The following is a 288,358-nucleotide window of genomic DNA, read 5'->3' on the forward strand; positions in this document are numbered from 1 at the left end:
CCTACTCTGTCCTCACAGAAGTCAATGACCTTTCTGCAACACTTCCTTCAGCCTGTTCTCCCTGACAGCCTCTGACAGGTTAGAGGTGACAATCCCAGTCACCCAAACCAGAGCTTGCTTCTCCAGGGCTGGTGATGTGGAACTCCAGCCAGGTCTCCTGACTGTCTGAGCTGAATGCTGAATGAATGTGTCCCCCTCTGCAGCCATTCTGCAGTGACTGCCCACCCTGGTGGTGCTTGCTCTGGTGCCACAACCCTCTGGGTGTGCAAGCCAACAGGAGCAGCTCCTGGTGAGCTCCCACACAGCACACGGCTGCAGAGGGTGCTGATGCACCTACTCTGCAGGAGGTGATGGGTGATCTTGGGCCCAAACACAGAGGGGTGGAGAGTGAGAGAGTCAAGATAAGGCAGGAGGCTTTAAGAGGCCTGTTGAATTGTTTAATAGAGCTGAAAGAAAAACATGTCCAAATGAACCATTTATTTGTGCCTGTTTGCAGAGGGAGTGCTATGATTTACTGCCAGTGTCACACTCAGCACATGGGTGCTGGCCTGACCCAGAGCTGTGGCTGATCGTAGGACAGACCAATATTTCTTACTGCAGAAGATTTATTTCATTTCCTGGGCTGGTGTCATTATTGAGAAACAGGAGATCTGTAAGGAGTTTTGCTCCCCAGAGATGCTTCACTCCATGCAAACAAATTAATTTCTGGAGAACCCCAAACCAGCTGAAGCTGGCAGGGATCTCCAAGCTTGCCCAGTGCAAGGCCCACTCATAGCAGGGCCAGCTGGAGCAGGGTACTTGGGGCCGGGGCCAGGGCCAGCTGCTATCACAGACACCCAGGCTGGGGCTGGGGAATAAGCCCTGCCAGGAAGGGGCTCCAGGGAAGCTGTGCCTGCTCACAGCAGCTGCTGCAGATGGAGGCAGCCACTGCCTGAGCCACTTCCTCCCTGTGCTGAGAGCAAGGCAGGGGCCTGGGGCTGGAGGAGGGGAGCTGTAGGTATATGGGGAGGAAGGCTGGGTGCTGCTGCTGCCCTGCCCTGCTCCACCTCCTTAGAGCACAGCTCCTGCCTCTCTTGCCTCTCCTCCCCCACATTTCTGTGCAGCAATGAAGTGTTACAGTGTGAAGCAGTGTCCTGTCTTGGCTTTCCCACTTCCCCTGTCCCCTCTCCCTGCCTCCTGCTGAGAGCTGTCCATCAATCTCAGAAAGTCAGCAAGGCCGTCGTCTGATAGGTCAAGTTCAAAAGATGCCTCTCAGCCCTGGGGACAATTGGGCCATCCAGGTGTCATTTGTCTCCTGAGCCCCCCCGCGCTACCTGGTTGGTAGCTCACCTACCCCTTCCCCTCCCCCTTTCCCTGAGCTTAAAAAGACACAGGACCATGCGGTCGGGATCCGGTCGGGGTTGTCGCTACATTCAGAGGCCTGCGTGCCCAGGAATAAACTCTGGACTATGACCCCCTAGCCGGATCCATCTCCTTTTTTCCTCTTCGCCTCGCCTAAAGCTTCTTCCTCAGAGGTCCAGCCTGAGTTCTGTTGCCTGGACTTGTTCCAAGAGCCTAGCTGCCGCATACAACTAACCAAAGGTATCTCTGGGGTGTAACACCACGGCTGCCGCCTTTGGTCAGGCAGCGAGGGCCAGACAAGCCCAGGCACGTTCAACCCGGTAATATTGGGATTATATTCCAATAATGAAGAGCAGCAGTGTTTCACCCCAACACCAGCTCATCCCTGAGTGCACAGCCACAGAGCTCCTCCAGCAGCCCTGCAGCCTTGGGCTGCACTAACTATGGGCACTCATCACTCCCCCACCAGGGACTGTCCCAATACCCCCAGTGTATCCCTGTGAATCCCACCAGCCACAAGGAAGCATGACATATAGAGAGAATACAAAAGGTATCTCATCTGCTACCAGGCTGGCAGGGCAGCTAGCCTTCACCCAGCTTACAAAAACTTTGCTTGCTCTTGACTTTTTCCCATCATTTTTAGCAGCCCATGAGAGGAGAGCAGTGGGGACAGCAGCTCCAGCGTAGTTCCAAAGCTGCATGGGGCATATACCTCTCCCTCAGCCCCCTCAGCCAACCTGCAGGTTATGGGCACCTCAAACACCAGGGAGAGCACAGGAGAAGCGATACAGCAGGAGACTGACTGACTGCAGTCACATCTTCTGACAAACCAGTGGCAGGGCACACTGACCAGACATCCCGGACAATGAAGGAGCTCACTGGGAGCAGCCAGACAGTTTTGATGCCATCTCCCCATTAATATATTAGAACAAGTACCAATTTCATGGCAATGCTTATTACAAGGCACCACTTCCCAGTGGGGACCTGGCCACCTGCTGCAAGCCACAACTGCCACTTTAGGGATGAAGTCATCTGGCACTTGCAGGACAGCTCCTTGTGTGACTGCCAACAGCCTCCCCTTTGCAGCTACAGCGATGCTGAGTGATCCTGAGTGAAGGCTTCAGGTGGAAATGTGTATGTGCGATTTGGTGACAGCTGGATGGGGACACGGGGTCTCAGCAGCCTCAGCTGTGGAAATGGTTTTGAGAAGGAAAAGCTGCGGGGCTGGGAAGGCTGAAAATGCCACATGTTAAGGAGAAGGGCAGCATGTGCCAGCAGAGCAGGGCTTGGCTTATCCTGCTCCTGACCCTGCTCCTGTGCCTTGTCACCATGCACAAACTGGTGGATGCAGCTGAGAACAGAGAGCTGGCCAAGGAATTGTGGACTAATTCTTTCTATATATGCAGTTTTGATAGATTAGGCAATTAAAAAGTGCACTGCAGCACTCAAGAAGTGTAAAAAAAAAATTAAAAGTTGAAGACTAAGCCTATGAATCTGAGTCCTGGGAAAGAAAACCTCTGTTTTTTAGAGAGAGATTTAGATCTTGGATCAGCTGCATCCTCAGCCCAGTGGTGTCTTCTGAGTTTGCCCCCCTCTACCCAGGACAGCTTGACACTGTCCCCTGACATCATGCATGGTGTGGCACAGACACTATGTGCCCACACTCACACTTCTCTAACCATCCTCCACACCTTATGCCCTTCCTTCCCTCAGCCTCTGCTCAGGATTTGCTTTGTGTTTTTCCCTGCTCATGTTGCCTTGGCAACCTGATCCAGTCTCAATTCCACATATCACCTTGATTATGAAGTTTAGCTAATCCAGCCCCCTCTGCCCTCAAACTGCTCATGTATCTCACACCACCTCCCTGATGGGCCCCCGAACTCTCACTGTTCCTTCAGGCATGGATCTTCCCCACCTCTCCACCCCCTTTCTCCACCTTTAATGATTTGTAAGTAACTCTCTTTCCAGTGGGGATGGACACTGCAGTGATTCACTGCTTTTATGAAAGAGGGGGGGCTTTGTTTTCCCTTCTCACACCTGAGTCCCCTCAAGGGATGTGTTCCCTTGGCATCAGTGCTGCTGTGGCAGCTTCCACGCTCCTTAACTGAGCATAACTCCTGCATCTTTGTAAGGATCTGTGTGTTTTGATCTTCTGAAGAATGATCCATAGAATGGCTGCTTTGGAAGCCTTTCATTTCCCTGCCATTTTCTACCTGCAATAAAAGGCACCTAAGTCCCCCCTGTGCTGGGGGAGTGTGCTGGTGCTGGTGTTAATGTGTTACAAGATTGTGGGCAGGTCATTTTGGATGTGTGCTTCTCTTCCTTCCTTCACACAATACATCTCATTGCTCTGTGTATGACTCTCTGCTTTTCTGTTTGGCATTAAGGATTCTATCTGAGCTTTCATGGGATATCACAGCCCCCAAAATCAGAGTGTGCTAGCTAAGGCAAAGGTTTCACATCAGAAAAACAGATGGATCCTTGTATCCTCCTGAAACCCAGATCCCAACATCTCCTATAAAAGTATCCAACCAAATTAAACTCACACAGCCCTCCAGATTTTTCTGTCAAAATCAAGATGCAGAAAATATTCCTGGTAGTTCTGCAGTTAACTCTCAAAAGGCAAAAGCTTTCTAAACTTCAGGACTATGTAGACCTTCTCAATCACACCCACACACATGCAGGTATGGGGAAATAACACATGATAAACAAGGGAGTGAAAACCTGCCCTGGAGACCAGCTAACAAACAGCCCCAGGATGAGACTGTGGAACTGCTGATGCAAGTGTGTGTGACTGGTTCCCACAGAGCTCAGCTGGTTGCTTGATGGGCTGAATGCATTAGAGTGTCCATCAGGAGAAGAGCTGAGATGCCATTCATTTTGGGTCAAGTGGAAGTGAAACTGCAACAGCTGAAGTGCCCAAGTATGTTTGTGCAGGGAGCTCTGTGGGGGTGAGGGGCGAACTGGAGGGACACCGGCTCAGGGGACAACTGGCAGCAGGTCCCTTCAACCAGCCCAGAGCAACTCAGCAGGAGACCACTGAGATTAGAGAAAAAGGACTTTTTTTTTGAAGCTTACCTTTTTGAAGTTCCCCACTTACCTCCCACAAATGTTAGGAGCCTTGAAAGAAGGCTCTTTCTTGGTGAAGCACTTGGTGCCTTGCACAAAGCAAAAGCCACACAGCACTCTATGGGTGACTTCAGTTCAGATGGGGCATCACCCAGTCCTGATCCTGAAAATCTCACTAAGATTTTGAGCAACTGCTGTAACTGCCTGCAGTTCAGTTCTACACAGGGGAGAATGCATTTGGCAAAAATCAATCCATCAGTAGTTGTTTTGTAATAGTAGCTGGAGCATAGACAAATGGCAGAAGGCAAAAAAAATTGAGTGTTTAACAGCAGAGCCATCAGATTTTCATTATCCCACAAAGCTGCCATGTAGTTTTGGTGACAAGTAATATGAGCTGCAGTCACTCATCACCTTTATAAGCACCATCAGCCAGAAACCTAGAAAGAGATGCTGTCAGTGCACAGTGCCGAGCTGCCTGGCTCCCCTCTTGGAGATATGCATTGCCACAGATACAGGATTGCCAAGCAGTCTCCCACTGCAGCTTCTCCCCACTGGCTGTGATCTCTCTGCATGCTGGACCAAAAGGCTACAGCTCTGTGAGAGCCAGCTCTGGATCTCACCAGGATTCAGTTGGGGTACCTGTGCTGGGTGGATGTAACAGAACCATCTTCCATTTGTTCTCGTGGGTGCAATTCCTCTGTCACACTGGGGAGTGCAGCCAGGGCAGCCCCAGCACAGCACAGTCACAGTCATGCTGCTTTTTTTAGCTATCAAACCGATTCCAGCAATTTTCTTAATAAAACACACAGAATTAGGACAGTTCTCCATAAGAAAACAGTAACTCCTGCTCTTTCCTCAGTCCATAATCAAGTCTGATGGTGTAAATTGCTCTAAGGAAACCAGTCTGCTTGGGCAAAGGACATTGCAAACCCATGGTGAGACATTGGGACAGTTGGCAGCTCTGCATAGATGCATTCGGCTCTTCACACAAATCCTCCAGAAAGGAAGGGATACTTACCTGTCTGAGCTCATTTTGCTGAGCAATGTTAAGCTGCCACTCTAAAAGGTGACCCGAATACTCAAACAAATGAAACCTTGAGAACAATTGTGTAATTAAGTATCTCACCTTTTATTTTGCTCATTTACACTTCTGGCACTGACAATTCTTTGAAGATATTTATTTTTATGTAAAGACCAAACTTCATTAAAGCAATCATAAGTCAATTAAATAATTTTACATCACTTAAGTTTCAGAAAATGTACAACACTTTCATACATTATAGGCTTGACCGGTTGGAAATGGAAATGGCACATTTTCGACATGGTTAAGAAATGACTTGGACAACCCAGCAAACTGTTTTGCCAAAACCTGTTTTGTACTGAATACCATAACCCGTGCCCAGGGATTACAGTGTGCCTGATGGCACCATGTGCACATTATTCAACATGGAATTATTACTATCAGCTTGGTCCCCAGTAATGTCTCAGATATTCTAGATGGCATTTGTCCCACCAAGATCCAGTTAACCATTTTGTAGAGGAGTGAGATTCACAATGGAAAGCAGAGACATGACTCGTGCCACTTCCCAGGGATGTCCCGGACCAGCAGGACACTGAGCACATGGAGAATATCAAGCACATGCATAATCCCATCAGTTTCCCAGGGACTGTTGGAACACTGGAAATCAAACAGATGGCAGGCGTGCACGAGGCAGGGCCTGCAGTGTAACGAGCATCCCAGCACCATGAAACCACCTCGTTTCACACCTGCTGAGCATCCATGAAGTTTCTCCTGCAGAAGTCACAATGATGGTCATACATTCAGTCCTCTCCAAAGTCTGTGTAATGTTTAAGGCAGCAAGAGAAATTTGCCTTTATTTTAACACATCAGAAACAGATGGTTCCTTTATAAATAGGTGGACAATATTCATAATTCATCAGTATGCTCCTTGTTTATATAAATGTCATGAAAGGCCAAAGCAAATTCTGACAGCATTTTTCTCAACAAAATCAAGGAGATTAACTGAATTGGAGTTGAAGCTTTAAAATTACATGTGCCAGATCATTCACATGTAACATACTGTCTAGGGACAATGTGAAAAAGCAGGGATTTAGATGAAGTCTGTATTGTTGAGGCCTGACTCTTGTCAAACTTCCCCTGGCATGAGTGAGCTCTACTGAAGCCAACGAGTGAGCACCTCTGATGAGAGGTGTAAGATTAAAAACATGCCATGGTTCACACTAACAGGTCATTGTGGCTAAAGTATATTCTCATATACAGAACTCTGCAACACTATTAACACCCATTTACAAAACACTACAGTGATGGTTATTGGCACATAAAAAACTCCTTCTCTATATGAAAACATACACAAAATAGATAAGAACTGCCTTTTTTTTTCAGACTTTTAAAATTTATATATAGTTGCCTTTGAGGAATTTTAACCCCCAGTATCACAAACAACAATATTTCTTTAACAATGTTCACCTAAAATTTTACTGTGCTGACATTTGAAACACTGCCACAATCTAGACCACTGTGGATTATGCTTAACTGTACTGTACACAAGGTGATGAAGATTGATAGAAAACCACTAAGATTTTTGCACAAAAGTATGACTTGTTAAAATCCAGAGAACAATTGAGTCACTTTATAGGCAGCAGCTACATGTAAGCTGTAAATGTTACCCGCAATAAAAACACATTTTGCCATAAAGCACATATTGTGGCATTATCTGCTTCTGGCCTGGTACACAAAGCTTGATTCTCTTCCCAGTGCAGAGGAATGGGTTTGGTTAGCTTGATTCTCTCAGAAAAAAGTGCACAGATATCTTACTCTTTAAAGTGCTTTGCAGAACCATCTCTTCTGCCTTGATTTCTACCTCAAGATCATTCTCTGCTGTAAAGATTCTGCCTCTTCCGCAGTAGTGATGTTCAGCCAACAAAGCCAACAATGCAAGTAAAATTTCAAAATGACCATGTTAGAAGAGCATCACCAAGAAGTAGAAAGCTGGGTAAAAAGTGGAGAAGTACAGGGTCTGTCTTTTTCTGGCCCGCTGAATGCCTGTGGGACTGCATGGCCTAAGGCAAGACCCTTGCTTAGGGCCTGTAGCAGCCCCTGAAGGTCAAAACTTCTCCCCAGTGCTCAGCCCAAGTGAATGGCAAAAGAGATTTCACCAAGGAAAAAAGCACAACTGTGCCAACTCCCCTGCCACATCCTCACCTCCCACCAGGCATGGGAGAGCAACACTAGAGTGGTCCTTCCCCTGACAGCCCCTCCATTCCTATCCACAGGGCCAAGCACAGTCCCTCACCCCATCATCCCCACCCTACAAGGGAGACAAGCAGAGACTGCTCCTGCTGGCTACAACACCCATCTCTACTGAAACTTGACTTTGTGGTGCCTTTGGTGCATCATTTCCTTCTTCTCCCCTCCCAACCCTAACTCCTACACGAGTGAAATGTGGCTTTATCAACCCATCCCAAAATGAGTTAGTGTTGGAGCAATGATCTTTTGTGATTTACCCTTTCTTGCCCCACCACTTCTGCCAGCGTTGTCACTGCACCTCCCAAGGGAACGTCCACAAGAGTGACCCATCCAAGGTGCCCACACAGCAATGAAACTCCAGCCCCCAAATGGCTCCTGGGCCTTGCTTTGACTCTCTCTATTTTCAAAACAGGTTTGGTTCTCTTGTTAAAAGATTATTTTGATCAACAAAGTGACAAGGGGAAGAAAAAAGTGCCAAATTATCTCAAATTACTCAGCATGGTGAACAAACTACTCTATGCAAATTAACATGAATTAAATTTTTAAATATTAAAAATGCATCAGGACTTGCTTCTTTTATAGTTAGTGTTAGCTCACAACATGCAGAGTTGGTGGATAATTCAGAATTAAAATATCTCAAATTGCTGTGTATAATCAATATGCCCAACTCTACCAGCAGTATTACTCTAACACTCCTGATGCACAGATTACCTGAATTAAGTGTGCAGCCTTGTGAAGAAACAATTTCACATCTTCTGCAAAAAGCTTTCAATAAAAGAATATTGTGCTTAGACATATTATTTATGCTACTTCATAAATGAAATTCTTGTAATAAGAAATTACTCAGTTACACTGTATTTTTATTCTTTTATCTGGAATGTTACTAAGTCTACCTTTAGCAAAAATCTCTTAAAACTTAAAATACTCATAAATATAAAAAATATTTGCAAAATAGAAACATATTTCTAATTTTCTTCATAAACTCTAAATGTTCACAGATTCTAAAAATAAAACCCCACAGCATAAGATTAATTTGAAGGATCTAATCTCATTTTTAATACACATGATGCTTGGTTCAGTGTTTGTAAGGTATGGAATGCTTTCTTGGCGTGAAGAAACCCTAAAAGGAAGACTTAAATCCCGCTCTCCGTAGGCACAGAACAGGGAGGGACAATAAAGAAGCCAATGTATCTTGTACCCTCATGGCCAGCAGCAGTGAGGAACAAAATACATGTTTCAATTGCTGTGTCTTGGGAGAAAGAACAGGGGATACAAACCTTCAGAAAAGTGTTTTCAGTAAGACTGAACCTGTGTGAGAAATTGAGCCCAGTGCTGTATGGGACTGAGCACCCTTTGGGAAGGTCCATGGAACAAGGCTGGCAGAGAGTAGGATGGATCTTCTGCTGCTAAAAAGCCCCAGTACTGCCTGCAAAACAGAAGAGGCTGCTGACCCTGTGACAGTGACCTTTCCAGTGATTTCACTGCAGTTCTGCCCAGTCCTTGCACCTTCCCTCTCCCTGTGGACACAAGTGAGGTCAGCACTGACACGGGGCCAGTGCTGGGACCTGGCTCCCACTCCAGACACCCCAAGCAAGGGAATGTTCACAGGTGTGAAGGTGCATGTGGGCTTGTGCTTTTTGGGGCTGTCAGAACCCCAAGTCCCCATCCCCAGAAGCCAGAAAACACCCACTTAAACCACTTAAACTGTGTAAGCACAGATTGGCTGTTTCAAACCTATTCACACACTGCTCTAGGTAACGAAACTGCTTCCAATTCGGGCCTTCAAACACCATTTTTTGGTTTCAGAAATAAGTTAATTTCTCTTTGAACCGATTTTGTTCTTCTCTCTGTGCCAAGTAGCTAATTTTCTCATTTCAGGTACTGCACCTTCAGTGAAGGCTTCAAAGAGGCGACAGCCAAAGGGAGACATCCCACAGCAGGGGCATTTGTAGGGAGGTCTGAGGACCTCAGCATTTGCAATAGGTAGATCTGGAGATCTCAGCATTTTCTACAGCTGGTGCTTTCAAGCATTAAAATATTGTGCGCTTAAAAGGGAGGCAAGATGGAAGGCATGAGAATCCAGCCCTCTCACCACACAGGGGACGTTCAAGGTCGAGCTGCTCTTTGCAAAGATTCATTTGAAATTCCCTCTGTCTACTATGTTTTTCCCTTTTAGCCCCAGTCAAGTCACAGGAGGATTCCTTAAAATGTTTTCTTTCCAAAAATATTTCTCTGATTAAGAAAAAAGAAAAAAGAAAAAAAGAAAAAAACCAAAATACACCCAATCCCTGAAGGTCAATAATCGGAGAATAAGAACTCCCCCCACAGAAGATTAGATAACATAATGTCAGACTTTTTACAACAACAAAACCCCATGTTATTAGATAAAAATAATTTAGTAACAAATGTCCAGGCTTGGTTTTGATAGCAACCCAACATTAAAAACATTTTTCAACCCAAGAAAAACCCACAAACCAAATCTATAAAAGCTAATGAACCTGATGACTTCTTTAATCTTTACACAATGAAAAAATAAATGTATTTTCTACCAAACAAATGGGTATCAGCCCACAGGCAGAGGAATTTTCCCACATTCTTTCATGAAGCAAATGTTTCAAAGATAAGAATTTGAATTGTTGATGCTTTCAAACTCATATCTTTGAAGACTTAAAGCAGTGAGGACAGGACAAAGAAAAAAGAAATAATATTTTTATGTAGCTGCATAAAATTCAATTTGCCAAGGCAAGCAATCACAGCAGGTGAATAAAATACCATTCATATTTTCATTACCATGCTAAAGGCAGCCAAGTTAGTTTTGTGCCTGACATTTTCTTGACAAGTTTGCAATGCTTCGGTAAGGCAATTAATATGAGATGCAGGCTTCTGCCCATGGCTAACATTTCTCTTTAGATCCAGCAAGACACCAATTGACTATGGAAATTTGAAGAAAAATGTGCTGGGAGTCATTTACTCGGCACATATGGAGATACACTGAAGGCAATAATTATTCACAAGCAAAAGGCGAAGGAGGGATGACCAATGTGCATTTAGCAGCACAAACCCTCTCCCCTCCTTCTCTTTCTTTTAGCTAATGGTATTTTTGTGTTCAAAACTAGGCACAAACAAATATGTTCAAATGCTAAAAAGGAAAACAAACATTTTTTTTTTAACTGAAGCCTCTATGTTGTACCTAGCAATATATAGCAGTACATTTGTACATGTGGCCATGTACTGAGCTCTGTTGTCCTGCTGTCAGTAATCAATTTTGGCAGTTTTTCTCACAAACATCAACTCCCAACTGCAGCATGTACTCAGGAGCAGCAGTGGGTGGATAACCCAGTGTAGCACAGGCACACACCACCCTAGTGAACCCCCATCCAGGTAAGTATGGCTCTCTACTTGCTAGCTCAAATAAATAATGGAAATTCTCTCTCTTTGGGTAAATTTGGGAAATGTCCCTCTGATGGTTACAGCAGGTATTTGTATTTTCCCAATCAGTTAAACCTTTTAAATGGTCACTGTTACAGCAGCTTATGCATTTCATCCTTTGTCATACTGCACAGCAGAGCTTCTTCCTCGGCTCCTATGGGATGGGGATCCAACAGCTGCTTTCTCATCAGCCACTCGATTATTTCAGGTTTTGTCAGCATTGGAGATAAGAACAGCCCCTGACCATCTAGCATAGCCTCCTGTATTCATCTGGTACAGTGCACCCTACTAAACCTCTGGGGATGGAGCAGTGTCACACACACTTGGTAAAGTCACATAACTGTGGAATTCAATCTCTTTTGGAAGCCATTGCTTTCAGTTATCAAGAAAACGCTAGCATATTGAATTTCCTCCCAAATGGAGCATTTTTGAACATGAAGGCATTTTTAAATACACAGTAGAAAGGAGAACCAGACCAGAAGCAGGGCAGTGAGGTCATCAGAGAGCTGCTTTTCCCCCAGAAGGCTTTTAAATGATTAAATACATCAGCAGCTGAAAATTATTCCACATCAGAAGCATCATTGTCAGAAAGATGGTAATTACTTCCCTTCACCCGAATATACTCGATGTACCTCCCTTCATCAGAATCTGACATACCACATGTACATAGCCTGTTTTCAAACAGAGATTCAATTTCCTCCAGTTTTTTCCCTTTAGTCTCAGGAAGGCAGCCATAGATGAAAACCAGTCCCAAGGCAGCAAAGCCTGCGTAGAGGAAGAAGGCTCCTGCAAAGTAAAACCATTGTCACAGTCAGTTACAGAGGTCCCCATCCCTCCCCCGTGCCAGGGCAGGGGAGTGGCAGAAGCAGCAGGCACAGCACACTTTGCTTTCACACAGCAGCAGAGTGTGAAAGCAAAGGCTGGAGTGGCAGAGTTACAACAATGAGCTGTGGCTGTAGGAGAAGGACTCTTTACTGACTCATTCCTCACCAAAGTAAATTGACAAAGGCAATTCCAATTCATGTGAAAGATAATACACATCCTTTCTGGGCAAGTCACTCTGCTCTTAAAATAAACAGCAATTAGACAATCACATGCCCAAATTAAAAAAAAAACAGATGTGAAAGGAAAAAGCTTTCTTGGTTTGTCTTGACAGTGAAGGACACATTAGAGAAGTCTTCAAAATGAAAAGCTCTAGCAAAAGAAATGAGTCAGGATTAAAATAATGTTTGTGACTTTTACACTTAATTATTATTTAAAAGTGCTTTGTGGTGACAATTAATACTGAGTTTGTTCCTGCCCACAATCCACCCAATCTAGAGGGGCAGAGCAGGTAGCAAAGGACCAACAAACATTTACCTAGAGCTGGTACACTGATGGCTCAAAGGAATAACAAGCAGAGCTGAAAGGCTCTGCACAAGTAAGGATGTGAAGGTCACATCATCTCCCTGGCAGATTAATGTGATTTAAATGACTTGTACCAGAGTGGCTGAGCAGTAACCTGACAAACACACCACAGGGTCCCACAGACAGCACTTTATCAACAGCTGCATTTCTGCAAGTACCATCTGATACTGGCTTTGGATGTCACCATAAAGTGGAAAACTGCAGATGCTGTCACCTTAAGTGGGAATCAGCATTATTTCACTAAATCAAAAGTGGTTTTTTCCAGCTTCTCTGTTTTAATCAACTGTCTGGGTTCTCAGTTAAGGACAAAAATAAATGCTTCTTATGAAATCCAGACCAAACACTAAGATCCAAGCAGATCTCTACAAAACCACAGTGGGTTGAGAACATTGCTTTGACACTTCATAACAAAACCAGTGGAGGGACCCAGAATCCATAGAAAACCTCTGTGCCAATGGCAGTACTGCACATATGGACAGTACTGTGACTTACCATAGTATGTCAGGTATTCAGCTGTATGCAGAAATGTCAGTGACACGAGCACATTGAAAACCCAGTTGACTCCAGAAGAACACGCGTTTCCTGTGCTTCTGGCCCAAAGTGGATAAATTTCAGAATTGACAGTCCAGGGCATAGGACCCATCCCTAAGAATCAGGAATAAAAAGATCAATCTGACTTTAGTGGCTGGACTCAACAATAAATTTAACATGCAGCTTCACTATTTGACATTTTAAACTTATAAGCAAAACCAAGTATTTTCTTACCAGGTGCAAAGAAAACCAAATACAAAATAAGGCCCAGAAGTGCTGTCCAAGAGTACGGAGTGGGGCAGAAATTGTATGCCCAAAATAAATCTTCCTTTTTGAATATGGATTCATTTGAACACCTGAAAATCAACAAAACTCCTTTTTATTAAAGAATTTTCAGGGCACTACTTGACATTGCAATATAAACATGGCAAGTAATGTACAAGGTTTTGAGCAAAGTTCAAGAAATGTGTTTTTTTCTCAAGCCTGGTCTTAGGAAGAGAAATCAGCAGAACATCCCCGAGTTTAAACACTTACTTATTTACAGACCTCCCTCAAACAACCAGTCATTACTACAAAAATGGTGATACCAAAGCCATCAAGGCCAATTCACAGGAATATCACACAGTGCAAAACCAGCTGCAGCAGCAGGGCTTTGAGATAAAGATGCTGCACATAAGGATTTAAAGTCAGATGGAAGTTAGTCCTTACATCACTGCTGAACCAAATACATGTGGCACACTTCAGGAGTAATCAGCAAAGTCTGTGGAGTGTGCCATGGTCAAGTGAAGTTATAAAGAAAAGAGGTGTGTATTTTCCTTCCTACACAGTGAAACAGTTTAGGAGAAGGCAGAGCTTTAATTAGGTACTGAAAGAAAATATGTCTCTATTGCAGGGACCATGTGGGAATTCTATATTTCAAGGAATGGGTATAAGATCAGGTATTTCCCTCTTTCCCTCTGACTGCCAACAATATAACATTTCTTAAAGGCATACTCACAACTTTATTTTTTGTTCAATTTTTTTTTTAAATTAACATTTGTTTAAAGGAACAAGTCATAAATGTAACTAGTGAAACTTTTCAGCTGCCACCACTTCAATTGCTAGAGATTAAAAATCCTACACTTTTGGGAGAGAGGACTTAAGCAGACAGTACTCTTTCCTATGCAAAGAAGAAATCACAGAGAGCGGAACATCTGCCTGGGTTATGATTTCTAGATTAGCTGAGCACTTATGTGAAGGACATGACCCTCTTGACAGTAGGGAAACCAGAATGGAGATGCCTGCAACAGGCAATAGGTGGGCAACAGGTTGTGGATGGTGGAGTAACAGGCACCCTGCAATGCTTCAGAGTTGAGCAGCAATGTGCCAAGCACTGATGGCCAACCCCCCCAGCATTCCTGGGGCAGAAATCTTCCCTTTGTCACCATTGATGAAAGGACAACATTTAAAGCAGGATATCATGGTGAAGTCGCAGACCCAGTTTCAGTACAGCTGGAAATCCAAAGCTCCAAAATATTTAAAAGAGAGAGGTTAACCCTACAAATACTGGAAAATGCACATCTGAAACCTTGGTAAAACCCTAATGTTTCCTTAATGGCAGTAACCTGTAAGGTTTACAGTTCCACTTTGCACTGGAGCAGCACCTGATCAAGTGGAGAAATGCTGAGCCCTTAATTTGGGGTCAGCAATGCAGCCAGGGCTGCCAGTGCACCCTTCCACCCTTCCTCAGCTCTGCCTTGCTGAGTTCTCCTGGAAAGGCCATCTTATCCAGGGCATTGATTCATTTTCACTCTTGAGGGGGAAAACACAGAAAACAGATCAGCTGAACATCCCTCTCAAAGACACATCCTTTGTGCCTGGGTATAGATTGGCCCACTGCAGACACAGGAGTGCTTAGTTCACACTGCTTCAACATCATCACTTCTGCTTCTTTTGCTGCTGCACAAATTTCATTTGCAGGTGTTTGTAATGAATACAAGTTGATGAGCACTTTTAAGCATCTTGATGCTGAGATGAATTTCTCCATTCTGCCCAGCCAGATTGGCAGCTCTGCAGAGAGGTTTCTCTCAAACAAAACTGTAAACAAAGACATACTTGGTTTATTATCCTGCATCCATCTCCATGAGATGCACAAACCAACATGCTGATTCACACAGACACAACTGCAGGCAGGTCAGTGTGTTTCCTTCCCCCGCCATCTTTCCCCAATTGTGTCCTGCTTCTGACAGATTGGGATACAAATGATACAAGGGAAAACCAGATGTCTCCTGTGACTGAGCTACTCATCTATTCTCCACTGTCTGCCCCTAACAGAGAAGGAAATTGTGTTGCAAAAAAAGCAGATTCAGTGCAATGAAATGGGAAAAACAGCACTTGAGACTAGATTAAATAGAAACATGGCAGTAATAAACTGTGCTTTGCTTATCCTTCAGTTGTAAACCAGCATGGTACACATAGTAAAAGCAAAGACATCTGCATTTGCTGGCATCTTGCAGTGCTTGGAATGTTAAAAAAATAACACTTCAAGGCTGGAGATTTGTTCAAGCTCTATTGCTGTGATAATTCTACTATTGTACCACTGTTTATACAGGACCTATTATTTTGCTGAAGAACATACTTATAATTAGCATACAGTTTATTACCAGAGAAAATTTTGAATTTTGTCCTCCATGAACGGAGCATATATGATGGAAACAGAGGACCAGCTACCCATCACTTCATAAGCTGAAATACAGAAGAAAATCAAAGAATCATAGAAAGGTGTGATCTGAAAGGGACCTTAAAGATCATCAAGTTACAACCTGCACCTTCCATGGGCAGGGACACCTTTCACTAGACCAGGTTACTCAGAGCCCTATCTAAACTGTCCCTGAACACTTCCAGGGATGAGGCGTGCACAATTTCTCTGGGCAGCCTCTTCCACAGCCTGTTAACATCCCTGTTGATGGTGGCCAAGAAGGCCAGTGGCATCTTGAATACTGGTGTCAGGAATATTGCGGCCAGCAGGAGCAGGGCAGTTAACACCCCACTGTACCCAGCACTGTACTGCACCTCAAATCCTGTGTTCAGCTCTGGGGTCATCACTTTGAAGAGGACATTGAGGTACTGGAGCATGTCCAGCCAAGGGCAACAAGAGTCATTAATGATTTAGGAATCAGATCTTATGAGTTCTGAGGGAGCTGGGTTTGTTCAGTCTCAAGAAGTGTCAAGGGGCATCTCATCGCTGCCTTCAACTACCCAAAAAGAGATTGTGGTTAGATGAGGGCTGGACTCCTCTACAGTGACTGAAGTACGAGGACCAGAGGAAAAGGCCTTAAGCTGAGACAGGGGAGATTCAGGTTAGATTTTAGAAGTATTTTTTTCCCTGTTAGGGTGGTCAGGCATTGGAGTAGGTTGCCCAGAGAGTGCTGGAGTCACCATCCCTGGAGGTGTTTGAGAGGCTGATGTGCTCTAGTGGTTACAGGGGTAGTTACAATGGCTGGGCTTATGTCAGACTTGATCTTAAAGGGCTCTTCCAACCTTGATGATTCAATGGTTCTAGAAGGTTCCCATGGGCCCAGCTGTCAGGCCTGTGCAGGCCCCTCTGGATGGCATCCCTTCCCTCAGGCAGGCTGACAGCAGCACAGAGCTTGGTGCCAGCTTGGTGAGGGAGCACACAATCCCAGTGTCCCTGTCATCAACAAAAATCCTAAACAGCACCAGCTCCAGTGCTGACCCCTGAAGAGGGCCACTTGTCACTGGTGCCACTTGGTCATTAAACTGCTGACTGCAACACTTTGAGTGACCACCCAGGCAATTCCCTGTAAATGTACAAGTGAAATGATGCAGTCAGGTCCTGGTGCAGAGTTTGCATGTACCAATATGCTGGGCAACAGTCACATTGGTACAACCAGTGAGGACACACCACATCATAGCCTCTGAAACTACTGCCAGACCAAAAACATGATTTTTTTTTTTTTGGCTAAGTGTTTTCTACAGGCTACTTAAGATGTACATCAGTTCTAATTAATGAAAGCCTGACCTACCAACAGTAGATGCAAAAAATTCAACTGACTGAAAATAAATGAGATCAGTAGGTTTTCAAATTACAAGCATTATATGGTCAGTTTCGAAATCACAGAATCCACCCTCTATCAGATACGGTCTGAAGCTCAAAAGAACTAAAGCTTTGCTCCCCATCTCCTTAAATTACGTTCATATGGCACATAAAAGAAGGTAAGAAAAGAGCCAGTGTGGAGAGCCTAAAATATTATTGCAAATTACAGGAGGGTGAAACAGGATAAAACCACTTCCCTTGATGATCAATGTAAATTTTTGTAATACTTGAGCCATTTTGGCTGTACAATAATTCTGAAGCACAACACTGAAAACCCCAGTGGGAGAAATGGCTGGGCAAGACATAGCACAAGACAGAGACCAATTTGATTTTCTTCTCAAATATCCATTAATTTTTCCTTTGCTGTGCAATGAGGACTGTCTAGCCCTAAAGATACAGCTTTTTCTTGAATTAATTGTTTCAATGTGAACAGTTAATGTATTTTTAATATGAAAGCTGCTGACTTCTCATTGTCTTTTAAGCCCTTCAGAAGCATCTTAAATGGATTTAGATCAAAAATCTTAAAAGGTCAAAATTCAAATCAAGTCAGGCAAAGGAAATTATTTTTGAAGAAAAACACTAGTATGATAGTCCATCTCTGTAAAATGCTTGTTAGAACAAGCATATTTCAAAATTACACATTTCACTCTGAGATAGACTTTGACATCAGGTGCTGATGGCAGACAAAGATTTTATAGTAAATTCACAGTTTCACTAATCCCTCATTTCTTTGTTCTAACACTAGTAAAACTACGTAAGGACTGCTCTTATGCCAGCCTTTTGTGCCTGGGTTATCAGGATGATGATAATCTACAATTTACCAATTTAAGTCTCAAGTGTAAAACAAATATATTTGATTTACTAAATCTCCTTCAAGGAGATTTTTACAGTCTCCTGTGTAGAGTGCTGACTTTCACATCATGGCAATCCACTGAACAATATAAATTTATGCCAAGTTCATGGTCTCATGTTTTCATCTGAAGTCTGTCATGGAAATGACAGAGGACAAAAGAGACATAATTTAGAGTAGCTGCTGTTTGGATGGAGGAAGGTTTTTGTGGATGATGCTTGGGAACAACTAAGATTATTTATCCACAATCAATTACTCATCCTGTAGAAGAATCTGAATCTCAACATTTGGATTAGTCCTCATAAGTTCAAGCCCCTCCTCTTCTGCTAATTGTCTGAACAAACTCCCAATGACCTTAGAGGGCAGAATTTAGCAAGGTACCAGATGAACTGTGTAATAACTCAGTGGTAGTCAGACACCTAACTAAGGAGAGCTCCGGAAACCACCCCTACCCTGTCCATCAAGTGGCCTCCCAAATCCACCCATATACATCCCAAATAGTTACATCCGCACAACCCACAGAAACCAGTTAAACCATGAGCAATAATTTCACTATAAATCAGCATATTCTGTTTTAAGGAAAAATCCTTGCTCCTTTTTTATACATGTGGTAAAGATGCTGTCTAAAGCATCAAATGAACTGCAACTCAACCTGAAGGCAAACAGATTACTTTAAACCTGACTAATGTCTGAATCAGTAATTTCTAAGCTTTCCCACAGCTCCCTAGCTACTGTGGTCCATGTCTCAGAAGTTCCACACCTCTCTGGAGAAGTCTGCATTTATCACTTTCACATTATAGTTTACACAGAGAAATAATTCATCCATTAAACCAGATGTTACCTAAAAATTTACAGATGAAGCTTCTTACACCAGATGACACCAAATGAAAAACAAAAAAACCCCACCCTAATAATCCCTCAACCAAAACCAAAAAAACCCCAGAATTCCAGATAACCAGAAAAGAACAAACAGATATAGCCTTGAAAAACTATTGCCATAAAATAGCTGAATCATGGGATTCAGCTATACATTGCTTAACCTTCATTGCATAAAATACAGAGTTTTGGGACACTTGTGGAAGCCTTTTGCTATAACTGGCAAAGAGTTTTAAAAATACTAGTATATGTTTCAAAAACCTGGAAAAATAATTTAGTTCACAGCAAAGAAAGCAAAATTGCACCTCAGTAGATGACTGGTGCATCTGTACGTGATGGAAAAAGTCTTTATCACACTGATCCCCCCCTGCTACAGGATCTATCCATTACAGCTACAAACTTGATGATCTTAAGAGCCTTTTCCAATCAAAATGATTCCATGATTCTCAGTCATGTCAGAACACACACCTGCAAGAGACTTAGCACACTGTTCTGATCTACCTCTGTCCTGGCTACCTGATCACAGATGAACATAATTTTAAAATATTATTATTTATTTATGTAAGAATCTTTAAGTTTGAATTCAAACACTTTCACAAGCTGAGAAATTCCAGCTTTTCAACTGCATCTGAATTTGCCTGATAAAGAGATTGCTGGAGCTGTAGTTCAGTCTGAATAGTCTGAGTAACAACAGCCTGGAAACGGAGCAATTTTTCCCCATGACAAATAGTTGCTCAAAATTAATCACATCAAAGGGGTTCTGAACTGTTTGCTGATCTGGACATTTCAGTACTTTTGTAACCACCTATCAGTGGATTCTGAAGTGCGGACAACACAGTTGTTGTGTGTGCTGCCAAAGGAAGAAACTCAGCTGTGTGACAGTGCCAGCTGGACACTCCTGAGTGTGGTGTTGTGAGGTCCCCAGGACAAGGTGAGAGATGAAAACTTGACTCCAAGTTCTCAGAAGGCTGATTTATTATTTTATGATATGATATGAAAATGACATACTAAAACTATACTAAACTGTTGGGACCCAGGACACACCTCTGGCAGTCCAGGACACCAGGACCCCTGCTAGGGGTCTCAGAGACCCTGTCACAGAGCCCAAGACACCTGTGGTTTTGATTATGACCCATGGAGCAAATTACCAACCTTATATGAAGATCAGCAAGCCACAACAGTTTAGGTAGAATAATAGTGAAATTATCACGGGCTGGAAAAGAAGATTTTGGGTTTTTTGGTATGGGGGTTCAGGAGGCAAGATGGAGGGAACTGGGTGTGTCCAGCCTTTCTCCTTCTTCTTCTTGGCCTTCATCTTCTGCTGTGATGTTAGCACTTGGGGATTAGTTTAGAACATAGGTGCACTGTCTAACATGGGTGATAGGTATTGGAAGGTAAAGGTAAATATGATATACGTAATTTGTGGTATAAGAGACGGAGCAGCCTTGGGGCGGGCGGAGAGCGTCGTGGCTGCCTTGCTGGTCAGACCTCTGTCTGCCAGGGAGAAAATTTTGTAGATAAGACTTAATAAACAACCTGAAGACCGAACAACAGAGAGTCCAGTCTCATTCTTCAGAGCCTGGGGTCGCTCCCTGGACCACCCAACTCACCTCGGGGGCAGAGAACAAGCAGCCGACCCTGAGACTAAACCATAGAGAAAGGATACGGACAGAAGGCCAGCAAAGAAATGACAATGAAACTCGTGACTGACTCCTCAGAGTCGGACACAGCTGGCTGTGATTGGCCATTAATTAAAAACAATTCACATGCTGGGTAAACAATTCTCCAAATCACATTCCAAAGCAGCAAAACATGGAGAAGCTGAGGCTTCTCATCTTGTCAGGAGAAGAAATCCTGGCGAAGGGATTTTTCATAAAATATCACAGTGACCGCTGAGCTGTGGGGCTGAGCAAGCCCCTGTGGTGGGATTAGACAACTCCAATCTCCCAGTGAAAGACGCTCAGTTTGGGATTTCCCTCAGACTTCTTTCATCCTATCCAGGCACCTTGCAAGTCCCTGTGGCTACCTCCAAGCTGTCAGCTACAATCCCCCACTCTGCTGTCATACCCCAAGGGTTTCAAGCTTCATTCTTCATCATATCTGCCAGGAGGGGAGAGACAAATCTCTGCTACTGCCAGAACTCTGTCCAACAGGCTTCCCCATCATCTTTTGTGTGCTCCTTACCTTGGGAAATGGACTCAAACCAGGAAAATGCAGAATAATGTTTACCCAGTGTTAAAGCCCAACCATTTCAGACCTCACAGCAGCTGGCAGTGCACTCAAAAACTGGGAGCAGAAATAACTACATACCAGATTTTTGTTACAGGAGACAAAATTAACTTCACTGCACTATACAGATATTGACTTATTTTTCTTTCCAAGCTTTCTCCTACTCTTCCAAAGTATCAGATGGTCACAAAAAGTGTCAGGAAACATCTGATGTCTCTGTGCTCTACAGTGTCCTTTCCTAGTTCTAATTCTGATCCTGACTGGACACACTTGGTTAACCCCAGTAAAAATTAGAATTAATTAGTAATAAAATAATTAATTAGAATTAATTAGTAATAATTAAATTGTATGATTTCATAACCATAAATAATTCAAAAGTTATATTAATAGCACAGGAACTTGTGAGAGGTCATGCAACTATGAAACATAATCAACTGTTCACTTAACAAATACCTAGTCATAAGTACAGAATTTTAATGGGCAGAATTCAAATTAAAAGCTGATCAAAATGCAAAAACTTAATTAGTTTTGAGCATAAGCATCTTAGCTGAATGCCACTGTCCTTCATACATTTCTGCCTGTGATTGTTTCAACTACTTCAATCACTAGATAACAGGTCACAGTGTCTTCATGAGAAGACACAAGAATATATTTTTTGCCACTTGAAACATAATTCTGTGTCTTTACAAGCTAAAAAAGTCTATGAAAAAGCAACAATAAAAGAGTGACCTATTTCAGGTAAGGCTCAGAAGGCAACAGCAGGTAATGTAAGATTTCTGCCTTTTTCCCCCTGTCAAGGACACACTCCAGTGGCTTACTTACATCTATGTACTTTAAAGATTGAAATCTTCAGTAACTTTTCCTGTTTTTTCATATGTAGAATACACTGATTCAAAAAATTAAAAATAATCAGAGTGTTTCACAACCACTAAACTGTCCAACAGTTCTTACTGAAATATTCTTAGTATGCAAATAAATCTTATGTTTGTCCCTTCAGCATTTCCTGTTGCTAAGGTCTGTGGCTCTTCAAGCAATTGTGCCCAGTGGTCCACTGAGATCTCACCTCTCATCACAAAACTATTTGTTCATGTCCTTGAACAACTTCACTAACCCTAAATCTTTTACTCTCTTTCAAGACAAGTGCTACTATTCCTTGTAGCTTCCAAACTAATGATGTGCATGAGAACCCCAACTTTATAAATGCTTTATAAAAGGTGGGCTCCAGCAGAGTGCCCTCAGCAAGTCATGAAGCCTCCCAGATTCCAGTGCTGTTTTTAAAAAGCCTCAGCCAATCCTCAAAATAAGAAAGATCCAGTAAGAGATAAAGAAACAGTTTAGTTCAGTCCTAATTCTCATATTGAAAGACTTCATTTAAATGCTGCAGTTCCCACTATTTCTTTCTTTCAGGTATTATCAACTCTTGAAGAACTTCCCAGAGGTGCAGATCAGCAAAGCATGTTTAGAAATTTGAGTAGACATGATGGAAGTGATATCACCCAACATTTTGAAGCCTTTGCCATGATCAATAGGTATTTTAGTATGACAGTAATATAAAAAAAAGATAAGAAACCCACTGCATTCTACCAGATGGAGTGGAAAAAACTCCATGACCTGGTAAAGACCCACAATTAGGGTGCTACAACACTTTTATAATCATGTATTCATGTGCAGGTCTGGATGGAGACATGATGTGTGTGATGGGGCCGTGGCTCGGGGATGTCACTTGCACACAGAGTGGCCAGTGGGACATGAGAATTCCTGCTCCCACCACCTTGGTGGCTGCCACAAAAGCTCAATTTAATTGTGTTCACTGCAATCAAGTACAAACTGAAAAGAAAACATCTCATGCCACAGTAAGGGCACAGGCACATGGCAAACTCTTGTAAGAAATGACATCTGGGAATATTTAACTGCTTGTGAAGTAGATGCCATTTCACAGATTTAAAATATAAGCACAAAGCTGTCTCTGCATGACAAGCAGCAAAAAGGTATCACAGAGTCATTCTGGAAACAGAATGAGCTATTATTTCCCTCTTGGCAGCCATCATGGTTGAGAAACACTTGTGGACTCCCTGTGACCCCAGAATGGGCTTTAAAGATTGTTTAGTGGCTTTTCTGTGGTTATACAGAAATAGTTCACTTTTGGAACAATCCATTTCAGCAGTGAGCACACACACCCAGTCATTGCCAGCTTCCCCTGCTTCCCTGAAAGGAGGGAGTGCTCATTAATGATTTGGCCATTTCTTCTGAAAGGCAAACCTTTGGGGAATTTCAGGGATGAGCACTAACTGGGAAGTGTCCATCAGTCACCTTGGGGGCTGCCAGAGCTAACTTGTGCTGCCTGAGGCTTTCTAGCAAAATCCAGACAGATTTAGTCATTCTATTCCTGCCTACAGGCAGGCAGGCTTCATTCTGTTGGAGCTCTTTCAGGACAAAATTGCTTATAAATGTAGGAGATTCAAGTACTTTTTGTTAAAAACAGACTGGCAATGAAGACCCATGACAGACTGGCTCAGTAAGAATTCCACTTGTGTGCAGACCCCTTGCTGCACCTCAGTGCTCCTGGTCTTCTCCTGAACTGCAGCTGCTCTGCTGCTCCTGAGTTTTTGGTGGAAGTTCTGGGTCATCCCTGCTCTGACATGTTGGAGAGATCATGGATGGAGCACCAGACTGCAACCAAACTACTGACAGAAAATTAGAAGAACTTCTAGTTTTTCTTTCCACATTTAAAAGCATTTAGTCTCTCTGATTGCAGCATTGACACTCAATAATAAAATTACTGAAACAAACTGGTCTGAGGATTATGATGTCAAATGCAGCACTTTGGAATTTCATGCAGGCTTACCATAAAACAAATATCCACCTGATGTTTAATCTCATTTGGTTTTTCACCTGAATTTACATTTCATTTTCTTAATAATAATTATAATTTCCAAAGTTATTTTGGCTATAACAGAAATACCAACCAGCTACCTAATCACTGCAGAAATATCAGTTCTCCCAGGTGTTGCCTCTTTTGAATGCTAAATAAAGACAGAGAGGTCCAATGAATACTGGTGGGAAGGGCTAAGTGTAGGGCTCAATAATAATAAGTATCAACATTTTAATATTAACTGAAGAAATATTAACAGAACAGCATGCAAGAGCTGCTGGCATGGCATAAGAAAGTCTATTCTCTAAAACACAGGCAAAGACCAGCTGCAAAGGAAAAAAAGGAACATTTTCTATTCCATTAATCGAGGAACTATAAGACAGCTCAAGGTCACAATTTCAGACATCTGAAGTTGATTTAAACAAATTCCATCCAGACTTCCTACTCTTACTTAAATTTACAAGTAACCTTTATTGATGCTTGTGCTGTCCACCATGTGCCAGTGGTAGTGTCAAAGGAATGTCTTCATGTCAAAATCATCCCTTGAGTGACAATTGTCAGAAGCATTTCCAACACTGTGGTAATCAAAGACCAAAGAAATCAAGGTGGTTATTGTAACTTAGTATCAAGGTAACTCAGAAAAATTCACCCTCCAAATGAAATAGGTTCTACATTACCATTTTTTTTTCTTTTCTGAATGCTTCCAAACACTTTAGAAAACAACAAAGAGAAAAAAAATTGATTGTTTTAACTACCCCAAAGTTTTAGGCATACAGAGGTATCATAAAAACTGCACCTTCATGCTGAAACCTGGTATGTGAAGCTAGCAAGGAATGGCAAGATTTTATAGTTCAATTGAGAAAAACAAAGCAAATCCCACCCAAACCCCAACCTCAAACCACAGATGGGACACAGTGACACAATTCCAGCACAACCTGGGTCTGCTCTGTGTCTGCAGGCACACTGCTGAGGCTTACAGATAATTTATTGCTTATTCCAGGCAGCAGACCCTGTACCTCCCAGCTGAAGCAGCATTGTGCAGAAAGAATTTTTCATAGTGCTGTTAATACCTTAGAACCTCAGTTAACCTCATATTTCAATGGGAGCTGAAGAGAGAATAAAGTATCAATCCTTTGGCAATTTTTACTGAAACAAAAGGAAAGGGGAGGGAGACTTTCTAAATTTGCTTTTCTTCTTGAATCTGAGACAAAATACCACATAAGGACAAGGAGTTTAAAATAGAGATCAATATTACATGCATTAGCATGCCTTTTGAGGACTTCCCTGCTCTGTTCAATTTCTAGTTATTGACATACATATAAAGTTTACATTTCAACAGTTCTAACAATAACATTTTGACCACCATAATCTTCCATCTAAGTACTGAACTGTGACACTTGTTTTCTGTAACAGCAATTTAGACACAAATATTACATTTTAACTACTGTCAGCAACTGTTTGCCATCACAACTGAAATCTAACCAGACAATACTTGAGATCTTGCATTCATTGTTTTAAATAGATGATGGAACAGTATTTTTTAAGCAGAGCTTTTCCCTGATTCCAGTAGGTGGCAATAGCTCTGCCCTAAAAAGCTCAGAGAAACCTGTTTCAGAAGGGGAATGAAGCACTGCATCCCCACCCATCCCTGCTGTACCAGGGAGGCTCTGAATTAAATCACCCAACAGAGCTCTCCAAAGAAGATTCCTCTGCTGTCGGCCCTAAAATTCACTGCAAATCATTAATGTTGTAACTGAAAATGGAGCCCTAAGGCTCTAAGAACACTTAAAACAAGATAATTATTTCATGCCTGATTTGTGAGAGCTAGCACTTAACACAGAGTGCTGCTCTGCCTTGATTTGTGCACGCAGGTGCAATACCCATGCCTAATCTAACGAATTTCATAAAATATATATATGGTAAATGGTTTCATTATCTCTGGTTTAAGAAATTTATGAACTTTGGGTACCAAAGTCTCCATTGTTATATTCAACTCAACAGTCTGGGATGTGACTGCTGAAGAACTTGGCAGAAATCAAAGTAATCATCTATCCTTCATGGCCTCTGACATCTAAAAAGAGTTTTACATAAATAAGTGCTTTTTAACAATAGCTATTTTTCCAAGAAAATATGCTAAATGGGAATACACCCCACCTGAATCACAGGTCTGAAGAACTCAATAATCATGCAGAACCTCAAACTCATCCCTTACTATTATCTCTGCAAAGCTAATTGACAGCTGTGGAAAGCTGCAGGACAAAAGGAATTCTGTGCATCCTGCAAGGAGGAAGAAATGCCCAAAGTGCTGCTGTTGAGAAGCATGACCTGCCACCTCACAGCCTGCCACCTCCTAGCCTGTACCAACCAAAGAGCTGAGTTAAAGTAAGGCCACAACTTTAAATCAAAGGAATCAATAATTGCAGTTCATCTTGTGCCAGGAGGGATTGATGTTACTGCCTCCATTCAAAGGAAATGAACCACACGCGCAAACAGCACATGCAGTCATTTCTACGACTTAAGCTAATCAAACATATTGAGTTATTCAACAGCTCTACTGCAGAAATGTGTTGATTTATTTTCCCTCAAAAGCAAAAAAAAAAAAAAAAAAAAAACCCAAAAAACAAACAACCAACAAAAAAAACCTCTAAAAACTTAATTCTTTTAAGAAGGGAAGATATGAAAATTTTACTGTATCCCATGTTGTGATTATTGAAGAATTACTTAGTATGGAACAAAGGTATGTAAGATGTGGATTAGGGATGCTCTTAAAAGCACAAGTTGCTGCATGGAGGTTTGGGTTTGGCCCTGTTGAATGGTCTTTATCAGTAAAAATCCACAGCGGTCTTTCCAAAATATTTTGCACCCTCCAAACAGAGAAAACTTAATTTTAGTAAATCCATCTCACAGTGTAAAATCCTAAAGGAATCTGCTGAGACAGTCTTCACAAATTATTTTTATATAAATTCAAACTTTATAGTCAATAACCAAATAAATGTGAAAAACAGCTATTGGAAATTCTCCTCTCAGATAAAAAATCCACATGCTCCCAAACAGGAGTCAGTTCCCTTTCCTGGGTCCAAGGCAGGAGGGGAAATCCCCATCTGTGCCAGCAGCAGCTCCCTGAGCCCCTCTGGGATGCCCTGGGATGAGCAGAGCAGGGCTGAGCTCTGCCCTGCTCAGCACGGCCCCAGCAGGGACACACGGACGGCTCTCTGTCTGTCCCTAGGAAGATGAGCAGCTGGAGAAGCTAATTAGCAGCAGCTCCTGTGGGCAGTAAAAGACTCTCTAATGTACATTTCATAAGAGAGAGAGAAAAGCTGCAGGAATTATCCTCATACTCCAAGCACACTGATGGGAGACTGACAATTCTCTTGTACACGCTGGCATTTTTTTCTCCTTTCCTTTCCCATCTCCTTTGTCAGCTAGGAGCAAACATGCTTTTTGAACAGGGAACAAGAGTATTTCCCTTTTAGTTCCCCTTCAGCTGGCCAGAGAATGAATGAAAAAAACTGAAGGCTTGCTTCTTCAGCAGATACATATTTAAATTTTGAACACCATACCATCTTCTTCTTTGGACCACTTTTAAAACGAAGAACACTGACTCAAATATTTTTCCATTTAAATAACACAATTTTTTCCAGCCAGCAGCATTTGATAGATAACGCTTTAGCCCGAGGGCTACTTTTGTTTATATATTCCAATTACCTCAATGCTTGCATCTGAAGTAGTTGTACCAAGTAACCCAAAGAGCAGTTGGCATTCCCTACCAGAATGCCTTTTAACCAGTAACTGGAGTACGATCCAGAAGCATGTTTTTATTGCAGCACAGTGCAATAAAAAGGAATGGGTAAAGAACAAATGTACAGACAGTGTTTCAAACTAACCAGCCCTGCTTTAAAATCCTGTTTTGTGCTGGGTGTCTCCAACAAATAAATTCTGCCTTCAGTATAAAAACTAAACATTTCCCAGTCAGAACACATTCACTTCATAACAAGGCTTTTCAAGCATCCAGAATTTGCCACTGGTTGAGTAGAAATATCATGCTAGAGCTATTAATAGTAATTCCTAAGCAATTATCTGAAAGAAATGTAAACAGTTTCAGTTTAGATTATTGTGTTGCTCTGGTCACTATTTTAGACCTAAAATTCAGCTACAATAAACAAAGTACTTTATTTGTACAGGCATTAAGATATAATTATGTTGTAACAATAGCTAAAAAAAAGTCTTCCCTCTTTAGCAAGTTAAACAGTAAAAAAAAGGACAAGATTATCTTCTATTAAAGTTACAATAAAATTCCGCCCTCAATTATTTAATTACACCCTTGCAATATTTCAGCACATATATAGATTCCACCATCTTTATATATGCTTAAAAGGGGCTTATTATGGTTTTCAGCTCCAGCATGAAATAATTTCCTTTTAAAATAATTTTAAAGTGTGATGTCTTAAAGATTTGAGCAGGAAGAGTGGCTGAAAGGATCTGAACATTAAAATTCCACTTATTTTACTACCTACTCCTGCCTACTCACCAATAAGACAGGCTCATCAAGGATTAAGGATACAGTATTCTATATTACTTTATCCTTCTATTCTTCCTCTTTGCTCTTACCAGTTAGCAGAAATGGCTTTAAAATATGCATATGAGATTTCTTAAGTTCCTCTTCCACATCCCTTTTACAAATCACACTGGTATATGCAACTATTAGTCTGTGATTACATGTCTGATAACCTCCTCCCAGGAAAGACCTCGTGCCTTGGAGTTTGGCTGACAAAGACTGTAATCAGTTTCAGATCTTCTTTTAATTTCTGTTTTCACACAACTCACTAATATATATTAGATATTATTGTGCTGAAGTACATACTCCAAATCCAACAGGACAAACAGGATTGCACCCTGTCACACAGCTGCTGCAGGTTTTCATACTTACTAGCACTGGGGAAGATATTCAGAACACAATTCTGCATCTATCTTGATTTTATTTTCTGAACAATATTGAGGCAGAGAGGGGCATTTTATATTCTGGTTCCTCCTGAAGTTATGAATATTTCAATTTAGCCAACATTTACCATATCAAGAGATTTCTCTAAGACTACTGGTTATAATCACAATTCTTCTGAGTGCTGCCAACATACATGCAAGATGTGAATATTCTCTTGATCCTACTACTTTCCTGAATCCTTTACTCCCTCTACTATAGTTTTTTACATGGTAAATATGAGAACCATAAACCTATGTATAATCTTCATCTATTGATCTGACTACTTGGTAAGAGAAATACTAGTTTATCTTCTAATTACTGCTGAGTTAAGCATGAATTTTCAATGCAGACCCTTGTAGAAAGGCTTCAAATAATCATTTCAGCAACAAAATCTTCTAGCAATACTTTCTGCATGACAAAACAAGCCATGAGTACTTAATTCCTGAAAGATTGCTCTGGGGCTAATCTTTCTGTGGTACCAGTAAAAGTCTGCAATGGTGTTTCCCATGACATACTGAGAGCAGATTCTCAGTCTTCAAATGTGTAAATTTACACATACATTCTTTTTACATTAGTAAAGCAGTCACAGGAACTTTTACAAATGTATCTGATGATGCAAAACAAATGTAATGAACTTACACGTCTGTCTTTATCTACAAGGGAGAAAAGTAACATGGTACTTTCAGAAAAATCTAATGTTCTTACCAAGAAAAAGTATTCTAACAATTTTAAGAGTCTCATCTGCTATGCATTAGACAACAGGGAATGCTGCATGAATGTAAAGCTCCCCAGAATACTCTCGAGGCTGTGACAGACACTGGCATGTCCCTTGTTGGACATAACCCAATCTGTTGTCTGAGAATCCAGCTAATGAACTCCCATGAATTTATATTTTCTAACCAGTGGAATCTAGTTAGCATCCAGGCTCAAATGCCAAGGTCATTAGGCACACTCCTGAAGCTGGGAAAGAGGGTTTGACTGCCTGCCCGACCTGCTTGCTCTCACTGCACAGGCAATTCAAACCCACTTTTCCCCCAAAGAGGTTTCCAAGACACATTTAAATCCCTCAGCAAACTGGCAGATATGAGCAACAGGCACACAGTGAAACATAACAGCATTACTGAGCATCTGTAAACATGCCATTAATTTTACATGGAAGGAAGATGCTCAGGAGAGGACTGGCTAAAGGAAAACAGAGCTTCCCAAAAACAGAGAGAGCTCTTCTGCTCTCTTGCCTTTGCAGTGGCTGCCCTTAGAGAGGGGAGTGCTTCTTTATGTTGAGAAAAGCAGGATTCTCCATGAAGCATTAAACTCCCCTGGCACAGAGATGTTCCTCTAACAAAGTTAATAAAAATGTCTGAAAACAGCAAATCACTCAGCTCCTGTCTCTTTATAGATTTCTGTTCCCAATCATTCTCCTCTGGGGGCTGTGGAGACCTGCCAGCTAATTGTGAGGACAGGATGGCTCTAGGCTTGTCTCTGATCTGAGGATGATGTTATTATTTCTTCATAATTGTTTACTGTATAAAATCAACATCGTCCTCTCCAGAGGAAGATTGCTCAGAGTTGCTCATGAGAGCGTTTCAGCTCAGTTGTGGGCCTGCTGTCGTCTTGACAACATACTCATGCCAAGGTTAATGTCACATCAAGGCACTGTAAGTACCTCCTTCCCTTGCAGTTATTCTTTCAACTGTAAGGGTAGTAATGCAATTTAAAGTTTCTTCATTCTTGGCTGACCTTTAGGAGTATTGATTGCAATTACACAAAGAGAAGTTTCTCTGAGTACTGTGGGAGTAATTTAGGTTGTGGGGAAAACCCCTGGATTTTGGGTTGTGTTCAGAAAGCACAGCCCTGAAAGCAATCACCTCTGCATTTTGTCCTGGCTGAGAGAGGGACTCTGCCCACGACCCCTCTTGCGCCACCTGAGCTTCATATGGGAACCTTCCCATTGCAAACCCATCAGTACAACTGAGCTAATGCTTTTTATTAAGTTCATGGGGATTTCACAATTCAATGTTCATGAAGAACAGAAGTGCAAGGCTTTCTGAGCTACTGCTACGTGTGAAACTTCCCTAAGTCTTGGAAAACATAGTCCCAATGCAGAACCATGAGACCACACTGAAAGAAAAGATACAGCTCTTCTTCTTTTACTACAAAGTAAATAATTTTAGAATATTCTTGCTCATTGTCTTGGAACCATTCTTGATGTGTCCCTGGGCAGAGCCTGAGGCAGCAAGATTTGCAGGTCAACAGCTATTTTGTTAACTGGTTCAGAAACACCAAGGGCAGCAAAGCACCTGCCTGTGCTGGTGTCCTGGGCAAGACACTCCTCCCTGCGTTATTCTAATAGCAGTCATGCTTATGTAACTGATTAAATAATGAAAAATACATCTCTGCTGCTTGTGGTACATGCAGGATCTTACAGGCACAGCCTCCATGCTGCTTAAGCTGTGACTTGGGCTCGGTCAGATTTATTCCTGCACAGTCTCTGTCTCCCCCAGGGCCACTGCCAGCCACTGAGTTCCCAACATCCACCAGAACCCAAACGCTATATTCTTCTTGAAAAATATGTGGATGCTTTAATTGTCTCCCTGGGTTTCTATGACAACCACAGCAACATAAACAGCCTTGCTGGCAGCCACAAGAGACTGAAATCTCTGCTCTCTTCCCTCCCCTCCCCAGAACTTCTCAATGTAGAACATACCGTAACCAAACAAATGCAATTAACAATGGAGGTGGTATCCAGTACACCTGGCTGGCACTGGGGAAATGTCTTGGAAATAAAATGCATTACAGTATTTTATAGTAACAGTCAAAGCATTGCCCACTACATCAGTGCTATCAAAGTACCTTGGGACCAACAGCGAAAAACAGTGCAAAGCTATAAATACATAAACAGAAGTTTTCTGTGTCAGTCTGCATGGCTGCAGAGAGCTTTAAAAAATACATGACAAGGCCTTCTCTGTTAGTGCTTCTGAGCACCTCCCACCTTGGTGGTAGGTTACACATCAGGAATAGATAAGCCCCTGAGTAAATGTCAGGAGAGTTGGGGTTCAGATGGCTGCAGCTCCCAGCTTTCCAGCAGGAAAATCATAAACAAGATGTGATCAGAGCAGCAGCAAAATGCTCTGCATGGCACTGTCAGCCCGAGTCCAGGAGAAGCTGCTTCTCTAACTCCTTCATCAACATCATGAGAGCTGCTGCTTCTGCTAATGCTCAGACATCTGAGGTCCAACAAGTCCCAAACAAATAGCTCAGAAACAAATTTCTTCTCTCCTGAGCAAAATTAATGGCAAAATAGATTTTCCATGAGCCAAGGGTAACCCTGGAGGTTTTAAGCCATTTAAACTCATTCATCTAACACCGGATGCATGAAGCCATCAGGACACACAGGAGTTGCAAAAGAGGCTGCTGATAATTACAGCTATCAGCTGTCCACAGCCCACAAAATCATCTCTCCAATTATTATACTACTTTCTGATCACCATAATGCCATGTATATTTTTTAAGTAATTGCCCCTGTATGTCTAGCTTATGACAAAGTAACTTTGTGAAAGAAAGGGCTGCAATTTCCTTCCCCAGTGCTGTAGTTTGTCTCAGGCATTGTTCTCCCTATGCTGCCAGGGAGATACAGATGCCTCTGGCTGCTCTGAGACTCAACTGGGGATGGAACTGTGCTGTTTTCCCTGCAGCAATCTTCCCTTGGCAGGGAAATCCTAAGGCTTTGTGGGACTGATTTTGCTGTAAACCAGACTCAGGATTTGAACAAATGGAGCTGGGGAGTGGTATGAGAATCTGAGCCCATGGAAACAAAATCTACGGGGATTCCCCATGGCCAGTAAGTAGAAATACACCTATCTGTGGAGAGAAGGAGCAGAAGGAAAAGAAGGCAAAATGCTTCCCTCTCCCACAGGGCTTGGAAGGCACAGAAGGCACCACCTGACATTGCACAGCTTGAAGGATCAGCTTTTTGAAAACTGAGGCAAGAAAGAAATTAATGAAATAAACACTAGAAATGGTGAGGAATATTCAGAAAAAGAAATGTGGATATTTTATTGGTTTTCCATCTTTAGGCAGGACTTTCACAGTGGTGACTACCAGTACAACATATATAAAATTTTTTCATTTCCTTTTGAAGGATTTTAAGCAGGGTCCTCATGGTATGGAATTCTTGCACATGGAAAGACTGCATTTTGCAATATGAAAAGGAAATATTTATTCTCCCCTGTCTAATTTGCTCCAACAGGTTGTACAGCAAAGAGTCTATGTGAGACGGAATCATGAATATGAAATAATTGCCTATGCCCACATTTACTATGCTAAAAAATAGCACTGGCTAATGAAATAGTTTAATTTTATCTATTAACTATTCATAACATTTTTTGTTTGCATTTATGTCTTTCTGCATTCTAGAGTGATTCTGCTAATTGCAGACAAGCTACTTAAAACTACAGCATATAGGAAATGAATGTTGACTTGGAATATAAAGAGACATCTGTTACCTTACAAATATGAGAGTCCACACGCTGCAGGTCACATCAGGGTATCAGGCAATATGCAAGGTATATTTCATAATGTGACGTTGAAGTTAGTGACAAGCAGGTCAGATGAAATTTTGTAGTTTTCACAGTTATTTATTAACTGTAATAACCCCCAAATGATCACAGTGCTTTTAAATTAGGATTACAAAAAATATAAGCTTCTCTTTTCTGCACTTGGAATTAATTACTAGGCCTAATGGTACTGAAATCAAAATGAGGGCAATTTTAGAGTAATTTAAAATTAATGATTCTACAATTGGTAGATATTTTCATACTTTTTAACTTCTGTCCAGTATGACTCAGTGCCTTTGAGACAGTTTGGTTTAAATTCTAAGAAATGTGTATGAAAGTTAATAAAATAAAAAAAAGAAGAGGCCCAAATCACCACACAAACCTTTGCCTATTCCCTGAGTATGTTCATGGTGTGTGGGTGGCTGAGATGAATTCTGTCGAGGTGGTTTTCTCAGAAGTAATTACATAATTCCCTTGTGCCTCTGAACCATTCTAAACCCCAATGCAAGCCCTGCTCATTACTAAAGTATTCATAAAGCCTCTACAAGACAATGTTCCACCTCACAAAGCTTTCCTTAGGCATAGTCAGCACTTCAGAAAACCCGAAGGTTGCTGTGACTTCACAGGAAGTTTTGTGCTGCATAAAAAAGAGGTGTGATGTATTTTGCACACGTTTTTACATTCAAGTGCAACATATGGCATGACACCCCTTTCAGGCACAGAATCACAGAAATCTGTGGCCAAACCCCATGCTTTCGACAATTTGATCTTTTCAGATTTTGATAATTTTAATTAATTCAGCTGAGCTGTTTCTTTAGTAGGCCAATATTAAAAGTGTGGTTTAATTAATGTATTTTAAAAGAAAATTAATTCAGAGGGCTTTAAGTATATAACAAGGGAATGTGCCACTTCAAATGAATGAAAAACATTAAGGAAAGGTAATTTTCCTCACTTCTAGTGTACTTTTGCCATGCTTCCTAAGTGACAGACTACACCAAAAGGGCTGCACACATCAAGGTCAAGCCTTTAATTTAAGAAGTAATCACCCATTTTTGACAATGCCAAGTTACTTTCTTCTTCCTGAACATCTTAAGAATTTAACACTTTCTGTAAAAGCAAAATTATTCTCAATAGCATAAAATACACTCTCTGTAGAGCACAAGGCTAAAAAATCTTGACAAGTGACATACCTGCCCCAAGCTGCTTTCATTGTAGAGTGTTTATCAACAGGAATGCATGAGGACTCAACAACACTTGACTTATTCAATTTGTAGCAGAGACCACAGTCTGGATCTAACATACATCCATTGCAGTAACTGAAAGAGAAAAAAAAATACTAAAGCAACACTTCATTCATTACTGGATGTCAAAACCAACAGCATCTCCCAGTAAGTCTTGGAATGCACATAGCTAAGTTGTCAGGGTTGGAGACAAGACCAATCAGTTCTCCAGAAAGTATCACATATTGCTTTCAACCTCTTCTGTAACACATTTTGGTAGTCCATCTGCATCTACCCTGTGATACCTGATCAAGTTGTAGGAGAATTCATTCATAGAATAAATTTAAATTGAAAAAAGACAGACTGGAGTTGAAGAAAAAGAATCATCATAGAATCATGGAATGGTTTGAGATGGAAGGGACCTTAAAGATCATCAAGTTCCAATGCCCACTGCCATGGGCCAGGACACCCTTTACTAGATGAGGTTTCTCAGAGCCTGATCCAACCTGGCCTTAAACAGTTCTTTGGATAAGTCATCCAAAAGTTCTCTGGGCAACTGCTTCAGCAACTTACCACCCTCACAATAAAAGGGCTTCTTCCTAATGTCTAATCTTAACTCTCTATTTCAGTTTGAAGTCATTCCTCCTTGTCCTGTCAGACATCATACCTAATCACCCATCTAGAATTTGGGCACCCATGGATGTGAGTCAGTCAGAGACCACAATACCACATGGCTGTCTCTGTGAGCAAACTCAGCACCTGAATTTCCACTACATTTGATGGAAGGAGTCATTATGTCAGTGCGGGCAATTCACATACAGGCACCAAGTGCCCAAAAAATATTCCATCTGCCCCTTACCTGTCACTGCAGAGTGTGCAGGGCTTTTGCAGATTATTCCCATGCACTTGCCAGCTCTGTAGAGATGTCTCTGATTTCCTTGGGAGTCTCAATAGGCAGGAGATGCTAACATTCAGGCAAAGTTTCCTCAGTGCCATTCTGTTGGTTGCTCAAAGGACTAGATAGCAAAACTGTTCTCTAGATACCTCTGGCTGCACTGACCACATCCCCACTGACTCTTCTGGCAGCCTAGACACCAAGGGCCCTACAGATACTTCACTGAGGAGTCAGTCCAAAATCTCTCTCTAAAATGTGACTGATGGGGATGTAGGCATGTGAGCTACAATAGCATCCAAAGCTCCCCATGCAGTGCAAGTTACCTAAAGCTGTTGGCACAAAGCCCTGCAAACACTCACTCACTGCTCCTGTGTTTGAACTATACAGGTATTTATCTCCCCTGGAAGCCATTTTAGATTCAGACACACATTTTCACCAGTATTTCACCCTGAATATCTCAGGGATAATTTTAGCCAGTAAAAACTAAAAAAAATTAGGTACTGTAAAGCATAGAGTGAGCCTGGAAATTTGAAAATAAAATTCAACTTTGAAATGCAACATCTGGAAATGTATAATTAAGCTACCAAAGTAGCTTTAACATACACTCCTGTAACAACAAAATCAAGAAAATAATATTTTCTGAGAGTGTATCTTTAACACAAGAAGGAATCGGTGAATTAAGGGATATCTTGCTTAAACTACTTAATCATTATGAGAAAAAGTAGAAGTAACTATAACAAAGTCTCAAGAAATTAAAACAGCAAAGCAGATTATATGGATATAAAAAGTCTGAAAGTATATGCTTAAAATCTAGTTATTCAAACTCTTTGTATTATGATGTTTCTAAAAGAATTATAAGGTCAATTCACATGGTAGATGGCAAGAAAAGGGCTGTGTTAAGAAAATTTCCCTATTTCTCCCGATTTTCAGAAAAGTGTGCTCTTTGCTATTGTGTTCTTTGTAAATTATTAAATTACTGCTGAATTTCTACGTTGTCTACATTTAGAATATAAATTCTTTTAAACACACCTTCCTCTGCCTAACTGATTGGTCAAATTCCAGACTAAACAGTTTGGGGTTTTTTTAATTAGGAAAGCTGCATTAAATCTGCTCTTGAGATATAGACTGCAGAAAATATTTTTCATTTTTCATTTTTTTCAGAAAAAAATTTCATTGGAGATGAAACAAAACTTTCAGATAAAGGTCAATCATTTTATCTAACTGTAGAAAACATTTCTTCTCTTGCAAAGATAAATGAGAAAATTGTAATTCTGCAATTAGCAATCTTCAAAGGAAAGGCCAATACCACTATTACAGTAGTGAGACTTAGTTGCATTTTGTTACATTGATATTAGTACATCAATGGGCAGTAACCAAGAGTTTACAGGAACAGAAGACTGCATGTGAATGAAAACATTTTTATAAATCACAAATGTATTCAAGTATGCAATTATAATACAAAAAATGTATAAAATTAACATATTTTCTTATATTGAAAAGAATCTCATGATATCAAACGGGATTGCAACATATGATTTTCAAACTATAGAACCTTTTCAACTGAAATGATGTAATCAAAGTGCCTGTAAGCACCATGAATTTCTAAAAAGATACAGCAATTAGTGTCATCTTTATGGTGTTACCAGCAGAGGACAGGGACTGGACACCTCCTGGTTCCCTCAGTGTCTGCACAAGAATCAATACAGAGATGAACAGCAGAGCTGAATTTGCACTGTCTGCTCCATCCTGCTGGGTAACTCCACACAACCTCATGTAGTGCTGGTATCGGTTAGCTAGTCAAGTGGGAAACACAAAATATCTTATTTATTCCTACTCCCATCCAGAAAAAAATGAGATATTTGAGTATTGATTCCTGTGTCTGTTTACATGGCTGCTGGTTCAGCTGATCCTCTGGCTTTATTGGATATTGTAGAATAATTCAGGTTGAAAAGGACCTTTAACACCATCAAATCCAACTGGTCTTCCTGCTGGCATTCAACATAGTAAGGGCTGCTGGATTTCATGTTTTGCCAAATGTCAGAGGTTATACAGAGCAACTGCTAACAATTTAACTAACTTAAAATTATTCTTTTCCATGGTTTTTCTGAAGTTTGTCTTCCAGATTGAACAGTTAAATAACAGCTCTTTCTAAACCCTTGATGTTTGGGCTAGGATTTCCTGTCATCCTATATAGTGAATCCATCCAATCAGACACTGACTTCTGATTTTAGAGACAAGATTTATTTATGCCAAAGGAAATACAGAAATCTAACACACAAGACCTAAAGCACTTCAAATCTAATGCCCAGCAGACTAAGAGCAGGCAGTTGCTATTCAGAACATTTGGCATTTTTCTGTGCCCTGTCTTATCACTGATATAAAATTTTATGTTATCTTTGATGAGGGACATGGTCATTGCTTTTTCCAAGATGAAGACCAGTGTTTTTTTCCTCCAAAACCCCAGCATATATACATTACAATTGTTTCATAACACAATAAAGAAACCTCTATCAGTTACTAAGTCTAATAATAATAGAAAATGCAGCATGAAATAAGTGAGGAAGGTTTGTTTCACTGAAGCAGTTAAAAAACAATCAAACGCACCATGTACTGAGGCTGCTCACTTTAAAAATAAAATATATAGTTGTTTCAGGGTCCTTCCCTCTAGCCTCATTATTATCTGCTAAACTATGTAAACAATTTGAAATTGAGCACATATTCTGACATACATGCTCATAGTGATATAAATAATAAAGGATATAGAATATATCAGGAAAAGAACTGCACAATTTAATACTTACTGACATGAAACAATTTCTAAAGAGCTCGTTCTTGTTCTCAGAAGTACCTTATCAGTCCTATCAATATATATATATATATTGAAATGTATGTCTGAGGATGAATCCTTAAAAATATTGGTAATTCTTCAAATCCCACTAGAGATCAGTTATGGCCTTGAAAGCTCTATCTGAGAGTACTCTTGAATGTCTAGGTAGGAAAGGAAATTTGCATCCAATCATAAACAGGAGATATGCTTCCTCTAGTTATCCTGAGAAATTTCTATTTGTGCGAAGTTTACGAGCTAGTGTCTTGAAAACAAGTTAATCTGTGAAAAGCCAGTTCAAAATTCCCAGGCAGGCTGGTGGTCTGTAAGACTGACAATTCAAGACTGAAATACCTGGGAGAGATTATTTGATTTTGATGAAACCAGGCAGCACTACAGCAGAAAGGTTTTACAAGGAGCCTGTTTCCCTCCCTGCTTGCCAGCTGGGCTCCTAGGCAACCCAGGGAAGGCAAGTGTCTGGAGGGCAGAGGCTGCAGCCTATGAGGCACAATAACAACAACCAGGCTCCAGAAGTCCAAAAATGCCCAGCTTCTCTGCAGATCAGTGCCATGAACTCAATAGAACAAAGTAACCTGGCCTCTCAGTTCATGGGGAGCTGCCACGGAATGGGATTTCTGCTCAAACATCACAGCATGTTTGCTGAGGAGCTGATGGACAGTCAGCAGATTAGATATCCCCATGTTACTGTGATATTTTCTGAAAAATCCCTTCACCAGGATTTCTTCTCCTGAGAAGATGAGAAGCCTCAGCTTCTCCATGTTTTGCGATCTGGAGATTGTTTATCCAAACATGTGAATTGTTTTTACTTAATGACCGATCACCGTCAGCTGTGCCAGACTCTGAGGAGTCAGTCCCAAGCTTTCTTCATCATTCTTGTTAAGCCTTCTGATGTATCCTTTTCTTTCTTTAGTATAGTTTCAGTATAGCATTTTTAATATAATATCATAAAATAATAAATCAAACTTCTGAAAACATAAATTCTCAAATTCTCATCTCTCACCTTGTCCTGGGGACCTCACAAACACCACATCCCCAACCCTGTGATTCCTCACTGATTCTGCCAACACACTGAACACACGTCCCCTTCATCCAACAACTGATGTCTAGAAAGACTGACAGCACCAATTCTGAGGTTCTTTGATAGCAACTTCTTGCCAGCCTGAGCAGCAGCAACTTTCAGAACGCTCTGCTTTGGATCAGCCTGCCCAATTAACTGCTCCTGAGGTCAGAGGTTGATCACAAGGGCCACAATGCCATCCTCTCTCACAGAGATCTTACACTATGTGGATGAATTACTAATTGACTAGCTGTGTACAGTTTTCTTGATAGCAAAATTACTGTTTTCTTTCTTCCTAACAGTGTGGTTTAGCAGGCTCTAATGCAGTCTCTAAAAATACTGTATAAAATCTCTGACCTGCCAAAGTGACTCTCCAGATGCTGATGAAAGGTTCCTAACTACTTTTACCCCCCTGCTTAGAATACTCCATACTTATGTTTGTTTCACCATTACATTTTGCACTTTAAATTTGCAAAATGACCTTGTAAGTAATGACTCTCCTACAATTCTCAGAATCTTGTAATTTGAGCTGCAAGTTTTACCTTGCCACTTATTGAGTGATTTAGCACTAAAAGACCTTTGCCCAGCGCCTTTGCTCTGCAAGTACAATTTCTCTTTCTCTCACATAATTTTTACTTTTTCAAGCTGAACCTCAATTAAAAAAAAATCATCAATTTTCTTTTTTTGCCACATTTTAAAGAACTTTCAACTTTGCTCTCTATTTTCTGCTATCCAATTACAAAATGTATCAGTATGTTCCCGTATGGTCCTATTGTCCAGCTACAGAAATGCAAACTGAGCCTGATAATGGATCCTGGACTGTGTAGCTGTACAGAATGTGGCACCTGATTTCATAATATTCTACTGCATGAGTAGCAGAACAGCCTCTCAGAGTATCAAAACATCCCCAAATACTGACTTTTTTTGTGGACAGACTCTTTCCACTTCCTTCAGATCTATCATTGACACTGACTATATGCTGCAGAATCAGCCTGAGTATGTGAAGATGGCTTTTTATGGGAAAATCTGATTGATCTGTTACATGCAAGTTGGACCTGATGATCCTTATGGGTCCCTTCCAACCTGAGATATTATATGCAGGACATTTTGCTCATGTCCTGTCTTATCCACAGAGTAAATTCCACTGTTGTGCACTTTTTAACCCACTGCTCTTGCTCTGTATGATGCAAATATTCATATTCCTGAAGATGGTTTTTCTCACAGAACTGCAGTAACAATAAAAACTGAGGCAGGAAAGGCTCAATGTAGGGACAGGAGGGTCTTGCAGCACCTGCTGAGGATTAGCAGATCCCACCTAGAGAGAATACAAACTGCAAATCATTGCAGGCTGGAAGGATGTCATTTTGACTGTGCTGCTTTCTTGTATTTCCAGCTTGCTGTTTGGCACCCTGGAAGCATGATCCTGGGCCAGGTGGATCTTTCATCCTGCTCTCAGTTTACTCTTTGCTTCCAAGGCTGGCTATGCACACAGTCTCTGCCTGCCTTAGCATGCAGTGCAGCTCCTTTCCATCTCCTTACACAACAACAACAAGCTGGGATCAAGCTTTCCTTGCTTCTGTTCTTGTATTCTATCTACAAGACACAAGACAATGTCTCTTCCTCCAGCCTGGAGCAAAAGGAAATGGCCAAGGCAGCTGAGCTGAGCATCACTGCTCAGGCCAGGCCTGCCCAGCTGCACTCACCAAGGGACATGGGCAACTGATGAAGCCAAACAGCCAAAGCCTTGAGCTCAACAACAAAAAAATCCAACCAAGGACTTTTGGACAAATACTGCAGTAGACTTATTAGCTCTGTTGACATGTTAGGACTTTGATACTTTCAGCCAGATGTACAACTAAGGATCTTAAGGATTTTTTGACAAATGGCTTACTTCATTTTTATACACAAACTCATCTCAGTTAGGTATCAGGATCATGTTTAAAACTGCCTGATGCTTGCACCTGTGGGCTTGTGCTCTTTGCACAGGCTTCACTGCACCTCAGGCATGAAATCAAGCCTTTCTTTATACTTCTGATGGTTCCTGTGCTGCTTCCAGAAGTGAAGCACTAAATTCAGGTTATATATAACTGGACAAGAATATAGGGGATGCTTTAAGCAGTTAAATTGTGTGCTAATTGCAGATACCATTTCCAGCTGTTGTATCTGGGACATAGGAAACAAATTAATTAAGAAAGAATGAGAAAAATTCAGTTGGACTTCAACAGCACTTTCCTGCTATTATAAGAGACCAAGCAACAGAAGTGTATTTGCTAAGTTCTACCAACACTCTGTATCTGTTTAGTGGTGTCCATAAGGAAAAGCTATAATTTATAATCACAGCACTTGGATGCTAATTGCAGTTCTGTAGCTTACCACACAGATACTCCAAGAGATGTAAATCACAGTTATGTTCAAGTATGATCAACCCTTTCCCATCTTCAAATCAGGCTCCTGCTCCATCTATTCCACTGAGGTGATTCTTTGGTGTCCTCCCTAAAGTTCCAGACCAGCCCTGAATCTTTACCCTTCCTGATATGCCAGCCACCTATAAATACATTAGCTTTCTTCAAACATTCCTTAAACCTTCTTCACAAAGGCTCCCATGCCTCAACTACGCAACATAATTTATAGAAACTCACAGAAATTGTTCTCAGCCTCTTGGTGTTTGCTATTTGTGCTTTAGGTGTGGTGAGGATGTGAAGGTTCATCTATTCTCCTCACCTACCACAATCCCATGAGGATGATAACTCTACAATCCTGTCTAGTCCTTAGGGCTATCCCCCTACTGCTACAAGCACCTTGGCAGCAGACTGTACTGAACTGCTCACATCACATGAGAAGTGCCCTGATCTATTTGCTAATAGGTATTAATTGCATCTTGTCTTTGATGATCTTTTTTTCTGAATTTATAGAGCCTCCAACTACAGAGCTTCTTGATTTATTCTTGGAACTTGGCAACACAGACAATAAAGAACAGAAACAACTGACTTAAACATGCCTTTATTTTGGACAGAGTGGCTGTCTCTGTAGAATAATTTGTTTTCTAAACTATTTTTCCAAAGAGACCCTACAGGTAGATAGTATATTTTGAGCTTCCAGGTAGATCAGATAGAAGCCCTGTTCAAACTTGATTAAAATCATTCTTGTGTGACTAAAACCTGCAGACCTTGTAAAGTGTAACACCATCACTTTGGAAGATTTTAAAAAAATCATTCCCTAAGCATTGTTTTGGGTTTTGTTTAACAGCAAAGTCTTAGAAGTACTAGCAGAGATGTGAAGTGTTAAAAGGCTACTATATGAATAACACCTTGTTTCCTCACAAAATGCAGAGTTTGAGTCAAAGCATGTGGAAAACTTACCAATGCTTACAGGAGCTGCACTGCACTCAGACATTATAGTTCAGGTAAGTTTCTTTTCAGATCTTTGTGTTTAAATTGATGAGAGAACGTTTTTTTTTCCCACTCACTTTAAAGATGCCTACTACATGAACTGACATATTCCTTCCTATCCTTTATAATTTAAAATTAAATTACAAGTTTTGATTGATAGGACCAACATGCCAGCACAGGGAAAATTATTACCAAGCAATATATCACTGTATTATTTACTTAATAAATTTCAAGACTATGTTGAGGCCATTCCACAGTTCTGCAACATAAATTAATAGAATTTTAACTATGCTTCATAAGAGCTGGCAAAAGCATTCTCAGACATGTTTATCTCTCTTTATATTCATAATTTTCTGACCTCAATGGCCAAAACACATTACTATATTTATTATTGTAATTCTCAGTTATCAGAAAACCAGTAGCTCAGGCACTTTGACATTAGAAAGAGAAAATGAGAATCATATTTTAACAAATACTTGTTCCATGATACAGTGACATTATGAAAAATAGCAATGCCTAGTTCGTTGATAAATCAGATTGTCAATGTGTTCTCAATAAAATAAAGTTCAATACCTAATACACCTACTATATGCATCCTAAGGCTATCAAATACAATAAAACCAGCTTCAATTACTAGGTTAGCTGAGTTTTTCAGGACTGATCACAATTACATACTTCTGCTATATTCATAAAGAAAATATACATTTCTGTGCATTAGCTATCTTATTAAATGGCAATGTTGGAGTACTAAATATTGTTGCCTTCATCTCAGTGGTGTGTATTTGTACAAAGGATCATGAACCACATGAGGGTGACTAATTCAAAACCGAACAACAGAGTCCTTGTGTGCCCAGCACAGCTGGCACTGCCTGTGTTATTTTAATCAGTCTGAAGACAATCTGTTCAGGAAGGATTCTGAGAAACTTTGTGTGCTCAGGTATCATTTCTCTAAGATATGAGGGCTCACCTAAGCTTAACACAATATTTACCATTTTCATACAGTAACTGACAGGAAAAATATTGCTTAGGCAGAACAGGTTTGCATTTTGTCTTCTAGAGCAGACCAAGTTTCAAGAAGTGCAGAGAAAGACATGAATAGAGATAAACCAAGCAAGAATACAGGGCAGCAGGACCACAGTCATTTTACAGAAATGGCCCAATGTCCCAAACAGTCACATCATTGATTCTTTAAAGATTGGGAAAAGGTGGGAGGGTAGCTGATACACATGCCCTAACCTAATCCTCCTTCCAGAATCAGGCACGTTCCAAGTAAAAATGGGAATGTTTATAGAGTTTTGGTAGTCAAAATAATCATAGGAATGGATAGTTCATCTTTTCACTTCTAAGATGACAAATTCTGGAATGGTGTTGATTTGTATTCTTAAATTTACCTTTCAGATTTCTGTGGCCTTGATGATAAGTACAATCACAGCTGCTGAGGAGATTAAGCTCAAATAAAACAGGTGGTCACACTGCAAATATCTACACAACCTTATACAGCTGAGTGTGAAAATGAAATTTGATTAATGGACGGTGCAGAGAGGAGCATTCACCCTGTCTCTCCTCAGTGAGATACACATCCACTTCCAGCTGTAAGGAGGCAAAATAAATCACAGTGTTTGGAGTGCCTGGTGAATTTGAGGTATTTCTATGATTGAAATTTTTTTTTCACAGATTAATGAATTATTTTTTGGCTGTTCAACAATAATATTGTACATCTCCAGACCAAATGAAAATACTTTATTTTATTTATATTATGCACAGCACATCTTACTGGTTTGTTTTCTGCAACCATGTACAGGTGCCTTGTAACTCCATTTGCATGGCACAGCTCTTTGAGAACACAGTACTCAGCCCTGTGTGCTTTTTTGAGTTAGGACAATGACTGTCCTTATCTGCTAGTCTTTCTATCTTCATTGTTATTATAGCAGCAGGAATTAGTCTGTGCAGAGGAATATGGATCTGAAGGAACAACAAGCAAACAGACTGTTTGTAGTACCTGTAAGGGTTCCTTAATGGACACCCACACTTTAACCCAAAGGATTTACTAACATAAAAAGCATTTTTACTCTGCACAGTATCAGTGAAGCTTCTCCAGCAAAAGAAATTCTACTGATGTTTTCATAACTTATAAATACATTTTGACACAGACAAACACAAATTATTTTTAGGAAACAGCCCCACACTCTGAAATGCCCAAGCTGCAATCAGGTTTAAACTCTAAGTTTACCTCAGCTTAGAGAAGCACTGTGTCCCCATAAGAGGAACAGAACTACAAACTGCAGGCACATATTTAAAGCAGTTACAGGGAGATGGCATTTTGTGTTCATCTTCTGAAGTCCGGCTGCCTTTTGCTTCTCCCAAACTTCCTGAGACCTCTTGAAGACTTGCAAGATACAATGCTAAGCAATCTGAGATACCAGCAGTTTTACTAGAATGAGCTAAAATATGGGTTAAGGAGCAAGGGACCACTGCCATTCATTAACTTCCCTTTACTTTGATTGGATATTCTGTTTGTACCTGTCTCTACAGCAACACTTGCTGCCCTACACTGTGGATATCTGTACAGTAAAGTCATTATTCTTAGAGCAGCAAAGAAAATAAGCAAGATTGATGTTATACAGAGTAGACTTTTACTTCCAAAGCCTCAGGTTTGGGAATCTTTTTGATTCAACTTTATAAGTGCCATGGTGAATAACTCCAAGGCCAAAAAGGAGAGAGAGGTGAGTCACAAAGCTCAGCCTTCAGCTTTTCTCTGGTTTGCAGTCCCCATCTCCTCTTCCTTCCAAGACCATGAATGTTATGCTGAAGTTCTTCTAACCAAAGCAGAATGCCAAAACCACCATCTACTTTCCCATGACAAAACCAATATTTTGTATTTCATTGAGCTTATTGACAATATGCATAGAAAGCCACAGTTGGATCTTAAACAGCCACTTTTCCAAGTCAAATATATGCTTGTATGTCATACACTTCAGAAATAATTAATACTAATATTCATGATGCTGAAGGAATTCTTCCTTTGGCTCCATCTGGATCACAGTTTGGTGATGTTTTGAGGCATAAAAATTTATACAGTTTTAGGTACACAAGTGTGAAAGTTATTATTAGGCACATCAATCCCTACTTTTTTGTACAAACCTTTTAAATACTGGGTGCTGTAGCCCAATTCTGTGCTTTGTGGGCAAATGCATCCATTTATTATTTTCAGCTCTGGCTTTTGTGCCTCTACTAAAGTATAGCATAAGATTAAAATAGAAGCACCTAAAGCTTTCCCATATGTTGCTCGTTATTTCCACCTCCATTCACTTTGATCTTTAAACAAAAAGAGCTCCCTCTATTTCAAAATACTCTCAAATGAAAATGTTTAAATTATTTTATTGCTCTTTTTCCAGAACCTTAGAATTTTTATCTTATCTGCTTTTCCCCACTTCACATCAGAAACAGAAATCACAACAGATTACAAGTGTTCCAATAATTCATGAAGTAACATGCCTTTACGAGAACTATCTGCTTTAATTTTTCATGCTTTTGCCCAGAAGGACACACCATGAAAGCCATGAAAATTTCCTTCCTGACTGGCTGTGGTTAACTCAAACATGAAAATTCTGTTGAATATCTTTCTTTTTTTTTTTAAGTAGGACTAGCAATAGTTCCTGTATGTAAATTTTATATGGTTTCAGTTTACATTAACCATCTAGCCTTATTAAATAACAAATTATGAGTTCTGCAAAGGGTGCATCTCCTCTCTCCAGACATCCTTCCCAAACAGTTAACTGAAGTACTAGGCAAATCCTTATCACATTTTTCTTTTAATGTAATCTGATTGCAAAAGGAGAGGATTTTCCCCCTTCACCTCTTTTAACCAGACTACTTGCCATTTTGTACACAGGCCCATCTCAAAAATTGCAAATTATAGCTGACTCTGCAGTAGAAAACAATTTTTAATACAGGAATCATTATATCTGATATTATCCTGTGTTGTGGTTATTTGTAACTATTTACACTCAATGAGGACCTTCCATCCCCTCCCAAGCTTTCTGTAAATCTTCAGATCTTCAGAGTCTTTCACCTAAGACATTGCTCTGGCATGAGAAAAGCCAAGAACTGTATTTCTAGCCAATAGTGCTACAAAACCAGAAGTGTACCTCTCATTTCTTGATATTTATTTCTACTACAAAAAGACAGATTTTGGACATAATTAAGAATTTCTTCAGGCATTGAACTAGTCTTTTCTGAATAGGGAATTTCTAGTCTGTCAGCTAAATGAACATAAGAGCACTCACGTGTGACTAAAACACACAAAATATAGAAAATGACACATTCTTACACCCCCAGAAGTAATGTTATTTGAAGCTATGACTGCATATGGAAAATAGGTCAAAGCCTGCACATTTATTATAATTGTTTATTGGTATGCAATTATCTGAACATTACTTCTTCCTGCTCAGGAAAACAACAGCCAAGGAACCCATCTTCTTGAAGAGTTTACAGCTGCTATACATGACAAGCAGATGAATAACAGCAAGCATTTTTATAAATTCCTTATAAAATATTCCTGAAGTTGTGTACACTGTAACTTGTAGCAGGTGTGATATATTAGAAGAGGCATATGTGGAATTTGCCACTTAACCACCTTACTTAGTCCAAGAAATTCCAAAGGAATACTCAGAGAATTTAATCAAAAAGTCTCATTTTCTCTACAGAGGGAAGTTAGGATTTTGAATTTAGATGTCTAATTTAGTTCCTTGTACCAGGCATTGTGAATAATTGTCTATTACTCACACTAGGTTGTAAAAATTAATTGGAAACAATCTTCAAGAAGATTGGATGAATGACCACGAAATCTCACCTGTATTTTGTGCAAGTAGAGTTTTGATGTGAAGGATCTGTTGGATTAAGTGTGATTCTTGGCGAGACCTGAGCTGATAGCAAAAATCCCGAAGCTAGGATAATGAGTGCTACAGCAGTACCTAAAAATACAGATAAAGAACAATGTGACACTTTTCTCCAGAGCACATGAAATAGTTCTTTATTGACCTGAACTCTGCTTGGGAAAGCAAGGCACCCCATCACTATGCATACAGCATTCCCTAAGGAGTTGCAAAGAGAACCTAAGAAAAATACCCTTTGCTACATCCACATCCTAAATTAGGTTAGATATTAAAGTCAAGTGCACCAGCTTTCATGTCCAGATACTAAATTAGTAAGTTGAGACTCTTTTAATCTGTGGAATTGATGACTGCTTGAATGAACAAGTATTATTATTTTTGATGTTGAAAATAATGTTGCAAAGGTAAAATTTATTAGTGGCTTTGAAATCACCATACATTTCTCCACTCCCACACCCAGACTTGCAGGCTTTTCTGTAAAACAGAAAGTAGCACCAGCTTTTCCATTGACTCTACTTCCCTTTGTGAAACTGGAGAAATTTGACTTTTCTTAAGAACACCATCAAAAAGTGCAACATATCTTGTTTCAAACAGCACATATAACATCTGCTGGGAAAAAGTCCCCTTCCATTTTTTGCTTCCATTTCCCCCAACAAATACCTTGTGCAACAGGCCATTACTGGAACATAACTCATATTATTTGCCACACACACAATATACAGTATTATTTTAATGAAAATTGATAAACCTCATGATATTACTGCAGCTGCCTCAAGCTCAGAGACTTTTAAAAGTTCAACTCTTGCTACTCGATGACACATCGAGATCTGTGTTGCATAAAGGTTTCCTAGCTGGCAAACACACCAGAAGTATGTGAAAAAAGTATGTGAAAAACACACCAAAGTATGTGAAAACCTTTCTCAGACATAAAAATAACATCTGAACATCTATAACATTTACATAATAATGTTATCTGTGAATATGCCTGTGCACAGCCAACAGGCACGAATGGCTGGACCACACATTGACCTGAACTGAGGCCACTAAGAGCTTAAACTCACAAACTATATGTGCAGAAAGCACCTTCCCACCATGAGATATTCCACACGCGGCTCTCTTCTAGCTATGGCTGGTAGGTACACTAATAATCCCAGTTTTCAGGGCAGGCTGGATATTGCACTAGATGTCTTGTACTTTCAAAATGCCATAAACCAGACAGCAAATATATTTAGAGAGGGTCTATAATCTGACTTATATCTGTTCTAAATATGCTCTGTGTTGTAAGTCAACCAAATACACTAACACTCACTTCCAGTATCTTTGTAAGTATCTTGTTTCTTTGGAAAAGTACTGAATATGTAAACTTGGCAAAGGAAGTTTAACATGTTTTCATTCTGTGGATGTTTTTCTATGATGAACAAAATCAAACAATCCCAGTACATCATTAGCTCAGGTGGGAAAAAGGAAATATCCTGAAGATATTTTAGACCCCCTCTGTTACAAAAAGAGATAGAAATTGTACAATGCTCAAGTACCTTTCAAATTGACAATTGCTGAAGGGAAAGAAGAAAACACAAATAAAATTAATAATATACTTGTCAGAGTTCCTGCATGTTTTCCAACTAACAGCTTTGAAGAAAGACATTAACTAAAGAAAAATGAAGAAGAAAAATAAAGAAATTATACAGATAAGACAAAGAGAGATATAAAATGGACAGGAAACTGAGACAAATCAGTAATTGTAGTAAAGAGAACTAAAACAGTGGGGTTTTTTTTCAGAAATTTAGTATAATTTTTCATAATGTTATCTGGAAGGTTCCATTTTTCAAAAGTTTCTAATATTTTGAGAATGATAAAGACATAATGAAATCTAAAACATCTCTGACAAACGTTTTCCGAAAACAGGAAAAGTTGCACAAGATTACAAAATTAAATTACAGTATATTGGCTTTTAATCAAAATATTAATGTTACTCTCTGATTATACTTGTAGGTTTTTATCTAATAAACATCGAATCAATTAGGTTTTCTTAAAAAAAAAGCCCCACATCCTTGCAGCAGCAGGCAAAAGCAGTAGTTTTGTCTTCATTTTATGCAGTGGGAGACTGGGGCATACCTGGCTTCCCCAAAGACCAGAGAAGTTGCCAGTAATAACTCAGTGTAAATTGTAAAGTCCTTAGAAATGCAAACCAAAGTAGAGCTGTAAGATATGTTTACCCCATGAGAAAACTCAACATGGAAAACAAATCCATCAGTAGATTTAGTAATTATCATTCTATTACACAGCCCTCTTGCTAAGGAAAACATACAATATCCACCAGTATCTAAATCAAATGTTGCATGACAAAATTCTAACTAGTACAGAGGGATGATGTATGATTTCATGGCTGTCATTATTTGTATTATCCTTAAGGAGGGACTGTAGGATAAAACCACAGCAAGCATTAGAGCTTGGCTCAAATGATGCTGCAGACAGGCAGCCAGCAACCAGACACAAAAAAAGACCATTTTTACCCAACAATTACTTTGTGTCCAAACATCATTAACAAATAACTCTTTAAATGCATTATGCTCCATTGTTAATTCTGTGTCTTATTGCTATATCCTCCTCTGATCCATGACTAACATGCTTTGTAAGAGACATTTATATCTACATTTCAGATGTACAACCTTTGAATATGTTAAGCAGAGTCATAAAGCAAAGAGCTCTGATAATAAGAAAAGTCCATGTTGGTTATCACAGCTGTACAGCTGGGTCCAGAAAACCAATAAATTTTTGGAGGGGGGGCCTGGCCAGACTTATAAAATTATTGGGGCCAAATAAAAAAATCAATCAATAAATCCTCTGTTTCAATAGGCATTAAAGAAGAGGCAGCACCCAAGAATCAGAAGGGTCAGTGCAAGCCCTGGAGAGATCCACACCATAGAAAGACAGGACAACAGACGGTCTGGAGGCACAGAAGGACATACAGGGGAGATGTATTGTAACTGATGTGGAACAGACTAAAAGTAGCAATTTGAGATTTTTTTTCATATCTTTAAAATGTGAGAAACATGCTTTGAATAACTGTGTACCAAACAACTCGTGTCACTGTGTTGCTGCTGCTCTGCCTATATAAACACATTCAAATACTCAAGTGTAGATTAAGTCAGCTGAGAGCTGGGAATTGCACATCCAGTGACATGGCAGCTGGTGTCCCTCTCTGCTGTGTTGCACTAACTAGAAATTTGGATCCTTGACAGCAACAGCAGAACAAAATATGAAGACATGAAACCTTTACAGCCAAACACTTGTGAACACTATTTCAAGAGGAGTCGGAACAGTTTCTCTTTACAAAACCCTGTGGAAACATCTGACCCTTCCAGACATTCAGCCAGAGGCAAGTTTGGTCACAGATCACTTCAGCAAAAACAAGCACAGAAGGCAGAAACAAGCAGGGAATTACCATCCTAACATGACACACTGAACACAGGAAGGCTGCTTGCTCTGCCTTTCTCTGCTTTCAAGAAAAGACTATGTGATGAGTTATGGTGTTTGAGTATTTGGACAAAATGTACAAAACCAGAATTCTGTCTTTGTGTATCTCATACTGGAGGTGAATTAGAATCACAATAATGTATGTAAGGTATTTACTGTACTGTCTCTGAGTAAACTATGCAGAGAACTGCATTACTCTTCACCAAGTGCTGCAACGGCTGTGCAATATGCTTTCTCCGGTACACCTTCATCAGATGGTTCTGAATTCCAGTTAATAAGCCCAAAATTAAATATGAGACTTAAAAACTAACCACCTGTGATGTTCCAGGCATTTGATTCCTTAAACTGGAAAAAAAGGCTAAATGAAAACATTGTAAAACACGGCTTCAAGGAGAAAGTCACCTGAAAAAATAACTGGCTGTCACTTTTAGATTAGCCTCTAGCTGTGGTATTTTACTCATAGGCTTGAAAACATGTAAGATTTCAGAGAGAGGATGGGATCAACACTGTAATTTTAAAGAGGACTACTTTGAAAACTGCACTTGAAATTTTATTTTCCTTTAATTAATAATTATGAGGAAAATATAATACACTAATGAAACACTCACCTGTTAAGCTACCAAGTGTAAGCTTCCGGCGACCCATTCTTTCAACAAGCCAGACTCCCACAAGAGTAAAAACAAAGTTTATAAATGCTGTCAGTGCAGCCAGCCAGATTGCAAGCCTGTCATCTTCCACTCCTGACATCTGCAAAATGGTAGCACTGTAGTACCTGTGAAGGGAGGGAGAAACAAATAAGAACACTGTTTATTTCAATTTGGCTCATGTTATAGTTTCTGATTCAATTTGAAAAATATGATAACAAATATCAAATGTGACCTCTTGCATAATGCAGTTAAAGACTGACATACAATCACCCTGGGAAATCAGGCATAACCAAGGCATAACTTGCACCTGACTAAAGTTTTGACTTGAGGACATCAAGAGATGAACTGCCATTCTCTTGGCTGTTTATATTTTCAATGGTCACCCACATTCTGCTAGAAATGGGGTTTGCATTTTTAATTTAAATTAATCTGCCTTTCATATTAATCCATTGCTTTATGCTCTTTTTGGGATTTTAGCAGTCTGTACATTGTCTAGGGAAAGACAGCTCAAAATCAAATAGATTTTCAGTCCTCTTAAAGGTCATATAGAACTAATCTATGGCATCCAACATGTTGCCAGTGACACTCTCATCCTCTTGGTTTTAGGTTTTGCAGTCTTATTTCAGTGCCACTGAGATGCACAAAACCCTCTCCATGGCATTACTTTTGTCTTAACCAAAAAATGATTGTTTTGAAATGCCTTAGCACCACACTGCAGGGATGTGAATCTGCACCCAACAGGAGCATTTGACAGAATGTTCTACTTCTTTCTGATTCTTTGTGTGGAATCAATTGTTCCACACAAACAATAACTCATAAAAATTGAATTGAGCAAAATGAAAAGGAAGGAGAGTGGAAGCCTTCTACCATTTTTCACAGCAATCAAATGAACACAGACTTTGTGCCCATGTTCTCAGGGAGAGCTAAATAAATGCCCAAGGAGACACAAGTACTTTTGTTGATGCTGTAGAAGCACTTTTCAGCTTCTATTAATTTATGCTGACTGAAATACTGAATACTCAAGCCCTCAAACACCTTGCATCCAACAGGCTATCACACAGGAATAACCATCAAAAATGTCAAAGCTTTTTTTTTTTTTTTTCCTCTGGTCAATATGTAGTTTGCTTTATGTCCCCTTGTTGTCTTAACACCCAGATGTGCTAGCCTCAGGAGTACTAGCAGTTCCCATCCCTCTATTCCAAGCACATTCTGCTTTTTACTTCAAATCAACAGCCCGTGATGGGGCAATATGCTGAGATGCCATTTAAGACACTGCTGCCCATGACTATGGGGAGTGTTACCCCCTCACCCACAAGGCATTGAGATTCTCCCAGCCCTTTCCTCAGCTCCTCCTCTCCAGTGCAGCCATGGAGGCAATGGCCACACAACCAGCTGGTGGTGCAGCACGACAGGGCCTCCAGAGTGAACCTGCTGGCACTGGGGACCCAGCACCTACAGGTGGTTTTGAGCCAGGCTGGGTCTCTGCCCACCCCTTGGAGACTGCAGTGACTCGCCCAGGCTCAGCCCCTGTCACAGAGCTGCACACTTGAGGTCCCAGCCAGGCTCTGGTTCCCAGGGAGGGAAGATTCATGAAGGAGAGATATCAAAACATTAATGTGTCCTCATGTCCTAAGGCCCCCTAAATTAAATTGCTAACTGCCTGTCAAACCTTGCATAGTACTGCACTGTTTCAGCTGCCAAAATGACTCAGTCTCTGATTTCCCAATACACATTTCTTTTTCTGCATAAGCGTAGGGAAATAACAAATGTCAAGGGTTGGCCTGCTGACACCTACTACGAAACTCCTATTTACTTCCACCAGACAAGGTTTCAGGAAGCCAAATTTAAATCCACATATCTAAATCTTAAAATCCAATTCTACCGGGAAGTCAGAAATTGCCAGTTGTCAGCAGCAATGTATAATGTAGTGTCTATACAGTCAAAAAAAGCAAAGACTAAGAAATCACATAAAAGCATGCAGATGTCTACTGCATAATCCCTACAAGCATGCACCTTTTGCCCCTATCATTCCTTCTCATTGGTTATTGCACTCACAGGTTATATATTTTCAAATAGAAGCCTGCTGTTTATCCATAAATAAACACCATATTTCATTTCTGTGGAAAACAAACCAGGGAACTTTAGAATCTGCAAATCCAAATGCCAAGCTACCAAAGCCTGGGTGTTGAACATGTCCATAGTTATTACAGCATAGCAACTTATTTTCCAAAATTTAAAAGGGCACTTACATAGATTATAACAACTACTAAATATATTTGATATGTTCACCTGTTTTATTGTGCTCATTTTTTATATAAGTCTGTGCAGCCCTGCCTGTATATTAATGTAACAAAATGTCAGTCTTTTCAAGTTCTTCCTGAGAAGGGAAAAAACCTACATGGTAGGAAAAGCTTAAACTGTGGTATTATACAAACACAGCTAATACTGCAACTCCTGCAGGGAATACAGCTTCAGTGACAAAGTTGTGCAATCCTAGCTTATTTTCTAAAATGTAAAGAAAATTTAAAACACATGTGAATCCTTGGAATTTTTAGGCAAATACTGTATCTTAGAAAGCAAATAAATACATGCAAATACAAAGCCACACAAAATAACTGAGTTGGATATATACAGAAAGATTTTTAATAGAGTTGATTTCTGAGGATGTCAAAATTATTAAGAAATTCAGCATTATGAATTGTAATATCAAAAGCTGCAGTACATGGAAGAAAAATAAACCTGAAAACATATTCAGGTTTCCATATTCAACCCTCCTTAGATTAATCCTTTGATTCTATATTGAAAATGAACAGTTTTGAAGGAAATTAAGCGTCCAAAACCACTTTCCCTCCCTTTTTTCTTTTAATGAGTCAGGGTGTTTTAAAAGTGACAATGTCAAATGTTTAAAGAAAAGGATCATTTCCTCCCTTCAAGCAGATCTTACAGGATGCATCAGGGTTTCCAGCTTAGCATCTTCAGCAGCAGAGAAGCTGCTCACCCTGCCAGGCTTTGCAGCTCCCAGGGAAAATCAATGCTTGCCCATAAGGTGCCATCACTGCTCTGAGCGTCCCCATTTTCTACAAGACGCTGCTCCAGCCCACCTGTCAGACTAAATCCACTCCAACAAAGTTTCTGCCTCAGGATTTTAGCCTTTTTGGACAGAATTTATAACTCTCATAAAAGTAATGAATAAATCTAAGGCTCTCTTTACAGAAACCTGAGGAGCTCTTCAAGGGAAAGGCTGCCACATCATCTCTATGTCTGTAATGGATTTTTCCTGGGAGGCAACCAGGGGAGCTGCCACTATACACTTAAACTAAATTAAACCTTCAAATCCCCTGTTTGGCAGCAACAATGTACTGTGTTATAAATGCCTTCAGCACAGACTGAAATGACACAGTGAAGGCCACTTATTACAATCAGTATATTATGGTAATATAAACACTCAGAATTTAGTACTGTTTGACAGATAACTACATACATCCAAAGGTTCTCTGATTCAGCATGTGCTATTCATGTACAAGGTACATGAAAATGATTTAAAAATTACCATATAATTATGGTAATTAAGAAAACATAGGATTTTTTTTAGCGTCCAAACAGACTAAACTCTGTAGCTATTAAGCAAAATAAGTGTACCAGTGTTTGACAGGCATTAAAAACCTTTAGAGGATTAAGATCACCAAGATACACAAAAAAATTCACTTCCTTAAGTTACCACAGTACTGTCACATACTTATTGAGTCATGTGAAAATACTGTTGCAGTATCTGCTGTGAGACTGAAAAAAGATATTTTCTTTTTTTTTTTTTTAACTTATCTACTCTGCACCAGATACCTCTTTGCCAACAGTCAGTGTGCTTTTCACATTTACTTATTTCACCTACTCATGTGGGTCCTTCACAGGTTGCACCTGAAACTTTAGGGGACAGAAATTGTTTTGCTCTTCATAACAGAAAAATAGTAAAATACAACAAGCTGGATCTATTTATGAAAATAAAATATATTAGGCATGAAAATAATACCAAAGTATGTATCAGTCTGCAAAATAGTGCTCTGTAAATTTTCAGACAGAACCCTGCAGTTAAAATCCATTAAAGAGATAGGTTGAATTTACTGAAGAGGTAAACTGGAAAGTAATAGGCAGAGCTGAAGATTAAATGAAAGCACTGGAAGGAAAAAAGTCTTTATCCTCCTCCTTCTCTTCCTAAAACAAAGATCAGTTTCCAGCCAGAAAAAATAGGTTGGGGTCCATAACACTTGTATGTTTTGCACTGCAACAAAAAGCAAAGTAATATCAACTTTTTCACCTTGTCTTTAGTGCCTTTACTCAGTGTATGAGTGCCCAACTCTTCATCAGAACCTTTATGAAAGAAAATCATAATGCCATCCCTGTTTTATAAATGGAGACCACTGGGGCTTTTGGGAGAGAGGAGGAAGAAGAATGACTATTTGCAGTTATCCACCAGTACTACCTGCAGCAGAATAATGACACTCCAGAGCCTCAATGTAGATAAGGGCTGTCTGCAAATTACTGAGTATAAAAGCAGGGAAAGAAAATCCCCCAGGTGTTTCACAAAACATACCTTGTTCAATTATTCATTTATTCTGACAACTTCAGTTAAATTTAAATTAGGTTTAATATATTCCAGGGTATTCTAATGCCTGCTGTAAGTTCTCTGGGATCCCAAAAAATGAAATCAGTCCTCATTAAAATCAATAGACCTGCAGAATGTACATAGCACTAAAAAAGAAAGAAAAATCAATTTAAAGCCAAGGCCAGCAGCAAACAATGGGAGTGTAGACACAAGAGTCTCAAAAGAGCCAGGAGCCAGCATGCTTAGAGCAATGGATCTTGGAAGGTAGGTTTAGATTAGATATCAGGATCAAATTCCTTCCTGTGAGGGTGATGTGGCAGTGGAACAGCTGCCAGAGAAGCTGTGGATACCCCACCCCTGAAAGTGCTCAAGGCCAGGTTGGGTGGGGCTTTGAGCAGCCTGGTCTAGTGAAGGTATCCCTGCCCATGGCAGAGGATTGGAACTGGGTGGTCTTTATGATCCCCTGCAACCCAAACCATTCTATGATTCTGTGTTTTTCCATTTTAATTAGAAGACATTGCATTAAAGATGTTTTTCTTGCACAGTGTAATAGGCCAGAGAATGGGCTGCACTTCTGGAAAGGCAAGAGCATGCAAAACAGATAAAAGTAATTTAACCACAAGTTAAGCTCCTGAGATGACAAACTGTCCTCCTGAAAAGAAAATAAATAGAAAAAAATAGAACCAATCTCAGACCCTATTGCTAGGGACACTGGTTGGACAAAGGGCAGGAGAGTTGAGAAAGCCAACAGTGAGAAAAACTCTTCTGCAAGGTGAGGCTGGGCAAGGCCCTGGCACATGGGCAGGGTGGAAGTGCCCAAACAGAGCAAGGCAGGCACAGCAGCCTCTGGCACTGCTGCACTGCTGGGGAGGAGCACCCAAAGCCCCTGTGATGACCCCAACACATACACCCCATGCTGGAATAAATGGTGGAAGCCTTCTTTAACAAACTTACATTAAATATACACTTTCATTTCATTCTTAATTAGCCTGTTACAGCACCAGAAACACACACACACACAAAAACCCCTTACAAACCTATTGGCACCAATCCCACATTCATTCAGGGAAAACTGCACGATGAGCAATGAGGAATAGCAGCATGCATATGTGCACATGAGCACACTGTAGCTGCAGTCACTACTGGGCACAATGCCCTTACTAGTAACAGTTTTAAGCATATGTCCTGTGTAAAAAAAAAAAATAAATTCTTTGAAATAACTGGCACAAAAGTCTTCCCTGGACTTCAATGCACAGATGTACCCATATTACCAAAAGTCATTTCAGGACAGTTTACAAAACAAACCCAAAAGGGTAATTCTGGAGTGACTCCATCTGAGCTCATATTTGTGGTGGCAGATGAGATCCTTTTCAAGAGTACAGGTTTTGGCAAAAAATATCCTATTTTGACAACCTCAACTGACCATCCTAAATCTGCATTCAGGAATTCATATTTTTAGATTTTTCTGGAACCAAATTCTAAGAAATGGCAGGTGTTCAGTGTCTTTCAAATCCATGCCACTCACTTGTGGTGCTTTAATTGAAATTTCTAAACCCAGTCTCAGGTTTTTATATTCATAACATCAAATATTACCCTTGTGATAGATTTCAGACATATACTGCACATCATCAAGATCTCAACAGACTTGTATATTCTCCTTGCTTAGAAAACAAAAGTAATTGGACAGCAAACTTAAACATGTGTAGCATGTGAATATTAATTCAGCAGTGTCTGCTTGTATTACACAATTTTTTGTTGTTGTTGTCCTTTGTCCCATCTGTTCTAGCAGAGAAAGGAAAAAATCACAGCAGATCCAAAAAATTTCTTATGGTGGAATCACCAGTGTAGACAGTTTTTTTCATTTCATGTTCAGGATGGGTAAAACCATAGGATTTACATTACCACAGCATATAAATGACAATCAAAAAACCCAAAGGATTCAAATTCTGATGTCTGAATGATTAATCTAGCCAAATGCAGCATTTGGATGCTGCTTTTGTAATTTCCTCTTCAGTTTCAACAGTAAAACTTGTCAGAATAGCCTCATTCTTTCCCTCTCACTTACTAAAAATGAATCTGCAGGCATCCCAACTATGCATTTCTGCTTTTCTGCCAATAAACAAAGCATCAGTCTCAATTTTTGATGCTCTAGCCTCAGAATTCCATCAGACCTCTTCCTACCCATGCTGTTTCACTCCGTGCCCTGACTATGCTTTGTAGAGATGCTCTGCTTACAGCAGAAGTAAGAACTGGAGTATAATTCCCAGTCCAAAACCTTTAATAGAAAAATATATCAGCTGTAAAGACCCAGAACAAGCTTTTAGCACCACTAGAGAACCACTTGCAGAAGCTGAGCTTCTTTCAGCAATTCTACCTGAGGAAACTGAATTTACTCACTCCTCCAAGGATTTAGCTTTTAGCTGGCACTTTCCTATTTGTTATGTGAGTGCAAAAACATTTCCCCAGTGCTGTGAAGTTGGTGACATCTGCACCAGTTGCTGTTCATAAATGGTAAGGACAATTAAAGCAGCTACAAAACAAACCTCTAGCAGAGGGCTACAATACATTTCTAATGTGCTGTGAGGTATATTCAGCATAGGCTGCACAATGGCAGCAAAGTGAGGTGCTGTGAATGTGCTGCCTGCTGAAAGGGACAAACACATTGCTCTTCAATACAAAAGGGAGTGCTTAAGCACCACATCAAAACTGCTACAGCTATAGAAAGCACAGCAAAGACTCATGTAATACAGAGCTAAAGGCTAATGTAATAGAGCTAGATTCTCTACAGAGCAGAATAGCAACCTTTTAATCTGTGAACCATATGCTGCACATCAGATTTGTTTGATAATCTCTGGAGTGTATTACACTCTGCATACTTCTATTCAACAGGGAAATTCCATTCTAAATTTATGCGGAGAATCTTACAGTTTTCTTTAAAAGTTATGTATGACTTGACCACATAGGAGAGAACTAGCTGCCACCATTTACTGCTATGTCTCATGTATAGCACTTGTATTTAAAATTCAATGAAGCTGCTAGAAAACACATAAAAAACCAAATTTTATATGAAGTTGAATGAAAATTTCAACATAAAATCAATAAACAGCTGAAAAGATTCTAGGCTATATTTTTTGAGTCCCTTTTGAAAATATATTTTACCTCCTCTCTGAAATAAATCACTGTTACTTGGAAACACCTAATAAAGGATAGATACAGAACAGTCTTTGTGTTTAACTGCTTTGAGCAAATACTTTCCACATCCACAGTCCTGCTTTGTTACCTCCAGGTAAAGATCGCTTTCATGTTTATCATTTCCTTGTTGCAACTAATTAAGCTGCCAAATTTTAAATCCCTGGCAGCTTATCCAATTCAGACCAATTATTCTATGTGCAAGGACAGCTTGACTACATTAAATTTATGTTCTCTGTCCTTCAGAATTCATCATGGGAGCTCAACGCCAAGATAAAAAAATCTAAATATTAATCTCAGTTCTGTGGAGATGTAATTTAATTTCTTCATATTTGTTTATTCTCAACAAAGTTTTAAATACTTTTCTATGCTTCTCATGAGAAGATTCATAGGGGGATAATACTTGAAAACAGCCTAAAGAAAAGGGAGACAAAGTAGGTGTTGATCAGTTCTCCTTCTGCTCACCCCAAGTACACTCTAGAGGTCTGTGATACAGTTTAGAAATAAATTGGACAAGGGGAAATGTCCAAAAGGGGGAGATGAAGAGTCAGGTTATTTTTCAGGGCAATGAATGAAAATGAAATCCAGATCTTTCTTTTGAAGTGTTAAGAAGCTAAAATTGTCTTTTGCTACCTTTCAGCCTCTGATTAAGAAGGTGCTGTCAAGGTCATTTTCCTCTCCATATGAGGAGCCTCTTCTGGAAAGAATGATGGGACAGACCAGCTCTGCTTTGAACATAACGTGCAGCAATTCCCAACACAACCTCAGCATTTATGTGCTCAAGTGACAGGTACTTGGAAAATGCTTCAAAAGGCTGCAGTAATAGCATCAGCCCTAAGCTCTGCACTTGGCAAACATTAATCACAAGAGCAAAGTGAAGAAAAATGAAGGTATTCTTTCTTAATTAAAAAATGGAGACAAAGAATAAGGAAGAATAATTACATTTCTTTAGTTGTGTATTAATGCTACAACATAGTGAAAAATTAATCTAATCATAACCATACTACACAATCTGTTTTGTACCCATTGATGCATATATTTCCTTACTGGAAATAAATTTAATGTACCAAGAAGTAACACCCAGGGTGCTACAATTCTCAGTTAGGAACAAAACAAAGGGCCTCATTGAGAGTTAAGCAGAATATGCTGCTGAAATAAAGATTTATTACACACACCTTAGTATAACGAGAAGGCCCTGGGATTTCCCATGCTAATACTACTTCAATATATTAATGTATATGTTCAATATATACATTTACAATAAAACCAAATGCTGAACAGTGCTGAAAATAAAAGCTTTAATATGCAGGTAGTCTGCTGCATATTATGTTGGAAGTTTCCCTCTTTGAGCTCTAACTTCATTTTAAAACATGAAAGATCTGATATCTGATAGTATCAAACTCGGTGACAGTATGAACAGGACCACAGTGAAAGGAATAAAGTTAATTAGCCTTTCCAGTAGCTTTTTCTCACAACCTTATTGAACAACATTTTTGCTTATACCTTTACTCATAGTTCTTGAGCAATGCCACTATCCCCAAACTAAAACTGAACTAAAAAATCAAAACTTTCCAGATAAAAGAAATTTTCAACATTTTCTTGTTCTATCAAAACCACTTACTTGTTCAAAGAATAGGTATCTGGTTGTTCTACAGTTTGACTTTGCTTTATAAAATCAATGCACTGTATCCTATTTATCCCATTTTATCTAATTACTCTTCACACTTTAATTTTTCTTTTTGCTTGCACTCCTGTATTCAATAATTTCTAACTGTAATCTCTTGAACCAAGAGCTGTTCTGTTTTACATTTCTACATCATTTAGTGCAGCACTATCCTGCTTCTCAAATAAGCCTTTAAAATGCAATAATTACACAAATACATTTATTAGCCTTGAGGCCAGCTACCACAAAATTGTTCATTTAATGAAACAGCTTTATGTTTTCCTGTATTCATATGCCAATAGTAATTATTGCTGTCAATGGATTTAATGGTCTCCCTTTCTGAAACTTCCTATGATTCAGCTATTCCTGGATCCGGGAAGGAAAAAAAAGTACACTTTCAAGACCTCTCTAACACACTAGTTACTGTATTTTTATTTTTCTTTAACAATACCAAATATATAAGATACAACATAATGTATACAGAAAGCCAGAGAAGTCAAACATTCAAATTAATGGAATCAGAAAAGAGGGAAAAAGTCCTATTGCCACACTGACTGTGCCATTACCTTATCTGTGAGATGAATTGTGTTCTACACAGTAATTGTTTTTAAACACATTTTTCAACACTCAACCACTCTCAGCAGATAAGAACAAATGGCAACCTAGGCAAGGTTTGTTTAGAACAATCTTATGGGTCTTATGTTAATAATGTAGTAAGTAGCAAACAGCATAATGTTGCCTGAGGCAAAGGTAATTCAGCCCTAGTGCATTCAAAAGAGTAATTACTGTACCTGGTTTTGATTATAATATTAAAAAAAACCCAGCAAAAATGTATTACCAAAAATGCAAAAAATAACATTGATTTTTCCTTCTGGACTTTGTTTCTTTCTTTGATGATGATGATGGTGATGATGTGTTCAGTGCTCGTAGGTTGCAATATTTAACTCCATTCAGATTATATTCACAGTTCATCCAGTAGGCTCTACTGAAATACTTATCTGGCAAATACCTTTCACTTCTGATTAGACAGGTTACTTGGAAACCAGAATGAAATTTTTATTGAGATAGGAGTATAGAACTGTATAGAAACTCAAGTGAGAATATGGATGCATTGGTTAAGGTCTCCAGAGGAAGCCAGTACTTCTTGACAGCTTTAACTCAAATCCCACAACTGGGATTTTGCTCCAAAATGTCACATTAAACAAAAATTTACTTTACAGTTGACAGCTTCCATGTCAGCTATCTAGAGAACTTAGGGGCATACAAGAATTGTAACTGAAATATTTTAATTAGGTAGCAATTACAGGGCAAGAGGCATCTGCTTTCAGACAGTCAATTCTTCCCAGAGGTCCTTTTAGAAATAGCAACCTTAGCTAAAAACAGCATCTTGACCTGACAGCTCAGTGACAGAGGACAACTGCCATCAGGCATGCAAGACAGATGATAAACTGCTTCACAAAGTGTTCTGCACCAGGCAGTGGAGCACTCTGACTGTGGATCCTCACTGCACTGGCTTTGTTGGCCTCCTAAGGAGGACTCCAGAAATAACACTGCAGTGAAAGTCCTTTTCTTCTCAAAGGGGCCAAGACAAATTAATCCCAGAAGGCTAGGAACAGTAAAGCCAAGAGGAGAAAACCCATCACAAAAATGAAATTTCTATGAGTTTCATTGGCACAAAAGAAAGATCTTCTTGCCCGAGGAGATAGCAATTAGCAGTCCTGAGCAAAATTTCATTTTCAAGAGGAGAACCAAAGTGCAAATGGAAGATAGAGATCTACAAAAATATCAAACAGCAGCAGTTCACTGAGCAGACACGCTTGGCTTATGAGGCAAGGGAAAAGTGAAAAACCTCCTCAAGCAAAGCTGTCCATGAATAGGCTTTTCCCCTTTTAATGGGAAGGTAATGACTAAAGGTAATTCACCTAAATGCTGGGAGACTGTTTTGATATTTTGCACTATTTTTTCTGGCCCTATTAAAACTTCCTCAGATATGACCTAAAATGTTTGGAGCAAATTACTTATGAAACTATTTATTACATATATATATATAAGCATGTATTTATTATTTTATTTATTTATTTAAGAGTTAGCAGACCTATTTCATAGACTAGGACCTAGTAATTTGGCTTCTCATTTATTTTTTTCCTTCCTCTTTTTTTGAAGGTCAGAGCTAAATTTGTCAGCAGGTGACTGTGAATGACTAGTAGGGTGACATTGCCTATGTTCTGCTCATTCCCACTCAGTGTAAAACATCTCTGCATATAGGAAATCTGGGTCTTTTTGTTATCTCTGTATTCCCAGCCACTAAATCTGAATGCTGTTGTTTTGCCATAACCTACCTTTTGTTATTTGGAAGGGTTCACAAGATTTAAAAAAGTACAATCATATGGATGGCATTGGATTAGTCACACACAAGGTCAGCCAAACAGTGACTGGCTCACAATAAAAAAGCCAGAGTTTAAAACTGTGGAATACAAAATAATCCCACAAAAATTCAATGGTGTATTACTATCTGATACAAAGAAACATTTAATAAAATACAATTTTATTTTTCAAATATTTCCTAGGTCAAAATAAGAGAAGTTAACAGACACACCAGCACACTAAAACCCCACTATTCATCCAACTTCTTGCTTGTGTTTCTATCTGGTTTTCCCTCCTGTTGCCTTTGTCTTCACTCTTCTTGGCTTCTAATTTGAGCTTAATTCCTTCCCAGGATCTACTTACTGCATCAAGAACAACACCCAGAATCCACCCAAGTAAGCTGTGTCTAAGAGGGAAATGCTGACTTTCTCAAACTGAAGTTTGTTTGGGGATCCTTGTCAAGAGAAGAACAGTGTGTGCATCTGCAGTAGCAAGACTCTCCACACATACAGATTCACTGTTCCTCCTAACTTGTTTCTAATAACATTCCATACCTGCAACAACATCTTTTCTTTCCATATTTTAATGTGCTGAGAAGTTAACAGTTCTTGAAGCAAAATTTCTGCAAAAGTAATCTCTTAAAGCTAAGTTGCTGTTTTATTTCCTAGTTCTCCAACACACATACTAAATGTGCATTCTTTTCCTTAAGATTTTACCTTTTCCTCTCAGTCTGACCTCAAGTGTCAGCCTTGGACTCTCCACACCTCTCTAGAGAAAGTAAAGTTCTAATAAGTATTGTACCCTCAAACACCAACACTGACATTGCAAATGACAGATCTTACTTGCACTGGCAAAAAATGGGTGACATCCAGCTATTTCTCACAAAGAATTTAAAATCTGAGCTTCATTTATTAAAAGTGCTGTCACATATCATCAGCAAAGCTCCTTTCTCTCATTGCAATAAATACAAAAGATTATCTATGTGGTATTTTTTTCTCCCTTAAATGGAAAGACTACCTTTGTTAGAGAAATGAGACTCATGGCCAGTGCAGAAGCTGCTGTCTGTGACATTTGGCAGCACAAGACTACGACCTTCCTTCTGGAAGGAAAGCCTGCATGAGGACAGAGCAAGCTTTTCATTGGTGGGCATTATGGGGAAAGAGGAGGGGAGCAATCAGATCATTATATTCTACATTTAAGAAGAGAACTGTCTGCAGAATGACACTGTTGGAAGCAGAACATCACATAGTTTCATTGCTAAAGGTTGACTGCATTACCGAAACATCTCCAGCACCAGGAAGGACTCAGTGTGCTAAGTGCTGTTCAGAAACAGAACAATTAAATCACCTCTCCCAAAAAGCTTGCAATATAAACACAAGGCAAAAAAACCCAAATGGATGCTGACAGATGGGGAGAGATGAGATAATGAGGAAGCACCGCTAATTCCTGACTTGAGACCACGTCAGCACACTGACACCACGACTGCTCACAAAGATTTGCTTTGAGAACGGTGCCTTTTTTTAAAGAACCACATTCAGGAAGAGAACTTGCATTACAAGGAAAAAGGAAATTACAGGTTGAGAGCTTACAGTAGATAACATAAGTGAGAGGCCTGGATTAGGGAAACACCAATTGGTATTGGGAAGATTGCTACTACAGAGAAAGGAAACATCAGTTTCCCTGAGTGGTCAATTATACAACTGCACAGCATATCTACCTGTCAGCTCTGTCTTTTACAGAGAACAAGCAAAGTACAAAAAAACCCTAAAGCTTTTAAGCTCTTTACACCTAGGCCCAGTGGCTACAGTAAGCTGTGCTGTCCACGGGGACTCCTCTGGCTGGCAGAAACCTGCATGTGGAATAAGCCCAAACTCAACACATTGATCTTAATCAAAATACACTGGAGCAGACTAGTTCAGGGTACTGAAAGCTTGGATCATCATGGCATCTTCATGTTGGAAAGCAGCAAGCACCATCTCTCACCTTCTCACAACAATTTTTATTAGGAATACTGGGAGAAGCCAAAAGGTTATGTGCTTTGTCCTTGAATGCTGGAGATTTGGACACCCCTTGAAGGTTAAGGCTGCTCTTGCCTTAGATGCTCCTGCTGCCTTAGCAGACACAGTAACATTTTCTTCAGACACAAACCTTATGCCAGCTGTCTTTTCATTCAAGTCCTTATCTCAGACTGGCATTAAGAACTCTTTGTGATGTAACAGTCTGCATTTGATGGAAATAACTGTTGGGCTGGGAGCTGTCAGCATTTATTACAGGCATAAAGAGGGCCAGAGAACTGAGACCAGAGAAAAACAGAACTTACACAGTTTTGAGAAGAGGCAAAAGTGTATGATACAAAGGTAGTTTCTGAAGAAGGAATACTGACAGAATGTTAACTTTTGCTAGTCATGCTCTCACATGGGGAAGCATGGAAAAAAACCAGAGACGACGTAATATGAAAAATGCATTGAAAAAAAATCTTAAATAATACTTATCTAGCAGACCTATGTGAGCTACAAAATTCAAAAATTTCACATTGAAAATGTATCAAGTAATAGTATGCACACAGCAAATAACTGTGCCTTGTAGCCTCTCTTCATTGTTCTTCTCAGATACTTGCAGCTATGTCATGGAAGAAATCTCCCTCAACAGCTGGTCACAAGAACACCAAATCAATTACTGCATAATTCACAAAAAAATTAGCTTTGTTGAGCAAGCAGCCTTTATGACTACTATTATTTGACACATTGCCCTTTGGTGACTGATACCTTGCCAGAAGATGAAAAACCAGAAGAAGCCTTTCATAACACTGCTGGGGAAATCTGATCCCACAGGTAAGATGGCATCTCCTGAAGCAATGGTGATGCTCTCCCTGCCAAGTCAGACCTCAAGCATGATGGACAGAAAACATGGGTTTAGAAAACTGCAGGGTCAAAACCTCATGGCTAGATAAATATTTGCTCTATGCCTTCTCACCACCAGGTCACACACTGTTCAGTCTTCTCCAAAAGTTTGTAAACCTATGTCCCTCATATGGGTCATCACTCTGATCACTCTGATTTACTCAATGAAGACAGTGCCATACTACCATCAATGGGTTCCATGTGACTCAGATACACGGTGGTCTCCAAGTGTATAATCCTCATGATGTCCAGCCTGAACCTACTCAGAGCCTTCCTGCCCTCCAGCAGATAATATCCCCATCCAACCTGATGTTGTCTGTGAATTTACTGAGGGTACATTCAACCCCCTCATCCAAAACAGTTACCAGTTATTAGATTAATAATACATATAAACAATAATTACTTATGCACACAATATAATTAGGTATTTTTTTCCTGAAAAGAATTACAAAGCACCTTTTCTTAAAAAGCTGGAAAACCAGTATAAGTACCTAAGCAGAGGTGGATAACCTGCTCTGAGGGGAAACCACAGGGCCACAATGAAGCAGCAGCAGATTCAGTGCTATGTGTTGTTCTGATTTACTGAGGAAAGCAACTCAATTTTAGCATTACATTCTGCTCCCATTCTCCTGCTTTTGCTCCTCTCTCCTCATAATACCTCTAATTTCACATAGGTAAAGACCTCCCTTACAGAGAGGTTTCTGCCTGAACATTTCCTTCTATGAATACAGGTTCTGCTGGTTTGGATACCTCTGTGCAGCTCAAGCAAGATTATACCAGACAGCAGTGCACTTCTGGCTTTAGTGAGAAAGCTGCTTATTTAAAATCTTGCACAAAACCAAACATTCAGAAAATAACTAATACTGTGAACTTTTGAGAAAGCTGACTGACATGACAAAACAGCCAAGCCATGTCATATTGCTACACTTAATCATTAATTAGTCTAATGAACACTGAAATCCCACCAGATAGGATGAAGCTGTGACTCAAAGCAGCAGATGTGATTCTGGTCTGAAACCTCTGGGGAGTATCTGTGACAGTGACTGCAGCAGTCAGCTTGAAGAGCAGTGCCACAGAGGAAGAAATTTCTGCCATGGAGGAAGAGATTAGTCCTTGAATGGCAGTTAATTTGTTCCAGACAGAGAATTTTGCTGTCAGGAAAAGAAAATGTCTTTTATGAAACCAGAATAAATCCCCAAATGGGTTCTCTACAGAGAACATCTAGTTTAGGGAGGTGTCATAAATACTGGTTGCTTATAAGTTCTTCATGACTTTATTTAGAGAGAAGAAGAAGCAATAAGCCAATGCACAGAACCTAAGATACACAAAAATAAAAATTGTAGAAAGTGTATGGCAAATATAGTTCAATGCTCCTGTACATGATGGTTTACAGTGCAGCAAGCATGAAATCACTGCAAGATTATGTTGTTAGAAAAACCCAAAAGTTGATTTATTGAAAAGATCAGCTTTATACTGGAAGAGAAGATGAAAGACAGAATGTGGAGCTGCCAGGTCAGTGACAGTCATACAGCTCTAGCCACCCTGCACATAGCACTCAGAACACTAAGAGACTCCCCTGAGTCATCATCAAGAGCTGCACAGAAGCTGAACTACAATTTTTTCCCAAGGTAATAGTCCAGATGAGTCTTTTGTCTGAGTTAGAAAAACTCAGAAGTATGAAATTGTGTCTCTGTGTGAACACTATTGTAATATACACACTACAGGAAGTTAAAATGTGTCACTTAAGGGCAGTAAGTTGCAAGTCTGAATTAGAAAATGTGCTTAAAGTTTCTTGCAAGCATACAGTACAGGGTTTTAAAGTCATTGTAAGAAGGACTGGAGGCAACATAACATGTTCTTTGCAGGAATCTACTGGTTCCCTTTGTCTCTTGGCTGAGTAAGTCTCAGGAGTAGCATTCCCTCAGAAAAATAACACAATTTTTTAAAATAGAAAACAGAACAAGCACAGCTTTTAGAGCAACCTGCAAAAGAAAAAAAAAGTTATACAATATCATCTTTTTTCTTTACAAAACCATTTGCTTCAGCATATCCTAACAAAACATAGCAGAAATAAGGGCTCAAGTGTTGTCACAGCTGACCAAGAGCTGCTTGCTCAGTTTTCAAAAGGCAAAACCTAGACAGGGCTCTTAGATTCTGCTGAGAGGATGGGCAATAGAGCCAAGCTTCTAACCATGGGATTAATTTCTTTTTCCAACAGTGGCTTTACATGACATTTCAAAGCACTGTCCATCCCAGCTGATGTGTTTTTCTTCTTCTTCTTTCTGTACTTCCTTTTTTTAATTTCCCAATCTAGCACTGGCTAGTCTTCCTCCAACACCAGCTGTCTGCAGTAGCATATTACACTATTAAGGGATTAAGATTTACAAAACTGGACAAAAATCCACAGTCTCAAACTGCTTACCCATATTTACTGCCTGGTTAATGTGCATTTCTGCACTGAAGAGTTTGCAGAGATGGTGGCATCTCTTACATTGATGCAAGGAAAAGCCACTGGAGCTGCTTAAGCATAACTGAAAACATGGCAGGGCAGCAAAACCCTCTTCAGAGATGCGTAAAGAGGAGGCGACCGTCCCAGAGTTTGCAGGAGGAGAGACGGGATCTGACAATATGGGCATGTGTTTAAATGATTTTCTAGCTGGTTAAAGCTAACAAATATGATAGATCAATATATAGTGAGATACAAAAACCTGTAGAGACTTGACCAGTATCTTGCAGAGCCCATGCTCCAGGTCAATTGTGATATCCATACACATATATACATACATACATACATGTATATATATATATATATATATATATATATATGGGGGGAAGGGGGTTTGTTTGAGGGGTTTTTTTGATACGTCCTGATTCTGCCTCTGTTCAGAATTATGGCAATGCCTGCGTTAGTTTACCACAATGTGCCAAGAATCATAAAAAACTGGGGTTTGCAGTAAGATAAAAGCATTTAAGATAGAACTACATGCCCTGAAAAACACAATGAGCTAACTCTCACTAATTTTACTTATTCAGAACTCTAATAAGGCATATAAGATAGAGAGGACTACTGTAATAGATGTAATATGTTTGTAATACATTTGATAATATTCAAACTACAAATGTGTTAACACATATAATTTCTCTACTATTATATGAAATAGAAAAGAAAGAAAGATTACTTGGAATTAGTACATTTTTCCCTTGAGAGCTGTTCCATTTCACTAATAAGTCATTCTCCATTTCTACATGAACCAGAAAAAAATACGAACTGCATCCTGTCTTTTATTTCCACTGTAAATTAGCAACATTACAGGCATGTGTCACAATCTAAAACAAAATTTGGTTCTTAAATATTAAGATGGTTGAAAAATCTAAAATTCCTGGAATGTGCCATCACTAACAAGCATAATTTACATTTCTCATTCTGATAAGCTCCTCTTTCTTCCCTCATTCCTGTGCAAATGGGACAGAGCTGCTGGCTTAGTGTTGTGCTAGGATTTCTTTTAGTTTGTATCTCATCTGTAACAAATTCATCTGCCATCCGTATTAAACTGTGGTTACACAGTTTCAGTTCTCACATTTCGTTATGGGCTCATATGTAGGACACAGGAGGTTTTAAAAGGTAACGTTCAAAACTTTGTTTAAAAATAGCCTAATTGGTCCAGGTTTAAGTGAGATCTTACCTGATTCCTTAGATGCCAGCATGTTCCTTACTGCACCAAGTCCTTAAGTACTTTTTTCAGTACTTTCATCTGCTTCCCTCTCTCACCAACATGCAGGGGCAATAGGTATTCCTTTAGTAACAGGAGACTTTAGCTTTTGTCAACTCCTGTTTTCAAAAACTAATTTCAGTACTTTCATTTAAATATATTATTTAAAGACCTGAAGTTGAAAACATAAAATTTTAGCTGCTCACTTTATCCTCTCCTTCCCCAGTCTATAAACATGCAATAGAAATTATATAACCGAGGAAGTAAGAAAAGGGAGTAGAGTAAGAAAGCCCAAATTGTCTTAAACTGTTTTTGTTGTGCCTTTGTTTCCTCCCCTGGCTTCTAACAGGGCTCTCCCTCTTTCTTCTAAAAAAAAAAGCCTCATCCACTCATAAATGACCAAAAGATTCAAGTGAGGAAGGGGCCTCCAGCAAGCAGAAGTTTTAATCAGCAGTCCAGTATATCCCTGTTCCAATTTCCCCTTGGGAAACAGATGAATAGCTGCTGATAATAATCTGCTCTCACACTCTTTTCCTATTTTCAAGATGTCTGTAAAACATGCTTTGGGCGAGTGCAGTATACAAGTGACTATTAAAAAGAATTAAAATACCACAAAAGAATTTTATTCTTTCATGAAAATGTTTTAAAATCATTGTCTGAATCATTCTCCCAGACTTGTTAGAACTCTGTAGAAAAAATCCCCAAAGACTTTAAGCAGCCACAGGTGAGACGCCTCTCACCTGCAGAGGCTCAGACTCAACTTGAGCCCCATTGCTGGAAACTCTCCAGGAAAGAACCAGCCCCCCCAAAAGATGAGAACCCAAGCATTGTTTAGTTCCCTCTCCCTCCCTGGACTCTCCTCCTCACTGGCCTTACAGACATTATTCTTTCTCACCACACTGAGGAATTAACAGTCTCATCAGTGATTTCTTATTTTCCTTTGATCTGGTGTCTGTGCTCCATCTCACACCTTCTGTATGGCCCATTTTCAACACAGCCATCACTTTGCTTTGCAGACTGCTCCCAATAACAAGGTCTGGATTAACTTTTAGATACCACCATGTTTTATTCACGGTTCATTTCTTGACTATTTTCATTTATAGCAAGTCTTTGCAATGCACATAACCTTTCAACCTTTTTTTTCGGGGGGGTCTCCAATCTGTGGCACAAGGCATATTGACTAGCCTGTGGCAGCTTAACTCTTATTGACAGACTCCAAAGAATCCAATTTACAGAACTGGTTCCTCTGCCCTTAAAGTAAAGGTGAATAAACAGATCTAAAGGGCATCATATCTCTTACTCTATGTTTGAATGGCACCAGTAATACATTTCACTGAGGTTGTTCATGTCGCTGTATCAGGTAGCACCTAACCAGGCGACCTTTTACACTTTAATTTTGTGTCTTTTCAAGATTGATTACATTGTGAACTTGAAATTGTTTCACATTTCTGTATTCCCTGTCTTTCACCTAAGAGGAAGACACTTCCATATTGCTACAAATACACTCCAGTATTTGAATAATATGTGCCCTCTAGGTTTTGCCAAGGGAGCCAATCTACAGCACAAACCAAGCCCTCCCCTTACTATTCTATGTGATTTCCTGATAGGTCTCAAAATAAATCCTAGAGACAACAAAAATGTACAGTTCAACAGAATGATGCATATTAAACATTAAAAAGGATTTTTTTTTGTTGCATTAAAAAGAAATTTTTACAAGATGATTAGAAATGTTCAACAGAGAAAAAGTGTTGAGACCTGTTGTGCTCCAGGAGCTGTTTGGGCAAATAATACCTTAAAACAAACAAACCAGTAGTGCTATTTAGGGAACCTCCCCCAGCAATCATTCATAAATTATTTTAAAACAGCATCACTTCTCTGACTTCATTTCATTACTTGGCTTTACACATGAACAAACTGAATGAGATGCATTTATCCGACTTAACAGCTACACTGTGTATGTACCACATATAAGGCAAAGACATTTTCACACAATTTATCCTGCATGGCCCTGCAGTAAAATTAACACTGGATTTGTGACCTGAAAGTTATTACTAAGGCAACAGATAAAAATCAAACAGTGCTATGAACTCATTACAGGAAAAAGGGAGAACAGAAATCAAAAGCAGAAAAATGTTGAAAAAATTCTATTAAATGCACAAATCCTTCAATAACACCAAAAGAAATGTTAGAAAATATGGGTTCAAATAAATTTCTTCTTTAAATAAACACTTTACTTTTAAGTTACCTCCAAAGTGACAGTCTTTCTTTAAATATGCTTTCACAGCCTGAAGAACTATAGGAACAGATACTATCACCTACCATTGAGTAAACCACAGTAAGGTAAAACAAAGAATACAATCAGCAGGACTCTGAGTTGGTTTTCAATGTTTTAATATAAATGTCCAACCTTCTGACTGGTTTTTCCCAGATTTCATTCATAAAAAACTGGGGGTAAAATTATGCATTTGTGCACTTAGTCTCTGCTGACCAGGCAAGATGAAAGATAAAATACATGCCAAGTGAGCAGCTAGATAGCAGGATTTCTTTTACAGGCATTTGGTATGCTAACTCCTATACAGTTCTTTGAATATGTATTTTTGAACATGTCATAAAAATAAACATTGATTTCCAAATGAAGCTATTACAAGCCTTTGTATCAGTAACAGTCAACACAAAATTTACAAGGAATTTACTTCTGTGAAAGCATTACACTGAAAAATACCAATTTATTAAAGGCATTTAACTTAGGGTTTTGTTGAAGATTTTTTTTTTAATTTAAGTATCAGTTCATACTCAGATCCTTTTTAATACACCTGCAACACTATAAAAATGATTAACCAAACCATCAGTAGATGGATCCAGACTGTGGCAAATCATTTGCAGCTGTCACACCATGAGGCTTACTTTTATTTACTTTACTTTCATGCTATTCCATTCTTTAGTATATATTCTTCTAACCAGTAATCCAGGACAGAACTTAAACAGAACAGTAAATAAGGAAAATATTTCATATGGTCATTCTTCAACTCATGGATTTAAAGGTCCAGATTTGGGGAAAACCCAAACAACACAAAACTCCTACAACTAAGCAGATGTTTAGCACCAGACAAATAGGGAAAACCAGTAATACTTACAAGATTTATGAAATGAAAAAAAATCCAGTGCTTCAAAACAGAATGAGAGCCTATGATTAAGAGTCCCTTATAATACCTCACATCAGCACCCTGAACCTGCCTCCTGTGCCATTTCAGAAGGTTTTTCATTGTTTATTTTTTAGACTGACAAAAATTATAATGCAAATAAATCCACCTCAATATCATTCAATGTTTTTGGTGGTCTAGGATTTTTTAAGTTTATGTTTTAGGTGGGGGCTGTGTTTGGTTTTCTACCTTTTTAACAACAAATGAATAGATGATGAGAATTATCAGAAGATGTGGGGTATAAAAGTTTAATGTAAAGGAAATTAATCTTTACTTATAAACTTACATTAATCTGCTATCATATGTCTACTAATCTCAACACCAAAGTATGTTATTTCCAATACTTTCTCTATTGTTGTAACAGTTGAAGCAATTAGAAACTACAATTGTTTCTTACTTCCCTCAAGACACTCAATATATAGTACTTCTAAGCACTGAACTGTATTTCAATAATCATTCCACATTTTACTTCATTTCATCCCATCAGTCCCATTATATAGCATCTTGAAATACTTCCTTGATTTTCTAATAAACCTTCAAAACTTTTATATCTGAATTACCTATCCTTTGATCTTCAACAGTTAGAATAAGGACGTACCTGTAAAAACCATCTTCCAAAAACTCTGGTTAGCTTGATCAACAAGGCAAGCAGCTTAAGCAGGATATGTATTTTATAGCTTTAATCTAGTTAACTACTCCAATCATGATTCACTGCTTTGTTTTGCATCTTTCTTTTTTTCTTTTAAGTGGCATAAAGCCGTGATTTTTCCTTTTCTATTTTAAAAGGAATAAGAACACAAAATGCACAGAGAAATGGCATTAGCAGTGAGAAGCTTCAGCCTCAGAGGGAATCTTGAAGATTGATGTATGGCATTGGCCAAATAACCCAAATTTCAAGTTTTAGCTTCCTTGCTTTATGGCAAATTACAAATCTATACTTTTAAACTACAGGAGAAAATGGCTTTGGTTTAATTTTTTATTTTTAGTGGAAATTTGGCATAGCATGGATTTATTGCTAGCAACCCTGACACACAGGCGACTTGTTTTTAATACAAATGCAGTTTCTTACCTGTATCCTAACTACCCTCTCACAGTTATTTCAACTGATAAAGTACAGCCTTTGGAGCTAAATCATTAAACCCACAAGTTTTTCAGGGTTTGCAAGCCACCCTATAAGCACACACAAGAATATTTAAGAAAAACACTTCAACTTTTAAACAAAAATTCTAAAACATAGGAGTTATCTTTAAAACACAGTAAATGATACAGAAACTTGAGCAATATAAGTGGATAAAAAATGTTCAAGTTTACTGAACTGCCTTCTGCTGCCTACATCCATCCAGGTCACTCAGTCGTGCAGCTTGTGGGTAAGTACAAAACCAGAACGAAGGCTAAGACCTAGATACTGCTCAGAGCTCTTGCACAGCTGTAGAGCCATATTGGACAGCAGCATGACCCAGCTGTTTTCTCTTCCCATCCCTCTCTGTGACTCTCAATACCAAGTCACCACTACCTGCACTGCATCCTGCCTGTGGAACAAAAGAGTTATTTCTTTTCTCTCAGGTCTGCTGCAGTGTTCCTTAACAGCTGATCTTGTGTTGGCTGGTTTGGTTTTCATTAATGGATGAAGCCATTGGCATCCTGTCATCAACAGATTTCTGTTTCAGCCACTTCCTAGCAGATTTCCTAAGGCACACTCCCCTTACTAGGGGGTATTCCCTTCCCACATCAGCATTTAGTAATACCTGAGAAGAAGGGAGAACATCACAGCAAGGTTCAGAGAAACTGTCTTTGGGCTCCTCCCTGGCCTGCACTGATGGAGAGGTGAAGGCAAACAGAGGGGATGGAAAGGATTGGCTCTGCCAAGTCACAGCTGCTGTAAATACTGCCCAGGCTTCTTGCTGAGAGCATGTGATGAAAGGGAATTTCACATTTCTTGTTATTCACATAACAAGAACTGCTTCTGCCCAGCCTAAGGCTCTGTACATCCAGCCACCTTCACCACCTGAGTTTGTCCTTGGCCACAGTTCCAAAGTTGCTGCTTCTCTCTATAGGTTGTGTGATAATTTTTCAACTTTAATGAACAGATTTTTAACAAACAAATTGTTTGGTTCAGATCTACCATTTTACTTGGGGAAAAATAATTAAAATTTAAGAATAATGATAATAATAACCATCATCTCCATCACCTGTTATGTTACAGGGCTTGGAAAAAATACTGTATAAGCCTGTTTGTACACAATAAACTTGTGTCCAGTGTGTACAACTTGGGGGCCACCAGATGTTTGAAGCTGGGTTCTTTTAAATATATTTTATTTTCAATGCACTCTTTAAAAGAAACAAGCTCAGCTGTGATACCAGTACACAGCCTATGGAAAAGTGGTTGCTGAAAATGCAGAACTTCCAAAAAGCCCGAGTCAGAGTTTCATTTTCCTTTTCAAGTACTGTGAAACTGATATAGGCAGTTTCCATAAACTCTCATTTAGAACGTTTCACAGTGAGTAATATGAAATTATTTTGCTTTTTAACTACAATTTGTTCCTCTCAAGAGTTGTTATAAGTTAATCCCATTATTTCTGTATAGCACATACAACAGAGACAGCTGGTGTAATGGGACACTCAGCTCACCTAGCGTGTTTGACTAGACTTCTGTTTAGTTCTTCTCCCAAAAATACCTGCAGTCTATATAAAAACATCTATATGCCACTGAAGTATTTTACATTATGAGTTTGCACACAGCACTACCTAAAATATCCTGCAATATGAAGGAAGGCTAAAATGCTGAAATGAAGGTGAACATTTCCAAAAAATGTTATTCAAAGAATTTATGAAAACCTACAAAAAAAATCTCTAATGAATTATTATCTGAAAAGCAAGTGGATGTTCAACACAGAATTTCTTTCTGTTTTATTAAACATCTCCTAAAGCTTTAGAGGAAAAGGCAAAATCTAAAAGAAAGATATAAATTGGACAGTTTACCAGCAATTAAATACTGAAGGATGAAAACCTAACCAGACAGCAGCCTTAATGTCATGGAGTCATCAGAGAAAATTAGACTTGTCAATTACCAAATCTTCTCAATTATCCTGACAATTCTACAAAGTTTGTATCTGGAAAGAACATTAATGCAATAGTGCCTCCTTTAGTCAGACTTAAAGCCCAGTTGGGTCTGAGAATACTCAAGAAAAACTGAGGTGACAAGTTACTGATCACCCAAAAATAAATGCCACATGGCAATCTGCTTGGCACTTACTGTGCCAAATTTGAATTTAAGACAAGAGTACAATAAAAGGTACTCTCCTTCAGTAATTCAGTGCAACTTGGATGACATTTAGCATTGTGCCAGACTGGGGTTTTGTTTTGTCCATTGTTTCTTTTTTTTTTAAAGACAGTATGCTGCTTTCTGGATTTGGTTTTAAAAGGCACAGCCAGAGAACACAATAGAAACCTACACAGCATTAAAAGTCAATGCCTAAAAGTCAAAGAAAAATGTGAATCACCATTACTTTTCGCCAGTAGAACTTCTGTTTACAGATCTCAGTAACTATTTTCCAATATTCAACACAACAACCAGTGCTCTAGGAAAACCTCATTTCAATGACCAGCTTATTCATTATAAATCTGCCATAACTTGTAAATACATTCAATCATTAATTATAAATTTCTATATTGCTGCTGATGCTGAAAGAGTGGAGAAGGTTACTACTACTTGTGCAGCAATACACAAAATAATGTATTTATTCAATGATCTTTAAAAAATGAAAAGTTTATCTGCAGTCAGATATGCCAGATATTGTCCAACGTTCCCTCTTCAGTATTTCATTTTGAAGAAGTTAAAAAACTGGAATTTAAAGATGAGTTTGAGTCTTGACTTGTCCCACCCTCTGGGGATTCAGCTGCACACTCATGTTAAGCAGAAGTACCAGGTTGGCTCTGAGGCTGCAGCTCACAGGTGTCAGCTCTGAAGCTGCTGCACAACAGACCTGGCAATTAAACCTGCCAGGAAATAGACTTTTCATAAACTCCTCTCTGGTCTCTATTCAACTCCAGAAGTATCCTGACTTCTTTCCCAGTCCCACTCCTATTTTCTTGCAGTCTCTCATTCACATTCAGTACAATATTTTTTCACTTTCTGTATTAATTCTTCTAATATTCTTATCTTCAAACCCTAAATTTCCACTTGTTACATAACCTCCTCTTATCTTCTTTTGTATTTTTCTTCTATTATCCAGCTTCTTTTTCCTCTCATTATTCTGAGCTTTTTTCCTTCTCCATATAGTATTTTATTCCCCTCCCTATTTCTTTCCAGCTGAAATAAAGATTATTCTTTTTATCATCCTTATTTCTGGTTCTTTCATTTGCTTGCATAAATTAAAAAAGCAACACTGTTAGAGCCCAAAAGCATCTGAGGACCAAATCCAAGCAGCAATACATTTTATATGTGGGTTCACTTAACTTCTAGGAGATGCAAAGATATCTCAGAAATAAAAAACCATTTTATTAAATAGGAATAACAGATCATACACACCTGCAAAATAGCTTCGCAGAAATGCTGAAGGCCATATGCTCTCCCTGTTGACACATTATACCACTTTCCTGTTGCAGAAAGCTTTGCTAACACAATGTGAAAAGATAATGGCAAATTACAAAATTAGCACCACATCAAACTTAGTGCTTCAACTGCAGAACAAAGTATTTTGTCTGGCTTTCATCACATCCACTCCAAGTATTGTGAGAGTAAGAATAACCAAGATGAAGCAGCTGTCTGTTCAATCTTATCTCAGATTTATAGTCTTGAGGGCACAGGCAGTCTTTGGGAACATACAAAAAGCCTCTCAAAGAGCAGCACGGTCTCCAGTGTAGGTCATACCACCTGCAAGCAATTCTGTCAAGACAATACTGAACTCCCTCCAATTATGGCTAAATTACTGCCTACTATTCAAGAGAACTTGGGATTTTTTTTCCAAAACCTTTCTTCCCCATGGTTTGGAAGTATTTTAACTGCCACAAGGCTGCACATTACCAGAAATGTTTTCAGAAGTCCTGGTTCTGCAGGAACATGAGCACAGAGATAAAACATCCATTGATGGTTTTCACTACACAATGTGGAACAGTTCAAATCCTTTAAGTCCCCTCTTCCCCCCACCCTCCAAAACTGGAACTTCTTCAATTTTTTTTTTTTTAACCTCAAAATGGTCCTCTTCCCCCAGCTTTTAACTATGGGCAACTTTGGGCTTCAAAATATCTTAAGTTCACAGATTTAACCAAATTCTAGGATATATTAAAAAACTGATTTGTAATAACTACTCCCCTGGAACAACTTCCTTCACAAGGCCTTTCTTAGTCTGCTGCCAACCAGACTTGGGCTCCAGGCTTGAAATAATGAGCTTCTGTTTTCAAGATGAGAAAACACTAGAATGATAAGAAACTGAGAAGTTAAACCATTTCAGACCTGCTCACACCAGTGTGAGAGAGATGCTTGTCTAAAACTTGAATGACTTTAACAGGTCAGTTAAGCTGGTGAAAGCCACGACAAAAAGGAAACATTTGTTCTGCGTCAGGCACTGCATCAGACAGCAGTGATACCTTGTTCTTAGGGGAAAAAAAAAAGGAATCAAAGCAATAGGTCACTGAGCTTTATTCTTTTGCTGACTAAATTTATCACGCTAGATTTTTTTCCTGTGACAGTCACAACCTCCTTAGCCTATTTTTACATTTTGCTTCTCTTTTAGATCTACCTCCTCAATGCAGAGGTTGCTCCACATACTGTTCTCACCAATTCAGTAACATCCTGTTCCTGATGAGTTTCTGGTTCCTCTTGGCTGGATTTTATACACATTCATGTGTATAACAAATGTGATTCAAATATGATATGAAACTATTTCTGTGCAAAAACCAAATCAGTTTACTGCACAATGAAAAGGGCTGAGCACAGCCTTCAACAATTCTAACAGCAACTCTTCTGGTTTTCCTCTCCCCATCCTCAAGAGAACTCCAACTACACATGGACTTCATTGCTCTCTCTGGCTCCACTACTGATATCCAGTTTTTAACCAGAGAATTTATACCAGATTACTGAATTATTAAGCATGGAAGCTCAAGATTTTTATTGTTATATCCCTGTGTTTCTTGCAGGTAATTTTTGCTTTTTAGCATCTCTTCTTCAATGGGTACACTCAGTGACTACTTTTAGACCACTGCAAACTTCCTCTAACACCTGCAATTTTTGATTCAAGCTTTTCTTTTCTAAAATTGATGAATTATTCAGTAAAGCATATATTGGGCAAGCATTAAATCACTCTACAATTGTGTTATTTTTGATATTTTCATGTCCCTTTGTGATTTGATTATAGGGGTTTAAATGAGCTTTTCAGATACACACAAATTCACTTTGATAGCCTCACTTTTCTTACAGTAAAATACAAGATTAAACAAATTATTTTATAGCAGAAAGAGCAGAAACTCTCAAGCCAGAAGATTAGAACAAGTCAGGGCCTTTCATGGATGCTGCCCTGTTGAGTTAACTGGTCAGAGAGCAACCAGAGGCCAAATTCTCTGCCACACAAAGCCAGGCAATGTGGTATTCACATATCTTCTGAACAGAGAGAGACATAGCTGTCCCAGGAAAATCCTGGGAAGCTGTGAGGAGCTGTAGGAAACTTAGAGAGAAGAATTCAATTATTATCTCTCTTTCTCCAGAATGTGCTATTCACAGTTCACCAATAGTGTGAGAGAAGAGTCCTAAAGGCCAATCAGGTCTTAAGTTTACCCTTGTTTCTATAAGAACTGTAGATTTCTAATAATAAAGTCTTTTTCCATGCCTTCTGATGATAGAGTCTCTATATCACTTTGTCTGTCCCTGATACCCCTTCAGTGATAAGGCAACTGCAAGTTGGGGTCATCAGCCTCTTCTATGGCCTAAAAGGGGCCAACAAACCAACAAACAAGGATTTACAGTAGCACCAAAGGCACAGTGAACATCTCCTATCAAAATACCTGTCGTGTCTGTTTTTGAGAAACCACTGAAGCAAAGTCCACACAATACTAGACCCTCCAACCATAACCAATGCCTGCTTTCATGCTGCAAGAGAACAGCAATCCCAGAATGACACAACTAAACACTATGAAGAGAAAACTAGTGCTTAGAGAGTTAATACAATCTGAGAGTTCCTTAAGGTACCATCTAATTACAGCATTAAAAGGCATTTACCAATTTTTATGTAACCAAGCCATCAATAGACAGCTGCTTACTTGTATTTGAAAAATGTCCTTTCACAGGAGAATGTTTGTCTTGCATACCTGATAACTAAAAATTTAGTTATAATGGAATATTAAAAGAGACTGGATATTGCAAATGGTTGACAATCCAGTCCTTTAACAACAGTGCCTTCATGTGTTTATTACAAGTATTTTATTATTTTAAAGCTAAGATTCAACCACATTTTATAGTTGTAATTCTGTCCTCCTACACATCCACAAGTAAATTAGGTCAATTCCAAACTATTTGTAAAACCTCCTACACAGAAAGCAGTTTGAAATTTTAAAACATAGTAAGTTTAAAATAAACAAAGTCAACCTACCAGTGTCATAAGCCTAGTGAACAGTCAATTTTTTGTTCTAGCCTAATAGGGCATCCCAAAGTATTATGAACCAAACTGTGAGAATGACTGTCCTTGGCCAGAGATTGCATGCACACCACATTTCATAACATTTTAATAATGTTTATTATGTAAGTTTCCCTAATTAACTTCTAAATGTATTTCTACATTTGGCATCTGTAACATCCTGTGGCAATGAGTTTCAATATGCAATTATGTGTTGCATGAAAAAATGCTTATTTTAAACCTACTGCTGGGTAAGAGCTAGGAGTCACCAAAAATGTGTTAGAAGAAATGATGAATAATCATGCTCTCCCCATCCTCTCCATAACATTAGTAGCTTTATATACCTCTTGTATTTCTTCTGACCTCATTTCTTTTCCAAGCTGCAGAGTTCTAATCACCCTGTTCAAACACAGGTATCTCTTTCCCCACACACAACCTGGTTTACTCTTATTAAAAGACAGGACATCTGCAACTGTTTGTACTATTCCAGATGGGCCATGGATGCCATCATGATGTTTGTATAGAACAATAATGCAATTGAAAGCCCTCTTTTTTGAGTAGTAACAATTTAGACTGCCATGTATGTTAGTTACCCAGTTCCCTCCTGCAGGCATTACTGAATAACATTGTATAGTTAATGCACTTGCCATTCCGCTAATTTGTTATCTTGCATTATCTTCCCACAACTGTTCATGTTCACAGATTCGGGGGATCTTTATATTGTGAATGCTGTATGAATATATAAGCTGCTACTTTGTTGTTTAGCTGCTTTCACAGATTTATTAAAGCAGCAAAGATCTTCATATAGATCATTGTAGGAGTCTATTCTTGGTTTGTGATAACTGATCTTCTATGCTCATCCTTTTTTCTCCTATCTTAAATAGTTATTTACGTGACAGGACTTCTCACTCTTATGACTATATGATTTCTTCAAGAAACTTTGGCTGCTGCTGTCATGGTTGCTTAAGATGGTTAATTCATGTGGGATTTACAGTTCTAACACAACCACGGACTCACATCCAAGCAAGCTAAAATCTGTCTACAACAATCACGTTGGCTCTTCTTTGTTGTTTTATGTTGTACGTGCACATGTTCATTTTTCATATTTATTAACAGACATCTTATTTGATTCTATGAAGTTTTAATTAATTTTTATAGAGACCAAAATAAAACTTTTTGGGCTGTAGCTTCTTGTAAATTATGCTACATTTCCAAATTCAGTGATTATGGATAGAAATTACTCAAGACCTGTTGAGTATACCCTGATTAATTTGTTATTTTTTAATCAGCTTGCTCTAGATGTTTTCCCCTAAATACCTGAGTGTCAAGCAGACCACCTGAGACATCTTAAGTAGGCACTAGTGCAAAAAGCTTCATATACCCTCTGTAATTAACATGAATGCAAAAAGTGTCTTTGTGAGATTTGGTGCTAAACACTCCTCTTCTGCTAGTGTACTCCCAATGTCTTGATCCCTTCTAGGCCTGGAGATTGTTAGGTTTCTTGCTTCTGATGTGGCTGAAAAATTTACCAAAGCTCTTTCTGTGCCTTTTTTCTGGCTTTCACATATAACTTACCAGTTTTGTGTCCACATGTTTCCCACACTGGCTTAAAATTCCAACTTTATGAAGTCTTTCTTTACCTGTTACAGATTTCCCTCTTGTGCAGTTTAATAATACTGAGTCTGGGGCATTTTTTCTTCCAGTATGACAGATGGCAGTGTTTACTCTAACATTTAATATGGTAACTCTTGATACCACTAAAAGCTTTATCCTTTAAGCTGTTTCTTTTAACAATTTCCTAACATGCATGCTCCCTTAGGCATAGTTCTCTCTTTAAAATCTTATGGCAACATATTTTATACTTGCTCTTAAAACAACATGGCAACCATATTCATTCTGATTAGTCATGTAGGGCAGCCCAACAATAATTTCATCTTAAACAAGGTCTTGCACATTACACATTTGTTAAGAGCTACTCCTGTTATGAGTTGACAGCTTGTCAGAAAACCCAATACATCATTCTTCACTTCCACATTTACGCGTACGAGTTTTCACACACATAACAAAACCATGTAAAAGCAGGAAATGTTTCTTCCCTCAGCATCCTTTAGCACTTCACAGTAATGTTCCACCTCATTAACATGGTTAATCTAACCCTCACCTTGCTGTGATCTATTTGCACACACATTCAAACCATAAATGTGCTTTCTTATGCAGACATACATAGCCTTGACCATAAACCCTAACACAAAAATGCATCCATCAGAATACAGTTTGTATTCTCATATCAATAAAAATGGCAGGCTTACCCCTATACCAACATCCTCTTGTACCAATTTACTGTGTTGCCATATATGCCAACATCTGAATTTCAAACCAGCATTCCAGTTCACACTCAATTTTTCACCTTTCAGACTTTTTCCAGAAGACCATCTATAACTGCTAATGGTCTAATTGATTTTTTTCTAATTCTTTATAAAAAGAAGCAATTGGGAAATACATACATGACGGTGTTAATCCCTGACAGTTGTTGAAACATCTGCAGACCACAACCCACAATTAAGGCTCTTCGAGTTGGAGGGTATGTTAGCATTCTGCAGATCACAGGTCCAGCTTAAAAAAAAAACAAGACAACAACAAAAGAATACATAATAGTTCTTAAGTGATTGCTATCAAGACAATGTTGCCAGGCATAGCAGACTTTGCACCTTAGTTTCAAGCAAACTTGTATTATTTCCATTATTTTTGAACAATATGATAATTTCAGTTCTGTTTTTCTGCACTGTACTACAAAGAGGATTATCAGGAAGCCCAAGCAAAAAATGAAACCACTTTTGTACAGTGTCTACTACTGGTGTGAAATGTACAGCTCTCCTTCTATCACACTGACAGGTAACACATTGGCTGCACCTGAATGTACTCAAAAGTTACCACAAAATATCACTCTTGTTTCCTTTCTAAAAGCTTCTATTTTTATTGAGAGGTTATTTCAGAAATGCCATTACTCAGGTCTGGATATTGGAGATAAAGTGCTCTCCTTTGTCCCCAAAAGACCCAATTTCCACAGACCAGTTGCAGGTGGGGGTACTTGGAAGGTACTAGACATTTATTCTGCATAGCTGGAAGGCCAGCAGAGGGAGCAGAAATTAATTACATTTATTCTATACCTTTGGTAGCAATGGTATGAGGCTGAATTTAAGCGTCAATGAAGAAAAAAACCCCACAAAAATTTCTGGCTAACAGAAAAAGCTCTAAGACTTTAAAAGTATTCTATTAAAAAAATACAGAAAGCTATGGGATAATAGGCAAAAATCTTAGATTTCTGACCACAGTAACCACAGTATTTACTTGAACTTCTCTCTGCCCAGCGTAGTGCTTTTAGTGTTTTTTCACTGGTAAAGTCTGGTGAAAAATTCTGTGTTTTATACATTGTCACAGACATCCTTTTTGTGAAAAATCTTTTCTTTAGGATTTTCCTTTCTGGGAAGCTGAGGCCTCAGAAACAGAATGTAAACAATGGTTATCTGCTGCTGTGGAATGCAACAGGCTCATCCAGGATTGGTGTCCTGTGGATGTTTGGATGTGGTGACCAGTCACAGCAGAGCTGGCTCTCGCGCTCTGTCTGAGCCAGCTCCTTTGTTATTCATTCTTTTCTTTTCTATTCTTAGCTTAGCTAGCCTTCTGAGGAAACCTTTCTTTCTTTTCTTTTTAGTATAGTTATAATGTAATATATATATATCATAAAATAATAAATCAAGCCTTCTGAACATGGAGTCAACATTCTGGTCTCTTCCCTCATCTGAAAACCCCAGCAACCACTGTCACATCTTGTCACATCTAGTATACTGACTGAGAACATCTAATTGCGATATGAATAAGTCAAAACAGTTGCCATCAAAGAAAAAATTTAAAAAGAGAGAGGTGAAGGGGATCTACATATTTATATTTTCACTGTTTTCTGAGCATACAGAAAATATCAGAAGTATTGATTTAGTAAAAAACTCTATATGAGTCTGTTAGTGAGGAACAATTTACATGCAGAATTTCAGCTTCACAAAGCTGGCAAGCTATGAAGAGTTTCAAGAGTTGGACTCAAGAAGAGGGTTTAAATAACATTTCCTTCATTGAAAGATAATCAGACCTACCTAAGAAAAACGTATTTTCCTTTAAAATTATGGTATTTGTAATTCATATCTCAATTGTATCATCATTTAACTTTGCTCCTTTAATAGCAGGATACAGCCTGACAAACTTTCTAGCTGGTTTCCAAGTAACACTAACATTCAGACAGCACACAGTCCCACATGTCCTGCCATTTAGCCACATCATCACCTCAAAATTCTCCAAGTAAAACCAAGTGACAGATATAGTCAATCCATAGACCTCATAAGACATTCTCAGGCAAGCCATATGACATCACTGGGCTGACAAGGATTCCATACTCAAAATGGCATTTCCTCAGTGGAAAAGCACCAAAGCCAGCTGCTAGCTATTTTGTAGTCCAGAGCTTAAATTTCAGAAAGAAAAAAGATTTACTAATACATGTACCCATAAAGTTTAACTCACAAACAACAGGCCTAAGGCTTTCAGACCCTGTGTCACATGTGAGTATGGAGTCTTGGGAGCTAAAAATCTTATCTGGCAACTGATTCTGCAGCATCTCTTGGAAACCCAGGCTGCTGAATGCTTTCATTCTTATAAACTCTGTATAAGGTCCTTAATGGAGTTCAAAATCTATCTTTATTTTCAAGGGACATTTTGATCAACCTACATCTTCAAAGCCATCATCAATGATCCTGCTCAATGAGGAAGTCGGAACTCTACAGCAGGGACTGTTAGGAAAGGAGGCAGAAGTGTCCTAAGGAACTGATGCAAGGTTTTTAATAATTCCTGAATCACTCAGCTATTTGATAGACGTTTATAAAACTTTATTCACAATACAGCATTGTGCAAAACAATTGGGAAGAAGGCACTAAAATGAATAGTGAGAAATTAAAGCAGCTGCTCTCAAACAATGGTTTGCAACTCAGAGGGAGTCTTGAACTCTCAACAAAGCTCCATCACACAAATCAGTTTGTGCATCTGAAGCACAGCCCTGCAGAAATGCTGAGACCTTTGTGAAATTTATATTGTGAAATTTAGACCTTTATGTCAGAACTTTACATTTAAGACCTTTAGAACATCCAGTCAAGCTAAATTCAGTAAGTACTTGAAATTTTTCAGACTTCTGAATAATTTTATCAGAAAAATTATGCTAAAAATTATCATACTCCACTCATTGTTTAAAAAGTTTTGCTCCAAACATGTACCATGGCAACCACCACATACCAATAGGCATACACAAAATTAAAGGATTTTCTTTCATAAAATTCACAGCCTTCAGGTTTACAAACCAATAAATGGAACGAAAGAAATAAAGAAATGCTAATCTCTGTATTAAAGGAGCTTTACAAACTCAACTAAAAAGCCCAAAGGACTTTGACTGTGAGGTAACTGATCTTATAACAGCAAATGAGTGTGAAACTTTTTATTAAAACTATCTAGCTCTGCAACTAGCTATACTATATTTGCATTTTCTTATCAGCATGCCATCCATCCATATTGTTGAGTTCATATGTTACCATGTTCTTAAAAATAAACAACTCCAGGCATAACATGGATTTTAAGAACAGAAAACGGGTTTAAAGAATGAAAACCAAAAAAATGTTCAGAATTAAACACATTTTCCTTCTCAAAATAAGTTTTCAGAAAACTTAAATGGCACTTCAGTAGTTTCTGATAACCCTTAAATATGCTGTCAGTTATGACAACAGATTAAAATAGCACTAAACAATAAAACCATTACACCTTTAAAAAAATGGAGCAACGTAACCCCCCATAGAACTCAAGGAAACAGATGATTTAAACATATACCACAGAAAAAAATATTTGGCGATTTTTACAAAGGGCAAAATAGGTATTTGTCTCCAAAAAGTCAATGTTTTTGTTAGTGATATTTCTGCCTTAATTGTTGTTGTTTTCATCTAAGATATTTAGACATATTCCTGCATCAGAATCACTTCATGTGAACTCGAGAAAACACCAAGATGCTTGTTTTCCTTCTTCTAATCTGTGAATAAAAATGAAATCAGAATGATGAGACCTCCTAATGCCTTGATGAATTTAATGAGAATAGATTTGGCTGGACTTTATGTGCTGTTGTTTCCGATAATTACTTTAACTGAAGTAAAATTCTTTAACACATAATATTTACAAGGTGCAAAACATGCTACAGTAAAGGGCAGCTGGAGCTTCCTCTATGCAAAACAACAACATGAGATAAAGAGCAATGGAAAAACAAGGATACTGCTGAAGGTGACATTACTTGAAGTGGTGACACACGAAGTGGATCGCTGGGATCCAAGTAGATATTTCATAGCATAATCTGTCTACCAAAATAGAATTCATCCTTATAAGCAAAAAGCAAAAATAGAATTGGGAACTTTAGCTTCACATCCAAAAAAAACCCCCTTATTAGCTTACACAGAGCCAAACAGGGAAGGAGAAGCTGTTCTTGTCAAAACATTACTTCTGAAAGTGAGTGATACTCCAAACATTATATTTTACGACTGGTTATCTGAAACTTTTAACAGTAGCTTGCTATATTTTAGCAGTTATCTTTGTTACTAGGCATAACCCACAAGTTAGGCTTGGAAATTATGAATCACCTGGTAAGACATTTTGATTTTCATCAAAAATGAGCAAAATGGATTGTATGGCAATCATAGGAGCTTGGGTATGATCCACAGCCAACTAAGAGATGATTTTCAAAGGCAACACAACAAAAACCCTAGTTCTAAAATGAGCTTATGTAATGAAAGCTAAAAAGTAGAAAAATTAGTATTAATGAAGTCTTGATATCTGCTTCTGAAAAAGAACTGCATTCACTTCCAGGAAAAAAAGAAATTATAGTATAGACATAAAGCCTAAAAATCCCACAGCAAAGGCAGGCAGACATCTGGTGCCTGAAAACCCTGTGATTCCCCATCCCTCATATTATTAGTAAAATAACTGGACAGATTTCACAGCCAGGAATCTATGGTTAGAGACTGGGCCCTGACAAAGTCATCTGCAGGTTCAAACATTCTTCTGCCAGCTCATCTAGGTAACAGCTTGCAGCAGCAGCTTAAAACCTTATAGGGCTCCTGCCAGCATTTTGTACTCTTTGCATTTCCAAAAAAGGCAGGTTTAGCCAAGCAACAACACAGCCACTCATCAGTTTAGCATCAATTAAGCTAAAGATTCAGATTAGTTTTCTGGCTCTTTCTTGTTCAAATGCCCTCTCTTCCACTCAGATAAATCTTCAAGGAACTGGTCTACAGCAGGGACCAAAAAAAGAAAGTTTGGGCCTGTGATCTCAAAAACAGAGGACAAACATGGGAATTATTTCTGGATTTCTCTTCCTTACAAAATAACAGCTCCCAGTCCAGCCTTCTGGGCATCATCTGCAGAACCCTCCTGCAGAATCTCCCTTCACCTGTGACTCCTACTCTAAAGCACTTACAGCTAGGTATTATTCCCTGTGTATGAATAATATACTAAAACAAGCACCCTTCTCCTCTCCTTGCCTATTACATGATTATTTGCTAGAAGTAACAACTTCATTAATTTTTCCTTTCTGTAAAATTTAACAAATCAAAAGAAAACAGAATTAGCTTTAAGATCAAAACTGGATTAATTATCCTGTGAAGATACAAACCAATTTTACTTAAGTACCATGCCCTTCCTCAGTATCTTATAATGTTTCCAGTAACATTGGAAGAACCACTCCCAGCACTACAAGAAAATTCCTACCTCATATAGCTTAAGAGATGGGATTGTTGAGCCTAGAGAAGAACAGCTCTGGGAAGATGTTATTGCAACCTTTTAGTACCTAAAAGTTTATAAAAAAGAGGAAAAGGGATTGTTTGCATGAGCAGATAATGATAGGACTAAGAGGAAAGGTTTTAAACTAAAAGAAGAGAGATTTAGATGAGATATTAAGAAGAATTATTTTACTGTGAGGGTGGTGAGACACTGGAATGGGGTTGCCCAGAGAAGGTGTGGACGCCCCATTCCTGGAAATGTGCAAGGCCAGGTTGGATGGGGCTTTGAGCAAACTGGTCTTATAGAAGATTCCCTGCTCACGCCAGAGGGGTTGGAACTAAATGATATTTAAAGCCCCTTCCAATTCAAACCATTCTGTAACTCTATTCTACCCAGACAACCTGGTCAAAAAGCAAGCAAAAGCTAGTGAGACATAACCACCTGGATTCTAGAGAATTAGGCTGGGCAAGGAGGTTTCTGTTGTCATCTTATTGCAAAGCTCCCATACCTTCTCAATGATTTCTCATGGGCATCTCCTCACAGCACTGACTCCTTCACAGCACAGCCAACAAACTCCAGCTCTCTCCTCCCCCAGCTAACCCACTCTTGTGTAGCACTCTTCTTCTTATTGGACACAGCTGTGGCCTATTAAGAGCAGGCCTGTTCCTAATCTTTGGTGATCAGTACAGCTGTAACTCCTCAGGAGTGAGACTACCTTCTGCACTATTCTCTTACATTCTATCCCTCCACAGTTTTCCATGCCTAGATGAACTGGAAGGCCTTTTTTTGTTTGCTCAGGAAACCTGGATTTCAAATAAATGGTCTCTCAAAATGATCTTTTTAATCCACGCATTGTGAAAAGAAACCCTAATATAGATTTTTTTGTTTTGACAGCAAGTTCAGTTGGTCTTTGGGAGTTCTGAAAATAAAGACATTTTCTTTTATCTGTAAAAGGAAAAATCTTTTCTTTGATACCACATTCTTTGATATAAAGCTTTGGTGATGGAAAATCTATATGACTGAGTACTTGCACAAAGGCAGCAGAAATTAATAACACCTCTGCATAGAACAAGAAGCAGTGGCAAGTAGGGAAGCAAAAAAAAGGACTGCATTTTGGCTCTGTATGACTTGTTCTCTGTAGAAAACAGAATCTGCTGTAATGAAGTCCTTTAAAACTAGAGAAACAGACCACAACAAAACAGACAACAAAGAGTGGTATTTACGTGATGCCAGAGAGAGTTGATAGAAATGGCCACAATGACCAACAAGAATCTGCACTGGGGAAAAGGGATCCCACTGTGATACTGTCAGACCTGTAGAGTGGGAGAATGAGCAAGAGGGAGGTTTTCTTGTTTCATTGACATGAAAACTGGCTGGGAGCAGAGAAAAGCAGGGATCACATTGTGATTTATTTCTGGCTGTGGAAAATACCTTAGAAATAAAGCCACAGATACTAAGGCAGAATTGTGAATACCTACAGCCTGCAAAACAGCATTTCTTTTTTAGGGTCTGCTCCAGAACTCCTGCCTTACATAGGGAACAGTTCTGTGACCCTCACTTAGAGCTTCAGAAAGCAGAGGAGGGAAGACAACATGATGTAGGAGCATTACGCAGGCACAACCAAAATAAGCCAAGTGTTGTAACAGCCTGCAGAGCTTCCCACCCCCCTCTCCCATCAAGTAGTGAAGTGCAGGGCAGAGCACTTAGCAATCTGGAATCAGAAGGCTTTTTTTCTTTCATTTTAAGTTGAGGAAAGAGACTTAACAAAGAACTGCAGGCAGGGGTGTGTGTTGCTGTTCTTTTTCAATTAAAAGAGCACTAAAAAAGCTGATGACTCAAGAGTTCCCTCCAAGTCAGTAGTCTATTCTCAAGCTGATTTTCCCAGCTGTTACTGTATTAACACCTATATAGATATTGTATTTTATTGTCTGGACAACACATTTCAAACCTTACATTTTTTGCAATTTGTTTCTGCCAAAAATCTTGGCTTAGTGATATTATTTTGCCCCCTCTATCCCTTGTTTCTAAATGAAATATCTTTATTTCTGCCCGAAGCCAGTAGTTTAACAGTGAAAGCATATTTATACTTCTTGCCCTTCAAAAGAATGAGACTCAGGAACCCATTCCCAGGACGGAATGGGGAAAAAAGCAAAGTTTAACAGAACTGAAAAAGGAGCCTGGAGGGCAATGAAAGTCTCCATGGGAATTTATGAATAGAATCAGTTATCCACTCTAATATTTTGCTTTATTAATAGCATATTTAGTGTAGACCATCTCCTTAAAAATGTTTAAGAACCCAATTTATATAGGGGCCTAAAAAATTCCTCTCACTTTTTAATAACCAGATGCTGTTACCATAAGAACGTCATTAAAAATAAAAGGAAAAAAGCTCAAATTGTGATGACATCCACATTTAAACAGATTATAAAAACCTGCTTTGAAATCAGTACAATTTTAGCACAGCTCAGCTAAATTCCAAAACCTAGCGAGAAGAAAAAAAGTCAAAAGATCACTGTAGGTTAAAGCTAAAGTGCTATAACTTTGGCTTCCTAAGAACAGGACATCATCAGTGGATATGCAGTTGACAGACAGCACAGCAAAACAGTGTGTAGCTGAAAATAGTATGTCTTAAGAAACTGCTTCAACTTTTTTATTTTAAGAAAAGCATTAGAACTTGAGCACAAAGCTGAGTTTCACTGAAGACAGAATGACAGATAAACACCTAAATTTTTCACCAAACTGCAGCCTAAGATCACACCTTACCTCAAGGTACCAGTTAATTTATTACATTTTAGTATTAACCATCTTCTATCAGAAACACCAAGGACTCTGAGGCAACCATTACCACTCAAGACCACCACATTTTTCATCACAGATAGCCAATCACATCCTGGCAGGAGGAGCAGGAGCACTGTCAGCATGTCAAGGAAACCTTTTTTCCTCTCTACCCTGCAGCTGCAAGCCCTGCAGCAGGAGCAGCACATCTGTCCTAGGTTATAATATAAAGATGTATTCTATTCCCATCCTCAAGAGCTGCTGAAACCAGGAGGGGCATTATTTTTTCCTTATCTCCTGTTAATGGGCCTATCAATGCCTTTTCCACATGACTCGGAGATAACTCCCTTCAGGAGCCATTTTCGTTTAATGGGCATCAAGGACCCACTGCATGACTCATAGAATGATATCAGCCCATTGTGAGATGCTCCACCCAGGGGGGAGGAGCTAAGAATCCCCACCTGGATATAATCTGGGATTTGGGACACAAGCAGCAGTCTTTCCACTGGATTCCCAGAGGAATGGCTGCCCTTACCCACTGGTTTCCAGAGGACAAGAGCTACCAGATGGTTTCTACAGGACCACCACTTAAACAAGACCATTTCATCTGGACTGCTGCCACCACCCTAACCAGCAGAGTGTCAGGCTGCATTCTGACTCTGCCAGTGGTTTTTCTTTTGTATTATTGCATGTATTTGGTTTTCTTCCCTTTTCCTAATAAACTGTATTTCTGACTTGGAGTCTCTCACTGGTTTTGCTTTCAAACCAGAACAACATCCCAGGGCTGCCTGAGCCTGGAGCAGAACCACCAAGGTGGGTGGGCTGGAGCACAGGACATACAAGATGCTGGATCAGTTGGGGTTGTTCCATTTTGAAAGAGAAAGTAAAGGGAAAAGGTTCTGCTGTCTCCAGATACCTAGCAGAGGGGCAAGGAGAAAACAGGCCCAGGCTCCTCAGAGGTGTGCAAGGGTAAGACAAAAGGCAGCAGGTAAGTTGGGATGCAGAAAATTTGAACCAGGTGTGAAGTCTGTTTATTTTCTAACATGGAAATGAAAAAACACAGAAAGCGAGATGCAAACAGGTCACGGTCAAAAAATTAACTGATAAGTTCATGCACAACCTGCTCTAATTTATTCTGTTTTGATTAGGGATTGGATTAGAGAACCTCCAGAGGTCATCCACAAGATTTTTGCATGAAACATACAGCATTCCTAAGATCTGTGATGGTACTAGTTATCATAACCAGTACTAATGAAAAAGTACATTTGGCACTTTTCATGGTTATCTTAAACAACAGTGATTGAAAAGCATCTGCCAACAGCAGATGTTTTGCAATTTCAGTACTAGGCTTCATTAATCAAGAGCCTGTCAGTCACACTTGACTGACAGCTTTTTTTCTGATTTTATAACCTCTGCAGAAGATACAGATCAATATTGAAAACAGCAGGTGTAGAATACTAAACCAACAGCTTCCATAACTGGTCTGAAATACAACAAAGAAATAAAGGAGAGCTTATTTCATCTTTTCAATATATAAAAGGGGCTTATGAGATAGATGGGGAGAGACACTGTATCAGGATCTGCAGTGAAAGGACAAGAGGTGATGGTTTTAAACAACAAGAGGGTGAATTCTATTGGATATAAGAAATAAATTGTTTACTCTTAGGGTGGAGGCAGTGGAACAGGTTGCCCAGAAAAGCTGTGGATAACCCATCCCTGGAAGTGTTCATGGACAGGTTGGATGTGGGGTTGAACAACATGGTCTAGTGGAAGGTGTCCTTGCCTATAACAGGGGTATGGAACTCGACCATCTCTAAAGGCCCCTTCTAACCCAAACCATTCTGTGATTGTTAAGTGCTGCATTGAGGGAGTTCTGGTCCCCTCTGCTTTCTCACCCTCATCTCAAAATGAGGAACATGGTAGAAATAGAGAAAGATCATTAATAAATACTCATAATGGACAGTTCAAAGTCTCTCACATACTGGAATATGTGGAATAAATCTGCAAGCAATTTTCATGTGAAGCAAATAGTCTTACGTGAAGCAGAAAGCTTTCTTACCATTTTCAGCATGATGAAGACAGAATGGCATTGTGTAAATGCCATCTTTATTAGCAGTTTCCTTACAAGTTTAAAATATTTTAAAAGGCAATTCTTTAGAAAGCTGCTGGAAGTCCAGCAGAGTATAAGATAATCCTCAATCTATTTCCCCACTTGAGTACACACTAGAAGGTAGACACATGCAGGGCAAAGGCCTTTTCAAGGCTTCTCTGCAGCCTCATACATCTAGCAGATAGAAAGTAGGATCAGAAAGGTTGTATTAAATTATTTAGAGACCTGAAACCCATTTTTCAAGAAGATACAGGAATTCTGAGATATCTCCTTGTCATTTCAGTGAAGTAGATTTTTATGCTGCTTTTAAACCCTTTCCAAGTTAACCATTCTCTAAAAGAAATGACACTACCTGAAGCCTAACATGGTGCAGACAAACTTCAAACACTCTTGAACATCCGAGTGGAAGTATGTGGTCAGCAACTAGTGGTTACCAAATAGCATTTCAGTGTCCCAAGAAGCACATGGCTTGTCTAAATTTGAAGGAAAAAATACCTCTAGTATAGCTGAAATGTCAGATAACCTTTTTTGTTTCAAGACAAATTGTAGATGTCCCACCCATGATCAGCCATAAAGATTACCTGTGGCACAGGGAAGTGACAGAATTTTACCCAGATATGCATATCCTCTACAATGTACAGGAGCTACTTTTCCAGGATGTTTAACTACTTTCCACAGGCAAAAGAACTTGTTATGAAAAACAGATATTTGAAGGATAAGCAGTAAAATAAACAGGAAAAAAATCAAGTCCTAGGTCCTGCTTAACTAAAAAAAAAGGCGGGGACAATCACTTAATTTAGATTTTGTCAAGCTGCAGAGACTGATGAATGTAAAAGGCAAAACTGCTTCATATCACCAGTGAGTTACAACAGTCTGGTTGGTGTTGGATTGGGTCAGGAAACAACGAAAGTCAATTTTCAGCATCGGATATAAGAAGCATCTGCATCTTTCTATGGATGCAGAAAATATTTTCATGTTTCTCAGTAAAAGCATCATTGCCTAACTGTGCCTTCTGCCAGCTGCCACTAACCTTTTGAGCAGGCTGAAAGGAAAAATTCTTGTAACTTGTAAACAAAAACAAAGGGAGAGCAAAGCTGGAAAAAAGCTGTGGAATTCAGGCCACTGATGTTTTAGAGTGGATTTCCAAACACCCCCATTCACTGACCTTGTATTTGCTGGCTTTCTCTGAGCTGTCACTTAGTCACTGAGAGAAATCACCACAGCTGATCATACAGATTCTGCTGCTAATCTGAGAAGCTAATTCAGTAACTGTCATTCTCCACCTATATACACTTTATGCACTTTGTTCCTACACAGCCAGGTTAAAGACACCAGCAGACAAGCATTGAAGAAGGAAAAAGCAAACTATGTCTGCAGTCATAAATGCATTTCTGCAAGTCTTTTGCCAGAGATAACTACCAGCCAACAAATGCATGCAGTAATCATTGTTCAAGCACCTTAACAGTCATCTAAAGGGAATAGTGGATATTTAAAATCAAATATAGTAAAACCTGCAGAGTAATACTAAGACACAATTTGATCTCTGCATCTGACACACTAAACTACAAGCAAGCTACAAGAAAAGTTTGGCCATTGCGTGGTAACTTGGAGATGAATTCCACCACAAAGGAAAGTAATTCCCTTAGGGACAGAAAATATTATGAAATCCTCCCATCTTTGGAGAAGTGGGTTAAGAGGAGGATACACATAAGCCCTGCACTCAATTATCTTGCAGGTAACAACATGCCTGCACACTAAACAACACAATATATTTTAACAGAGAAGATCACCTATTTCTAAAGAGAATTAATTCCTCTGGGATTGCACAGTTTGGAAGCAGTATGACCATGCACATGTCAGCAAGTAAGGCAGTGCACTAGCAGGGATCACCAGGTCAAAGCTGTTTGAAGCTGAGGTCCAGAGACATCTATGGCATGTCATTTTTAGGTTTTATGTCAAACTAGATTTAGGCCAGTCCCCTAAGCAGAACATTGCCATGCATGGACTGTTAGAAGCTGCCCTGAGACTCGCTCACTGATTTAAACTTCACATCTCCAGAAGAATCTGAGCACATGGAATGAATCCTTGGAGCAGACCTGTGGTTTAACCTCCCCCAGAGGAAGTTAATCCATGGGAACTGACATCACTTTTTGATTTGATCAAAAAGTTTGTGGGGATGGCAATGGGAGATGAGAAGAGACTCACTGCAGAGCTACACTGCTGCTCAGAGCCAAAATGCTAATGCAGAGGCAGTCAATGCATCTTCTACTGATAGCAGCTGGAATGATTCTGTACAAACCACACTAGGAAAAAAGCAATTATGAGCTGCTCATATGAAGTATTACATTTTAATTAAAATTAATTTAGAATAAATATAGGACAAAATTAATTCAGTATTTTGTAACATTAGCACAATGTATTCAATTGTGCAGCAGCTCCCTGGAGGTCTGAGTTTTGGGAGTTTTTTCCTGTCTTTTTTTAGTTTCCTCCTCATTACTAGTTCAAGATAAAACCTGAGAGCCACATCATGTCCTTCATCATTACTCTTGATATCTTTGACAAGAAACAGAAGAATACTTTTTTTCTGCAGAACACTTTTTTTTATTTTGCAGAAGAATTGTAAGGTCCTATTCCCCTTACTAGGGCTGTACATCTTTTTAAACAAGCCTAGTAAATAGTGATAGAAAACACTGGAGTTGGGGGAGCAACAGCAGAAAAATAAAGACAAGTTCTGCGAGCTGGTTATGTTCTATGCACTCTTCCTTCGTCCTTGATTTTCAGGGACAACCAAAATCCAATTAGGAGGAAAAAATGTATCATGTTAGTATAGGTTCCTCAGAAGAGGTCTGGCAAGGTTCAATAAATCGGCTTTTACTTTTTAAAATCGGTTTAAAGAAGTGTTTACCATGTTGCTACTGAAAGCTTTTGGAAACCAAAAGTATGCTTTTGATAGAACGAAAAAAATCTTTTCCAATGGAAACACATTTAGGTACACGTTATTGTTACAAAGCCAACAGCAGTGTGAACACTGAGGAGATTAGCACATCAATGTTACTGCAGTGTGTCTTGATAGTCCCAGCTCCAGGGAAGACGGCTATTTTAGTACATTTCCAATGTGACAGTTTCAGATACAAGCCTTCACATCAAATACAAATTATTCTACTTTCTCCTTCTCAGTGGCAACACCAGATTTTCTTCTGTCAGACCTGCATACACCTTCTGCCTATTTAAATGCAAGTCTCAAGGCAGGCATCCCACCCTCACTGTCTCCTGCAGCATCCCAGCTCCACTGCAGCTCCCCTGCCCCTTCCCAGCTGCATCCTGCAGAGCACTGGCCATTTCACAGCAGCTCTGGAGGCCTCAGCTCCTGGGCATCCAATGCTTCCTCACCAGTCAGTGCTTGGAAACACCACAGGAAAGGGGACATCATTGGCTTTAGATAATGATGACTTCAATTAACAATTGACTGAAGATGACACTCTTTTCAGTTTTTCCATATTGCAAACCATCCTTTGGAGTATTAAGAAAATACATAAAAACTTCCAAAGAAGCTGAGCAAGAGCCAGCACTAAACTGGGACAAAACAAAGCAGAAACTTGTGCTTTCAAGTGATAGTTTTGAAGAAAAATATTTGCTGCTCTCACATGCAAGGGATTACGAGAAAGTGTTTACTTGTGCCACAAAAATACAACTGATTCTCCCACACTGACTCAAAGTATATCAGGGCATTTAGAGCTGCTGCTTCCAGGTGCATTGCAGACCTTTGAAGGTGACAGGCTGGCTCTCTCACTTCTAGACCAGATGTGGCAGCATCCAGCAGCAGCCAGGGTCACTCTGTACTGGGAAAGCAGCTGCCAGACAAGGTGATGCAGGTGACACTGAAATCCCTGTGACTGAAGGGAGCATTTTGCAGAAACACAACACACTACATTCTACATGTTTAAAATAACATATGAAAAAGGAAGTGGTCCAATATCACTTATTATTTTAAAAATGCACACAAGTTTCCCATGAGAAGTACTGAGGCTAGGCCGTAAGTCACCACTCACAATAGATACTGGAAAGATGTGGGATCCAGCAACATTTCTATCAGCAAAAAACACCTAAAATTCATAAAAAAAACAAATCCTCTTCACAAAACCCAGATCCTCTACAAAAGGGTATGGGGAAGCAACAGCTTGTGGGAGAGGAATGATCCAGAGGCACAATCCCACACACGCACCAACAAAGGACATCAACACATGCTGCCCTTCCTGGAAAAGGACACAGGAGGGGAGATCTGGCTCCGGCACCCGGAAGCTTCGCAGCTGAGTCAGGCAACTGCTCTTTCCTCTGTGCTTTCTACAGATGCCATCCTATGCCACTGCCAAGTGTTTACCCCAAAACCACCCATCAACCCTCTGCCACATGCCTCACTCATGTGTGCTCAAACCTTCCACCAGGATCCATCACATATAACACAGTATTTTATGGATGAAGTGCAGGCCTCCAAAGATGTGATACATGACACTATTTATTAGAAGAAAATAGTCTGAGTATTTTTTACACTGATTCTTCCAGATAATTCACTCTGTAAACTAACCAGTGAGCACAGCTAGAAGAAATTGAAGTAATGTCATCCCCCAGTGTAAAAGAATTCAGATTTTAAACATGTGACCTTCCTCAGTTAAGGACAGGAACTCAATTCTATGATTGAAAGAGCAGCATTTCACTTCACCATTCATGTCTGATAGATGGTATGGCAATGACATTGATTTAAAATGAGAGGCTCTTCTATTCTCAGTGGACAATCATCACAAATGTCACCTACGTGACACGCTTCTTCCCAGGCCTCAGGTAGAGAGCAGCTCTCAAAAGCAGCCAATATGACATAACAATAGCAAAAACATACAGTTGTGTCTAGAAAAGAGATATCAACACTTGAGTGACCATGTCAGACTGTCACTGTGCCTTTGCATTTATGCAAGGTGACACTGAACCATCCTGGCTCTTCAGCCAAGGAAGCTCTCCTGACACACACTGCTGTAGGAGAACAACCCTGACTCAGCATTTGTTACCCAATTTCAACATGTAAACCAGGTCTCTTAACCCTTCCTAACACTACACTCTGTTAACACTAAACTCCTCCAGAAGTCTGCGTATTTGCTTTATAATCTCAAAGTTCATCAATGACACTAACTCCCTGTGACATGGCCCTACAAGGACCAACTGCAAAGATTGTATAGATTACAAATTTTCTACAAATGCACTGTAGAACTTTAAACAAGAAAAGTCTTTACACTAAAAACAAAATAAATTATTCCAGTCTCAAGCACTGTGATACAGATCTAACATCTGAATCTGCAACATCTTCACTTATTTTACAAGGATGGAAAGAAATATCTAAGAAGGTAATAAACACATTTATCTGTCACTGAAGAAGTGAATTTTGTCACATTTGGCACATGCTGGAAGGCAAGTCTCAAAGACATGCAGATACTAAAGAGCTGAAAACCAAAACAAATTCCATAATGATAATAACTTTACATTTAATAAGAGGAGCAGAAATATTTGGGGTTTTTTTTTTTTTTTTGCCTGCTCTTGCTTTCTCAAAGAACAACACTATGATACCAGTGGTTTGGCATCAAAGAAAAAAGTAAACCGAATAAATGCAAGACTTTTCAAATAATTCAGTTACTTCTTGAAGTGCACTTCATATTTTATATATAAAAGAAGAAAAAATCCATATACTGCATTTTAAAAGCATTTTCCTTGCATCCAGTGCACATATTAAATTTCAAGAATTGAAAAAAAAGTAAATTTTACCTTAAATGTATACAAATATGTACTCAGAATGAACATTTCACCTATCCCTCCTAGGTATACCAAAGGAGAGCGTCTGATGGTCTGCTTGCCCCAGAAGTTAAAAATCTTTCTGGATGTGGATAGCCCAAAAAAGGTTTGAAGAGAAAGATTAAGTAAATTACTTAACTTTGGGAGGGAAAAAGAAGTACATGCCATTAAAACCACACTTTTAACATGTGAAAAAGCACTTCCCTTCTGCTCTTTTTCAGAGTCTGGTTGTTTGTACTCAGTGACTACTGATACTCGCAGAGTTATTGGGGAAACTTCAGCTGTGGCTTCTACAAGTCCAATTTTTTTCTTCCATTATGGCAATAGTGTCATAGCATGTGCAAAGTGCCCAGACTGATCCTCTGCACATTAACTTGGGGTAAGATATTCTTGAGATGCACCACCACATCACTCATGCACAAATGGTGCACTCCACTAAATGGGAACTATTTCGCCAAAAATGTTCCCTGATGGCACAATACTATCACAGAAAGCATCAAACAACCAGCCTAAACACAGAACTGATCACTACCTCCTGCTAACATGGGGGCAAAGTTTAGGACATTGCTCTCAATGACTAATGCACAAGACTCTGTGCCCTTTAGATTTGACCTCTAGCAAACAAGCTATAAAAGAAAAGAAAATCCACTTAAGGTAGGCTGACACGACAGATACAGACCAAAAGTAAGCGTGGGCAAAATTCAGAGTTCTGATTTCCCTAAGGTACAGCCAAACTTGCAAACCTGCAGTTGTGAGTAGCAAGTGTCAGCTCAATTTTTCCTAACCATGCCTTGCAGATACCAATTCATTAGTCATTGTTTCTGAAGCAGTAGAAGAAACAAGCAATACCTATCCTGACAAAATAGCACAAGAATTAAAGAAATGAAAAGCCAATGGCAAATCTCAAGAAGTTACAAAAACAGGTTAAAGAAATGAAGAAAATATGAACCAACTAAAAGTGGCAGGGCAATGAGAATTCCCTAGAACTCATCATTCAGGAGGTCTGTATTTCAAACATGCATCAGGGATTAATTTGTGACTCCTGTTTTGACTAAGAAAGCCTTTTATACAAATTACATTTCACCTCTGAACCAGTCAAGATGTAATGCAACTGACTGTCTGCATCTGTCTGTGGGGATTCATTGACCTAGTTAGCCATATAACGCAATTTTTGGCAATTGCTTTTAAGTTTTTTGCTTTGTGTTGTTTAGTATTAATTTTTAAAGAGACTGTAAGAGTGTCACTGCATCTTTGCATGCCAGCTCAGCTGACACACAGAGAGCACAGGAACAGGCTCCACTGATGGTGCTGGGTTTCTAAAACACTGGGGAACAGCATTACAGCACCCAAAGCTTGTGAAAGAACACATGTCACAGCACCAGCTTCAAATGAAACAGTCAAGCCAGCTGAGGCAGATGTCTGAGACAGCCCCTGTCCCACCCCATCTGGTTGTTTCAGACTTGTGTGAGACCTATAGACCACTGAGAAATCCTCCCCAGCATCTAGGATCTGACCACAACACGGAGACAATTTGTTGTAGTTTCACCTGCACAGAGATTACCCAAACTTGCCTCCAAACAAGGATGTACAAGAGAACGTCACCCTGAATGAAGTGGGACTCTATTCAAGAACCATGGAATAACATCCTGAACACTGCTCAGTTTAGCAGCACCCACGTGGGCATATTTGACAGAAGTGTTGGTACGAAGCCAGCTTTGTCAACATCCATGCTTGGAGCTTCTGAAGAGCCTCCACCCACGGCTGGCACACACCCACTGCCCTCCCCTCAGCGCACATAGCATGCTCCTGTGCTTCAGCTTCAAAGTTTGAGCATGGTCTCATATTGCCAGGGGTACTTGTGCGAATCCCATCACAAAATTCAGGCAACCCTTAGAAAGATCCTTTGGTGCCAGGCCCTCGTCTGCTCATTCTCTGTGAAGTGGGATTAGTACAACTTCACTGCATGAAGGATTTTGAGAATACAGTTGTTCAGAAATCAAGAGATGCATAATTTTTATATAGAAGCATTTCCTAATCATATTGCAAAATAACAAATACTTTTTCTGAAACAGACTGAAGAACTCTGTTTACAGGAGACAAATACACAAAAAAAATCTGTTCAAAAAACCCGAACTAGTTGCTGTAAACTTTTGGAAACCTTAGTTATTACTCTAAGAAAAGCCAACCAGACTAAATGCCTAAGAACACCTGAAAAGATGAAAAAGCCTCAGATTAAAAAAGCTATAAAATTAAACACTAACTTTCCATACTGGAGTTAATCAATAGCTAGCTTTTAAATAGGTGTAAAGTACTAAAAGTTTACACGTGACCAGAGAGTTTCATGGATAATGAATCCAAAATCACCAGAAACTCTTTTGTATATAAATATATGTGATATTTACTTAGATAAAATACCATATATGCTCAACTTCTATTCTTTCCTAGACACTTGCTGTTGACTCCTGCTGAAGACATAGCTAATGGGACTACAGAAGCAAACACATGAGCAGAATTACAGACAATTGAATGCTTTTATTTCCATAAAAATGTGAATACTTCACTTCTGCATGTCCTTCCAACATTACTGCTGAATGCTCTTTTGATGCTACCAACACATGTGTACTTTGATAATTAAGAAAACCCAAAAGTGCAACTATCTGCCTGCAGTCACTTGAGTCCCTTCATCATGTGCAGTAAATGAGACAAGAAGAATCATCTAGCAGCACATTTATTGCCTCTAGAAGATGCCATGTAACAATAATAGTAAATGGTGTAGGCACAATCCATAGGTGACACCTACAGTGTGTGAACTATATTGTGTCTCAGAAATGTGCTGAAGTCAGAAGATTTGATACATTGAGTCTATTCTCAATTCTACCAGAAATTAAATCACACTGCCTCAACTATTTATCCTGTAAAACAGCAAGCTGATCTTCATCTCTCATGAATGAAACTAAGAACCACTACCTATAGGCTGTCCAGTACCCAGGGGAACAGCTAAAAAAGGAACTGAAGCCTTTATTTCCAGCCCATCTTATACACCCTCTGTCCAAAACACTCAAAATGGAAGAAAATAGGAGAAAATTGTTTGCTTGAGATATTAAGGAGTTTGGTTCCATGCTGTGCTTCCCAACACTGGAGTTCAACAAGAAATGCTTTTTCTGAGAAGAGAAGAAAGGGCAAAATCCTCTGGTTTTAAGGTTCACCAGTAGGTCACAATTACAGGCTACTTTACCGAACACAAAAACTTTGCTGAGGTATTATCACAGTAGTGGTGCAGTTACTGTAGTAACAAATGTTCTTACACATTGTTACTAAGAAATAGAATATAGGAAAATATACAGAGCCCTTACAGGCTACACCAAACATTCTCTGCTCTCACTACACAGTAAAATGAATCACTGAAAAAAACCCACACAGACACTCCCCTAAAGAAAAACATGAGTCCGTACTCCATGTAATTAAATCCTTTAAGTAAGCCACTAGCAATTTTTTCTCCCAATTGAACAAATAAATTTAAAACCTTCCTGAATGAATTTAAATGTCAAATCCAAGTTTATTCTACAGCTAAAGTTTAGCTGTAATGCACTAGTACAATTCAGGCCCTAAAGGCACCTTCTATTATAAAAGAATATCTCATTCAAGGCCTATATTCTCAATGGGACTCAAGTTGCAGATAACACTTTTCCCCTTTGCAGCTACTTCAACTATTATAAGCTGCTACAAAAAAAAAAAATTTGAAAAAACTACCATTCTTATCATCATGGCCACAAAATATTACTTTTTCATATGATACCATACATACAGATTGACACAAAAGCGATGAGTAGTTATCCATTGTTATGTCTTACAATTAGAACTCACAAATTTTGTCTAATATCTCAATATCATTAATCATTAATGTCTCAATATCATTATTACAAAATATTAGCAAAAATTGGTTCTATTACTGATTTCAGCATAAAACAATATTCAAATTTGCAAAAATACTTAAAAGTTAGAGGGAAACCTTTATCACCAAATAAAATTAATACATTTAGGAAGAACCAGAGGAGGAAAAGAAGACTTTGAAATTATCCAAGTCATGATAAAAGAAATCTGCTTTGAAACTGCTGCTAAAATGGAATACTTCTCTTCAGATTCATTCAGTTCCAAAATACATGTAGGGAAAAGGTATATACAGGTTTTGCAGGTTAATTTTTCTTACTGAAGTTAGGGAAGAAAAGAACATAAGTTTATCATCAGGACAGAAGAGTGCAAGCTTATTAAATCTACATTTTTTTAAAAAATCCTCTCAGTTGAATTTGAAAACCAGCTTCAGCTGATAAGAAAAAAATTATAAAATCAAAGCATATTAGAAGACCTTATTTTAAAATATTTTTGTGATGCTACGTCTCTTAACATATCCGTTATAAATTGCAGTCTAGTAAAATGCATCCAAATCCATGAAAGACCCATGAAGGTTTTTCAGAATTCATGTTTTCAATGTACCTGCCTGCATCTGAACAGAGAATATCTTGGCCTCCCATCAGCCACATTTGGGAGGAGCTGTCAAAGACAGAGCTATACAGCCCAGATGGTATTTAGTGTTTTGAGCCAGGCTCTCACAGCACAGCAGACCTGGCTGCAGACAGCAGAGAATGTTTCCTGGATCAGAATCCTAAGCTGTGTGATAACATCTCAAATTTGTAAAATACAAACAATTTGCCTTATAGTAATTAAATAACAAAAAATATAAATTCTATCTGCTCTGTAATGCTGCTGGGTAACACTACAGTTGCATTCAAATATAGAATAAATGAAGCTACATTTTAAAATGTGTCTTTCTGTTTATTTCTGAGATTTACATCAAATACTACATGTCAACATATTATCATGATGCAGCCTTGGAGTACATGCACTATTTCTAGGCTTACAGAATCATTCATCAACCATAATTTAGTGCATTTATTCACAGATTTATATAATATAAAACTGGCTGGTTTTCTGTGATAAAGCATTCAAAACCAACAGCTTCTCTGGCTCCCAGCAGCTCAGATATCCAGATATCCTGTGCTTAGGTCTTGATTGTTCCTGCTAGATAGGAACTGGAGCACAAATCCACTATCCCAGCACCACAGGCAGCAATCAGGTGGCACAAACCCTATGTGTTTTCAAGATATTTCATCTATTGTATTTGAGTAGTTAACACCAATTATTTGAATTATCAAGGACAGCCACGTGAGCACCCACTGGGAAGAGGCAAATCACTGTGTACCTTGTAGATAATACCAGAATCTCTGCAGATTTAGGTTGATATTTTCACACAAAATATTCCCAGGCTATAACTTTAAGAAAAGACTGTTGTTGCAAAAGAAGACTTTATGAAATCTGACATTATATCAACTGAAAGATCCAGTTTCAACCTTGGACTAGTACCACATGTTCCCATCCTGCTAAACGAATTTAAATTCCTGTAAAGCTCTGTCAGGGTATCGCACAAAAAATCAAAATGTATGAGTGACCAAAAAGATACCACTTGCTTTTTATGTATGCACACTGTGCTTTAATAGCAATAAATTCTGGCTGCAAAATAGAATCTTTAATATATGAATTAGGCTGCCCATACTCCCTTCTTAAAAACACAAAATTCCACAGATACTGAACCTTGTGCTCTCTGAAGTCTAGCCTATGGATCTGGGAAAGATTTGGAGCACAAAAAAAAGCAAACAGCTTGAGTGATACACATATGACAGATAGGACAGGATGATTAATTTGAGGCGATTCACTCATGAATAGGTGGTATTTGGGTATTCTATAATGGATTGTTCTAATAATGTGCTTCAGTGGATGTGAAGCCCTGAACAATCTAGTCTGGAATGAAATGGTGTCTCCATTCTTATCCTGAACGCCAATCAGAGTAGGATTATCACTTCTCATTATAATCTATTTATTTGCAACCTGCTATCCCACCCCACCAATCTCATGTTCTTTGGTAAATACTGCTTTAATTTATCTTCTGATAAAAGAATCTCATGCCTCTTGTCTCTTGAGTACTACTAAAAATACTTCACAAGCACTAAAAATTTAAAGTCTTGGCAAATTATGAAAGATGCAAAGGTAATAAGTATCACCATTTAAAAATACTTAATAAAATCTACTTAATAAAAGATTTGCATATATTCAGATTTTATATATATCTTTGCTATTACGCACAGTGGAAAAAAGGAAAAATTAAAGGAGGGAAAAGCATATATATATCAGAAGGAGCTTACAATCTAAAAATTTTTGAAATTAAGTACGGGGCAATATAGATGAATTTCTCTTTAATAAAAATCTTGGAATTTTTTTGGCTATGAAATGTACTAATCTGCAACTGCCACCTTTATTTTAGACCAGCAACAGTCAGAACCACCTACATTTTAAATTTGCTTTTATTGCCATAGAAACGTAAATTTGCTTTAACTAAAAATGAAGTCTTCTGGCTCAATCGTCTACTTTCTATAGCATACACTACAGGAGACAAAATTTATTCATTTGCACATCCATACTCGCATACTTTTAACATAAGCGACATCCACCTCAGCTACTATGAAAAATCACATGTGGTTTGTGTTAGATAGGATAGTTATAGAACATTTATATTAAAATGAACTACTTCAATCTATTCTATATAAACTCAAAAGGACAGAATACTTTAAAATTATTAATGTTCTTAAATCAATCCAATTTCAAGTATACTTTTGCTGACTTTTACTTCAATAGTAATGTTCAAAGCAATCATGCATCATTTTATTAAATAATTATAATTAAACCTTTCCATGTTCAATAAGAGATGGGAAACAAGTCAGAACACATAGAAGAGAATGGTATTTTTGTTCTCTTTAAAGCCACTGACACCAAGGAGAATGCACACCATAAAATTAAAGAATTAAAGACATCCAATGCTAATAAAACCCCAAATATATTCATGCAGTTTTAGTACCAAAAGAGAGCTCTAAACTATTTCTGTAAAATACTAAAGTGCTGTTCTACAAGTCAAAGAAGTTCCTGAAGTCCTCCCAGGCCCAGCTCACACAGGCTGGGGCTCACAGACACCCCAGGACCAGCACTGGGTTCCCACCAGCCCCTGCCCAGCTCTGCAAAGCCACCAACAGAACAAGGCGGATGTGTGTTACAGCAAAGATGGTTTGTGATGCTCTACAACAAAATGTGAAATGGGAGAACCAGTCATTTCACCAGGAAAGGCAGAGTAAGCATGCAGCATTTTCAACTGGACATATTTAAACTGTAACATGCAATACAGCAACTTGAGCTCTCAGCAATTCTACTATCTCCTTGCAACAAAAGTGGGGAAAAACAACAGCATGTAAGGTTTACCAATGCTAAATTTTGGCCTGAAGTCCACTGTCTAAGGGAGGAATTGAATACTCACTATTGTGTGGCTGCGAAAATAAAAAAAAAAATTCAAGTTCTCCCAACATTAAATTACAGAACAATTCTAAATAAAATTTACAATATTGGAGAAAAAATAATCACCATGGCTGCACTGCAGGATAACTTACTTTGACTAGATAACATTTTCCATATGACTTTTGGAAACTATTTGAATATCCATAGATATTAAATTATACTGGCTTAGAAAACATTATTTCTTCTTAAACAGAAATACTGAACAACAAAAATTTTCAAAACCACCATTATCCATAAGTGCAATATTTACCTCTGACTACTCTAACTGTTCAAAGGAAAAAACAATACAGTAACTGATCACTACAGGAACAGTGGAGTGATCCTTTCCTCATAGGAAAAAGACATTTAACAGAATAGTGGTTTCCTGAGGGGAAAAAAAAGTTCTAAAAAAACAACCAGTGGTTTTTGGTGAAGGAATTGTTGATGGAAGGGGTGGGATTTTTGTTGTGGAGAAGTTGGTTTGGTTTTTTTCAGGAAAAGGAAAATCTGAAAATAGGGGTGGAAAGGGACAAGTCATAGTGATTTTTTTTTTATTTTCTGTAATTGTTTTCTGAATTGTTAGCTGAGCTAATCAGAGCTTTGTTTGTGCAGTTATTTCTTGAACATGACTGAAATACAGTTAAATATTTGTGAAAGCCACAATTTCCAAACAATTCAGAGTAAAAACAGCAAGAAGAAAGTCTAAATTAATTAGAAAAATTATTCATTGTGAATTATTTAAGCAGCATTAGTTATCTCATGCACACACACACATACTTCAACCATATAAACCCTCTCAAATCTAGATGAACATTTTCCAGGAAACTTGTAGTATTTTAGAATAGAAAATAGTGCAAAAAATTCCTAGAAAATACTTCACTTACAGAAACATCCCCAAAAAAGAGTCAGCCCCCAGACACATTCATTCAGATGATGAAAGGAAGAGGTTGTGCTCACCCTTCCTGTTCTGGAGTGAAATAACACAAAGCGAAAGCTCTTTCCTAGGAATTTGGCTCAAGAGCGAGGCTACCATACTACAGCTGTTGAGTCTCACAATGGCTGTGGGGATACTTCTTAAAAAAACTCAAACAAACAGCACATGACTGAAAAGGAAAGCAGAATTCTAACATTTTATTGTCCAAAAGTTATGAATAAAACAAAATTGTGAACTGGGTCACCATTTCTAAACACTGCAGTCAAACAGAATGAATGCAAAGACAGAATCAGTTTCTTATTTCCTAGATGAAAGCACTAGGCCTAAATACATATTCTAGTCAAATAGCCAACATGGAAGTACCATACAATTTTTCAATTTTTTTCCAAAGGAATAATCCCAACAACTTGCTTTCTTAACCTAGGGAAAGCTTGAAAATATTTGTGTAAAGCAGCACAGGTAGTTTGGAAAGCACAGCAGCAACATACACAGCAACAAACAACAATAAAGCTTTTGTTTGTTTTTTTTTCCAAATCCATCTTCTGTCAAACAAAACACAATCCACATCTGGCAGCATGTCAGTTATGGTAGATGTCCCACTGGTTGACAAGATTTACCAAAGTGTTCAGTGCATGAATACTTTAAATTAACTATCGGGCAGTGTGCAAGCACAGCTGCTTATTCTGAACCAAACTCTTCAGGTTCACTAGAAGAACAAAGTGTCTGGAAAGCAGGAGAGAGAGAAAAAAAATCCCACCCAATGCTATTATTTTAAAAGAAAAGGGAAAAGATGAGGATGGACAAAAATCAGACAGACAATACCTTGGTGAAGGTCTCCAGGAAGAACAAAACTTTATTGTATTGTAGGAGCAGAACATGGCCTTATGTAAAAGAAGTAAGCACAAACACTTTGTAACCACTTTTAATCTCTAATGGTTTCTTCCTATTAAAAAAATACTTCAATTTAAACAGGCTGTATAAACACTGTGTTCACCTGACTACTGAATCAAAGAAAAACTACTGCTGTTGCAGAATCATTTACATCTGCTGGATGGGCCAAGCCCCATCCTTGTGCAAAGACTGTCGCATAAAAAAGCTGCCGAGGAAGAGTCATACAACACTGCAAAACATTATTAAAAAAAAACCAACAAAAAACCAAAAAAACAAAACACCAAAAAAACTTTAATGATTATACTGAAAAGGTTAAAGCGTGACCAACAGATAAAGACTGCCCAACTACCTGTCTGGAGAATTTACATATAAATATTGCTATTAAAATCCTTAAATCTATTTTTGAGTTTCTTTACAAGGTCTGAGGGCAAAGAAGCACCAAGATTATCTCCAACTTTTACTATGGAACCTGCTCTAAGAGCTAGCTCAACGAACCATAGTTCTAAGCTTAGCAAAGTGTTAAAAATATTCCTCAGCAGTCTATAAAAAAATTTCCTCCTATACCCATTAACATTTTCACACAACACTATATTTTGTCTGAATCCCTGTTGCATGTAAACAGGAGGCTCAGGCAGGAGCATTTGACTTAGAATTGTGTATTCAGTGCAGATGCTAGATTCAGCAGAGAAATGATGAAGAACCAGGCCTTTTTTTTCCCCTTTTCTAATTAGCTGCTTTTGAATACCATTAGCAGCTCTAGAGGCACCATAATTTTATTACTCCTTAAGAAAGATATACATAAGTGGGAAAAGTAGATCCACAATTTCAGATGAGGAACAAGTACATCAGTGTACCCATGCCAGAAATAACACAAGTCCCAAAACACAAATGCACTGTGAAGGCAGTGTGTGCCCACCTCTCCCACAAGAGTACGCAGGAAATTCAAACCCCAAATGGTTTCTCATTTCTAGCACAACCAAGTGCTACCACACTGCTGGCACCCAGTTCACACCCAAGCTGCCCTCCAGCACACTGGCAGACTCTTTAATTTTTTTCTGTTTCTTTTACTATTACTCATGTTATACACATCCACTTCTCTTTTTGTTGATCAAGAATATTCCACCCCCCAAGCCCTTCAAGTTAAATTTTGCAGGAATCTTTTGTCCAGCTTCCCCAAAATTTCATCACACACTATTTTGTGGGTCTTGCCCTGACTGAGAAGGAACTACTGTAAGTGTAAGAAATATTGTTTCAAGTTTATGCTATTTTATGGAAGACTTTTGATAACAGCCCAAGTTATACAACTAAGCACTACTTCTAGAAAATCCAAGAAATGTGTCTAGCTTATCACCTTCTAGCACTGAACTGAGCTCTGAGAAGACATGGAAATAGGGAGGGGCCAGAAGCCATTAGCTTCTAGCAACTGATCTAGGTCAAGTCAGTTGGACAAATAGTTTAAGTCCAAAAACAAGTAGCTTTTGTATTACAAGAAATAGATACTTTCCTATAAATATAAATTTCTGTAGCTATCCCAAACAAGAGATAATTTTAACACTTGAGAGCCAACCAAAAATGTCTAATTTTGGCTGCTCATATTAGGAAAGAAAAATAAACTATACCATTTTAAATTGTCCAAGGGGCAGGGGGAAGAAGCATAGGGATTTGTTTGTTTTTGTAGCACAAGTTACAAATTCCTATTCACTTGGACTTGACTGAAACACACTATCCTTATTCACTGCCTCTTCTTTAGACAGTTTTTGATTTAGAAGAACCACCTTCTCTGATAAAAGAATGTTAATTAGTAGTCTTATTCTTCCAATATTTTTTCACTCTGAAACCTATTTTTCACAAAACAGATACCTGTTCCTAAATAAAGCATGAGGTGCAGCAGAATGTTCAGGGATGCATTCCAATACTGCTTCCAGACACGCAGTCCCACAATCAAGCTTAGAAGAGCAGCAGTTCTGAACTATACAAATATCAGCAAATTCAGGTTCAACGAATAAAATTCAGGTTCTGTGAATAATGTTATTTGGCTTAAAGCAAATTCATTATGCTCAAATCTATTGTTGAACTGATAAGAGATGAAGTATTTTAAATTTTATTTTCCAGACTTGTCGCTTGAATTCTCTGTAAGCTTCAGAAGCTGTGACCTAATAAAAAGCTTATTAACACTGACAATAAAAAGCTAAGTGTATTTCCAGAAATTTCACAGTGGATCTAACAAAACTAAACTAAACAAAACTAAACCTGGAAGTGTCCTGCCTTTCAGTACTTCCCTATACCTAGAGGAAGTCTTACTTTTCCTGCCCTTTAGGACTACCATACATGAAATCTGTCAGGAATTCAGGCAAAGCTTGTTCCAAAACACACAACTGATCTGTGATTTTCAGATCTGTGATTTTCAGACTGGCCATTAAGCACCATTTCCAGCTAAATGTTCACTTTATGCCAGTACATCAAAAACTAAGGTGAGAGATTAAGGGATTAGTTTTGGTTATAAACCACTGAAGCAAGGCCAACTTGAAACACTCTGCCAGGTAAACAAACTCACAGCAGGATTCTTAAAGTATAAGCAGAGCTCTAAGATACCAGAATCAACCTACTATTTTTCAAATATATCAGTCATATTTTTGTACAAGGCAAAAAACAATTATGTTTTTTATAAATTACATGTCTCAAAGGTCATATTTGGAAGAATAAGTTGTTTAAAAGAGTTTAACGATGAAAGGGAACCAAAAGTCTTATCTCTCTCTATTAATTGTTACATACAATAATTCATACTTTCAATATTCTTTGCCAAGTTGTGTAGAAAGGTTTTTTTTTTATCTGATTGTACACTAAATATAGTTAGTATACTTTCTCAGGATCAAATGTCTCCATGTTTTATTTGCCTGCATTGTATGAATTTTAATTATCCAGAGTGCTTTTTTAATGGGTTCAACTCCAAACAAACTCCAATGGAGACATACACAGAAAGAATTTTTGTTCTTGAGGGAACAAAATAATACTTCTATATGTAAAATTGTTAAAGTACAAGAATGAAACCCAGACATTCCACTGTTGCATCAGCCAGGTCTCCCACAATCCAAAAAGCAAAACCCACTTGGAACTGATGCTGGTGTCTGGTTTGCCTGAAGCAAGAATTTCAGGCTGACATGACTACCACCCATTTTGTATCTGGGGACTTCAACAAATCCTTAACCCAAATCCTTTGTTTCCTCTTGCCCCAGAGTCTTCCACCTAATTTCATGGTTACAGGTAACAAAAGCCACTGATTATCAGAAAAGAAGAATTAACTTCAAATAAGGATTTTAGTGCCTGGAAGTGGAATTATTCAGCGATCTGCACAGTCCTACCAGAGCACCACAGAATTACCACATTTCATTAAATAGGATTCCAGCTGATGTCCAATAATAATAAGCATGACTATCTCTTTTCGAGCATCAAGCATGTCGGGCAATGGCCTTGGGATAAAAAGGACTCCCAGAAGCAAGAGGAGAATTATGAATAAGAATGAAAACACTGCAAGCTTTTAAGTATCTCCCCAGAAAGATGCATATCAAATGGTTCCAGCCAAAGCCACAGCCAGGAATTCTAACAAGTTAAAATATTACTTAAGAAGAAAAGGTGCAAGAAATAGAAATACTGGAACCAGGAAAGACTGAGGGTCCAGATCTCCTGCCTCATAATGTCATATTTTAACTTTCAGTTAAAAGGATAAAATTACTAGCTGAAACCTAAAAGCAATGAGGTGGTTTTACCTTTCTGTCATAACACATATATCTCCAACAGGGCAATACAAAATGTTAAAAAAAAGACTGACTCACTGCTGAAATAGGATATACAGCAAAAAAAGTTAAGTGAGTCAAGCCTACAACACTGAAAGAGTGGCATCTTTCTTTGTGCCACAAAAAAAGCTCAGCTACTACAAAAGTGCATTAAAATAATGAAAACACAGGAAAATGTCTAATCTAGAAGCAGTGCCTATTACATAACATTCTGGTACAGGCACAGAATGGAAGGTTAAACAATATTACATTGTAATGATCAATTTTATAAACGTCTCACTGAATTTCACAGAAGCAGCATGGCTCCATGCACCACTGAGCCCCAGTAGTTTTACATGGCAAAATCAGCAAGCAGAACATGTGCAAAGAAGACATCTTCATGATCAGAAGCTGACATACATACATGCAAAACAACAGATAACAAAAGGCAAAGGTCCACTCGCAGAGCAGATAAGGTCAAGAATCTCAACCCTAATTCACAGATTAGAGAAATGTGGGAAAAATGAGGCTGGGGGAGAATTACACTGCTCTCCTAATTACAATTCACAGTTACACATCCTTCACCTACACAAAAATAAATGTCTAGTCTTAATGCAAATGACGTTCATTTCATCAAGATGCTAAGTTAGTACCAAACACATCACTTCTGATTTTGTGTGAAATACCATCCAGGCATCCTGGCACATCACAGCTGAGGACAGCTACATGCAGGGGTGGGAGGAAAACCTATGCAGTTTGCAGACACTTTTCACCCAGAAAGACAGTACAAATGGATACTTTTCTCCAATTTGCATTTAATGTTGTAGTACTGTCCTGCATATGGAAAATTAACAATCATTTAAAACATCTCAACTGGATGCTATAATGATTTCTTTCCAGTCAGAAGTGACTACTAGACTGGCAGCTAGTAAAACTTTTACAAAAGGTCTGCTAGACAGCTTTATTTTCATGCACAAACCACCACATTAAGTTCACTCCCAACTGCTTGCTCTAGAACTAACATTACAAATCTCACACTTTAATTTGTTTATGAGCACAAGCCACTTCATCTATACCCACAGCCTGACAAATCTGGTGGCCTTCTACAATGGGGTTACAGCAGTGGTGGATAATGGAAGGGCAAAAAATATCATCCACGCAGATTTGTGTAAAGCATTTGATGTGGTCCTGCATCACACCCTTGCCCAAACTTGGAGAGATATGGATTTGATGGATGGACCACCCAGTGGATAAAAATTGGCTGGATGATCACACTCAAAGACTTGCAGTCAACAGCTCAATGTCCAAGTGGAGAGAAGTGACGAGTGACAATCTTCAGGGGTCAGTATGGTGACAGCTTTGACAGCTACATGGACGGTGGGATCAAGTGCACCCTCAGCCAGTTTGCTGACAACAGCAAGCTACCAAGCTGTGTGGTACAGCTGACACTCTGGAGGAAGGGGAGATCAGCCAGAGGGATCCTGACAGGCCTTACAGGTGGGTGTGTGAGAACCTCTTGAAGTTCAACAAGGCCAAGTGCAAGGTGCTGCAGCAGGGTCACAGCAATCTCAAGCACAAAGACAGGGTGAAGAATGAATTGAAAGCAGCCCTGGGGAGAAGGGCTTGAGAGTGCTGGTGGACAAAAAGCTGGACATGAATCAATAGCATGTGCCAGCAGCCCAGAAAGCCAACCACATCTTGGGCTGCATCAGAGATGTAACCAGCAGGTCAAGGGAGGTGATTCTTCCCCTCTACTCTGGTCTCATGAGACCCTACCTGGAGTGCTGCAGCCAGCTCTGGGGCTCCCAGCACAAGACAGACGTGGATCTGGAATGAATCCAGAGAATCAGCTGATTGCACAGAGGTACAATCCTCCTACAAACACAGACTGAGAGAACTGGGGCTGTTCAGCCTGAAGAAGAGAAGGCTCTGGAGACCTCTTAGAGCAGCCTTCCAGTATGTAGGGGGGGCTTACAAGAAGGCTGGAGAAGGACTTTTTAAAGGGGCATGTAGGGATAGGATGGGGGGAATGGCCTTAAAATGAAGGAGTGCACAGTTAGATTAGATATTAAGAGGAAATTCTTTACTGTGGGGGTGTTCAGGCACTGGATCAGGCTGCCCAGAGAGGTTTTGTATTTCCCATCCCTGAAGTTGTCCAAGACCAGGCTGGATAAGGCTGCAAGTAGACAGTTTCCTGCCCTTGGCAAGGGGATTGAAATTAGGTGATCTTTAAGGTCTTTTCCAGCCCTAACCATTCCATGATCTTTGATTCTGCAATTAAGCCCGTGTGCCAGTGCTTACCCGCACTGCTATGATTTGATTGCCTATTTTTAACTAAGGTGCACTACAGAACCTCTGCTTAACTGTACTAAAAACTACAACTCAAAGCAGTGTGAGTCAGACCTGTTTTGCTAGGAAGAGTTGTGCCAGAATGCTCTCCCAGCAATGTCTTTGATCTTTCTCTCAACTGCAAACCTCTTCTGACCATTCTCTCCCTTTTCTCTCCATGAGGCTTCAGAACCTAAGCCAATCACTGGGGAATCTGTGAGTCCATAGCATATTTGAGGGGGAAGGTCACTCTGCATCTCAACTCTTGGGGAACACTCTTTTTCTAGAATCTTCCTCATTCCATTCCTCATTCCTCATTTTCCTATCAACAGCCTGTTTTTGCAGTACAGCATCTGAGAGCTGATGTTAACAGATGATGATTAGATGATGACCAAGACTTGACCTGTCTTGCAATGTTACTGCAGAATGCAATGCCCTTCCCTCCACTTCTCAAAATACAGCACCAGAAGTCACACTGCAAGTACATAACAGAGCACACAAAAGCAGTATCCACAGCTGCCGGGAAAAATGTCATTTGCATAACCAGTCATGAGGAAAGTATTTGTCAAAAAGATACATTATTTTCCTGATGCCAATCTCAAAATGCTAAAATGTAAGCTGCTTATCAGTATCAGCAGCACTGATTTGATTGAATGTATTGGAAAGGATACAGAAATGTGAGTCATTCACTGAACAGGTATCCCATAACTGTATTGAAGACTTCTGAAGCAGAAGTTTGTTGCTGAAGGCATTTTTGTCATTTTCAAGACAGAAGCTGCTTGATAGCCATGTGAAAAATGCAAAGAAGCTCTCTAGTTTTATGACACACATTTAAAGCAAACTTTAAAGTAGCTTCAACAATACAGATGAAGTTTCCATATGATTCACTCCTCCATGATGAGAGCAGTTGATGAAACAGTTCCAAAAGGCATTGGAGTTCTTTAGTGTGGGACTGGAGAATGTGTTATGGCTACATTGTGTTACTCCCTTGCAGAGAAGGACTCAAACACAGCCTTAGTTTCACTTAGAAAGTGATGCCCAAAGGAACTGGCAAAGATGCTTCTGTATCAGTCAATGAAAAAGAACATCTGTCCTTTCTCAAGAAAGAAAAAGACAGCAAACAAAAAGGCACTTTTACCTAAAAGTAAGCCAGATGATTTTCAGTATGCAAAGTCATCTTTCCTTGAATGTCATGAACAGACACTGTCAGTTCAGGCTTATTAAAGTTTTTTGTGAAACTGGAATGAGGTTCAAGATGTCTGACAGGAATTACAGTCATCTGTCATTGCTATTAACCAACATTTTAAAACATTGTCTGCCACAAATAGGAGAAAGTAATAAAAAAATTTCACATTAATAGATAAAAAACCCCAAACAAAAAAGAAAAGAAAAACAACAAAAACCAAAAAACTCCACACCCAAACTAATATACCCATAGCAAAATAAAATGCAAAGTCTTTGCAGATGCACATGTTTAAGTTGCCAATACCTGAAAACCTACCAATGAAACCATGAACAGAAAGTTGCTTTTGCACTACTCAAGCAAAATTCACTACTGGGGATCCAGACAATTCCTCACAGAAATGAAAGCAATTACAATTTAACACCACGTGTAAATACCACCTATAAGTCACAGAAAGGTAACAAAAGCAATATATGTTCTGATGCTGACATACAAAGTACCTCTTTATAACAATGAAGTTCTTTAGTTAAATGAGATGAAGTACAACTATAATTAGAATCAAAAGTGACCATAGCTGTCCAATGCCTGTCTGCCGAGCATTTACAACAAATGGGACAGCACATACTTGTAACTCATTTTTATAATGCCCTTGGGTAACAACTCTGAAGCTGTAGATGACCTGAGAGCAAAACACTGATTATCTGTAGCCAAGCTTTCTCCTAGGAAATGTGATTGATTTAACTAAATTCCAGAAACACATTAAGTTTTTGAGGAAGTGCGTGGGGGGAACCAAGAGACCTGCACATCCCTGACATCAATCTCATTGACTGATGACACAATTAAGTGTCCCAGTCCAAGCTACAAATATATAACGATTTAACAATGGAGTCAATCCTACTGCATCTACCATACCACATTTGATTCACAATTGTCAAAAAGCATCATGATTAAAGACTTAAGAGCAACAAGCAAGGTCATACCCTATAGCCCAGTGATGGAAAACAAGGGACTGAGTAGACCAAATGCCTGCTCCTTTTATTTCTACAAAGTGTTAAACGTTAGCACTAGACATTAAGTGGCTTTCCACAGAAGTGAATAGCCCAATCCCTAATTAGAATGAAGAACCTAAACACAAGCTTAAGTCCAAGCTGTTCTGTGAATACCCACTTCATCTTTTAACAAATTAGCTTCAATGAACTTCATTTCCCAGCCCTAAAGAACTGGGGAAAAAAGGTATCCAAAGCCTCAAAAATATAGTGTGAGGGAAAAAAACCCAGCCCTGCTTCACACTAGTGATGAATATTTTAAAAATCCTTCAACTATATGTCAAATATCTTTTTCTAGAGTCATAATTATTTATTGTAAGATTCAAAGACAAACTCAATAAGGCAGTGAGAATAGGTATTATGAGATGCTGAATCTCAGTTTACACAGATATAAAGTAACATCCATTTTTCTTTCCACCAGCTCTGAGAAACTCCAGTATTTTCCTATCAAGGATAACTCTTAAGAGCCTTAGTTGACATTCTCAGGTCAACACTTCCTTTGCAGAAAGCAAATAAAAAATATGCAGAGTACAGAAAGTCAATCAAATAGTAATCTTGTTTTATAAATACACACATGAACACAAAGTTTCAAGCAAATATGACACAAAGATTCAAAAGATTGAAAATAGTGATTTGGTTTAGGTGCCTTATTCTCTTGAGGACAGATCAAAAGGACTTTCAGAAGCTGCTTTTATAGAAAAAGAATCTCTGTATTACAGGCCTTGTTTTGTACATCTTTTCAAAGGCTTCTTGTCTAGAAAGCAGTTTACTGGATAATTGAGCCATGTACAATACCTTCTTCTCTCTCTCGTGTCTGTTTGGCCTTTTCCACTGATGAAAGAAACCATCAGTGGAAACTGATTTCCACTCTTGGAGATGTGCATTCTTAAACTGATCCATTTTCTGAAACCAATTCTCACGTAAGCGTAGGTGGTATAAACTTAGAATCCTACACAACTTTACTCTTCCCTCACTTAAGAAATCAGAACCTAATTTGAAAGTGCAGGATCCTAGAAATATCTTCATTTTTGAAGCTACCAGTACATTAAATACTTCAAAGAGCAAAACTAATACAGATAAATAAAAGCATCAAGCTCCCACAGGCTACAACTTCAACATTCCTTCTGATTTTTATCTCCTCATCGATAGACAGAGTGGCCAACAAATATTCAGCATACCTGCTCCAACCTCTTTTTCTTCTTCTTCAATGTTGTTTTTGATGCTGTCATACTCTTCATCAATTGCCTGGTTGCCACGCATTTGAGACAGAATCCTCCGCGCCCTCTGGGTCTGGCCTTTCTGAATGAGCCAGCGGGGACTTTCGGGAAGAAAGAGGAAGCCAAGAAACTGTATAACTGCTGGTACAGCTGACAGGCCCAGCATGTACCTGCAAAAAAAATCAGAAAATAGAAAAATATCTACTATTTGCCTACAAAAACACACTATGAGAAAATTCAGTTACAGCTAGTCAAACTGTATTTACAGACCAAATCTCCCACTCCTCATATTCTTTCTCACTGTAATTTAAGGGGGGAAGAATCATATTCTGCAGGTATTTTAGAAAACATTATCTTTCCTTCATTTCCAGGAAATCTCAGGGACATGGTGACTATTCTGCCACCACTGACTCTAGTGCCACTGGCTCCTGGCACTAAGTTAGACTGAACAAAAAAACTGAAATATTACACTAGTTTGGAAACGGATAAACCCTTCAGTGACAATAATCAACAGAAAGAGAAAGCAAATGCATGGAGAAAACCAAGTACTGTTGATGACAAAGATGAGATTGAAATCCTGCTAATTGTTTCACCAACATATTAAAAATAAACAAGCAAGCAAACAAAAAACCAGCCAGAGAACAATGTATCATTTGGTCAGTACTACATACACACAGATACATTTGCCAGTTTTAATTTTGAAAATTTCTGACTATAAGCAGAAACACTGAAAAAAGTTCATTTCACCAGCACAGCAATTTACACAAGATCCTTCAGAGAGTCTGCTCTTAAATCTTCAGTCAGATGCAGTGTGAGGTTTTAAATCAGAACTCCATTTTAGATGTCCACGGGTTATTATTTACTGCATCAAGGCTATTTCTCTACTCAACAGAGAATTACCACTGGTAAAAGCACAGTTATGCTTCCAAGGATCAGCACTGACACCTGTGGCAACACCCAAGCAGGGTTATTTGCTCCATCCAAAGTGGGGGAAAAGCTGTGGAAGACAAGCACACCACCAATTTTCATGGGTAGCTCTGGTCTATACACACCACATTTTTATATTTCTTCAGCAAAACAATAAAAGGATAAAAAGAATTGCAGAATAATGTATAATTTTATTCTGCTTTTAGAATCTGACCTTTTCCCATTTACACTTCACGCAGATTCTTTTCACTTTCATTAAAGACTTTAAACAGTGCTGGTGTCACCTGTACATTATTGTAGTTATCACAGGTTTCACATCAGTGGATATAATAATTAAAACACCTCCAGAAACCAGTCCTTCTGAATACTGAGGTACTCATAAACAAATTCACACCTTGACATCAGTCAGGAGATTAAGGAGATTTGTTAATCCCTTCTGTAGCTCCTCTCTCCATACCTCAGGATGCACGCTTTCACAGGTGACTCTGCAGCCTCTTACCTGGATCTTTTTATAAAGCAAGCCTGAGATTGCTAATTGAGTAGGAAGGAGAGAATAACTATTATTGAAAACCTTCTGTTAGGGGCAATGAAGCCCAAATGCATTTTGAGTAAAAGTGGAAAAATACTTTCTTAGAGGCATTTGTTGGTTTAATGAAGAAAAACATTGGCAGTACAACAGGCAGAAAACTGGAGAATGATAAAAAGAATACCCAAAAGGCAATACAAAGAGGATGGCCATCCCAGGACAATGTGCATTCACACCAGTCTCCCCACTCCCAGCTGAGCCCTCAAGTTCTTCTTAAGACCAGTCAAAATTTCCAAAGGTAATACAAGCAAAACCTGGTCTAGAAAGAGCACAGTGAGCAGCTCTCTTTTTCTGGTAACACTTTAAAAATTGTATATCTCACTATTAGTTTAAAAAGAAAAGCATAAAAAAGAAAATAAATTCAAACCATAAAGTCAGTGAAAGGCTTATTAGCTGAATAGTCTTCAGTCAATGTATCCAAATGTGTCACTAATCCACTGATGTTCTCATTCCTCATTCATTAATGGTCTCATTCATTAATGGCCTTATTTATTCCTACACTTTTCCTTCTCCACAAACATTTTGGTAGCAGTGTACAAAATACATAGACCATTGAAGCTCACCAAATTGTAGATTCAATATCTTTACTGGAGTGATATTTAGAAAGCCTTTTCTATTTCAAATGAAGAGTAAAACAAACTCATACAGATTAAAACCAACTGCTGTCAAAGTGCATGCTGAAGTATGTTTTCATGCATCTAAGTATGCAGATTTAGTCCATCAGATACCTATTGCTTAAATTTCTGCTCCTCCAAAGCCCTTCAGTCACTTAAATGCAGCAGAGCCTCCAGAACTAAGCAGTTGGGTGCCTGCAATCATCTTAGGAGGTAAAATCAATCAAGGCTCCTGAAAGCTTGATTCATACCAGTTGGATTCTATTGGATTGTTTATCACAGGCAAGACAAGAAAGAAATGTACAGACAGTGCTCCCTCACTGAAGTTAGTTTCCAATCTGCAAAATTCTGATCAAAGTTGAATAAAAGGAGCAGGCCAAAAGGAAAATGTTTAGTTGAGAGGGAACATCCATTGCAAGTTCTAGAGCTGGTGTAATTTTCAGAGCAAGCCATTTTGATATAATCAATTTAGAGTAAAAGCAGGCAATTTTAGACATTTCACACAGTGAGCCAGCTTTCAGAAATCTAATATAGTTCTTTCCTATACAGATTACAAGACTTTTGTGTTTGAAGCCAGATGTCTAGCAGACCTGAAAAAATCCAGCATGAAATTTAATAAGTCTGCTGTAACATTTCTCCTTCTCTGACATACTGCTGCAATACTATTAAGATGGCATTAGCAGGGTTTATAAAGCTAACCTAAGGGTCATGTTAAATATTTGTTTTCTTTGGTTTGTTTTAATTTAATATCCAGCATTTCCAAGAATAAGCAGAGCCAAGAAAAATTTAAGTTCCTTATTGTTTGTTGGAGCACTCCAGTGCTTGGCCATTCAGTCAGTAAGACATACAATAATTGCTGTGATGTTCCCTATTCTATGTAATGACTCAGGGGTGGACATTTGTGATTTCTCTCCATGCATCTGCTGGCCACTCCTTTCAGGTGACAGACCATCTGTACTCTTTCCTGCTCAGCCTCAGGTTGCAATAAACTAGCTGAGGACATTACACCATCCTCAATTAACAGCTCCAGCATTGCAGCTGGAATACTTGGATACCTCATCACTGAGGTGGTAGCTTATTTCTTCACTCCACTCAATCCAGCAGAACAGTACTTGGCACATACAGAAAACACTTTACTGCAAAAGTCATCCAGCATGTGCCAGCAGCCTGCAGGAACTATTGCTCTTCACTACTCCACATATTGCGCTGCACTAGGACTACAAATAAAAGAGAAAGCCACAAACCAGGAATAACAATGTATCACTAAGACAAGTGGCACAACTGGAGCATGTGACATAGAAAAGGCTGAGAGAACCGGGTTTGTGCAGCCCAGAAAATAGATTTTTATTATTTTATAACATAAGCTTCTAACTATAAATTTATGCTACAATATCCTTCAATTCGGATAGATTACCACTGCTCAGATTAAGAATATTCAAACTTCACCTTATCTTGCACATACAGCATATTACTTATTGGAAATTTGCCTTTTGAAAAATCAGCATGTAATTATTGTAAATGCAAAAGGTAAGCTACCTTCATAAACATCAAGACAATCATTCATGCTTGTGATGTATATTTATTACTCTCACACTTTAAAGTTTAGCAAAGTCAAAAAACCCGTGCATGGCATGAATATTAAGCTTAGGCAAAAGCAGTAGGGATCTACTGTAATGCTGAGAGGGCCCCGACGAGGAGAGAGAATGATGTATCTGACTTCATTGATCTTAGAAGGCTAATTAATTACTTTATTATACTATATTATTCTATACATCTAAAACTGAATCTGCTAAGCACTTAACCTTGCACACCTTGCACTGAAATCTCGTAACTGTCACCCAACAGTTCTGACACACACACACTCTTGGCTCTGATAGGCCAAGGAAACAAAACACCACGACTTTGAGTAAACAATTTCCATATTGCATTTTACTTTTGCACAAACACAGGCATAGCAAATGATAAGAATTGTGTTTTCTTTCTCTGATGTCCAGAGAATGTGAAACCCAGAAATATTCTTGGGAAGAATTGTGCCTTGTTTTTCTCTGTGAAAAGAAATATGGGGCTACATGGATCTATTTTGGCAAGATTTAATTATTGAAGTTCCATTTTAGTACACAGTTTTACCACTTTCTATATAAATTCTGTTTTACCAACAAGAATTATAATCAGCAAATCAGGACTATGACCACTTTCTTTTAGCAAGGAAAGCTCACAAACCTCCATCCATCCTTGGCGAGGTAGCTGAAGATTCCATCAACAACGCTGGCGAAAAACTGCCCTCCAGTGATGAAGAGAGTGTTAATGGTGACTAATCTGCCTCGTAAGTGTGGTGGAGCCACTTCTGCGATGTACACTGGCACAGTCATAGATGCCACACCTACAAGGATAAATTCAGTTACAGTTATAACATTGAAAGAGATACTACATTGCTTTTTCATCATAAAATACTATTTTGGGTTTGGCTGAGACAGAGTTCGTTTTCTTCATAGTAGCTAGTATAGGGCTATGTTTATTTGTACTGGAAACAGTGTTAACTATTCAGGGATGTTTTCTTTATTCCTTACACAGAGTCAAGGCCTGTTCTGCTTCTCACCCCACTCCACCAGCAAGGCTGGGGGCACACAAGTAGTTGTGAAGGGACACAGCCAGGACAGCTGATCCCAACCAATCCCAGGGATATTCCAGACTACATGGCATCATGCAGAGCCAGGGGAAAAGGAGGAAAGGGGAGACATTTGGAGTTATGGAGTCCATCTTCCCCAACAGCTGTTACACATGATGAAGCCCTACTCTCCTGCAAATGGCTCAACACCTTCTTGCCCATGGGAAGTGGTGAATGAGTTCCTTGTTTTGCTCGTGTGTGTGGCTTTTGCTATACCTACTCAACTGTCTTTATTCCAACCCATGAGTTTTCTCACTTTTGCTCTTCCAGTTCTCTCCCTCACCTTGCCAGCAGGGAGTGAGCAAGCAGCCAAACAGGGCTGAGGTGCTGACCAAGCCTGGCATGACAAGCAGTGACCCAAACTGAGCTGGCTGTGGTGCCCAGTAACACCACAGAAAACACCCCCTCTCCTGCCCCGAGTGACCACCCCAACAGATGGAGCCCAAAGTCATGGACTAAAGGAACCCAATGGACATTTATGGGCCCTTTACAGACATTCCACAGGGGTAGTCCATGGGCTATGGGAATGATATCTGTGTATTATATCAAGAATGGGCAGGGGGTTCATGGGTAATAAGAATGCACTGCACCTGTGGGGGGATAGAATGTAGGAAAATAAAGATAGTGCAGAAGGTAATCTCACCCCTGAGGAGTTGCAGCTGTACTAATTACCAGAGATTAGGAACAGGCCTGCCCTTAACAGGCCACAGCTGTGTCCAATAAGGATGAGTGCTATAGAAGAGTGGGTTAGCTGGGGGAGGAGAGAGTTGGGGTTTGTTGGCTGTGCTGAGGAGTCAGTGCTGTGAGGAGCTGCCCATGAGCAATCACCAAGAAGGTATGCTAACTTTTGCAATAAGACAACAACAGCATCTAGATGGAATAAGGGGTGGAGAATGTGCTGGTTTCAGCTGGGGTAGAGTTACTATTCTTCATAGTAGCCAGGGCTATATTTTGGATTTAAACTTAGGACTTTGTGCTTACAAAATTAACTCTATTCAAGGTGAAATCACCACACGCTTAAATGGAATGAGCTGGATGAATTTGATTTCTGACTTTCAAAGGATGAAAACAATGAAAATGCAAGTAATGAACTCTAGAAGCATTCAAAAAGTAAATGGTTGCTAGCAGCTGTATTGGAATTTCAAGGTTTGATGTAATGATACAAAGAATAAATTTCTTTAATTCATATTACATGTACGCTGAAATGAAATAAAAGGATAGATATAACTATAGTTTTGAAAGAAGGAGATGCTATGATCCAAGTAAGCACACCTAAGTCCGAGTGACTAACTGAAGACATCAGGTGTTCACAAAACTCTGTTTAAAAAGAACTTTAGCATGGTTTCCACAGCCAGAAACAAAAACATGGCCAAGCATTATTGTTATTATTATTACTGTGTAATTTCATTACTGTTATAGAACAAATTGTTTCTTGACTTAGTTTAAAAATATTCCATGTGCTATTTCAAGTACAGGTTAGCTGGGCCCTGAGCAACCTGATCTAGAGAGTGGCCTCCCTGCCTATGCAGAGAGATTGGACCTAGATGGCTTCCAATCCAAGCCATTCTATGATTCAATGCAGAAAACTCTATCACCATAAGGAAACAAGGACTAACACTAAACCACAGCTGCTTTTTATTCTGTCTTAACACTGGCAGTATTTCCTACTAACTAGGCAATGAGTCACTTGTGCAAAAGACAGAAATGTCCACATAAAACACACACAAACTGTAAAAACAGAGTTCAACAGTGTATGAAGAGCACACCTGGGTGCAGCACATGCTTTGGTAGTTGAAATGCCTATTTCCTTACAAGAACCAACACTGACAAGCAGCAGTGATTTCTTTTGTAGTTAAAACTAGAAGTACATTGGCAGCAGCCACCCAAAACCATATTTTGACTGAAGTCAGCTGAGATACAACTTGAGCACAGCCAAGCACCATTGGGGTAGCTCCAATGGAGCCTGGGGCAGCTCCACCAGCTCCCTATAGACAGCCCCACAGCAGCACCAGCCAGTGCCACAGCCCAGCAGGAAATGGGGTCACCTAAAAGCAAACACATGGCTCTTGAAGCACAGCTATGGTTCCTGGCTTGTGCAACAAGAGAAGGGATTCATCATAGGATGGCAGAGGCTTTGGCTAGCCTGGCTGACTCGCCAAACTAAGAGCACAAAATCATCTTTAGCAACAAGCTTAGCCTGGCAGGACTGCTGGGAGCCTCCAAAAGCTTGAGCGAGGAATACAGATTGTTCAATAATAAAATAGCATGAGAAGATCCTTTGTTGTGATAGGTAAACACTCACAGCAGCCTCTCAGTATGATAACCCAGTTCCCAGCAGGGCCTCCCAGGACATGCCAATGCTTCCTTCTCTTAGCAACTGAGCAACCAGCACAGAATAAAAAAAAAAAAAAACAAATAAAAATGTCAGGGGAAAAAAAAAGCATTAAAAATTTATTCAACCAATTTACCAACTTGCAAAGCCAACCAGAATACATCATGGAAAGAAGCATTCAAATAGTCCTTTGTGTATTTGATAGAGAAGTGAATTTTCAGCCCAGCCCACCATTAGGGGTGTTTCTCTTCCATATTTCATGTCAGTATTTGAAATAATGATGATTAAAGTGATGGAGACTGCACACATATAACAGCAAATCCTTTTTGAGAAAGCACAGGTGTGTGTCCACTTGCTGCAAATAAAAGCCACCGAGGACCCATGTGAGGCAGCAGCTGCCACTGGAGCAGAGGGGCAGAGCCCTACAGCTGTGGCAGCCCTGGGCCTTGCTGCTCCCCCAGCCACCCCTCTGCCTTGGCCATCTCACCCCAATGCCCAGGCTTGTTCCCCCACTGTGGGGGGGGCCATCTTCCCATAGGATCCTTGGGACTGTATGCTTGTTGTCATGTTATTGCAAAGGTCAATACCTTCTTGGTGATTTCTCATGGGCAGCTCCTCACAGCACTGACTCCTTCACAAAGCAACCAACAAACTCCAACTCTCTTCTCAACCAGCTAACCCACTCTTTTGTAGCACTCAGCTTCTTATTGGACACAGCTGTGGCCTGTTAAGGGCAGGCCTGTTCCTAATCTTTGGTGATTAGTACAGCTGCAACTCCTCAGGGGTGAGACTACCTTCTGCACTATGTTTATCTTCTTACATTCTATCCCCCCACATATGTTAACATGTATCTTTGACACATATAATCATGTAGTGAAGCTAACTTGAGAAGTAAAGATGGCAACATCTACATGTGGTTTTTACTAGAAAGCAGTTAGAAAGATGTGCACAAACAAAGCCAATACATGCTTTGTAAAAAAGCTACCTTTTATCCCCTTTCAACTCTTGATGAAGACTGATTCTACCACAACCTGCAGAGCAATCTTGTTCAAAGCATGCCAGCCAAAAATGCCTCTCAGGCATCCACAAAGCAGAGCCACACCATTGTCCACACCAGCAGCTCTCAGTGATGTTCAGAGCACACCACCAGCCCTGAGGCACTGCTAGAACCATTGGTAGCCACAGCTACACCACTTGTCTCTTACAGGCGAAACTAAAATACGTTACATAACACAGGGGTGGTATGAAAGTTAACATGTATTTGTAAAAAGTCTTGAACAAGAGGCATCATGACAACAGATTTATTGTTTCTGTTGCATTCTTCTCACAAGCTGATGACTACAGGAATAAACAGAGAAAAGGAAGCTTGCACACCCCAACAGCCCTGTCACAAGCTAGCCAGTGATATCAGCTATTCAGCTGGCATTAATACAATAGCTGAAATTATTTATTATCAAACCTGCAATAAAGAGCACAAGATTTCTCAGGGAAACCTAAGGATTTACGGTATTAGCTCAAAATCACACAAAATTGCTTAGATTGCTAGAAACATTTGAAGATCAAATAGTCTAACTGCTGTTCAAGCAGGGGCAGCTAGAGCAGGCTGCCCAGAACCATGCCCAGTTAGGCCTTGACCATCTCAACATGTGGATCTCCAACCAAAACAACTCTGTAATTCTGCAGCTTCCATGCCAGCTTTCTTGCCCTGAGAAATGTGTTCACAATGTTGCTGTCTAAAACAGCCCTTCTGGATTTCTATTTAGACCTTACTTCCTCTACCATGTGTCCCAAAACCTACAGGTTCAAAACATTCAAGCAAATATCTCAATTCAGAAGACACATTTGTTACATATTTTCAATTATCATTTCAATATCAAAACATATGCTTTGCTGCTCTGAGTCTGAAAGAGTACAGCAGGTGGTTTCAGGGAACAGGAGGAGGCAATTAGGAAAGCCTTCCCAGTTTATCTGACTGTCATGCAGCAAGCACTCATACACAAAAGCAAAGTTCTTCTTGAAAAAACACCAAGAGTGAAAAAATGGCTATTCTAAAACTGATCAAAATAAGAGAAAAAAAATCATATTACTTTAGAGAAACAATATTTTAGATTCTCGAGTGTTATTTGCAATACTCATTTCATTTTAGTTGCCTTAGAATGCATCTATGTTCTCCAGACTTCCCTCCTCTGATTTTCATTTAAGACACACTAGAACACAGGAGGGTAAGTTCTTCTGAAAAGGCATAGTCAGAAGCAGTGCATTAAGTATTAGTCAAGTATAAAGATCTCTAAAATACATATCCAGTATTTGTTACGTAATTATTTTAATAGCCAGATATTAAAGAAATTTGAAAACAAAGAACAGCTTTCCTAGCAAAACAAATATAGCTGCAATGGAATCTTTCCTTAATCCTTCATATGAGAATGCTTTCATTTACACTTAGATGACATTTTCTAATGTGCTTTCACTGTTAAATTGCTAACACCAAATAAAAGATTCTTGCTGCAGGCAAGTATATTACTATCTAACTAGCAGAGCTGATAAGTGACAAGACATGAGAAATAGAAAACGAAAATAATTAACTGGAAATCTGTCAGAGAAGCCTGAAGCTCTACATTGTGCACCACAGCTATGAAATATGAAAAAAGAGAGCTGAGAAGTCCAGTTCTTTATCCACTTGAGTAACCAAGGCATGAACTTTCTGACCTCATTAAAGGATAAAGCTTAGAAAAAACAGAACAGAAGGTTCCTTAAATTTCGACCAGAAGATGCATCTAATTATTATACGGGAAACATCAGATGACACAATGGGCTGAAATCATCATATTAAATGTTTTTCCACTCCTAAAATCACTTAGGAGATTAATTACTAGGGCTCCTACTATAATCTGCAGACTTACCAGTAGAAAGCAGAGACAAGTCTGTACACAGCTCAATTTTAAGACAATCAATAGACCAGAGGTGTGAAAAGACTCTTAGAGTCACCTTATCATCCAGAAAGGTATTTCCAGTATGAACATGTAAGCATCATAAATAATTCATTCAAAAGTTCATAAATTAAGTCAACAAATCTACTGACAAGAGAAATAAAAAGGTCAATGAAGGAGAGTTCCTATGATAATTAGAATTATATTTTAAGAAATGAGATTACAGTAAAAAACACAAGGACTAAAAATGGAATCCAAGTTGTTGTTTGTAAAATGCATTTGAACATTAATGCTAAGGAAATTGAATCATTTTAAAGACTTCCTTGTGCAAGATCAGACAGATATAAATGTACCCTGTCCAGATCAGGACTTCCACCATGCTCTTGTCATGTCTCCTGCCAACAGGAGGGAAGGTGCATCATAAGAACAGCAGATGAGCAACAAAAGCTGGAGATAGGATATTGAATGAGATGCACCTTTACTGCTAGCACAATAAAAGAGCTCTAAGGTAGCAGAAATGTGTCAGTCTTTTCACTGGCATCAGCCAAAAAAAAGTGTCAGGAGCAGCAAAAACACAGAGAAGGGTTCCTGACAAACTTTTGTTGTTACTGCAACTCAATTAGTCTTTCATGCTTAGTAATAAAGAGGACTGATGTTAACTAGAAGGGCTAAGGAGGCACATCCAGGAGCTGATGTCTCTTTGTAGCATGGTTCTCTCCCACCTGTCCAGCTTGTGCTGGACATGAAAACCAAGCAATTCAGGGAATACAACCAGCTAGAAGGAATCCACCTGCCTCTTAAGGAGTTTGTACCATTTATCTCCTTTAAACAGTTCACAATGACACCAGATGACTGTACCAGCCCCCAGGCAGGACTAGTTATGACAATGGAGTAACCTGAACCACCATGGGACTCCAGACTGTCTAGGTGCAAACTAAAACTAAAATGTGAATTAATCATTAAAAAAATGCAAAGAAATCTCTGATCCTATTTCAGAGTACAGCAACTCAGCAATTAATCTCTATTAAAAACAAAGCACATACACAGCTTATTACAAAACTTTGTGTTGTTAGGAGCTCCAAATGAAGAGGCATAAACTGTTTCCTTTCAGAACATCCTTCACTAACATATAAAGCTGCACTGAGGTACTTAACCAAGGTAAAATATTTCACATACCTTGCAAGAGCAAATTTTCATTAAAATGTTCAACTTTAATGCTGCCAACTTTAAAATTCACTTAATTAAGAACCATCCCATAATGGTTTGTGTTAATGGTAATGATTCCAAGCAGCAAGGGATTCCACAGACAGGGGATTTATGGGGGCAACCTGATAAAGAAGCAAGTTTATGGCAAAGATAATTAGGAATTAAATATTAGCAGAGGTTGCTGTGCTACAAGAAAATTTTAATACAAGGTCAAGGTGAGCTTTTAGTGGGGGTGCAACAGGAGTATAAATAACAGCAAACTCCTAAGGTGACAAGGGGAAACTTGCCAGCCTACAGCTGAGTTAATGTTTTCTCACAGCAACTTTGCAGGAAATCTGGTAAACGTCCTACATCTTGGATACTGGACATGCAACCTGAATTTACTGCCTTGGAACTATGATTGACCCCAGAAGTATGTCACATTATGTAGGCAAAAAGACTTTCATCAAGTATTTTCTTTCAGTTGTGTTCCCATAAAATTATACTTTAAGGTTTTTGCTTTACTCTGACAAAACCAGAGTTCTTGCCAATTGATAATTTTAGAACATTGCTCACATCTGAGTAGCAGAACTCAGGAGGACAGGGACAACACACTGGTTAACTTCCTGAAACAATTGAAAAATTCTACAATAACTGTATAATCTTTACCATCAAAGAAGAATCTATTTAAATAGTTTGTGGAGAAAATAAATCCATTGCTGATGTAAGGGATACATTTTAACTGCAAAGTACACTTATTTTCAAAGACAGTTTTCACAAACACACATGCAGGAGCTGTCAACAATCAGCCACCTCCTATTCTACAGACAGCTCCACAACATATTACAATTATATTGCTCAACCTAATCAGAAATTAAACCTTTTTATAGTCTCAGAGTCCTTTTGTGCTGTTACAGTTAACACTTCAGCTTTCAGTAATGACTGTCAACCTAAGGGGATAACAGAGTGCCTTATTAAACATGCTAATAGGAAATACTTGAGAGAGCAGGGCATTTGAACGCTGTTCTAGCACACTAACCACCTCCCTAGCAGATAAGTTAAAATATTCATTGCATAGCGTGTACTTGAGTGTGAATATCAGTGAAAGCTCAAGTCCTCTCCAATATCTTGGCTTCCCACCCACTGCACATATCCAGTAAAGGCATTATCAGCAGTTTATAACTGCTTACTGAAAGTTATTTCAAGGATGACTGGAAGCACACTTCCCCATTTAGTATCTCCCCTATGTCAGATTAGTAGAAGTCAATTTTTCAGCTGTGGCACAATTGTACTCAGCTACAGGAGAGCACTGAAATGCACAAGGGCAGTTGGACAAACCAGCAGCACCAAAACCACATGAGAACATAGATCACAGTAACGGACAGACTGAGGTGCATCTCTTCTAGAATGGGGGTTCAACATCAGCAACCTTCATTCAAGTCTGGTATTTTAGCACTAATTTACTGAATTGTAGAGAGCTGGTTCATCATAACTATAAAACCTGTATTGTTGAACAGCTAATAGACTAAGTAATTCCAGACCTTTACATCCCTAACTGGCCACCAGCCCAAATCTATGTGAGCAACATCGTAATTATAACCAAAACCCTATGATAATATGTGGCATCCAACTGTGAAGGAGTCAAGGACCAGAGCAAGCTGAAGAAATGCAAATAAAGCTCCTCACTAGTTGATATTGTCTCAGATTTATAGAACAATCATATCTTAATGAGCCTGAATAAATAATTCTTTCTGATGACCACAAGAAGGTTTTTTTACTGTTTTGTGCTATCAGCATGGATCAAACCAACAAAATCCTTCTTAACTTCAGAAAACCTCAAATTGTGTCCAGTAGAAACAACCACAACTGTCATAGAGTATATGCAATGTCCCAAGATGACAGTATTAGCTTTCCACAAGAGTAATTTCAAGTTTCAAGCTCTCCCTTGTTCAAAAGATACAGAAGTAAGCCCAGCTCATAACAAAATTAACATGCCAACACAGAATACAATTCCTCCATAATTAAAGTAGTAAGGCCTTTTCTGCCATCTCCAGGACAGCACCTCAGAAGAACAGCCTAGGGTAATCACATATAGTAAAGAGACATGAATGTTCAACAAAGCATAATCAAGGAGGGACTATTTATCACAGTACTGATTTTTCTACATTGAAATTCTTTAAGTCAAGGAATATTTTAAATATTTTAATAATTTTCTGGTTATGAAATGGAAACAAGTGAGCCATGACACTTGAGGGAAGACAGACAAGAACCACCTACAGGCTACAGTATGAAAGTTTAGTAAAATAAAGCTTAGTTTACTCAGTTTATTAAAAGAAAACAGTTTAGGAGTTACAAAAAAAATGTAGTAATCTTTAATAACAAACAGGCAGTAATTTAAAAAATACTGAGGATATTCTATGATTCTAAGTGTTAGAACCACTTCATCTGTGGGGTCCTATTCAACTCAACAGTAGCACTATCTGTGGAACAGCTCATTTTGGGAAGAAACTATTCCTAAACAAATAACTTTGTCTATTCAAAATTATGTGGAGATTATTCAAAGTTATAATAATTAAATAAAAAAATGTTAAGAGGGAATTTATCTTGAGTGACAAAATCAGAGAGTGGGATTTAATTAACCAGAGGCAAAATAATCAAGATAATTATCCAGAAAATGTGAAGCAAAGTTCTTTGCAGCTGTCCAAGCCTATGACCACACCCAGCACTACAGATGTCAGTTTACACTTCTCAGCCACCTGGAATTAGTTACCTGTGTTCAGTCATTCTTTATGGCTACCATCTCTTCCTATTAATCCAGGCTGGGAAAATCCCAGCCAGACCCCACCCAGCTGGCTGAGTTCCTGAGTATCCCACTGAGAATGCCATACTGGGAATCTGTGCCTGTAGCTCATATCTGTGAGATCCCATTTCAGAATCTTGCAAGAAATCATGAAGAAATGCATTTTTGAATCATTATAGCAATAGCAGAATAACAATCAACCCTAAAGTGAGTAAAAGCTATCAAAAACAACTAGGAAAAAGTTCTAATTTGTTTTGTTTCTGAATTAATTTTGATCAAGAACTATTTGCAAAAAACTGTAACTGCATTGTAAGATGCAGACTTTCATTGTGAAAGAGCAAAGCAGCCTAGATGTTTATACCACTCAACGCTTATTTTTACCACACGGCAAAAACTTCTCACTTGCGAAAATAAGAGGTTTTTTTTTTTCACTTGAAAATTATGAATACAACATAGTAGTTTTCTTTATGACAGTTTGTATAAACACCTAAGTCAAGCACTACTTGATCTACTTCAAGAGTGGTTTCATTTTAAATAAATACTAATTGAGATAAGCAGAGCTTTTCTGTAGACATTCTCTAGCCCCAGCAGACTGCACTGTAGGTGCTGCTCACACCTAGCAAGAATCAGCAGTTGAAGGTGCCCAGGTCCTGAGGCAGCCCCAGGCACAGACAAGAAATTGTTTCCCCATCCCATCCAGCAAGGCAGGGGATCTGGATGAGTATCTCCATCCCAGCTCCCCACTGGCCACTGGAGCCTTTGGATCTGGTGGCTGGCACGGAATTGTGCTGAGGCACAATCACCATACGCACTAACTGAGAGGCTGGGGGTGCCAATCTGGCTCTTTCTGCTGACTCAGCCACACAAACTGCAATTTCCAGCGGGGAAATATGGTTTTATAGTGACCCAGAAAGATTCACCATGGCTTATCTGCATAGCCCATATATGGCAGAAAGTCAGCATTATAAACACGATCTTTACATGGTTGAAAAAAAACAATCCCACATCAAAAACCCCAGAAAAATGGTTGAATGTGGTTCAAGGATCAGCACGTATTTTCTGTGCAGAGAAATTTTATTTTCAGAGGAAAAGGATAATGGTTTGAAAGCTATACAGAAAACAAATGTTTCTTTCTAACTTTACACTTTTGCTTATAAACCATTTTTTCCCTAATTCTACTACAGTGATGCTTTACCCAACTTACAAGAATCATAAGGGAAGTGACATCTATATAAACATGAACAAGCTTTGGAAGCTGAACTCAGCCAAAAGCATGCCTTCAGGTTATACCTGAAAGCTACAGTTATACTCTTCAACTAAGACCTAAATTGTTTTTAACAGTGCCTCTTTCTACAAGTGAAACTGGTTAACTTCTCTGTAAACTGCTTTAGGTTTCACTGGGTTTAAAGTCTAGCAACTGTCCCCAAACATGAAGCTTCAGATGAAGATGAGCAGAAGAACCAATTTTCTAACCTATAACTTGCAATTAATTAAAAGAAAAATAAAAATTAGAAAGACTAATCTCACTGCAAACTTAGTGTTTTAGAGAAACAAAAGAACATTTTAGAGAAAAATAACACTGAATGATTTAATTCCCTATTCAGGAAAGCCATTCAAAAAATACTGTCTGTCTAATGTATATTCCCAGTAATTTTCTGCTTGCCATGGGTAATACATTGCAAACATTCAACACACAGAACTATATTTTCACAGGAATTGCTACATTTATCCACTTGTGCAGAAAACAGCATGACTGGTAGGAAGACAGGTATCAGTTATACGGTTTTGTAACTATTACTCTAAAAAATAAACAAAAACCTTGTAAGCCTTTTACAGCCTAAGGCTTGATTTTATAATCTAAGTTTCAATGATGTCTTTATAATGCAAGTAGCACTCATGACAGTAATGTAAGTAAAACTACAGTTATAATGAAAATATAGGAATCACAGCAATTGCTCACTTTCTTTCTACACTAGCAGATTCATGTACAACCAACCTTGTGTCTACAAACACAAGTGATCCATGTAAAGATAATAAAACCTCTTTTTGACCATAGGGGAAATATTTGCAGTATTGGAGGGTGGGGGTGGTAGAAATCAGTGCAGTACTTCTTCCTCAATGTACTCTCTGTAGCACCCACATTTTGCATGCCAGGGAGAGCAGGGTCTTTCCCAGTGCCCATGGGTTAAGTCAACCAGTGCTGCACACTGTGCTATAAGAGAAGCAGCTCAGCTTAAATACCTAGCTGCCCCTAGATATTAAGTGTGATATCTAGTGTCCTTCTCCTCATGATCTGGAGTTTCCCTGCTACCCATTCCATACCAGCTGCTCAGTGCCAGTGCAATGCAACTGTAATAGAAGAGCATCCTATGGAGGAATCCCAGGTAAAGATCTCTCAAGAAAAGTGGTAGTCTCAGAGAGGATTTTAACTATAAGCACAAGGATCTTGCATTAGAGTGCTCTTAGCAGAGGGTTAAGCCAATTAATGTCACACAGGTTTGCACATGGAAATGACTTGTGACTGCTCTCCTAGACTATCACAACTGCAGCACTCATGGTGTAATATTCAAGTTGTCAAGGGATACAAGGTTACTTTCAACACTTCTGATGTGTATTTACTTCCATCAGTGGCTTATATTGACCAAAAAAAAAAAAAGCTACAAGTGAAGAATAAGGCTGCTGCACTTAAGGGGGAAAAAAGCAAGACAGTAGTGTCAAGTGCTAAAAGGAAAAAAGGAACAGATCAACTACTCCATTACCAACATCTAAGGGACAAAAAGCTGAGGAAGCCTCAGCCAACCAGGAGTGAATGGATGCTGCAGGTGGAAAGAAATTACTGCTGAATTTTGTCAGGGAAATGGACTGCCAAAGAGCTTTCTGGGAAATGTTGCTCTCATGACTTTCAATTTCTGACAACTAGCAAGCAATTCTCTAGATGCATTGTGATGGACAGTCATTTTCCAAACAGCAGATGTAATTCTGGTAACAGTTGCTTTACTTCAGTGTTACTTCGCACTTTGTTAGGTCCTCACTCGGCACCAAGCACAACTCCTGAGTCCCCTGCAGAGCAGCTCTTTCCTGCCCCATTTTCACTCTCCAGGCACATTAGCAGGGGAGGATTCAGGCAGAGCTCCAGGTCAGCCAACAGAGAAAGCTGGGCAAACACTGCATTGCTCTTGGTAAATCTCATTAAGCGATACAAGACTTTGATAACTTTATTTCCTCTTAATCTTGGGGTTATCTAAAGATGGGTATCTGAAGTGCCACTCTGCAACTCAGGGCACTGCACTGATTCTGCTATCTGTCAGTCTGCTGTGTTGCCCCTATACAGTGAGAGAATAGCGAAAATGAGAAATTTTAAGAAAAATTAGGTGCTGCAATTTTAAAAAGTATATCTGACAGTCCCATTCCAATTAACACAGATACAGCAAGTATCTCTAAGATAGAATCTGCTTTTCCTGGGACTTGCACTAGACAAGCTGCAATAAATCAGTGTAAGCTGTCAGATAACAAGCTGGGCAATGAAATACTCCACTGCTTCAGTTTGCTGTCTGCCAGCCTCCAAGTGACCCAGGTTTTTTGCACTTGAGGCACAGCTACTGGAGGGTAGTAAATTTTAACTCCTTCATACCTGTGCCCACTTAGAAGTGGATTCCATCCTTAAAACTGAAAAGTTTATAGTTAAAAATGAAGCCACATTCTTCTTCGAAGTGACAAGACATTCTCATTTAAGGTTCAAGCTTTAAGGGAAAAGATTCATGCACAAGCTACCACTGACAAAAATAACTAAATCCAGGATCTCTCTGAAAAACAGACTTTGCAAGCCCTGTGATTACAGCATTACTCCACCTTCACTGAGAAAAATTTATTAAGAAATTTCCATACTTGAGGATAACTGAAAAGTCTTAGACCAGAGCAGGGAAGGATGCCTGAATCCTCACAGAACTCATTCCAAAGAAACTCTATTGAGTAATTACTATCTCCCATCTTGATTTTCCCTATATCACATTTCACCTGATTTTTTAATTAAAGTATTTAATTAAATCTTCATATACGATTTAATTGAAACATCAATTATGGTAAAACCTAGCTACATATAATTGAATTTCCACTCAAAAGTAAAAATCACTTTTTTACATTTTATAACATTTTTGGCCTACTTGCTCTTTCTTATTTCCCAAAACAAAAGGTAGGGACTGCTGACAATACTGCAAGAGAGCAACACCAGAAAGCAGAATTAATTACCCACTGGGGGAGAATCATTAAACTGAGCACTAATAAAGTAACTGTGAGTAGGAATGGAACCAGTTCTGATAGCTTCTAATAAAGGCTAGGAACCTTCAATGAAGCACAAAACAGGCTCATAGGTGACTGGATCTCTGAATTAGTCACTGTCCTCTCCTGCCTGCCAAGTTAGTATTATTTATACTTGCATACAGTAAGAAAGTAATAAAACCACAGTATTTTCCCCATAAAATTTTACTAGCCATTGCAAAGCACACATGTTGATGACAGGCTGTTGTCAATGAGGTTGGGAATAAACTGCTCCAGCAGAATGCTACTCTTCCTGTCACCAAAGATAACCTCCTTAATAACAGAATCCTCCCCCCTAATACTTGTAACCCACTGCAGTAATATAACAGCTAGAAAAGCTCCTCATGGACTATGTTTCCAATGCAGCGTGTGCTTTCAGCACTTTAAATATCTACTGCTTGTCATCTTGAGATCTACCTTTCATGTATCCCTAAAGCAATAATAGGTTGAGAAGTGTTTGCTTTACTCTGTCTCCTTTTCACAGTTGTTCTGAGTGTTCTTTGGTTTGTATTTCTAGTTGTCAGCAGTATCAGCCACTAAAAGCAGAAAGAATGGCCCCATACCCCAAAGCCATTCTTCATATCTTCTCCTGTCCCCCAGAGCACAGCTGCAGAATCTGTTTCAAACACATTAATCCTGAAAATCTGTACACTTGCTTTACACTATCCTCTTGCATAACCATCTTCAATCTCCTTTTTTCTCACCACAAAAATACAATCAACTCCTAATTAAAATACTCAGCAATAGAATTTTATTTAATTACTCAATTCTTCCTGTGCATACCCGCACATGTGGAACTCTCCAGATGTCTGCATTCCTTCCTACTTCCCACTGTGGCTGTCTAGAAGGCCAGGATCAGACATTGTTTCTCACCAACATGGGCCAGGAAAGACAAGCATGGCAGATGAATTACTGAAGTTCAAAGAGTGCTGCTTTAGCACTCACACTTCCAGTTCCTTCTGGAACCTTCTATGCACCAGTGCAAGGACTGAATTCCCTACATCCCAGCCCAAATGAAACTCCCTGAAGAAACTTGGGGGTAAGAAGCCATTGCAGCTAGCAAAACTGAAAAACTGACTAGTTTGCAGCAAAGTAGTTCACAAGAAGTCCCCATCACACTTAACACACGAGCACAGTTCCATTCCATGTATCCCAAGAAGAGTCTCCAGGAAGAAAAGCAGAGTGAATACCAACGCCTGAGACAGCAGGCTAACAGGCAGCCCAGGCTCAGCCTCATCCAACCAGCACACTGCCAAGGAGACTAATGCCCCAACAACCCATCTGAAACAGTCACACACACAAATCCATGCTCAGGGATCAAACACACAAGGGAGCATATAACCATAAGCAGAGGCTCTATTAAGTCAGCCAGAAACATGCTAATATTCTAGACAGGGAACACCAGAAAACATGCACACAGTCCCTTAGAAGTTTCACCACTGCAAGGTGAATTACTGAGAATTAGCTTCTGAATAGATTAAGCACAACTGTTCCAAACAGGTGGCTCAGATCCTGCTAAAGATCCAGCTGGTATTACAGGAGGAGACAGGACTGCTGGCCTTGAGCTATGAGGAGAAGCCTTCTCTGCACTCTGCACAACAAGCTTGGAGTACTGCTTCCTCCTGTGCAAGGAAACACTCCACATCTAAGAGGATAATGATTAATAGCCCAGATATTACATGGGTGTCAGGAAAGCAATTAACTTTGAATCAGGGAGAGGCCTGCAGACTGATCCAACAAACAGCTTTTGAATGAAGGGAAGGAGTAGGTGGGGACAGAGTAGGCAGAATCAAAGCCAAAGCACAAACAGCATCTCTTCTTATTCTAAAGTCACCATCAGAGATACAACAGAAGGTGAAACAACAAAGCATGACCTAAAAAACATGCCATGAAACTCCACCTTTTTCAGAAGCACACAGGCTGTTGAACATGATAATATTTTGTGTACCCCAGCTACAAAACCTGCTCCAGGGGTCAGGAGTGGAGTGAAGCCCTAAACCTGCAGGATGGCAAGATGCACAGAGGAAATCACACAGACCACACAGGTGCAGCAAATATTGTGCCCTACATAATGCTAGATTTTATGATAAATAGTATCTTCTCATCCAAATTGTCAAAGAACTTAGTAAAGTACATTACCACTCACTAAAAGAGAAGTTAACATTATTTGTGTAATGCTGTACTCAATGTGTGCCCACGTTTCTGCTAAATGCACCAATGATTTTTTCCAAGAACACACCAGTCAATCATTACAAGAGGAAGGATCTGTGCTTTATTTCTCCTCCTAACCAAGAACAACACACAGGACAAAACGAGACACGAGTACAAGCTCAAAATATTCTCACAGTGATTGAATTTTAGGGGTAAAACATCATGAATGCCTATGTGCAACATTTTAGCCATTTCCATCTCTATTTTCAGGATCTTGAAATTGCCCAGGTGGCTTTGGATTTCATTTGTACTGAGCTATTCCAATGTGAATTGGACTGGTGAGGTCAGCAGCACCTATGATTAATGCAGGAACGGGGAGTCTACCAGGCAAAAGACTTAGCTGAACTCCATAGTGAATAAAACCAGTCTTACCTTTTCCCCTCAGGCAGATTCCCCATTCCTGTGCTGACATAGCTACTACTGACCTCAACAGTCCAATAATCAAGGACCTGTGAACAAACAAAAAAGGTCACTTGTATGCAAACATCTGCTGAAGTGCATGCTTAAAGTACACACAGCTTTGGACTTATCCACTACGTCCTCCATGCTCCAGTTCATCCATTACCACATTGCCTTCCTCAGATGTTAGATTCTCCACACTCTCCATCAGAGCTCCAACCAACAATCCTAAAAAAATTAACTAACCAAATCAGAGAGCAAGTACTTAGTGGTGGGTCCCTATGATTTTTATCTCCTTAACCTCATAAACAAAACTTCCCAGGTAGGCAGCTAAGAGCAGAAAAGTTCAAAATAACAGCCACAGTAGGTCTTCATACGACTAGGAACAGCAAATAAAGCACACTGACCTGAACCTTTAACACACAAAAAATGCCATAAGAATGGGTTGTTCTTTACTACTATCACCTATTGAAAAAAGGAGCACTAAATCTGACTTGAGTCCTCTGACTCTGGGATTCTGGTATACCATCCCCCACCAGCTATACAAGAATTTAGACTCCCAGCTCTCCCTGTTCCCAATTGCACTCCAGTGAGATGTTCAAAGAGGCAGTAAAAATATTCCCTGGCTCCAACACCTCATGTAGGCTCTGTGCTTGTTATATTTCTAGATTGCTGAAGTTGCTCCAGCCTTCTTGTCATGGCTTTCATCATAATTTATTTAGTTAACTACCACTCTTCCTATAAAAATCTCATAAGTACTTTATTAAGTATATTTATTAGCTTCAATAAAGAGGTTTTGCTTCTGAATTTCTTTAGGCACTTTTAAGATAGTAGCTTTTTTTCATAACGCCTGATTATTTTTACAATTGGAATATTGACAATTTTTACAGCTGGAATGTGAAACTTATGCTACAAAAGCATGAGAAAAAAATTGCAACATGCTCAGAAGTTAGATGTCTTCAGCATCAGGATCATCTCACTCTTCCCTAAAGAAATTACTGAATCCTGGCTGCCTATTCATTTTTGTAAGCTAATGATAGAGTAAACCAACAACTCTATTTTTTCCAGGTTAAGTACTGCAAGCTCCTCCAAGACTAGCACTGTAAAACCTAAAGGGTCATAGTGTTTGAATTTTCATAATATTAGTTAAAAACTCCAAAGAATCACAGACTCCAAGTATTGTAGTACCATTACAGGCTTTTAAAAAGAATCAATGGTAATTTAAGGGAGGAAATCAGAGGGATACAAACAGGAGCTGCCCATTTCCACCAGCTGGTCTGGTCTTGTTTCTGAGGCTAAACTGCACCACAAGGCATAAGAACAGGATGGCAGCAGTGCTCCTCCTCCCTGCCTGCTCCTCTGGGCACAGCTCTGGTACTGCATTCCAGATCTCCTCATCTCTTGCCCTTGGAAATGAGAGAGATGCAAAAGCAAGAGCTGGTGAACTGCAGAAGATAGATCAGGGAAAGACACAAATCAAGACAACTGCTATAGTGTTCAATATTTAATACCAATGACAAATACTTAAACCAGTAATTTCTCTATTAGAATAAAGTAATTGATGGCTTATGAACAATGGCACTGCTCCGACAGCAACATATCACTCCTAACAACATGAAGTTATTTAATGACACTAAGGTCACCCTCATGCTTTTATGACTCTCAACTTGAAGGAAAGAAGACAGTCAGAAAAGAACCAACAACCCAATGCAAACTTAGATATCCACCTATTTATTAGAAGTGTGGTCAGTTCAAGATGGATTTAAAGTTCAAATTATTGGCACCTCCAAGCAGGCCTAAGTTCAAAGTTCTTATCTGGTGAACCAAGAGCAGGAGTGCTAAAACTATGACAACATACCTAGAGAACTATCCAGTGTTACTAAGAAAGGAAGATTGGTCAGTCTTTGTAGGGTTCTTGCACAGAAAAAGTATTTAGGAGAAGGAACAGGAGACAATTTCTTATGAGCAAACAGAAATTAAAAAGATTCTTCCACTGGCACATGCCAGAAATCAATTCAGTAGATGTTTCTCAGAGCAGCACTCAGCAGAACACATTCCCTATTTACAAGGCCACAGCATGGGCAATTCAACCTGTGTAATCCCAGGCAGGTTTTTCTGCTCTTTCCAACTTAGAATGCATCCCCTGTATTTCCAGAGAAAGGCAGAAAAGTAGAAGAGCTGTGGCTAAACACAAACACATACCTAATACTTCCAGCTGCTGGAAAACAATCTTTTCCCAAAGTGATTATATGCATAGACACATTAAAACCACAATCACTGGTTTTGCTTCCCTTTCAAGAGAAGCAACAGTACAGAAAAACATGTACATGAGGCTCCCAAACAAATGAAAAGGGAAACAAAAGGGCTGTTACTTCTTGTTTCTGCAGGTTAGCCTGCAGAAACTCCCACTTCTGGGAAAAGGCTTGAAAACTCTTGCCATAGGGCTCCCACTTATGGCACCAACTTTCTAGAACTATTTAATTTTGTCTAGACTATGAAAATATGGTGATGTCAAGGTGACTTTAATTTTAGCTACACATTTTTATTTACATAGCAGGTTCTCCACCATTTCTGGCATCTCCTGATTTTGTGTCTATCATCTGGAGATTGACAGCCACTTCACTCCTGCCTCAGAGACAACTGAGCATGCAGCTGTATGTGCTTGGCTGGCTGTTCATTAGATTAGAGAGCGCCTCAAAGCCTCCACTTGAGATGAGACTTGTGGAAATCAGACCTTCCCAAATACAGTGTTGAAAAGACACCAGAAAGTTCTAGAACTGACACCTGAAGCAATTGCCAGGCCTTCAGGGAGAAGAAAGGGAATCCTTACTTCTCCCTGAAGACTGCTCAGCCTTGCAGTGTCTGACAGCCCGTGTGCTAAAAGCATCAGGTATTACTGCCTGGAAAATTTTTTTGGCTGGAAGTTGTCTTGTCCCTCAGGAGTAGGAGTAGAATATGCTTGTTGCTGTAGAACACTCACAAAGGATGAGCCCCCAGGTCAGTGCCAGGTGGTCCTGGAAAACATCAGCTCTAATGAGAACTAAGAAGCCACTCACATTAGTCACAGAGGACAAACCTACTCCAGAGAGCTGCTCCCTTGCTGAATTACACTGGAAAAATCAAGGAGGAGGGTGGAAGAAAAGTTCAGGCAGAGAAGCTGGGTTGACAACTCCTGAATACACACAACTAAAAAACCCATCTACAGAGGAGGGGGAAAAAAACACTGAGCGACAACTAAAGGACAAGCCCAAGGTAAAGGCAAAAAGTTGCAGTTTTCAATAAACATACACCTCTTTTTATTAAATTTACACAACTGCTTCAATGTCTGAGCTCACCAGCACACAGTCACATGAAATGATGGCAGAAGTCCAAAGAAAGTCAACTCAAGTGCAATCCCTAGGGCACTCATGGGGACTCCAAACAAGAATCTGTGGTTTGAAAGGGAGGAACACAAAAGCAAGTCTGTCTCCAACTCCAGGTGAGGCAGACACCCTTACTGTTCAGCTGAGCAAGAGACCAAACCTCGGGAAAAGTGGGAACACATTGGCCCACCCCATGGCTGAAAGCATGTTGTGGCCCATCCACAGCCAGCTAGAGGGGGAGCGGGGCTCTGGGGTCACTGTGTGGCATTTCATCTGTGCCAGTAGCATGTCTGGAAGGGATTGTGAAGGAAGGAGAGACAGACTGTCTGAGCTAAGAAACCTACGTTCAGTGACTGGGTATATAAAAAGCCAAAATAAGAAACCACCTAGGAAAAAATCCCCTTCAGAACATGCATTTACTTTGAATAAATCCTTTACAAAAACAGTCTAAATCTGACAACAAATCAGAGGAAGATCAGAAACAGAAAGAACAGGAACGTGTGCTTTTAAACCTTCATTTCTACAACTATCACGTGCAAAATACATTTTAGAAGAGTTTGCACCCAAGTTGACCAAAAGACTTACGGAGAGTTTAGCTAAAGTAATCAGATGGCTCCAGACTCATCCAGAGCCATGTTACACAAGATCTCCACAACAGAATTAACAACTGCTTCTCTTGATACCTGTTCAGAGGCATAATCATTGCAAAGAAAAGCCCAAAGGTGGAACTGTGCTCTCCTGATGTTCCTCAGTCACTGGTTTCAGGCTTCCAGCAGCTCAATGCAGACCCATGCTCTTCACAAGCTTCACACCAGAACACTGATTGTACAGGTCAGATGTGAAAGCCCACTGATGAAGACCCATAAAGCACTTTTGCAAACAAAGCTATCCATCAGACCCATTATACCTCTGTGGTGCCAGCACACACACAGCCACAGTTTCTCACTTTGAGTCCAACCATCCTAACTAGGAATCACCAATTTTCAAGACTTCTGTAGGACTGGCAACCCAAAGGCTTACCATATTTGAATGTAATAATCCCTAAGATTCTTAAAATACTATTTTTGAAATAAAATAATGTATTTTAAAATAAGATATATTCTATAAAACTCCCCTTAAGAGCATACATCTGCTGTAATTAATCTTGAAGTCTACTCATAATGAGATAAGGAAAAACATAATTTAAAAGACCTCTTCTTTTCAGCACCACCTTTCAGCAATTCTTTTTCTTTTTTCATTGCTTCTCAGAATACAAATGGCAAAGTACAGATTACTATGCTCAGAAAAAAAAAATTAGGTGCAAGTTCTGACAGTGCAGAGCACAAGACAGCAGCCAGCACCTCCAATCTGCTGCTTGGACTGTCCCCAGTTATCCTGACTTGTGCCTCTGCTGACAGGACTGGGCAAACTTCAGCCAAACAAGTCACTCAGACCCAGTAGTTCCAGCTGAACAATTTGCTCTCTCTTACATCACAGTAAGTGGATGCTACTGTTTCCTGTAGCAAACAAAGCATTCTGAAAATAATCCCACCTACAGTGCCCACATGAATTTTTCAAGGTAAGGAAACACTTGTGTTTAACACTACAAGCTTCCTTCAAGTTGCCTTTTAATCAGGAGTAAGAAGACCATAATTTCAATTTTATGTCACCTATGAAATGGATGCTTTCTATATTTTTCCAAAATAAACAAAGATACTTTTAATGCAACAGGGATTATGTTTTAACAGAACAGTTTGACCAAGTACAGGGAAAATTATTTTAGAAAAATTCCCATATTTTAAAGACAGAAAATAAATTCAAGGTTTATGAACTATGGGAATTTATTTATTTCTTAAGTTAAATAAAAACAATAGCAAAAAGGCCAAAACACCTCCTTTATGACTTTAAAGAGTGTCCAGAAAAATAAAAAAACCCAAAAATTCTCTTAGATGTAACTCTGTGTACTTAACATTGTATTCTGAAATGGTCACTTAATATAAGATAGCAACATTCCTGTGTAAATTGCTGATTTTCGTATTACACCATCAGACAAAACATTAATGGAGTCAGTGCTTATTGACATGACAGTGAACTGAGCATAGTACTGTGTATCCTGTCCAAGGCACACAAAATTAGAGGACTTCAAAATATACAGTTTTTAATCTTAAATTAATCCTGGTACCCTGAAAGATTTCAGCTCCAATCAGAAGCTAATGTATCCTTCCAGATGCTTTTGCACAAGAATAGATTAATCTCCTAAAATACAGAGATTCAATCCTGAGCACACACAGTAATGTCAGTACCTTTAGATCCTGGAAGCTTGGGTGACCATCTGCAGGCAGTGACAGCACAAGAATCAATTGCAACAACCCAGAAATTTGTCTCTCCATCCCCCTCCATCCCTACTGCCAGCTTATACTAACAAACCACTGTCTCCAGAGGTAAAAATAGCTATGAACCTCTGGACTGAAAATTACAAACATCTGTCAGAAGCAACACAGCATATTTGTGGGTTGAGGGTGACTCCAAAATGCACCAAGGTATTAACTCCTTTAAAAAAACCTGGTGGACACTCAGTTATAAAAACAGACTGAAGCTTCAGAGCTTCCCATATCAGGTTGCTGAGGGAGGATGAGAAGATTAAGTCTGGTTTTCCAAGATAAAAATACACTGAAAAATACCTGAAAAAGCTCAGTCATATTTAAAAAAAGAAAAAAAGTAGTAATAAAAACCAGCACACATATGCTCATCTTTCATAGGCAACATGTCATACCAGGTATTTTCTAGTATTTCCACAGCATATCTAGTAGTCCAGATTATATGGCAGACCTTTATTTAACCACTTCAAATATCATACAGAGTTTGTACTACACGATGCAAGTCCTTTGGATAAATTTGGTTATTTTTGTCATTTGGCATTGAACCTTATTGTCAATAGAAGCCAACCCCACCAGGGGAGCCACAACCATATGCCAGAACTTTTCACTCCTGCCTCATTCTGTGTACAGTCTTGCTTCCTCTGCTCAGAAAATGACCTACATATGTAGTCAAAAGATGCTACCAGATGCACTACATATGTCAGATTCAAATATAGCCTTTCAAAAAAATACTAGAGACATTTTGAGCACACTGAGCAGTAGGCTTACACTGTGAAGAAACCTCATATATGAAAGACAGGAGTCAAGGAGAAGACAATGCACCTAACCAGGCAGGTCCCCATTGCACTGCAGACTCAGTAACACACATACTGTAATCCTAAGTAACTCTGCTTTCATGAGAGCTTGGGTAATGTGTGCATTAAGTAATGCCTAAGCCACACATTCAGCAAGAAAACAAAACCTGAAAAGCTGATCATTAATTGAGCACCATTTATTCTGCATGCCAAACAAGACAGGAGTATCTAATTATCCAGCTAATGATTGTACATCAAGACAGAGATCAGCTATGGAGGAGCAAGCTCAATGCTGTCACTTCCGGAACTCTGCTCAAACTGCTTTCCTTCCACAGGTGGTATGCAACTGTTCTTGAAAAAGTAACCTGAACAGCTCACTCCCTGAAGCACCATGCCAACACCCACCTACACCAGCTGTAAAACCTTCAGCATCCCCAGTAGGCAGAAGGATAAACAACTCCCATTGCAGACAGATGAGCTGTTGGCAAACCATGGCCAAAGGGTTCAGGCAAATTAGGACATTGGACTGATCACAGCCCAAGAAAGAAGTGATTTTGCAAATATGGCTGTTTATTATTATCCTTTCTAGTCTCTGCTGCTTTAGCCCCAGTGATTACTCTTCTCACTCTTCGCCTTCCTTCTCAAGACAGCAAGTGTTCAGTAGATATAACTCCTATCTCCAGTCATACCTGGTTCTTGCTTTCATTGTTTCAGTTCTGGCCCGTCCTCAGGCTTTGGGACAGACCAAATATGACCCAAGTGAAGAACCCAGCTTTCCTGTCAAGCACAGTAGCCAAACGACAGCAGCCAACACAACAGGAGGAGGCCTTCACCATTATCCGATGCCAAAGGTCCAAACACACTTTGTACCAATGACTTCTTTACCTAGCTAAGCTCATACTAAGTGTTACCAAGCTCATGCAATCCAATTTCTTAAATGTTTGGATTTTGCCCCCATTTGCTGTAATGAATATCTGTCCAAGTACTGCATTCCTGACATCTGGCTCAGATAAATTCCTAAAGAGTCCAGAACACCAGAACTGCTTGGAAATGGGGAGGGACTAACAGCCACAACCTTGTTCTTAAGCTATTTAGCCTGCAGCTGTCATGAACTATGTATTTAGAAATTCAGATCTGAAAAGATCTAAGAATATTCTAAGCTCATGCTGAACATGTTTTCCCTTTTTATGCATTCTCTATATTTTGTATTAATACTGAGGGAAAGAGGGACAGAAAGGGAACATAAAGGTTTCCACCATAAAAATCTATTCAACATTCACAATAAAAGAGGATTTAGGCTTGTCCTTGAGAGAAAGTCTTTATTTCCAGAAACATCTCGTTCTGTAATGGCTGCAGAAAAAGGACAGTTTTTCCATTTCAAAACAGCTCTAAGGAAAACGGTAAAAAATGGACAAGACAGACAAATGAGAGATGTTCCTCATTTCAGCAAATATCCTCTGGTTTTCATCCTTGAAAGTTTATTCCTTTATAAATCACAGTCACAAGAAAAATAGCCATTTTCTCACACAGACAAAATTAACACTGATCTACCCTGCAACCAGGAAGGGCAGAAGGAACATCACCACATCTGCTTTTACAGCACCACAGTACTGATCATAACACAGTAATTCACTTAGTAAATGCAAAAAAACCCACGTGTATCTGGAGGAGATCTTCTGATGGGCAATTTGCAGAGAGCTACAGGAAAGAAACCTAAGAAAGGTATAAAATTATACACAGTTAAGAAGTTTTTACTGGTTTTCAGATAGGAAAGCATTCGTAACACTACAACACTGCACCCCCACATTTTAGCAGTTTGCATTATTGCTGAAGTGTCACATTACTGAACAGACTTCTCACACCAACACTAGGAAGTTCTGGCTCACTTTGGGCAGTAAAATGATAGTCAGAAGTCTCCAAGAGATGAAAGGGAAGAAAAAACTTCCACCAATTTCTAATGCCTTCATTAAATTATCTAGGCTCCCTCTGGTGGGGGATTTAATGTAGAGACTGTTCCAGTTTGCTATATGAGAACAGCTTTGAACCACAACAGGTTTTTTCTTTTGTAAAACAAACCATGTTACAACTGGACTCTGCAATTCCTGGAGTCCCTTGTCACGCTTAATCACAGCAACCTGAGGTAAAGCTTTGTTTCTGGCTCTGAGCTACATCACATAAAGAAGAGCAGTCAGTGGCAAAAAGAAAAAAAGTTAAAACATCGCATTTTTAAAACACAAATTATTGTCTTTGTGCTCCAAAATCCCCAGAATATTTCTCCTTTCTTACTTCAGCTCTCCAGAGTCCCAGCAGAACCACCACTTCTGCCCTTCATGTGGGGACAGAGGCCAAAGAAAGATTGCTCTCCCCAGGGCACACAAGAGATCTACAGCTCCTAGGTTTCATTTCTGTTTATATATTGATTATATTAAGTCCCAGGTCTCATATCTCTCCAACAATTTGAATATCATTTATTTGCACTACTGTCAGACAATTCCAACATGCCTATGTGTCTCTCTACAAAACACACACACACAGGAGTCAAGCAAACCATCCATCCATTTCATTTCTCTACAGCCCCTGAAGTTGTCACTGTAAACAGTTACAGTAAAGGAATATGACAAGCTTTACAAACATAGAAAGACATCACATTTGGTATTTTCAGAATCTACCACTAAATATATGTACTACATATTGCCATCAAAACTCCTGTTATCCATGCAATCTCATGGTCAAATTTAGCTTTGCCTCCTGAACTTCATGACCAGTATTATCAACATTCTGCAGTCTAAAGTCTAGAAATAAACAGCAAACATACAGAGAGGTAGCATTCAAAAGAAAAAAATTAAAAAAGAACCATCCAATTTGAGGTAGGAAAACTGCAACCCAATGTTGCTGTACGGGAAAACCAGCATGAGCCTTTTCATGGATGGAGACAATTTTGTTTCTGACAGCCCTTATTATGACTCACTAACTTTTCTTCCTTAATAAGGCCACAATTTGCATCAGAGAAAGTGTGTCTATAACAAGCCTGAGGACTCAGAAAATTATCCAATGGCTAAGAAACATAACTTTGCTACACAGACGAAAATTTAGTTCTCAATTTGTCCTTGTGCTTTCAGATAGAAAGGGATGCAAGACTATGCCTACAATAGTCCAAGAATTCTGATTAACCTCATACAGCCTATCTTAGATGATGAGTATAATCCAATTACTGCCAGATAGGATAGCAGCTGAAGCTGAAGAGCAACTCAAACTTGAGGGCTATTTAGGATATAGTCGGCAGAGAAACCAGTCTCATAGGTCAGAGAAAACAGTCCTCATCACTGCAAGTTCCTTGGAACAACTACAAAGTTTTACGAGAACCCACTGCTTGCAACCCATATAGGAAGGCAAATAAAGAGCAGCTGATCCACGTTCAGTATATCATTAATGAAATCCAAAGCCTTCCAAAGCAAGCGTTAACTTATTCAAACCAGGGAGATTACGACCTCATTTTGCCCCAGAGGCATTCCTTTAGTGCCCAAGTAAAGCTATGCTGGGAACCAGTAGAGGTATTTACAGTTCAGAAAGACAGGCGTGATCTCCTCGCCCCTGACTTCCAGAACCCCCTCAAATGCAAAGCCTGCGGCGTGCGGTGCGGACACTGACAGACCACCCTAAACATGAAACCGTAGGAAGGATGCGAGACCATCCTCATCGTACAGAAAATAGACAACTGTCCCAGCAACGGGGCAGGACTACACCACCTGTAGTAAAAGAGGGCAAGCGCACACCCCGTCCCCTTGCACACCCCGCTGCAATGGCCATGGGACCCCGCCCGGACCTCGCTCAGCCACGCGTTCCCCTCGCCAGCTCCCCAGCCTTGGGCACTCCGGGACTACTCCGCCTTCTGCTTCACCGCAAGGGGTTTGCGGGCGTGCAGGGACGGGCGATTCCCGGCTCGGTTAAACCTGCCCCGGGGGAGCGCTGCCCCCGCCGGGCAAGAGCCGGGTCTCCACGGGGGAGGGAGCCGGGCGGGGCGGTGCGGCACTCACCGATGCCCAGCCCCACCACCACGCGTCCCGCCAGCAGCGTCTCCTTGTCGCGGGCGGCGGCCAGCACGCCGGACCCCGCCGTGAAGAGGCCGCTGGCCAGCAGGATGCAGGGCCGCCGGCCGCACAGCCCGTTCAAGACGCCACCGGCCAGGGCGGACAGGGCGGCGGCGCCCACCGTGCTGGAGACGAGCAGCTCCTGCCAGAGCGCGTCCAGGTTGAGCTCCCTCTTGAGGAGGAGCAGCGCGCCCGACACCACGCCGGTGTCGTAGCCGAAGAGGAAGCCCCCCAGGGCGGAGAAGACCGACACCACGTAGACGAAGCCGGGGGTCTCGTCCTGCTGGAACTGGCGCCGCGCCGCCCGCTCCAGCTCTCCGCCCGACGCCGCGCTGTTGAGGCTGGAGCAGGACTCGGCGGCGATGAGGCTCCGCTCGCCCGCCGCCGCGCCCGAGCCGGCGGACCCGTCCGCCTGCCGCCGCCTCTTCTCGCCCATCAGGTTGCTCAGGCTCCGCAGCGTATACTCCACATTATCGCTGGCCTTGCGGGACATGGGACGGCCGCGGCGGCTCCCGCCCCGACCGGGGGAGGGCAGGGGGCTGAGGCGGGCGGCTGCCGGGCTACTCAGACTAGGGCGGCGGGGCTGCCGCTGCTGCCGACGCTGCCCGTTCTCAGCGCGCCCGCCCCTCTCGGGCCGCGCTCAGCTGGGTCGCATCATCCCCCCCGCCACCGGGCGGACTTGAGGGGAAGTTGCCGCCGCTCCCAGCGCCCGGGCGGAGCTGGAGGCGGAGGCAGGCGGGGACAGCGCCGAGCGCGGCCCGGCGGGCGCAGGGGCGGGCTCGGCCGTCCCCCCACCCGCCGCACGCGGCACGGGGCAGGCGCGGCCCGGAGCGCCTGCGCACCGAGCGTCCCCGCCGCGCTCACTCGCGGGTGGCGGGGCTGGCAGTGGCGCTGGGGCCAGGAAGGAAGTCGGGAGGGAAGCCGGGAAGGAAGCCCTGGGCGGTTGGGCGCCACGCAAGCCCGGGGGCCGGTCCTGGAGCCCGCGGAGCTGTTCCCGCTGGCAGCCCCTGTCTGCATGAGGAGCAGGGGCCGCCGGCCGGGGCTGCCCCCCGCGCGGTTTCCGCACTGCCTGGGGAGCGCTGTCCGGGTGCCGGGCGCGTAAGGATCGCAGTTTGCTTAAGAGGTGGATCGTTTGAACGGAGACAGCGTTCCGCGTCCGCGTTTGTCATTTTCTGAAGCACTGGGTGACACTGGCTGTGCTGCTGAGCACGGAGGTAGCGGGTTTTCACTGCTGGGGTCTCCCGGCTCTCTTCGTCCAAGCTCACTTGCGGGGACCATTTCAGATCCTTAGTGTCGATTGACTGTCCCACCTCCCCTGCTCTCCCTCTTTTCTGGGTGTTGAACAGGAAGGGCTCTGGGGCTGCACAGCTCCGAGAAGCCCTCCGGCGCTGATGCCCTTGCTGTCTCTGCTGGGGCTCCGAGCGAGCCTGCCTGCCCCGTCCCTGCCCGCTGCACGAGAGCCGGCGCTGCCGCCTCAGAGCGCGGCGAGAGCGCTGGAACGAGCTGCCCAGGGACGACTGGCTGCTCCCTGGAGACACTGACACCTGGGCGTGTTCCTGTGTAACCTGCTGTAGCTACCCCTGTCTTAGCGGGGGCATTGAATGATCTCCTTCCAGCCCTAACAATTCTGGGATTCTGTTCCAAAAACAAGGGGAAATTGCCAGCAGTTATTCAGAGGGGGACAGGTTTCTTACCATGTAGGACCAGAGTTTGGAGCTTGTTCTCGTGTTTGTGCTTGAAGTAGAGCATCGTCTTTTGCTAATACCACCTTTAAATAGTCTTTTTGGGAATTTTTCACCGGGATACAGAGTCTGGCGGATCCTGTCAGCAGGGAGAGGTGCCCAGCTCCATGAGGACCCAGCCAAGCTTTGCTGCCAGTGTGCATGGAAGGGCCTTCCAGATGCAATGCATTTTTGGGGAAAAGTATATGTCATAATATCACAATATTATAATTTGTACTTCTTGTATGTTGGCATGTAAATGGATAAAACAAAATTTTCCTTCTGACTTAACAGCCTTCTGTAGAGATTCTCATAATAAGGCCAGCCAGTACCCAGAGAATTTTGGTAATTAAATGGATCAGTTACCAGCCCACACCTTGTGAGCAGTACTAGTCATAGCCATGTGAATTTAAAAATTAGAAGAGAGAGCAAAGTCCAATGTGGCCAGCTGCACACAGTCTCTTTGGTGGTTTGCCTCTGCCTCAAAGCAAGCTGTGACATACTGATACTGGTCCAGATAATACCAACTAAATAAAATAGTGAGCTGTAGTTACTAAAATTAATTATAACAGTGTAATAATGTCTATATAGGTAATGCAGTTAGAGAGAAATGTGGCAGTAGATTTCTAAATACAATAGGTCAGCTTGCATGTTTGGGCATGGGAGAAGCCTGAACTAGATAATAATAAAATGCATGTTAACATTCAGTTATTTTTAGTCAATATTTGGGTAACAGGTATGATTGGCACAGGGCATTCCTTATTTTAGTAAAGACCAATAGGGGCCAACCCAGTACTAGAGCAAGAAACAGTTCCAGGTTCTAGCATGAGGAATGAAGTTATCACAGAATGTGCTGAGTTGGGAGGGACCCACTAGGATCATGAAGCCCAACTCCCAGCCCTGCACAGCACCATTCCCAAGAGCCACCCCATGTGCCTGAGAGCATTGTCCAAACACTTCTTGAATTCTGTCAGGCTGGTGCTGTGACCGCTGCCCTGGGGAGCCTGTTCAGAGCCCAACCACCCTCTGGGGGAAGAACCTTTTCCAATATCCAACATCAACCTCCCCCAACACAACTTCAGGTCACTCCCTTGGGTCCTGTCACTGGTCACCACAGAGAAGAGATCAGTGTCTGTCCCTCCTCTTCCCCGCATGAGGAAGTTGTAACTGCAGTGAGGTCTCCCCTCAGTCTCCTCCGGGCTGAACAGATCAAGTGACCTCAGCCACTCCTCATATGGCTTCTCCTCAAGGTCCTTCACCACCTTTGGGCATTCTCTAATAGTTTAATGTCTTTTCTATATTGTGGGGCCCAAAACGGCCCCCAGCACTCAAGATGAGGCTGCCCCAGTGCAGAGCAGAGCAGGACAATCCCCTCCCTTGCCCAGCTGGTGCTTCTGTGCTTGATGTCCCCAGGACACAGGTGGCCCTCCTGGCTGCCAGGGCACTGCTGACCCATAATTCAACTTTCCACTGACCAGGACCCCCAGGTCCTTTTCTGTGGCACTGCTCTCCAGCCTCTCATTCTCCAGTGTGTCCATATATCCAGGGTTGCCCCATCTGAGGTGCAGAATCTGGCACTTTCCCTGGTTGAACTGCTGAATGCTGGACATTCTGTCCAGAAGGATATTATGAGAGACAGTATCAAAAGCTTTACTGAAATCCAAAAAGATTACATCAACCATCTCCCCTTGATCAAATAGGTGGGCTGCCAGGAATTGTCCCCTCAGGTCCAGCAGCTCTCCATGAGCAGACTGGCTTACATTTCTACAGCACAAGCAGGAGAGAAGCTGTAATCTTCCAGAAGTCTCCAGACTTGCCTAACAAGCATAATACTGACTAGTTTTTTTTTTTATGTAAGCCCCAAATAAAAATGTGGGACACAGAGCATGAAACAGAAAACATTCACACCAAATCCCTAGCCAGCTAGAAGGAATGCTTCTACAGAATACTGTCACAACAGCTGGCTGTCACAAAAACAACCTGTCTTTTTAATAGGCATGGCAGATGCTGGAGGCACTCTGTATGTTGCAGTTAATAGAGACTCAAGAGAGCTAACAAAAAGCTTTTATTTTTTTCAATTGATGTCCCAACACAAGCACAAACAGACATAATTTCTCATCAGATCATGCTGTCAAGCTTCTCTCTTAAAAGGATTCCCTGAAGAAAGACAACAAAAAGTTCAGCTGTAAGAGTTCATGCATTACACTGAAGACTGACTTCATGAGAAAGATGGAGCATTTGTTTTGTTTGTAGATTTTCACTATTGTGATCATCTCTCTATAGTATTGCATTTCATGATAAAACTGACTTATAGATGATTTCACATTAATTCAAAATGCAGTAGGTATGATCAGTAATCTAAGACAGGGCATCAGATTCAAAGAAGGATTTTAGTGGATTTTAGGTATGATGTTATGCTTTCAAGAGATTGAATATTTAATTGAAACACTGTTTAGATTCACAGCACTTTCTCATTCTCTCCTTTAAGGTGTGTTTGCACAATTGTTTGCCAGGATGTTGTGAAGTAGATCAAAGAACTTGTCCAGCTTTCAAAAACTCAAAGTTTTGTGTTTCAATAGAGAGCAGGAATAATCACAGGATTTTACTGTTTTTATGTTGTTGCTACATTGCGTACATCAGAAAATGTCTTCCAGAAAATTACTGAGGACTTTGTAATGTGCCCAGAACTCTGCCAGACCAGAGCAGGGGAGTAAGCTCCTGTCTTTGCAGGCCCTCAGAAGTGGGTGGATGAGTGCTGAAGTCTCCATCCAGGATTCACAGAGAGATGTTCTAGGTCTGTTTTGTGATAGTCTGGTGGTCAGTAGCCTCACCCAGCAAGTGGGAGGCCAGATTCATGGATTTGCTTCAGCCCAGGACTCAGGACCCAGGAAATCTCTTTCTCACCTCTCAAGAAGATTATAGGTTCAATAGGGAAAAGATGGATTTTAAAGGAAATTGGGTTGATGTGCAGACAAGAATGTAAGAGCCACGGGGCTAGACAGACAGGCAGAAAAGGATGTGATTCTGTGGCAAAAGAAGGTCAGCTTTATCAATGATGGTTATATTATTTACATAAAACTAGTTTCACCAAAAAAAAAAGGAGTAATACAAGGAGCAAATCCTGAAACCAAGAATTCTTCCCATCTTGGTTGGTGCTGTGGGGGTGGGCATGAGGTCTTTAGCCTCATGTGGTTTCAGCAATACAGTGTCCAACCCCTTTAGTTTTTAGGCTTGTAAACTAATTTCTTGTTTGTTACTGTTATGATGCCTTAAACTCTGATACTGCTTTGATAGTCAATTATTTTGCCACAATATCTTGCCAAACAGAGTTGCTATATGAGTTAAATACTACTGTGCTGGGCTGAGGGAAATCACCTAACTGAATATACAAAAAAAGATCAGCAAATGCAGTTTATAACAACAGCTTATATAATGTCTGAAGCCTTGGAAAAGCAATGACAGAACCTTTTCTTACAAGTTAAGTTTTCTTACAATCTCAAGGTTCAGAAACCTTTTCTGAACCTTGGTGGGGTACAACTTTTTACGAAAAGCATTTCTTCCTACTGAGGAAACACAAACCCTGACCCATGATCACACCAGTCTGTTGAGTTTGCAGGTATGTATGGGTAATATAACATTGAGACTGTAAGGAATTCTCTAAAAGAGAAAAAAGAAAAACAGGATATGAAAATAGGAGTTTAGAAACTATTAGAAATAAGCAGTGTATTGCTATAAGACTTCCTTTTGTTCCAAACTTCATCCTACTACAATGTTGTTTGGTCTCTTTGGAAAGAAGACACTTCCAGATATATTCTATAGTTTGCTGGTCCCCATATGGCATTTCTTCTTCAGCCATTTTCTCTATCTTGACAGAGTCATTCATTTATCTGAATGTGCCTATCTCTGAGCTCTCAATACAGTTTAGTTGTCTGTAATCCTTCCAGTGTTTGATTTGGAAATAAATCAATTTTTATGTACAGATCTGATTAGATCCTTCTCCAATATCTCAGCAGAAGTCACCTCTCATATACACAACCTCTCCTTGACTGGATGCTGCTATGAAGTACTCTTATTCCTGAGTGTCCTGCTCTGCAGTGGGACTTTTAGCCTGTTAGTTACCTTCTACTGCAGTTATCTGAAACTGTAAACTGGGACATCACTATTGACCTCCTCTGTAAAATCCTTTCAAACTGAAAGTAGCATCAGAATTTATTAATAAGGAATGTACTGGTGCCATGCATTTAATCCTACTGGTCAAGTGTTAAGAGATAAGTTGCTTAAAAAGTAGGAAGAGTTACAGCCTTAGCACAGGAGGAGGGTATGGATGATGGTTGATGGCAGAAAGAAGCTGACAAACTGGGAGATTAAGCATTCTTTGCCTGACAGATTGGCAGCAGTACAGCTAAAGTTGCTAAGACATCACATCACAGGCTGTTTCAATCACAGGTAACTTTTAGTAAAGTAACCATCTGAGGTCACATTTTGTATAATTTCACTCTCTTTCTATAAATGTGAATTCCAGCAAACCCACTTCAGTCCTATTGAAAATGTAATTGTAAGAAGCACATTTCTCAAAGTTAAATCTTTCTCTCTATTTTTAAAATCTACAACTTTTTTATGCTTTAGAGCAGGGACTCAGTTTTTGGCAGGAGAACAGTTCCTTTCTGCCTTTCCTTTGGCTGTCAGAAGGAAGATCTAAAAAGATTTGACTGAAGCAGAGTCTCTGGTACAGGCAGTAGCAGGACATGTGAGAACGTGCTGCTAAATCCAGTGTGCCCCAAAGGTTGCATCTGCAGCCATGAGATAGAGAGCTGTACACTGACATCTGTGCAGGTGTCCAGGAGTGAGGGTCAGGCTGTGCATTTAAATGCATTGCTCTAAAATTCAGTGCCCAGCACATGCTAAAAGCCAGTGCAAAATGGAGAGGGGGTGTGGAGGGGGATGCAGGCTTTTATCACTGCACAATTTGGATTTTTTACATTTGTGTACTTGCAAAGATGCTTTGCCAGTTTACAATCATTATGAAGTCATTATTACCCTGTAAAAGTCGTAATTACTTAGTTACAACACCTGGCAGCATGAAAATCAAGGACTTGGCACAACACTACCCATGAGATTCCAGGGATACCAGGAATGCTCTTCATACACTGTATCTTCAAACAGACGTACGCCAACACAGAGCTGTTTGTCTGCCAAACAGAAACCTCCTCGAGTGCTGCAGGGAAGCCCAGAATTACAACAGGCCATCTCGCACTTAGTTCATATTTCTGGAATCAGAGTAATGCTCTATTTCAGCACACACCTAGCATCTGGTGTACATGGAAGACATACAGGAGGAAGAGAACTACAGACCCATTAATTTTGGTCCAAACCTCCTTCACTCTATTGTTCACTAAACAAATTTTATTTATGGGAGCCCATTTCCATAAAAGGTGGACAGTACTTCTAAACCAAATCCTTCTGTGGATTATATAAGACCAGAACATCCGTTGTCTATCATTTAATGAAAAATTAATCAGAAAGTCTTTCAGGCTTATTTATGACTAAATGCTGTTCTCCATCCCTGGAAAAGCAGCATCTGACCTGGTATGAATTCGCTACTTTATAAACTGTCACTTCATCAATGCAAAGTATTTCCATCAAATTAAAGTTCCAAGAAGTGGAAGCCATATTCTGTAAGCTGCAGGTTAGAAGCTGGCTTTGCTGTCAGCCCTGACACTGCATTGCCTCAGAGCAGAGCACTGTACAGAAGTGCTTTGTCTGAGTTTGCAAATGAAACTGGAATCAGACCAGGAACAATCCAGTCACTGACTCATTAAGTTGGTTGACCCTTTGGATCTGACAGACTATGAATCCATCAAAATTTGTTTAGTGGGATTTTTTCTGAGAGGACTGTGCCATGAGGGATAGGCAACTTTGAGAAGGAAATTGTACCATGTGAATTCCCTGTATGTAGGGGGATAGAATATAGGTAAATAAAGGTAGTATAGAAAGTAATCTTACCCCCTAAAGAGTTGCAGCTGGGCTAATTATTAAAGATTAGGAGCAGGCCTGACTTTAACAGGCCACAGCTGTAGCCAATAAGAAGAGTTTGGTTGAGGGAAACTGGAGTCAGTTGGCTACTGCGAGAAGAAAGTCAGTGATTGGAGGAGCTGCCTATGAGAAACATCAAGGAGGTACAAAACTCTAGCAATATGGAACCCTTGCAATGTAATGGCAACACCTGTACAAAAGGCAAAATACATTCAGAGTGCCTAAAGTTGACTGACACATGCCAGGTATCATACTGGGACATGGAAGGTGAAAACCAGCACTTTCCATTGCTGGGAAAGAGGATGTAGCTGCAGCACACTGTCATTTGTAATTGCTTCCTTGCTTATTTCTTTCTCTATCTGTACTTCAAAAGTCCTATTTCCACCCATGTAGCTGGATGGGGTTTCTTTAATCTATTTTGTTCTGCTGTAAGTATTAAAATCTGCTGCACTTTAGAATAGATCCTCTGTGAAATGTTTTCTGTAACTTCCTCTAGAAATTTTAACAATTCCCTGACAAGCAGCATAGCGGCCAAGGTGATAATATTAAATATAGCGTTAAAGACTCTTGAAAATTGCATTAATAGTGATTTTTGACCCCTTCAAAGCATTTCATATGTGGAAGTGCTAATCCCCTAGGAAGGTTGGATTTTTAGTAGGAAGTGTTGAACAGTCACTAATTCCCATCACAAAGCAATGCCACTGACTTTTAAAAAGCATCTGTGAGTTCAGTGAGGACTCTGCTCTCAATATGGCACTAACAACACATGGCCCTGGATAGATGTAGGAGGCACTTCTGATGGTGCTCTGTGTGAAAGAATGGGAGCTAAACACACAGCACCTCTTTCTAGCAGCTTTCCAAGGTACCAGGCTGTTTTCACTAATGATGCAAAATTTATGCACCTGCTTCTCTCTGGAGCTACAAATTTTATGCCTAAATGAGGCAGATTTGAGCCCATCCCATTTTGCTTGCATGTAAAGGCAGGCACTCAGAGGCTGCCCTCAGTGGTGCCTGGCAGTCAGGAGGAGCAGCTGCACTGCCACTGTTTCAGGGGCTGCTGTCAGGAACACAGAGACTTTGTGGTGTGCTGCACACAGCTGGAATGTGGCCATGAATGGATACACAGGATTTAGGAAGGACAGGTGGAGAAGAGCCTGGGGTATTATGCTTTCCATTAAAGAGCTCCTTGACAAATGCAGTGCCCTGGTATCAAACTGGAGACAGACTTGCTGAGAATTTCTGGGTCAGGATCACAGCAAGGAGCAACCTGGGCATGAGGACTACAGACTGCAGACTAGGAGGAGGCAGGGGCTGAAGCCTCCAACCTGAAGCCCTTGTCCTCACTGGGAATTTCAGGCACCTGGTTGTCTGCTGGAGGGGCAACACGGGGCAGGCAACCCAGGATGTTCTTAGAGTGCAGTTGTAGCATTTTCCTGGCACAAGAGCAGGGCAGTCATGACTGACTTGTTCATGCTGGCTTGGCTTTCTGCTGAGGAGCAGGGAAGAAGTGGGGGTGAGAGGGGTCACAGAGCACTGCTCAGGCTGTGGGTGATTTGTCACAACCTTTAGCAGTCGGGAGGTGACAGATGTAGCAGAGCCAGGGAGGTGAGCCACAAGACTGAGTGAGCAGATTGAGTTATTCAGGAAATAGCCTGTGGGAAGCAGCTGTGAAGGGGAAGAGTCCCCAGAAGAGCTAATTGGTTTTTAGAGAGAACTTAATGAGAGTTCATGCATCAGCTATACCATTGTGCAGGAGCACAGGAAGCTTCAGCTGACAGCCCATGGGCTAGGCAAGGACCATCCAGGTGAACTACAATACAGACAGGGAATATGCAGGAAGCAAAACCAAAAAGCACTGCTTAGGCACTGAGGAATAAAATCAGGGAAGCTAAAGCCCAGCTGGAACTAAAATTAATGAGGGACATAAAGAGTAGTAAGGTAAAAAGAGATAACATGGGTATAAGATGGGTCCACAGGTGGATGGGAGAGACAACACAGTGAAGGTTGAAGTAATCAGCAGCTTTTTTGCACTAGTTGGCACATATGAATCATGCAGTCTGGCCATTACACATATCAGCATGGGGTGGGGAACAGAAGGGCAGTGAGAAAGCAGCAGTTAGGGAGCACTGAGATGTCTCATGGGCATTCAAACCCATGGAATCAGGTGGTGGTCACTCAAGAGCATTGACATTGCTGGCCTGCAAGGTCACTGTCTATCATCTACAGAAAATCATGGCAAGCAGGAGAGGCCCTGCTGACTGAAAGATGGTTAATGTTACATTTATTTTTAAAGGCAAGGCAAGATATAGGGAACTGTAAGTCAGCCTGGAGAAGTCGTTCTTTGTAACTCCTGAGACATTTCCCTGAGGGAGCACAGGGGTGTGCTGGATAGGAAGACAGCTTTGCCCTCTGTACAAACAAAAGGTGTTTGTACATCACCAAGAGCACATGTGACACGAGTAGTGCTGGGACTACACTGGATGACTGTGCAAGACAAAGCCACAACTGGTGTAGCCATACTGCCTGCTGGGAATGGTCCCAGGAGCAATGTGTCCCCATCCACTCCCAGGGTTTGTTTCAGGTCCTGTTGGTCGATCCAAGAGAGAGACAGAAGCGACCTACAATTTTGCACTTACACCTTTTATGGATCAGCACTCAACTTCTCTCACTAGTGCTACCTTGTTTAGCAGAGCAGAGGAGCCCCTCTGCTCACCATGTAGGCAGCTGTAGCTCCTGCCTCAACATTTCAGCTTACATGCTTAAAGAAGGTGGTGTGAATACCCACCTTGACATAGGCAACTGGGCGTGCTGCCCGTATCAAAGCATTCACTACAGAAAATTATGTCCCTGAGGGGCACAGTCCCACATGTAATGCCAACATAAATGTGAGGTCTTGAATTACAGAATGCAGCATCTGGTACTGTCAATAGAGACTAAGGCACTTTTTGTAAAATGTGTTAATATGAAATAGATGAGGTAAAAAAGGATGGTGTAGCATTCGGTCTCCTCTAAGACATTAAGAGTGCAGTTTAGGATATGTGGAGCTTCTAGCTCTGACAGTAACACACATAGGTGACATTAAGTGAGCAGCTAACACAGAAATGGCAGGTACCCACTGTTAATTGGTAGTAGAGGTATCCTCAAAATGTGCTAGGGGAGCACAGCCAAACAGCCCACAGGGAGGCATGTAAGTGTACAGGTTTGGGGAGGTAACAGAATACGTTAAGGACTGCATCTTGAGTTGAGCCATGACACTGGTATTCTTCACAAGACTGTGAGAATGTAAACACATTAAGAAAGTGTGAAAGGTTTGGCTACACTGAAATGTGTATGCTTACTCTCAACACTGAAGACTATTAAAGTTACATTTTTGTTGCAAGTCTGCATCTGTATACTAATTTTTGTGATAATTTTATTTCAGAGAGAAATTCCTAATATATGGGAAATTAAGTGGTCTATATTTTTCTACTGGTAAACAGGTGGACCTTCTCCAAATGAACAAGAACTATTCAAAGAACACAATTTGGTGAATATATTTACCACTTATCAAAGATACAGCTCTGTGAATAATGAGGTGGTTATTTCTTAGGAACAACAGCAAATGAGAAAGAATCATCATTGTATCATCATTTGTCTTACATTCATCTCTCCAAAACTGGCAATTAGAGAAGTTTGCATTGACAGCACTATTGTAGATAACATAATGTAAGAGTGAGAGGGAAAAAAATAAAAAGAAATAGAAGAGGTTAAAAATGGCAGAGGAAGAAACAAAAATCTTGAAGTACAGTAGGAAGAAGTCAAAATAAAAAAAACAAAACAAACAAACAAACAAAAAAAAACAAAAAAAATAAAACACACACCAAAAAAAACCCCAAACAACAAATAGGCCTGTCGGCTTCTGGAAGCTTTAAAGTAGTGAAAATGGAAAAAAAAGACATGGTGAGTAAACAGGTGGAAATCTAAGTTTTAGATACTGATTCCAACTGAGTTGGGTTAGGTCAAGAGAGTCAATCAACAAGCAGATGCTCTTGAGGCAAAAAATGCTGAACATCAATGATTTTGAAGAAAAAGAAGTGGAGTAAGTAAGCAATTGTTTGTGACACAATCCCTCCCTCTACTCCCTCTTGCTGTTGGGATTGACATTGCTTTAAAAGCCCAACACCATATGTTTGTCATCTGATGGTGAAGCTGTGTATGAAAGAGCTTCCAGGCTGGTATTGCTTAAGAAAATCTTCTGCTGAAGCACAGGACAGACCTTTTCTAGGTTTCTTTGCAGGGACACACAGTCCAGATGGGTGGTCTTTATATCTGCCTCCAAGTGTCCAACCCACATCCAGGCCTGCAGGGGATTTTCCAGCAGGATCTCTCCCAAGCCTTTATGTGAGTTGGGCCCTTTGCAAAGCACAATACAGCTGGTTTTTGCTCTCTAGAGTTGTGCTCCAGGCCCATCTTTCTATGAGGCAGGGACAAGGGAATGGAACCTTCTTTCTCTGAACATCACCAGCCTTCACCAACTCAGATAATGGCTTGCATCAGGAGCAGCATTTTTAGTACCCTCCCAGCTTGAGAGTTCAACCCATGCCTGAAGGATGAAATTGCTGGAGGATACCAGCTGGCCCAGCACCCATGTCTTTTTGGAGCCAATGCAGAGCACATGGGAGCAGATCAGCCGTCCTAGAGGCCATTTGTAGGTAAAGACTTAGATGCTCTTGCACCACCCCTTAACGTGGGTGCAAAGTTCAGAGCCCATTGGAAAGGGGCAGCAAATCCCTCCATCCTGGGCCTCCTACCTGCCCTTTCCAGCCCTTCCTTGCTGCTGGAAGAGGGTAAGGGACCACCAAACCAGGCTTGGGTTTCTGCAACCATTGTCATGGGACACAGAGATGAAGACAGCTGTGCTCTGACTCCTCTACAGGGATCAGCTTCCTCATGAGAAATGGCTTTCCTCAGCTGCAGCTTCCTTCCAGGCAGATGCACCTTTGTCCCTGCAGACTACTCTGTCTGCAGCTCTCGATGCAGAAATTACCTCTCTGACAATGCCATTCCTCCTGTTCCTCCAAGCAGCACATTTTGCACAAACTGGTGTGCTGACAAATTCTGTTTGAACAGGAAATATTACTTCAGCATCACAATCATCTTTCCATTTTCCTTAATAAGCTTTCTGTGTGTATTACATTGTGTTTTGGGGCCAGCAGAGCCTCAAAATACTGTTAGGTTTTTGAGCAAATAGCAATATTGGAAAACAGATCCTGGTCTGAAAGTATATAATTTAAGCAAAAACAGAGATAGGGAGAATTGAGCTTGCAGTTATGTTAGCTAAAGTGTCCTCCTTGTTCCCCACCAGGGAAATAGAAGGAAAAGTTGCTAGGCTGTGAGATGGATTATTTTTTACAGGCATGCTGATTCCTCAAATTCATTCATGAAAAATGATCAGGGAAGAGAGGCGCAGCATTGAAGCACTGCAAATTACACTGGAACTTTCTGTAGTGCTAATGCATCAGTGCCTGTCATTTGAAATTTCTGCATCAGTTATTTGGGAGTTACACGAAAGGACAAAAAAAGTCATGTTTAGTCATCAAATACTCATAACTAATTTGGGTAATAGGGTTCATCAACAGACATGAAAGAAAGTATCTGAGACCTAGGATTAGAGAGGAGATGAGAGGATCCCCATGGGTGTGGGAAATCTTCAAGGAAAAGCATTACTAATGAAAGAAAATACACTTTTTAAAGTAGACCACTGATTTGTTGTGTGGGGGAGGACTTCAAATGAGCAATGTTCTTTCCTCACAGGTATTAAATTGTCTGTGGCCATTAAATCCACTACTGTCAGCCTCTTCCTGACAAAGATGCTTGGAACACAACTCATTAGACTCAGAGGAAAGATGTTCAGGACTGGTACCCTGGGATGGGACCTGACTCTATGCCTTATTACACTGGGTGGGCAACTGGAGCTCTTTTGGGGGGTGATTCTAGGTGCTGAGATGCCTGTGTGGGTACACTGCTGTCTAGGAACCTCTGTTCCCCCTCCCTTTCCCATGCAACATTAAGAATCAATGCCCTGTTCTAGCTTTATTTTCTAATTGGTCACCTTGGTGTGTTGGACCATTGATTTAAGGTCTCTTCATTGATGAAAGGAATGAACTCTCTATTCTAGAGGGATTTTGACCCACCCCTTGAGAAAATGAATGAATTTATGAAAAGCACCAAAGCAGACCTGTTGCCCAGGAGCAATACAAATGCCTGCTTGAGGCCACACTTTCTGGACTAGGGCATACTCACACCAGGTTAATCTCCTGAGCAGCTGAGAATCTCTCACCAGTCTCTGTTAAAATCTTTTTTCTCAACCATTTTTCCCTCCTGAAAATTTTTGTCTCTTTAAAAATCTCAAAACAGACAGCTGATTGGCCTGAAGTTGTGTCAGGGAAGGTTTAGGTTGGATATGAGGAGAAGGTTTTTCACCCAGTGGGTGGTTGGGCACTGGAACAGGCTCCCCAGGGCAGTGGTCACAGCACCAGCCTGACAGAGTGCAAGAAGTGTTTGGATAATGCTCTCAGGCACATGGGATGACTCTTGGGTTGTCCTGTGCAGGGCCAGGAGCTGGACTTGATGATCCTTGATGGTCTATTCCAGCTCAGGACATTCTGTGATTTTCTGTCCAGCAATATCATCTCTCCTGAGTTCAAAGCAAAGACCTAGCTGGTCTTCTCCATCGTAAGATTTTAGGGATGGGGTATGTGCTTACTGACATGGTCAAATCAACATATTTTTCTATAATTTTCTCTTTGGAAAAATTTACTGTTACATTTTCAGGGAAAATCGAGACTGAGACAAATGACAAACTGAATTCTAACAGTTTATAGCCATGTTCTATTTCCGATGGGCAGCACTGAACATCTTTAACCATGGCTGGCACCTGAAGAAGTGAGAGCACATCTGCAGCTTTTAGTACATCTCTCTGAACGAGAGCAGGGCACACCCTGCCACCTGAGCACAGAGCCCTATTCAGGCTAATTTGGCCTTCAGACAGAGGCTTTGTCAATGCAGTGCTCAACCCCACATCAGTGAAGGCAGGTTGAATGGGGAGCCCAGGTACCACTGAATCTCCAGATATTTAGTAGCATGTCTGCACTGGTTCTTGTCCTGTGTCCTTCCATTTATGGCACTTCATGTAAGCCACTCAACACACCCCAGCTTCAGATAAGCAACATGAGGTATCTTCTATTAATAATAATATTATTATTAATATTAATTAATAATATTAATATCTAATATTAATATTCTATTAATTTTTGCCTGAAAATAGTAACACTGGGTCCTCAAACTTCCCTGTGCCAGGAGAGTAATTTATTAATTCATTTTTATTCAGTCATGAGGATTGTTGTGGCTCCAAACTGTCTATATTTGATGAACCAGAGTAAAACAATTGCACAGGGGATTACATCTGTTGTAAGCAGTGATGTTACAACAGTGAACTGCCACACCAGATGTGTTCTGCAACAGGAATTCATCCTGGGGACTGATCATTTAAAAAACTCAACCAAGAAGTCACAACTGCTTCAAGAGATTCTACTTATATGTACGAATATTTAAAGCTTCAGATTTGCTCATACCTGCTATCCTGCAGGAAAAAAGCCCTGAGATTTTCAACAAGGATTGTAAATGTTCAGAAATACACTTGGATACAATAATGAGCCAAAGAAGATCGTGCATTAAAGGAAAGTATTAAGTTGTTTCATAAGATAAGCATGCACCAAAGAGAACTAAAAATAAAGGCATTACAGTTATTCTGTGAGAAAAGTTCTAGCACCAGATCCATGGGAAGGGGAGACCAGACTGGAGGGTGAGAGCAAGGCAAGCACAGTCAGGAACATCATAGCCAAGGCTGCTGTCCCCCAGGACTTGAGCAAGATGAGTAAAGTAGCTTGAGTGACAGTAACCACAGTCAGCCAAGGTTCCAGAGCATCAGTCCACCAGTTTAAGCAGGACAATCAAGTCAGCAATCCAGGGTCAGGATCAGTTCCAGCGAGCCAGTAACCAAGACAGCCAAGAGTCACTGATAGCTAGACAGGTTTGTGATAACAATGCTGATCCAAGGTCATGCCCAGAGGTCAAGTGCAGTGACAGGGGACACAGACATGGCTGTGACATAGCTCAGGCACAAACAAGGGCAGGGGACTGAGCTGAAATGCAGGTCCAGACTGCAGCAGCTGCTTCTCACAGCTTTCTCACACAACTCACCTAAACACAATTAACCCGAACCAAGGTTACCCATAAGCACCAAACCTCGGCACAGGCAGACAACCCACCAGTGGTGAGGGTGCTTGAGGCCTGACTACAAAAAGAACAAGATGAAAAAGTAACAAAGTAACTGGTGTGTTTTATGCCCCACTTGTCATATATTCTCAAATATAACTGAAAAAAGAGCTGCTCAAACATCCTTCAGATGGGACTCAAAGCACCAGGACTGAGAGAGAAGCAAGCAACAAGCAAAGATAGTTTCTTGTAATTCAAGTGCACGTTCCTGTAGCATGTGGTAGGACCCTTTGGCTTTCCCTAACAGAAGTCAGCTGATAAAGGGATCAGATAGATTCTCCAGGGTGACCTAAATGGATTCTTGCTGTTATGGTCTGGTGTCTGAACCTACCTGTTGCACTAAAATCTATTGCTGAAGTTCATGTGACAAGTGGTATTAAATTTACCACTAGTTTTGATAAAAAAGAAAGCTATGACTCAATGAAAGTCAATCTCTTTTGGGCCTGGCTTTACCTGAACAAAATTATACAGGCCAAATATAAATTTTACTATCCTTCAGCATCCTAGGCTAGTAAAACAAACACAAAAGTGTGCCAGCAGTTTTATTAGCTAAGTTCTAGAAACTGTTTCATAAGAGGTTTTGAATATGTAAACTGCTATAGACCTTGTGTGCTACCATCCATTACTATCAAGGCTTGAAAAACATCAAAACCAATTTGAAGAAAAGTGGTTAGGAAGTTTTGACTGTAAGAGGTAACATTCTTTCTGACTAATAATGTTGACACTTAAGCATTACTAATCTTTAACAGCATTTTTCCTCTTGATTCAATATAAGAATATGGTATTACAGCTGCTACTTCAATATCAACCTCTGCCATATGGAGATTCTGACTTTTAAAAGAAAACCAACCTAGTCTATGCCAGATACTGGGATGAATGAAAAAGCATTAAAAACTGATTTAAAATTGCAATATATGAAGAGAAAGTGTCAGGTGATGTAATTAGATAAAAAATGCCATGAAATTCTGATATTTTATTTCCACATAATGAATTTGTAATGCAAAGCCCCATGACTTTCAAGTCAAGTTCAACTTCTGGAAGCCATGTGCAGGTGTGATGCATTTTTAGTTACAGAACACACAGACAAATGCCAGAGGGGGCAATTCTGCTCTTTTAGACTTCCTTGCACTGAGCAGTCAAAAGAATTTTAAAATTGATAGAGCACAATAATTTTTTAGAAAGCTGTCTAATCTCATTGTAAGTCCCTAGACAGTGCACGCATGTCAGAAAATTTACCTCACATGTGGAAATCTTCATTTCCTAGATTACAGCTTCCAGCTGGAAACTTCACCTGCAAGCTTTTTTCTAAAACACTGAGAAGTTTATAATTTCTCATTCCCACACGTAAGAATTTATATGACCTTATCAATCACCTTCAAAGCTGAAGAAATCACTTTTCTTACATTTCATATTGAAAGATTTATTTTCAAATTCTTCTTTTTTCTGGCTTTAATTATTTCTGGCAATGACACAATTTTCAGTCTATACACATGGATGTATTTCTTAAGTATAAATATTTTTCCCCTACTTACATTTCTGTCTGAAGATGACACTGAAAACATGTTGGGAGGCAGCATAGCCAAGAAATTGTGTATAGGTGTGTGCCTTTAGCAGCATTTTAGAATAATATTTAGCTGTGAAGTAAAGTAGTGAAAATATTAGGATCAAGCAGCCCTAAATAGATATTCTTGAGCATCTATCCAGCAGTTTGAATGTCCTTTTGAAAAAACAGAGCATGCTCATGACACTGAATATCTCACTGTCATGCCCGGTAAGAGGGACCTGACACCTTTCTCCCTGTGTGCTTCACTTCACCATTTAAAAGAGTTGTTTTGAATGAAAGGCTAAAAAAGAAACAACTGACTTCAGGGGAACATTTTTGTTATCAGGAATCAGCACTAAGATTTGAAGCCTTGAACCTCTACCTTCACAACTGCCAGCCTTCAAAACCAGCTGTGCTGGCTGGTTGTTAACACAGGGACTGTGTATGGAGCCCTGGCTACTCCCAGGGGCTGGACTGAGACTCAAGATAGTGCCCAAGGGCAGTCAGACAACAGGCTCAGGGCCTACTTCTAAGTTTGGCTTAGCTTTGGGACCAGGAAAGAGGTGCTACACCTATGATCTATCCTTTTTCCTTAAAGAAGATCCCTACCACACCGTATAATTTTCCTTCACCTCATTCAGTACAGCTGTTGTGGCTGGCAGGCTCAGAACCAGGGATGCTGAGCTCTTGTGAAATTGTGAAATGCAGCATTCCTATGCAGTTGCTAAAATTATCATAAGGAATAAAAGGAAGAGAGTGGAAATAGCAATTAACAGCTTACAGTTCCCAAAATGTGATCAGAATTCTGTGCAATGCAGAAGAGACATTCCTGTGCATTTCCCCTGCTGAACATCAAAACCCTGTGACAAACTGAAGAATTATGAGGGTTTCTGAAAGAAAAGGAGCAACAGCCCTTAGAACTTAAATCTATTGCTGGTACTGATCTTTCCATCTTCACTCTTCTTCCTCCACCTTCCTTAATAAATGCTTTAAGCATTCAGTGTTGAACATACAAAGGATTGCATTTACACTGGTGTCGCTAGGATTATCTTCTTTACAGCCAGAACTGCAGCGAAGGCTCCCTGGAAGCAAGCTTTGAGACACCAGAGAACATTATCCACAGGATCAAAAGCACCTTCATGGCACATAAATCCTCCTCCCAACCTCCGAAAAGAGACTTCACAGTGTGTTCATAGAGCAGAGATCTGGCTCTTGTAGACAAGCTGAGGGATCTATTTCAAATCATAGGACTTTTTCAAGCCAACCTGCTGTTTCAATCTCTTATAGCAGGTAATTTCTAACTCACTACTTTGAAGAATGGCTTATCAAACAACTCAAACAAGGTGATATCACACCCTCTGTCTGGTTTGCATTCTCTCCAGCTATTCAGAGCTAGCCCTTTGCTGAGTTTACAATTTACATGCTTTGTAACCTTGCTCAGCTTCTTTCAGGCAGCTATTAGTGACAATTAGTCCTTGTCAGCCTCAGGCATAAACCCAACACCTGCCATGCATCCAGATGCTTCCTTGTGCTTTCGTAGGCGTTTCTACCTCCTGTATGGCTCTGACAAACACGAATACTGTTCACATCACATAGCTACAAAAATATCACAGGAAATAAAATAGACCCTCAAGTAACATGTTTGCAGTTTGTGAATAGTAAACTACACAAAGAGAAAAACCAAGTGTAAAAGAAAATCCATGTTTCTTCTCCCATTTTCAAGTTAGTATTTTTCTTCAAGGGAGAACAGCATTGAAAGAAAAGCTCCATGAACATTCTTGCTCTTAAGTATGCCCACCAAGATATGCATTGTCTATTTCACCCCAAAATCATACATTGCCCTCTAAGTGCCTCATGTGAACATTGGGAGCACAGAGAAATAGAAGCAATAAGGTGCAAGTGCCTTATGGAAATCCAGGAAAGCTGCTGGTGAGAGGAGGGGATGGCCTGAAGGTCTTACGGGAGCAGTAGCTGATCCCCTGCGGGCAAGTGTCCTGTGGAGGCCTTGCTGTGACACATGGAGTACATCAGCCAGGTGTCCTCATCCCAGGGCTTCAGGGCCTGGGTCTCCCACCTGGATGCTCCTACATGCTTTTCCTTTGTATTACACCTTCCAAGACCCAATACTGCCTGGTCTTTGGCCATTTGCTGTATTAATTGGACTGTTTCTGTACAAGGGACCCTGTGAAAGCAAAGACTGGTTTGATGTGAGGTTAGAAATGTCTGTGCAAAGAAGTGTATATTCTAGCTTGCAGTAATATAGCTCTAGGAATAAGATGTTTTTCAGAATTAAATATCCATAATTATTTGTGGAAAAATGTTAATGAAAATCTTGCAGCAGTAACCGAGTACCTTTAGGTTTCAGTTTCTAGTCATGTAAACTATTTCAGCCTCACTGATTGCTTCTCAAAATATGGAAGTTCCAAAAGCAATTGATATTAAAGTGAATTTCTCATTTAGAAAACAGACTATGATGCAAAGGAATCAGACATTTCATGAAAGAAAAATATGGAAATCAAAATAAATGGTAGATTTGATGTACAGTCAAATACTCATTGCCAGAAATAAGAAATTCCCTCCCTACCCAGCAGTGTGAACAACCACCAGGCAAGAGCCACCACAAGCAGGACTCTGGGGAGTCTTTCCTTGCACCCCTGTGACTGTGCCAACGTAATCCATGGGCAATCGTTATGATCACCAAGCCCTTCTTGAGAAAGGGTGGTTACCTCTGGTTGGCAGGAGTAAATCCTATTTGCAACTTTCCAAAAGGAGCATTCATTCCTTTGCTGGAATCAGGGAATTCCAGGCGTCTTTGCTTATTTCACTTCAGGGGAGCGCCATAAAGACATGGCCCCAAGATCAGGAAGATGCCAAAGGAAAATGGCTGGGACAGGGGTTTGCACATTGCAGCACTAACAGCTGATGATGCAGTTTGTCTTCTGAACCCAGAAGGGCAGTAGAGCAAAACAGAGGGCACCGTTCTGCCTCCATGCAAAACCTTGCTGAGATCTCATCTCAAGCACAATTTGCAGCCCCACTCTCCACACATCAGGAAGGAAATGGCAGAGAGAGGAAAGAAGCACAAAAGGGCAACTTGAATGATGACAGAGAGATCAGCTGCTTTGCAAGAAGGAGTCAAAATGCTGAGAGGGCATACAAGTAAAGATTACAAAACCACAAAGCAGAGGAAAAACTACATGCACAAGCTTTCCACCAAATCCTTCAAGTATCAGAACTACAGATCACTCACTGAAGATAGAAGGAGATCAATTTAAAATGTAGAAACTGCTTTTTTTCCCCATGGGTTGTAGCAAACTTGTGGAATCTGTTGCCATAGAAAGCTGTAGAGGCAAAAGGTTCAAGTAGGTGTTGTACCCGATGCTGAAGGAACAGACCAGAACTTTCCCTTCCAGCATCCCTCACACAATGAACATGGATAGTAGAGGAGTACAAGTGGAATGGATGGCAGAAAGCAGCTAGATTTGTGCTTTCTCCCTAAACAGCATTTTAAATTTTCACCATCAGAGATTGGTCTCACACTATAGGACATTTCTTGAACTCTGGGAAACCCAAAGAAATTTGCAACAAGCTTCAACTGATTCTTACGCAGCACTCAAAACCAGCATTTGTTCTACAAAACATTACTTTTTGGTTTTTTAGTAGCTGATAAAATACTCTATTAGGGCAGAGAGCAAGTCCTCAAATAGCTGTTTGTGGCTTTCTTAAACTCAACAGTATTTGGAGTTATTATACCAAGAAAGTTCATCTGTAAAACAAGAAAAACAGACTCAGATGACATTCAGTGCTGCCTACTCTGCTCAAGACAAATCAACTGTGAAAGGTATGTTAATCCCATTGTGAAATACATAGTAGCAACATCACCCCAGGTATACTATCTGGCACTGCCCTCTCCTCAGTTTGCTGCATCAGTTTCTCTTTCACCTCTTTTGTTTAAAAAGTAGCTGACATGATCTTTCAACCAAGTCTACTCCTCCAGAGCTGTAAGTAAAGATTTAGACACAATGTGAACCTTATGTTCTCAGTCTTATGCCCTGCAATTGCTCTTCTGTGAGTTCTTTCATCATTGGGTAGCATTTAGTTTAGATTTATTTTTTGTTATTTTAAAATTCTTTCTCTTACTCTGCTTTTAAGTAGTTGTTTCTCCTTTTCCAAGCTTGGTAGACACAGGCTTGTCAATCCAAAATAACTGGACTGTCTGTACCACTACAGAAACTCCTTCACTTTTTCCTTTCCATCTGGTTCTGCCCTGATGCTTTTTCCTAGCCCTCTCCCAGCTACGTGTCTCCCTGGATGAACCACAGGCTGCAGCCAGAAGCTTCTATTAGTATTCCAGGTCTGGTGCTCCCTCAGCAGTGATTAGCTTAGCCTAATTCAACCATATTTGCAAGTTTATAAGGACAGCTCACACTCTGATGCCTCTTCTTTGTGCCCAGAGACCTGCCTGGCTTTTTGACTGAATGTAGAGTCAGTGAAATATGTTTATAAACAATGTAGCATATTATAAATGTATTTTATATTTAACTGAATTTATATTTTACTTTCTGTGATGTTTATCTAACACTATCTTTTATAAATATCCTAAAATACACATGACATAAAAGGTAATAGAAAGAGAGACAAAGGAAAATTAATGTCTCAAATAAATTTTAAAGACACAGAATGCAGATCTTTAATTCTATCTTATTATTTATTTCAAACTGCCCACAAGGTCCACCCAGCTTGCCTATATTATTAGTCATCACTGAAAAAGTTGTTTTCTGGTGGTACTATGGTGGCCCCATCTGCAAACCCAGCTTTGGAGTGAGCATTAATAATCTTTATGAAAGCAAGTGATCTTAGCCATTCTCAGAGTTACTTGGAACTGTGGAGATTAAACATGGTATTTACTAAAGAAGTATGTCTTTTTTTCCTTTAAGCTGGATGTCAGAAGGAAAGTTTAATCCTCCACTTGACTAGCCTAATTAGAACATTATTAAAATTTCATAGTACATGAACCAAGAGATGGACCCAGCTCCTGACAGAGCAATGCTTGGTGTTACAAGTAGTCTGGTTCTCAATATTTGGACCCCCATGTGCTTTCCATACTATGAAACCAACCCAGTAAGTGATACAACTTCTGCAAGGTTTTTTTGGTAATAACATTCTCTTAATTCAATAATTTTATATTTACACAGTTCAATAATATTTGTCAGATATTAGGAACTGGCCATGAGAAAGCCTTTATTTTAGGTTTTGTTTTAATCACATGACATTTAAGAATAACAGACATGAACAAGTAACTCGAAGCAGGAGAAATTGCCATGCAGGAGAGCAAACACTTTTTAAAAAGCTAGTTGCCTGATGAGATGGTGATCAGCTTTCAGAAGTTTAAGTTAAAATGACAAACTTAAGAAACCCAAAAACCAGAATCTCTCATTACCTACTTTAATGCACAGTCATAGCCTGAGCTAGTTTAAGTGCTCAGGAATTCTGCCTCCATCTCATCCCAGATCAATAAATGGAGGAAAAAAAAATTCTAATCAAGACTGCAAGATGATTCAAAATCAGGTTTCTGGTATACCAACTGATGTGGGTAACATTTAGCATAAGATAGCTCTTAGATTTTCACTTGCTACTGTTTAATGGTTTTCTTCTGCCACTGACAGGCATTTTAGATTACTTTAATTTTAAGCCTTTGAAGTATGCTATTAAGAAATGTCTGACAGCAGCAGTAGCAAAGAAAAGATATGACAAAGTTATGCTACATGTTAATGGAAATAGGTCTAAGGTCACACCTTATCTTTGTGCTCTTGTGCTTCTTAATCCAATACTTTAGGAACACTGAAAGTAGAAAAACTGAAAGGAAAGAAAAGAATAGGGAATATAAAATGCACACCATGGCAGGATAATTCATCTGGGGTTTTTTCTCACCTTCATAACTACTCCAGCCATTTTTCTGCCAGCTCTCCATCTATTACAGAACAGATGCAATTCACCAAGAGAAAAAGGGCTGTATGCTGCCTGGTAGGATGGAAGAAAAGCATTCAGAAGCCATGCTTGCATGGCTGTGAATCACAGGGCTTTGACAGGAACTGTACAAGTCCTATCAAAACCTAGGCTAGAAACCATCTGCATAGGAAAGGATACCGGAGGAAGAAGTGAAGGGAAAAACTAGAACCTAAATTTCACGGGCCTCAATTGTATTTTTGTTCAAATATTTTCTCTTATGTTCAGTCAAACATATTTTTTAATACAAGAACAGAATTCTAAAAATGGGTAGTTTTCTGTCTAGAATAAGTGTGTGACACTATGAATATTGAATATCCAATTGGATTGTTCCAGGTAACCTGTACATCAGCAAAAGTAATTTTGTGTGATTAATCTGAGGAATAACAGCAGCTGCACTCCATGATCTAGCAATACAATTTATTTAGCAGATTTACAATCTATTGATAACACCTGAACCTAACAGCAACAACCAAAAATCAATGTGACTATTAATGATTTGAATTTGACCTGGCTAGGATAGTATTTACATAGCATGCAGGGGACTATTAGTTAAATCATGCAATCAAAATATTACCTGACAGAAATGGTGCATTTTAGAATATATTGTGCTAACACATGGTAAACATCTTGCTGTGTCCAACAAGTCCTGTGCAAGAGTACAGGCTTCAATATCTGAGGTCCTTTATCATATGCAACTAAAGCTCCATTAGTTTTTGTACTTTGAATACCCCTGAACTGGGCCTTAAATTGAGCAAGACACCTCAAATGAAAAAGTGTAGCTTTCCTTTTAGTACTTAATCCATCATTCTCTGCATGGCAAACATAACATGTTCACAAGTACCAGAGTCTTTCACAGCAAAAGGTTGATCCTTTACTTTATTTCCATTCACTTAGTCAAAAGTCACACATGAGAACAGATTCACCAGAAACATTTCAAGTGGTAACAGGAGCCAGAAAAAGTCCTGAAGAAATGCAAATAGAGATAAGCGTAGTGAAGCAGATACCCAAATTTAGGAAATCTGTCATTACTTGGAAGTGGTGCTTTTATAATGTCAGCAGTTAACCACAACTCAAACAGAAAGACTAAAAAGATATTTAGAGTGGTGACAGCTTCAGATTCAACAGATACAGGAATTCAATGTCTGCTTGAGATAATATGGTTCCATTTTCAGCTGTGATTGTTGATGCAGATAAGACTATTGCAGGCCAAATGACATCTTTAAAAAATTATGTCCAAGCAGGTTCAGATATATCTCAGTTCACTCACCCAAACTGAACAATATCCTCTATGCAAACAGTGCAATTAATAATGATGATGCTTTCATCAGCTTATTGCTAAGTATACTTCTGCGCTCTACATCAATCTGCCTTTTAACCTGACATTACAAAGAATCTTAAGTTTTTTTCACTGTCCTGGTGAAGTCATATTAACAAACAAAACCACTTGCCTTTTAGACAGTCAACTCTTCTATCCAGGATAAATATGTTGTTTCATTACAGATTATTTTGGCAAGTGAAGGAATCCTCCTTTGACATACATGGCCCTAAACATTAATGTGCCACCCTGAAAAGTAGATGCTTCCTCTTCTCACAATCACCCAGGATTGGGTAATTCTGCTTAATTTTGGGCTCCTTTCAAAGACTAGGAGGGACTCAGTGCCTCAAAAGGTAGAAAAAGACATATCATTCAAAGGCTAAGGCTTAAATTCCCATTCTTTATCTCCCTACATAAGCAATGTTTTATCATAGCAACCTAGCAATGCTGCCTTCTAGGTAGGCACAATTTCACAGCCTCTGAAAACAGGTTGCCTGCTTTAGTGCCACAAGCACAGTCCTTGCACTGCACAAACTGTCCAAGTGGTCTGTGAGACCAGTTCAATTCTGAGCTGAAATATGATCAATCTTCATCCTGTGCATACTTGCAGCACCACATGCTGCATCGCTTCAGAGCTGGTACCCCATTCATTAGTGTGATCTGCTATTGTCCTAATGAGTCCACTGGCTTGTCAAGAGCCCTGGATCCTCTGTTATCTCAAACATAAAATAATTGTGTGCTTTTTAAAACTGCTCTCTCAAGAGTACAGGAAAATAGAAAAGCGTGGTTCAAGATGATTAATTCACAGTGAAAATGTCTGAGCAGTACATTTAATTACCTAGACATTCTCAATTTATACCTAGAAAGAGATAAAGCCGTAGTCAACACTTCCAGGAAGCAAAAAAAATTTCAAGATCTTTGGGGTTTTTTAGTCTCCTTTTAGTGGATTTCAATTGCCAAAATATCCCAGTTTCCCAAAGCTGGACATTTCTGTTACCCTGTCCACCAAAGTTCCCAATGCAATGCCAGTTTTATTGATCAAGCTCAAGAATAGTTCAGCTGATATATATCAGTACTTTCACCAGCTTTAAGCCCACAGTGTTGCTTCACTAAAACAGGATTCTCCATCAGCCTTAAAGCAATTGCTGCTGCCTTTTGGCAACAATGTGATTTTAACATGAGCAAAGTCAGTAACTACCTGTTCCCTAGCTTGACACAGAACATGTGGAACTTCCCAAACTAAATTTGCCATTATGCTTCAGCTATGTAATAGAAATTGTAGTATATTTCATAGAATCAAAGAATGGCTTGGATTGGAAATTACCTAAAAGATCATCTAGTTCCAGCCCCTCTGCTCTGGACAGGGACACTTTTCCATTAGACCAGGTTGCTCAGAGCTCCATTGAGCCTTGGATAGTTCCAGGGACAAGATATCCACAACTTCTCTGGGCAACATGCTCCAGTGCCTCACCACCCTCACCATAAAAAAAAAATTGTCCTAACATCTAATCTAAACCTACTAAAAGTTTGAACAATTCCCCCTTGTCCTGTCACTACAAGCCCTTGTAAAATGTCCCTCTCCATCTTTCTTGTAGGCTCCCTTCAGGTACTGGAAGGCCACAATAAAGTCATCCCTAAACCTTCTCTTCCTTTTTCTAGGCTGAACAAACCCTTATATTTATAAAGATTATGGTAAATATTAATGCTATTCTATTACAAAAGTACTATTTAGCATTTATATGTCTTTGCTATAGTAAAATTTTTCTTTACAAAGGAATTCAGAGTTCAGGAAGAATAATATAAAATAAAATAGGCAAGAAAAATTCCCTGCCAGTTTGATTTATTGGTATACAAAACTTAGGCTCTACCCACAATTAGCTAGCTAATATCCTTTAGAGTGTACATTTATTTTGAAAATATAAGATAAACAGAAAATAATTACGCATGCTGATGGGTAATTTCAAACAGTCTCATCATGAAAATGCACAGGTTTATCCAGTTCTCCTAGTTGTCTTTTCTGGGTCTAATAAACCAAAGATGTAACTATTTTCCCCAGCAGCAGTACCACAAAAAACTACTCTAAAATCTGTTTATATAAGACAGAGAGATAAAAAGAAAAAGGGAATAGTTCTTAAGGGAAAGCTTTCCAATAATTTTGCAAGTAAAATCCTAGCCTCGAAAGAGTTCAGAACTTAGGTAATGAGAACACTAATGCAAGCTGTTAATTACTTTTTATTTCTGTGAAAATTGCAAGATATTTTGAGTGTAATTGGTACAGCTTCTCTACAATATTACTCCAAAGGCACTAGGAGGAGCTCTAATTGCTCCCCAAAAGACACTAATTTCCACCTAATAGCTATTAAAGCAGGCCCAGTTTATTGGGTTTGTTAATGCAGATTTTGTATAACAAGTTCAAAATACATCCATAGCACAAAAATGCAACTTTATTACTAGAGCTAAAAAATACCTCCTTCAGAACAAATGTTCCTTGTTACTGTGGTTTTTCTCTGTACATATTTATCTCTATGTCTGTTAACACAGTCCATCCTGTACACATACTTTATGTCTTCCCTTCAGAAGCTGAATGGTGATGGCTACAGGTGACTTGGCCTGTCAGGCTAGTAACCCTGCCTGAGTAGATACATAATAATGTACATATATTATATAAAAACTTTTGCTGGTTTGGAAGAACACTATGATGACCAGAGGTAAAAGGCAACTCTCTGTAGAAACCTGGCTTTAAATAGACATTTAAATAATGTCTTTAGCTCATTAGACACGCATATTTAAGCTAGATGTGATTGGGTACCAAGAACTGCACTACAGTTACCCTAGATTACATCTACATGACCACAAACCTCTCCCCAGGAAGCAATTTCCTCTTTGCAGCCCTAAGAGCACCATATAGACCAAATCTGCTCTGTTGTGTCCATTCTGCACTTGTAGTGCTCAGTGTCTATTCTATGCTCTTAGGTGTCTTCTGACCTGCACACTTCTTCAACACAGCATGTGCACTGTGTGCATTTGCCTGCCCAGGGCACAGAAACTGACACCTAAAGGATGGCTCCTACCTTTGTGCAGCAGTCTGTACAGTGACATCTACTCTCACTGATCTTACTTCTACATCAGCTGCATTTGCTCCTTCCACTTCTTCCAGAGCGTCTCTGATGTCTTCTCTTTCTAATTTGTGGATCCGGCTTTTTCCAGCATATGGGAACAAGAGAATTGCTCCACACATCATAGGTTTTACTCCAGGCCAAGGGCCTGAGCTGCCCTTTCAGATATATGGTACTGCTGTGGTAGACCAATTCACCTGAGTCACCATTATTCTGTTTCTGATAGGAATGACTAATGTATACACATTGGATAAACAACAGTGGGACCACAATTTTCTGGATGTCAAGAAACCTAACATTTGCTATTGAGTACTAACACCCCATTTCCCAGGACACTATACTGCCCTCCAGAGCTATGCCATCATAATGAAAGAAAGAGAAACCCATGTATGTCCACAATGAACAAGTTTGGTGGGGAAGACCAAATCATTTGAATGTTGGTTTCCCAAATATATATAACTTAAGGTTGGTCAGACCCTACTACCCAGGGGCCCTTCAGCTGCATTGGAGCCATCAACAAATACCAAATCCTATTTGTTATCTTCTACAAGGTTCCTACCAAGAAATAAATGTCAAAGGCTCCACCCCCCTTGAAAGACTGCTGGGAAAGGTGAATACAGCTGCTGCACTTGAGACACCAAGGCCAGAAAGGTAAAGCCAAGACCCTTTTCCTAGGCACAGACACACCAGCCTACCCAAGGTTCAAATACCACCCTAAGGCTTGGCAGACACTGTGTGTCTCCTCCTAATAAAAACACACAAGCACTCACTGATGCACTCCCACTAGTCTTGACCACCTCAGTACCTTGACCAGTGCATTTGTCAACTGACTACATGATGGCAAAGCTTAAGGGGCTGGATGAATACCAACAGGCCCAATCCCAGGAGTGGGATCTGCTTCTCTAAACATGCAAAACCTCTGCAGCAGTCTCTGGGATAGTTTCCCAAAGGAAATTACTATGATTTCAGATTGAAAGGTCAGTGCCATGGAGAGAAGAGCCATTTGCACACAGCTGTAATGCTGAAAGAGGCAGTTGTCACAAGGAGAGAAAAATAGTTTCAGATGCTCAGCTCCAGATATAATTTGTACTTTTAAGATTAAAAACTGCAGCTGGCATTAGTAACAGTCTGGCAGCCATGGAAGCTGTAGAGAATCCTGGCAGTCCTGAGGAGATGATATTTCTGCCTACATTCAGAGGCAGAAGATATTGCTATATAGACCTGTGGTTAAGAAAACTGAATTTTAAAAAACTGCCTAGGCAGGCTGAGAGATCAGTGAGGCCAGCATCTGCCCATGTAGTTTGAACAGGTCATCCTAAACAACAGCTCTAATTCTGAAAAAGTATCTCCTCTCCAGTTGTTGTAGCATCCATTATTGGAATTTGCAGCACAGATTCCAATCACCTCTACCTCGAAATATGGGTTCTAAGCACAAATCCAGTCACCTCTGCCTCAAAAGATGAACTCTAAGACATTCCACCCTGCATTGAAGAGAAGCTTACAGGTGCAATGAAATGCCAGCATCAGTGCCCACGATGGCACTGTTATTCTCAGTGTATTCATTCAAAAGCCCAAGACATAAAAATTTTCTTTCTTGGGTCCAGCTGCTGATCACTAAATGCTACTCACATAAAAGTGGAGCTTTTCTGCTTTCTATCTTCATCTTGCTATCAGGTAACTCATCTCTGCATCTACCTTCAGTATCCAGAAGGAATCTTCTCATGCATGAGTGACTTGGATATTTTGTCCAATTCTATGTTATCTCGGTGTTTTTCTAATCTGCTTCTACTGCAGCTAGATAAGGCTGCAGGGAGACCATGGCTTCTGCTTCCACTAGCTTGAGCATCTTAGTCAAGCTCAACATTCAAAAAAAAAAAGCTGCTAACATGCCGCTTTATCATGCATCAAGGCAGCATTCCCCTCCTACTTTGCTACAAGTCCTTGAAGTAGTTAATCCAGTAAATATCTACAAACTCAAGCTTAACTATATTCAGTAGACACTCTCCCAAGCTACACTCTTCCAATAATCCTGAAAATATATGCACAGGAGAAGTTAGTCCTTTAAGGCAAGTAAGCCTTTACTTACATACCTTGGAGGAAGTCAGTGGACACACTCCAGTTCTTGCAGCCTGCTGCTTTCACGCTTGTAGATCTGTTTCTGCAGCATCTGGAAGAACACGGCCATTACCAGAAGTCAGGAGTTAGCAGAGTGAGTGGGGGATGCAAATTTTTGTCAGCTGAACTGTCATCTGTGGTAGCACAAGGTAAAGCTGAGAAAGCAGAGAAGCAGTACCTCTCTTAAGAAATATTGCAGATGTATTGGATTCTTGTGACACTGAGCAAGAGCTGGAGGAAGGGAATTAGAATAACTTTGTGGTGTCAGAGCTGTCACACAAAACTGAATTTCAGGTAGGGGAACTTAGGAATGGGAAAGATAAAGTGAGCTGTTTGTGGGCAGGTCAAACTGAATAACACTCAGAATATCAACAGTATGAAACTGTATAAAATGACAGCCTTTGCCTCCATCTGTCCAAACAGATTACTCTGTTGAGTTTGGTTTTGTCAGGGAATAAAGATTAAAGAGCTTAGACAGGGACTCTAGTATAAAAACCTTTCCTCTTAAGACTGGAACCACACTTGAAGTTTGTTGATGAGCAGAAGAGGGTAGCTGTTCCCTCCAGAGCGTCATTGTGCTGTTCTTCAAAGCCAAATCTTGCTGCAGCTGGCAGTAACACAATTCATGCATACAAATCAAGTTAAATAGGCCAGTTTAATGAGTTTTCTATATTGACTACCCATATCTTCAGTAATATCCAGGGACTCTACCTGCTGAACTACTGATAGTTTGATGCCATTTATTAACTTCAGAAGTGGTTCTAGCATAAGCATCACACTTACCAATTCCAGCTTGAACTCATTTGTTATGTGTCAGTAGTTTTCAACCACTAGCAATAGTCTCCCACTTAGACTTGCTTCAGTGTTGCTTGTTTCCTGCTTCAACTTACAAGACAGAGCTGCTTCTAGACTTCCCTTTTAGATATTGGATGGCCCGAACATCATGGAGGTCTTCCTGGGGATGAATGATGAACCTGAGGAAACTGGCTGATGCCATTGTAATGCTACTGTATAATCCTTGATTCACCAAAAAAATTGGGAGGAATGTCTGAAGACTAGAAGAAAGCAAATGTCATCCTATCTTCAAGAAGGGGGACCCAGGGGACTACAGGCCAGTCAGACTCAGCCTGATCCCTTGGAAGGTGATAGAGTAGCTAATCCTGGAAACCATTTCTAAGCACATGAAAGACAAGAATCATAAGGAAGAGTCAGCATGGATTCACCAAATGCAGGTCATGCTTGACAAACTTGACAACCTTCTATGATGAAATTACTATCCTGGTAGAAAAGGGTGGAGTGGTGAATATTTAGTAAGGCTTTAGTAAGGCTTTCCAACACTCATCCACAAGATTCTCATAGGGAAGTTGCTGAAGTATAGGCTGGATGAGCAGACAGGGAGGTGGACCAAAAACTGACTGATTGGCCAGGCCTAGAGGGTGGTGATCAGTGGCATGAAGTTGAGCTGGAAGCCAGTAACTGGCAATGTACCCCAGGGGTCAATACTAGGTTTGATCCTCTTTACCACCTTCATTAGGTGGTGGTGCAAAGTGTACACTCAGCCAGTTTGCAAATGACACAAAATTGAGAGCAGGGGCCAAAGAACCATGCTGCCATCCCCAGAGAACTTAACAGGCTGGAGAAGCAGGCCAACAGGAGCTCCAGGAAGTTGAATAAGAAGTGCAAAGTGCTGCAGCTGGAGAAGAACAACCCCATGCACCAGGACATCAGAGGAGACACAACTAAGAAAGCAGCTTTCAGAAAATGACCCGAAAGGAGTGTGAAAAGGGGACAGTCAAACTCTTTGAAGATGTGCCCATTGACCTAACCAGAGGCAAGGGTCACAAACTGAAACACAAGTGACATTGCTTGAATATCAGAAAACACTTTTGCACTATGAAGATGACTGAGCACTGGTACAAGTTGCCTGGAGAGGTGCTAGAATCTCCCTCCTTGGATATAGGGTTATAGTGTTGGGTAACCAGCTCTAAGTGGCCCTGCTTGAATAGGGTGGATGGATGGATCAGAAGACATCGAGATGTTCCTCCCAATCTCAACCATTTTGTGGTATTTATTGTTTCCCCCTCAACTTCACTGAGCCATTGGGACTTTTTCTCACTGTGAGGATACCTTTCATTTCTTCAGCTACACTGACATTTTGGGAAAAATTTCTCCCCAGTATTTGAACAGTAGAGCCCTGGGTGTCAGATTACAGAACCACACAAATGAGTAAGAACAGACCTGCCAGATGGTAAGGTTTGATCTGAGCAGTGCAAGCTTCAGCACTGCTTCCAGGAATCATCATCTCAGGGACTTCTGAGTCAAAAGTGAATTTTTGTACTTAATAGTAATTGAGACATTTTTCTTCTATTAATTAATCCAATCAGTTTTGGAACACATCTTTAGCTTCCACAATATCCTGTGATGACCAGTTCCACAGCTGAATAGCATGTTATGATGAATTATATTTTGCACCCTACCATGGGCTAGGTGGCTTTGACACCCACTAACTCTTGCACAGAATGAGAGTGGAAGAAGTTCCCTATGTAGTTTGTGCCATTCACATGCATAGCCTTACACATGCATAACCCAGTTCTTGCTTTGAGACCAAAGAGCCTGGATAAGGATTCAGCAAACTGCCCCCCATACAGGAATCATTTGATTCCTTGATCACAAAATCAGACACATATTCAATAGAATGTTTCGAGTTTTACTATATTCCTCTTGAGATAACAAGACAAATTATAAAGTGTTCAGGATGTCACCACCATAGATTTATACAGCAATATATCCATTTAGTGATGAACAGTTCAAGACAGAAAAAAACATGAGCAGAGGATGTTGCTGAGAGAGGATGATGTTAATTGCATCTAAGCTTTCCAATGGAGCATGATGGCTTTAGAGCTGTGAATAAGCCTGAGAAATGCAGCATTTCTACACAAGGCAGTGAAAAGGACTCTAAGGACAGAAACAGCAGCTGCAAAGAGGGGAACAAGTAGCATCTACAGAATTTAACTATTCATGAGATAAGTCATAGCCACAGTATTGATGTTCAATACCATAGAAACAAAAGTTGCAGCTGAAATATGCAATGACTTTTTGAGTGTGTGTATAATAAAATAAGAACATACAAAGACCAAGTGAATTTTTGGTCCTCTGTGTAGAAAAAAAACCCTATTACAGTTCTTTTTCATCAGCAAATATATCAAACAAGAGACCAATCACTTACTTTTATAAACAAGAAGGTAGAAAAGCTTCATATTTTTGTGAAGACATTAATAAAACCTCCCTGACTCTACCACAGCACACAGGCATGTCCCTTTCACAAAAATACTGGCTACTTTGGTCTGTAGCAGTATTAGGTTTGTTTAAAATTTGGCAACCACTCAAATTTTGCTTATTCTGTCTCCAGAAGAACAGCTCTTCTCAGAAAATTTGCACATTTATTTTCAGACTGCTAGCTTCATCAGTTTTATGCTTCCACTGTTTGCCAGGGCAATTGAAGCTTGTAAAATATCATGTTAGCATGGAATGGCAGCAGTCACTAGATTTTCATGATAACTATCTCCAAAACATGTTCATGCATTTCAAAGATGTGTTCATCAGCAGGAAATGCAGACCTGTCAGCAAATACATGGTGCTTGGAAGCTCTCGCAAATAAACAATGATTTTAATTTGCTAAAGATAGTTCAACATATTTCTGTAGCAATCTCACAAAGCAATACTCTGATTATTTTCAACAACTCCTGCAAGCAGTGTGCACAGTGAGCATTTTTGCCCTAATAAACACTTCCAGGTCTAAGATAAGAAGTAGAATAGAAAATTAAGATCTCAAAACAGAACCATGCTTAAAATAAAACTTCAGGTTTATCTCTGATGTTTAGAGAGGAAGTGAAAAAACAACGCAAGCTTGAACAATAAATACACGGCTAAATACAGGGATTATTGCAGCAAGTGTAGGGAGGCTGATGAATGAGGATGAATTGCATGAACTTTTTGTTAACCCTCTCTGCACGAAGAGGATAATATGGATATGATAATATGGCACATTTAAATCTTATCTGTGAATTTTTCAACAGCAAATATAAAGGAAGGAACAGTAATAATTTTGGCATCAAAAGCAGACTTTATATATTTTTTTAAATTCCTGAAGAAAAGTAATCTGACAGAGACAATGCTAATGTCAAATCACTGTCATCACAGATATTCTATTCAACACTTCTTGCAGCTCTAACACTGAAAAACCTTATACTTGAATATTGACTGTATTATTATTACTTTTTTTTGTTTGTGATAATGACTAGATTTAGTATAACAATCATATGATTGTTATAGAGATTTGGACAATCTAGACTGTTAGTCCATTGCCCACCAGTCATACATTGCTAAGTTTCATTTGCAGCAAATAGATCTGTTGTATATTGATTTAATCATAGCAAGTTAGAGCTTATTTGTTTTCTATGATTTCTGACTTCATAAAGGGCAAATAGTGCCTGACTAACCTAGTGGCCTTCTATAATCAAATTACTGGATCACTGGACAAGTGAAAAGCAACTTATGTATCTACCTTCACTTCTGGAAGGCCTTTGACACAGGAAATTGATCAATATTTACATGTGCCACAATCCAGATTTGGATATTTCTGTAATCTATATTCCACTACAAATATTTTGTCCTATATACTTAATTTTCAAAAAATTCTATTTACGGTGGAATGATGAAAAAGATAGTTAATTACAATTTCTTAAATTAAACTAGCTCTGTAACAGATATTTTGGAGGAGTTGACTGTGATACAAAGTGCTTCACAGTCTCTCTTTATGACTCTGTCCCAAATCAAAATCTGATTAATTGTGCAGTAAAAACCTCGAACAATCTCCAGACAGGCAGAAAATAGGATATGCCAAAAATAGTTAAATCCAAAATCTTCCATTGCACATACTTCAAAAGAGCTCAAAGCCCAATTTTTTACCAATAAAAAGACTAAGTCAAAGCACAGTTGATCAAATAGGAATAAGACATTTACAGCCATTTTGTATCCAATGTGATCAAAGGCAGAAAAGTAAAGCTCTAGTAGCAGTACAAGGAATTTTAACATTATTTCAGTGCAGCAAGCAATACAGTCACATGAAATATATTTGTAATAAGAGTGAAATAATTTCAGCTCCTAAGTATTAAAACGAACTCTCAGCCTCAAAGACTTCTTAATGATTGTAGATCCATTTACATAGTACATTCCCTCCGCTGTTTTGTGAGAAAAGGTTAGCAAAATAAAACTGCAAGGAGATGCACAAAACAAAGATTGAAATAAATACATGACAAAAAATGAGGAAAACAGTCTTCCAACTAAAAATGAGTAACTTAAAGACAGTGCAATATATTTGGAAACCTCTGACAGACTGAAAAGCAATGCCAATCAACAAGACTGGACCAGGATTTTGGATATTGTTGCCTAACTGCTGACCCTGCAATTTGGGCAACTGGCACAAAACTACACAGAATTAAGAAGCAATACTTAATCTTTGAATATAATATACATGGGGATTAAGACTTACTGAAATTTTTCAGCCACTAATACACACAAAGTAAGCATAAAAGAGGAATTTTTTCAGTCCGGTGATTTTCATAAATATTTTAATAGCTTATAAAACTTCAATTGTTTTTACTTCACTGATACTTTAAAAATAGTCCTAACAATAATAATTCACACTAATCATCTGCGCTCAAAATTTTGCTCATGTCCATTTTGTTCCGGTTTTTAATGAAACAAGACTGTTTTGCACATGGACTGGACATGAGCCCTACTCATGTGCATGAATCCTGAGAGATCAGAAATGAACTCCAAGCAGATGCAGCAGCACTTGATTGTGCATGGCCACTGGTCTAAGGCCTTCTGCTGCTACTGAATCTCAGGACTGAAAAGGTCATGTGGCCTCTATGTCAGGCCCTCAACTTGACCATGCTCTGAAAGGAATGACATTCTCCCAGTCAGGCCTGCCTCCTTCTCCTCAATGCAAAGCCTCTGAGTTTCCATGGTGCCAAACTCCTTTGGTCCTCACACCTCTTTGTCAGCCACCCACACACATCATGTGGGCCAGGACTTGAGCAGTGCCTTGGGAACAGTTGTTCATGAGGCATCACTGCTTAGGTGGACAGGACAATGACCAACACACATGAAGGCCTCATTTTCCTTTCTATTTAAGAAGTCATCTGGGACAAAGCTTATTTCAATTAATATTTTTCCATAGTGAACATCTGGCGAACTTTTTTCTCCTTTAACAACATGACTGAAAAGGGGCCACTCATTTATTCCAAATACATGTTTTGCTCCCTCTGATAGTGCAGAGCCTATTGCACAATTCCCTTTCTAGCAAGTCCTACTGGAAGCTGGTGGACAGACCCACTACTGCTGTAGGTAACCAGTCCCTGATATGACATAGAGGACTGTTCAGTGGCTGAAGTGAATGCCAAGTCAATTCTGAGAGACTTAATTACACTGCAATACTGACTAAAATAATAAGAACTTTGTACTCAGTACTCTTGTTAACAGACTGCAAGGGAAAGAAATGAAATTGTACCCTTTCATTTCCAGAGTTGGAACATCACCCATGGACATGGTAGGAAGCCTGCCAGGAAGCCAACCACAGCCAATATTGATAACACCAAGATAAATGCCCATTACAGCAAGCAGCTGTGCCACTGGGTGTTGCACCCTCGGTGCCACAGGCTGAGTTGCCTTTCTCATGAGCACTTTGATGCACATACCTTCTTTGGAAAGAGGCAAAAGCATGGAGGACTTGGCACACCTGCAATGAGCATTAACTGAGATACTGGACTGACTTTGTTGTGGCTCATGGTTTTTATCTCACTGCTGAGATAAGAACAGCCAGTGTAAGCAGACTTTGTAGTCTATCACTACAAGTACAGGAACTACCTAAGTGTGCTCTGTTTACATGCTCAGTGTCAGCATACTGAGTATCACAATATACTGTTCACACAGCAATGCATTTACTGAAGTGATTAAAGTAGTTTTCTACCAACTGCAATGCAATTTCAATACTGCAATCATTTACACACAGTAGATGGAATTGTACCATTAGGAAATTTATACACCTTAATGCTTTTCAAATCAGTTTAATAGTGCTATATCACAGTATTTGACAGTGCCACAATATTTTTTTTTATCAGCATTGTGTAAGATCCAAGATAATCACTATCAGGAGCAGCAACAGGGATGGCAAGCACTGTGCCAAGCAGGAAAAGGGAGGGGACTGATGCTGCAGCCAGATGTGGCAGTAGGGTTTGACCTTCTTGCCACATGGATGCCTGGCATGAGTCCTGGAAATGGGGCGGGCACCACTTGTGCCTGCAGCAGTCTGGTGAAGGACCAGAGGAAACAAACATGCCAAAGTCAAGAAATGTCTTAGGGAATAAGAAAAGTCCTCTGAGGGACAAGAATAGGAGTAGAGAACAAAGATGGGAGAATCTGCCAGAAGCTGGACTGAGAATATGCAGAGTATTCCTTTGAAGAAAAGAGGCAGGCTAACATATCCTTGGAAAAATATGAACTAGGGTTAAACGAGAGGACAATTCCCTTCCAGGCCTGTTATTTGCTTCACCCTTGATTTGCTACTGGTGATAGACATTAAGAATTACTGTGAAATGAGAAAAATGATATTGCTTAATCTAAGCAGCGTGCTGGTACAAAAAACCTTGGAAAAATAATTATTGTATTTGATACAGTAGGTAATTTGTCAAAAGATTCATGCAGTTAAACTTATTTGTACTAAAGCTGTTCCAATTATGGAGAGAGAAAATATTGATTAGAAGCCTCTTGCAGTGACAAGCAACAAGCTTGAAGCACTTAAATTCTCAGTTTCTCAAGAAAATTAATAAAGTCAACACTAGTCCTGCTATTTTAACTGAGGAAATAATGAGGACAGGCCTTGCCACTGTCATTGTTTACAAAGGCTAAACCAATTTTAATATTTTAAGAAAAATGCATGGCTAATTAAGAGCATTATCAGCTAGTACTCCTTTATGTTACTTTGAGAATGTTAGTAGATTGGGTTTTTTTTTTTCTAGTTTGAAAAAGGCAATAAATAGATAAACAACTAATTCGGAAAAATGTCTGAATTTGTCTGCTTGGTAAAGGGAATGGGAAGTTTTATGCTCTTTCAGAGGTAAGCTAGGACCTGCTATGGGATAGCTGAGCTATCATGTATCAGTTACTTGATACAGCATCAGAACACTTGGATACACATAGGCACAGTGATTGTCTGATTGTCTAATTGTCAATATTTTAGCTACTTGTAAATCCAGCGAGTGCTACTTAGAATAAATTTTACCTTCAAATTAGTGAAATCACAGAATCAGAGAATGTCTTGGGTTGGAAAGGGACCTTAAAGACCATCTAATTTCAACCTCCCTGCTGTGGGACACCTTTCACTAGATCAGATTGCTCAGAGCCCTATCCAACCCAGCCTTGAACATTTCCAGGGATGGGGCAGGCAAAGCTTCTCTGGGTAACCTGTTTCTGTGCCTCATCACACTCACAGCAAAAAATTTCCTTCTAATACCTAATTTAAATGTATGCACTCTTTCAGTTTTCAGCCATTCCCCCTTGCCCTGTCACCACAAACCCTTTTAAAAACCTCTCTCCCACTTTTTTTGTAGGCTCCCCTCAGGTATTGGAAGGCTACAATTAGGTCACCCTAAAGCCTTCTCTTCATTCTTATAAAGAAAATTATTTTGATTTATAACCAGTGCAAAAACATGTACTGGACAACAATGCATTCTCTGGAAGAACTAAAAACATTTAACAAACCTAAAAAGCTTTGTAGGAATTAGAAAGTTTATATTTTATCACTGGCAAACCCAATAAGAATTTGTTTCTATAAATTGCCATAGTAAATAATTAACCATATGAATAACTGTCCATATAAGAGCCAAGAACCTTCTTCCTTACCAAAACCAGTGTGATAAATCCACTAATAACTGAACAGACAGAGAGGGAAAAAAATATATTGCTGGATTATGATTTACCTCAGTGCCACATTCTTTAATTCTGCTTCAGGGATTTACACTCATTTGGATCCCCATCTTTATTTGTACTCTTTATAAAAGCTGATGACAGATAGACATTATGGTACAACGAAAGAGACCCATAAAAATTAAATTAGAAAAGATATACAAAACCCTAGACATAAGCAAAATGCCTCATACATGGCCCTGTAAACCCACTGGTGCTGTATAGTAATAGCTACAGTTATTAAGAAAATATTTTAAAATTAAATAAGAAGTGAAATAATCCCAAGATGAGCAGTGCTGCCCAGGTCAGACACAGTGCTGGCCTCTATCTGCTAAGCAAATTCACTTCCATAGGCATTGTAGTGTCTATGCTATAAGGAAGTAGCATGAGTAGAGGCAGTACTTTCTAGTAGACCTAGCATTATGAAGTTCACCATATTGCATAAACCAGTGGCCTTATATATCCTATTGTATCCAAGGTCCATATATTTCAGCCACTCTGAAAGGGATGATTGTTTTGTACTCTTTTTTTCAAGAAATAAGTGATGTTTTATGCTCAGCTGTGGGAGCCTCCTTTTTAAACCTACATCACTTTGCTAGTTGTCATGGCCAAGTGCTACATACTCTGGACCAGGTGGCTCCTAACCCTCCTCCTCACAGCTCTCTAACATAACCTTAAAGACAGTGATCCAGAAATTTAGGCTTTCTATTACACCTCCTTAGAGACCAGCCTAAGTTCACTTTATAATTTTTCAGTTGAGTTTTATCCCCCTTAAAGTCCTGATCAGGAAAGTAAACATCAGCTCTTCAAGGAACTCATCAATCCAATCCCCTGGGAATCTCTCTTCAGGGTCAAGGGAACAGAACAGAGCTGGAAAATTTTTAAGGACATCATCATGGAGCACACAAATTAGTGATCCCCAGGCACAAGAAATTTGGCAAGGAAGGCAGGTGATGGGAATCACTGAGTCTGCACCTGCTGGTGAAGCTAAAGGGCAAAAAGTATGTGCACAGGCAAAGGAGGCAAGAGCAGGTCACCTGAGAAGAGTATAGGGATACAGCCCAGTTGTACAGGGATGGGGGAAGCCAAGGTGAAATTAGAGCTGGACTTGGCAAGGGATGCAAAGAATAACTGGAAGGGGTTCTACAGGTGTGTAGGGGCTTTTTACAAGAGCATGTAGTGACAGAACAAGGGGGAATGGCTTCAAACTGAAAGAGAGAAAGTTTAGATTAGACATTAGGAAGAAATTCTTTCCTATGAGGGCACTGGAGCAGGGTGCCCAGAGAAGCTGTGGATGCCACATCCCTGGAAGTGTGCAAGTTGGATAGGGCCCTGAGCAACCTGGTCTAGCGGAAGGTGTCCCTGCCCATGGCTGGGGGGTCAGAACTTGATGGTGTTTAAGGTTCCTTCCAACCCAAACTGTTCCATGATTCTATGAAGTGAAAGCTTTATCCCTTTAACAGAAGCTGTTTAATCAGCTGGATACTGACAGAAAATATCCTGAACATCTCCTTCAGTTTCTAATTTAGAATCACAAAGTGCATCATCAGCTATTCAGCAGGAAACAGCAGGAAAGCTTACTTGGGCTTTGAAGTACTCATCTGCTCTGTTAACATGCAGACCATCTCGAGTATATAGCAATGCAGTGTACCCCAAAGCATGATGAGAGGGGAAAAGAAGGCAGAGGGACAATGATTTTCAGAAAGATAAAGGGTAGGAACTCCAGGGACAGACATTCTTTTGAGGAAATCCAGGTTTTCTCTGGCCTCTTCTAAGAACAGCATAGTTTCAAGTTGCCTTTGTTTAACTTAAAATACCCACAGAATCAAAGGAACCATAGGCCATGTACTACTGTGTTAGAAGTATTCCCACCACTAGGTGTCAGCCCAATTTAACATATGCACAAATTTCTTTAAATAAAAATTTACTTTTGTTATACTTAAATACTTAATAATGAAAATATTTTTGAAAGGCAAGTAGAGCACCTGCTTTCAGAAAGGTACATTTCATAGAATCATTTAGAGTGGAAAAGTCTTTTAAAACTATCGAGTTCAATCATTAACCCAGCCCTGCCAAGTCCACCATTAACCATGACCCTAAGGGCCACATCAACATGTCTTCTAAATATCCCCAGGGATGGTGAATTAACCACTTCCCTGGACTGCCCATTCCAGACCTTGGACAACCCTTTCCGGGAAGAAATTTTTCTCAGTTTCCCATCTAAACCCCCCCTCACACAACTTGAGGACATTTCCTCTTGTTCTATCACTTGCTACTTGGGAGAAGACATTGACCCACACCTGCCCAGAGCCTCCTTTCAGACAGTTGTAGAGATCAACAAGGTCTCCCCTGAGCTCCCTTTTCTCCAGGCTGAACACCCCCAGCTCCCTCAGCTGTTCCTCATAAGACGTGCTCCAGATCCTCCACCAGCTTCATTGCCCTTCTCTGGACTTGCTCCAGCACCTCAGTGTCTTTCTTGCAGTGAGAGGCCCAAAACTGAACACAGGATTTGAGGTACAGCCTCACCAGGGCTGAGTACAGAGCAATCACTGCCCTGGTCCTGCTGGTCACAATATTTCTGATTCAGGCTAGGATGCCATTGGCTTTCTTGGCACACACAGGCTCATGTTCAGCTGCTGTTGACCAGCACCCCCAGGTCCTTTTCCACTGGGTAGATCTCCAAACACTCTGCCCCAGCCTTCAGCATTCCATTGTTGAGGGGTTGTTGAGTCCAAGGTGCAGGACTCGGCACTTGACCTTGTGGAACCTCACACAATTGTTCTTGGCCCATCAATCCTGTCCAGCCTGTCCAGTGTCCTCTGCAGAGCCCTCCCGCCCTCCAGCAGATCAACACTTCCACTTTGGTGCCAACTTGTCACAAACTGACAGGAAGCACTTGATCCCCTTGTCCAGATCATTCATAAAGGGCTGGTCCAAATACTGACCCCTGAGGAGCATCCCTTGTGCCCAGACACCACCTGGATGTATCACCATGCACCACCACTCCCTGGGCCCAGCCATCAGCTCCCTAGCCAGCAAAGAGAGTGCCTGCCTGAGCCCATCCATTTGGAAGCTGTGAAGATGGTGCACCTTCACATACAGTGCAGTGGATAAGTACAGGCCCATGCACAGTACTTAATCTTTTTAAAATTTAAATCCCTGATAGCTAAAATGAGAGCTGAAAAGGTTGAAGTAGAATACCTGCTCTGCCACTGTTTTCTGAAGCAATGAATTCCTTAGCACCACAGAGCCCCTGCTGGTTACGACATAAAAGCAGAGGGACCATTTATCAGCATTTTGTCCAGGGGTGAATCAAATAACTGTCATATCACTTCTGAACAGGCTCTGTCTGAGCACTTTCTGTCATTCAAATTAACACCACCCCTTCTCCAGCTGCAGGGTTAAAACACACAGAGTGAGGATGCAACAATGGAAAGAATATTTATTCAGAGTATTATACCTTCAGTGATAAATATGCATGGGCTCTTCAAAGCAGATTTCAAAACCAAAAAAAGGTGGTTATAAAGTCTCATGTAATTAAATTTTCATTCTCCTCTCTGGGGGAAGCATGATGAGACAAAACTGAATGTGAAAAAATGGACCTGACTGACATTGCACTCTGTCAGAAAGAGCTTGCAAAGGAGAGTCCCCAGGCAATACCTAATTCAGCTTCTGCAGGCTCACCAGGTGGTGTGAAGCACTGCAAATAAAATAATGGGAGAGTAGGAAGAAGGAGAAAAAAAAACAACAAAAGACAAACAACAACAAAAAACCTCAGAAAACAAAACCAAACAAAAAAACATTCAGAACCTCCCCACAGAAGCCCAAACTCACTCTCACATATGTTCCCTCCCACAAAACCAAACAGAAAGAAAATCCAAAGAGAGTTCAGCCCCAAAAAAGCCCAACTGAACTAACAAGGATCCAGGGAAAAGAACTGTTCCAGAAAAACACCTTCCTTTCCAGCAATGCAGAAACAACAGCCTACAGTCTTTCCTTGCACACAGCCTCCCTCTCCTGTCAAAAAGATGAAGTTTCAGTTCTGAAAAATACTTGCATCACACTGCAACATACAGTCCTTTCTCAGCTGACCCAGAATCCCTCTCTGCATCCTGATATCTGACCCTATAAGCACCATAGAACATTTAATCAGTGTCAACACCAAAGCTGGGAAGGGTGAAGAAATAAGGTGTCACAGACATCCTTTTCATAAAAATCCTTTCTTTAGGATTTTTTCCTTCTGGGAAGCTGAGGCCCCAGAAACAAAAGGTAAACAATAGGTTATCTGCTTCTGTGGAATGCAACAGGTCAGTTCTGGATTGGCCCAGATTGAGTGTTTGGAAATAATGGCCAATCCAGAACTGAGCTCTCTCGGACACAGTCCGAGAGAGCAAGGTTTGTTGATCATTCTTTACTTTCTATTCTTAGGTAGTTAGCAGCTTCTGGAAACTCTCTTTTTCTTTTTCTTTAGTATAGTTATAATGTAATATATATATATATATCATAACATAATAAATCAAGCCTTCTGATCATGGAGCCCATCTCGTCTCTTCCTTCACCCCGAAAACCTTGTGACCAACCGACGACAAATAAGGGACCTGCTGCACAGCTGATAGCAAAAGCCAGTCAGAGATGGCTAATATCAAGGACAGAGTGAATTAAAACATGTAGCAGAAAATTTTATTCCAAACATGAAAATGTGTGTAGCCAAGAGAGTGAAATGGGGCCAAGACCAGAAAATTATTTTCAGAAGAGACATTAGAGATGACAGAACAGAAAGCAAAAATGGCCCCTTAACAACCCAAATCAGCCTGGAGCTCCAATCTGGATTTCATTTCTAAAACAAATCCTAGGAAAGAGATGAGACTTAGGCCCAGATATGGGCCATAACCCAGACAAAAAAAAGTTCTTGAGTGTCTTCTAGTGAGTTCTCTAGCAGCTTGCCCCTTCCTTTGGAGTCCCCTTTGCAGCCTTATTTCAACAGAAGCTCCTATCCCAACCAACTTCTACGTGAAGCTAAAACAAAATACAGTTTCGTTACAGCCAAATACAGCCAAATCTAACATTGTTGTCACTTAGAAAGTTTCTGTAATGGTCAAGGCATCCTCTCATCATACATTACACTGATTTCAAGAAAATATAACAATATGCTTTATACATTGGATGATGAGGCCATGGAAATTGCTAAATCAAACCAAAAGACTGTATGATGTAGAATTTCAGCCTGTGGCCAAAAAGAAATGGAGTCCCTGTCCTTGGAGGTGTTTAAAATAAAAAGATGTGATGTTTAGTGCCATGGTCTAGTTGAAAAGGTAGTGTTAGCCATAGGTTGGACTCAATGATCTCAAAGGTCTTCTCCAACCCAATTAATTCTGTGACTCTGTGCAGTCTTTTCAAACTATGTGCATAAAACAACACAATATGCTACAGCTGATAGAGAACAGAAGATGTGGAATGAACACACTGAGACCCAACAAAAAAAGAAGAAATTGTTTAAATTAGTTAAAGATCTGGTCACCGTGTAAGCCATCCACACTCACTGATGGAACATTAGAAAGAGGTCAGAAATATATGAAACTTCCAGAGCAGAAAAACATTTAATATGTGCTCCAGAGGTAAAGTCCTTTGCCCTTTCCTCCTGCTAAGAATGACATTCAGACAACTACACTTTACTATCAGACCTCAATTTTCCTGCCAGACATCAACAAAAGACAGTTTAGTCACAATCTCTAATCACTTCTACAGATCATACAATGGTTTGGGTTGGAAGGGGACTTTGAAGACCATCTCATTCCAACCTTCCTTCTGTGGGCTAGGATACTCTCCACTAGACCAGGTTGCCCAGAGCTCCATCCAACCTGGCTTTGAGCATCCCCAGGGATGAGACATCCATAACTTCCCCAGGCAGCCTGTTAGAGTGCCTCACCACCTCCACAGTAAAGACTCTTTTCCTAGTATTCAACCTAAACTTTCTGGTTTTGAATTTGAACCCATTCTCCTCATTCATTCTGGTGAAGACAGATTAATATTTTCATTGGATTTTCCTAGAAAAATCCAGGAAAACTACAATATAGATGCTTACCAAGACTACCTCGTTCTTTCCATTCTCCTCTTATCTAAGTAATTGATACACTTAAGAAGACTTTTACCAAACTCCACCAGACTTCCAGAGTCTTAGCAGAACCTGGCATCGTCTCCAACCAGCACTCCAGGGAACTGCCTGCAGAGGAATGAACCTTGAGAGACATGTTAGAAGATCAGTGTTTGAGACACCTGATCTCTAGAAGTTCGGTCCTGTGTTTCTTCAGGAACCTCAGAAACACTAGCACTGTTTTTTATTCTTTGCCAACATGAGTGGAAAGAAGAGGAAAGATTAACTCAGGCTCAAGCTGTCTAGCTCAGGAATCTACAATTGCAGCAAGTTATTTACTGAAGGAGCTACAAGTGATCCAGGACTTTGAGCCAGCTGTGAGCCAGAACAAGCAGAGAGACTTCAACTACCCAATATTTACTATCAAGGTGCACAGAAGATACACATTGAAAATTTCAGACATCTGGTTTCAGGCAAGAGTAATGTGGTGGGGGCCAAAAAGGACTGTGGGGGGATGACCCCACTGGGCACCAGCTTCTCAGCAAAGCCACTCTCTAACTCACATTCTTATCTAGAGGAGGGAGAGAAAACATTGTAAAAGGCTCATGGGTCAAGATAAGGACAGGAAGAGATCACTCACCAATCGCCATTACAGGCAAAACAGACTCAACTGGAGGAAATTAGTTTATTGCCAAACAAATTAGAGTAGGGCAATTAGAGATGGAAATGAAGTCTTAAAACACCTTCACCTCACCCCTCCCTTCTACCCAGGCTCAGCTCCACACCCTTCCACAGAGTAAAGCCTTTCAGGAACAGACTGCCCCACTGTAGGCATGCCACAGATGCTCGCCTCCCCAGAGCCCACCCAACCCAGAAACCAAAGCCACCCATTCCACAACGGCCCTTGGCCGGTGTTTGCAGCGAGGCCCTGCTGGGCGGACCCGGTCCGGCTCGGCAGCTCCATTGGGCAGCTCTTTCGTCAATCACTGTGAGGGGGAGCTGCCCGCGGGTCCGTTTTGATTGCCGGGCGCTTGCGCGAGGCCCTCGGGCGTTTCCCAGGGGTTACGGAGGGTCGCCCGCCCGCGGGGGCCGGTCCTGGGCCGTGTCCATGGAGCGGCGCCGTGGGCGGGGCCGGAGGCCGCGGCAGGGGCGGCTCGGCAGGGCCGGGTGACGGCGGCCGGGCGGCGGCACTGCGGGGCTGCAGCAGCGGGACGGGCCCACACCGCCCAGCCCAGCCCAGCCCAGCCCAGCCCAGCCCAGCCCAGCCCTGCGCTCGTCCCGCCGACCGGCGGATGGGCACAGCGAGGGTAGCGGCTCGGCCATGGCCAGCGGCGGCCCCGAGGAGGGGGAGGCGGTGGCGGGGGAGGAACAAGCCCTGAGGAAGCTGGTCGTCCGGCTCCAGAACGTTCAGGAGAGGAAGCGGCTGGAGACGCTGGTGCAGACCCTGAGCGATCTGCTGGAGCTGGCGGCCCGGCAGAGCGGTGAGCGCCCTGCCCTGCCCTGCCCTGTCCTGTCCCGCCCGCCGCCGGTCACTAACGCGGTCTCTCTCTCTGTCTCTGTTCCCCCACAGCTCCCCGGCTCTTCAGTGGCAAAAACGTCCACGTGCCCCTGCTGCTGGTGGTGGATCTGTACCCGGGAGCGGCGGGCGTGCAGCAGGTCAGGGGCCGGGCGGGAGCGGGGCCGGGGCCGCTGCCCCGCTCCGGCTGCGCTCCGTGGGATGAGCGAGCGCCGGGCCCTTCCCGGGATAAAAGTTCTTGTTCCGCTTGTTGATTTCTCCCTAACTTGCAATGTGTCTCTTGGGCCGCTTCTTGAAGTGCTCTGAGCTGTAGAAGGGCGCTGTCACCGCTGGCATTTAAAGAGACCAAGCGTTCCAACTTACTGCAGACGCCACTGGCTGCGTCTCTGTTTTTACCGGCAGAAGGAAGCGAAATAGGAAATAAGAATTAAGCCGTGTGAATACTGTGTAATGTAGGGTTCTAAATTACCAGTGTTACCTAATACAATTTTGAGGTGTCCATATTGAATTTTGCCATGGTTAGACAAACTTCTGACGGCGTCATTTTATACTATGAATTCATATATATGTAGCCATATCCTTGAGACTTGTGCTAGCATACGTTTTTAAAGGTGGGGGGAATATTTTAGCTAAGAGTATGTTCTGCAATTTAAGGTTCTGCCTACCTGCTCCTGTAATTTAACATTGGCCCATTTGGACTAGGTGTGGCACTTGGACAATTCGATGTTATACTTATGGTACAGCTGCCAGACTTGTCATACAAAGCAGCTCCTTCCTGGCAGGCATATATTAAATATCTGACTATACTATGCATAGAGGATGTTTATAAGCTCCATATTTCTGTGCAACTCGCTTGATGCTTTTTTTTTTAAATTATTAAGCAGTATGAATATGAAGCAGCAGTTTATTTCAAGATAAAGCTCATTAGTTTATAAAACCTCTGCCCAGAAGTCTAAACTTGGAAGTAAAACATCAATCATAACAAGAAGTAGGTGTGAAATGATAGCACAAGACTCTCAGAATTGCATAAAGAAGATAGTGATTAACTTTCATTTTAACTCTCTTAAAATACTTTATTCTAATGCAGAATTTTAAAATTAATTTTAATCTTCTACCTGCCTACATTTGCAGTCATATAGTGTTTCAGTTCAGAAGTTCTGGACCTCCTTTGCATTACTATGTTGTGTTGCAGTGGGAAATTCATAGCCAGTGCAAAGCTCAAATCCCATTCCTCATAAAATATCTTGGGCAGCTCTTCTTTCACATTCAGTTCTGATGATTACAAACATTCACACTATGTAAGTAGATCTCTGTCTTCTTGCTTCATTCACTGCTATTTGTTTGTAATCTTTGTGAATAAATTCTCACTTTACAGCGGTGGTGAAGTAATGAGGTCCTGATTTCAGTGCAGTCTCTTTGCACTTCTAATGATTTTTTATTGAATGAATAATTAATCATCCTCCTTTTACTTTTGACATTGTAAAAAAATTAACTCACTTAAGAGAGTAAACACAGTCAGAGACATACCTGAAGTGAGAATTCACCTCCCCTCCTTAACTGGTTACAAAGCATTGTGGGTTGATGTTGGAACCCTAGATGCTGTTCCTCTAACTTGTACAGGGTTAATTTAGTAGATCAATATTGCAAGTCTGGCCTAAATCAGACTGCAGGCATAAACCCTGCAAGCTCCTTCAACAACAGGAAGGTACTGGTGTGGAAAGCCAGTAGTTCCTGTAAGTAAATAGGGTAGTTTTCTGCAGCTTTTCTGGCAATGATTGGAGCATCTTAGAAACTCTAGAGCAAAATATGAGTGCACTTGACTAAAGAGCAGTCAGCAGAGCTGTATTGTCTTATGTAGATGGTGGGTCCTAATGTAATATAAATTAATTGCATGCTAGCAACAAAAAGGGTCAGATTTAAAAATAAAGAGTTTCATTGCTGCTACCAACTGTTTCTGTATATAGGGACCTGTTTAAGTCTTTATAAGGACATCTTCTTTTGCTTTATTTCCCTTCCTTATAACGTTTAGGATTTCTGTTTTTTAAAAGACCCTTGCTTTCTTGTTTAATCTTCAAACAGCTAAAACGCTCTGTTACCTCAGGTTATAGTTTTAATGTTGTAAAATAGACCACACATCAGCAGGTCAGATATTTCCACTGGTCTTCTCTGGATCCACAGTTCTGATAAATGTTTGTCAGTACTTGGAGTCCTAACAATCCAAATAAAAATGTTCAATGGGAATATAAAATTCATCAGAAGCAGTTAATACAGAAAGGAATTTTCTAAAGTAATTAAGCAAGTTTGCATCAGATTTTAAATTTTATAAGGACAATTAGGATGCTCTTATAAAGTGGGACTTCTAAAATAAAATGTTTTCTAAGGAATAAGCAGTTTATCAATTGATAGTCACCTGTATAATATTTTTGAAATTTGTACCTGATTGACTGTCACCAGTAAACTCTATTTTCCTTGGAATATGCAAAATTAGGGAATTATATATCTTCATCTTGGACTGATGGTTACTTAGGCTATTCATTGTACCTACATGTAGTTAGGACTCAGTTCCACAGACCACCCTGAATGTCCACAGTAAGTGATTTATAGTGTCATGCAGGGCAAGGCAGCTTGCTATCCAAGGAAAAGAAGTGTATGGAAATTGGCTCATAGTCAAGCTCAATCTGCAGACATTGAGGTTGTAATTGGCTTAAAATGTTTGTCTCTGCAAATCTAAACTGAAACAGAAACAAAAGTACTGCAGATATGGGCTGTGCTCACACTGCAACCAAGTATGTGAAAGACAGAAGTGGAATTCTGGTCCCCAGGGAGCTACATCACCTTCTGCACACTCCACAAAGCTGTCAGGAAAGCTCTCTAAATTCAAGCTTATGCTGTTCCTGTGGGTGACTCTATACTACCAGGCTTGTAATTCCATGTCTCTAGTCTAACTGATTGCAGGGTTAGGAATCATGCACTTTATATGAACTTTGCAGTTAAACTCTTTGGAGGTAGCCATTTACATTCCTGTTGTTAGCTGTCCCATCTTGACCTCTTCGCTTTACATAACTCTTCTGTGAAAAAGTGATCCAGTTATGTATGGAGTCTTTGTGACATATTATCTTCTGCCTTGACTCTGTTCTTAAAGCACAAAGGCCTGTTTCCACCTTTTTATTTACTTATAGGCTCAAGGAAACTCACATGTCTTATTCAAATTCCTTGCTGTAAAATCTGCTTCATCTTGACTTTTGACATTTCACAGTTCACTACTTTTCTTTCAGTACAGAGGCATTTTCTTTCATCAGTTGTTTCTTTGTACAGATTTTGCTTACTGCTTCCTCACTGCAGCCTATTCAGTCATATCAGCCTGTAAAAATTCATAGGAGAGCAGATTTCTGTAAATACAGAAGATCAAAGAGGAGCATTTTTAGCTTTTGGCATTATTTACAGATGTTTGAAAGTCAAAGAATTTGCATTGGATTAAATAAGTAGTTATTAAGAACAAATACATTTGGTTTAGTTGTCTTCCACTCCTTATGATCTCAAAACATCTACTGCCTCATTACATTTTGAAAGCACACACTACTGAGGGCTGATGGCAAGAATATGAAATGTATGGTAATTGTTTATGTATCTCATCCCCATTTAAAACATAGAAGGCCTTTAAAAACCTATACTTTATCCTTACAATTTGCAATTAAATAGCAAGTTCTTACGAAAACACACATTTTTCATTAAAATACACCTGCAGTAGTGCAGGGGTTTTCCCTGGCCAGTGATAACATACTGTGGATTACATCATATCTTTCTCTCTCTCAGCCACTCATTTAACTGTGTGCCCTTTATCCTCAAGCATTGCTGGAACAGATTGAGAGTGATGTGTTCCTGCAAGCAATGCAATCAGAATCATTAGCGTATGTTTTACTTCCCTCTTTTAACTTTCCATGCCATTTGTCTTGTGTTAATTAATTTTCCCTTATTAATTTAGCTAGGTAACAGAACAGCTGTCTTGCAAAAGCCAAGGATATTAGAAGACAATGTAGAAGTTCCAAGCAGAATATCTATTCTAAAATAACTGCATTTTTGTTTTACAGATGGGCTGGTCACTTCTTTGTAAATTAATAGAAATTTGTCCAAGTACTCTACAAAACATAGCTCCTAAGGATGTTGGGAAGGACTGGGAAGTACTGGGTGTTCACCAGTAAGTATTTTGTATACAAAAAGTCTGCCAGAATACTTGGTCATTTTGGCAGCATATATATGCAATGAAATATGTAAAGTTATTACATCATCTTTTTTGTGCATTTCTTCAGCCTTCAGAATGGGGCACAAAGAGAGATCTTATGCATGTATTTCAATACCTGGTGCAGAAAGTAAAGGAGATTGAGCCAGACTTTTTTTAATGACACTCAGTGACAGAATGAGAAGCAAAGGGCCCAAATTGAAATATAGAAAATTCCACTTACACATTAAAAAAAAAGCGTAGAAACACATTTGGCCGATGCAGTATCACCTGGATGTTTGTGTGTGTTTTTCTAAATGTGAGGAATTATATCCACACGCCTAAAGTAGTGTAAATCAGGAAGAGGGGGTTTTGTCACACCTGTTATTATTGTCTAAAGGTAAATATTTGCACTGATCACCTCAACTACCTGTGAATTCAATGGATATAGTTACCTTTAGAAGGAATGGTTTGTTCTGTCTTTTTAGTAAATTGGGCAAATCGTGGTTTAGACTTGCTCAGCTTTCAAAGGAGGCCTAAGCAAGTGTTTTCTGGATGTCTGTGGTTAGATGGGATGAACACCCACACAGGTTGGCTCAATCGTTGCCCTGTAGCACAAGTGCTAATTTAGATGTAGGCACAATGCACATGGGGGTTGCTTTGGGGGCTTGGTTAGGTGTTCTCACTCCTGGGCAGATTGCTGCCTTCAGGGCTGATAATGACAGCAACAAGCACTTACAGCCTTATAACCCTGTGAATATGCCTCCACAGTCTTTACCACACTCTTCCTTTGGAAGGTTGCTGTTGAAAAATAGCATTAAGATGCATTTTGATTTTGTGGGGATTTGTTTTATAGTATAGAATACATGGTCAGTAGGAGAATGAACTCCCCTGAAAGACGTGTTGGCAGTTTTTGTTGGAAAACAAAACTGATTTGGGTTGCTTTTCATGAGCAAGAAATAACTGAGCTGAAGCTGCACATGCAATTTCTTTGGCTGCTGAAAACCTTGTTAATTGACTGAAAGTTATCCTGAGAGCTGGAGATACTGCTGCTCATTCTCAGATCCCATAAAAATTACTTTCTGGGACTGATCTTTCCTGCAGCCTCCTCAGCACCCATGCAGTGTGTGCAGTTAACAAAGCATCCTTTTCAAACTCAAACTTCACTTAAGATCTGATGATAGCACTGCTGTACATGATTCTTTCTCAGTACCATCATTTTAGCCAACTGTGTATCCCTGTCTGACATGTTGACAGTTTTCCTTGCTGTGGAGAGGCTTAGTGGGGGAGTGGACCCAGGCATTCTGTCAGTGCCAAAGGCAGAGCAAGCCAGCTAAATTATGTCTCATGTTCCTTGAGCATGGATTGTACTATGTGAATCAACACCATAATGAATACATGCTGTTTACAGCAAGGCAGGAAACAGTTACAATAGAGAAGAAAAGGTCATTTTTTTTCAGGAGATTTTCCCTTTTGTGTATGTAACTATTTTGGGAGAATAGGAATATTAAACTAGAAAAAGCATTTCTTTCTTTTGTCTTTCAGCTGTGATCCAACTTGACTTCACTGCAGTTATGTTTACAAATGGTAGTTTGCTATTGATTTAGGTGTTTTTGACAGACAGTGTAATGCATAATTAAATAGTTGCTGTCACTGTTTCTCACAAGAGAAAGAGAATTTCCTTCAGTGTATTTGCATTCTTTCCACAAGCTTAAGTAGCCTTCATGAGATGTTTTGTAATCTCCTATGTTAAACCTTCCTACAGCAGAAGAAGTTTAGAAAGGTTTACATCCTTCTTGGTTATACTTGAAATGGGAGGATACATGGGAGGGAATTCTCTGAAAGTAAATTTGGGAAGTGGATGTTATGCCTATAACTGATGTTACACCTCTCATCAGATTTTGCCTCTCATGTCTACTTTGGTCATCATAGCTACAAACACTAGTGCTACAACAGAGGAGAGAGAAACTGGCAGCATCATAGTATGAAGGGAAGACAGTGATTCATTCCAGCTTATAAATTTAGACTTCAGCAAGGCAAACAACCACTGCCAGAGCTGGAGTATGAAATTTGGATGAAACTTCAACTGCTGCTTTTGTTTTTCAAGACAGGTCAAGAATATCAACTGAAGTATTACAAATGACTGTACAGTATATTTTTATTAGATATTATATAGGCAAAGTTTCACATTTGAATATTATTAAAATTGCAGAATCAAGCTCTCTAAAATAAGGAAAAGTAAAAAAATAAAGTTTCTTTAGTTTTTTGGGTGTAAGTCTATGCATTTTAATTTAGTTTTTAATTACAGTTCCCCCCCTTTTGATATAGGCCTCATGCAGTGTGATATCAATGCTTTTAAATTTTTTTTTGAAGAGGAGTTAGAGATTTTTAGTCACTGTTTTACAGATAGTAATTTGAGTAAAGTATGTTGAAAATATCTACTGATTTTTCTGTGCCCAGTTTGATACATGACCTGAATTTTGCAGTACTTGGCATTGTTTGGCTCTCTGTTTAACAAGTCAGAACAAACTTACAGAAATTACACAGAGTGCAACTGGCAGTCTAAGATTTTTAGTGGTTTGTCCAGCATCATGTAAGTGCTGTAGGGCTGAAACATAAGATAGAGTTCATCAAGGCGCTGTTCAAGTTCTTCAGCTGGGAAACTGCTGCTTCTCTTCCACCAGACCCTTGGTTGTTCAGTGTAACTGAGCTCTTGCTGCAGGCAGAGCAGTGCTGTGCTGTCCTCACTCTGTGGTGCTCCACAGACCAGTGCTCTGCAGGGTAACCACCTCCTAAATGACCCTGCAGAATTAATTAATATAGCTGACTAAGAATTAAAGTAAATTGGACAAGTTATACATCAGTATTTTAATGAACTATGATCATAGTTGAAATTCTAATATTACTTCATTGGTAACTTGAAAAAATATAAACTGAAATAAAAGGGTTTTTTTTAATAATTTGAGAGCTTTTTAATGTTTTGCTAATTTTTATAACTACTTCTGTTTTCAAAGTAAATGTTTGATAAAAATTTGTGTTTATCAATATTTCTTTAGCTATAACTCTTTTTTCCATTTTTTTTCTTTGTCTTTAATTTTTAGGCAGATTCTTAAAATGCTTACAGTCCACAAAGGAAATGTAAATCTTTCAGTAATAGGACTAAAAGCATTAAATCTACTCCTCATGTCAGGTATTGTGTGCTTTACTTTCCTATTTCATCTAAGCCTTTAAAACACTGATACCAAGTGTATGACTGTACATGGCAGACTGGATTTTTCTCTCTGTTTTACTCCATGAAGTCACTTGTCATTTGTACTTGTATACAAAATAATAAGAGTGCTATTTTGAACCTTTTTTTTACTAGGTAGGTATGAACTGTCTTTTGGTGGAAAAGTTTTAGAACATCAGTACTATTGCAAAATGCTACCTTAAGAGACAACTTTGTCATGGGTTATACAAAGCTGGATTTGAACTCTCAGTGTAAACTTTGAGGATGGTATTAAATAATTTTGTATTTTATGGTGTTTCAATGAAAATATTGAGAAATCATCAGTGCAACATGTAATTTCTTCTGCTGTTCAGACATAATCGCTTTCCTGCTCTTGGAAGAAGAGGTGGATGTGTTTTCCTTGGTATTTAATGCCATGCACACCTTCCCTAAAAATGAAGAGATCCAGCAGCATGGATGTAAAGTGTTACACAAACTTTTTGAGAAAGGTATTTTATCTTGTAGTTTATGACATTAGAAAATGTATAGATTGGGAGGGATGACAGATATACATTTAAAGGCAATAAATGAATTTTTGCATTCCAGATTGGTTTGTGAATTATGTCTGTTCTTAAATGAGCTAGCACAAAGCAGACTTTCCAAGAAATATCACAAATTCTATAAACTAGAGCAATGAATATGACATCTTTTAAAAAATAAAAATGTCCCTTCATTTCTAACTCCAAAGTTAACTGAAAAGATGGGATTTAATGTTGGTCAGTAACTGGAATAAAGAATAGTGACATTTGATTCTAATTCTCAAAAACAGGATTGTGTATTTAAGACTGGTAAATTTTATGTAACGTGAATGGTTCTAAAATCAAACAAATGTTTGTACTTTAGAAAAATACTTCATTCTGCTTTTTACTCTGACAATGCTAAAAGGTGATCATGTGTCCATACAATATTCCCATTTATTCTGAAAAATGAAGTCACCAATTTTTGTAGTGAATTTTTGCAGAAACCTCAGGAATTGTGCATGTTACAGCCAGAAGTCCCTTTGTTGTAGTCCCCTTGCTTTGAATTGAGTTTCTTGATTCAAAATAAATATTGAGAAATGCTATCACTCTGCTCTACTTCTTTGCTTCAAAGATAGTCTTCAGTTCTTCAGATTGGTTCTTTTTGGCACCATTCTCTATTGCTTTTTTAAGTCTTTCTCTCACATGTGTGCTTGGAATTATCTTCTCTGTTCCTTTTCCTCTTCCTGTCCCTAAAAACTTTTGCCCTGCTGTATTTTCTCTTCAGTCTCCACAACAGTCTGAACTTCTTATGTTTTCTGTGCATGTTTTTTGTAACTGCCAGATTTTTACAGATCTGGATGCAGGTACAGACCTGCATACCTTCTTCTTGATGGCAGCACCCATGTGACAAGTTCCTAGGATGCTCCTGCCTTGTTTTCTCTACCTCTGAGCCACCTTGTCAGTTTTTGTTATGTGGATGTTTGCATAACTTTATCTTTAACCAGATTCAGAAAACAATTCTGCTTGTGAAATTTAAGAGGTGCTCTTTCTCATCCTGGATCAGTTCCCTTATCTGTGTCATTGCACAGCCACACAGTTATGTCAGTATGAATAACAGGGGCCAGGAAGGGAAAAACCTTAAGCCATTAAGGTAAGATATTATTAAAGTGTGGCTTTATGGAAAAAAGTCCATTATTTTAAAAAAAATTATATAAAATGAGAGTATGCAAAATGGCATTACCTAATTTTTTTTACCACTGTATCCTTAGCTTTTCCCTCACTTATATACTGTCTTGGTTTGGACTATCTGTGGAAACTTGGTTTGAACTAGCATCTGTGAAAAAGGCTAAAAGACTTCTAAAATACAGATTTGCAAGGTAGCATTTAAAAGTCAGAACTCCATTACATAAAGTGCAAGCTAGAAAAAAGATGTTTATAAAGTAGCTCAGTTTTTAGTTAAAAAAGCCATAATTATGGAAGATTATGTGTATGGAGAGTACTTTACTTTCTGTGGAACATAGAAAATAAATATAAGGAGACTTGATAGAAACAGTTGTCTTTTCTCATGATGCACCAGGATAAGAATTATTTCCTCAAAACATACTGTATCTCTTGCCTTTCAATTTAGTTCCAGAAGAGCAACTGACTGAATTTGTTGAAAGCAAAGATCATATGATCATACTGAAAGTATTTAAAGAGTTTCCAGAGAAAGAAGAGGTGATTCTTCCTGCACTTTATTCATTACATTCCTTAGCTGGTCCACGTAAGTATTAGAAGTTATTTTCAATTCCTTTTCTCCCACACTGTGCATCAGCTCTTGCTTTCTGTAGTTGTAAAAAGTAATCTTTGTGTGATTGCAGAAAATCATTGAGAACTGGTTGGGAGTTGCCAGACAAATCACCTTCCTGTTTTCTTTGGGAAATACCCTTTTTTTTAAATGGGCTGTTTATTATATTTAACCATTAAAGCATAAATCTTTGCTAAATAACAGAAAGATACTTTCTTTCACTTGGAGTAAGTGGTAGCAAAGATGCTTGTAGAGACCAAAGTGTCAAGACCCTGTCCTGTCATCTTTTATTACTTGAAAAATAAGATATATTTACTGACTAAATAAAATCTTCAGTGAGTTTGGGTCACAGATAAAGAATATCCTTGACAAAGTCTGTCCCACAGAGGAAAATTGCCCATACAAATTCAGTGGCCAGGCCTGGGAAAAAATATCTGAGTTCAGACACCTGCTGTGGTCATTCAGTGGTGGCTGCAGGGGTGAACATTGGTAGCACTGTGCATGTGGTAGTCTTACAGTGTCCTCAGGTGTTGTGCAGTAAGACTGGAAGACAATGTCTTTGTTGTCTCTTGTCTTCCAGTAGCAGCAGGTCTGTGTTCTATGAAAATCAGATCCTGAGAAATGTGTTTGATGATTTGGGTCAATTTGTTGACAGCAATCTGATCTTGTTTACCCAGAGGCAGGTTTTGTCAGCTTCCTGCTGACAAGTTTAGGGAAGCACAGAGCAGGGTTCTGCTCTCCGTGTCTTTCATGAGGTGCATAAAGTTGTACCTCCTGCAAGTGTGTTTACTTACAAAACCTTGCTTGTACATCCTGTCTGGCTCTATAGGAGCTGTGCTGGCCCCATCAGTGCCCACTGAACAAGAACTAGACTGAAGTGTCCTGCATTTCATCAGACTCCAAGCTGTCTAGTTCCTGTTTCTTAAAATTCTTGCTGTTCCAGTTAGTATTTAAAAAATTTAGTATCCCTTGAGTCAGAAATAATTTTACCCTAGCCCAAAAGTTACTGCTGTTTTCTAGGGAGGAGGTTGCCACATTTTAAGTACTTTTCAAAACAGTAAATAGTTACACAAAGTGTAACGAGACAAGGCATGAAAAAGACCTGCTCTAAAGTAAGTATTTAGTACTCTAATTTCTAATATAAAAGATTGAAAACAGCCAGAGGAACAGAGACTACTTGCACATGAGTGTGCAAAGCTGGTATTCCTACTCTTGGTTGGTGACATCCCTCAAGAACTCAACAAAATATAGTCCTTTAAGGCCACCACGGAGAATATAATTCAGTGTTAGGTACACAATGTAACTTAGCCAGTAGCAAATGTCTCCCCATACCCTGAAGTTCAGGTCTCTATTCTGAGTGAGTACCTCACTATGCTTTCTTTCATTAATACATACTTAGACTTGGTTCTGGCTCATGTTATAAGAAATTGTAGGATAAGGGTGTACAAGAACTCTTTAATCTCAGTATTTGTGGCATGAGAAAAATGCTTTGCTGCTGACTGTCCTCCGAAGTGGAGTGGTGGATCACAGAATGTTACCCATCTAAATGGCGGGCACAGGGAGACAGCCAGGCTTGGGCTCTGTTTAGTAGGGAGGAACAGTCACCTCCAGATTACCTAACCCTAAACCAGCTGGGATGAGTCTCCATACAGAGTGCTCAGATCTCATCATCAATTGTTGAGAGAACCTGGATGACCAAGTTTTGGTGGTTAAGATTAAATGAGATCTGTTTCACCTCTTTTTCTCTACCTTGTTCTGGGACATGGAGACTTGCTGCAGATGTGCCATTGCTTGGATCTTGCAGATTTTAACATGCAGTTCATTATGCCATCTCTGTAGTGATCAATTTTGGAATCATCTGACTATTTTACTATATTCATAAGTATCACCTTTGAAGTCATAACTTACTGTGGAGTGATGCAATACTGTTTTGTGGAATGTGTGTTTTCAGTTGAGAATGACGTGATAAATGGCTGTCTTATTAAAGCATTGTGAAAGGTACCTTCCTTCACTATCAAATAGAGTGCTTCAGAAATGCTTCCCACTCAGAGCTTGCTTTTTCATCCAGTAGGTTGTCATGATTTAGTATTTAGAGATGTATTATTTTTAAGATTTGCTGCTCTTTTAAAAAGGGTGATTATCTTTAATGCTACAGTTGTGAATATTTCTCTTATGTTGTAATCAGGGAAGCCAAGCTGTTGAAAGAGCAATTAAGAAAATTTATAGACCTCAGCAGAGTAATGCTAACTCCCTTGGAGCTGGTGACAGGACTCCCTTTCATTCAGTTGGGCCAGGATTTTGGCCAAGATTTCTTGGGTTCATATTCTGTCTCATACCCTGGATAGAGATGCTACAAGGATGCTTTCATACTCTGTGTTTTAACTACCATGATGCTGTTTTGCCTGAAATCAGTGTATGTAAGATCACTCTGTCCTCAGTTGGAATGAATACATTCTGTCTTTGTATGGGCTCACATGATTGTCCTGTTGGTTTCTGTATCTGGCCTGAGTAATAAAAAGTAACAGGGTGAGAGTGACCAAGCTCTGGCACAGTTTTCTTGGAGTGGCTGTGAAGTTTCTATCCTTGGAAATACTCAGAAGCCATCTGGACAACCTGCTGTAGGCAGCCCTGCTTGAACACATGGGTTGGACACAGTGACCTGTTAGCTGTTCCTTCCAATGTCAATCCTCTGTGATTCTGTAAAATACAGGGTGTGCAATAGCTTTCAAAATATTGCAGGAACATTAGATGAAAATTTCAGTACCCTCAGGTACTGAACAACAGGTGTACTGTAGAACTAATTTGTATGAGAATAATAACTTCCTAACTTGCCCCCTAAAAAAAGAAGGAAAACTCAGAAATGCATGATTAAATCAAATAAATTACTAGAGAATGAAGTTTATGGGAAAAAATGTCTAATTTTTTTTCTTAATTTTATGCCCCTGGGAATAGTACTGAAATATTGTAAAATGTGTGCTTGTTTACAATCATGTTAGAAACACCATTTATAAGATTGATATAGTATTTATAAAACAGCTTGTTCACATTTAAGAAAAAAGCTACCTAAGATTAGTTTGGCAGGAGGTTTCTGTTACATGGCCTGATACAGAATGGGAAAAAACCAGAAATGTTAATCTGAATTTTGACTGCACATTGAAAACCATTGGCTAGATAGGAAGAAAAATCCTAGCGGTCAATTACCATTCTCTAGGTGAGAAAGCATTGTTTTAATGAATAGTTTCCAAATGTTCATCATCATTTTATAACCATATCAAGAAATAAAGCCACTTTTCCTTCAAGGTGCAAGGTAAAAATTGCAATATAATCACAGTTCTCTAAATAAATCTATTTAGCTAAAGTCTGATTTAGAATCCAGTCAACTTTTTTTTTCCTCTGTCTTATGAAGCAGTTTTTGTTTCTGTTTCTTTCTTCAGCCAGCAATGTTGAAGTGCTTATGTCGGGAAATGTTCGCTGCTACAATGTTATAGTGGAAATGATGAAAAGTTTCCCCAGCAGTGAAACAGTTCAGGAAGTGAGTTGCTGTTTGTTGCACAAGCTTACATTGGGTAAGTTCACAAAGTTGTTTATGTAAAGTCAGCTTATTCTGACTGTGTAAGAGTTGGATTTAACTGGGAGTGTTAACAGACAGCAACTGCTATTCCAATAATCCTCAGGGTGGTGCATAGATCCTTGTGCCTAATGATGACCATGACCACAGTCAATATGGTGTCCTTATGTGATAAATATAACAATGAGCAGCTGCCATAAAGGACTTAAGTTAGAGGGAAGTATGAGGCAAAAAAGGGTGAGAATCACAACAGGAGAATGGAAAATCAGTAGGTCTGATTCTGAATAAAGTTACTATAGAAAAGAAGAAAATTACTTAGAGATTTCATTTTTTGAAGTGCCAGTGGTGAATGTGTGAGAAACAACTGGTGCTGCAGAATTAGCTGAAAAGTATTCTGTAAAACTCTAGCTTTCCTCCTTGCAGTGCATTTATCTTCAGAGACCTGTGTTCCTGACAGTGATGATGCTGTCTTGGGGCCTCCCTGTGCTGCAGCAGTGAATGAATCACTGGGTTCTGGACTTGCCTTGACTTGGACAAAAGTACTTCAGTTGTCTGGGCTAAAATGGGCTGGTGTCACATTAAGAGAAATTATGTCAGTGGCAAAAAGTTGTACCTCTTAGCAGCTCTGTTCTCACACTTGTGACTAATAAATCCATTTGAGCACTTGCCAAGAACCACCTAATAGGAAGTTCAAATGACAATAAATATGTTTTTCTCCCTGCTGCATGCAAGCCCACTGTGAGCAGCTGCCTGAGCAGCCCTCACTCCATGGCTGGTTCTTCTTCATCAAGAGTTAGACTTCACAATTTTTGCAGGTGGTGGTCTGAAGCTACTGCAGATGCTGGTACCAGTGCATGATTCCCCATAATAAAGTTGGTCCCATCCTTTCACCATCTGTTTCCGCTTCTTCATGCAGATATGGTAGAAAATACAGATCAGACCTGTCTGCAACCTGGAGCAATTTCCCATTCCCCTTCAGAAAGCCAGATGAGATTTTTAGGGAAATGTGGTGGCTGCTGAGGTGGTAATTGCAGGGTTTCTTTGGAAAGCAGTGATGCTGACCTTGAACATTTTGCTGTGCAAGGCTAACTGAAGATACACAGGGAAACCAAGCACTTGTGGGGACACAGCAACTTGGTTGAGAGACCTTGATCTTGCTGTGAGTGCAACCAGCCTGGTTTCAATCAGATGTTTGCCATGTGTTTATACTGACCAACAATGAAGACGGGCAGAAAAGCAGCCACAAGATCCATTTCTTCTTTGAGCCCTTCATCTTAATAAAGAGCTGCTTTAATAGAGTTATGAAAGAGGTGTTCACAGCACCATGCAATTATGGGAGCAGATATAAAAATGTTAGGTGCTTCTGGAAATAGTCTGGAAGATTTTCATATGTATAGCCATGTTGTTTCCCAGATTATTCTGATGGACACTCTCTTCCTAAACCCATGTTAACTGGCAGTGAAATGGTAAAGTTAGCATGTACTAGCTTCCAAAATCATCATGCATGCTTGCTAATATGGTAATGGCTATCCTAGATTTGACTGTCTTTGGAATTTTAACTGGCTGATACCTGTCTGGCCAGCCCAAATCCAACAGAACTACTCATCACATAGCCTAGGTTTATTAATTTCTTTAGGTAAGTAATGCACTTACACAAACAAACCTTTTCCATTAAAATATGTTAAGAAACAGGGATGCTGATATAATATGACCACAGAACTGATCTTTCCCATTACTACTCTGATTCTCATTTTTGCTTATCAAGATTTAAATGAAATTGAATATCGAAATAGAAGCCATAGCTATCAAACCATATTTGACAGAGTGTTGGTCTATTATTTTCTGCATAATACTTCTAAACAAGGAAGTTATTTGAATTTGCTTGCTTTTTGGAGAGTACCTTATATTCAGCCTGTAATACAAAAAATACTGTACAACTTAGAATAATTGTTACACTTTAAATAAATTTATTATTATCCAAAGGCTTTCTTCTGTTTATTCTTATCCAAAGGCTATTTATTATCCAGAGGCTTTCTTCTGTTCCAGAAGGACTCTATTCTATATTTATAATGCTGGCCTTGATTTATTTAATGAGGAGGGCAAAGCCAGAGAGTAAACTAGGGTTAAATTATTTGTGTCAGAGGATAAATCAAATCATTGCAGGAATTCAGGACCAGGACTGCATTTGCTTCCTGGCAGGAAGTCTGCAAGTGATACACCAATTGTATTTTTCTTATTTTGATGACAGCGTGTGTTTCATTTTGCATTAAACTTCTGCCTCTTGTAAAAAAAAAATTCAAAAAGTCACACAAAGAATGTAGATCCCAATTTTTTTTCATCCTTAACCTCTTCTTTCTACAAATAAAATTTTGATGTCAAGCCCTGTAGTAAGAAAAACAGCATTTGTTACAAAATTTGTGCATTGTATGCTGAGAAATTTATGTTAAATGCTTGTAAAGCTCCAAATATGTGTTTGTATTAATTTGATATCTTATCTGGTTTCAGGAAATTTTTTCAATATCCTTGTATTACATAAGGTTCCAGAAGTCATTGTGAAGGCTGTTACAACATATCCTGAAAATGCAAAGTTACAAGCTGCAGCTCTCAGTTGTTTAGCTCTTCTAAGTAAGTAAATGTTACTTTTCACTCTAGTAATTTCCTGTAATAATTATAAACTCCATTTCTTTAACACAAAAGCCTCAGGCAGGACAGCTTCAACAAAGCTGGATTTCCTACATGGTTACAGTTTGCTGTTTCACTATGATAAGTCTGAGTTCATATCATATGTCCAACATCTGCACCATGTTCAGAGCTGGTAAGTTATGTTGACAGATCTGAACAGAGCAAACTGTTTATTCATAGACAAATTTTGGATAATCCCTTCTTAACATAAAGTCTCCAGTGATAACAACACTGGTTTGATGTTGTGTTTGCCAGGTATGACAGTACTCGTGCTGTGGCAGTTGATAGCAGCAAATCAATGCTTGTGCTTGAGTTCTGAAATCAATTAAAAGATGTAAACTTTTCCTTGAGTACAGTTCAGACAGAAATTAGTTAGCTAATGGGAGAAAGTTAAGAATCTGATCCTCTTTGTCCTTTAGTAATTGTTCCATATTAAAGTCAGTAGAAATGCTGTTTAAGAGGCCCCAAAATAGCAAAGATAGATATCAGTAGACATTCCATTATGCCTCAGATATTATGCTCAGTGTTGGTATCTCTTTCTTTCCCTTAATTGCTGAAAATCACAGGTAGAAAATTACATATTTCAAATTCTGTTGCACTTTCCATGTTATCTCTCTCTTAGCAACTGCAATTTGCATTTGTTTTAAGCAGCATTCCTTCAGAGTGTAGATGGCTCTGTAATAAGTGGTTCCATGCAAATGATTCACAGTTATATTTTATGTCTGTGGTATTCTGTACGTAAATACACAACAAAGAGGTACATGCAGGTCTTTTCAGAGCCAGAGCCTAGACTGATCTGTAACTCTGTGATATTTACTACACTACACTTAAGTTTTTCACTCCCTTTATAACCTTGAAGACATTTTTCAAGTCTGCAAGTCTGTCTCAGAGTTTATAGCAAAAGATTTCTCCTTCCCAGAAAAGGCTTATCTTCCCACTGATTTTCGCACATTGCCAGTGTGAGTGCGTGCATGACTACAGAAAGGTTAAGACATAGATATTTTGTTTTCACAGTAAGAATTTATTGTAAATATTTTATATTTCCAGCTGAAACAATATTCTTAAACCGGGACTTAGAGGAAAGAAAAGAAGAAGAGGAGGAAGAAAAGTTATGCTGGTTGGAAGCGTGTTACAGAGCATTAGAGCTGCACCGAAAAAATACAGATGTGCTGGTGAGAAATTATGGGTGATGGGAATATGGAAAGACTGTATTATGTATGAAATAAAATGTTTAGAAACATGCTTTTCTCATCAATATCCTCAGGCAAAAATAAAGACCTTAATGTCTGGGTTAGATTTAGAATAAATCTTACCTTCCTTGCCTTTCTTTGTTCATTTTAAGAGGTTTTACTTCTTCAGATCAAATGTAGGTATAGGTAGTTAAGATGAGGCTTATACCTGAAACTTTGGCCATGCAAAGATTGTTGTTTACATACCTCCTTTGTATCCAACAGCCAAACACAGGCCCATCAAGAGAAGAATTAATCTTGTCCTAAAATAGATGTCAAAATGGAAATCGAATAATGAGACTGTCACACATGTTTGTAACTTGGGCCTATCTGAGCTATAAAGAATGTTACAGTGTACATTTTGTTCTATTTCTACATAAAGTGCCTTGTACCTCTTTTGTGAACTGAAAAGCAGTCAAACTATTTAGTTTTTTTTTCATATATTTTTAATCTTCTAGAGGTGTATTTTCTTAATCTTTTTGTCTTGGCTTATATTTAGGAGGCTGCGTGCTGGGCTTTGAAAAATCTGTTTCTGTATCAACGCAACCTTCATGAGAGGATTGGAGATGGAGATAATCAGTCAGTGTTGTCTTAAACTGGATTTTTGGAAATGAAAAAAAATGCATGCCTGTTGTTAAGCCATTTGATATTTCACTTTTCAATTATGTTTAATTTTATAGTAGATTAAATGCATGATGATCAGCCACACCTGGAAAAGGTTCTTCCGAAATGTGCTAACCTTGACTCAGGAAAATATGTCAGTGTTTTCATAAAGGGTCAGAACACAGCCTATTAGAGCTAATTTTTAGTTTGTGAAGAATTTTGTCCTCAGTTGCAACAGGGATAAAGAATGTAAGAATTGGGAAAACAGACAAGATTAAGATACCTAGCATGTAAAAATTGTAGAAAAGCAGTGCTCATTTTCCCACAAAACACATGAAAAAGCATTATAGAGGGAATGCTGCCTCATTAGGGAGAATCTACTGGGCATGAACAGGACACAAATTTCCATTTTACTTGCTGTTGCTCTGGCAACATATTAGAGAGCAAGAGCAATCACCTGAAATTGTCATTATGTTACATAATACTTCTTTAAGAAACTGAACAGTTATGAAGTAACTACTGTAATACAGTCAATGTGCAGTGATTTGTTTCTCTCTGAAAGGTTCCCAATAGACAGAGCAGTGATGCTCTCCATGCTGATGCACTCCTCTTCAAAAGAAGTGTTTCAAGCAACTGCCAGCACCTTGGCAATTTTGTCACAACAAAATGGTAAGGGACTTTAATTATATTTTCTTTCTTATTCAGCAGAAAGTTTTTGCAAAAAAAAATTAAAGAGAATTTAGTGTACTGTTGAATGAATACAGTACTCCCTGTGATTAGAATATTATGTTGTTGTGATAAGTAGGAAGTTTATTCCTTGCTTTGAAAAAGTTACTGTTGGCTAGTATCAAAAAAATATGAGGAAATTAAGAGCTCTCTGCCACATAATGGTGTTGCAATTGCTACTTTTTGGAGTAGGAGACATGAAAAAAACTGTGCTCTCTTTGTATGCTTGTTTAAATATTTATCACATGTTTGAATTTCGTCAAGAGCAACATTTGTTGAAAAATCACATGAATAAGGATCACAGCCCAACAAGTACCACCTTCTTGCTTAACACAGTCCTGTTGACTTCAGTGGATCAAATTGTGTAGAAACTTAAGCATGTGCATGACAGTTTTCAAGATTGCTTTACTCCTGATTGTGTCCCTAACATGGTTTCCTAACTTTTTTCAATTTGCAGACCCCCTCAAAATTTTTCAGTGGAGATGTGGACCCCTGAGTAGAGTATTTAAGCCTACTGACAGTTGGCCTGCTTTTATTAGATAACTTTCACAGAATCCTTTGAAATGGTTATGGACCTCAAGTGGTTTGCAGACTGCACATTGAAAACCACTGGCTAGATAGGAAGAAAAATCCTAGCAGTTAATTACATTCTCTAGGTGAGAAAGCATTGTTTTATCACCAGTTTATTGAGCCATCCAAGTACATAAAACCTAACACAGAAAAGGTTTTATAATTATTTATGAGATCAATATGTATCTATACTGAGAAATGGATCTCATAAATGTATGCATACTATTGTCATATCCCAGGTACTTTCATAACATGTTACTGACAAGTGGGCCTCTGGTTCCTTCTGGAAGTCTATAGCGAGTTTTTATTCTTTTTTCTTTTTAATTATTATTATTTATGTTTTCCCCCTGAATGGATGTGTTTACAGCAGTAATGATAGACATAAAGAAGCTTAGTAAAACCTGCTGGCATAATGCAGTATTGCTTGAACTAACCATCTGAAATGGATGTACTGAACTGGGAATAACAAGATTTGGTGGTAGTTACTATGATAATTTTAATAATGTTCTAATTTTTATTAGTTACCGTTTTTGCTACGTGTGCTTGGATATTTGAATTTGCAAAAACTGAATTAACAAAGTAAAGAGAATTAATAAATATAAGTTAATTTTTTTAAGTTTCATTTTGGAAGTTAAAAGTTTTTTTTTAAGTTTTAAGCTCTAGCTTTCCTATATTATCACAGAATGCAATTACAAGGAAAAAGTTTAAGAATAAACTTTTCTGAAAATATAAGTGAGGCTATACATTCTTCTTCCCATATGTTAACTTTTAAGTAAAAAGAGTAGATGTATAGAAATTTATTAGACAATTAGAAATTATAAGGTGTTTGATTAAGCCATGCAAACATACATCAGCTTCAGCTCAAATTGCTTCCCATTTTAATTTATACTGTAATATCTCTTTGATGAGGTGAAAACATTGGAAAAAAAAGGAGGAAAAAAAGTTGTGTTTGAGAACTGCACAGAAAGAAAGATTTACTTATAGGATGCTTGCTCTTTTGTGTTTTAGTAAATATTAGGAAGACACTACTGGCAAAAGGCATACATATGAATGTTTTGGATATAATGAGGAAACATCCACATTCTCCTGAAATGGTTGAAAGTGCCTGCAGGATTCTGAATCATGTTTTCGAAGGAAGGTAATAAAATTACAAATGCATGTCCACTTTCATGGTGAAGGGTTTTGAGATTCGGTGCCAAGAGTGATTACATTTAAGTTGTTGACTGGGAGTGAAATTGACCACAGACTGACAGCCCTGTTTAAGACATGGAATTTGGTGAGCCCTGTCGTCAAATGCCCAAGGAGGTGTGTGTAGGGAGCTGCATATTCTTCCCTTCATGGTTCTTGAGCAGTGAGATTCAAATAGACAATCTCTGGGTGGTCTCCCTTTCTGTTAGCCACACTGAATTGCATTGAGAGATAAGAAATTTCCCACAAAATTACCTCTGATTATTAAAATAGCATTTTGTTAATATTAATTTCTTGTTGGCTAGGATGCAATTATTTACATAGACTGAATTAATGGAATGGCATGAAAATAGTTTGCTATGATGAATAAAAGTACCACAGTTTAATTTATGTTTCAGATTTATAGTGTTCCAAAGGGTTATCACACAGTGATAATTAAGGACAAATTTATGTAAAATTTGGAAATGCATTATTTTATTTATTTTATGAACAATATTTTCAGTTTCCCTCATCTGGATGTAATGACAGTAGCAGTATCAGAAGTTGTAAAAGCCATGAGGAAACATGAAAAATCACTCTCTGTACAACTGGAAGCACTTCGAGTCATTTTACACTTCATGATGCCCAGTAAGTCATCCAAAGGCATACACCAAATCAGAGAAAAGAATCAGATAGCTGGGTTTTAGTCTTATCTAATGAGACAACTTTTAATGTGACTTCAAAAATTATTGCAGTTCTGTACATAGCAGAGAATAGCTGTAAGTCTTTAGGAACATACTAGATGGGAGAAAATATTTGAGGTATTGAAGGTTACAGATCAAAACGATTACTGCTGATTTCCCCTTGATTTCATCATTGTAGAGTTAGCTCCATTCCTTCTAAGGAATTCAGGGAGTGAGTGTGGAGCTATCAGTGTCATTGTGGTTTGCATCATCAATGCCCTTTAAGCGAGAGCAAATCCTTATAGTGACATGAACATTGTTGTACACAAAATGCAATTGTTTTGATAGTGTCTCTTGGAAGGAACATAAAAACTGGACAATGATCTATATATTTAAAGATGTAAAATATACAGTTATATACTATTTTCTATCAAAAAGGAGAAACCAAACTGACTACTTTAGTTAGAAGTTCCGTTCCAAAAAAAACCCTCTTTATCAGCAATCCAGAGGGTGGAAAAATGTTCTTTATTAATTATATGGCTTTAGTAGAATTTTGGAAAAGTTTTACTATTTTTGTCCATGTACTGCTATAAATCTTGCTTTTTTCCTGTGATATTGAGTGTAGGAGCACAGACATGGGTACTGATGTTTTTTTCAGAGCAACTTTTTGCAAGTATCTCTCAGCAGTTTGAGCTGAACATTTACAAAACGAATAACTCTGAAAATAGTGACCTGATCAATATGCAGACTGATTGCAGGTTTTCCGTTTCCTTCTATTATTTGAGTTCTAATCCTAATACTTTCCTCATTTTTCAATGAAGAGCAAGGTTTAGATTTGATATATGTGTTCTAACATGGAGGCAAGGCACTTTGCTTGCCAGTATCCTGGAAGAGAGGCCTTTCTAAAGTGTAATCAAACACAGAGAGCACTACCTGGATGTTGGAACTTGCAGGTTAATTAGGAAATAAAAAAGTAATTCATGGGAAAAATAATAATCACAGTAAATATGTATGCTAAAATGACTTTGAAAGGATCTCTGGGTACTTTCTGTAGTGTCACTTGACTGCAAGTGCCAAATACTACAAGAAAGGTAAATCTGAAAGACCTTTCTCTGATTTTTTTGTATATGCTCACATTCCACTTAATGTCATCTGTGTGTAAAATTTGTGCTATGATGTGCTGCCAAGTGAGCAAGAACAAATAGTTTTTAGCTTCTCTATAGTGTCTCCTTACCAGAAGGAAGAGGCATTCTGAAGTTGGTATCAGGGAACTCCATAGCTCAAAAAAGTAATAGATTGCAATGTACCTTAGAACAGATTCTTTGGCATGGTTTTGATTTTCATAGTAAGCACTGAGCAAATATGTGGTGAAATTTTCCTTTCAAGCACAATGCACTCATATTACAATGTAAATCTGGAGGGATTCCAGTGTCTGCAATACAGTGTTCTGAAAGTACCATGAGATCTGAAATATGCTCTCTGAGTCACCTCAGTGTTCATTTGATTGTTAGATTGTATTATTGGGTTAATGGTGGGGAGAATATGAAATCTGCTGTTCTGAGGAAGGCTGTTTTCCATTGTTGCAGGTACAAAGAATGAACACCAGAATGATTCTTCCAGAGATGTGGGAGATGCTGCTCTTGCACTTACAGGAAAAGTCATTAAAAGCCAGTGTCTCTTGGAGGGAACTCACTCATTGGTGCTTAATGCTTTAAACCGGGTATAGTTAAAGCTTTATTCTAATGGATTTTTTCATTATTTTACACTTGAAGCAGTAAATAATTTGTAATTTTTAGTTCTGCATTGATTTTCCTACTGATTTTATAGAATTAATCTTAACTCCCAAGTTTCATGAATATTTTAGAGTTTCTTCTTAATTTCTTTTCTGGAGTGTATTAGATGATTTTTTTATACAGTAATTCCAAAGAATATTTATTTAAAAAAAAAGGTAGGGTTTTTTTCAAGGATTCAGTTTATTGGTATTTCTATTTTCTTAAAGCAGACTGGTGTATATATGTCCTCATGCCTACACCTCAGCTACACATAGAACTGAGTGGACAACTCAGTTATCTGTATTCTTTTCACTGTTCAACTTTTTCCAGCCCCTGTAAAATAGAGTGATCACAGTACCCTGAAGGAGAAGCTGAAAAATGAAAGGCTGAAGCAGACTCAGTCTATGCAAAGGAAACACTGGGAACTTTGGGAACTGGGAACTTTGCTCAGCAAATTAACCTCAAATCCCAGTGATTGGAAATGTTTAACTTCATGGCCTTCAGAAGAATCCAGTCTCTACAAGATTTTCAAGGTTCACATGATCACAATCAAAATGTAGCAATTCCTATATTTTTAGAAGTCCCTCTCAGGAATTTTAAGCTTGCCAAACAGATTCAGTCAAGGAAATTTATGTCTCTTACTATAGAAGTCAGAGCAAGTAATGTATCAGTGAAATAGTTCTGGAGTGTCTAAAGGACATCTTGACCTGAAGATATCAGATAGAGAAGTTAACAAAGGAGATAAAATAATTTTTGCTCCAGAAGGTCTTCAATATTTTGTGATCATCCCGATTGCATTTTCCAATGCAGCTGGTTTGTGGTTAGGGGTATTACAATATCAGCCAGAAGGGCTAGGAACTGATACATTTAATTAAAAACTAGAGACAGAATAAGGAGGAAGAGATGGACGTGACTGCACTGAAGTAATTTTGCAGATTTGTGATGGCTGTGACACAGATCTAGGACTCATCTAGGGTTCCTCCATCAAAGGTGGGGGATGGTAATAGGTATGTTGCTTCATATCTTTTTCTTTTAATATTTTTCAGTTGTCAGCATGGTTATTACTTTTTCCAGTTATCAAAAAAAAAAAACCCAAAACCAACCAACCAAACAAACCCCGTATTATTTCCTTTTAAACCACAAATGAAGTACATTTTCTCCCTCTGCTTGCCCTAGAAAAATGGTGTAAACTTATCAATGAGAATTTGAGGGGAAAAATCCAATTTTTCATCAGAAAAGTGGCTAGGGAATATTTTCAGAATCAAAGATTAAAATCTGGGGAAGTTATGAGCAGCTGAAACTGATGGTTGATAGGAAAATCTTTTTGGAATTGTGATTGTTGTTATTTATTGTCACATCAGCTGTAACTTCATTTAAGAACAACATTCATTTGTTATTACAGAGTGACTTTAAGAACAAGCAACTCCTCTGTTGCCATTGTAAGCAGAACAATCTTGATCTGATTTTATCTTCCTTTCTCCATTAGTTTATTGGAAATCCTAGCATTCAGAAGTGTGGATTGAAACTGCTTGGTTCTGTAGCTGAGTGCACTGGTGCACTGGAAATTTTAACTCAGCAAGGAGCTACTGACACTGTGCTTCACACCCTGCAGATGTATCCAGATGAAAAAGGTAGGGAAGGTGTTTCGTCAGCAGAATGAGAATGGCATGGTGGGAGGTTTGTACCAGATCTGTTTTTCTCTATGGTGCTGCATGTGATTTAGGTTGTTATGGCAAGAGAAGTGTTGCACAGTCCTCAGATTCACTCACACTGCAGTTATGCCTGGCCTTATAATAGCTTGTGCAAGTACTTTCTGGAATGTTACTGAAAGACTACTTCAATCATGGGTTTATTCCATCAGAATGACTGAATTATCAGTGTCTGAATAATATTTCTTTTTCTTCTAGACATACAGTGCTTGGGTTTGAGTCTTCTGTGCTCTTTGATTACACGGAGGAGTTTGTGTATTGCAACCATGCACGTCCTGTCAGCAGTTCTGGTTTCTACCCTGCGACGATTTAAAGAAGTCACTGAAATCCAGATGCATGTATGTGTCATTTCTGTCTGTGAAGATGAAAACAAAACTCAAAACCATCAAAAATTATTTTAATATGTTATATTTAAGTGTAATTTTACTTACTTGATTTTGATTTTATTGAAATTACTAGATTAGTATAAACCTTTGTAATTAAACGGAGACATTTGTTGTAGAGATGGTTTTCTTGGAGGCATATATTCAATCCAGAATGTGTAAGCATAGGTTAAGTGTTTGTCTAAAACTTATGAGATCTACAAGCTAGAACAAATTTCTCAGTCATGATCCATCATTCTGTCAATCTGTAACCATTTCATGAAGTAACCATCATTAGAGTAGTGATTGCCCTTCTTTGAGAAGTCAGAGAAGATAATTTAGTTCACAGCCTTGTCACCAGGAATAAACTTAGTGTAGGAATGCTGTATTTAAGAAAATATATTACTGGAATACTATCAGACTTTGGAGCCACATCTATATATGGAAGGAGAGTTGTCTGTAAACACACATTTAATCCTTGTGTAAAGTTCTGTTTCCTCTGCTTCAGAAGTTTTCCCTGTTTGTTACCAGTTTCATTTTTCTAGTGGGATAGAATGTGCATGTGACATCAGCTTTCTGTGAGAGTTTCTATATTTCTCTTTCATATGAATATGAAAATATTGCAAATACAGCCTCCCTTCTTTGCTGCTGTTTTTTGCCCAGCCTTTTCACTTTTAGCTTAGCAACCAAAATAGAGAGAAATAAAAACAGTATGCTGGAATAAGGAAGTTACTTTAAGTGATTTAGTTCCAATTGGGTTTGCACAGAGTCCATAATTTACCCAGTTCATCCTTCTGGGTGAACTTTACTTGCAGAATCATGGGATAATTTTGTATTTCTTCTTAGTTATTATATGCACCTGTTAATTTTTTCCTTTAGTCTAATAGTTCTTTTAAAATTCAGGGATTACAGAGCGGCACACTGGAACAGGGGATGTATCTTCATTCCATATTGTTAGAAGGAGATTGTTTCCTCTTTACATTTTCAGGAAATCACAAGTACAGTTGTCACTGCCAGGCAGGATGTTGTCAGATATAGTGTTGCATATTTGACTTTCCGAAGTGATAGTTAATATCTGTTTAAGTGGATCAGCTAAATAAGCATGAAACTACAGCTATATAAACAGAGATACCTGCTATTTCTGCCTTCTCTCCCAAACTTTTCCTATTTGTTAACTATTACATATTTAAAAGTAAGACAAAAAAAATTAAAGCACAAATTTTTTGGTTGAAATTTGATTTTGTTGCATGACCTGGTTTAAAGCGACACTTTTTAACACTGTACTTCTTTCAATGTTCTCATTGTGTTCTTAGGGATTTCATGCAATCTTGGCAATTCTTGGTTTGTCACCTTGTTTTGCAAAGCTGCTGGTAAATGAATCATTTGACACAGTCATTTTCTATCAGATGTCTATGTGTTTCACTGACCAGCGAGATCAACAGGTATCTTTTTTCTCTGACAGTTCCACAGCTGAAAAATGTTGGTGCTTTTTTGTCCTAACTTTTATTTTTTTGTCTTTCGATTCAGTTTCAAAGCCTGTGCTGTAGATGTTTTGCTAAAATAGCTGAAAATGATGAGTTAAAAAATACAATGCTGGAAAAAGCATGTATGGAGTACAATAGTATTATGGCTGAATGTTTACTTTTACTGGGAGCTGATGTTAATAAGAAGACAAAGACAAATTCTTTGATCTATCAGGTAATAGATGGAAATATATATACAATTTTCTTGCTTACAAGTTCTGCTTTTGGGTTCCTTTCTGTTGTCGTGTAAATATTTATTTGGCTGAACACAGAGAACAGAGATGCTGCTCCCATATGCTCACCAGTGCTTCTTGCTAACTGTCACCACCTTTAAAGTTAATTTTTTAAAGTGATTTGCATAAGTGCTTCTTTATTTTGGTTCAGCGTCAAAGTTTTAAATAGTCTGAGAGAACCCCACCAATACTGCCTGAAGGGAATTAGGAAGTGTTCAGTTCTGCTGGTAGAACTTTCTGGGTGATGAAGCACAGCTGCGTTTGGAGCTGACCATCCATTCATAGGCAAATCAGTGTAGGAAACCACAGTGCTCTTATTGAAGTAACTGAAAGTATTTCTAGAAAATGTTTTTAATATTCACAATCAACACTGGTCTGTGTAGCAATGCAGACTTGGAAACTGGGAGGAGCTGACTGAACCATAGAAACATAAAGGCTGGAAAAGACCTCCATGATAGTGAAGTACAAGTTTTGGCTGAAACCACCTTGTCCACTAAGCCAGAGCACTAAATGCCCCATCCAGTTGTTTCTTGGACACTTCCAGGGATGGGGACTCCACCACTTAGGGTGTCAATGCTTAACCACCCTGTCAGTGAAGCTGTTCTTCCTGATGTCCAGTTCAATCAGCTCTGGAACAGCTTGAGGCCATGTCCTCTTGTCCTGTCACTGGCTGCCTGGGGGAAGTGGCTGATCTCTACCTGGCTGCACCCTCCTTTCAGGTAGTTAAAGCCAGCAGAGCTGAGCTCAGAATCAGACAAGGCTTGATGAAACTGACTATTGTTGCCTGTTCATTAAATATCCAGATGATAACCCCTAAGTGTCTATTTTCCACTAAACAGCTAAATAAGTGAAGTTGCAATAGGCCACATGCAATAACCAAACTAGATAAATTACCATTCATTTCTGCCTGAAAATTGTGTGCACTCATGACAAGAATTACAATTGCAGATCTAAAGCATTTGATACATTTGGGCAAAGCCTTCATGAAAGTTAGAATTGGTACTCAGACACCTTAGGAAGGCATATGCTCAAAGGAGTAAGGAATTGCATAATTGAGAAAGAGACACAATCCTTAAAGTCACTCTGAATTTGAGACAAGCATCTTAATGCAGTCTGAGCTGTTACTGGAATGCTTAATATTCTTGGTTTGTTTTAATAATTGCTTTTCTCTATTAGGTTTGTGAGAAAGGAAGTAATCCTAAATTGGTGGAATTGTTATTAGCCAGTGGTGCTCGAGAGCAGGATGTTCGGAGTGCTTTGACCATCAGTATAAAGAGAGGAGATAGCCAAATCATCAGCTTGCTCTTAAAGAAGCTTAGCCTTGATGTCACCAACAGCAGTATTTGTCTTGGAGGATTTGGTTTTGGCAGATTAGAGCCTTCCTGGCTCATTCCTTTGTTCCCAGATAAACTTACTCAAACAAGAAAACAGAGTGAGTATATATAGAAATTGCTGTACAAAATGTGTCAATATCTTCTGATGACACTATGAATGTGTTTTAGCTGAAGACTTTCAGTTGAGACTCTCTTCATAGCATTCAGCTTGCTATGGAAAATTTGGCAAAACTTGAAAATAAATCAAATTATTTCTGTTATTTTTTTAAGCTACTTAGATTTCTTGGAGATTATTTTATCTTTTCCATTTCTTGTACATATAGGTGCAGGTTCTGCACTGGCAAGGATGGTGCTCAAATTCCAGATGAAGAACATTTCAGAGGATAGATTAAGAGCCTCCTCTGATCCAAACTTGTCTGAAGATGGAGTGGACAGAAACTATGACTGGAATTTCATACCTGACCCATTAGTGGACAGTATTTTTCCTTTGAGTGATGATATTGATAGTGAAGGTACTTGTTTTTCTTTTCTTTTTTGCTTTTTATAATCCAAATCTAATGTACCAGGGCTAGACTATAGCCATAAATCAGTTGTTTATTTGTATTTGAGATTTAACACTTCCCATGAAGAAAAAAACTTCTATCTAAAATTTTGTTTGGGGTAGCATTGGAAAATAGTTTGTGGTGAGTATGTACTTCGCCTGTAAAATTAAGACCTTGAGGAATTTTACACAGTAATACATTTAGAATTAGTTTGTCATGCATTTAGTTTTTTGTAGAGAGAGAGTAAGATTCTTGCAACTGAATTTAGATTTTGACTTTTTCTGTCTTTTTCTGAGCTGCCCTTATAGTTTATGACAAAAAGCAAGAGCTTCAAGAGCCCAATTTGTCTCATTGTGAAGTCAGGTGTATTGTGATCTACAAACTCCTCGGTTCCTTGGGTAGTCTGTAAATAAAGTTCATACAACCAGATCAGCTATAAAGGACTATGTTATTAACAAATAAAGTAGGTGAAACAAGCCCTATCCTAAAGATAACTAATTGATCAGAAAGTGTAAATGACAGATTTGTGTTCAGCCCAACACCATTCTTTGTAACCAGGACATTTGAATGCCTTTAACTTACAGAGCGACAGCATTCCTTTTCTATAATACCAGCAACTTAATAATGAAAGTAGCCTTAATTAATAATGTATCTTTTTTGTTGTTCAAATGTTGCTCTTGTTTTAGAACAGCTGGTTACTTAAAATCAACACAGATGAAGAATTTGAATTTTGGAATCAGAGAATCATAACGAACTTTTTTTTATTCTGCTTTGTTGTTTTCCATATATCATTCAACACCACTTTTAATTTCTGTAGGTCTATTTGTTGCTCCATGTAGAAAAGTTGTTATCATAAAAAAATTCAGGAGTGATTTTGGGAGTTTTAAAAGTAGCTTTGGGAAGAGGGACATCAAATGTCTCCAGATAATGACACCAAATGTCTCCTGAATCACCAAATCCAGAGTGGCATTTGATGTTTCATTCTCAATAAATGTGGGAGTGCAAATTTATCTATTGAAATACAACTCTTTTCTATTTTAAAAAGTTATTTAGACTGAAGTAGCAGACATATGTGCTATGAAACATGCATAATAATCCCAACCCAATGGAAATTTTGTATCATAAATCATCAGTGCAGGTCCTGCAATCACCTGCAGGTCCTACTTGAAGAATGTCAAGTGAGTATGGCCCCTCTGCTCTAAAACACACTGACAACATTCTTGGCCTATTGTACACAGAATTGACCAGTAAGATCCTGCCAGTATTGATGCTTTTGAAATGCATCTCTTCTTTGTATGTCAGCATCTATAGTACAGTTGAATTCTGAGCCTCATCTTTAAATACATTTTTCTCACCTATTTCTGTTCCTGTGTTCAAGGAAGTGAAGGTTCACTTTTTACAAAAAAGAAGTCCAATTCCATTGCAGTTGCTGATTTATATTGTAGGGAAGCGGCATGTCAGAGAGGCTCTCCTACTTTGCTGCGACATTCCTACTCTGTGGTAAGTCAGATCCATGCTCATTCCAGGTTTTTAAGTCCATCTACATAGCCTACTCCAAAACTGTTAATAATCAAGTGGTAGGAAAGGTCATGTAACCATGGGCTTTGTCTCACTGTTGCCATTCAGTGTTTCCTTCTGCTGTGGTGCACTGTGTGGATGAGTTTATGTCAGCAAAAATATATGATCACTAAAGAGTAGACACCCTTTTGAAGTGTTCAGATTTCCAGTCTGGTGTTCAAATGGAAATACAGGGATCATGGGCCCAGTCACAAAAAATTAACTTCCCCTTAGTGAAGCTGATCTTCAGTAATGATCAATGGAGAGAGACTGATTCCCTAAGGAGACATAAGAGGACAAATTGGTGGCATAGAAATCAGGTTCCCTTGGAAGGAACTTGTCTCTTTCCATTGTCTGTAAAGGGAAACTGGAGAGACTGGCTTTCTTAGAGAAAGTTATGTTTTGTAATACTCTGCTCCATCCTATTTCTGCACCCTAGGGAAAGTCATTCTGGGTTGGCAGAAATGCACTACTTCCATTGCACTCTAAATCTACCACTCTTTCATATTTCATGGATCAATATGTTTTACTAAGATGTGACCTATTGTTATTTTGAGTTCAAGTGTATAGTTTTTTTGTGTTCTCCCTATAAGCTCTGATAAAAAGAAATCACAATAAAAAGAGTTTTACTGAATTTGGATGATTTCAGAATGTACATATGTTCTTAAATGCTTTTTCTCTTGGATTTTTCAGGGACCTGGCTCAGATTATGAACCATTAATGAAACAAAGACGAAAATTCTTGCTCTCAGATGAATCCCCCAGTAAGTAAACTGTACAATTTAAGGTATATAACAGCATAGCATGCAAAGATTTGAGACACATTATGTATTTGTTTAGGAGGAGGATACATTTTGGAAATACTACAGTAAAGTACAAATAATGCATATATAGAGATTTTTATTTCTTGGACTCCACAAATAATTTATGTAGGCAATGAAATTTAATGAGTGCCCTTACTAGCTTTCAAAAGCTCCTTCTGTTGTGCAGTGCATAAACATTCACCTCTTCCCTTTCCCTACTGTCTTATAAATTTCTGTGTCTTAATAGAATTCTTCATGAATTTGGGTCTTAACCAATATCCAAACATTCACTCTCTTCTGCACTTTAGATCCCAAGCTAAATGATTGTAATTTTACCTAAGTGATAGTGATAAATTAAATAATGGTATTTTCACATTTTTGTTTTAATAGAAGGCATCTCAAAATTGTCATCACATGTAAGATCATCAGACAGTCTTTCTTCGTTGATCTCAGAGAAAGAATATATTAAATCACTAGATCTTTCATCAAATGAACTGGAGAACATTGATGCCATCAGCCAGAACAGCTGCTTAATAAGTCATCTGGAACACCTTGAGAAACTGGAGCTTCACCAAAATGCTCTTACAAACATTCCAGAACAACTGTGTGAAGTAATTCTGCATAATTTTATGCAACACAAGTTGAAATTAGTTAAAATAAAGTGTTGATCTCTAATAATGTAATCCATATATATTGTGGTAATGTATCCATAGCAATATTACTCAAGAATATGGGTGCATATTTTGGCATGCCTCATACATTTACTCAACTTTCATTCAGTGCATTAATGTTCATTAGAAATAAAAGTGTTTCATGGGATTGTTTTATGTCATTTACTGCAGAGAACTACTTTAAGATGTGTGATATTAAGTAGCATAATAATGGCAATGGAACAGAGAACTGCAGGCAATTACTATCTTAAATTTTATGAAATGGAGCTAATTGTTTTTGAATAATGTCCTATATTTTTTTGTAGAAATATTATAGGCTACATTGGTATGATTGCTATTTTCTGCTACTTTTCTATAGTGAGATAAATATAAATAAACTAATAATTTGTATGAAAATATAACTCAGTTGCAAGCACACAAATTAATCTTTTCTTTTAGCTTTTTACAAACAAATTATCCTTTTCTTTCAGAACTTGAAATGCCTGACTTACCTGGATTTGCACAGTAACCGATTTACGGCTTTCCCGCCGTACTTACTGAGGATGAATTGTATCGCAAACCTTGACATCTCACGAAATGACATTGGCCCTTCCTTTGCTTTGGATCCCAGCCTCAGATGTCCAACTCTAAAGCAACTCAACCTTTCATACAATCAGCTGGTATGCATTCCTGAATTTCTTACAAGTGTTGCTGAAAATCTGGAACAGCTCTTGCTGGAAGGGTGAGTTGCATGAGTAAATGGACTGTAGCATAACAAACATAATAGGAAATAATAGATTTGTTATGCACAATGATGACTCTTTATAGCATGTAAAGGATTTAGTCACCAGTAAAATACTGACATTGTCTTCCAAATGTGTACATTGCTACAGTTTTCCTAGTTGGATTGCAAAGTACAAGATATGAGAATGACTTTGGACCTTGATAGACTCAAATAGCTTTGCTATTCCATTAACATATTAAATAAGTTGTAGTTCAGTTTCTTTCTGCTCCATCCTATTAATCCACAGGGCTGTGTAGTCTGACATATTCAACTAGGTTTTCTGTGCACACAATATAGTTTCCACTGTATTTCATATGCATAAAAGCTTTTCTGGAAGTAGTACTAATGTAATTTTGGGTATTGGTATGGATATGTTTTAAGCCACAGAAACAGGTTAAAACATGTAGCTTTTTGTTTGCCAGCACTTATTATCCTATTTCTTAGTAAGGTAATTCATACCCATGTGGAATTCTTAAGAATGAGATTGGTGATAGCTCTGTAAACTGCAGAGACTGTCTCATTCATTTCCTACAGTTCATGCTAAATCAGATTGTGAACTTTGTTAATAATACTACCCTGGCATAACAGTGGATGGATCTTTTATCTCTGTGTTTTTGAGATCTTTCTCCTCCTCTTAATAGTGTTCTTCTCCCCAGAATATGTTGTGTAAAATTATATATTCATCCTGAATTGCATTCCATACAGGATTCCTTTTTTAAAAGATTTTGTAGTTTGTTAGTAATTCTGTAATATTGCAAATGCATACTTTTAGTACACAGAACCTCTCACAAATGCAGCAATCCTCTTTGCATGGGATTGAGCTCCAGTATGTAATCAGAAAATTAAACCTTGCAATACATTTTGACATTTGTCTCCAAATTAATGAAACTGATTTTAATATCAGTGATGATGTTCCAAGTTGCCACACGTATTAGTGGTTTTGCTGACTGGTCAGTCTTTATATAGATAAAATTTTATTTTTGCTTTACTAGTGTAAGGATGACTTTTTCAGATCAACACTACTTTCACCTTTTACCTAATAGTTTCTAAATAAAACATGGATTGTCTTTTTTCTTGTTGTTATCATAGAAACAAAATTTCATGCTTGTGTTCACCCCTATGCTTGAAAGACCTGAAAATTTTAAACATTAGTAAGAACAATATTTCATCCCTTGCTGAGAATGTCTTCATGGGCTGTACAAAATTGGAGCAGTTCAATGCCAGGATGAATGTTCTTGGTAAGTATCTGTGAAAATAGGATTCACCTTCTAGAAACTATTCCAAGTCACAAAATTCCTCTGCCTACCAGCATTTGGAGTCTTGGGAGAACAGAAAAGAGTAATACAAGTACTAGTCCTTGTTTACAGGGTTTCCTAAGCATCAGCTTGTGATCACTGAAGCATAGAGCATGCTTCCAGTCATTTGATCTGACTCACCCAACTCCTCTTGTTCCTGCATTTGGAGTGAATGCTGTAAAAATGACTGAGTGCACTTGAGATTGTACACACTGCTGAGGAAGGTTCAAAGAAGAGAAAATCATTGTAATTTAGCTTGCAAACTAAATACTAGTACTCATGCAGGTTTAATACTGTAATACATAGATGCATCCTGGCTTGTAGCAGCAGCAGTGTGGCCAGCAGGAGCAGGGCAGGGATTGTCCCCCTGTACTCAGCACTGGTGAGGGCACACCTCAATCCTCTGTTCAGTTTTGGGCCTCTCGCTGCAAGAAACACACTGAGGTGCTGGAGTGAATCCAAAGAAGGGCAGAGGAGCTGGTGAAGGGTCTAGAGCACAAGTCTGATGGGGAGCCTTGCGGAGAACTGTAGCACTCTCTACAACTGCCTGAAAGGAGGCTGCAGCCAGTGGGGTTGGTCTATTCTCCCAAGAAGCAGGCAATAGGACAAGAGAAAACGGCCTCAAGTTGTGCCTGGGGAGGTTAGATTGGGTATTAGGGAAAATTTCTTCACTGAAAGAAGCACTGGAATAGGCTGCACAGAGAAGTGGTTGAGTCACCATCTCTGCAGGTATTTAAAAGACATGTGAATGTGGCCTTTAGGTCTTTAGTGGTGGACATGGCAGTGTAGGGTTAATGGCTGGGCACAATAGTCTTGGAGGTCTTTTCCAACGTGAATGATGCTGTGATTAAATATTTACCACACTATATCCAGCATTCTCTTCAGAGCAAAAGAGAAGGTTTGGTTCAATTGCCTGCATGCAGGTGTCATTTGAGATGCCCTGAATCATCCCCCTGGGCTTACAGCTTCTGGTCCAGAAAAAGCAGATCTTCCATAGCTCCTGTGTTTATCTTCAAACCTTGTGCACACAGCTCAGGAGCACAGGGCAGATCCCCTTCACTAGAACCCAGTACTGAGAAACTGAAGTTTCCTTAACTCAGGCTTGACTTGAGTCCATCCAGAATGTGGGTCAGTGGCTTAGCATATTTTTTATAAAGGTGTCAAAATCACTTTATTTATGGAAAATAAAAATTATACAAATTGGATTTTCAATGATACTGTGAGAGTTCATAAATTGCTGTTAGAATTTATTCTTTCGAGACATAAAATCTTCCATTTAGAAATTACTGTCACATTATTTCAGAAGGTAACTCTTAGAATTACATTAAACACAGCTGAACAATTAGACTCATTTTTATAAGAATGAAGTGAGTAAGACCCAACAAATCTTAGGTCACATGGGAATCTTTTGTATATTTGCAGTACAGTAAAGTGTAATTAAGATTGTTTTGGTGTTTAATGCCACCAGGAGATAAAGGATAACAATGCATGATTTGTTAAAAGACAAAATATTAATTAATTTTGGGACTTTAATTTTTAATGAGCTTTAAGAAAAAGGATTTGAACTCTGCCTTTGGTAGGTGATACCTTTGTTTTAAAATGATAGACTGACCTTTTAGTCTGTGTAAACTCCAGTCTTTAAAATAATTTAAACCATTCTTAAAATCATAGGATTAACCCCTTTTTCTGCTCTAGAAAAGATACCTGACTTGTCATCCAGCATAACAAGTTTAAAATTATCCCAGAATTGTTTTATTAATGTTCCAGAAGCAATTCTTCTTCTACCACAGTAAGTTACTCTTTTATTCATTGATGTTAATGTCAAGTTCTTGATAAAGAAAATCCGATGACAAAATTGAAAATTCTGCATGGTTTACTGATTTTCAGGGAATCCTCACTGGTTAAATCCAGAACTTGGTAGCTTTTAAACTGAAGACAAATTAGTCATATTTTCTTCATGATTCTGAAAAATTCTGTTCCTCAGATTCAAATTGCTGTTGTTGAAAATATATTCCTTGACAGCTGAAGCTGACAATTATTTAATTGAGAATACTAGAATTGGAACCAACAATAAAAATATATCAGCACTTCTTTTTGTTCTGCAGACTTTTGCACAAGACTACTGAGATTAGTTTTTCATTTCCTAAATAACATGAGATACTTATTCTCAAAGAAAAACACTTCCTCCAGAAGGAGTTGTGGTAAAGAAGCATGTGACATTTATTTTGCTGTACATTCAAAGCATTACTTATGTGAAAATTGGACTTTTGCTTTTTTTATAAAAGTTGCTGACCTTAACAGATCAGTAGAATGAGATTGTGGAGGGAGTGCCTGGAAGGGGTGATCCAATAGTTGTGGGGAGGTGTGAGTGCTGATGGCACCGTAGAGAGAGCAAATCCACAGATTTGGGAATTTATATTAATGAAATTAACATGATATTGAACAATTTCAGCATACTAACATTCACAGCTGCAGATTTAATGGATATGTTGAAAAAAATGCAGTTTTCAGGTTCTGCATCTCCCAGCTCAGAAAAATGAAGAAGGTGTTGCATGCATTTTTGTATGCTTCATAAACAGCATGTTTGTCCAATAAGTCTAGGTGAACTATGTAATTTGTGCACATACATATATTTGCAAACATACCTACTTCTATTTGGATTTCATTCAGAAAACCATCTCTTCTGGTAGCTAATCCACTTGTTTATTAAAAATTAATACAGCTTTGGTTTCAGCTAACCTGGGTTTTATTTTTTCATTTGCTAACTTCTCTCTTTTTTATTTTCATGTTTTTAGTTTGAGATCAGTAGATTTAAGCCAAAACAAGATCACAAGCCTGCCTGGACCGATGCACTGGAAATCACTGAATTTAAGGGAGCTGTTATTTAATCATAATCAAATAGATGTCTTGGACTTGAGTGAAAAGGCATGTGCATGGTCTAGGCTAGAAAAGCTACACCTCTCCCACAACAAGTTAAAGGAGGTAAAGTGTAAGATTCTACCTAAAGAAAATGTAATTGCTTTTCAGTTGAATGCAGTTTTTCAATGTTAATTTGATTTTCGTGTCACCTCTCATACAATTGCATTGTGTTAGTGAAATGTTATGTAAGTGCAAATATTTCATTCCTTTCCTTCCAAAATAGGAAAATTGCTATGTGCTATTCAGCTTTTCTGCCTGAAATGTGTCATATCAGTTTGTATACTGAATTACTTATAAGGTCTTTTCTCTCTTACTGTGGGATATTAGGCCTGTTTATTACAAAAGATTAACTACAGCAGTAAACATAATATCTAGTTCTGTTAAATAATTAATGTATTCATGTTCCTCATTTTTTTAACATTTAATTGCCCATTAAATGTTCTTTTATTTAGATTCCTCCTCAGATTGGCTTACTGGAGAACTTGACTTCTCTGGATGTAAGTTACAATCCTGATTTGAGATTCTTTCCCGATGAAATGGGAAGACTGTCCAAAGTCTGGGATCTTCCTTTGGAAGGACTCCATCTTAATTTAGACTTCAAGCATGTGGGATGCAAAGCCAGAGACATTATCAGGTTTGTTGCCCTATTGTTCTTGAATATTCCTGGTTTGCTTTCTTGGGATTTCCAGTAAAAAAGAGAATTATTGAGAAAATAGCATGCTGTTTTGAAAAGACATGCTGGTTTGTCATATGAAATCCAGCATGCTGTTGTGTGGGAGGTTATGCTAACAACACAGACAGATAAAATAGAGTGGTTTCGACCACAGTAGTATTACCTCTTGAATTTGATGCTTCCACAAACTGTGCAATAAATTTGTGCTTACCAATTATTTGTAATATGTTTATTGTGTTCCTCAGTTCCTCTGTGCACTGCACAGAGCACAGTTTTGGGATAATTACAAAGCAAAAAAAGACATTCTGAATTATTCTGAATTAAACTTCAGCTTTCAAACCAGAAATTAGAGTAGACAGTTAAAAGAATAGTAATATCAAACAGATACTGAAAATTTGAAGAAAATTGTATGGTTCTAGATTTTTCTTTGTTCTTGAGTTCTGTTCATCTTTGTTATACACTTCTGTGAGTTTTGCAAACTTTTTTCTACCAGGTTTCTTCAGCAGCGACTGAAGAAGGCTGTGCCTTATAACAGAATGAAGCTCATGATTGTTGGAAACACTGGCAGTGGGAAAACCACCCTGCTGCAACAGCTCATGAAAAGCAAACGAACAGAATTGGGCTCTCCAAAAGCTACAGTAGGCATTGATGTGAAAGATTGGATCATTCAAGGGAAAGGCAAAATGAAGAAGGAGCTTATATTAAATGTGTGGGACTTTGGAGGTATTTCCTGAGTTTATTTTCTTTTACTATTGTCTTTTCTAACATTTTAATGCATTACTTATTTTTAGAGTCAGCCTGTGGTAATTCAAACTGGGGACATTAGAATCACAAATGTACACCAAAAGTCCAATGACCACTTACAAATTAGTGGATTCTGTAAATTAGCAGCTAATTCTTCAAATTTGATAAAAAGCCTCAGGAATTTCTTATCAACAAATGTGGTTTGAACACTCATTTCAACCATGATACTTAGAATAATCATTTCAGAATAGTAAGAAACTGCTTGTAATCACCAGAAGAATCTTTCATTAAACTCTGTTTCTCCATTTTGTAGTCCAGGTCTCTCTAGGCTCTGCAGTATCACAGGTTTGTAAGGTCACAGACAACAAAGCACTTAGGATGAGTCTTTGAACCTTGTGTTTCTGGAAAGCTTTCTAAGTTTGGGGGAGTACAGAAGCACTTCTAAAATCCAGGGCTATTTGAGGCTATAGAAAAGTTATTTTTATACAGAGGTTTGTCATCATTTAAATACAGTCTATCACAATGCATGAGCCCAGATCAGTGCCATTCAAGCTGGATGTCCAGCTTTAGTTGTAATTTAAAGTGCTTAATTATGTGAATTTATTTTGAAGTTGCTGAAAATATAGGAGAAAGGAAAGGAAAGAGTGAGGGAGAAATTCAGTATTGAAGTTTTAAAAAAATCACAACCTTTTAAGTTGTCTATGCAGCAACCATGTTTATCTACTTAAATCTTACACTTGATATAAAACCAGTGTATGTGTTTTAACATTAACTTCAGTCAATGAGCTACCACAGAATGCCTTCCTAAAATTCATCATTTTTAGGGTTTCCTGTCAATTTATATAAATTTCTGCAAACATTAATTTCACTTGTGAACTCGTGGTCTGGGGACATGTGTTCCGCTGCCTTTTTGTGATCTGAAGATGTTCAGTCATGGAAATACTAAACAATGGAAATTTTTGATCATTAGGACAAGAAGAGTTCTACAGTACCCATCCTCATTTCATGACCCAGAGGGCTTTATATCTTGCTGTTTATGATCTGAGCAAAGGACAAGCAGAGGTGGATGCTATGAAGCCATGGCTTTTTAACATCAAGGTAAGACTTACAGAATGGAATTCTCCTTTCCAGGGAGCTGTAGGTGAACAGCACATTAACTATAAATATTTATATAGGGGAAGAAGAAAAAAAATTCTTCAAAAAGTAAGAACAGTAATATTAAACAAGAGCTGAAATACATCATATATTGGATATGACAGTAATTTTAGACATTAAAAGACATGATCAGCACCATTTTGGACTTGAAATTGTACAAAGTGGTGTGCAAAATAATAGTTTGTATATTCTGGCAATATTTTGAATTTACTGTTAAAAATAATAAAGGAATAATATTAAAGAAATGAGTTAAACTTGCATTTTTCTTTTACACCAGTATAAATTTTGGGGAAATCAGAATTAGACTAATTTAAAACTGACTAGATACAGGCTTGAAACCATGCTATTAAGTGTATGCTTAGTATCCTATTATTAATAGGAATTATTTCAGAACTATGGTAGGGAATTGACCTGAGAACCTCCCTGTGTATTTGTCATTTTTTTATACATGTTTATCTCCATTTATGGAGCCATTCCATGGTGAGTGAGCATTACTTGTTCTTTTTTTTATAGGATGCTTAGCCACGACTGGGCAATACACTCACATTAAGAGTTTGTTTTCTGTTCCTGTTAATGAACTTGTCTTTTCCACTCTTTTCACCTTGGGCAGTGATACAGGACACAGCAATCAGTTTAGTGTTGAGAAAATCACTTCTGATGTGTTTTCCTTTGCTGTGCAGTACCTGCTGATGTTTTTCTGCTGCCCTGTTCCAAAGACAGCTAGCAAAGTAGCATTTCTTTTGGTTATTCCATTTTATTGGATGTTCTTAATGAATAATGTCCCTCTATTTTACTGCCAATAGTGTTAATCTGCAAAGAATGACATGCAGATATACACTCCTTCCTTTTAGAAAAAGCTGGGTTTTTTAACATTTCTCTTTTGAAATAGACAACTCTCTAAATGTTTGACTAAATTGCTCACATTTTATGTGAATATAAAACTCTAAAATCAACATTTGCTATTAAGTTAATCAACAGTATGGATCTCACTAACAGGCTCGAGCATCAACATCCCCTGTGATTCTTGTTGGCACTCATCTGGATGTTTCTGATGAAGTGCAACGTAAGGCCTGCATGAGTAAAATCACCAGAGAGCTGCTGAACAAGCGTGGCTTCCCAGCAATCCAGGATTACCACTTTGTCAATGCCACAGAAGAATCTGATTCCATCATCAGACTTCGGAAAATCATCATAAAGGAGAGTCTTCACTTCAAGGTGAGATACATACTGTTTTAATGTTGAAAACATCGTTGTTTTACTTAAGTGAATGCATTTTTGAACATTAATGCATAATTAAATAAATTCCCATGTGATAGCAAAGTCATCTTGCCTTCTGTAAAATGTTACACACAGCAAAGTAATGAAGGAAATTCGCCAGGTTTGTTTTAATTTGATTTTCTTCCCAAAAATTCAACTTAGTAAAAATACCAACTAAGTTCAGTTTTCAAGAACTATGGCCATAAATCAAGTATTTAATTAAAAATGAGCCATCTTTATCTTCCAAAAAAATTTAAGTAAAACCTTGGTTTCTTGGGTAGCATCATGTAATTACAGTAAGTATTACAAGATTTCAGGGGACAGGATGTTGTGGTTTGTGAAAACCAACTGATTTCTCATTTACTGATTTCAGTTTACATAGCATGAAACTATTTCTATAAAGGCGAAAGTGAATTAAAGCAGGAGAGGAAAATCCTGTGGACTGAGTGATTCTCCTAGATTGGAATATCTGCACTTGTAATTCTGTTGTCTCCAAAGGCATCCAAACTCATTCCCTGCCCTATCCTTAGCCACAACATGAAGCCCTGAGTGTGAATGAAGAGATCTGCCCAGGCACGGTGCTTGTACAAAGACAGGATCTTATCTGTAACAAAAGAATATACTTTTTTTAATTTATGCAACATATTTTTCATTCTTCATTTATGTCATAGCACATTAAAGAGAAAAGGTGATGTCCTGTGCTACTTAAATCAATGGTCAAGAGCTTCATATATCATACCAGAACCCAAATTTCTTTCGAATGACTGCTTGGAAGATTTTATAGAGCAAATGTTGTATTTATGACTAGCCTCACACCCGTGGTGCTACAAATGAGTTAAAGTGTACACACCTCTCTTGTTTCTCGCAGGAATTAGCAGCTTAGCCAATATCCAAATTGTCTCTAACTTCATTCCACAGTGCAAGGAACAGCTAACCAGTCCTAAATGGCAAGGCGGTGCCCTCTCAAGTGAAATGGGTTAATTCCTCCTCTCATCCATCCAGTAGGCATGAATTGAGCTGATGTTTTTATGTGGCTCTGTGTCTCACCATACTTAGTGAACACCCCAGAGAAGTTCTGCTTTTTGGAAAATGTTGTTCCTTTCATGTCTACGTCTCTTGAGACTATGACTTAACTGATGTTTAAACTTCTACACAGATGTAAGGTGGCCTGAAAGGAGATAATTACCATAAATTTTGTAGGTAATTTGTGAAAGGAATGTTACAAGGCTTCAATCTCTAATCTGCTTAGAGATCAGACCACATTAGTTAAGTATTCAGCATTGTCACCAAGTACTCCAGAGTCTTTGAAATTACACAAGGTACTAATTTCATCTGCACAAGGTACCAATTATATTTTTGACACATTAAAAACATCACAGTACATTGGTGAGAGAAAAATTACAGTTACGAGGCCAGTTTGTAAATACTGGGAAAGTTGTTTCCCATTTCCTAAAAAAAGTCGATAGGTCAGCATGCATGGAGAGAGGAAAACCTGGCTGGGTACTAGTGATTACCAAATACCAAAGGGTGTCTGCAGGAAGGAACGGAGGCTCAGGAAACAGGCACAGGGCACCTGTTTGTGTCACTCATATGACTAAATTTATTTCATTCTATTCTCTTGTCCACTGACTGCCAGCAGTGGAGACTTTTTATTGAGCTACTATCCTCTTCCCCCCCCATTTACCTAAAGACATGGATAGAGATATTACATACTACAAGAAGTATAGGTTTTTAATATTAATTTATCTATTGCTCTGTATTAACTGAAGATGTATGATATAATCTGCTCATACAGTGAATATTCTCCTTTTACTTTGAACAAAAGTTTCTCTTTGAAATAACGTCTTCTGAGAGACCTCATTTATTATTTTTTATGTACAAGTAATATGGAAATATTTTCTTCTCTGAGTAGTTATTTATAGGAAAACATTATAGTTCTGAAAGAATAATTACTTACATCTACCTTTCAGAAGCCATGTTAGTCAGTAAACGAATGGTCTTATTCCTTTCTGCTTCTGTTGAGTGAACGTATACTTTATATCTTAGTTTTATTTTCTTCATTTCACATGAATAAATTAATACATTTAAGATTATTATTCATAATTTTACAGATCAGAGATCAGCCAGTGGTTGGTCAGCTAATTCCTGACAGCTACCTGGAGCTGGAAAAGAGAATTTTGCTGGAGCGTAAAAACGTCCCAGTGGAATTTCCTGTAATTGATCAGAAGCGCTTGCTGGAACTGGTACAAGAAGGCCAGTTACAGCTGGATGAAAATGAACTCCCTCATGCAATTCACTTTCTGAATGAATCAGGTAAAATATTCTCTTCAATGTGTGTTTGTTAGCACTTTGTTGTAAATCTGCAGCTGACGGATCTGTACATGATTTTACATCTTTCACAAGGTAGCCACACAATGGTAAGCTGAGGTGTCTAAGCTTGGGTAACATCAGTTTGTTAAACCTGATGTTTAACAAACATTAAACATTATTGGGAAGGGAATTCCATGATGTGAAGGATCAGTACTGTAACAGTTTATATCTCTTGCTCTCTTTTACCCCTCCTTGAAAACATTCTACTGCTGGTTAGGCAGCACAGTTGCTGAGGAAAGATGCAATTGCTCCAATCACTCAGAATTGTGGTTAGAGGAACACGTAACAGCTTATCTCAGTGCAGTACTGACTTCCTAAGATTAAATAATAAACCACACAGATCTTAGCAAGAAAGCAAGTCAGATTAAAAATCTAACAAAAATCCTGAAAATATAGGTAAAGCTGAGCATGCTGTGCTTGCACTCTACTGTTCTGAGATATTGACATCGATATAGCTGTATGTATTATTCAAATGGTTTATTTCAAGTCATATAATAAAAACAGCCCAGAGTGGAGTGCTTACTTTGCTTAATATTGATCTTGAGCAATGCATTGCTAATTACAGTATTCTTTGTGCAGGTGTTCTCCTTCATTTCCAAGACCCAGCACTACAGCTGAGAGATCTGTATTTCGTAGATCCAAAGTGGCTGTGTAAAATCATGGCACAGGTCAGACTGAACACTTTTTGTGTATGCATTTATGGTACATTTTTCCCTGTCTAAAGCCATAGTAACTCATCAATGTTCCTTCTTCACCATTTCTTTATTGTTTCATGATCTAGAATTTTCTCAAGGACCACATTTTTTTACCTTGTTCTTTTCTGTTTCTGTTGCTTTCTGGACAACTGTGTCATTGCTTGTCTGTTCTTACATTGTAATGTCCAGTATAATTTAAACTGCAACAGACACAAGAATACATGTAGAATAGAAAAACCTTATGGATGCAAGGTAATCCTGCAACATGTTGCCACAGGTTGGGATGAAAGCTGGAACTTTGGGCTAAAGGCTGTAAGAATGGGGGAAAATTGTAATTCTATGCCAGGTACAGATGGCAGAGACAACTGAGTGGATATGAAGCTGGAATGGGAGAGCAGCAGACTAACTGCTTAAGTGACATCATCATTGAAATGTTGATCTAGAAACACTCTCAAAATTTATTATATATATTCAGATTTTCTAACCTCTGAAACTTTTATCTAATGACGAATGTACACCTGAAATTGTTTCACTTTTTTTAAAAGATTCTGATGGTGAAAGTGGAAGGCTGTTCTAAATACCCTAAGGGAATTGTGAAGCGTTCAGATGTGGAAAAATTCCTTTTGAAGAAGAGCAAGTTCCCTAAAATCTATATGTCGCAATATTTTAAGCTTCTGGAAAAGTTTCAGATTGCTTTGCCATTAGGAGAGGAGCAACTACTAATCCCAAGCAGGTAAGCAAGGAGCTAAACCCACAAATGACAGCCATAGAGATAGATCAAAATTGAAACCTCCCACCAGGCTAACTAGTTTCACTGATCATCAGAGCATTTGGTACATGAAAGCATGACATACTCTGTGTATATTACATTTTAGTAAATGCTTTCAGAAGAGATATGTTAAGCTGATCTTTTAGCAGATAAAGCTTATGTATCAACATGGTGGGTAAATGGAAATTATAAATGATAGAATACTTTATGAGGATAGTACTTCTTTTAGAGTTACCATCTTCAAGACTACAGCAAGGAGGTTATAATTTAGCTTCACAGCAGTGTGCCAGCATTAAAGATATTTACTGAAATTTAAAAGATAACAAAACATTTCTATAACTTATTTGTGTGAAGTGAGAACCACTGACAAGTTACTCAGAGGCACTATCTCCTTCAAAAAGTGTACATACTAAATGTGGTGACAAAAAAGTGTTATGACTTTGAATGTGGTATTTTATTTAATCTGAAGCAGATAACTCAGTTACTGTGCCTCAGTTACAGATTTCCCTAATGTGTTTAGTAATGTTTATGTTGCCTAGTGGAGAGAGTTTCATGACTGCACTGATTAGGATTTTTATATTCTTCAAAGCCGTGACATAGGAAGATTTTATCTGAATATCTTACCTGCCTTATGTATGTCTCAGCTTTTTCTCATATTTGCATTAAATATCTAATGATCCATTAGTGAGGTACTGTTGGGTTTAAATTACAGTCAGAACTTCACTTTGACACAAGCAAGCATAATAAACAAACACACTTTCTCTTAGCTCTCTGACCATCTGAATCATGCATTCATTAATAAATAATACATTTTACATCATAAATAATGTATGTCATAAACTCAGATATATTACATCATCAAATACTGTCTTAATATTTTTCTTCTTTCAGCTTGTCTGATCACAGACCTGTTATAGAGCTTCCCCACTGTGAAAATTCTGAAATTATCATCAGGCTGTATGAGATGCCATACTTTCCTATGGGATTTTGGTCCAGGCTCATCAACAGGTTGCTTGAGATATCTCCTTACATGCTATCAGGAAGAGGTACAAATCTTTATCTTCAAAAGGAACAGTGTGCAAGTTTGCCTCGAATGCCAACACCTGCATGTTAAAGCTTTAGTCCCCAACACTGTTTTGTTTTAGCTAAATTCTGAACACTTCACAAATGTAAGAAAAAGACAGTGGTCATTTTTGTAACTTAGAAGTATCCAGGAACAGATAGTGCAGGATCTTGCAGTTGTGTGTAAAAGAAGGTAAAGGTTGTAAGTGGTCCATTTCTCTCCTTCACATACTAGAGATAGGGGAAATCCATATGTTTACTGCTATTTGCTTCCACAAAGAATACAGGAAGGGATTTGTCTTCCACCCAGAAAAAGAAACTGCTTTTCTTCAGGTTCATTAATTCTCCCTTTAAGTCTCAAAACTTTGCTTTTATCAGAAAGAGGGGATATGTTTTTACTTTTTTTCCAAGAATTCCATGCTTTCATATGGTAATCCTCTACAAATAGTACTTGTAAATGCCTCCTTTCCTGGCATTTGAGTTTCTTCTGAGCATCAAATTCCAGTTGGATCCTGCTATTTCATGCGTATGTAACAGGAAAAATTTAAATCACACCTTTTTTTCGTATTTTGCCTGAGATATTCTGTGCTTGAACCTCAATGTACGTAAGCATTTCTGTAATGCCTACCTGCTGCATGACTTGCCATGTGGTTAAATACTTAAAATTTGTGGGTATGCCTTCTAGAACTGAACACAAGTTGACATATATTTAGTTTTTGTGGGGCTGTGCTGCCTGCAAGGTTGTAGCCTTTATTTTGTTTGTTATTTGGGTAATTATAACCCTACAATCATAATGATATATTTAAAGTGCCATGAATTATTCTGAATATTTTAAAATTGACATTCATATTAGAGATCAGACTTTTAATCTAATTTTGTGTTTTCTAGAGCGAGCTCTTCGTCCTAACAGAATGTACTGGAGACAAGGCATCTACCTGAACTGGTCTCCTGAGGCTTATTGTCTAGTGGAATCAGCAGTATTTGACAACAACCCAGACAGTTTTTTGAAAATCACAGCACCTTCTTGCAGAAAAGGTTAATTATTCCTGAGCCTGAATTTTGCTCCAGTTTGATTGCAGCTTGGCATTTTGGTTTGTTGTGCTTTTGCCTTTGGAATATAGAAGTTGTCTTTGCAATTAATAGTATGGCAGACTGGGTCTGTAATTTCCCTCTTTTTATTTCTTAAAGGGTGCATCCTTTTGGGGCAAGTTGTGGATCACATAGATTCACTTATGGAAGAATGGTTTCCAGGTTTGTTGGAAATAGATGTTTGTGGTGAAGGGGAAACACTGTTGAAGAAATGGGCTCTGTACAGTTTTCAAGATGGTGAAGAACACCAAAAAATACTACTTGATGACTTGCTTAGGAAGGCTGAAGAAGGTATATATTTATGCCATTTGAGTTATATAGAGGTGCACTTGTATCTACACAGATACTATGCAACATCCCCTGTATAACATTTGGGTATTTCATGCTATTTAAAAATGTTTCATTTCCATAAGAAAAAATTACAATGTAAGTCAAAAGCAGCTTGGGGTTTTTTTATGTCAGAGCTGTCTAGTATATATAAGACTAGAATATGAGATTGCATCTACTCTGTGTAGTTACATAAAAATAGCAATAATGGAAAGAATCATTTTTTCATAATATTGATAATGCAGCTTCAATCTTGGAACTGAGTCCAGCAGATAGTAAAACTAATATTTGATCTCTTGGTTGCATCACATAGCACAATAATTTAAAAGACAATATTCAGTATGGCATTCTACATACTAACAGCATTCTTTCTTTTTCCAGACAGAAAAATGATGTCTTGGTTAGTGTTACATTGCAGCCATTTTTTTTCACATTTGATAGGTACATATATAGGACCTTGAAAATACTTCAGCATGTAAGAGCCAAGATTTTGAATGGCAAACTTAATGAGTGTATGGCAAACTTAATTAGTATGTATGTCTGTGTGTATATATACACACATATATGAATATATATAAGCACTTATATTAATCTTATTTTAGGTACACTGATCTTATGCATTCTCAGAGGTCCTCATGCCTTTCAGTGCTTTTTCACTGATACCCTTTTCTTTTCTTTTTCATTTTCTCTTTTGTTTTTCTTAGGTGACCTTTTGGTAAATCCAGATCAACCAAGACAGACCATTCCAATTGCTCAGATTGCTCCTGATCTGATACTGGCTGATTTGCCTAGAAATATTATGTTGAACAATGATGACCTGGAATTTGATGAAGCTCCTGAATTTCTCTTGGGTAAGCATTATTTTATAGGGTGTGTTTTTTTAATAGAGATTATGTAAGCAAATCTATTGAAGTCAGTTCTGCAACATATGAAAAGCATTTTAGAGATTTATTTTCTGAAGAAATGTATTATTTTAAGGTATTCTGAATTAAGGGTATTGAGTTTTGAATTTTCCATTAATTTGTGCGCTAGGACATTGGTTTTTATGTGTTTAGTTTACTGATCATTAATCTTAACACAGTAGATGATTCACACATTTTAAAACAGAACGCTTTCAGCTGTTATTTTTGAGAAATGGTTGTTATCCTTTTTTTAACAATACTCTTCAATGTTATTGTTCAAAAGGTGATGGTGGCTTTGGATCTGTGTACCGTGCATCCTATGGTGGTGAAGAGGTTGCTGTAAAGATCTTCAATAAACATACTTCCCTCAGGCTCCTAAGACAAGTAAGGAATCCTGCCTTTTTTTCTGTAGTGCTGCTCTTGGAATACCAGCCCTAGCAAAGAGTTTTAAAAGTTTAAGTAAACTGCAAGTCCTCGCTCATTCCTCAGTTTACTTCAGATGTAGAGATTTTGCTTTTTGCACTATTTTATCTGATTTTACGATTTGCAGGAGCTTGCAGTGCTTTGTCACCTCCACCACCCCAGTTTGGTGTCATTGCTGGCTGCTGCAATCCGTCCCCGGATGCTGGTGATGGAATTGGCCCTCAAAGGATCTCTTGATCGTTTGCTCCAACAGGAAAATGCAAGTTTAACTAGAACACTTCAGCACAGGATAGCTCTACATGTAGCAGATGGCTTAAGGTAAATGTGACTTCTGCATTGCTGTAAAAACAGGATATAGCTTCAAAGATGATATACTGCAAATGAAAAGCTTCTGTTCTCTCACATCTCAAGCAGAATATTTCCTGGCTCTGATAAATTCTTGTATTTTTATGGTTGATTGGCTGATATGTTATGCATACTTTCATTACCTGTTTTTTTTCCTGCTAACAAATGATGTTCATATAAGTAGAGAAATTGCAATACTCCAGGTGCAATTTCCATGTGGCTGTTGATTTCTTACTGAAATGTCATAGAAATTAATTTAGTGCATATTTCAAGTTCTGAAAGTCCATTAATCACCTCACCTCATTGCAGTGTGACTTTAAAATGACAAAACCTGCAAGAGGGTTAAGCTTAAGGTTCTAAGATGCATTTTTCAAACTATCAGTGACTCTTCAGATAAAACTTGGTACTAAAATACTGCAATGTAAATAGTAAAGTAGTAAACAGTAAATAGTATTTCAGAACAATTCTAAAGTCATTATCCAGAAAGCCTGTGTCTTGTTGGTGATGTTTGACATTTGTAACACAATATTTCATGTTTGAAAGCACAATTTACTGTTACAAGAATAATGCACTCAGTGTGTGTATACAGATGCATCCCTAACTTGTGAATGCTTTCAGTAAATATTTTTTGATTACCAGGTACCTGCATTCAGCAATGATCATCTACCGTGATTTAAAGCCTCACAATGTGTTGCTCTTTACATTATATCCCAATTCAGCTGTTATTGCAAAAATAGCTGATTATGGCATTGCCCAGTATTGTTGCCGAATGGGAATAAAAACCTCAGAAGGCACACCAGGTATGGAAATAGGATTTGATTTAAAGTCCATTATGTCCAAAAGTAGCTAATGTATTTTTAATGTAGTCTCTGAGAAGTAACTCAAGTCTATATTCTAGTTGAAAGTCACAAAAGGGAGTTCTAATCATATTACAAGTTGAGATGCCTGATATATACCTCTTGGCCATTCCTCCTGTTCATGTTTTAACACCTTTTAGAAGAATCAAGGAGTATATTAAAAGTTTAAAAAGAAGAAATTAAATTACATGCATTCATAATATTTTGTTGTCTCATTTTAATATGGTTATTGTGATATTTTAATTATACTGCTAATATTTTTGCTTTAATTTCCAGTAAAGTGCATGTAAGTCTTAATTTTTTTAAGGCACTAAATATCTTCATTGTTCCCCAACTTTAGAGAGAACCTATTAGCATCTATTCTAAAGCCCTGAACAGCTCAGTCACTTTGAAAAGTTCCTTTAGGTCTTTTAAATTGTGCTTGGGAGCATTACTTCAAGTGTTAAATGTTAGACTGTCAATAAAGACTGCAGACTTGCCCTTGATTTTCAGCATTCATTGATAATTATTTTACATTAAAAGGGGCAGGAGCTCTGTAACCGATGTACTGTCCCCTTCTTTTATACTTACTGCTGATATTTTTGGACATCTGCCAAATACAAGCTGTTACCAGCCCAGAAATAGTTTGTTTTTCCTTGCACTTCCTGTGCCATTTTTATCAATAGTTGTTTACTTTTTAAAGTACAAAGATGGCTTAATCTTGACATGAAGCATACTTATTAATGAATGATTTTTTTGCAGGATTTCGAGCACCAGAGGTTGCCAGAGGAAATGTTATTTACAATCAGCAAGCTGATGTTTATTCATTTGGCTTGCTGCTTTATGACATTTTAACAGGAGGAGGTAGAATAATGGAAGGCTTGAAGTTTCCAAATGAATTTGATGAATTAGCAATACAAGGAAAATTACCAGGTATGCCTTGTTTCTAAAAGTTTTAGCTTTTGTCCTGCCTCCTCCAGAAATAGCATGTCTTATGAGTTATGTTGTATCTAACAGATCATAGAAAGAGACTTAGAAAAATAACATTCTTCATATTCCTTCTGCATTACAATATGTAATTATTGGCTGCTGGAAGGAAGATTAAACAGGCCATCAGGCTGGACATGATGTAATCATCTGGACAATATAACTCAGGACAACATAACCTGGGCAACTTCTGCCAGTGTTGAGAGCGGTTGAATTTTTATAGTACTACAAGCTGAATGTCTGGTGTTCTTATTTATTGCCCAGCAATAGTGGGTATACTCATGAAACATTCTTTAAGGAATGTTTTGCTCCATTTAGGAAAGAACAGCATCACTCAGTCTGGCATAGCTTCTCCATTATGAGAGGCAGAGTGTTCATACATTTTCTGCTCCTTAAGGAGAACAGCCCAGTTCTAAGCTCAGACAGTTTCCGCCCCCTTTCTGAAGAGGATATCCCAGGAACTGATGACTAAGTATCCCTTAAAGGCAGCTGTACGATAAGTCCTGTGGAATAATTGAAGTATTTGTTTCTGGAGATAGTACAGTTCCTTCCACCTGTGCTCATCATTTCTGTATTTCCACCAAAAGAGGGGCTGGCTGATCTCACAAGCACACAGTGCCTGTCTTTTGTTGCACTGAATATGTTCATTTGCAGGTATTCATCACTAATGTTACCTCTGTCTGAGGTAGGACTGGAATATTTGCTGTGGATTATGATAAACTAAAAGGAAAAACAATACAGGCACCATCATGAATGATTTATTCTCAGAGAGTTCAGCAGCTATAGTCATAAAATACATATTCCAAGCACTAAGTGGGAATTTAAATTTCCATATCATGTAAATGCTATATGGAGTTGTTTATCTATTTGCTGTACCTTTTATTGGAAGTTCATCTGTATTCCATTTACTCAGAAGAATAAATGTGGAAAACAGTGTTTACAGGAATTGGAAAGACTGTTGACTGAAGTGCCATAGCCTTGAATGGTCAGCATTAATGGAAACACAGCTCATGTGTATCTGTGATTCAGTCCCAGGCACAGGGACATCAAAGAAAAAGATAAAGCAAAATCCATTTCCTTTAACTGCTATTAATTAAAAGGGCTCTAGTTCTAGCATTTCATGCTCTAACCTGTAATGGCAGATGAGTAATTCCAAGCTGTTCATGCTGACATTTTACCTAAGAATGTGATATTTCTTAGAGCAGCTCAGTAAGAAGTTAGATGAATTCTAAAAATAAGTTATAACTAACTATGCTAAATGCTGGTTAATAAGTTATGTAATTTTACATTCTAGATCCTGTCAAAGAATATGGGTGTTGCCCCTGGCCTGAAGTTGAAAACTTAATTAAAAAGTGTTTGAAGGAAAACCCTCAGGAACGACCAACATCTTGCCAGGTATTACCTAGTTTATTTGCTTTTTTATGATAGATGGCAGTACAAAGTTGTGGTTTCTGAAATGGAATCAGACATTAAGTTAATGAGAAGCACAGGTTTCTTTCTGTTGTTCTTTTCTGGAATGGAAACTGCCATGAAATATTGCCTGCTCTCACTTCCAGAATAAACTGTTCCATTGAAATCTACCAACCACATGTTCTAGCTTGCTATTTTCCCCTGTGTTGCTGTGTAGCAATTGGAGTGAAACACAATTCAGATTACTTCTTGGTCTTTACTAGAGCTATGCAAAAAGCCTTTGTTAAGTAATATCAGTGCAGTTACACATTGTTCTGTGGCAGTACAAATGACCAGGCCTGCTGAGATAGTGTCCAAATCTAAAAAATGCTGTTACCTGTTGTTTGTTATTTATTGCTGTACAAGCCATTGTTGTCACCATGGGCGTGCTGTGGCTTTCTTTGTAGGTTTATGAGATCCTGAATTCTGCAGAGCTGATCTGTTTGATGAGATATGTCTCCATACCTAGCACATCTACAGCAGAGTGCATGGTGGCTGCCAATCAAAGCTGCAAGAAGGCAGGAGTCTGGATCGGAAATGGGAATACAGAAAAGGCACAGCTTTCATTTGTTAACCTAAACACAGATGGACATACTTGTGAGGTATGTGGGAAAGTTGACATTTATTCTGTTTTTTCTGGCAGACAGATATATTTCAGAAAAATTAATTGCATTTTTACAGCAGGATATTACTTCTGGAAGGCTAAGCTTTGAGAGAACAAAGATTGCTCATAAGTGAGTCATCTTTGTGTCCATGAAATGAAGTAGAAATGCAGTTGCTTTTTACTCTCTTCCTGCTATCCAGCCTGAACTTTCTCATAATACTGTCTTTCTAGTACTGGATTACTTTCTTCTACTGAGATGGAAACTATTTCTAGCATGGAGACTACAGAAAGGAGTTAATAGTTAGGCAGACCTTCTTATCTCTACTTCCTTTTTATAATCCAGGTTGTCTCTTAACAACTTCTCACTTCCCACAAATGCCATTTCCTTGTGCCACTTTGGTGATGCCCTCCAGTTCTTTTCATTTGATTTTGTACATCTCAGTCCTATCCCATCAGCAAAGAGGGAAGGTTTTATCCAGGACTGATGTGCTGTGATGAACATGTGTGCCAGAACTGAGCATGATTCATCATCAAAGTTGTTTCAGTTCTATTTCCATCTGCCATCTGTTGACCATGATACATCTGAATTGGTAGCTTTGGTATAAATGATATGGGTTGTTTTTCTAAAAATAAAATGAGAAAAAGAAATATTAGGCCACTATTTTCATTGTTAGCAATTAGTACTGCAAGAGTTCCATTTTTTCAATTCTAAATAAATAAAAGGGTATCTTTATTGTCAGCATTCAGCTGAGATTTTCCTGTTTGAGGGGTCCTTTCCAGCACTTGGAAGATAGGTGGCCCAGTTGATGATGTATTCTGCTAATAGGGAATTAGATTTCTTAAAGGGGAAATTAGGCCGTGGGTATGTCCAGAGTCCAAGAAGATTGTGCTATATTTTTATCATCAGTAATTTCTAGCATTTACCATTACTGAAATAATGACCAAGTTGTTTTTCTTCTTCTTTTCTGACTCAGGATATTGCAGACAGTAAAATTATAAGTTTGGCCTTAGTGACTCTTCCTACTGAGAAAGAAAACTGGATTGTAGCAGGAACCCAGTCTGGTTCTCTGTGGGCAGTTAACACAGAAGATGAAACAAGAAGGCATCGTCTACAGAAAATGTCAGATTCTATCACTTGTTTGTACTGTAATTCTCTTTCAAAGCAAAGGTATGAATGAATTTTAAATGTTTTAGGTTACATTTTGAAAATACTGCTAAACTGAGGTGTTCAGAAAATGACATCTGTACACACTGCACTTTTGTTCTGACAACTGCTTATTTTGCCTGTGTTTCCACTTAATTCTGCACCCAGTGCAACTCAGGACTACATTCATGATCACAGGGGTTGTGTTTGCTTTTAGCGTTTAATTGAATACTTGAAATACTAGAGACTTCTCATTTTAATTTTTCTTACCTGATTAGGGCACTTCTAGAATTAATTATTTTATTTTATTTCAGCAAACAGAAGAATTTCTTCTTGGTAGGCACAGCTGATGGCAAACTGGCAGTTTTTGAAGACAGAGCAGTAAAGGTAGACAACTTTGCTGTCTGTTCTACAGAATGTTATCAATAATGTCTAAAGCAGCTACCAAGAGTAGCTTTATTTCATGCCACTTATTTTTAATTGCTTCTCTAAAACTAAAATTAATTTTCTATTGCAGTCTGAGAGGAACTGCACACTTTACAATAACTGCTATAAACAAAAGAGTTAAGAGGTGGAAAATTCCTTTGAAAGGCCTGGCAAACTGTCCAGAGACTGACATTATTGGTTGTTGTTAAGAATATTCTAACAGTTTTGACCTCCTTTATTTACTGCTGTAATAACTCCCTTTTCCTCTCATTAAGCAAATTTTTGTATAACAGCTATGTTCAAAAATAAAATACTGTTTAGGTTTTCTGTAGATCAGAGTTCTGCTCACAGAACAGATGAAGAAATGCTGGGAGCTGTTTATATCATCTGGCACCTGAAGGTTTAGTTCCTGACCAAGCATTCAGAGCAGTTATGGAGTTGCAATGCATTTCAGAATTAGAATATGGTCCAGTGTGGGATGTCTTCAAAGACACAGATGTGTCTTTCCAGCCAGTCCTTGAATTGAGCCAGGCCTTGCAGAAAGTGTCGGTCCCTGCTCTGGCCTGTTTCTGCTCTCAGGCTGTCTCCTATGGGACATCTGTAATGGGAATATAGTGCTTTTCAGTCAGTAACATTCTGGAAATGTTCTGGACCATCAGAAAATCTGGATGAGTAAATTTAATTCAGCAGGCTGTGTGGCCTTGTTTTAAGACACTCAGGATTCTGAGTGTCTGCATCCTCCTTGTTTCTAATACAGAATATATTTTTTCTTGCAGTGTAAGGGTGCTACACCTTTGAAGATACTGACTATAGGAAATGTTAGCACACCCCTGATGTGCTTAAACGAATCCTCATGCTTCTCTGAAAAAAATGTAATCTGGGGAGGCTGTGGAACAAAAATCATTGCCTTAACCAGTGACTTCTCTGTTCAAAAGCTCATTGAAACAAAGACAAGTCAATTGTAAGTTTTTGATTTTTATAAGTGACGTTATTTGGCTCATTTGTTTTCATCAAAGGTTTCTGATGGTACTTTGATGTAATGTCTTGTTCTAGAGCTCATTTTTTGAGTTTGCTTGTTTCTGTTCTTTTCTTTCCATAATGCAGATGGAGTATCAGTGAGTAATGTTGAAATATTTGTTACTGCTTTTAAGCAAGGAAATACATTTTTACTCCATAAAGGATTGATGAAGTCAATATCTGTGCAACTGATCAGTTTTCATCTCCAGCTGGCCTAGTCCAGGCCCTGTTTACTTTATTTAGAATTACACATACATATTTATCATAGTGTTTGTCCTTCCATGTTTGTCAGTATATGTGTGAATATCCTTGACCTATATATATTTAATCATGTCTGATTGCTGACTTCTCACTGTTTAGAAATTATTGACTGAGGGTTTGGGAGTGTTTGATGTAATTCTCACATGGACAAATCCTACTCTGAAGTTAAGGGGAGTTTTTCCTGAGCAGGGAAAACAGTGTTTGATGAGAAAGATTTATTAATAGACTTTGAGCATTAATGTGCCTCCAAGGATGTCATCAGCCTAACTCTGTTACTATGAGAATTTATGTTGAACTGTAGGAAGATTAAAGCAAAGTCTTTCAGATGTATCTTGGCCTAATTTGATTTTAAGCCTGAATGATTCTGCAAGAGGCAGAGGGAAACTAATCCCACTCAAAGTAGTGAAGTTTTTCTACTAGGTATTTTCTATGCATCTGACTGGAGTTCTTCTCTCTTCTAGGTTCTGCCATAATGCTTACAGTGATGCAAACATTATTTCAATAGCAATAGACAAATCCATCTACTTGGCAAAGAAAAACAGCCATTTTGTGGAAATCTGGGACAAGAAGACAGAAAAACTTTCTGAATTAATTGACTGTGCACATTTTCTTAAGTAAGTGGTTTATTTCAGATTTTTTGCCTGGTGGATAAGAAGGGGAATATCACATTGCCTTCTCTAGCATGGTACCCTAACCTGACAGAAGTCAGGCATTTATTCAGTTTGTTGGATTTCCTATCCTGTCTTTTGGCCCAGAACTTCAGAATATTCCATGCAGAATCCCACTTTTTAAAGAACCTTACTGTATTTCCCCAATTTCTCTATGATGTCAAGAAGACTCGTTTAGCTCAAGAAAGAAGAAAGTCTTTTGCTGTCCTTCAGGTACTAAGGCTAATCCAGTTACTTCCTGCATCCCCTGAACAAGAGTGTTTTTACAGTGCACAAATTCAGTAGGAAGTCAGATTTTTATTAACTGTGACAACTTTTTCACTTGCTTTTAAATTGTTCCTCTGCCTTAGTATGCCGCATCCATTTCCTTTTTATGGTGAGGATAGGAGTAGGTGCAGGTGTGCTCTTCTTGCTTTGCTGTGCCATTAACCTGCAGACTGGGGGAGAACTGAGAAGTGTTCCTGCCTTCTATTTAAAGGTCTTCTGAAGCAGACGAGATGGCTCTTTGGAGTCCAATAGTTTTCATCCCAGTTTGTTTGCATGAGAATTTTGTGTTTGGCTTGGTGAATGATTGCTTAAAAGTCTGATATTCAGAGTGTCATTTTAGTAGCTGCAGAATAGGCGCCACCAAATTCCAATGCAAATTCTTTCCATACTTATAGGAACAAAGTGGAAAAATTAAATAAGGAATCAAAACACAAACTGGCTTATTCTGGAAGAGTGAAGACCATTTGTCTGCAGAAAAATACTGCACTGTGGATAGGGACAGGAGGAGGACATATCTTACTGCTTGATTTGTCAACACGTCGTCCTGTACGAGTTATAGACAAGTTCTGTGATTCTGTTCGAGTCATGATAACAGCTCAGCTGGGTAAGTAAAACCTTCAAGTGATGAGTACTTTGGAATCACTGCTAAGTTTAGGTTTGCTCTGTACTGCTTGTTGTGGTGTTCCAGGAACAGATTAGCATTATCCAGGATTTGTTCATTCATTCTACTCGACGGCTGTCCTCTTCCATCAGTGTCAGACTCTAGGGTGTAAACTGAACACCAGTAGGCTGAATACCTGTGCCCACATAAATCAGCAGCTCTTCCCTGGCTTGTCACTGATCTGCACATGAACTCCCCCCCCTTACCTGCATCCCTGTGCTGTGCTTCAGCAGAGCTCTCACCATCCTCTGTCTCATGTCACTCTGTCTTTTACATGTGTCTGCCTTTGTTCTTTCTCCATCTCAAGTGTTACACTTCTGCCTTTTCTCTCTGTAGACTATATCGGGTTTTAATAATTTTTCTTTGCTTATTGGCTTATTTTCATTGCTTATTGGCTAGTTTTCTTCTCCCAGCCTCATTCAGGAATGGTTCTTTTAGATTTGGATCACAGGCAGATCACAGCAGAGCTGGTAAAGTGCTACACACCTGGGCTTGGGGTGTGAACTTGTACAGATGTGCTACTGCTGTCATCAGGGACAGTTGTTTTGAGCTGCTGTAGGCAGACAGGAGTTGTGAGGTTTCAGTGGTTACCACCAAGAGCCACAGCAATGCAGCTGAGGAAGGGACACTCCTTTGCTGTTGAAGCTTCCTTCACCTGTGCACTGTCCCGCACCTTTCCCAAAAGTAATAAAAGCCTTATAAACTCGAGTTTATGGTAGTGCTGTGGTGAATACATTCAAAATACACATTAATTCAAAAAGTGCTTTGTGGCACAATATCTGGATTCCCATCACTTTCCACTATGTTTTGGAAAAACTCTGGAGTTTCCCTGTCAGTATTACTTAAAGTGTGTTTGCTGTCCAAAAAAAAACAAACAGCCAAACACTGAAGCTGTTTGAATTCAGCAGCACACTGTAATTCTGCTAGCAAATAGCACAGTTGCAGGCTGTGGGTGTTTTCTCCTTACCATCAGGAACTTATTCTGTGAGCTGTTTCTTCCTTTCTGGCACCAGAAGAATCCATAGACTTCAGTCAGGTCATAGTGCTGACAACACTGTATGAGTCAAACATACCTCACCTTCCTCTGACTTTCCTTTGCCTGGAACAGCAAGTGTTACAGTCTGGTCAGAGCCCAGTTGTTCATGGTGCCAGCTATAGCACAGCATTATTGTTCCATCTAGTCCTAATGGCTACAATGTTAGTATCATAAAGGGACATTTTATTTTCAGCATTTTGTAAAGAATGGTTCCTATGAAAACATAATAATTTTTGCCTTGCTGCTGTCATTGATTGGGAAAATACATTGTATAGAATAGTGTGATTTAAAAAGCCTTGAGGCTCAGTCACATCAACATTTTTAATCAAAATTTTATTTATAGAAAAATTAATATTGAGGAGTTTAGCTGCATTTGCACAAATCTCAAGAACAGAAAATAAAATTGATATATGCAGTTTGATGTGCATTTTTTTCTTTTGATCATCTTTTTGCAGCAATTATTTATAAGGGCTAGGATTTTTTTCCTAAATTCAAGGACGTGGTTTCTACTGGAATCTCTGAAAGTGGCACTGAGGTTGTTGAGCAGTTTTTCAACAGTACCACATTGCTTGTATGAAATAAGAGAAGATAGAGGGAAATATTTTTGTAATATTTGTGTGAAATAATTTCATTTAAGGTTAAAACATGTAATGTCAAGCAGAGGTAAATATTTCAGGAAATAGAGATTGCCACACTTTGAGATATTAATTTTATCTATATGAATATGAAAATACAATGTCGTTTTCCAACTCTGTCACCTAACACATTGATGTTCAATAGGCATGAGACTTATCATAGAGGATAATTTAGATGTAAATCTCTAGTTTATTTTGCAAGTGCAAATTTAGATTTCTATATGGTAAGACAGGACCTAGGTCTAAATAAGAAACATTATACTTAAGTTCCAATCACTTTTGTAAGGAGTATGGATAGGACTGGCTATAGAAAAAAAATTAAATTTATGAAAAATCTGAGCATGGAGCATGAGTATGGTTCCCACCGTCCCTCATCTATTATAACCATATTTACATCACTCTCAGAGGACAATGTAGTGCTGACCTCAGGCAGGAAAAACCTCTCTCTACCTTGCAGAGGTCCCAGGCATGTTAAAAAACTTCCCAACTGCAGCTTTCACAGTTAAGCCATACTCCAATGTATTCATGCCCCAGGAACTGCTCCTCTCCTCATGTTTGCCCTGGGAGCGTCGGGCTCCGTGCTTGAAGTGGTGTGAGGCGTGTGCTGCAGTGGGGTGTCTGCACAGGGGGGGCTGCTCCTTCCCTGGCCTGCTCCTCTCCAGGGACCAGGGATCAAGGCTGGGCCCTGCATTCCTCTACCAGCTGAAAGCCAAGGGCTCTCCACCCTCATGTGCTGCCAGTAGGAACAGGGACCTGCTGTGGCAGGAGGACATGTGACAGCTTCTGTCTATCTTTGCAAGACATTTGTAGATGTGTCTTGTTGGAAATAAGCAGGAAGTTGATATTGAAACACTGGCACATTCTGTTTATCCTTTTGTGATCCAACCACTCCTGTCTTCCAGGTCATTTTCTGTGTTATTCAGTAGGCAGCTTCTTATGATCTATCCCCTATTTCCACTTCCCATCCATATGCCATCAAAAGTTTAAAACTTTTAGTTCATAGTTTTTGCTCAGTTTTTTGTCATATTTGGTTGGTTTGTTTTTTTCCATAACTGAACTAGTGTGTTTGCTGAGCACTGGGACTTCACTTGCAGCCTGTCCTTTTGCTGTGACATCTATTTCCTGTGAGTCTACCACCTCTGCCTGTGCTGTATAATAGGGTGCTTTGTTCTTGGGCTTGTTCAGCAGGCTGGTCGGCTGATCCTGTGCTTATGCCTTGGAAGCCTGATAAACCCTGACATTAAATGGAGATGGGAACTATATTGTCTTTGTGTCTGGGTTTTTCATGGTTAATGATTTTGAATAAAGGGTCTGATTGATTGAACTCTGCTTTCTGTCCTCTTATGCTCTTATACCTTGATGCCATTTACTCTTTCTGTCCTTAAATTACAAAATTCACATTGAAATTAAGATTTGACATTTTATTTCTTTGAAAAAGGGAGTCTCAAGAATGTGGTCCTTGTTTTGGGATATTGCTATAAAAGTGACGCCGAAGACAACAAATATCACAAAGGTATTTGAATTCTGTTTTACTAACTCATATTATTAGTGGAGGAGACACTATTGTGCTTGACTACTCACTGAGAGTGAAGAGTTGATCATCATTTGACAAAATTTTATTGAAACACTACCATTAAATAGTTTTTGTTTTCTTTTGCATATCTGGGCTCATACTAACTGAAAGTAACTTCCAAAAAAGGATCTCAGGAAGCCACTGTTTGAAGGATATAATACAATTGGCTTCAAAACTGTATTTGGAGAGTAAATGTCATTGTCTAATTGGAGAATGTATCAAATGGATTTCCAGAGGTGTCTGTGCTAGGTCAGGAATCCCCAGTGTTTTCATGGGTCATATGAATGAAAGAATAGTGAGTGTACTTTTTAGTTTTGCAGACAACTCACAGCTAAGACAAGCTCCCTGAAGGGCAGGATTAGAACTCAAAGTGACCCTGACAAATAGAACTAATGGTCTGGAAGGAAGTAGGATACAATTCTGTAAGGACAAATGCAAGACCTTTTATTTAATTAGGAATGATCTGCTGTACCAGCATGAGGAAATGATCAGCTTAAACAGCAGTGCTACAGAAAACGGGTCAGAATTGATCAGAGGCTGGTCATGAATCAGCCCTGTCACGTGTGTGCAGATGAGGCAAACACCACTCTCACACCATGAAAGTGGTGTCTATAAGGCATGAACTAATTCTTACACTCTGCTGGGTGCTAATATGGCCTCTGCTGGAGGAGCCTAACCATTTATTGCTGAATGATCTGGACTATTCGGAATAGTCCAGAGGAGACAAATGCAACCTGTGAGGAAATGTTGCAGGGAGTTAAATTGATTAATATAAATAAAGCTTAAAGAGGACATGATAATAGGCTTCAAATATGTAAATGAAGAGCAAGAGAATAAAGACTTCTACATATTCCCTGTGGGTAGGATAAGCACTAACAGGTTTCTGTTACAGCAAGGGAGATTTTGGTGAGACATTGGTAAAAGCTTCCTGACAATTAGCAAAGTGCTGGAAGGTAGAAGAGCTGCATCTTTAGATTTTTCTAAGAACAGTTAAAATTTATGCTCTGATCAGTGCCCTTCTTCATCTTTATCTCATCCCAGTTTCAGTGACCCCTAAAAATGTGGCAATGATAGTATAAAGTTAAGGAGGGCAAGTGTAGATGAGCTGACTGAAATGAGTCAAACTTTGGAGCATTGGGTTTACATTGTGGTATTCCCCAATTTCTAAACAATAAGAACATTTTTTGGCTTGTTAGCATTTTTATTTTATTTAAGAGTGACATTAATTACAGAGAAGAATCGGAGACTCCAGAATCCTTGGGGCCTTAGTTTGTAAGCCTCAACTCACAAAAGAGTTCTTAATTGTCCCTATTCCACTAAAAACAGTGTGAATTCTTCATGAATAAAGAGTTGTTTGCATGAATGGAGACTGAGGAAGTGACCTTTTCTCAGTATATTCACTAGCTTATGAAATCAGTTTTTATTTTACAGTGAATGGGGTTTGAATCTTGTAGCCATTTAGGGTATATCTGCTTGGAAAGACAGAGATTAAATTTTAGGAGACACCTCAGTATTGGCATTAGCTGTAGCTCAGGTTAGTTCCTTAGGGCCCACAGGCACCAGGAATGGTTTTTTCAAGTACTTTTAAATGGGATACTCTTAATTTAGGAACGAAATCATTGTGCAAGTACAAACAGCTTGTAACCCATAACTGCATCTCCTCAGACACAAAGTGTCATGGAATTTGTCTTCTGGGTCCTAAAGATCATGCTTCATTGGGTAAATTTATGAGTAATTGAGAACAAGCAGATAAGCAAAATAATTTCTAATTATGCAATAACTCATCTCTGTTGCAGTTTTCAAATTCTCTTTTTTTTCTCCAGAGTTACAATCCTGTGTGTCAGTGTGGGACATTAACCTGCCCCATGAAGTGCAAAACCTGAAAAAACACATAGAAATGAGACAGGAATTAGCAGAAAAAATGAAGAGCTTCTCTTTAGACTGAAAAGTCACCTTGCAAGTGCCATTTTTCTTCTAGTCTTCCATCCTAACATATTGTGCAATATTTACAACTTCTTCTTCCTGTTATTTTTAACCTAAAGCAGGAAGAAAATTACCATGAGAGTATTCATAGGATGACAAGAAGAAAGAAGTTATTGTTAATATTTGAAAGGACAGAAAACTGTTGGGAATGTCTGATTCTAAAATGCTATCATGGATCTCTTGTTTACCTGTGAAGTTCTGCTCTCTGCAACTATGGCTCAACTTAAGTATGACATCATTCATCCAGTTTTTGATCCCAGTTAAACTGGGAATAAGCCAGGAGACTATAAATGGCTCTAATTTACTTCATTATCCTCTATGAGTTCATGCTCTAATAAGAAGCAAACTTTAAGCCTCTCTGTGTTTACTGCACTTTGCATGTATGAGTTTGCTCCTATGATTCATGGTTTAGTAATGTCAGAGCTCGTGACCCTATTAAAAAAAATCATCTTTTATCTAACAGCAGTGTTTAAAGGAATATGTAATTACTACATTACTCTTTGAAAACAACAGGCAGAATTGTCTGTGTTTCTTCCATGAATAATTGACCTTTTTTTTCATTATGACCAGAAAAAAACCCCATTGTGCTACTCTAATAAAACAGCTCCAGATTAAACACACGGTGAGGCTTTGGCAGGCGGGTGTCCTCGTGCAGCGCTGCAGTCTGCCTGCTCCGAGGAGATGCAGTCACACCACTGGGAACACTGCCAGGCACAAAGCTCTCTAGTGCAGCTCTCTGGGAAGAGAGAAGAGAAAGCACAGGGTCAATGCTCTGATCTAAATGCTGCTATGACTTGCTCTTAGTCCAACTTGCTTGTTTGCTTACCTCAGTCTAAAAAAAGGGGAACTTTTGCTTTGATTTTTCTAACATGCAAAGTTTTCACTTATTCACTCTTGTTGGAATTTATGTTGTTTTTGGGGGTAATCAGGGGAACCTTGAGGAGTGTAAGAACTGGCTGCCTCTTCCAAATTTGTTTCCACACATCATCATTCAAGAGTTGCTTTTTGCTGCTTTCCGGCTGTAAGTCCAAGCTGCTGCTTACAGCCCACACTGACCTGTTCTAAGGACGTGCCTTATTTCTGTCCACCTGAAGACAGACACCATTTTCTTTTTTTGATACCCGAAGAATCCCCAGGATGCCCCCAAAAACCTCAGGGAAAGGAGCATCCAGAGCCATTCCTGAATCTAGGGAGCTGAACAAGGTTGAACAACCAAAAAGTTCTCAGTTTTTTGTTTGTTGGGGGTTTTTTTGGGGTTTTTTTTAGAAAAGTACATACTGGGACAACAGCATTTCTTGTGTCCAACTCTAGTATTGTCCTATTTTCTGCCAGTTGTGGAATGCATACTCAGGATTCTTTTCAGATATGCATCCCAGTTTCTATGAATTCTTGTAATCTGTGTACTGAGACAAATTTGCTATTTATATAGGATTTTATAACTCAGAAAATATATATTATGTTAGAATGAATATGGTTGGTTTTTTTTAAAGAAAAGAATATATGCATTGTGATTAAGTTTATTTGTAAGTCATTTTGAAATGCAAGCCTAAACATTTCTATTAAAACTGTGCTTTGTTAATAATGTACGTCTACTTTCTCATCATTGAATTTTTAAGGAGAGGCTTTTCTGTGCAGCTTTTGTGGCATTTATTTCCTTCAGGATGATGCAAAATCCTGGCTCTGTAGGTGTTACTGACACAGCTGCACGCCTGCTGCACACTGCTCTGTTGCAGTGCATGCCTTGAGCCCTTTTCCCTTCCCCTGTTTGCCTTCTGTGTGGTTTTCCTGCAGCCTTCCCCAGAGATGGGAGGTGAAGTGTAAGGAGAATTGTCCCTGCAGTCATTCCTCACCTCTCCAAGGCTCTGGATAACATTGACCCATAGACCGAATTGGGTCATGCATTCAGTTTTACAGGGAGGGCAAAGAACAAAAGAAACAGCAGCCAAAAGAGAGTCAGGAGCTCATTGCCAACCCAGCTCAACTGGGCACTGCTTATTTATCTGTGGCTGGAGAGAAAAATTCTGTGATGGTAGTAACCCACTGGACTGTTTAGCAATACAGTGCTCATTCACACAGAGCACAGTGATCCCACTCCATCCGCACCAAATACTTTTTAGCGCTGCAAGAAAATATTTAGAGAACATCTTGTGTTGGTGCTTCTTGTTCGAAGCTCTCAGGGCCTGGCATCCCCTCCCCAGCTGGCACCTGCCACCAAGGGCAGGAACAACACCATTGAAACCTGGACTACAAGGAAACCTGTTCCCAGGAACATCTCTACTGACAAACTATAAGGAAAGAGGGGAAAAAAATCCATAACTTCGTGTTCACTCTGGTTTCAGTGGAGCTGTTTGAAAACAGTGCAAGCTGATGACATAAGAGGACAAGTTCTGTCAGACATAGTTTCTTGCATGCTTAGGATAATATCCACCATGTGAAAACAGATAACTCTTGCTTAGAGGACAGCCTGTTTGCTCGTGTGAAACAAACATGTGGTGGTGTGGTGTGGTGTGACTGAACACCTGAGCTGGGACAGGTGAGTAACCCCATGTCCCTCACTACCCTAAAGGGTACTGGGGTTTAAACCTAAAGACAAGGAGACCAAACATACACAGTGAGATGAATGCTTGATTGGATACTGTTAGGGGCTTTTAAAAGTATCCTTCCCCTCCTGTGCTACTGGCTTTAATTAGAGTAATTCTTTTTTATTGGTTGCTTGCTCTGATAAATTACATAGGCAGATTCACCTGGTCATTAATTTTAACCTCATTTCTTTTACAAGCAGTTCCTGTCAACTCCACTGTAAACAAGCTGCACAGCCTGATTTAATGCACTTTTGGTATTATGTCCTGGCATTCCTCTGAACTCTCACACTCCCTCCAGTGTCCCATATTATTACCCTGTGGCTTCTTCATGCACCACTTTGGGGCAGAACTGGGACACATAAGGGAGGAGAGAGAATGAGGCCTCTCAGGTGTGGTTTAACCCCCAAACGTGGACGTTTGCAAGACAAATAATCCATTTTACAATGAACGCTTCAGATACCAGAGACATGAGAAAGTAGTCAGGGAAAACAATGAGTCTCAGTGAATGAGGAAAAGACAGTGACAGTCATATTTTTCTATTAGTCTTTCAAATAGAAAAGCAAAGCATATGAACAATTTTTCTCTCACTTATTTTCTGGCTTTTGTCATTAATTTTAAAAAAATCTGGAAAGAGCTCCCCCCTTACCTGCCTTAAGAGAACCAAATCTCCTGATCAAAACTAGCAAGTATTCTGTTATTTCTGTCTCAATTAGTTCTTCATCCATATTATGAACTCATCCCAGGACTGTACTGACCTGCCCATTCTCTTATATAAAGCCTTCTTCATGACTTTTGAACAGGTATAACTCACTGGCTGCCAGCATACTATTTGGTAACTTCTCCCTTTTTTTTTTTTAAGTAGGCATGTGCCTTTGTAACAATTAGTTTATAAATATAGAGTTGCATAATCACATGAAAATCGAGAATCATACTTATTGCATATCTGTATTTTAAAATTCATTATTTTAAGAGAAAGAAACCACAAGACGTATTAGTTATTGTTGTATTAGCAAAGGGAAACCTCATTTACCAAAAATTTAGAAGTGAACCCAGCTGAAATTTCTAACAGTTTCAGGAATGTTCTTTGCTGCACCTGTGAGATGTGTAGGCACTGTGAGAACAGCTGTGCCTTGAGCTTTAGGCACCTCAGCAACACTCCTCAATACTTAAACTGGTCCTTGTTCAATTAAGTAGCAGAATTACAAGAATTACCAAATGGTGATACAACTTTTCCCCTGCAGTGACCTCAATGCTGACTGGTACCTACCTTTTTACATGGGTTGTTTGGACTGAGCAGTAAACTGGAATTATTTTTTAACGTTATTCAAATTCGTAACACACCAATAGATCTATTCAAAAAACAGTAGCTTTTTTAAACTGTATCAATATGATTCTAGTAAAAATATGATGAAAGTCAAAAAGCAAGCAAAGGTCTTTTCTTTTTTCCTTTTCTACTGTATTGCTTTGCCCTTCTGCTGCCAGAGGTTTCAATGCTGCTGTCAGTCCCTACAAAGGCCGTCACTAATTAGTGAGGAGAAACTTAACAATCAATGCACTGTCTTTGGCGTACGTGATAATTTACTTCACTTCACCACAGCCCATTAATGTTACTGACCTGAAAAGTTAAAACAGACAGAAGAAGGGAAAGAAATTAAAATCTCCTGGGGCCATTTTAGTGTTTCGCCTTTTCTGAACCATTTTTTCCCGTGCCGTGTCTTGCCCCCGGCTCCTGACGGCACAGCTGTGTCTGGGAGAGGGGCAGGCTCTGCTGGGGGCGGCTGTGACACCGCTGCCACCCAGCCGAGAAGAACTGAAACCATTCTGCAGGAAAGCGGGGCGGGAGAGAAAGCAAAGGGGGAAAGAGAGAGAGAAATAAATAACAAGCAGAAGCTGGCAGCGTCAGTGCTCAGCAGCCGAGCCGGCAGCGCTGCGGGTCCGGGGCCCGGCTTTGGTGCTGCCAATGCCGCCCTCACGGACCCCTCAGGGCCGTCCCCAGCAGCGAGGTCCGGCAGAAAACGCGGCCAAACGCTGCCCGGTGCTCAAGGATGCCTGGGCAGGAGCGAGCAGGCTGGAATCCCCTCCAGGGACATGGGTCTGCATCCCAACGGGAGCTTCCAGCTCCTCCTGTTCCAGCCCAGCCTGCCCCGGCCGTGGCTCCCTCTCTGGGCACCCCGGGCCGCGCTGGCCCTGCGCCACCTCGCCTCGGCAGAGCTGTTTAACCGGGCTGCAAAGGGGACAGAGCCCTTCACGGCAAGCTCCCTTTCTAAGCGGAGGATGAGCCACAAGCAGTCACAGCAGGGAGGGAGAGGCCCCGCTGAGCCCCACGCAGTGCCCGGGGAGCGGTGCCTCAGCTCACGCGGTCACACGGCTGCAGCATCGCCGCCTCCTCTCCTGCTCGGGGTCCGGGCAGGGCCCAGCCCGCACAGCGCCATCGGCCCTGAGGGCACAGCGAGCTGCGACAGGCCACGGACAGTGACCCATGGAGGGCCGACGGAAACAGCTGGCTCTTTTCACTATAAATACACCAGCGTAATGTCGGAGAGTCTCACTTCTGCTTTTGCTTGCCACGACACCTCGGCAGTTGCCTTGAACACATCTGTTTTCTGTGGAGTTACAAGAAACATCCACCCCCGCCACCATCTGCCAGGCTCCTGGGCTCTGCAATTTGGACTTTAAATCAACTGAGCTAAGGCTGAGGCCCAGAAATGACAACTTCATACCAGTATCCTCAGAGATCACAAGAAATAAATATTTTTTAAAAGCTGCAAGATGCTCTTAAAGCTATGAGGCATTGGATGAGTAGCAGCAGAAGCTGCAGTTTGCCACGCAGAGGGTGGGTTCAGGTGCTGCTGGTGGAGGACTGAAAGCCAGTCCATTCCCCCTGAGGTGATGTTGGCCATGTAAAAAGTATTTTCTCTTTCCACAAGCCTCCAGAGACTGCCACAGTGACCACTCCTTTGCATTGGTCAAGCACCATCAGGTTCAAGTGAAACTCAAGGGCTGCTGTTAAACCGCATATGCATAAGTAAAGGTTTAATGAGATTCCTATTATTCCAATGAAGTTCAAACTTTGCAAAGTGAATTTCTAAACTTCAAGGAAGGTGCCCACTAAAGCCTGCACTACCGGCTGAAGCACAGCAACAGCAGCACCTGATGCATGCAGAGCCAAAGGTGGGGTCACCCTGCCCTGCTCAGCTTAAATGCCACTGTTGTTCACAGTCACGTTTAATAACCAACCACCAGCCAGGGAATTAAGCTTTGGTAAACAGTAATTTTCAAATGCTATCCATGAGTCAAAACTCCGCTCCCCCTTTTTTTTTTCTTTTCCAAAATAGTCCTATGTGCTGAGCACTCTACAACTAGACAATCTTGTGGCAAAATACACTCTCACCTTGTAATTACAGGAAAAATTTCAAGGGTAAAACCCAACAACCCCAAACCCTTTCAGTTCCATTTTTGTGGCTATTACAGCTAAACCCAGTAAGAGACACAAACACCTGGGCTCTGCAGGGACTCAGCAGCAGCTGCTGCAGAGCAACTGGTCCTGCTGAAAGAGTCTGAAATCTGCTTTGCTGGCCAGCCTGGCCAGCAGCTGTTTGCCATGGCCTCCTGTCCCCAGACCACACCAGGGTCCTCCTGACCTCAAACTAGTCTGGCTGTTTCATTCTTTCACAAATAAAATTACTGGTCCTGCAACTCTGAATATTTCTATGTATATATGCAAAGCAAAACAAAAACAAAAAACCCAAAACCAAAACAAAACAAAACAAACAAACAAACCAAACCAAGCCACAATGAGATTTTCCTTGAATTTTGGTAAGTGGAAGCCCCACAGAGACACATGTTTTCAGAGCATGCCTTCAGCTCTCATCTATGGGTGGCTGCACTACCCAGCCTTAAAGGTTCATGTTTTGATTAATTCATGTGCCAGCTCTCACAAAACTCCTCTGGAAGGCAGGGACAGGTGACACTGTCTTTCTCCTGGGCCAGCAGCAACCAGAAATACTTTGGAAATGATACTAAACTATGGCAGAAAATACAAAGTATTTCACATGCTTTTACCTAAGTCAGCTCAAATGCATGCCAGTGCTCTAGCAAGCACTGTGTGGAAGGGCAGATGGTGGAGAGACCTGCACCATCAAAGCCTTGCCAGTGCACAAAAGGCAGTAGGCAAAGCCCCTTTAGGCTCCTTGAAGCATTAATTGCTAAACATTAACTTTATTTTGCAAGCATGGACATTTTCTCTCACCAGCAGGTCCACTACCAAGGCCAAATGTCAGACACAATTTGCATTCACTGAGCATTGGCAAAAAAAAAAAAAAAGTCTTTATAAGAAGTATCTTTGCACCAATCTGAGTAAGGAAGGTGTGCAAATAAACCCCAGCTTCAGGGGTGCCTTTTAAAAACAGAGGTCTTAGCAAGTATCCCCCAAAAAACTGTTCTCCTTTCCCATCTTCCTAGAAGAAAGCTGCAGCACTTGGCTGCCTCTGAAGAAACAGGGAGCAAAGAGCTTTAGTATCATCAGAGCCACTGGAGATGTGACAAGGTGATCACATCCTCCTGCTTCAGGGTCACTGCATCATTACACAAGACATCCTTAGCAACAGACCCTGTCACAGAGAACTCAACAGCAAAAGGACAAGGCAACAGCTGCCTCCCTCACCTTGGTTTTGTTCAGTTAATCACAGCTGCATTTATACACCAAATATAATCCGCCTCTGACCCTTGCTAAGCAACTACGCCCTCTACTTAGGGTTTGGTTTGTCAAATCAGTCCCTGAAAAGCTTAAAAAGATCCTGCAGAGGGCAGGAAGGAAGGTCGTTGCTCAGTTCCATGCAGGACTCATTCCAGCAGCACATGTCCCTGTACTGCCATGGACCACCCCAAACAGCCACCCCAGGCAGAGCCAGCGGCTGTAGAGAAAGGCTGAGCCCCTACCTGCAGTACAGGTCCCCACCACAGAGATTTTGAGAGGGAAAGAGGTGAATTTTCTTTCAAATTACTTACCTGTTTCTAGGATAAGAATTTCAGGGGAAAGCAGTTTAGGTTTGCTTTTTTAAAACATGCCTGCTACATCTCTTAACCTAACCCCTTTCCAACTACAGACAGACATTCATTTCCTCTCCATCTCTCTACTAGCAAGAGTTCCAGAACATCGGCTAGAAAAGTCAGGGAAAAGAATGAAAGAGCCTGATGTGGAGAAATTTCCATTCCTATACCCACTTCACTGTGTTCTTGTGGTGTGTCCTGCAGTAGACATCAATGCACAAAACAGAGGTGGTAAGAAAGACAGCAGCCATAAAGTCGAGTGGCATCCATGCCAGCCTGACTCCCACAGCCTCCCCTTCCCACTGCCCAGCCATACCCACCGCAGCCCCTCATACACAACTCAAGAGCACAGCACACTCACCTAAAGCCCTATTACTATTATAAGTTACATTATTTTACTCCTTCTCTCAGCTCATGATCTATTTTCCCCCAGTGTTCTCTCTCACAGCTGCAGGTTTTGATCATGCCTGCCTCTGCCCTGCCAGTTTGCCTTTGCTGCCTTGTCCACAGAGCAGGTACCTGCCCCAACAGCCTCCCTGCACACTGAAATCTCATCCCACCTTCTGCTGTACCATAAAGCTGGCACTGAGGGACTCCTGCAGTGCCAGGGATGGCTAGTCTTGCCTTTTCCTTTCTCTTTTGTGAAACAGTATTGCCAGAAAGTATTGCCGTAACTCAGAGATTTTATAGTAACTTGTCAATGCTGTGTGGCACTGGCTCACAGGTGACATGGCCAAAGATGGTCTGTTCTGTTAAAAACCCAGACTGGTGCTTGCCCTTGAGCCGTAAAACCATCACTAGAGCAATATGTGCTCCCATCCCTCCGCACCCCTTTGGTCTGGCACCAGCTTCCCACAACACTGGGGTGCACTCAGGAGACACCCCCATGCAGGCACAGCACTCCAGGTCTGAGGCAGGCACGGTGACAGGGCTCTGCTAACACGGCCTCTCCCTGGGACAGCGGGGCAGCAGCAGGACACAGCCCAACTCATGGTGGCTAGGAGTGGGGAATAGCTCTCAGCCAGAGAGATACTGGTATGCAAATGGTGTGCTGTGAACACACCTGATAAAGGTTAAAACTGTCTTCCCCTGGGCTCTCTCTCCTCACCATCATGTAAGAGCAAAGGATAAAAATACATAATTTTGACCATCTTTCCTAACCCCAAAAAAAAGTATTTTCATCTGCTATCCCCCTTTCAGAAAGGGGGATACACATCACATTAACCTCTGGGCTTCTGTTTCCCTTGGGACACCCACTCCTCCCATTTTTTAATCCTACACTCACTTTTGCATAATTCCAGTAAATGTTACCCAAAAGAAGCCCCTGCAATAAACTGTTATTTTCTCCAGGACTTCCCTGCACATGCTTGTTAAGGTGCTCACAACACATGGTACCAGGGTCAGCAGTACTGCTCCAACTACCAAAATTGCTGTGGAGAGAAAGGAAACAGCTCAGGTCAAACTGATCCTGCACTCACTTTGCAATGCAGCACCTCACATCTGATAATAAATTTTCTTCCATTAGCAACCAGCCCTCACACAAGCTTTTTTTAGATAAAACAACATGAATATGCCACACAAGGATTTAAGACACATCAAGCTGCTTGGCTCTTTTATGTGAGAACAGAAAACATTTAAAGTTCTGCTACAGAAAGTCAACTGAGATCAGTCTCTCCCACCAGTACAGTCTGTTCCAAGCAGATAAGAAACAAGTGTTAGGAAAAGCCCAAAGCAGAACCAGTCTCAGCAGAAGTAGGAAAGAAACCTCAGAAGGAAATCCCAAAGATATATGGGAGCCAAAGAGTTTCTCAAGCTGCTGGAGTTTGATTAATCAATGTTAAAAGAACAAAGCACAAAAGAGAAAACCTCAAACCTGGCTGTCATCCCCAAGGACCCAGATTCCTTGAACTTTTTTTCTCAATAGCCAAATTCAACAGAAGTCTTTCCTTATTTTCCCACATTTTATTTACTGTTTCATTTCTTTTTAGGAAGCCCTTCACTTTGCATAGCAAATGAGCTGTGTTATTAACACTATGCTCATCAAAAAAGTCCAAGTGTCCTAGAAAGTACATTAATGAAAGTCAGCCAAATCTGACAATTCCAGAGAGATTTTTATTTTTCTGTAATTAGTCCTCTTAATTAAAATATTAATTCCATGGTAAGGCCAGGATCAGCATCATAGTCTACATATTATTAAATCAGTTTTACTGAGAAGGAATCATATTAATAATTTTTTACATTGGTGGAGTAACTGTTCAACCACAGGTGTACACCAGTAGTTCAGCAGTAACATCATGTTCCATTTCTCAAAGCATCATTTGCATTAATAACATTCTTTCTCAGTAGCCTATTTACAATACAATATTGCTCTCTTCATTTAATTTACAAAACCCTTAATGAACAGCAAGGATTAGTTCTGCAGATCCTGTCTCATCACCTGTCTGCAGCAATATAATTCAGATTCCCTGAAGTCACCTACTACCAGCTCCACACTCCGTGCCTGGCCTAGCAGACCTGCCAAGCAGCCTGAGCTGGCAGCTTCTTGCCCCCTTCTCCCTTCCCCTCTCCATTTCCAGGATGTGGATGCTCCCATGGTTCCCACATGAGCAGCCCAGCTACAACAAGGATTCCATCAGAGCAATTTCTTTACCAAGAAAGAGGCATACAAAGATTTCCTGACTTTTTTACTAGGGAGTCTTGCCTTCTATCAAGACCATAGTCAAATGCCTTACTTAAAGGGCTTCTTATTCCTAGTCCAAAAGCTGTCCAGGCTGGAGCACATTCTTGGAGTCCTTGGGTGCTTCTGCACCAATGCCAGAAGTGACACTCTCACTGCTGGCCCAGTGGCTGTGTGGAAGCACAGAGGAACTCCTCTGCTCCATGTTTCTTCCACTAAGGAATGGGGGCTGCACAAGGGCAGTGGTTGTGACTGGCATCACAGCTTGGGGTCCACCTTACTTACTCTCTTGTTCCCATCTTCTTCAGGATTTTCTAGGATCGCTCCCCAGCTGTATGAAAGACATCTTAGCCCTCAGCCTCAGCATTATAAAAAACAAGAAAAGCCAATCCCCCATCTGCACACTTAAGAGAAACTCCAGCTCTGTTACTGTCCCCTCTGTGGCTGCTGCCAGCCCTTCCACATATGCCACTTGTACTCTTTTCTCCTTGGGGCCTGCAGCCTTCCCAGGCATCACTAAGATGCTTCAGTGGTCACAGGCAGCACCACAAAGACATTCAGCTTGACCACGAATACTGTATTGGCAGCAACACTCCTTCACTCTCCAGAAGATCATCCACCTCACTGGTCTCACAATTTCCTATGTCTCCATGTGCACTCAAAGACAAAAAATTAAATAAATTGTTTTTTGGAGGTTTTTTTTTTGTAAAGGCTCCAATTTTTGCTGCCCATCAGCACTGTCTCGGGATATTGCACAATGTTTTCTTTATTATAAAAAAGTCTGTATCAGGCAGGAAGAAAAAAATTTTCTCAGGAGGCTAATGTGTATTATTGTCTGTAATTAGAGGTAAGTGGTTGCTTGTGTGGCCATCAGGAAGGGGACCCTGGTGAAAGAAAAACAACGTGTTATTAATGGCTTGATCAGAAACAGAATCTCCACGCTCTCTCCTCAAAAGCATGCATTTCTTTATCCTTGCATATTTCCTGGATGCCTTTTACCCAACCTCTCACAGAAATATTATACAAATTTGGTTGCCTTCTTTCCTCCCCACTCACATAACCTTCCTAGCTGGCAAACTTCAACCAAATTTGAGAAAAGGGCAGAGGTATCTACAGGCTTAAATGGGAAAAATAAAAGTAATGTAAAATCAAGTAGTTGCTAGAGAAGCAATTCTCTTATTGCCTAAAGAAGGGAAAGGTGAAGGCTCAGCTCTTTCATGCTGCTTGGCAGTAGCCTGCAGAGCAATAAGGAGCAGCACTGAACCCCTCCAGCACACAGTGCCTCTTTTTCAGTGTGCAGGCCAAGCAAAAGGAGATGTGAAACCAAAACCAGGACAGGGAAACTGACCAGACCTGGGAAACGTGTAATTTTTGGAGCAATATGAAAATAAAAAGAACATAGTAAGGACAATGAAGGGAATGTAAGACATCTAAGAGACTCAGCTGCATTAATTCAGTTTGTTAGAGAACTCTACTTCCTTATGTTTTAAGTTTTCCAAGTATTTTTAAAAGCTGTTGAATCTCTGCTAATATGAATGTCAAGGGGAGAGTCTATTGCAAATATCTTAAATTCTACTGGGACCAAGTCCCAGAGCTGTCCTTATCATCCATCCTCAGCTGTACCACTTAGAGAAATACTTAGAGGAAGTTCTCCTTACCGATGTGGATCTGTAAGAGCCCAGTCTGAAACGGCAAAAAATAATTTCTGCTACAAATCTTCCAAAGCCATGTAAAATTCCTACATCAAACAAGATTTAAACAAACAAGTAGTAAAAATGTATTATTTATGGAAGCATTGCAACAAAGCTATGTACCATACTTAGACAGGACACAGTGCCGTAAACCCATACATAAAACACTGAGAAATTAACATGAAGAACGGATATACCAAGGGCAGGGGAGAATTCTAACATTCTGAAATGCATCAAGAAAGCAAAGCTATCAAGTAAATGTAATTCCCTCTGCCAGATTTCATGGATGAAAATACGTTGTGTGGGACATAAATATCTACTTGGAAAAGCAGCTCTTAGTTTGAAGCCTCTTTACTCAGCTCTCTTCCAATGAGAGCCAAGGAAAGAAATAACTCATAATCCAGACTCCCTATTAGGTCTTGACCAGTAAGTGAATTGTGCCTTTTCAACTTAGTTTACTTTCTTTGATGAAGCAAATCCAGTACATTGACAAGGAAAATCTTCCAAATTACTTCAGATGGAAATTTCATCTCAACTTTTGTCACTGATTTAATTACTGGATCCCAATAGGGATAGGAAATACACAGAATATCAATATGTGTGTGTGTGTATACACATATACAAAGATATCTATGTATCTACAGACAGATATAGCCTTGCTTTTCCAGAAGTAAATTAACTTTGCTGTAGTTACCAAAAAGGAAACAACAGGCCCTCAGAATACCAGAAATGCCATACTGGGACATCAAAACTGAGTAGCATTCATGGCACATTTCAGTGCACACAAATGAGCACTTTGTCTAAAACCTATTAATAGGACTCCCTGTAACTCATCCATAGCAATCACCATGATAAAAAAGAAAAGATAGAACTTAAGAAGGAAGGCACTGATAATCACCTGTAGTTGAAAAAATTCCACCAATAATGCCACAGAGCCTCACTAAGAACTGCCAAAAAGGCATGTGTTCTTCTGTCACCGTCACCATAAGTGAACTGATGTCATATTTCATGAATATTCCTGACACCCCATGGCTGCCAGCTGCATGGTTAATTACTCTTTCCTGAAAGAAAAGACAGAAACACTTGTTAGTTACACTTGTTATTAGTCACAAAAAAATCAGTGTTACAAGATGTGATGACAGTGAGTTATTTAATCAGAGTAAGGAATGAACAGAAGACTGGGGAGTATCAAGGTCACTTTTATCAGTACCTTCTAAAAGTCAAACACCATGAACTGAAAATTTACTTTCTTGGTCCCTGGTCTGCTGTGCTGCAAATCAATATTCACTATTGTGCTTTGGTACTATTCTCTCAAGACTTGCTCACGTGGTCCTTTAAACAGAATTTTTATAACTGGATTGGTGTTGGTACCTATGAGGATAATGGCACAGTCTTGGCCTAGCCTGTGAACTCAGGGGAGTGCACTGGTGTAATACTTGCCACAGCTCTTCCTACTTTATCAGCCACTGAGAATCACTTAACTCAGTGTGAGACCTTAATGAGATTTACTTTGTTCAACAGTCTTAGCAATGGCAGAGTCCGCAGAGGATTTATATAAATCATAGAATACCACGTTGGAAGGCACCTTAAGGAACACTTAGTCCAACCTTTCTTGGCAAAAGCCTCTTTTCAAACTTTTTGTCAGTTGTAACTTTTTGTCGGTTACATCATATCAGACAACAGTCACACAGCAAGAAATACACCTCAATAAATAAATAAACACCCCAAACTCACTATGACTACCCAGCATCTCAGTCCTAATCTGAGAAATTTCTAGTTTCTTTTCATTTGCCAAATTCTCAAACCAAAAGACACCAAGGAGGAGAGTGTGGCTGCTATAAATACCTACTTTTTAAGAAAGGTTTCAGGACAGAACACACCTCAACCCAAGCTTCTTTCAAAAGCAGCTGTCATTTTATTGTTAGTGAAAGGTGCTGATAAATGCACTGCCAGGTAAGTCTGGCTGAAAATACATAAGGACAACAGGGAAGAACATAACAGACTGAAGACAAACTCAGCCATGCCTAAGCAAGTAAGAACCAAAAAGACTAGATAAACAGGACTGAACAGAAAAGCAACATATCACATCTCCATTTCTCTGTATATTTGACAGTTTGTGCTCAAAAACCACACAGAATATGGTACAAAATATAAAGCAGAATACCACTTTGTAAAATGCAGGTTAAGCAACTTCTTCAGTTAGCCAACACTGTCAAAAACCATACTGCTTTTTATGCTACCACACCAAAATTAAAAGAATGCCAAAATAATGTATCAGTAATGATAACAGGTCCCAAGAACTTTGCAATGGTTAAATAAAACAAATCAGTAGAAAATGCTTTCCATATTTCAAAGCATGACAACTATCAGCATTTGGAAATGGATGATCAGTCATACTAAAAAGGAAGAGAAGACGAAAGGTAGTTAAACAGAACTTTGCCACTGGCAAAGTACTTTTGCTTACTTCTCCTCTTATTTCCCGAAGCCTTACTGGTCTTTTGAGGTCAAATGGTGGAAAAAGAACATGAAGTTAAATAGAACATACAAAACTCCACCCTTAAAAGAAACAAAATTCTTTTTCTGCAAACCATTTTTATCTGCTTCCAGCTTCTACTGCTGCAGAAGATTTAACTTCTAAAAGTCTTGCTAAAATCTGCTAAAAATTACTAACCTTGCATCAGATAGCTCAGGGAAGCCTTGCTACAATTAAATCTTTCTAACATAAATAACTACAGTATCTCAACCATCAAGAATAGTGGAGAAGATTCGGCCCACATCTCTCAAACTCTGCTTCCCCATGTGCCCAACACTGGCAATTAAACCTCACTGTATTTCAGTTTGAGCCATGGCTGGCTGATCACCTTTTTCCATGTCTATATATGTGCCTACTCTTTCAAAATAAGTGCACTAAGGTGTTCAGTGAATTGTTGTTCTTAGGAACCTTTCTCAGCTCATCTAATAGAACTATTTGGTTCCCTAAGAGTAAACACAAATAAGCTTTGGAAGCCACAGGGTGGCCTACTGAGGCAGCAAGAGCAAACAAGTACATAAATGGACACTTCATCTCCATTATTTACAGGATCTTCTCCAAAATAACGTGTGGTTGTAGCAATTTTTATAAAAATACATCCCCACTAAAAACTGAAGAGCTAACTTAGACTGGACAGTTAATTGAAAGAACCACTGTTACATAGGAAGAGAAAAAATGAATACAAGATGAAAAAAAAGGAACAATAAGACAAGCTGTTGACTAGCTTACAGAAGTCTAAGGGATGCCTTAGCTGTTGAAGATTGTGCAGAGAAAATACAAAGCAGATTGCTAAACCAGCAGGAGGTGGGAGTATACAGCATGATGAAATTCCTCTTCTTAGCTTTCATGAGTTCTGGAGCAAACCTTTTCCCCTTCTAGTGGCCTGCATGTCTGAAGTTGAACATTGAGACATCGCCTCTATCCTACTTCCCCTACCTCAGTATTTTTCAGAAGCACAACATGGAATTTTGAGGAAATAAAAAATTATTCTCCCTTGGAGAACATCACAGGGTGTAATACAGTGAATTTCCATCCTGCTAATACCCACATTTTCTTACAACCCAAGGCTCTCTTCTCACTTCTCACTTTATCTGTCATTTTTAATTAAACTTTTCACAAAGATTTTTTTCTTTGGTTTTTGAATAAAAGATGAAAACAGACTTCAGTATCTGAAAACAAGACATCTAGCCAGTACACACAAGGATTTTTTCCTATTCACAGCAGTCTTTAAATTAGTACTTTATGATATATACTATGCTGCATTAACTACCCTTGTTATGGATTCAGAATTAAAAGCCTCTCAAAACCCACAAGTGGAAGCTCTCCAGTCTTGAGAGTAATTAAATTTTTTAACAAAGGTTAAACAAGACAGCTGAGACACTTACTGTGTGATCAGTTTTTCTTACAAACTACCTGTTTCTGTTTCTTACACTCCACAACCAAGTTCAGGATATTCAAGTGAGCTGCAGGTTTGTTTGCTTCCCACACGGATAAAAAGCTAAAGGTGAATTAAATATTTGTAAAGCTTCACACTAGGTTACAGATCTAAAATTTGGAGGATTTCAGCATCACCACTACTCCAGTGAAGTGGAAATTACTGTCTATCATTAATTCTAATATCAGACTCCAGATCTATAAATGCAAAACATTAATAGAAGAAGTTTGCATGTGTCACCAAGCATATTTTTTTTTTTACCATCACTGCTGTATTATTTACAGATAAATTTAGTGTACTAGAATGTTCTACAAAGAGTCTCTTCATGCTACAGCACTTTTCAAAACTATGGTACTATTTTCACATTTGAACTTTTGTTATGAACAATCACTTTTAGATTTTTTATTTCTATGGTTTTTTTCTTTTTTCTACTTACCCTTTCTGTCACTGAAAATTGATGAGTTTCTGCTGAAATTTTGTATGTGTGGAGTTTGGTTGGCACAACTGTGATAAAATATTGGAACATCTGATTGTCTAGAAGAAAAAAAAAATCTTAGACTGTTGAATCAGGAACAGAGTCAAAGGCTATCTGAGATAGTCACAAATAAATCAAAGACATAAAAAATCAGCAAAGCCATTTGCACTAGGGACATTCTTCAAGGAATGCCAGCACTGCCAAAACTGCTTCGGCACCATCTGCACAAAGTTAGTTTCCATGGAAAAGACATATATCCCATTTATACTCAGAAATTTACATTTTTTCCATGTAATGAAAAGACTCACTAAGGTCAGGCCACTCAAATCTTCAAATGAAACACCCAGGTAGTGTTTTCCAGGGCTCTAGAATAAGTTTCACACTGTCACATGTTTTGTGATGTATACAAATCTCAAAGCGGTCTGAATAGATTTTGGCCATTGAATTGCATCTACAGTGCTGGAAGCCCTTCTAAACTGGTTACAGATTTTCTCTCCATTACACTTACAGAGAATTCTTCTAGAGCCATCAGCCTGCTCATGCATTTGCTCTTTGTGCAATTCCCTAAGGGAACTAACACCAATAGACTGAAGCAATTTATTTCAACTCCACTAAACCATTCTAGCTGTAAGAGCCAAGGAACCGACTGGCTTTGAGACAATAGCGGCTGTAGAAGGTTCTGGGCTTCATCCTCTCAGGGAATGCCAGTGCTGGGATGAGGCAGGTTACTTCTTCATTTATACATGAGAAAACAAAGGGTTTGCTACACAAACCCATCTTGTATCATCATAAAATACGCTTTGGAAGGGACAAACCAAATACAGGAATGGAATCCAAGACTCTGGTGCTATTTTTTAAACCAAGTCAGGCTTATTTTCTCCCCATCACGACAACAATCAGATCTATGATTCTCCACTGTAACATACTGCTGCAATATGGCCAGACATAGTGTAACTTCAACATAACAAACCACAAATCACCTCCAAGGAAACAGCACAGAACAGCAGTTCAGGTATTAGAAAGAAATGACATTTAAGATGTCATGTAGGTAACTGAACAGGGCATTTCTCATTACCAAATTTAGCCTGACACACTGCTGGTCAATCACAACATTTATGAGAAATGATAATACTTTAAATGTAACTACTGGGAAATGCAACAAAACAAGATGTTTTTAAACACACAACACTTACGATCTGATGCAATTTTTTCTGTTCCATCCAAGGGATTAATAATTCCTGGAATAAGCTCTCCAAATGACAAATGATCTATTCTATGGGAAAAGTTATAGGCTGAAAGACAATATAGAGAAATGAAGCATTTTTAAACTATGAGATTCTGTACTCGGAGAAAAAGATGCACTCATTTCAACACTGAAATATTCCAATTAATGCATTTACTAAAAACCAATGTACACATCATTGGATCTACCCACACTTCAAAGAAAACTCAAATCCAAAATATTTAATAAAAAAGTCAAATTTTTCTAGAAAATAGCTTCTAAACCAAATTATAACTATATTTGAATCAATGGTGGAGCTAAACAGAGTTATAATTTTGTAACAGAGGATTTCTAGTTGTCCAAATACTTCTATTATTCTACGGTTCATGTTCTTGTAAGCAATTGCATTAAAAAGATGAAAGTTTAGCAAATCAAATGCACAGAGGAAGTATAAGGCAGCTGCCAAGTCACTACACTGCCTATTTGGCAGGTACTTAAGATATATAAAATTATTACAGTTGTGTTAACATAAATTCATGGGCAGACATTTGGAGGCTTAATCAACTGTAACTGGTTTAATCAAGTTAACTTTTCACAGTAAGTCACCTTTGCTTCACATTAAGTAAGGCAGCAAAACACATTTAATATCTAGACTCACAATCCAAAAATTAAGTTTCTAAGGAAAAAGGTTAGAAATTTTTAACCTTTTAAGAAGGTCTTTGAGGAAAGAGGTAGTTTGGACTGAAATACAAGAATTTCATATGGTATCTATGTTACACCAAAGCACATCTGAGATTCCAGTGTTATCATTACTATAGAAGCAACCTAAAGATAATCTTAATAGTGTTACATGTATGAAGCAAATTGTTATGGAGTCAGATCATTGCAAAGAATATTCTTCACTTTGTTTTTGCAATGCAATTGCACAGCCAGAACATCTTTAAAACAGCAACCTAACATGAACTAAGAGACAGCACTCTGACTGAAATGAATCATGCTGGTATGGAGATGACAGAAGGAACTTACACTCATGGCTTACAAGGGCTGCCAAGTGTGCATGGCCTCGAGGGTGTGGTATTGCCCTGAAGAAAGCAACAAATATTTTATGAATCCACAGAGGACTATGTAGACAATGTATTACCTTTCCTCCTCTATTTCAATAAATATTTTATAAAATATGTACATATCCTCATATGTATAACATATATATACTTAAATATATTTAACATACATATATATAAATATGTGTGTGTATATTTTAAAGACTGATATCTATTGTGTATATCTATATAAAACCTAAATATGATATTTTTATTACTATCCATTGCAGACAGACTGGACAGTAAGGTCAGGAATCTTGGACTCAGAAAAACCCTCTTACACAAAACTAGTGTCTTGCATTTTTAGAAATATCAAGAACTCATCAAGTCACTACACTTCTGTGAAGAGTCACCAAGTCCTATGACATGAAAAGCTGAAGAACTGCTTAAATGATTAAGAAAAGTTTGACCATATTTGTTCTATGAGTAAGCAAGTTAACTGCACTCTCTATTTGCTCTCTGAGAAAGCATTTCAAGAGTTTCCATCTTATAAAACACTGAAATTCATGACGACTACATTACATGTAACAATGCACTGCACGGTTTTGGCAATTTATGAAGAAAATTAACAGTGCAAGAATAGGTATTACATAGGAAAAAATACCAAGCATGAGTACAGGAAGGTCAATAAAACCCAATTAACTGAAGCATAAAAGCACATACACATATACAGACATGCACTATATAGAATGTAGAAGTTAAGGGATTTTTTTAATTTCAGGAATTGGACAGAACATACTTGCCCACAGTTATGTGAAAATTCCCTGCCACTTTATTGACATAGAGATGACCATGAATTCTGCATGCATCTGGAGACTGTAATGAATTATCTTCCCTGTTTAAATAAAAACAACATTGAAAGTACTTGAGAATATCCACTGTCTTGCAGAAATAACAGCAGTACAGTTAGACCTCTTTTTCCTAGCATAAAGATACAGGATTATCATCAACCTGTCCTTATTGCATTCTTCTGGAATTACAGCAGAGATGGTGGAAGGGAGGGAAACTAGTAAAGGTCAGTTTGATGAAAGCAATGAGCTTTCATTCATACTTGTATTTGGAGATCTGGCCTACAAGGCTGGCTTATGACATCTGAACATGCAAACAGAGAACATTAGACCATCCCAGGGATTTATATTTTCCCACTTCCTTCTACAAAAACGGCTCCTTGGGAAAATTTTAATGCTACAATGAACAGAACTAAATGCGTTTTGGTCACATGAACAGCACTGTAGCAAGAAGAGCTTTCAGCTTTATTCTTTACAAAAGCTCCCACTCCTTACTCATGTTGTGATGTCCACAACACAAAATCTATTTCCAAATCTGCTCTTTAGAGGGAGATGAAAACCAACTGTTTTTAAACACATCTCAAGCATAAATACCATTTCCAATACTGCATTAATAAGCAACACAGAGGCACAGAATGATTTAATTAATCTGAAGACATCAAGTAAATGAGAAAAAAAAGATTTTTGAGCCATCTTCAGGCTTGCCTTAGGAAGGAGGAACACATTTGATCCTCAGAAGGGAGATTACAACACAGGAAGCATGTGTGGCAGCTTTGGTGTTTGCTTTGTTTTATTCAGTATCTTTTTGTTTAGTGCTGTTTCTAAGCAGAGAGAATTTCAGCTTTCATGTAGAAAGCATTTTTCCCTTGGGGGGAAAATCACATAGCATCTAGATTCAGCAGACTAAACATTCTGTGCACTAATCTCTTAACATTTCCGAGTAGCTAGAATTAAGTGTAAACAGCAAGCTTTCTCCACACAATCTTAAAAGTCTTATCTTAGATACAGGAATTAACTAACAAAACACATGTGTATTCAAAGGCTGATTCTTTTAAAATTATGAAGCATTATGACACAGGTAATAGCAGGATACTTTTAAAAGCTGTGGACAGAAAGGTAGTTTTTAAAAAAGACTCCTGTTCAGTATTGCTGTGGCATTAGTAATTCCCATTAAGAAGGAGGCATCAAACCACATGGAATAAAAAGGTGTGTGCATATATTTACCCATGTCTATATCTGTACGTGTAAGCACACACACAAAACCTGGAAACCTTCTCCAGTTTGGAAACCCCAGAGGTTTGCATAAAACAACAGCTCTCCAAAGCAAGTATCAAGTACACTATTTTGAAATTCATTAAAAAGCAGCGAGATCTTTTCTTACATCCTTGTCTTCTGGGGGTAGGGTGGAATCATAACCACAATAAAATGTTAACTCTAATTCACAGGGTTGGAGGAAAGGGCAATAATTTCACAAAATCCCAGTTTTTCTTACCGTGGTGGCAGTGCCGTAGAAGCACTTTTAAATGCACTTTTGAATATCACGTCTTGAAGAGAGTGTTCTTCCTGCAGCCTACTCTGAATTAGTTGCAGCATCCTAAAGATTAGAAACAAGTGTAAAAGCATGCAACAGAAAAAAAAAAATCTAGCTTCACAATTCATCATTGGTTTAAATTGCAGGTTGCAAGTCAGGAACCTAGCAAAGTTGACTACAGTAATAAAGCATTACATTAAACTTTGGGAATAGTATTTTATACAGAATTTAAAGCTTAGGTGTTCACAGCAGTGTGTCACCAAAATACTAAAACTAGCCAGACCTCCAAATAAGCTTCAATACTATTACAAGATTATCACTATAGTGGGCACACACAACACCAAGATGCTAAAGTGATAAACACTGTGTCAATTAATTATAGGAAATAATTAATTTGTTTTTGCAAGAATGTGCCAATTTGTTACAATGGCTCAGCTTTGACATTTAGATACATTTTACACATTTGATTCTGTGATTTTAACTTGTGCTATCAAGCATTCATTTGGAAACAGAAGCTGAGCAAGTCCATACATCTTGGCTTGCAACTACATGACCCCATTGAACAGTTAAGTCCTAAGGCAATTTTCTTTTTCCATAACAGAGATCTTAAATGATGAGGAAAGCAAAGAAACTTAGTATCTTTCTGCAGGCTTGCATTCTTAAATTACAAGCAGGAGGTATTAGACTCAAGACACAGTTGTGTCATGTACCTCTGATGTACTTCAAAGTCACTTCCAGTACAAATAATACAAACCATAAACATGCCTCTCAGTGCTTTACCTTTGCAATTCTTTTTGTTGTGGGGTAAGCTCAAATGGTACCTGAAACAAAAGTAAAACATCTCATAAAACACAGAGAATGCACCCCTTCCATGAAACCCAGAAGAGAATTAGGATGTGGGTATAGAGCTATAATCAACTTCACACAAGTACCACAGAATAGTTTTTGAAAGGACTTTGCAGTTTCAATAATACATTTCGTGCTCAAGTATAAAAGGTTCTGTCCCTTCCTACCCAGAACTGCAAAGGAGCAATCTTTGAAAGACAGGGGTCGAGGTGCAGATTGCATATTTCTATGCTCATGCCACATGAAGCACTAGAGACAAGCCACCAGACCTGCTATGCTTCATCAGCATTACAGGATCACTAGTAACATCTGTTCACCAAGTTCAAACCCAAATACTGGTTAACACAAATGTACTCAGTAAATTCAACTGCAATGAATGCTCAAATGTACCCAAGAAGCTATGGAAAACAGAGATCAACTACAGAATGTTCCTCTAAGAGGTTGGTGGAGAAAAAAAAACACAAGCAAGCAAACCAGCCCAGTAGTGCTTTGCACCAAGAGGAATTCAATTTTTAAATAAAAAGGTCAGAATCAACTTACTGGTTCATAGATTAACCCATCTGCAGAGGCAACCATTGTTTCTGCTAAATCCAGAACATCAGCCCCCACATCTGTTTTAAACAGGGAGAAATACTAAGTCACACAGACGATCAAGGACAAGCAAAAAAAAATCAAGTTGAAATGAAGTTTCACAGTGATAAACTTCAGCATATGTTATTGTTCCTTCAACCTATTTAACCTTCAGCATCAGCTGATGGACATTGACCAAAAACTCTTCAGATCTGTAGTATTTTCTCACTGATTTAACACCTACAGAGAAGTTGTATGAACCACACATACAAGCTTTCTAGGATCTGCTATGCATAAATATTCTCTCCTGCTTTACAAGCACTGAACAGAGACCAATACTAGTCAAATCAGAGGATAAAAGTTCATTTGCAAAAAATAACAAAAAAACCCACTGACATACATTAATGCTAATTCCACTAATTACAATTAATGCAAGGTTTAAGCTAGGCAACAAAAGTGCATCCTGAAAATTTGCTTGCATTCCTGGTAGAAGTAGCAGTCTCTCTTCTCTCAGTCCAGGACAAGCAAGACTGAACACAATTTAAGTTCATTACCTAAATGATATCAAAATAATACTAACTATTGCCTTTCATAAGGAAGGCATCCCTCTTATGTTCACAAGCAGGATGAAATTACGTGATGGTTTCAGTGCTGTTAAAGAGTAGACCAGCTTAATATATCCCAAGTTCATAAATAAATAGAAATTGTTATAAATTCCTCCAGCTGATTTGTGTCTCACAATTAGCTTTTAGAATTTTTCAGCTAGTGAGAGACTGAACAACAGATCCTGTTCTTGCTAACAGACAAAGCAAGGTTCTGCAAGATAAGAATGAGATGGCACAGATATTCTTCTTTACATTTCTTACCAATTCCTTCAATGAGTCATATGCCATCAAGATCACTACGTGCCATTAAGACCAGAAGAAATGACACTGGTAAAATATTCTGAACAATATCCAACTATATTGTGAGCAAGTGTGCTCTCTGAAGAGGCTTTAAAATGTTTTTAAACTTTCATTGATGGAATACTTACATTGACACCTCATGGCAACTGTAATATCAATATTGATCCTTAATTTACTGGAAAGAAAAAAAAGGCAAAAATCCATTAAGTAACACTGAGTACAAGTATCAAGAAAAAATCTCAGACTACTTGCAGAAATACAGTAAAGTACCAAAATTTATACTAATAAAGCTGTTTAAAATTTGGGTGAAGCAACATAGATTTTTAGAGCACCTTAAAGCACTTGTGACTTAAGAGATAACCTCCATCACACAAGTCCAATTGTGTGACATTCTCCAATATTCTGGGCATTTCCTATTGGTTTTCATGTTAGTTTCACAAAAGTCATTAAAACTATAGGGAATAAACTCCCTCACTATAGTCACAGGGTTCTGTTCTTAGCGAGCTTCCTCTGGGACTTAGCTGACCTCAAGCAAATCACATAAGCAAGGGATTCAACACTGGCTCAACTTGGGTCAGACAGGGCCAGCAGAGAGGAGAAAAGCAGTTAAAATTATATCAGTCTCCATTGGTTCAAACTGTGAAGAACCACAGGGTGAGTGATAAGCCCACAATCAAACTGGGGAATCTGTAGTAGGACATATCCCAAACCCCATAACAGTCTCTTAACTAACAGACTACCCTTCCTGTGTGATAGCTTCACTTGGGATATAGCCTACTTTAGCAAAGGCCTAAATGTGAAATTCCAGCTGTCTGAATGGATTTATTATCCTTTCAGTTTTTGATGCAGCTTCTTCAAATTTTTCCTTTTTTGTTTTTCATTACTTATTTCTGATGTGCAAGACATCCAATTAATAGATGTATCTTTAGCCTGTTACCACAGCAACTACCCAAGTGGCTCTTAAAGTTATTTCAGTTCAGTTTCAGTCAGTTCAGTTCCTGGGTGCCAGTGTCAAACCATGACACAGACACGTAACATTTAAAGGTGTTCAGGGCACAAAATCTGCATCAACTTCACAGGGATTCCTGGGTGCCTGACCAGCTCTGGAAGAAAGGCAAACAAGTCCTGACAGGCACATGAAACCAAGAGCAAACACATCTTCAGGGGAGCTGTATCTGGAGACAAAATTAGTAACAACCTCTAGATAACACCATCAAAGTTCTGAGTGCTTCAGGCTCATCTCCAGCAGCACAAAGTACAATGGCAACGTACTAACCACATGAACTGGAGAAAGCCTGGAGCCACAGGGGGCGGGTTTACCTGCCTGAGGCAGAGTTACATCTTACATTGTTCTCTGAATTGTTACCAAGTCATTCCTAAGGGAGCTCCTTCAATAACAAATCTATCATGTTTTGATTTCTTAACTGCAGAAATCTCAATTTATCTTATTCATAGATAACATAGAAGAAAAAGCCCCAAAACAATCAACACATGAAAAATCAAATCCCTGCAGCATTTAATTTGCAATTTCAATTATGAATTGCTTTCAAGTCACATGAACATTTTAAATCTATTCTTTCCTGAAATGCAGGCAATTAACATTTTAAAAAGAATTATTAACGTTACCTAGTAAAATCCTTGTCTACTTCATATTCATATTTCATCCATGTGTCCCGGTACACCATGAACTCCATTATAGTCAGGAAAGCTATTGTTGTAAATGCTATCAGAGAAACTGATCAGAGGAAAAAAAGTAGAAATTCAGACTGTGAGAAATATTATTCAGAAACACAAGCAGAACAAAATCCTAACAATTCCAGAAGTTGAGCATTACCAGTACCACACTGGTACCTTTGATTTAAAAACCCAAAACCTGCTCTTAGGAAGTTGTTTTCATAATGATAGTATTTGTTTTTAGACAGGAGTGGAAAAGAATAAGTCCTACCTTTGCATGAAGAAAGTACTTTTTAAGTACAGTCAAATACTGGAATGATTAGGGGGCTGTGAAATCTCTGTATGGAAAATCTAAGAACAGGCTAAATTGTCCTCCACATATAAAGCACACAAAAATCACTGTCAGGGATGGTCTAGGAAAACTCAATCCTAACTTCCAACATAAAAGAAGAAGGTAGTGTATCTTGAAATTCCTTCAAGCCTCCACTTGTCTACAAGTTAAATTTTTATAACAATTTTTTTATATCAAGTTTTAGACTCTATAAGCTAGCAGACAACAGAAATAAGATGCATTATATTACTTGTGTATAGCTGCATAGTCATGACTCCCACCCCAACATTTCAAACAAGTCTCTCTCTGGCAACAAGCAACAGGCAGCTATCCATTCCACCAATAAGTGAAGAACTTGGAATTATTTTTAGGATAAAACTAATTGGTGTATTTTAGTGGTACATGTGCTTCACTTATCTCCAAGGCAGCCTACTCATCACATTTGCAAAGTTGTACAGTGCAAGGGGAAGACCACCCTGCTGCACAGTCAGAAACACAGTAATAGATGCACAGAAGCACCTGCTATGCCCCTTTTATTAAATCATGGCTTTTATAAGCTTGAAAACACTTCAGTTATGGAGCACAGTAGCAATCTGTACAGCTCATTGGCACTGAAGGTTTTTTCATTTTTGTCCTGTGGAATATCTCTCTGGAATCCATGAAGGGCAACTTGAGAAGAAACAAGCTCACTGTTGATAGGCTTCAACTCCCTCCATGGTGGTCCCCAAGGCAGAGGTGGGAGCAGAGAATAAAGGCACTGTCCTTGGGGATCAGGACAGAAACTTTTGGCTGTTGCATGGATCAGCAATGTTTCCAGCTCTAGCTTTCAGCTGGCACTATGTAACAATCACATGAGACCCTTCATGTCCACTGCACTAATCAGTTAATTACTCTGGCTCAATTTATTTCTGGAACCACTAGGCCAGGCTCACCCTGGCTATGCAACAATAGGACAGCTGGAGCTGTATCAGCTATCCAGAGCCACACAAACACAGTGAGAGCCACGGCTGCTTTCTGGATAATTCTGAGCAAACGCATGTGTGGATCTGAACAGGCAAAGAAAGTCTTGTAGAATTTTCTTTCCTGAAGGGTTTCCCAGCCCCAGAGCTGGAGTCTCAGCCTGTTTGAGAGACCAGTACTTCTTCTGCAATGGGTTTGAAGGCCACGAAAGTCTGAGAATAGAGTCTTGGCATGTTTTAGATCCCTATCACATCAGAAAGTAAGCCTGACACTTTAATCCTGAATGAAACAGGAATATTATATTCAGATTTCACAATGGCACAGAAAAAGACAATCCTATATTGCCATTTATAAGGTTACTGGGACAAAACCAAAGAATGTTAAAGTAACTTCTGGTGTTGAGAAATCCTTAAGGCACCATTCACCAAAGCAAAGGTCTCATGAAGGATGGTGCTGTACTACAAAAAAGGATTCTTTAAGCATTTGGTGGTTTTATGCAAATTACAACATAGAAACAATACACTTGTTTCCTCAGGAAGTGGGATGAACATTAACAAAGAATTATTTAAATACTTCTTAGAGATTATTTAATATACTATAATCCTTTAATTATTAACGGTGCACTTGAGGAAACAGCAAAGTAATATAGAACCTTGTGATATTTCCTTCTACACTATAAGAGGCATAACAACTTCAAAGGTTTATCTGTAGGTTGCAATTGCTTCCTCAACTTTTTATTCAACTGAGTTTCAGGCATAATCACACACAAGAGAGATTTTTGTCCTCCACTTCTAAGTGCTGGCAGTTTCCTATCTGCAAATACTTCCAATAGTCCAAGAGATGAAGTCACTATTTTCAAATCAGGCTACCTCTAACTCAGCTCAACTTAAAAGCAAAATTTTATGATCAGATACATAAATAAAGGTCTTTTTTACAGCTCCAGCTTTTTCAGAGAAGCTCAAGTAACTAATAGGGAAAGTACAAGCACATGTCCTGAATTAAAGTGTTTCGTTCTTCAAAGGGCTTTCCATACTCTCAAAATCTAGTGCACCTTCAAGAGAAAAGCTTTAGAAAACTGTTCTTCATCCTGATGCACAACTTATCTGTCTCTGGAGAATATTTTTCTACTTTTGCAAAAGCACAGTGTTGAATCCCATCATCATTTCAGGTCATGCTCACTCAGTCTCACCCAGAAACCGGACACCAAGAAAAGAGCTCGGTGAGACAACAACTGACAAAATTTTTAAAGTAGCCTTGGCACAGTGCACATCCAGTCGCAACTGGTTAGAAGTTTTTATTTTTAACTTTTACATTGGATTCAGTCTCACCAGCTTTATACAAAAATCTCCCTTCAGAGAGATTGGATGAACAGATGGATGCATCAGCTTGGATAAGATACTATGTCTTTACTTGAAGGGATGAGCTCAGTCAGTCCACCAAAGCATTCAAGAAACCAATTTTGGCTAGTTTCAAGGGAACACAGATGCCTGTGTTCCTCATGCTGAAGTCTCTATCAGTATCAGCATCTCACCAAGGCCTACCTGTGCCTCCACTGGCTGAAGTCTCCACATAGCTTTCAGGAACCTTTGGAAAGGCATCCAATTCTTTCATCAAATTCAAGGTCTTCTTCCGATTCAGTCGCCTCATCTTCAGCACACTCCTCCACCTCCTCCTTCATATATTCCCTCTAATGTGAGAATAAAGTGTGATTAAAAGGCTCAAGCAAGATTGCTCAAACTGGCTGGCTTTAACATAAAGCAATAATAAGGCCATTCAAACCCCAGAAATATGTTTTCAAGAAATACATGCTAGACAACTGTATGGTCACTCTTACTTCAAGAAGACTGTTAAGATTGGCCTGGACACTGCTGCTTACAGTCCAGCCACATCCAGCACATTCACCATTTAATTACTAATAATTTCTTTCTCAATTAAGTCCTTATTGGTAGTGACTATATCACACTTTAAATTAAAAAAAAAAAATTCAAACTCAGTCCTGAATAAATTTGGTGAACAGACCTGACAGCGCACACAAGTTACTGACTTAGGAAGAAATATCTAATAGGTGCGTAAACTTCAGAGGATCTCAGACAGCTCTGGGCTCCTACATTTGGCCAATGTGGGCACAAATTATATCTTAAAGGGAAAAAAAGGTGCATTCTGCATTTTTACAGGTGTAGAATATTATGATCATAAAATGACCATTTTTCTCCTCTATAAAAATACTTCCCAAAGCAAGTCATGGATCAAATCCAAACTCCATCCTTCAGAATAATGTCTGTACATGATATGATGTCTCTTGGAGTCATGTTAAGCAGCAAGATGCTGAGAAAAGCAGCTTGCCCTGGAAATACTGTCTAAAACCATTTCCAAATCATGCAGATATGCTCACAGCCTGGTCCTTGCCAATACACTGCAAGTTTTAACAAGTTGACACTGTTGCTTTTCTTCTGGGCAACTGCTGAACTTCACCCTGAATTTCTGAAGCTATGAAAACCATCGTGCATTTACTGTATTCTGAGAATATGTCATCTTATTGTTCCTTGTTTAAATACTCTAAGGTGGGCAAGCTAACCTACACTGCCAACACATGAGACAGCTCTCATCATAATTTTGTAGAAAAATCTCTGAACTCATCTACCCTGTTTCAAGAGAAAATCAAGTCTCTGGTATGTCCTAGTGAAATTACTCAAGATGTATTCTCTGCTCTGCCCCTTCCTGGCGCTGAGGAGACTTTGTACCATGTAATAACAAAGCAATAGGTTCTACTGGAAATGAAAGTTCACAGAAGAAAAATCATCTATGCCTGCAACTTTCTCATTACACAAATTGACTTCAGACACAAACTCTGCACTTGGTCAGGCTGAAGAGATCAACAAAATGGTACCGCGTGTGTTGCACAGGATTCAAAGACAGCACAGTTGGAGATAAGTGCTGGAACAGGGTTTTAGTTATACAGCATTAAAAAAATAATCAGGAAGCATAGATAAGGCAAAGCAGCTGCTTGGACACAACTGAAGTCATAACATCAGTTCACACAGAAGAAACACCAGCAGGGCTTGCCTGTTATCCTACACATATAGCAAGGAAGCCAACACAGCACCCTTTCATCTTCTGCATATCTTCCCTGCTATCGCATGTGTATGGACAAACCGTAAAGAGGCACAAGATAAACACAGAGAATTTGAAAGCACTTTACTAAAAAACTTTCTAAATCACCCTGCATCAGTAAGTATGTGGATTTTTGTAATCCAGCTAGAAATATACAATCTGTTGATTGGTTTTTTAATCCCACACAGACTCTCAGCTACAAACCCAGA

At 39.3% G+C, this 288,358-nt stretch overlaps 3 protein-coding genes across 7 annotated transcripts in view; 1 reads left to right on the plus strand and 2 right to left on the minus strand.

The window, feature by feature from the left end:
* Positions 1 to 8,598: 8,598 nt before the first annotated feature.
* On the minus strand, positions 8,599 to 150,839 carry SLC2A13 (solute carrier family 2 member 13). Of its 2 annotated transcripts, XM_030959456.1 has the most exons (11): positions 150,018 to 150,839; positions 122,858 to 123,017; positions 118,472 to 118,680; positions 83,653 to 83,761; positions 51,883 to 52,046; positions 47,758 to 47,878; positions 34,690 to 34,815; positions 13,280 to 13,401; positions 13,007 to 13,159; positions 11,765 to 11,893; positions 8,607 to 9,104 (listed from the first exon to the last, which is right to left on the minus strand). In XM_030959456.1, exons 1-11 carry the CDS (start codon positions 150,562 to 150,564, stop codon positions 9,085 to 9,087), a joined length of 1,860 nt encoding a protein of 619 aa, XP_030815316.1. In that variant the 5' UTR covers positions 150,565 to 150,839; the 3' UTR covers positions 8,607 to 9,084. The 2 variants fall into 2 exon arrangements, with proteins under 2 accessions (XP_030815315.1, XP_030815316.1); XM_030959455.1 differs by having other exon boundaries at positions 8,599 to 11,893; positions 150,018 to 150,838.
* Positions 150,840 to 196,527: 45,688 nt separating this feature from the next.
* On the plus strand, positions 196,528 to 260,248 carry LRRK2 (leucine rich repeat kinase 2). Of its 3 annotated transcripts, none has more exons than XM_030960365.1 (51): positions 196,528 to 196,838; positions 196,928 to 197,013; positions 200,962 to 201,068; positions 204,191 to 204,279; positions 204,672 to 204,806; positions 206,446 to 206,580; positions 210,039 to 210,170; positions 212,678 to 212,797; positions 213,902 to 214,026; positions 214,583 to 214,662; positions 215,249 to 215,355; positions 216,991 to 217,120; positions 217,673 to 217,797; positions 219,419 to 219,552; positions 221,091 to 221,235; positions 221,512 to 221,651; positions 222,989 to 223,117; positions 223,203 to 223,373; positions 224,608 to 224,863; positions 225,089 to 225,277; positions 226,686 to 226,807; positions 227,558 to 227,627; positions 228,057 to 228,277; positions 228,808 to 229,058; positions 230,190 to 230,338; positions 232,091 to 232,184; positions 233,191 to 233,377; positions 233,767 to 233,948; positions 234,481 to 234,710; positions 235,702 to 235,829; positions 236,883 to 237,101; positions 239,255 to 239,456; positions 240,093 to 240,181; positions 240,754 to 240,941; positions 241,869 to 242,023; positions 242,928 to 243,074; positions 243,228 to 243,419; positions 244,160 to 244,306; positions 244,641 to 244,741; positions 244,908 to 245,098; positions 245,765 to 245,925; positions 246,724 to 246,894; positions 248,243 to 248,343; positions 248,805 to 248,999; positions 249,976 to 250,169; positions 250,460 to 250,532; positions 251,348 to 251,532; positions 252,311 to 252,463; positions 253,180 to 253,388; positions 256,555 to 256,629; positions 258,513 to 260,248. In XM_030960365.1, the coding sequence occupies exons 1-51, from the start codon at positions 196,679 to 196,681 to the stop codon at positions 258,632 to 258,634; spliced, it is 7,599 nt and encodes a 2,532-aa protein (XP_030816225.1). In that variant the 5' UTR covers positions 196,528 to 196,678; the 3' UTR covers positions 258,635 to 260,248. The 3 variants fall into 3 exon arrangements, with proteins under 3 accessions (XP_030816225.1, XP_030816226.1, XP_030816227.1); XM_030960366.1 differs by having other exon boundaries at positions 249,976 to 250,121; XM_030960367.1 differs by having other exon boundaries at positions 243,228 to 243,290.
* Positions 260,249 to 268,245: 7,997 nt separating this feature from the next.
* Positions 268,246 to 288,358, minus strand: part of ERGIC2 (ERGIC and golgi 2) — a 20,748-nt gene continuing 635 nt past the window's right edge. The window contains exons 2-14 of one of the 2 annotated variants that reach the window (XM_030960294.1): positions 286,580 to 286,725; positions 283,700 to 283,808; positions 282,202 to 282,248; positions 281,139 to 281,209; positions 280,533 to 280,573; positions 279,714 to 279,815; positions 278,173 to 278,268; positions 277,360 to 277,415; positions 276,305 to 276,403; positions 275,073 to 275,170; positions 271,570 to 271,732; positions 270,639 to 270,663; positions 268,246 to 269,864 (exon numbers count right to left, since the gene is read on the minus strand). In XM_030960294.1, the coding sequence (XP_030816154.1) occupies positions 269,822 to 269,864; positions 270,639 to 270,663; positions 271,570 to 271,732; positions 275,073 to 275,170; positions 276,305 to 276,403; positions 277,360 to 277,415; positions 278,173 to 278,268; positions 279,714 to 279,815; positions 280,533 to 280,573; positions 281,139 to 281,209; positions 282,202 to 282,248; positions 283,700 to 283,808; positions 286,580 to 286,685 (1,056 nt within the window). In that variant the 5' untranslated portion in view covers positions 286,686 to 286,725 and the 3' untranslated portion in view covers positions 268,246 to 269,821. Of the gene's footprint in view, positions 269,865 to 270,638; positions 270,719 to 271,569; positions 271,733 to 275,072; positions 275,171 to 276,304; positions 276,404 to 277,359; positions 277,416 to 278,172; positions 278,269 to 279,713; positions 279,816 to 280,532; positions 280,574 to 281,138; positions 281,210 to 282,201; positions 282,249 to 283,699; positions 283,809 to 286,579; positions 286,726 to 288,358 lie in introns of both variants that reach the window. The other variant, XM_030960293.1, reaches the window with a different exon arrangement.

Source organism: Camarhynchus parvulus, chromosome 1A (assembly GCF_901933205.1).
Source record: "Camarhynchus parvulus chromosome 1A, STF_HiC, whole genome shotgun sequence".
NCBI classification, from domain to species: domain Eukaryota; kingdom Metazoa; phylum Chordata; class Aves; order Passeriformes; family Thraupidae; genus Camarhynchus; species Camarhynchus parvulus.

Bases quoted from the DNA above. Each gene is read 5' to 3' on its own strand.
- SLC2A13 (XM_030959455.1), bottom strand. From the start codon at position 150,564: ATGTCCCGCAAGGCCAGCGATAATGTGGAGTATACGCTGCGGAGCCTG. The intron at 83,762-118,471 runs GTATGCTGAATA...TTTTTTTTTAAG, and splicing joins AGAAAAAGAGGTTGGAGCAG to CTGGACCTGTGATCTGCAGA. The intron at 13,402-34,689 runs GTATGTCACTTG...GTTGATTTTCAG, and splicing joins ATGAAAGCAGCTTGGGGCAG to GTGTTCAAATGAATCCATAT.
- LRRK2 (XM_030960365.1), top strand. From the start codon at position 196,679: ATGGCCAGCGGCGGCCCCGAGGAGGGGGAGGCGGTGGCGGGGGAGGAA. The intron at 224,864-225,088 runs GTGAGTATATAT...TTGTACATATAG, and splicing joins TACTCAAACAAGAAAACAGA to GTGCAGGTTCTGCACTGGCA. The intron at 251,533-252,310 runs GTAAGTTTTTGA...TCTCTCTTCTAG, and splicing joins GAAACAAAGACAAGTCAATT to GTTCTGCCATAATGCTTACA.